This window comes from Silurus aristotelis (genome assembly GCF_946808225.1).
Source record: "Silurus aristotelis genome assembly, chromosome: 14".
Taxonomy (NCBI): domain Eukaryota; kingdom Metazoa; phylum Chordata; class Actinopteri; order Siluriformes; family Siluridae; genus Silurus; species Silurus aristotelis.
The window spans coordinates 15,802,062-16,090,419 of NC_139587.1; the positions used below are offsets into that span (position 1 = coordinate 15,802,062).

Below are 288,358 nucleotides of genomic sequence, written 5' to 3' on the forward strand. Positions count from 1 at the left end.
CAACACTATATGTGTGAATACGGGAGTTTGACGGGTTTGTGGCTTAGAGGGAAATCCAGCCGGGAATGTGCCTTTGATGCACAACACAATGGCCCAATAGAGAAGTGGGGGTAGGGTTTGCACAGGTCAAATGGTCATTTCAGCCTTCCGATGGTTTTCTAGCTATTCGATAAGGCGCCTTAACCAAAAGGAAATACTTCAGCAACACACCGTAAAGTGCTTGGCCATCTTTAACTCTAACCTTAAACACTACGTGGGCTGCCTCCAGTTACATTCCTTTTAGTGTTTAATACTTGCAATAAACAAGCAAACAAACAAACAAACAAAAAACCCCAAATATTTGGGGATTAAAAGTTCTGATCTCAATGCTGCATTTCTGTCTGCCCTCACAATTTACTTTCTTTTGTTTAACGCTATGATCCGAAATAAATATATAAATATATAAATAAGGAAAATTATTAAAAAAAAAAAAAAAATTTCCCCCAAAAGGATTGCTCGTTTATGAATTGCTTTTGTCAAGAGTTTTATATATATATATATATATATATATATATATATATATATATATATATATATATATATATATATATATATATATATATATATGTGTTTTTGACCCCCCCCCCCACCTCCCCGCGCGCAAATAAAAAACAAAGCAACAAAAGGATGCTCTTCAATTACATGCATGACATGACTTTTTGTATTCCATCGAGAACTGGAGAGAAGACATGGCTTCATGAAACATCTGCGCACTAACTGCTCGAAGTTTCAAGATTAAGATTTGTGTAAGAGTTTATATATTTTTTAAGTCCATTTCACAGTAGACATTACTTTTTAAGTCGGAAAACAACAATATAAGAAATGATCAATCATGGATTTGAAACTTTATGTAGAGTTAAAGTTATGGGCCTTATTTATTTGATTCATACAAGCAGTTTATTTATGCAGTTTTTAAATAAGAAACGAGCTCTAGTGGATTGTATCGTTTTTATGCCTTTATAGTTAGTTTGATCTGAAGCATTAATTGGTTTGAAAGAATATTTAATAATTTCATTGTATGAACAAGCATTGTAACATAAGCTGCATTAGAACGTTATATTGTTCATTTGTTGTAATAAGGTAGAAGAGTCGTAATCATTATACACATGGATTTATAGCGGATGTTGTGCCCTGCGTGTAGGAGGTATGTGTGTGTGTGTGTGTGTGTGTGTATATATATATATATATATATATATATGTGTGTGAAAGAGAGAGAGAGAGAGAGAGAGAGAGAGAGAGAGAGAGAGAGAGAAGAGGGAACACTGGGGAGGTGCCCAGCACAGATCCAACACATGACCACACGTTCGCGCCTCTTTTGGATTCTGGAAGATTCAAAACAAGTTTTCAAGGTAATTGAAAGCTTTAACATTTATAAAAGATGCTAAAAATCATTTCTTCACAGCTACTGTCTGCTAATTTATCACGTTGTTTGTGATTTCCTGACTATTGTGTTGTGTGTTTAAAAAAATATATATATATATATATCCAGCGTGTGTTTTCGTTTGAGAAGCTTTTGTGTGATAAACCATGGAGAGCTTCAAGGGTAAAGAACATAACAACTGTTAACATGTAGATGTGTTTGTGTAGTTCTTATATTGCGAAAAGCATTCAAACCAGTATCTTCATGACTTCTTTTACAAGAAAGACTTTTCGTTTTATTTTGATTGCTATTTAGAAATAAATAAAATAAAATAAAATAAAAAAACCACCACCTGTTTGATCCAACACTGAAAATCTATATTAACTGCTAGACACCAGTAAACAGAAGCTCAGGGGAGAAATCTATGATGGCCAATCACATACAAAAATATTTTTGACCTGTATAACATCAGTGTTATAAACAGATATAAAACTGATCAAATATACAATGTGTTTTTATGCATTTTTAAAAAACCCAGTTATGTTATACACACACATGGAATCTAATGTGATCTCTTGGTTAGTGTGTTTTGGTTTCAATAGTTTGGTTTAATAGCTGAAATCCAATCTGTACTTCAAAGTCTGAAGTTCCCCCGAGTCCAGGTAGGACTATTAGGGTCCCAGAGTGGATTCACACCAACATTCTCTAAGTTTGGACAAAAATCTGTGAAAGCTGCTCTGTCATGCTGTTAGGAAATAGATGAATTCTACACTACACTATTGAAACACACTCCATAAGGGTGTAGTCTGGTGTGTGTGTGTGTGTGTGTGTGTGTGTATTTGGACACGGTTTTTGTTTTGTTTTTTTGGTTTAAAATTTGCATGTTTTATACACTTTGTCCTTTCTAAATGTTACACCACCAATTCTTTTGGCTAAGTATACCCCACCCCACCCCACCCCCACATCACGCAGTGTTGTAGGCCACCTACAACCATTTCTACACGAGGTCACACTCTCAGTGTCGCACAACTTTCGGTCTGTACCGACTGTGCTGTGTTTTATCAAGATTTTAATGTTCTTTTTCTAGCTGTGACATTCTCTGCCGAAATCCTGCCGAAGCTGCTGAGAAGAAGACCATCTTCCACGAGCTCATCTGCAACAATGAGGAGGCGCTTGGAGACCAAGCCATCTACTGATTTATTTATTTATTTATTACACCGGGGTCACAAGGGAAATGCCATATTTCGACCATTTTATATAGATCTTAATATATGCTGGTTTGAGAATATTAAACCAGTTCTTAGTTTACGATTGATGTTTGCTTGTAGTTTTGTTTTGGCTCCTTCCGTTCTCCTCAAAAGAGATCCTCCATTTTGATGGAGGAGAAGGGCGCGTGGAAACCACGTTGCTCACAAGCTTGAAAAAAATCACTTTAATCGGGTCTGTTGTTCTAAACAAATGTGGATTTCACATTTTAACCACAAAAACGTTGGGGGAAAAAGTTTAACAAAAAAAAAAATCGTTTAACTCAATAATAATATTCTCCACTAAGTGATTGAGAAGGCCACGTGACTCGCCATCCAACTCGAGTCACGTTTAAGTAAGCCGACATCTGTTCGTTTTTTTTTAACTTAATATGATTTCCTTAACTAAAAGGTGAAGCAAATTACGCATTGTACGTTTTAATATTGTATATAAAAAAGTTTCTTGTTGAAATGTGATCGAAGAACACAACTAGATTGCTACGAAGAAACTTAAGTCACGTGGTTTTGCTTGGGTCCCACAATGGGGTTTGTTCTTGAACCTCCTTGAATTCTTTAATAGTATATTTTCATTTATTACATATTTAAGTAGCCGAGGTCTACTTTACAGAGTTTTTGTGTTGGTTTTTTTTTTTACACTAAATGGTGGGGTGAATTGCGAAGTAGACCCCCGGATTATGAAAACAATGGCGGACATTTAACATTCACGTGGGTTTCAATATAAATGGCTGTTTTTTAATTAAGGTCACGGCCAATTATTCCGTGTCGAACATAAACTGCAATATTTCTTGTGGGGTTTTATAGATTTAATTCATATTTAACTCGGTCATTATGGGATGATTGTAATTTCCTTTGTTGTTTTTTTCCTTGCAGGTTATTGTGTGATTCCTGTTTACCCTGCCTGCTATAAAGACAAAAATGGAGTCGGTGCTTGTAAAGCAAATCCTAAGCCCATCTACGCTTTTCCTGCTAAGGTGCATCTTGTGTAGTCAGTGAAGTAGTGTAGTATCTACTGCGCTAGGTGCTCCTTCCGGCAGAAGACAGTGTACATTAAACGACTGGAAGCCATGTCCTGTGCCAAGCATGTGTAAACCTGCTTGAATTATTGATCATGCCGTCCTATTTATTATCACATTTTCCAAAGAGTGTAATGGCGCTTTGTGTAAATGGCTTGTCGTCCTGGCAGTTCCAAAGTGCTCACAGTGCAGGTAGTGGCCCCTGATCTACTGCAGTGTGTGCACTTCATGTATTGCCGGTCATCGGCATCAGGACAATTGGAGCAGCACTTGAAATGCTCTGTTGCACGGCGAGTTTTGCAGGTTTGCATCCAGCTTTTCTACAATACGCTGTGCAAATCCATGCAAAACTGGCGGTTACAGGAGAAAAACGTCAGCAATGAACCTACAACTCAAATACGCCATGACACTTTTGGGATTGAATTACATTGCAACATACTTAAATGTATTTATTATTATTATTTATTTATTTTATTAGCTGCTAAACATGCGTTTACTTGTTTGATATACACACTCATGGCTGGTCGATATATATTTTTTTTATCGCCCTCTTTATTTGTTTGTTTAGTCCATTTTGTTCTACTTGCATGCGCATGTTTGTCTTGCTGTTTTCGGGTGGATGACTTTGCAATTTTAGCGGTAATTAGATTTTTCTATGGGGAAAAAAAAAAATTGCACGGTATCCATCTGTAATCCGCCAGATCACGTGACCCAACCACAGCAGCATAGTATGGTATTAAACTATAAAACTGTAACACTAGTGGTTACATGAAATGGTTAAACATATATTTCGACGTATTTATTTACATGTTGGTGTAAAATAAATACTTTTGTATCTGGTGTTAACTCATCCCTGTTTGGGACACGCCAATACATACAAGACCACCAGATGGCGCTGCAGACTACAAATGTATTTTCATAATATAATCAAACCCAAATGTGCAATTACATCTGCCTGCGTGGTGACATGAAGATATCGTTGATTGGGAAACTTAATGCAATTATTGTATCTTTGCCTATGTGATGTTAAATTGGTTTCTGTTGAACAATAAAAGACAAAAATATATTCAACTTTGTCGAATTTGCTTGTCTCTATATTTGCACTACAATGATGTATGATCTTTTATCTTATAATTATATACTATATGTTTTAAATAGTAAGCTCTTTAGAATTAAATTATGATTAGAGCCACAGTCTGAGTTATTGCCAATGTTTGTTTTGAGAAATTCCAAATATAATATAAAAAAAAGCATTTTACAAACAATATATATATATATATATATATATATATATATATATATATATATATATATATATATATATATATATATATATATATATATATATTCCTACGAGTTTTATAGTCATTACTGTGCCTTTTGCTGCCATTGTTTGTAGGATCACAATGATTGAATCTGATGTATTTCATTTTAAGGAGCGATCCTGGCGCTGGAGGGCGTGCGCGCCTCTGTGCAGGACCTGGCAACCCTTCAGCTGGCGTATGGAGGGAGAGTTTATAAAAGAACACATCGGGACCATGAAGGCTGTTCATGTGAAACGCAGATCTGCTCTTTAACTCCTGGTACCCAGGATCCGTTCTGATCTAGAGGAAGACCACCAGGAGATTAGTTGATGGGCTTTTGTGTCTTGAAAAGAGCACGCGCTCCATCAGAGTGCACTTGACGGGTATCCGAATCAGGACGCGTCTCATGCAGAGTGACCGAAACATCTACTTTTATTAAGTACACTCTTCTGATTGATTTGTTTTGTCCTCTCGCAGTGGTCATGAGTGGCGTGAACGTACTCGGGTCGTGGGTTTTGTGCGCTTTGTTTTTGCCGCTTTCTGAGCCGAGCGGTCAGCTGCTGAAGTGCCACGAAGTGCGCGCATCCTTCCAGTTTCTGTACCCTGGCACCAAGTGGGCTCCGGAATCACCGGTTTCAGGTAAAGCAGTCATTAAAACAGCGTAGAGATTATGAGAAATCCTTCTGAAAAAAAGTTGGGGGGAAAAAAATCGAAGTAGCCTACAAATTACCCTGCATCACATTTTCACGTCATACTTTTCTTTCTATTAATATATATATATATATATATATATATATATATATATATATATATATATATATATATATATATATATATTTTTTTTTTTTTTTTGCAAAGTAAATATGTGAATTGATAAAGTCATTATCAGTGTTTAGTTGTTCCGATGTAGTAATTATACATTTATGTGTATAGATTGCCAATATTGCTTGGGGAGATCTGCAAGTCTATTCCTGTCTTGTACAGTCTTTGTAGTATAGTATTTTATTTTCCAAGAGGCAGCCACATTTCCCCAGAGAGAAAATTAAGAAGCTTAGATAAACGAATGGACATGGTGGTTAAGTGTCTCCCTGTTTGACATCTCCCTTGTTGACTTTGTTGATGCCCTGCTTCACCTGCACAACAAAAGTGAGATTTGGTCCACAAAACAGATTTGATCGTCTTCAATTAATTACAAAACCAATGGCACAATATGTACTTGTTATACTAAATCACTTTTATATATGCATAATCAGTTTCCGTTTTCATGTCTGATTTTTTGCCATTCAAATACCTTTAAAAAAAAAAAAAGACAACTACTTTTTTATTATTAACTCCTGTTCAAGAGCTGATAATGTAAAATTACAGAAGAGCCGGCTTTTCTTTACGGACAAACAAAGACCTTCTGATCATTGCTTTTAATGTACATAATGTTTCTTGAATTTTTCTTCATATTTACTATTGGAATCAGTTCCAGCGCACGGGACAAAGGAGCATGCACAGCCTAACATAGTCCATTACTCTATTACCTTAGAGGAAGGAATATTAACATATGACCCTCACTGGGGTTTGACTGGAATGAAATGGAATAACTTACAGGAAGAGGAAGCGAGTATCGAAGTGGTCCTACATGCTCGTCCTGAAAGCTCGTCATGTATTATGCATCAACTTGTTGGAGTGAATCCATCAAATATAAACCAGAAGTCTCCATGCACCTGCAGTACAAAATGATGTTTGGCAAATTTCCACAGGGGGTTCAAATGACACAGGTTATGGTACAATTGGGATTCATGTTTATATGACTTTGAAAATTAAAACTCTTGCAATATACATCAGAATAATTTTTTATTTCAATGTTGTGTAGAATTATGTTTGTTAATTTTTTGGTATTATTTGGCTTTGTTGATACAATTTTCAAATATCACAAACAATTGTTGTTCAGGTGCAGTCTTCTACAAGTGATGAATACCCATAAAACATTATAACTCTTTACAAATACAAGTTGCGGAGACTTGCATGCCACGGTTAATGTAATATTACACTAATCCTTATGAAGCAGAGTCGCAGACTTTGAGTAATTATTACTCAGTCCTTTACTTTGCTTTCTGATTGCATTAACTGGATGCACCCCACATAATGTTTGTAGCATGTCAGAATGTGGAGCAGTGTGAGGCTAATTGCACTACCCATGCCAATTATGGGTGCAATGAAGCTATAATATAATACACAAAGTATGATGTGCAAAGCCGATAAAAGGTAATTGAGGATGTAATTTTACCCGCTCAATTATTAGCAATCATCACTCATGCTAACAGGTTTGTGAAACGGTAATGGCCATGTTGATGATTTTTTGAAACATTTCATTCCCTCCCACACATAGCTGAGAGGCATGGGTCAGTGTGTTTTATCAGAATGAACCGACCTTGCAATTATGAACTCTATATAGATGTTTCTGGTGCTGGAGCGGTAAATGAATGCAGAAAACCTTAATGTTAATTGGAATGGAGCAACTGCAGACTCTAAAATGCAGCCCTCACCGTCTCAGGACTGCCCCCATTCCTTTGAGAATTTATCGCACCTCGAATTTAAATGGTAAAGAATCAACACAGCTGCACGATTGAGAAATTGCATTTAGTGTAATCCGTATTCCCGTATTTATCAGCATTACCTAAGCTGAGCTTTAACACATTAACAAAAAACAAATTTTTTTTTGAGTTAATTGAGTTGATTTTGCTGTTTTTGATTTGCAGTTCCGTTTCTGGTTTGTTAGTGTGTTTTTCACTTATTGACTACCATAACATAATCCATTTATCACTATATACTCGAGCTTTGCTTTGTTAACTTTGTGTTAAGTTCATGGCTCAGCCCTTGAATTGGCGAACGAAAGCCATGTAATAATGATCTCATGTAAAGTATGCTGCTCACATTTTCAACAAAATGTCCTCCTGGAATATATTCCAACTCACTCCATAGCTATCATTCTGGTAAACGTGACCCCATGTAATGCCCATGCTGCTATGTGGGAAGATTAGTCATGGATATAGCCACACTACTTTGTCAGTACTTTTGCCAGTTACTGCCTCCAGTGGTGTTTGTGAGTGGGATGAAATGTAGTAGTTTACAAATACTGGCATTTAACCTTTTTTGGTGGTCTTGAACGGGAGCTCTGTGTGTATGGACAAGATTGAGATGTGATGCTTAGTGCTTGGTCTGTGCTGGAAGAAGAAGTGGAGGCTGTTGCATAGACACAGCAAGATTGAGTGGAATTCTAATGATGCTGCATGTGGTGCCAAGGGGCACAAAACCAAAAGCCAGATTTTTTTTAACCTCTCCTCTGCATTACAGAAGCTTCACGCATTCCAGTCTCCCTGCCCATGAGGAAAAGGTTTGCACATATTAATGAGAGTTGGATGTCAAAGCATAAAGGACAAATTGCTGTCCTTTCAGGCTGAACACCTTGCAACCCCCCTCGGATACAACTTGACTTAGCAATGGTTTGTCACCTGCTTGCTGCAGCTTTTGATGTACCATTTTCCTAAAATGACCAAAATGATGTTTCCTGTCAGACAACTAGGACTGCTTTTTTTTTAATTTTTATTGTGAGGCCTCGTAAAAGAACATAGACAGTCTTTCAATATTACTGTTTCAAGGTCTTCCCAGTCTTTAGTAATTAATTAGTAATAGAGTAATTAGTAGAGGAACAGCCGAGAGGAGGTCAGCTCCAGCTGGAGACTGGCTGTCCTGGGATCCATTCAGAGGAAACAGAGAAGAATAAGCATCCAGTTTGCAGCCATAGCGCTCTCTCAGAACAGTATGTATCCTGTAAATGAGAAATGATTGGAGTTATTATCCATCTGCACGAATGGATCAAACCATTAGGACAAGGCTGACCTCCAACAAGCGGATGTTTTTGTTTTAATGGCTTTAATTGTGGATGGCATTACTTCAGCGCTTGTGGCCCTTGAACATCGACTGTATTCATCACATGCAGAGATACAGTGTTCTTTTCTAGGACATTGTAGCAACAGAGATGGCGCGTTAATAATGTGTCATGCATGTAATGGATAATTAATTCCCAATTGAGCTTAGTTTCACACAACAGACAGAAATAAGTTGCTTTATGTCTTTGGATGAAAAGACAAAAAGTGGAGCAACTTGTCATTCTTGTAACAGGGTGCACGAAACAGCCCTGCGAGTAGTGCAGCAGCCTTAAATCCTGCTAAATGTCCCTGGAGTTTCTGTAATTATGTCATAATGATTTGGGCCAGGCTTTTGGTTAAATCATTTGATGTTGCTCACATGAAGGTGATGGATCATACACCCTGGCAGTGCACTCCTTGCAACTATTTTGTAGTAACGTTTAAAAACAAGCTTTCAATTAAACTTATGGATCTAGATAGATTTTCAGGGCTTAATTCTATTATGGTGAGGACTGAGAGGAGAACAAATTCCAGTCTGCTACTTGTGTCCTGATGTTTACTCATTGCATGCACAGACTGAGGTACATACATTTGAAAGGCTCTGAAAAAAATTTGCACTCAAATGATTGAATGTAAGTTTTTGCTCTTTACAATTACATTAGGTTTTTAGGCCTCTGATATAACTTTAAATTATATGAGATGTTTTAGGACTCGAGAGAGAGAGAGCTGTCAAGAGACTCCCCTTATTCCCGCTAGTGTTTATTTGTAATTTATGCCCCGAATGTTCATGTTTTATTAAAAATAAATTTATTAGAGGGAGAGGGTGAGGGTGAGGGAGGCGAGATTGAGATGGTTTGGACATGTGCAGAGGAGGGACATGGGGTATATCGGTAGGAGGATGCTGAGGATGAAGCTGCCAGGAAAGAAGAAAAGAGGAAGACCAAGGATGAGGTTTGTGGATGTGGTGAGGGAAGACATGCAGGAAGTTGGTTTGAAAGAGGCAGATGTAGAGGACAGGGGGGTATGGAGACGGATGATCCGCTGTGGCGACCCCTAATGGGAGAAGCAGAAAGAAGAAAAAGAAGAATGATCATGTTTTAGTATAGGTTTTATACGTTTAAAAATACACAGAAAGATCCAGGCTGAATAATGCTGCAGATAACCTAATAATCATTTGTTTTCACCTTGTTTGCCTGTTAAAGTTTATACCAGAATGTTTTTTGTTTTGGCATAACATCTTTGATTTGGTTCAGTGCATTTCATGTTATTTAGTTTTTTTACGAAGAGGTATGTGGTTGGCGTTTTCTTGATTAGTCTAACATTTGCAGGGTGTTTTGATATTTCTTAATGGCTCTCATAAAGGTTGTTTTATCTCTAAAGGTTACCCAAGTGCATATTTATTATAAAAAAGATGCAATAGCATATTATTGGTGATTGGCACTAAGGAGAGTGCTGGTTCTGCCCAGTTCAGTAACAGTTTTTAATGCACATATTGAGGTGTTTTTTTTGTATTGTTGGAAATGTTACAAAGATTCAATCAATCCAATAAATTCTATTTAAGCTATATTATATATAAATTAAATAAACTTTGTACCCTGGCAGACTTTTTTCTGTATTGTAAGAATCTTTTGCTGTATTTCACAGTGGCAGCAGGGCATTTTGCGTTGCGTCATCTCGGTCATCATACTGTTTGTTATGTCCTTGTCTTGAACTTTCAAAGTTGTGGACTGCAACTCCAGTGGTGTTCTTACCATTAACTGAATCATGGGTCACATGAACAAGGACAGAAGCCAGATTTTTGCCAGACCAGGATTCAGTTGTTTAGTGCAAGCTCTAGTACAGATGGCTGTTTCGAAACACCTGTTTAAAACAAAAGAAAATTTGATAAAACATAGGTAGGTGGGAGAGTGGCTTGAAAGTAGTGGTTGCTGTGAACATTGTACTTATGTTACTGTATTGTGTACCAACAAATGAATTATATCATATAACGCTTTAGAAACTGGGGAAAAGAGAAGCATATACACATAAGTGTGCAGAGCTAGCCAGCTTGCAGTCATTAAGATTCTGAAGCTTGTGGCGAGAAAAGTGTACGTATGTAGAGTGACACTTTATTTAGAATTAGTGATGAGTCACTGAATAGTTTATGTGCATTGATAATTAATCAAACATTGGTCAGAAAGTTAAGTATTAAACAAATAGATACATTTACTACGTATACATGGCCTTTTCTCTTTGCTTTCTTTTAATGTTAAAGGCTTGTGAGTAAACTTGTGGCCAGCTTTTTACATAAAGAAGATTTAATGTTCAATGTTGACGGTTTCAAACAGTCGATTAAAAGTTGAAAATTTTTTCCTGGTTTGTTTGTGTTAAATATGAATCCATATATTTTCAGATCTGGACTTAGGTGTTATGGACATTTCCCAGCCACTTTTGGTGGTATTTTTTTATGTGGGCAGAAGCAACAAGGAAAGAAAGCCCTAGATTCTCCTGTGTTCCAAATCATTTATTGATTTTTCACAGTGAAACAGCTTACCAGCACCTGTAGCTGAAAAGGCTCCCCACCCCATGTTACCATTTCATCCATGCTGTACTGTGGTAGATATGCATTTACTATTGTATTTCCCATGAGCTATTTAAAGACATTTCTCTGGAGCATCACAGCGGAACACAAATCATGACTCACCAATGCACACAACTCTGATTAACAACTCTGAAACATTTTTTTTTCCATATTCTGCTAAAAGGTCTCGAGTGCACTAGTTTTATTCTTGCCAATTTTCCGATCAATTATTTGTTGTGTCTTATTGTGCCATTTTGTGAGTTTGTTTTTCTGGTAGTGTCCTCACTGACTGTTATTAACAATATCTGCTCTACTTAGGCATTTATATGGACCCACAAATAGTTGTTTGTAATATTTATTACATTGCCCTTTAGAAATTACAGAGTCCAAACACAAAATATCAAAGTAAGTAGTATATTAGTCATACTACCTTGATCAAAATATTTTTTGTCCTGGTTTATTCATCGAATAAAATATTCAACTTTTACAATGCTCTTATACTCAGTTGATTTTTTAAACTGAAAACATTTTAGGGTGGTATTGCTCTATGCTAATAATGCTATTAAATTGGCTATGTATCTATTTTTGTGCTACTTTATATAGCTGGAGGAATTCAGAAAAGCCATAGATGATGGCAGTGTGTCTTTTATAGGGAGTGAAGAACATTGGTCAGAAAGAGTTATAATGAACTTTGTTAATTAACTCTGACAGGGAAGTTGTTGATTTGCCAAGGTGTTCTTTAATAATGCACCACATGCACATTTAGCTGTTCTTATGCAGTGTAGAGACAGTGAGTGCTCACGGGGACATATTGCTCACTGTGAAGAAACAGAAGGTGGTGGATGTTTAAAATAAAACTGAGGAGGATTGGGGGTGGGTGGGGGGTGGGGGGGGTGTTGGTTACACCTGACAGTGTTATTGTCTATGGAAGGCTGAGTGGAATACTGTAAAAGTAAAGTATAAGATCTAGTATAACATTGTACACTGTGAACAATGAGACAAGATGATTTATCTGTAAGACTTTATGCAGACGCTTTCTCCTTCCTGTCTATGTACAGTGTCATCCTTTACCATCAGTCCCCATGAGCAGGCTTTATTTAGACAGTATGATACAGTCTTTGTTCATGTGTCTCTGTGGGGAATAATCTATCCCCATAGGCCTTCACTTTTTCCTCTCTGCTCCAAACTTTTCTAATGAAATACATTTATCATCTCCACACGAAAGGCAGGCAGAAATTGTCTGTTTTGCTGTTGATAATTACCAGATCTGCCTGCTTTCTTCATCCTTTCATACCTGCTCTTTATCAGCATGCAGTCTGCTATGGATGGCTTAATAAATTTGCCCTGCAGTCTGAAATTAACTTGATTATATCTCTTGCCAATCTTTTGCAAGTATTGATTTAGGATATTAAGCCTGTCAGCGTGACTACAAAAGTCGGTCGCTGGCCAGTCTGGCAGCTTCTCATTTGCTATTTTTCGTTTTAATAATGTGGTCCTGTGTATGTGCATCTGTAAGTGTTTTTCATGTAACAGTTAATTTACATGTGTTAAGGGTGGATATGCATATAAGAATCTTGATGGTTTCTTCCAATTTTCAGCATGTTGATTTTGGTAACTGTCTATTCTATAATCACACACAACAGTATATAGTTCTACTTAATATTTAATTCACAAGATTAGCTTTTTTTAGTCGGATGTTTTGTTTTAGATTTTGGCATAATAAAAGTTACATGGGGAAAACCAAAGCCATGACATTTGTTTTGTGGCTTACTAAAGGTATTTCTTTTAGCAAAGGAAGAGGATATGGGACAAATAAAGGCAAGGTTTGGGAATTACTTGTTCTGAATTATGCACAAAAGCAGATGCTTTTATCATGTCTGGATACAAGATGTGAACTCTCTCACGACAGGTTCTAAGATTCTGGAAATTCTTTGGGTGTTCATTGGTAGTCTGAAGTCAGGGGTTATATGTGCTACACTAAAACTCCATTCAATAAGTGATTAATTAGTTCTGCAAGATTAAAAAAATTAAGCTTTGTTTAGCTCTTGGTCCTTTCTTTAAAACTATTTATAAAAAAAACATAACCCAGTTTTGATTCATATAGTAAGCAGCTGGCATATCCACATTCACATCCAGATTTTCATTTCCCTGTCTTACTGTATTTATGAACAATGTGTGTGAGCCTGAATGACAGTAAGCAGTATTTAAACTGGTTAAAGATAATTCTGCTAGATTGAATAGTAATTTGTAGACATCAAAAGACCTATTTCATCACTTTCTCTTCTCTTTCCATCATTCTCTGACTTGTCCATCTATCATTCTACTGCCTGTTGGCATCTGTCAACATCAGTCACTTATGTTGATAATCTTGTGTCACTGTGGCCCCATGTGCTGGAATACCTATATATATATAGTTACCTGTGCTGTTCTTTTAGATGTTGCTTCACACAGACTGTATACCAACCTGGATATCTTTTGTCTTCTCTAAACTGTGTCATTGCCCCTATCCCTCCCCCCAGCCTCCTTCTTTTACACCGCTTATTCATCTCGCTATGTTCTTTACCCCCTTGTGCGCTGTGACAAATTTGGACAGATCTGATGGTTGTTTATAGTGTCATAAATCAAGTCTTGTTCCACCCCCTTAACAGCTCAAAGACAGACAAGTCACATATCTGCATTTGCAATAGAAATGCTTTGAAAACGTGTAAACGTTTATTGAGATAAATAAACAGTAAATTATTGCACAATGGAGTTTATAGTTTGAGAGGAAAATAAATTCTCCTCATGTAAAATGTACTACTGCCATTTACCACTCTATAATTTGGAAATTTTTTGGGTCGGGTTTCTGAACAGAACACGGTCTATTCATTTGAATTAGCATTTTTAAACCAAATCCTTCTGAGAGGCTCACTGTTTGGATCAGTATAACATGTTGAACTAAGCTTTTGTTAACATGCTGTCTAATTCACTAAAACTTTGTAGTGCAAATCTAATTATGATCCTTAAGTAGACATGGCCACTGCAACGGCTGCCAACAAATCAACCATCACTGTGATCATTTAGATAATCCATCTGCGTGAGATCTTTCTCATACAATTCTTTTCTGGTTTTCCACTTCCTTTTGCCAAGTAGAAATTGATATTTTTTCCCCCTAGGTTTTTCCATGGTTTGTTTGCTTTTCGACATATAGCTACAAGAACATGACACTCTTGCCTTTTGTGTGAGTAGAACTGACATTTACACTGTGGCACAATGTGAACAATCCTCAAGTTTACAGCAGGAGGATTACAGTGCATGTCTGAATTAATACAACAGTGTTTATTGTTTCTATCTGGTTGTATTTAATATTGATATTTCTCATTTGTTTAAGAATAGATTTAATAATTATTGATAAGTGGTTATACACAAATGAGTGGATTGCACCACTTGATGCGGTTCTGGCACAGACCACACTTGCTGCAGGACTGCTCTGTACTCTAATTATTTAGAACAATGCTGTAAAATTCGACAGTGCTGAATACAGAATTAATGAAGGGAATAAACAGAATAAACAGACTAAAAGGTCATTAAAAATTTTAGTTCTGCACATTATCACAGGGTGTGAGGTATGCATTCGCAAAAACATTTTTTTTTTCTTTTTTCAAATTGATGTTTTTTCCTCAGTATGTCATGATTTTAATTGTTTAAATGTTTCCTACATTTAATGTGGTCAAATATCAAAATATCAGCAATGAACAGTTTTTTCTCACCCGACATGAGGATAAATACACATAAATCACTTTAATTCGTAAGTTCTGTAAAGCTGCTTTGAGACAATGTCCATTGTAAAACACGCTATAGAAATAAACTTGAACTTAAACTCTTTTAGTTAATCCCAAAAAACCCAAAACCTTAATATTTTTATGTTATCAAAGTTCTATTGCCAGAAATATACGGATCGAGACAATCAATTGAAGTTGATTAATTATTGTGCAGTAAGAATTGAGAATTCACCTAATTTCTACTACAGGAAAGACAGATGCTGTATATTTTGGCCTTAGGCTTAATCTATATTAGAAATTGAGTAATAGCTTTCAGATTTCTAACTGGAAACCCTCTCTAATAAAGGACAACTTTGCATTGGAGGTCTTCATAGTACCATTAATGGACAAACCAAACTAGTTTTACAGGTATACTGCTCATAATGCGTCTAATTCCTTGTGTGTAAGCATATTTGGTAAAAAAGCTATTTCTGATTCTGATTTCTGATCACATGTATTCTGAAACACTAGCATTTAGCGCTGTGCAACTCTTCTTACGATCAGTTTAAATGCTGGTAAGTGTGTGTGTGTGTGTGTGTGTGTGTGTGTGTGTGTGTGTGTGTGTGTGTGTGTGTGTTCAACATTCAAAACAACAATGATGGATTCAGCTTTTCCATTTGGGAAAGGAAAGATATTAATTATGTTCATTATAAACTAGTTATTTACATCTAACAAATCAGAAATCACATAAGCATGGCACAACATTAATCTATGCCTTGTTTTTCTTTTCCGCGCAGTGGATTTGCAACTTTAACTGTCTCGCCTCAATTTTGCAGTAAAACTGTCCTTTTTCCCCCATACATGATTGTAGACCTCATGAGATTATCTGCCTAAACGCCATGCATGATTTGTTTTATAATTAGACCTTAGTGAGTTGATGCAAATAGGATACAGTGTTCGTTTTTAGACATTGTGTATTGGATTGAGCATGGATGCTTAGTTGCCTGCCTATTTGGGTGTATCAGTGAGGCTAATGAATCACTTTTAAATAGAAGGTGGTTTTATTCTGATGAAACAGTGGTTTAAGGTCTATGCGACTCTTGGGATGGAACATTTGCAGTAAGAAAACAGAAAAGATTGTCCTGCATGCTCATTAACGTAGTGCAGAGTGCAGAGTATTCTCTAGGACTTTCAAACAATTTGTGCATGTATGTGAATATGGAACTGCCTATATACAGTATATTGTTTTTTTTTTTTCTATTTGGTTGATACACCAACATTAATAAAACATGTATGAGGTTGTTAATATTTGTTTTGGCTAACAAATCACACCTGTGTTTCAATTTCAAGTCTATATTGCGTATTTAAGGATTTGGTTGTTTTAAACATACTATTTGCTGTTGCTCTCCTGTCTCATTAGACAAACAGTGTCTCGGGAGGATTGTACAGAACATTACAGCAGCAGTGTCTATTTACCTATTATGACTGATGAAACACAAACAACTCTATCTCTCTTTCTCTCTCTGTTTTTTAACAGGCTCAGACCTGCAAGTATGTCAGTCGAAAGGCCTCACTTGCTGCTCTCGCAAAATGGAAGAGCGTTACCTCCTCACCACTAAACAGAACTTGGAGTCAAACCTGCAGGCCAGCAGTGCCCAGCTCAAACTCCTCATCATCCAGAACGCGGCCCTCTTTCAAGGTCAGTCACTTTAGTACACAGTTACAGCAGTTAGGGATTGTCAAGTAGGCTATCTTACAGGTTAATGCACATAAAAAGACCTTATAATGGATCCACTGACCTGTCACTTAAACAAATTATCTTATGTGGTATGAGTCCGTAGTCTCAGGTAATTGCTTTATACTAATAATGTTAGAGGCACTGGTGGTGGTTGGACCCTTGTCTACTTAGGAATGCAGTTCAATGCAAATTGCTTCAGTGGCAGGCCTGAATAAACTCCCAAAGCAGGCCTCAGAATCTTTAAAACAGGCCTGTTATTATCTCTTCTTTTTTGCCCCAGCACCATCCTTCAGGGAATAGCAAGTGAGCCCTGCTTGCAATCTTCTTTGCTCCTCTCCCTATTGCTTTTTATCTTTTTGTAGTTTTCTGCTGTTGAGTCAGATCAAAGGGCTTCCCCTCTCCACTCCAGCATCTTCCTTACTCTCTCGTCCTTCACTCCCATGAGCCCCTGCTGCCCCTCCCCAACCAACCTGGCTTTTTCATGCTGCCGCAAAACACGGCTAAAGATTCATTCCTTTGAAGTCAACTTTGTCAAACAATCATAAAAGTTAGGAGCCTCTGTTACTGAGACTTTCCCACTGATCTGATGACAAGTCGCTTGCATCATGGCACACTTCTGAGGACTGCAGGTTTTCATCGCTCTTGTCTTTTTGCTCTTATTGGATTTAGGAACACTGTATCCTTTATTTTGGATACAACACATAAGCCTCTTAGTCCAAGACAGCGTGATTTACATTTTTTCATTCTCTTTCATAAATATCTATGGTGGAGCATACAGTGTATACTATTTCAGTGCTCTTAGGCAAGGTTACTGACTTCAACTGACCTACTTAATTAGGAGGACCTGGAAAAAGGAACAATAGTCTCAGACGTGTAGAAGCTTGACAAGGACGCGCTTTTACAGGATTTTCAGTTTTCCTATTCTTTATCTTCTTGGGCATATTTAGAGCAAGAGTAAATATAAAGATAATGATTAGCCTTTCACATAAACTGGCTGTTATGTTCTTACCATTTAATTACTAAGTGTTCAGTTATATTTGACAAATTAATGTTTTCTTGACATTTCCAGGTAGAGGTGTCTGTTCAGTAACTGCGCTTAGGAACAAAAATACAGCTGATTTCAAAATCTTATTTAGTCTCTTTTATATAACCTCAATTCCAAAAAAGTTGGGACATTGTATAAAACTTAAAAACAAAATGCAATGATATGCAAATTAAAAAGAAATCACATTTTATTCACTGTAGCAGAGATGGCATAACTACACACATCCTTCACTCAAGCAGAAGTACAGATGCTCATGTTTTAAAAGACTCTGGTAAAAGTTGAAGTACTGACTACACTTTCTCACTCAAGTTAAAGTAAAGAAGTTTGGGCTCTGACTTGTAAAAAGTAGCCATTACAACAACCTGTTTTAGTGTCATGCTGGTAACAGGACCTCACATCATATTAATATATTAATACAAGAGAATTTCTAATTTTGTTATCTAATGAATAAAGGAGATAATAAAAATAAAAGGAGATCAGGAATGCAAAGAAGAAAAAAAGAAACAATATTGATCATGTCACCAAACAGATTAACACTAAATAACAAGCCTGGTTTAAAAATGTAGGAAGTAGAAAGTACATATATTTTTGTATGTTATGAGGGAAAGTAAAAAAGTAATATAAATAGTGAAGTAAAGTAATGATACCAGAAAAATAAAAAAGGTTTTTGTACTTTATTACTTCCCATCTCTGCACAGTAGTAAATAGAATCCATATCAACATATTAAACTGAGGAAATGTACCATTAATAATAATACAATACACATATTTGAATTTGATTGCAGCATGTCATAAAAACGTTTTCGGCCATGGCATTCCCGCTTGTTTTAAGATCAGTCCAAATTAGGACTGGCAACTGCTGAGACCAATTGCTGGAGTTTTTGAAGAGGATTGTTGTCCTATATGTCCCATATGTGATATAAGCTTGTAGCTGCTCAACAGTCCTGGGTCTTTCTTATCATATTTTTATTTTCATGATGCACCAAATGTTTTCAAATGGTAAAAGGTCTGGACTGCAGGCAGGCCAGTTTAGCACTGTTACTCTTCTACTACAAAGTAATGGATTTGTAATAGATGTAGAATGTGGTTTAGCATTGTCTTGCTAAGATCTTCCATGAAAAAGATGTCATCTGGATGGAAGCATATGTTGCTCTAAAACTTGAGATGTGCAAGTTGCCCATTCCTTAGGAATCCCTTATCCAGAGTGACTTACATTTATCTCATTTACACAACTTAGCAGCTATTGGGGTAAGGGCCTTGCTCAGGAGCCCAGGACTGGTATAGATGCAAATTATACCATAAAAGATGCAGGTTTTTTTTTTACTTTTTAGTCTGGAGTATGTGGCATCCATTTCAATTTGTCTGACCACAGAACAAATTTCTGCTTTGCCTCAGTGTATTTATAATGTGCTTTGGCCCAGAGAAGATGGTGGATCAGGTTCACACATGGCTTCTTCTGCAGCTTTAACTGCATTTGTGGATTGCATGGTGAGCTATATTCACAGACACTAAATTCTGGATGTGTTTCTAAGCCAATGCAGTTATGTCCATTACAGAATTGTGATTGTTTTTAACACAGTCCATCCTCAGGGTCCAAAGATCACAGGCATCCAATATTGATTTATTCCCTTGTCCCTGTGCACAGAGATTTTTCTAGATTCTTTAAATCTTTGGATGATGTTATATACTGTAGATGCAATTTTATGTTGAGGAACATTATTTTGAAATTGGCTTATCTTTACTTCTGTGAAAATCTGCCCATCTAAGATTCTTTTTGTACCCAATCATGTTACTGACTTCCCAATATAATATAATTTTTCTCTGTTTCTTTTTAGTAGCACTTACTTTCCAGCCTTTTGTTGCCCCGTCACAAGTTTTTGGAAAATTAAAATGAACTTTATTTCTTAAAATGGTAAGGTTTTTCTTTAAAGAGTTCCTTTATCCTCTTGGTTTAAACTTTTGATGTTTTTTATATGTTCTTTGATGTGAATAAAATATGTTTTTATAAGATTTGCAAATCATTGCATTCTGTTTTTATATGCATTTTACACAGCTTTCAAACTTTTTTTGGAAATCGGGAAAATAGGCCCATGGGCACTGACAAGCAGTTTGAGGAAACCTGCTTTTCAATAAATGGGCATAAGTCCCCTAAATATAAAGTACATTTTCCAATGGGAGTTGTGTAACATATCTGAAAGCACAGGAAGTTCGGTTTTTCACCCCCTAATATTCTGGCCACTTTCAACACATGCATCAAAAGCATCCTGTCTGGGTGCATGACTGCCTAGTTTGGCACCTTTAGACAGCCAGGAGAGCTCTGAGAGCTCTGACTTCAGACAGTCAGGAGAACTCATTACTGGCAACAAACCTCCATCCATATTGGACATGTCTTTCCATATATATATATATATATATATATATATATATATATATATATATATATATATATATATATATATATATATATATATATACACACACAATATGGATGTCTGTGGGCTGTGATGATTTTGTGAGCCTTCCTCAGACAGAGGATGGCTCACAAAATCATCACAGCCCACAGACTATTTATCAGACTGTCAACAGGCAGAAAGTACTGCAGTATTCGATCTAGGGCTAGCAGGCTAAAGAACAAGTTTCTACCTGCTGGCCACCAGGATCCTGAATAAACTGTAATCCAGTCATTACTTCCACTCTTTCACTCATGCCTCCACTACCTCCCACACGCTGGTCACCTCAATGACAGCTCAAAGAATCTCGTGGATAAGCTCATGTCATTTGGAATGTTGCAGTATTTCCAAGGGCACTATTTCTGTCTACTTAAGTCCTTTCCCTGTGCAATATACTGATATATTAATCCTAATTCTTACACAATGCGCATAATACTACATCAAAATAAATAATAAATGTTTTAAGTATTTTAAAATGGTACATTATATACACTGTATATATATACAGTGAGGAAAATAAGTATTTGAACACCCTGCTATTTTGCAAGTTCTCCCACTTAGAAACCATGGAGGGGTCTGAAATTGTCATCGTAGGTGCATGTCCACTGTGAGAGACATAATCTAAAAAAAAAATCCAGAACTCACAATATATGATTTTTAAACTATTTATTTGTATGATACAGCTGCAAATAAGTATTTGAACACCTGTCTATCAGCTAGAATTCTGACCCTCAAAGACCTGTTAGTCTGCCTTTAAAATGTCCACCTCCACTACATTTATTATCCTAAATTAGATGCACCTGTTTGAGGTCGTTAGCTGCATAAAGACACCTGTCCACCCCATACAATCAGTAAGAATCCAACTACTAACATGGCCAAGACCAAAGAGCTGTCCAAAGACACTAGAGACAAAATTGTACACCTCCACAAGGCTGGAAAGGGCTACGGGGAAATTGCCAAGCAGTTTAGTGAAAAAATTTCCACTGTTGAAGCAATCATTAGAAAATGGAAGAAGCTAAACATGACTGTCAATCTCCCTCGGACTGGGGCTCAATGCAAGATCTCACCTCGTGGGGTCTCAATGATCCTAAGGAAGGTGAGAAATCAGCCCAAAACTACACAGGAGGAGCTGGTCAATGACCTGAAAAGAGCTGGGACCACCGTTTCCAAGGTTACTGTTGGTAATACACTAAGACGTCATGGTTTGAAATCATACATGGCACGGAAGGTTCCCCTGCTTAAACCAGCACATGTACAGGCACGTCTTAAGTTTGCCAATGACCATTTGGATGATCCAGAGGAGTCATGGGAGAAAGTCATGTGGTCAGATGAGACCAAAATAGAACTTTTGGGTCATAATTCCACTAAACATGTTTGAAGGAAGAAGAATGATGAGTACCATCCCAAGAACACCATCCCTACTGTGAAGCATGGGGGTGGTAGCATTATGCTTTGGGGGTGTTTTTCTGCACATGGAACAGGGCGACTGCACTGTATTAAGGAAAGGATGACCGGGGCCATGTATTGCGAGATTTCGGGGAACAACCTCCTTTCCTCAGTTAGAGCATTGAAGATGGGTCGAGGCTGGGTCTTCCAACATGACAATGACCCAAAGCACACAGCCAGGATAACCAAGGAGTGGCTTTGTAAGAAGCATATCATGGTTCTGGCATGGCCTAGCCAGTCTCCAAACCTAAACCCAATAGAGAATCTTTGGAGGGAGCTCAAACTCCGTGTTTCTCAGCGACAGGCCAGAAACCTGACTGACCTAGAGAAGATCTGTGTGAAGGAGTGGGCCAAAATCCCTCCTGCAGTGTGTGCAAACCTGGTGAAAAACTACAGGAAACGTTTGACCTCTGTAATTGCAAACAAAGGCTACTGTACCAAATATTAACATTGACTTTCTCAGGTGTTCAAATACTTATTTGCAGCTGTATCATACAAATAAATAGTTAAAAAATCATATATTGTGATTTCTGGATTTTTTTTTTTAGATTATGTCTCTCACAATGGACATGCACCTACGATGACAATTTCAGACCCCTCCATGATTTCTAAGTGGGAGAACTTGCAAAATAGCAGGGTGTTCAAATACTTATTTTCCTCACTGTATATACATATATATATATATATATATATATATATATATATATATATATATATATATATATATATATATATATATATATATTTATATACATACACATACATACATACATATACACACACACACACACATATATATATATATATATATATATATATATATATATATATATATATATATATATATATATATATATATATATATATATATCTCAAATACCACTGACTGACTCACTCACTCATCACGAAATCTCAAAAACCACTGGACGGATTGCAATGAAATTTGGAACATACCTTCCTCTTGGGTCTTAGAAAGGGTTTAGAAAAATTCGCCCTGGATCGCGGCTAACTCACGAAAAACTCGATTTCTCACGCATTGTAAATTCTTTGAAATAACATTACGGATCCTAATGAAACTTAGTACATTGTTTCTTATTACATGTTAGATGTTTATATTCAAAGTAGTTTGCCCTGTTTCGGTACTACAAAGGGGTAGTACGTTATTTGTTGACGTTACGTTCTGATCTCTGATCATCCAGTCCTGCTCAGTGCTTACTGCTTATTGCCATATTGCTTAGCGTTCTGCCTTCCGTAGCGAAGCACGGGTACTTTCAGCTAGTATATATATATATATATATATATATATATATATATATATATATATATATATATATATATATATATTAATATATATTTACTTACACTTATTCTCTCTGCTATAGACAAATATGTGTAAAAAGTAGAATATATGTATGTATGCATTTTTACATGTCTATAGCAGACTGCTCAGACACTACAACTGCACACACCTACTTAACTACCTTACCTTAGAATTAGAAAGAGAATCTCACAGAAGTGAGCACACCCTCACATTTTAGCAACCATTTTAGTATATCTTCTCAAGAGACAATACTATAGAAATGAACTTTAGAAACTTAGATATATTTTAGAGTAATCAGTGTGCAGCTTTTATAGCAGTACAGATTTACTGTTCTCTAAAAAATAACTTAACATAAAGCCAAAAATATAAAAATAACTGGCAACAAAAGTGAGTACACTCTAAGTGATAATAGCTGTATGTCATCTAACCATGCAAAGCCACATGTCCTATTTATCATGTTAATGTGTTTGTCTGCTTGCCAGGACCATACACATTTGTGTATCTTGTATTAGAGCAGTTAAAATTTGATATTCAACATGGCACCTCATGGCAAATAACTCTCTGAGGATTTGAGAATAAGAATTGTTGCTCTCCACAAAGATGACCGAGGCTATAAGAAGATCAGTAACACCCTGCAACTACACATTGCTCAGGGTCATACAGAGGTTTTCCAAGACGGTTTCCACTGGGAACAGACCTCGCAAAGGTCGATCAATAAGGTGAATCCTCATGCTGTGCATCCGGTGCAGAAGGTGGCTTCAAAAACAGATGCATGGGTGCTGCCAGCATTGCTTTAGAGGTTGCAGAAGTGGAAGGTCCGCTTGTCAGTGCTCAGACCAAACGCCACACACTGCAACAAGTCAGTTTGAGTCAGACCGTAGTCTCAGAATGAAGCTTCTTCTGAAGCTGGCTCACAAGAAAGTCTACAAACAGTTTGCTGAAAACAACTTGTCCAAGAGCATGAATTAGTAAAGCCATGTCATGTGGTCTGATGAGACTAAGATAAACTTGTTTGGCACAGATGGTGTCAAGCATGTTTGGCGACACCTGTTGAGGAGTACCAAGAAAATAGTTTTCAAGCATGGTGGTGTACATATAAATATATACACTGCCAGTCCAAAAAATAAGTCACACACTTTAATATTTCATTGAACCACATTTAGCTTCTGCAATGTCACAACATTTATTACCATCTGGAGTTGCAGTGTGCCCTCTATGTGTAAAATGATGTCTAATGCTCTCTTAACCACTCTTCCACAATTTGAGCCCGATGAATCCTGGCATTGTCATTTTGGAATATGCATGTGCCATCAGGGAAGAAAAAATCCATTAATAGAATAACCTGTTCATTCAGTATATTTAGGTAGTCAGCTGACCTCACTCTTTGGGCACATAACTTTGCTGAACCTCGACCTGACCAACTGCAGCAACCCCAGTACGGTAGGCACTAGGCATGATGGGTGCATCAGTTCATCTGCTTCTCTTCTTACCCTGATGCACCCATCACACTGGAACAGGGTAAATCGGGACTCATCAGACTGCATGATCTTCTTACTTTGCTCCAGAGTCCGATCTTTATTCTCCCTAGCAAATTAAAGCCGTTTTTTTCCTCGATTAGCCTCACTAATAAGTGGCTTTGTTAAAGCCACACAGCTGTTTAGTCCTAATCCCTTGAGTTCCTTTCGCATGTGGAAATGCTCTTACATTCAGGATTAAACATAGCCGTGAGTTCTACTGTTGTTTTTTTACGATTTAATTTTACCAAACGTTTAAGGGATTGCCGATCACGATCATTCAAGATTTTTTTCAACCACACTTCTTCTTTGAAGATGATGGTTCCCCACTATCCTTCCAGTTTTTATAATGCTTTTGACAGTTCTTAACCCAATTTTAGTAGTTTCAGCAGTCCTTAGATGTTTTCTTTGCTTAATGCATGCCAATAATTTGACCCTTCTGAAAACAGATTAACATCTTTTCCACGACCAAAAAGATGTGTCTTCCGACATGGTTGTTTAAGAAATGAGAAGCTTCTCAATGCATCAGTTATCAGTAATAAATAAATTATATATATATATATATATATATATACAAACCCCATAATTTCACTATACAATTGTCATCATAATAGTGACTTACTCTTTACTAAATAAAATGTTTAAATATTGTATTATGGTAATTATAAATAAAAACATATTTTAAAATTATTAAATTATGTAAATATATATATAACAGCATATTTTATAATATGTTATACAAAAATATGCTTATTAAAATAAATGATCTGAAAAGAATAATTACTGGCTAATTAGTGATAATAGAAAAACTTCAATATTAAAGATTATAATCTTAATCAGTTTTTTTCATAACCTACATGTCATTAATAGTGATTGACAGCTTAATTAATGTAGCTGAGTCTTTGAGGATTTTTATGCCGCTCAAGACTTTGTTAAGCTGCTTAAAGACAGGATTAATTTACACCTTTTATTCATTAAAAGCCCAAGTCAGCATGCAATTCCCATATTAAAGATTTTTAGTTCCCATATTAAAGACTTTTATTATAGCCTCTCTGTGTTTGCTTTGTTTATGCTGAGAATTATTTTTGACACTAGATAAATTTTTTCTTGGAGCGTAAATGCAAGACAAATATGTCTATCCAAAACCATGTAAGTAGATCACATTTCCAACAATTGAGCTATTTGCTCTTAAACCTGTTAACTATATTAATTAGTTATTATATTAATCGGGTATCAATATAGCTGTGAGAATGTAAAGAGCAAGTAAATTAGTACAGGCCACAATGTAGTATACACAATGTTCTATTACTACTGTAGAACAGCATACATTATGGAGCTGCAGGACGTACAGCTCATTTTTATTTTCCAAAGATTGTGTCTTAAATTTGAATCTGTGCAAATCTCTGTCATTCTACAAGGTAGGCTCTGTGTTAAGACCTAAATTTTTCTAGACATAAATTGTAACACCTTTTTTCAAAATTGCCATTTCTTTAACCCGAAAACCCAATGCATTAAATATTTTAAGTCTCAATCCTGAGACTCCTAACATTTACTATCTGTCATGTGGAACGCACACAAGCTGCTGGGTGGTCTACACATCCTACTTAGGAGGAGCTGTTAAAGCACATGAGTAACTAGTGGATGTGGAAACGCAGGTGGAGAAGATGAGATATAGATTATATAGAAAGTTTAGTGGGGAGAATGTGGAGCTTCATATGTGGTCTTTCGTGCCAACTTCTATAACTGTATTTAGGAAATTTTCGAGACTGTTCAGGGCAGTGGGTATTATAGTGTTTAAGTAACCCTGGTGCATATGATTATATATGGATCTCATTAAAAACCTCATAACCAGCGAACATCATTGACCCTCTGCCCTCTCCACTGAATTAGCTTTAATTATAAAAAACCTTTACTTCAGACATTCTACACACTAAGTCACACTTCTTTCAATTAGACATCTTTCCTCTCAATGTTAATGTGTTGTCAGATTTACAGTAATGACCTGAACCCTAATGCACATCATGTTCTATCCTCATTAGTGCATATCCATAAGACCAGACTTTGCTTTTTTTTCTGGAACTATTGCCATTTTGCAAACATACTCATTTTTTATATTGCATGTCTCGCTCATTCATTGGAATAATTTACTTCTCTATGGAAGTTTTGCCGTAACCCAATAACAGTCAGACATGAAGGTTTTTGAAGCTGTTTTTTTTTTTCGCCTGAGGCAACTTTAATAGCTTAATGATGGTGAAAGCGGCAGTGTCATCTCACAAACAAGCCCTTCGTGCATCGTTTGCCTGATGAGCATGAATAGACCGGTCATTATGGCATCTTTTGCAATCAAATTATAATTAGTTTTCCAACTCAGTCACTTTATGGTTGTTTTTGTAATTGGAGACACCTAGACCAGGCTGGGATGTTATCCATATTGCAGTAAGCCAAGCTATTTAATAAAGATAAAATTTTATTTTGCGTACCTTTAGGCAGATTCTGTTTAGCAGTATTAAGATTCTTTAGTATGTCTTTTTTTGGAGAACAGTTTTCCTTTTCAGAAAAAGTACCTATTTGAAAATGTAGAACTGTTAATTAGCCAAAAACCTTTTTCTAAAAGTATAGATGAGTGTTTTTAGGTGTATTGATTTATTTTATGGGGACAAAAATAAATTTAACCTGTGCATGTTTAGGTAATAGTTTTTTCTACTGTTTTTGCAAAATATGACGAACAAAGACCACTTTTAGTTCTTATATAGAGAGTTCATTCATTCATTCGTTCATTCATTTATTCATTCGTTCATTTATTCATTCCTTTGTTAATTAATTAATTAATTAATATTTATTCATCATTATGAACAGATTTATTTCGGTCAGAAATGAAGTAGATTGAGGGCCAGTCTCAGAAACACTGGCTATAAAGTAAGAATATACCCTGGGTGGGTTGCCAATCCATATCAAAATAAACAGTATACTGTATGCACTATTATTTTATATAACACTTTTTATTTGAGCTTTTATTCTAAGCACAAATGAACTAAAAATATATATAATAATAATAATAAAATATAAATGATAAAAATATATAAAACATGCATACCTATTTTTTTTTTAAGTTACTAACAAATGAAACAGGATACAGACAAGCAGCTGAAAAGCTTAACACCTTGCTTAAGGGGTTTACAGTAAAAATGTGGCAATGTTGAAATATGAACACTATCACTGCTTCAGTTTTCTGGCTTTCTAATGAAGTTATATTGGAATGGTTTCCAATATAACCAGACCATTTAAGGACTCTTTCAGACTTACAACAACTGAATGATCTTTAGGTTGTCTAGAATTTGACTGCTTTTTTATACTGCTTTCTCAGTATATTATTATATACTATATTTATTTTAAAATAAATATAGCCCATTTTGGCACAAATACAAATTAATTTCAATGTCTGACCATGAAAGACTTCAAGACACTGCAGTGAAGGTGCTGGTATTCCTCATCTCTCAGACATGGTGCTTGTCTGTCTATTAAAAATTCCACAAGGAATACTCCATTGATTGTGGCATAGCAGCTATTCCTTGAAATAGCACGTAGTTTGGATGTTTGTGGTTTGTGAGTAAGAGGGAGCAGTGGAGCAGGAGATTGGAGTCCCGAGGAAGCAGATGGTGAGAGTGAAATATGGAGAGAGCCCCAGAGACACAGCCGAGGGGCAAATGTCCCATAATACAGGAAAATGGTTATTGCCTCTGACTTTATGCAGATTAGCTCTGGCACTCACCTATGCTTGTAGGTCTGCACAGGAGAGCTTCACATCAAAATACCATCCCAATTTTCTTGTTGTTCAGTATGTCCCAGTTCTGTCATTGGACCATGTAGTGGTGGCCCTGTTGCAAATCTTCCAACAACACTTGTAAATCCTTCATTAACATTATCTGCTCCTCCCTTCTTTGCTTATCTCACCTGGCTATCATCACATGCTTTGCCATGCATAATATTCCCATTTGTGCTATCTGCCTAAAAAAGAAAAAAAAACATACCCACTGTTCTGTGCATTTTGTGTGTTCGTGTGTGTAATTGTCCGTCTGCCGTTTGATTTGCTTTATTCTCTCTAAGTTCAGCGGCTGCTTCTCTGTTGATAGTGCAGTCAAACACTGCATGGGGTGCATTAGCATTTCTATTTAAACCATAGCTCAGGAAAGTACACCAGCAGCCAAATTACCAGGGAGGCAAAAGCTGAGTTATTCACTATAACAATGAAACAATTTATTGTGATGTTCAACATTAAATAAAGGCAGAAAGGACAAACAGGATGTTTTACAGTGTTGTGCAGTGTTTCTTTTCTTCTTTATTTAGTTATACAGTATTAAAATGTATGTGGCTTGCATTTCATGCTTCTTATAGTTGAATTGAAAATAATAATAATAGATTATTTCCTGACCCTCCCTTCACAGAATTATTTTCTAACCCTCTCTTTAATAAATGTAATTGTTTGTTTTTTAGACAGTAAATTAGGTGAATATTGGCTTGTGATCTTAATAAATCCTTTAAAAGTTAATTTAAACAAAGATTTAGTACTCTGTATGGCGATATAAAATTTAGCTTTTCTTTTTTACGCAGTTATACACAGTGTAGCAGCTTCCCAATATAAGCATAGTTACTATACAGTTGGTTACCACTGCTTCCCGTGGGCTCACCACCTGCAGGAGGGACCGTAAGGGATGGTGCTGTAAGGATTGGGCAGCAGTCGAGGGCAGGGGCCTGCTTAGACTGCTGACCCCGCGACCCGAATTATGGATAAGCGGGAGAAAATGAATGAATGAATGAATGGTTACCACTGTTAACTGTATTATTAACCATGTTCATGGCTATAAAAGTATGCCCAGGTTCCGGTGTTGCTACACGTACTGTATACTTTTAACTTTTTGCATTCTGTAGCTTATTGCTTACACCAAGGGAATTTCCTAAAGGCACCCTTTAATGGTGGATATTTGTGTACATCTTATTAACCTTGGCACTGAAAACCATCTCATGGCGCTGAACTGCCCATATATTTAAAATCTACTCAATATATTTTTCATTCATACTATACATAATTAAACATCTTATGCAAGATGTAAAAAGGCAACCAATGGCCTGAGACTCTGATAGAAGGAAATCTCTTTTTTTTCACTCCTTACATTTAAAGTTCTGTTTGAAAACGACTCAGCTTGTTTAATAGATGCTGGTTGGCTTCTCTGCCCACTTTGACACTGAACTCAGAGTGCAAACCTGGAACTAACTGGCACGATGAAGGCAGGCGTCCGCCATGCCCAATCACCCTCTGTCTTCATGATCCTGACTCCTGACAGCAGCAGTCAGACACCCTAACTGATGATGGATTCTGATGGAGGGATAAAAGGGAAGAGGATAAATAGTTTGCTGCCCTCTCTGTCCTTGTTTGTGAACGCCTGCATTGTAAGGGTGAGATCGAATCTTTGGTGAAAAGCAGGCATCCGGCATGCTATTATGGTGTCTTAGCTAAAGATGATGACGATGATGATTGTGTGTGGGTGTGGGTGTGTGTGTGGTGAAGCGAGACAGCGCAGACAAACAGGGTCCCCTGTGCTGATGCAGTTAACGTGAACCATGTTAGTATTGATTTTGTCCAGATTGAGTGCCCTTTTATTCATAATGCATTCCCCTCTAGACTGACACAGATGCAGCACAAGAAAAAGAGGGTGAAGATATGGAGACTTTGTTAAATATGTGCATGATGTGTATACAGAGAGAATGCTGTAGTTTTCTGATTTTCTTCTGCAGTCTGTGCTTCATTATCCCTCTTGAAAACATTGTCTCAGTAACCAATTGACACACGGTTTTATCTGAGATATCTATCATTTTAAGCTATTGAGACATTAAGAAAAAGCAATGTTTATATCTTAATTTTCACAATTGAATGTAATGCTTTTTCCCCCACATTGGATTATTAATAATCTGTCTAAAAAAGGAACATGTTTTGCATTAAGGTTTGTTAACACAGTAGCCAACTATGTGTATACTGAGACATTGTTTAATTCTTGAACAGAATTGTTCAGGGATTTCAGTGTCCGCTTACTGGTCTGAAAGTTTTCTGACATAATAGAATCTCAAATCTTCATAGTGGAATCTTTACATTTTGGTTCCTATGATACACTATGTTAATCTTTAATAAATTGAAACTTGCAACTGCTGTAGTACATGATGCATAAAACAGCATGTGCTGTAATTGGTAAATAGTCAACTTTGGAGCATCACAGCACCTTCCTGTTAATTTTCTTTTTCTATAACTGCAATACCTGTTGCTTTTTTGTTCTATTACTAATCACTAGAGCTTAGACCTTAGTCTTAGTCTTTTCTGATATTTGAACCTGAACATTAAATTATGCTAACTCCTCTGCTCTGCTTTAAATATTGTTTATCGTTAGCACTGTTTTCAATTCGGGTCAGCAGTCACTGACAGCTGATTACACAAATGGTGGGCTGAGGTAAGTGTTAAGGGCATGGGCTGTGGCCATAGCTTTAGTGGGCTAGGGGAATTTCCCTCCATTAATTATTAAGGATCTTTTGCCACTTTAGCTGTTTACTGAGGCTGAACATGCTGCTGGGCTGAAGAGCAGTGCATGTTGGTTCTCAGAGGATCACCCTGTCACTCATCTTCACACTTTTTCAAGCACTGGGGGGGGGGGGGGGGGGGGGGGGCTGATTGTGTCACTCAAGAGGTCAAGTGAAGTCAGAATTTCAGGGTAATACTTGGCAGATAATTTTTAATGCACTAAATGGCAAAGATGGGTTATTATGTCGTACATTACATGCCAACTGCCACCCCCCCACGCACACTTTCCTTTAATATTTAATGTTATTATTAGGGCTGTCAAATTTTTTTATTACAATTATGAATCAATAACTATATATAATATATATATATATATATATATATATATATATATATATATATATATATATATATATATGTGAGGCAAAATGTAAACATTCAACACAACACATTTATTTCCAACATCCTTTCTTTACTCAGATATAAAAAAAATTATATTTGTTTAAATGACGCACCAAGTCTCAAATCAAGCACCAAAATCCACCTTGAAACACAGAACTGGCTATTAAAACCGTCCGTGTGGAAACATAGCACAAATTTTGTTTGGTGCCCTTATGATTTACATAATTTATAACGCCATGTTTCCTTAAAACATTTAAAAGAATATTTTGTCTTCATGCTCTATGTTGAGTTTGGTTTCATTAATAATAAACATACATTTGCATAAAACATCTATATTTGTCCATGCCCATGTTGATTAGAGTACTAAATACTTGAAAAATATTAATTTAAGGTACATTTTATAACAGATAAAAATGTGTGATTAAGTTAACTCATCATACGATTGATTTTAATCGATCGACAGCCCTAATTATTATTATAAGTAATTATATTAGCAATGCTTACACTATATGGACAATTGTTTGCATATACCTAACATATACCTAAGATTTGTTTGTGCTTTTTGAACAGCCCCTTTCACATTTAGTTCCCATTTATAATAATCCCACTTTTATAATAACCTCTACTCTTCTGGGAAGATGTTCCACTAGATTTTGGAGTGTAGTTGTTTAAATATCTGCTCATTTATGTAAACCATATCTTCATAGAGTTCACTATGTACACAACAGCATTGTCATGCTGAAACTGGTTTTGGTCTCCTAGTTCAACTTCAGATTTCACTTAGTTCACTGTAACAACTCTACATGAGATCTAATCTAGTTGATTGTAACATCTAAGCCCTGCCATTTTTAACATACTGAATGAGAAAAGGCACATAAAGGTTAGAGGTTCATGTAGTTTTAATGGCTTGCTGGAGATTTTCTCCATGGCATGATGTGAGCATGTCACCTGGGATTATAGAGAGACTGAACACCATTCTAGACACTTGCACTCTTAACCCTATGGCTAAATTATTCAATGCTACTTTAGAGAATGAAATGGCTCTGTGCATCAACTCTGACACAACCTTTTACTCTTAATCTTTTCTTTACATGTTCATCCTTTCCTATCCTGCTGTCTTTTTGCATTTTTTTTAACCCTCTTCTCATCTTAATTTCCATTCTCCCTCACACCCGCCACCTCATGTGGAGATCAGACCTGTTAAAACATTGCTCTATATATCCCCCCCATCACCCACCACTTTATTTCCTTTCTGTGTGTGGCATTGCGATTGGTTGAGAGAGGCCACGCTTCCTGTAGCTGTGAGAAGAAGCTCGGTGTCCTGCCGAGTGGCTTCTGCTATGTTGTGGCCATGCTGCTTGAGGCCGACTGGCCATCCTGTTACCATCATGCTGCTCTGGTCTGTGCTGGCCTCCACTTCACCATCTGTTACCAATGCCATTTTCACACTTATACACTACACACACGTCTCACACATACTCCACATTTTCACCTGTGCCCTCGGAGGGAATTAAGCTGTTTGGAAGTGTGATGTGTGTATGTGCCATCTGCACATCATCTTACCTTGATGGCCAGGCAGTGAGTCATGTCTCTGTCTGTCCTTGCTTAAGGCAATTCTGTGTGTGTGTGTGTGTGTGTGTGTGTGTGTGTCTGAGTAATTGTTCTTTGGTATTGGAGCTCAAGTAAAAGCCCCTACAGAGCACCATACTACATTTTCTCAGCAGGTCTGTTTGCATCAGTTTCCGTTTTTTTCTCCTTTGTTTTATTGTTTTTAGTGATATCTCCCATGCTCACAGCTCAAATGCTTAGCTTTGCCTTTTTGGCCTTTGTGTGTAAAAGCAAGAAAACAGAATGGGGAATCTGGTGCGAAAGCTTGATTTTTTTGTTAAGCAGTCACTAGATGGAGGAATGTTAACTCAGCCCTCTGGATGCTTAACATGAGGTGTTGGTAGAAAGGAGAGAAACTCTAGAGAAATAGTTTCTGTTCTACTGTGACTTGCCTCATTAATGTCACATTAATTTGTCACCTCAGGGCCAAAAATCAAAAGCCATTAGGCAGAGCACCCTCCCTTGACATTCACTTCAGTGAGGTGGTCACGAAAGCCTGCAATGTGTGCGTTATATGCAAGGAGTGGTAATACCCAAAACTTTAATAAGGAGCCAATGGCTGGACTTGCTTGCAATCTACAGCTATAATTTTTTTGGTCTGACTACCTAAGGCTCAGAGAAGCATCTAGGGTCTTACAGTGTGTGGGAAGTGTTTGAAGTATGCACACTATTCTGAACTCCTAAGCGTGCATTGTTAATGAAAACAAAAATGCCTCTCAGCATTATTTTTCTCCCTCAGCCACTGTTTGTGTGAAAAATCTATTAGAATGCCTTTTTTAGGGCAAAGACCGAAAACAGTTTTTAATGTAGATTAACAACTAAATGTAGACCCTGGTTTTGGAGTAATTCTGCAACTATATTTCTAATTAGTGCTAAGTAGGATTGTTAGCAGGACGATTTGTTGTAAATAGTAATAGGATTGTTTTAAAATGGCTTGGTTGAACATCGGTTTAAAAGCAAATGAATTCTCTACCTGAGTAAATTAATGATACAGTTAAAACTGTTGCACTATGGTCCTGAATGAGCATCAGTGCTTAGGCATGTTTGGACAGGATAGATACAGGAAAAGCAGGGCGTATTGCTCGAGGGACTATTGATGTCCTCTTCATCAGTTAGACTGCTCACTAGCTGTCTGCCTTCAGGCAGTTTCATGTATTCAAACTGCTTCTTTGGCTGCAGGCTGTGTTTTGGCTGTATGCTGCACTGTCCGACACGTTCAACCCAGTTCTCAACACTTATCTCGCTGTCCAGCAGCTTCACGTCTCTCCAAGCCTGAGGATATCTTAATGAAACTTCTGCCTCTTTCCCAGCTTTATTTTGCACACACTCTAACTCACTCATCCTCTTGCTTTTACTTTTGGCTCCTTTATCTATTCTGTCTGCCTGTCTGTATTCTGTTGCTTTCCCTCACTTATTTCTATTTTTGTATTCAAACAGACAACTCACAACATGTACTCTTTCTATCTTCTTCCCTTTTTTTGTCTGATTCGTCCAATTACTCTATTTCCATGTATTTTTATTCCTTTTGGTTGGAAGAAGTCTCATGGTTGGCATTGCAACCGCCAAGTGTCTATATAACAAATTCACTGGTATCGCGCTGGAGGAAAAAGCCCTTTCCTATGCAGGACTCACGCCGGGGCTCACCCACATTCTCGCGGTTCATCCTCTGAGGTCTGCCGGCGGCTACTCGCGGATCGGCGCGCCTTTTCTCTTTAGCGCTGGCCCGATGTTCCCCGCGGACCGGCACGCCTTTTAATAGCGACCACCCGAGTGTACTCGCCGGCCGGCACGTCTTTCACCGGCGCCCGCCCGCGCTTAGTCACCGTTCGGTGACCCTTCTGCTTGGTGGCGGAGGTTGGCGTCTAAATCTCCTCTTCATTGAAACAGAGCGCACTGATTGGTCTCATCAGCTGCAGGTGTTTCTTACCGCTCGTTCCATCCTGCTCCGCCCTCCAATCTCGCACAGCCGCATTGCTGTCTCATCGCTCAAGTATCTGGTGATCAATCTTAGTCTGGGATTCTTTCTGGTCCTTTCAATCCATTGTCCAAAAGATTAGCTATGCTAAATTTCCCCCCAGGTGTGAACTGTGAAATGTCTGTGGTGCCCTGGATTTGAGTTCTCCCATCTTTCAATTTTGCACCTAGTGTTCCATAATTGACTCTGAACTCAAACCATGACAAATTGGTTAGTAAAGATGAATGATAAATATTTTTTTATTGATGAATGATAACATTTTCCATTAAAATGTATCTTTTTCATACAACAACAATTTCTTTCGGCTTCTCCCGTTAGGGGTCACCACAGCGGACCATCCGCATGTTTGATTTGGCACATGTTTTTACGCTGGATGCCCTTCCTAACGCAACCCTCCCCATTTATCCGGGCTTGGGACCAGCACTAAGGCTTGTGCAACCCTAATGGCTGGGGTTGGTTCCCTGACCGGGGGTTGAACCCGGGCCGCAGCGGTGAGAGCGCCGCATCCTAACCACAAAAAATTCACTCAATTTTACTGATGGAAAATGACTGGTCGGCTGGTATTGACAGGAGGGAAACTGCTGAATGCATCACATTCAGACATAACCTAAGCAGAATTTTTTCAGTATTTATGCAAATGAGTCAGCTGTGCTGCTGTGTTGAAAAACTGAATTTATGCCAGTCTGCAGCTGATCACTAGACAGCTGCAAATTCACTCCTCTGTTTAATCTGCCACTGCCAGATTTAGCAGGTGCTGCTGGGTCTGCTTTCCCTCAGTATGTGGCTATGTGCTTGTGTGATGATGGAGTAGTGGGAGGATCTGCATGACTGTTTGGGTGTGGGGGTTTGAGTGCATCTTCTTGTTAGTTGGTGACTAGCTCAGGATCTGTTTACTATCTCTGGCTGCTTTAGCTTGTCTAATTAACCTGCCTCAGACAGCTCTGTGTGCCAACAGGTGGTCAGATCAGGGAGGCCGACTGACTGGATCACAGCCAGCCTAATTACACAATACATGTTTTTGTCTTCCTCTTTTAACTGCATTTATCTTCTCAGTGCACACATAACAAAACCAGCTAGTTCTTAGGACTGAGCAATCACACCAAAGCACCAACATATAAACTTACTCAGTTCTCTAAACGGTGCTCAGAATAACAGTGGCTTGCGAGTAAATAAATGCGCCACATAGGTACAGCCTTCGTCTGGAGTATTGATCTGTTTCTCAGACATACTCTTTCACTGGGTCTCTCCCTTGCTGTATGTGTGTATGGTTGATTGAAATGTCCAGCAGGAGGTAGCTGGGAGATTTTGTGTTTGATCATGTTCTGTCTGGCCCAAAGCTGCTTGCTGGGTTTAACATTTCACCGTCCTCATTAGTGCTCAGCCGTGCAGACGGAACAGCTTTCGAACAGGCACAAATGAATTAAAGCTCTATACAGAGCTCCTACCTGTGTATGAATATTGCAGGTAATCTAGAATTGAAGTCAGTGTGTGAAAGGTTGAGTGTTTAGATTATACTCACATTAGATCACACAACAATTAACAATATGGGTGATTCTTTATGTATATAATATATATTTATTCATCATGGGTAATGCACAGTTGATCTGCTTTCCATGGTGGTGCTATCTTAGAACTCATATTTATACAAAGAAGTACATTAAAAACATATTATGCTTTAGAGTTGAATTTTAAAACAGGTAAGGTGTATCATTTGTGTAGTATAATCCCTTCTGTCAGGTGTTCTACAGAAAGAGAAAGAGAGAATGGGTGTCTGATTTCTGTTTGGAACTAGATACAAATGTCCTACCAGGCACTGCTGGAGGTTGCCATCAGAATTTTAGGATTCATCCATTACTCAGAAATGAGTTCTCTGCTGTTCTCGGCAGTCAGCGCTTTTGCCACAATTCTCTGTCTTTGCGCTGCTCTTATCGAGACCTACTGCATCAGATCTGCTCCCTGATGTCTGTCAGTGTCAGCCTCAAATTGATTTTAATCTTTAACTTATTAGACAGTGGCTCCCCTAAAGATTAGGATGTTAAGAGAGGCATTGTTTTAGGTCTTTTGTTACTAGATCTACCTGGAGGTCTAGATCACAGTAATGTGCATCTGCGGGTACAAAGAGATGCCCTTGAAGGACTAGAAAGTATCAAGATGAGTCTGTTAGATTAGCCCAAACCTAGATACACTCTCTCTGTCTCTCTATTGCTTTGGGATTCCCCTTGCAGCTGTCTAATGGCTCACCGTGGCACACTGCAATTGAATTGACAGCAAGGGAACAAATTAGTGCCAATGTGCGGCTTGCGGCTGGAGCTGTAGGCATGGAGAGTGCTGAGGAGTTATTCATGCATAGCTTGTCGGACCTCCTACTGATTGCTGGACTTGTTTGTGGCACATATCTTCTAGCCTGTCATTGTCTCTGGTTGATGTGTGTGTAGAGCTTTCAGGGCTGGCGAAGGTTTCAAATGCATCCTGTCCTCCTTGGGGTCTTCAGGTTTACTTCACTGCTATTCACTCTGAGACCTCTGATTGGCAAGTTGTTGTTACACACCGCAGAGTGCCCCAGACAAAAATAAAGTTGGGCCTCTAATGTTAAAGTGCTGCTTAGTTATCAGCTAAATATTTCAGCACTATGGATAGTTCCTTTACTGATATGATACCCAAAGTCTCTCGTTTCTGCCTCTCTTGTTTCACACACTTTAATATTTCTGCTTTACTTCTGCTTCATTCAGCCTTTAAACTTTCTTTCCCTCTTCCTTTTCATCTGCTGAATATGATGCCTTTAACTTAAGATGACTTTGACTTTTATATCACCAGATCTTTTTGAGCTCCACACTTGAACCTCTCAGTATAATTAGTATATTTATATGCATCACTTGCCAACTTATTCTCTCTTTTGATCTGCTTTGTGCTTTTTGTTTTTATGCATTACAGTGGTCCCTCTGAGGGTTACGTTCTAAGACCCCCACGAGTTACGAAAATCTGTGAATTTTGGACACACCCCCACAGCCCCTATGGTACCTTAGTGAATTCATCTAGACATTGTCACTTTAATACAAAATTTTTTTGTTTTTTTAATTTATAAAATATGTAAGTGAAAACATAGTTTTAAATGTTATTCCTAACGTTCCTAAACATTCGGTCCCGCTGTGGATTCCCACGAATTTTAAGATAATCCGCAACTTGCTGTTATTAAGGTTCCAAATGAGAACCCACAAATTTTCCGAGTTGCGAGTTCCGACCGCGAATTATTGGGGTTGACTGTATATTAATTATGTCCTATAAATTTACAATATTGTTGGTCTGGAATCACAAATATTTTAATTTTATATTTTAATCTTTTGCCCAAAAGATAAATGTAAAGAATATGTAAAGATTATAAGCCTATTATAGTTCATAGGTTATATGAAGAAGCCACTCTCTACTTATAATGAATAAATCCCTGTAATATATAAATAAGCCTGTGCTAATGAGAATAAGTGTAGGTGTTTGACTGTAGATACAAGTTGGATGTGATTTTAGACAATTTTTTTTTGTTAGATTTGTTTATATATGTGATTAGCAGTTTTAAATCAGTATTAAGTGCAGTGGATCTGGAGAGGGTGAGTGCTTGTAAACTTGAACTGATTAGCTTCTAGTTCAACTTGTGAAGGTTACATACAAACATCTAGCAGTCCTAGGTGTCAGTGGAAACTGTCACCAGAGCCACTGCTAATAAAACAAAGTAAGTGTCCAAAGGTTGATGCTGAGAAAACAGGAACCAAATCAATGGGGCATTAAGTCAAGTGGAGAGCGGTAAAAGAACCCACAGGGCCTTTGGGCAAGCTCATACCAGTTCTGCCTAGTGTGGTTTGGCTCTATATTTAGCCAATAGAGATGATTGTATTTCTTATGCAGCAGTGGATGGGAAACCATTGGGAAGCTTTTGAGTGTTCTGTTTCAACACCTTCTGGATGAGTTGCTATGGTTTTGTTAGTTGGGAAGTTCTTTTGAACAAATGGTCAGACTATTACATTCAAGGCTTTGCTCTTTAATCAAAACGAATAAAAGCTTTAAAAAGTTAATCCTAGCAGCGGTCCTTGTGTTTTTTTTTCCTAGAAAGATGGATTTGTTGGACATTTTTGTGCATATCGAAGGCAAGTAGCAGATCGAAATCAGTTCATAATTGAGGAGAACATTAAGGTCAGTGAGGCACAATGCTGTAGTGTGGCATAAAGGAAATTAAGGGTCTGTAGGTCTAAGCTTAGCTGTACATAAACGGAGAGGTGAAAGTGTGTGCGTGTTTTGTGTATATGATCAGCCTGCAGAGTAGCATAAAATAAATACCTGAAGATAAATCATAGCATGAAATCTACACCTTTTTTCTTTGGGCTGATAACACAACATCTTACCTTAAATCGAAGCTTATAGGGTACACTTTTATTTTACAGTATATATTTTTTTTGTTCATATTACAAGATAAATGTTACATTTGCCAACATGCCCTGGCACTTTGCCTGACAGGTCTTTGAAGCCTGTAATAAAAATTCTCGAATAAAAATTTTCTGCCTCAGCTTCTTTATTCTCACTTCATGTCTTTTTCGTTGTTGGCACCAAGAAGCTGCGCTATGAAAGTGCGTTTGTTACACTCTGAAGAGAGAGAGAGGAATACGGAGCTACCTCTCCATTAGAAGGACACGATGACCTTTCTCTTCTTTTCTCCTCTTCTGTTATTATTCTCTGCTTTTATATGGCTTAAGGTGCTATTCAATGCAACTCCACCAAAGGACGTGACGGATATGAATGTCACTGTAAAAGAAAGAAAATCTGCAGGGAAAAGGCAAGAAAATAATAACAGGATAATAACGTCCATTCATCCAATAACAGGATAATAATGTCTATTGACTGTGTATGTGTTTGACATGGTCCATTCACTGCAGTGTGTTTTTTTCTTCCCCAAGATTTAAAGTAGAGGTTTTATTAGTAGAAAGCTACATAAGTTTGTGGAATATTTGGAATTAATGCAGGTTCTGAAGATGCTTATTAACTGTCAATTGTCCAAAGTAATTACATTACTGTCTATATAAGGGGATCATCTGTATTAATTAAACCTCGCTGCCATGTTAGAGCCATAGCATCAGAAATTATGCTTGATTTTCTCAGTAATCCACTGTACCTATTTCTTTTGTTTCCAGTTTTGAAACACACGCCTTTTTTAACCTTCTTTATTTAATCATTACTTTGTGTTGGCTTAACTATAAGGGAAACAATAAAAAAGGAACATTTTTGCCTTTGTCATCCAGCTCTGTTGTTCTTCTACCCCGTTGCTATTCCAGTCTGCTCTATGTGGGTCACTGATCTTGTCCACTGGGATGGGAGACAAATGGGAATATCCTCGGTCCTTTTTCCCCTCAAGGTCTTTTCCTAGACTGAGTCAACTTTCTTTGTCTCCAGCAATGTCACCAGTTCTGCAAAGACAGTATTGACACTATTGTTTAGTATGGTGGACTAGTATAGTGGGTTAGTTTGAAGAATCTGTCTCAGAGATTGTCACGATGAATATTGTTCCAAATGGCACATTTGAGCAAGTACTGTAGTAAAACATATTTTACTTTTTCATGTTTTTTTTTTCTTTTGTCCCCTGCAGTTGTCATTTTAAAACAAATGACTTTCGGTGAACTGGAAAAAAGATGATGTTAAACCAGGGCGTTTTTTTTTTTTTTTTTTCAGGCACTGGACTGCCATTGAGTGTGGATAGATGATTTAATTCCCAAAGTTCCCTCCCTGTAGCAGGATGGAGCTGGGAAGGGCATATTCGGCAGGTCTGAAGGACGGCGTGGTTGTGGGGGTAGACGGATCATTTACTTCTTCATCACAGTATTGCGATGCTGTGCTGATGAGGGGAGTAATGCCATGCTGCGTGTTTCAGAATAGACCTCCATACATTACCCTCCCCCCTTAGTTTGGAACGGCTGATGGTGAAATTTGTGTACTTGTGCTGGGAGGTCAAGGACAGGGTGGTATGCCTTGCCTCTGGCTGCTCTTCTATGTACCTTTGTGGCGTTTATTTAAAGACCTCATCAACCTCATTCCTCACACACGTAGTGCTACTTCCAGTGTCCTGCCTCCCTCTCTGCTCGATTAATTAATCTCTTTTCCATCCAGATCTAGGAGAACCTCTGAAAATGGCCCTGCTTCATGCCGGTGGGCGCCCAGATGCCAGCTCTCACCCATTCATCATTATGACTTTGGGGAGCGAGAGAGAGATGGAGATATGGTGTAAAAGAAGATGAGGGGGAAAAAATTACAAACCAGAGGGAGAAGCAGAAAGGGTGAGGGAGGCTTTCTCCCTCCTGACTGCTGCTATGATTAAAAGGAGAGATGCAGTTATTGTTTACACTGAGTTCATGTAATAATGTATACAGTGCTGAGGCGAGCACATGAGCAAGATGTATACACAATGTAATAAGAGGCACAGGATATTTAAGATGAATAACTTCTGTTATCCCAAATGCAACCACTTTATTTGTTTTATTTCTTTTGCTTTTACTGATCCTTGCTAAGTGCTTATGTTCCATTCACTAAAAGTAAACAGACTGCATTATTATAAAGAAGGCACGTGTATACATAGGTTCATATTCCTATTTGAACCTATGTATACATGTGCCTTCTTTATAATAATGCATTAAGGAAAGAGATGTGTTTTGGGGAAGTGGAACCGTGTAGTGAAGACGTGTGTGGGGTGAAGCTTAGATCAGAATGACAGCTGAAGAGATGGAGGTTCCAGGGGTGAAGCCATGCATGGAACCTCTATACTAATGCTCTTCCCATCAACCTAACAACAAGCAAACAAACTAACAGGTCTAATGATTGCACAGCTGTGTGGGTGGATCGGCTTTTTCTCATCCTGTTCTGCCCTTTTTCCTTCTCTATCTCTCGTAGATACATGCACACTATGTGCCATCTACCTCATAGTCAGTATTATACACGCATGCACACTTTTTAGCTAGCAATTTTTTTTATATTCATTCAGGCACACATGAATTACAAAGATCTGCCCAGCTTGAGCATTTTTAATCAGGCGTGGTGGAAATCAGTTTCCTGGGGGGATATGGGAAAATAACTGTAAACACTTCTCCAGTTGTGCCTGTAAATAAGTGTGACTCAGAGGGGGAATTTTTCATGACTATGAAGAGCTTGCCAACCGCTAGGTGAAAATTATTCTCTGCTCCTGCAGTGCCATAGTTATTGTCTCATGTCTGGATGTGCAGTAAGTTTAGAAATGTGCAAAGCTTGAGCAAAAATAAACATTCTGAAGGATCACCTTGTAGAAAAAAAATAAGGTTTAAGCAAGACTGGTTTCACAGTGGTACTTATAAGTGGCAGCAAACTTTTAATCACACTGAGCAGATGTCTTCAGCGTATAGTCCCTTTAGCAGTTTTTTGTCACTCTTCATCAGCTCTTTCCACATCAGTGCTGTCCAATTTTTTATATCTTACCCGAGTTCAGCTAACTAGAACACACAGTTGGACTTCGGCTGTGCAATTACAACACAAAGTTGTTTTTATTGAAGCAGGAAATGTGGAGACTTTTGATCTAGACCTATACCTGCAGCGCTTTTTACGGATGCTGCATTTATCACAGCTGACAGAGGGACCTGTCAAATCGGCTCTGAGATATGGATCTTACCTGACTGGCCATTCGCACTTGAGCAGTGCTCTGCGGTGTGGAACTAATGTCCTAGTCAGCTGGGGGATCAGCTCCCTCTAGGAGCCGCAGGGGCCTTGGATCAGAGCTAATAAGAGCAACGCTGCTTCCCAACTAGACAGAATCTTTCAAAACCGCTGCCTACTCCATCATCTGAGGCAGGCAGTCGAACTAAGTCTGATGACAATCTGATGGTAATACCTACCCCAAGGCACAATTCTGACTTTTTCCTGTTTGATTTTAATGCCTTCTGTTTGTATAGTAATGAATATGGCATTTAAAAATCTGATTAAATTTAAAAGGCTTTGCTTTTGAATGTCCTGTTTGATAGTGTGTCGACCTGTGCAAACACTAAAGACAAAATAAAATAGTGCACCATAGTGACCCACCTAAAGCATATGTATATGCTTGAAGGATATTCAATGTTGAGCTTTTACTGAAAGCATCTGGAAAGGCCTCTGCTGTTTGTGAAAGTGGAAATGCTGTTTATTATCCTGCATGTAAAAATGCTGTCTATTACCGTGCATGCACAGTATAATGGCTATTGCTTCCACATGGTATTATAATGCACATGTTTGTGTGCTTAATATAATGGTCTTAAGACATGCGTTGTTTCGTAAGTGTTGCCTTAAATTTTTCTGCTAAGAAGTGATGAATCATTGACTCCTACATCATTTACATTACATATCTACAATAAGGAACTATTTGCTAATAAAAGAGAATGAATTTAATTGGGATCAAACCAGACTAAAAGCTGACAGTCAGACTTCCTTCCACCCGATCCTGCTTATCAAGCAGGTAAATCTGTCCTACTTGAGTTACAGCTCATCTCACTGACAAACTCATAACAGTAAAAATTGAGATTAAACGTATGCAGTACATGAGCCAATATTTTATTCACAATAGAACATAAAGAACATAAAAAAATGTTTAAAGTGAGAAATTGTACACTTTTATGCACAACATGAGCTCATTTCAAATTTGATGCATGCTACAGGTTTTTAAAAAGTTGTCCTACGGGATAAAGAGGAGGGAGATCCTCCAGCCTGTTATCAGTGTTAAAAAAAAGCATAAAAGCCAGCATCTCTGATGGTATGGGGGTGCATAAGTGCATACGGTATGGGCAGCTTGCATGTTTTATATTTTATATTATATTTAATATTTAATATTTAATATTATATTTTATATTTACAAAGGTATATTAAGGTTTTAGAGCAACATATGCTCCCCTCCAGATGATGTCTATTTCAGGGAAAACCTTGTGAATTTCAGCAGGACAATGCAAAACCATATACCGCAGCTATTACAACAGCATGAATTGGCCTGCCTGCAGTCCAGATCTTTCACCTAGAGAAAACATTTGGTGCATCATTAAATGAAAAATACTCCAAAGATGACCACAAAATCTTAAGCAGTTGAAAACCTATATCAGGCAAGAATGGTACAAATTCCAACAGCAAAACTCCAGAAACTTATAACCTCAATGCCCAGACATCTTCAAACTATTTTGAAAAGAAGAGGAGATGCTACACCATGGTAACATGTCCACATGCCAACTCATTTTGTGCATAAAAGTGTAAAATTCCTCAGTATAAAGATTTGTTCTATTGTGAATAAAAAATTTTATCCGTTCTCTTTAAGTAGAGATTGTTCACTTTTATTTATGTTTATTTAATTTATACTGGAAGTAGCATATAATAATTATGCATTGTCACATCACAGCATTGCTATATTAGGATGCAGACCGGTCAAAGTGCCCATGCTGACCCCTGTCTACTGGCAAAAGCATTTTAAACGGGCACATGAACATCATGGACAGTGGTGCAATGGAACAATGCAGCCTCTTACCTTGACATGTACAGTACCACTTTCTTAAACATGCACCTTCAGCAGGATAATGTGCCCTGCCACACTGCAAACAATATTTGGGAATTGTTCAAGGTACATGACAAAGAGTTGAATGTGTTGACATGACCTCCCAAACTTCCCAAATATCAGTCTGATCAAGCATCTGTGGGATGTGCTGGACAAACAAGATCGATGGAGGCTCCACTTAACAACTTATAAAACATAAATGATCTATATATAAATCTCGATGCCAGATACCACAGCATCTTTAGAGGTCCTGTGGAGTCCATGCCTTAATGGATCAGAACTGTGTAATGTTATGGCTGATTGGTACACTATATAGACAAAATTATTGTAACAGTCATAGCTTTCAACAGCGGTTCTTTCAGAAAATGTTATTGCAAAGTTGAAGGCACACAATTGTACTGGGTGTCTTTGGATGCAGAATCATGAACTTATTCCTTCACTTGAACTAGGAGACCCAAACCTGTTCCAGTATGACAATGCCCCTGTGCACAAAGCAAACTTCATGAAGATATGGAAGTGTGAATAGTGGAACAATTTGGGATTAAATGTGGAATGCGATGCTCAAAAAGCACATACATACTTTTGACCAGGTGTCCGCAAACATTTGGTAATTTAGTGTATATGATTCAACCTAATAGTATATGTATGTAAAGTGTAAGTAATAAAATCAGCCTTTTATTTGGATGCTCAATTGTAGGAAAATTAAATAAAACTACACAAGAGCAAAATCTTGATCATCTCAAGGCACATTCTTAGTTTTACGAATGTATAGGTTGTCATTTTGAAAAGACAATTGATCGATTATATTTTAAGATAAAAGTCTTAGACTAGTTTAGGTTCAGTGATTAGAGTTTAAATTACTTACAAGAACAGGTAAGTTTTAATCAAATTTACTATTTTAATTTGATTTTTTCCCATGTTTTGTCCAGGAATAAGAAAAAACAAATACTTTATCTGAGTAAAATGCTGGCATGCTGTTCTGGTTACATTTTATTGACCGTTGGACTGGGGTTGTTCTTCTCTCAGTTAATTTTCCTTATTAAGTGTCCAGCAATGGCAATAAATATAGTAAATAATGAAGTGTTAAAGAAATCCATATAAGTGTGTTGAGTATAACTGGGTTAGAGTGTTAAACATGTTGTTAGACAGACCCATAATACTGACCTCCATCTTTGAGTGAATGTGTATTTTGATGTGTGAGATATAGAATAATGTAGAAACAGAAAGTATAACAATACTGAGCTCTTCATGTCCACAATTACTTTTAATGGAGTGAGCACAAGTGAATTCCTCTTGTATTATTTGGTGTGCCTTTCTGTAATTCTTTTTCCGTCTCTTGCATTCACACTTCCTTTCCCAGCGTTGCTTTCGCAGAATGTGTTACGTCTGGCGCAAGCACTTCAAAATCTGCCTCTATCCCCTAGCTGTTTTGCTTTTAAATTCAGCACCATGCTTTTTTTTTCTTTATCCGCCTTTAAAGTCCCTGCTTCAAAAAGCCATCAGGTTTTTATTTATCATCACTTCATTACTCATACTAAAGCCTAATATGTATTAATATGTATTAATATGAATCTTGCAGCAAATATGTGAGCGTAGTGCTAAATAAGACCCAACCTAGAAATGAAGTGCATTAGACAGAAAGAGTATTTGGATGGATGAGTGTGATATTTAGAAATGCAAAACCAAAAAGAAAGATGAAAAAGGTCCAGGAGAGGTGTGAGGTGAGCTTTTCTGTTTATTTTTTAAACAAATGCCATCCTCAGAAAGGTAAGTCAGAGAGCAGTGTCGAAAGTCTTCTGTCATCTGTGGATTCACTAGTTTTCTTTGTGATGATATTTCTTTTTGTACTCTGCCGTCTTTGTGTGTTTTTTCTGGAGGTGAGTTCTGTGTGTGTGTGTGTGTGTGTGTGTGTGTGTGTGTGTGTGTGTGTGTGTGTGTGTGTGTGTGTGTGTGTGTGTGTGTTTAAACCATGAACATAACAGAATGCCATTGAATTGTGTTGAGTGTTCATCAAAAGTATACAGCACAAAGCATGGTAGGCATTCATAGAAAAAGGACTTTGAAGAAATGGCTGTGACTCAAGTTGTGTTGAGTGTTTCATGTGGCTGTGAGATTACCATCACTTGACTTGTGGCTGTCTTTGATTACGCTTTCAAAGCGAGGCTCTTTGGGCAAGTTCTGGCATGGTTTGAGCCGCCATGTCTGGCACGTTTTTTTTTTTTTTTTTTTTTTGGCCTCCCGGATGCATTGTGATAATAAAGTACATACTTGAGTAAAAGAAAATGGGAATAATATATAAATATATAAATACTTTCACACATATACACAGCCCATACACATCGATATTTACTTTTGTACATGCACAAATCTCAGATCTAAGTACATTAAAATCTTATACTACCCTGAGCAGGAAGGTCTGTAGAGTTAAAGTACAAATAACTGCTAGATGGTAAAATGCCAAAGAAAGAGTGGCTAGGATGACCTGATTTCCATAATAATGCTGGGGGGTATGTTTTTATTTTGAGAGGAAAATTAGCTTCCAGTATAAACTTTACCCTATACCTTATTTGTGCATTAAAAGCCGAGACAACGTTTGCCATTTTTACACTCTGTTATGCTCAGACCAGAATATCCAAGTGCAAAGAGGATAATAAAAAATAAAGCAAAATCCGCTGCTATGTTTAGGTAAGAAATCCATCTGGTTATAGCAGCCCATTTGTCTTAGAGTGATAGTAGCCAGCAGAGATGAGTGATGGCTTGGGTTAGGGTTAAGTGGGTAACTTAATGCTCTCATCTGATGATCCGTCACTACACTGGTCTCAGGCCTGAACAATGGTATTGCTCCCTTACCAGAACTCCGTTTCCTTTCTTACTGGAAGCACCAACCCCCTCTCAGTGCGAGCTATGTTCCCGCACAAATCTCTGCAGCACCCTGGTGGTCAGATGCAATTCACCTCACACTGAACCCACAGACAGTCTTCCACAGGTGTGTTCAATGTCTTCTCAGGTTACACTCAAGCTCTAAGTGATTATAAGCCTTCCATCATCCATTCTGCTCTGCATAAGCTCCTTGCTTTTAATCAATGAAGCCGGTAGGAATGAACAGAATGTTTAGTTGATATATGAAGCGTGGCTCTCATCTGGCAGGTAGTGACTGTATTAGTGGCGATGGCCAGGTGGTGCCGCTCCTCCTCATCGCTCTCCCTGGCGGCTAGAGGTGACACTCCATCAGGGAAATTGATTGTGCTCGTTGCGCGGCTAATTTATTGATGATTCTCCCCAAGCAGGGATAATGAGTTCATGGGCTTCTGATTGATGTCCGAGTGGTCTGTGTAGCAGAGCTGGGATTACAACTGCATGCTTGACAGCTGGGACAAGCAACTTGTTTAGATGAGCACCTAGTACATGGACATATCGATTAAAGTTTAATTTAAATTAATATTCCTGTTCATGTGTTCATCAAGGCAAACTGAGGTGGCTAGCAATGAGACAAAATAAGTCCGCCCAACTAAGCTATGTTTCAGAATCTAAAATTATTAGCGAAAAAACATGTACTGGCAGAATAGTTGCCAGTGAAAGACCAACTTGCATGAATGTATATTTAACAGGATGGTAGCTAAACACAGCCAGCTAATGACCATGGCTTGATGTTAAATATTACTATTAAATACAATATGGCTGCATAATGGTGTGGGCTGCTTGTGGAAGTCATTTGGTCTAATATGGGCCCCTTTAAGAGGACCAGACACCGCACACGTATAAACGCTGACTTTTCTATATATAATAATGTAATATGTAAAGGTAGGACCCAAGGGTGTAAACTCTTGCATTTGCTTTATTATGGCAGCTCTAAAAAATCATTTTCAAAGTCTATAGCTGGGGTCAGAACACAGAAGGTCAAGATAACATTGAACATCAGAAGTATAAGTCAAACTAAACAGGAATGGGTCAACACAAAGAGAAACTGGAACATGAAATTGAGGCTCAGAGTTAGAGTAACAAATCCATGATTATACTGTTTGTGATGAGACAAAGAAATAGCAGGGTATAAATAGAGAAAGTAATTAAGGACTAAACACAGAACAGCAGAACACAGTCTGGTGGCACAATAATGACAGAATAAGGAAGGAGACAGAACTAAAACTGAAAGAAAGCACTTGAGAGTATATACAAAAGCTCACAATGTGCATCTTAAATGCAAAATGACTTGAATGCAGTGCACATTGCATTGCTTTACGAAAAGAAATTTTTGACAGAGCTGATTACTGCCCCCAACTCCATCTTCTGACAAATCCTCCTAGGCATAGAGTTCCTGAAGTGTGACAGAAAGGTCTAAAGCATGTCCCGAACCCTTGGGCGGAACATCCACAATTGGTAGGGCGGCTCTAGGCTTCCTTTACCTGCGGGAAATTTGGGACACATAACAATGAGTAGTAAACATAACAAATGTTTGTAAACATGCCACTGTCCATGTTCATTTTATTATCAGATCTCAGCAACACTGAAAATATTGTAGTGCACAGTACTACCCTGTTTGTCATCCTCAATAATACTTCAGTATTTCTTTACACATGGTTAAGTAATTGTTTGATAGCATAGCTTGATCCTATTCTTGATTACTGTGTGATAGTTATCCCTTGTTTTTGTGTTGTAAATCCGTTATTTGTGACTTTTTGAAGACAAATTATTCAAAAAGATAAATTGCTAGGCTGCATACAATCTCTGTAGTTCTGTGTTGTGTGATGTTGCTCTATGCTGTTTTATGTAGCACCAGGTTTCCGAAGAAACGTTCTCATTATCATTTCACTCTGTACTGCGTCAACTATATATGGTTGAAATGAGCTTCTTGACTTGTTGGTGCTATATTTCTGATGCTGACTATCATTATTTATTATTATTAATATCAATATTGTTAGACTATATAATCAGGTTTTGAATTAAAGACCAATATACTTAAGTATCTGTAATAAAGTATGCTCAATATTTAGAAGCTTCAATTGCTGCCTAGCTGTAAAATCAGCTTGTTGTTTAATTCCATACCATTGTAATGTTTCGGATGCATTACATGTGCTGGTGCTCATCTATTTTTTGCTCAGAGCTGGTATATCTGTGCTACTGGGTTACACACCCATTGACATTGGTAATGAATGACCTGACTGAATGGGAACTAGATCTTCTCCATCTGCACAGTTTTTATGGTTGGTACATATTTTAGCTGTTAATGGAGTGATTGAGAGTTTTCATTACTCATGCTTTAATCAAGTAGCCTTTTCTGTGATTCTGGATGTATTTTATGTATTTGCATCGAGTGACTTGTTTCTATGAGGTCAAGTTCCAATGAATGCAAATGGCTGTTCAACCTCCGCATGGCCGTATTCAGAGTTGGCTACTTCAGTTTTTAAATTTAAGTCGGTGTTTAGGGTGTGAAATGTTGCTTGCATTCAGAGCAGTTCTTGCATTCAGAGTAATCTGAGTAGTTCATGCATCCCAAGTTGTCAGATTTTAGGGAAATAGAGGGGTCAAAGTCAAGGTTTTTAAATAGTCTGAATAAGGGTGTCTGGCAAATGCCATAAATGTAAATTTACAGTAGTCTGGAATAATGCCAACACTTTATTACAAGAATAGTCTTATTTGGTTTAACTGAAAATACATGGTTTATACTTATATATACATTATATATGTATATATAATGTATATATAATGTGTATATATATATATATATATATATATATATATATATATATATATATATATATATATATATATATATATATATATATACACATTATATATACATTATTTAACAGCCTATAAAACAACACTTAATTCAACACATCTTATTTTCATCTAATTTTTTTAGTATTAGAATAGTATTGTACATTGACAATTACAATTGTTCACAAAAGACTACAGGACACTAAGCTGTAATTGAAACAAAAAAACACAATGTATATAATAATGTTTTTATAGTTTAAAAAATATTATTTTAAAATTAAAAGATAAGCTGACCAAGCATTGGTCCGCTATCCTAACAGTTCAATCTAACTGTAATATTTTTCTAATAATCAATCCTGGAGATAAGCAATATTTCTGATTATTCCTGGTGAATTGAAACAGAAGGGTCAAATAATCTCCTTCTGTGCAGTGTGTTATATGATCCAAAGTTCTTCTGAGACATGCTTTCTTCTTAATGTAAATCCTTCCCATGCATGGACGCATGGACTGTATATGCTCCGTCCTTCATATAGCTGATTCTTCTCTTTCACTAAAGAGCATTATCAGACAGAAGCTCTCTGCTCAATGAGGTCACGCCATAGTAGTGCCCTGGTAAACGGGATGTGTAATCCATTAGAAAAAAGAAGAGTTCTCTGTTCACTACATGCCCAGTGCTGTGTCAGGCAACTTTGCTTACTCCATTAGACGATACCTGATACAGGGCCTGCCGATGGACGCAGGCCCCTGATCAGAGAAATTATAGGAAAGCACAAACAGTGCATGAATAGCTTATCTGTATGACCCTTTTACTAAAATAAAGCATTACATTATGATAGATTCTGTTTCTTTCTCTTTCACTCCCTGCCCTTGTTCCTTTCACTCTTATTAGTCATCTGTAAATGAGTTGTCTCATCTGTTGTCTTTAGGTTTAAGAAACATATAGGAAGGAGAGAAGCTACTGAACTGATGCCTCTTTATGTTTTTTGGTAGATGAGATTTGGCTGTATAAATTTTTTTAATTTAAAGTGGCTGAAGATCAGCCAGAGACTACAATAATACATCAAAAATACATGTAATACATAATTAAAAACAGCCAAGGATACATTGATTAAAATGGACAAAATACCACAACTAAAAAACATAGGCTATAAAAGTATTCGCAAGAAATATGTAGTAGTGCCACTTTAGTTGATAGGGGAAATTTAATATTTTGATGGATGATCTGTATCCCTCTGTATACTTCAGAAACCACAATTTGTGTTATTCACTAAATCAGTAAGTTAAATGCTGACACTGGCTGTAATAAAATGGGTCGATCGAAGATGCAGCTGGAAGTACAGTCCTTTTAATAACAAATCCCAATCGATAGACAAAATTTAAACAGGCTTGGAGAAGAAAAAAATTTAAAACATGATAAAAGGACAAAAATGGGCTGTAAATGGGAAAAACAACAAACAAAAAAACAAATTTTGTAAATATATACATAATCCAAAATTAAATTTTTCTCCGTTTTCAAAAGTTTTGTAAATTAATCTTTCTTTACACACACACACACACACACACACACACACACACACACACACACACACACACACACACACACACATTTGTTGATAACTAATATAGCATGTATTTATATTTGCATGTAGTAATGCCCTCATAATCTGCATAAAAGATCAAGTGTTTTGGCAGATAGAAATACAAAATAACTACTATGCATTGAAGGAACGGGCAAAAATGGAAGTTATTTTGGCTCACATTGATGCCAATAAATATTTAGCAATGTAACAGCACCTGAAAAGGTAAAAAATCTAGAGACAAGATGAACTGGGTGTGAATTTACTGAGGTGACAAGAAAATAGTGTGACAAAAATTGAGAACTATAAAAGAACTACACAATACCCAGACGATCATGGACACTAAGCACGTCATGCACGAAAACTGCAATTTTAAGTGTCTTGTGCTGGAAGTTTCGCACAGCATTACAAGAAGACGCTATGACAAACAGCCGATTTAAAAATCGAGCTTTCATCCTGACGTGCACTAAATCATTCGTCAGCTGAGGCATTTGTTTGCGAGTTATGGCTCTGCACAGACAGACCAGCGTTTCTTCCATTTATATGGTGGCATTTCCTTTATCATAAATTAATGACTAGTTTTATTGGTCTTAATTTATGGGCTTGTGTTGGTTCTTAGAGGATGTGTTTTTGATGAAGCCTACAATCTTATACAATTTTTGGATCAGTGTGCCTGCTAAACGCGGTAAATTTAATTAAAACTAGCCATTTAAACTTAACATAATAACTAGTTTGTATATACAGTATGGTATAATTTGAAGTTGATCAAAACTGTTAACATTAATTCATCTACTTATGTGTTAATTTACACACAATGAGGAGCATGAGTATGATATTGATGCTCTGAATTTCATCATACTGTACATTTCTTGCATATTTTTTTGTGTATATGCTTCTATGAAATGAGGTCTATTGAGAGCAACATACAGAATTCTAAACATAAACATACAAAACCTTCAGAAAGCACAGCTGAAAATATATAGCAGCTGCTATAACCTATCATTCATTAACATTTGAACCACATGACTTATATTGTGTAGCAAAACAGCTCAGACCCTTTGAGGCATGGATTCCACAAGCCCTCTAAAGGTGTGCTGTGGTATCTGGCACCAAGGCATTAGCAGTTGATCCTTTAAGTCCTGTAAGGTGCATTGCAACTATTGTAATCAAACAGATGCTTAATCAGATTGAGATCTGGGGAATTTGGAGACCAAGTGAGCAGCTTGAATTCTTTGTCACTTTCCTGAAATCATACTAAAATAAATTTTGCAGTGTGTAGGGGCATGTTGTTGTGCTGAAAGAGACCACTGCCATTAGGGAATATTGTTGCCAGTATGGTGTACTTGGCAACATTGGCAGCAATGTTTATGTAGATGCCAGGACTCAAGGTTTCCTCACAGAACATTGTTGGGATATCATATTGCCTCTGCTGGCTTGGTTTCTTCCCCTAGTGCACCTGGTGCTGTATCTTTCCCAGATAAGTGATGTACATGCACCTGGCTGTCCTGGTGATAAATCAGACCAGGACACCATATACACTGCTCCATGGACCAGTTCTTTTGGCAGTGAACAGGCATCAGCATGGGCACTCTGACAGCTTTGCAGCTATGTATCCCCATATGCAGCAAGCTGTGATGATACTCTGTGTGTTCTGACAGTTTTCTATCATAGCAGTCATGATCCTTTTCAGAATTTGTGCTACAGCAGCTCCTCTATGAGATCAAACCACATGGGTTAGCCTTCTCTCCACATGAATCAATGAGCCTTGAGCCCTCATGACTGTCACAGATTCATTGTTTTTTTTTTTCTCTTGGATGACTTCAGATAGGTACTAAACACTGCTTACCAAAAAACCCCCACAAAACCTGCTGTTTTGGAGACGCTCTGACCCAGTTGTCTAGACTTGTCTAGTCATCATAATACTTTCTACGTAATACATCCAAACCTTTGATCAATATGATTGTTTTTATATAATGAATATTACTCATATCAACTTTCTTTTTTGATTTATGTGATGACTGATTGGTCTATTGCAAATAATGGAGTAATGAAAGGCAGGTGTGCTCAGTGGTCAGGTGGGTGGATCTGATCAAATGTATGGAATGCAGTGAATGCAAAAATACACTACCTCTTTGGTTGGTAAAGTGTTAATGTTATATTGCTTGCATATTTGCATATTATATTGCAAATTTATTTTGTTTTATGGTGAGAGTTTAATTTCCTGCTAGCTAGTGTTCAGATTACTAGCAAGTGAAATGTCAGACTTATAATGGATGATGTTACTAATCATGTGACATCATTTGAACACTAATTATACAACATGCAACATCATTAACTGCTTTTTTGTATTGAAGAAACAAATCTGCTACATTTCTATTTCTTACCTTAGGAGATAATCAGGCATTTGGAAGCTGCTTTGCTTATCTGATCATAACCTGTTCACAGACAGAAGATGCTGTGTCTGATAAGGTTTTTCTCCCTGCAGATAATTTCTTATTGTGGATCATCTCTGGTGCTATTGCCTGTTTAATAATCCACCAGAATTAGTGTCTCCAGACAAAGTAGCTTCTGTATTTTAAAAAGACATACAACAACTGGAATCCCAACATTTACACGAGTGTTATTTTGCATGTGTTGTGCATTTCTTTCTTAATGGATTTATTGAATTTTGATGTGATGTTGTTGTACTCAATAAATACTTGATATGTAATGTGTTTGTGTGTGTAATGCCAAATTTGGTCCAATTTACAAAGAGTGTCACTACAATTAATGTGTTTGTGTGTGAATGAATGTGCTTAATATTTTGAGTGCACTTGGTTCTCTATGTGTGTGTTCTTTAAGAGTGGTGTGTGTTTATGCCTTACTGTCCAAGTACTTTTAAGCATTTGTTGCTTCTATGAGCCCACTGTTTATAGGAAGTGCAACCTTCTCTGTGGCTCTGTGTGTAAACTGAGACTGAGTAAAAACAACCAGAAAAACCCCCACCCTTTAAAACCCTCTAAACCTTTATCCTTCACTAGAAACATATTTTATTTGTGTACGATACCGAACGCACTTCCGTTACAATCGTGTAATCATTATAGCATTACACATTGTGAGCTATTATGGCCTCGAAGCTTGCCTTGGGGCAATTTTCAAACCATCATGGCTAATACAGTGTCTGACATTTCTTTTTTTTATAAGGATATGAATATTCTATATTATCTTTATCTAGAAATATATTTTTTCTGATAATCCACTTGCACAATGTCCTAAGGCTCCGAAAGAAAATGATGTTTTGTATCTGCTAAGATGAGCAAAAATGGTTTAGGTGATAGGGTCTAGCCTCAGGCTTCAGGTGCATTTATACTGTTATATTTCAGATGAAACATGTTTCTAAGTTTAAAAGTAAGTTTTTATTAGGTTGATGAGCCTTTCCAAAACTTGGACCTGCCTTTTATCCAGCAACCACAGCAACAGGATTTTGTGGCACCTTACAAAATCAATAGGGCATGTATAAAAATAAGTGCAACATCCACCTGCAAACTGGATGAATGAAGAGGCTGCCAACCTTGTTTTTGCTAGTCTTATAGCGGCATTAAACCTTTTACCCTTTCACAGCTTAGTGATTTCTGTCTCAGCTCTACCAGTGAATGTTATAGATTCATCCAGCTTTTGTTGGTTTAGTAACAGCCTTGGCCCCCGACAGCGGCACTCGCTGGTAGAGATGGATGGCGCAGTTAATGATTGTGGCTCAAAACAGTCTGCTTAGCAGCATGCTGATGTCACGGCACTACAGGAGCATGGCCTAATTAGAGTCTCCACTCTTTTGGATCACCTTCAGCCTCTCTGACCTGTTCATTAATGAGCCAGACTTTTTTTTTCTTTTCAAAAACCTTTCCTGACTTTTCTGTTCTTAGACACACTTGCTATATTATTAATTGACTCACTTGGATTCTTATTCATGTCAAAATTTTCTATATTGAAGCTGCTTTTGTTGTTTGATATCTTAGTATTGAGGTTTAATTGATTACTTAACATTAATAAAACCAGTAACTAGTGGCCATTTTATCAGGTAAACTTACCATTTAACTGCTTTTTGTACTATTACAATTACTAATTGCACTGTTTATTCACTATTATTTAATTTAAACTGCCAGAATTTGAACCTTGACCAGGAATTTTGAGTGGTGATCCATTTTCAGCATATGTCTGACACAAACATAGTAGTGTTTGGACCAATTACTGGTATGTCACTGTCAAGGTTAAGAATAGTCCACCAACCACATATATCGGATTAATAGTGGCTCTGTGCCTAAAAACGGACAAAGATGATGGGTTAGACAATGATTTAACCATATTGTAATATATTTTGTACACCTACCAGGTGGACAAATCACATCTCATTTACCTGCAATAAGTCTCACTCATCAGCCTTTAACTCATCGGTGTATTTCATTATCCAACTCTTGCACAGTTTAAATAGGTAACTTTCTTTCGGCTTCTCCCGTTAGGGGTCGCTACAGCGGATCCTCCGCATGTTTGATTTGGCACATGTTTTTACGCTGGATACCCTCCCCAATTTACCCGGGTTCGATGCCCGGGCCGCAGCGGTCAGAGCGCCGCAGCCTAACCCCTAGACAACCAGGGAACCTAGTTCAAATCATAAGTAAAAGGCAAAAAAAATAAATAAATTATTCTAAGCGGTAGAAGTGGAAGTTTAATTTATTTGGACAGAAATCTACATTATTTAACAGTGTTGCATCACCTGAAAAAGCTCAAATCTGGAGCCAAAAATTAAATGTTTCACATGAAAATGCAGAAAAAGGATACATTCCTGTTGTATTAAAATGACTATGAACACCAAGCACATCACACAAGGAAATTTTTATTTTATTAATTTTTTTTTATAAATTCAAAGCAAAGTTTCTTGGGACTTTCAAATACAATATGTCATTTCAACATCCCTAATGCTGTGTTGGAAGAGCAGGGGGCCACATATCAAAAGTAGAAGATGAATGACTGCACACTAGGGAGTAAACAGCACATTTGCAGTTTGAGACATACCAGATTGGTCACTTATCATTCACTTAGTATTAGCTCTAATAAAATGTTGCACAGTGTTGAAAGAAGATGCCATGGCACACGTTTTTCACTTAGACACCATCTACTTCAACCCAGCAGATCCTTCTTTTATACAACTGCATTCATCTTCTTAATTAAATCTTTTTTTTATTATTGCTTGTGGAAATTCTCCTCTGAACAATTTCTGAAAAAATTCATTTCTAATTACATTTGTACATTACATCTTGTGTCAATGGTAGTTTGTTTAAGTGCACGGAAGTTTAGCTAGCCCATTGCATGCCTAAAAACCTCTCAACACAGTGTCAGTATGAGACAAGATGCACATCCAGATGCATCTCTCAATGGCAGCTCAGCTCTCATTGGTATCTTATCAGTGTAGAAAAATAGAAGAGCTCCTTTCCAAATCCACACTAGCTAGTTAAGAATTTTATTAAGAAGTAATAGTTGTTGATGTACAGTATGTGTACTGTACATCAACAAAGAACTGTATACTTCTTAATAAGAGACACACTTGCAGTTATACAATATGCCCCCTTCATTTAACCCCATCTTATTCCCTCTCTTCATTTTCCTAAATCTTAGCCTTTTCTCTGTGCAGCCCTCTTTCCCCTACTAGCTGGTGTGGATTTGGAAAGCAGCCCTTCTATGTTTCTGCACTGATAAGACACCATTGAGAGCTTTCATATGCATCTGATTATTTCTGTGCTCTGGCTTACAATTTGTGCTGTTTTCTTCCCTCAGCATCTTTGAGGCTCAGCATCTGAAACAGCCTCCAGTGTGGATAAATTCCTTTTAAGTCTTTAAAACTGTTGAGAATCAGTCTTTGTTGTTCAGGAAGGTCACTTCTGAAAACTGTGTTCTCCAATTGATATAAGAATATGGAAAGCTTTAGATTTCTTTTTTTTCATCTGTAGTGACCGAGAGACTAAAGTCAGATTTGCTAGATGATTTTTGATGTGTAATATACAAATATTGATTATGTATAACAAGAGGAGTGTAAACGATTCAAATGGGAATAATTTGGCATATGAAATAAATAAATAAATGTAAATGATTTCTTTCTCTTTCTCTCTCTCTCTCTCTCTCTCTCTTCTCTCTCTCTCTCTCTCTCTCTCTCTCTCTCTCTCTCTCTCTCTCTCTCTCTCTCTCTCTCTCTTTCATTTTCTTACAGAGGCCTTTGATATGGTTTTGCGCTTGGGCCGTAACTCTACTCTCACCCTACTGAGAGAGGAGTTTCCTGGACTGGGTAGTGGAGCTAATGGTGCTGCTACTCAGCTCTTCCTGGATATGTCTCTTTACATCCTTGGATCTGATGCCAACGTAGACGACATGGTGACATCCTTCTTCTCACGCCTCTTCCCTCTTGCCTATCGCCGCCTCTTGGCCAATGGGGCATCAGCAGGAATCTCAGATGAGTGCATGCACAGGATGTGGCGTGAGGCGTCAGCATTCGGCTCTTACCCTAAGCTCATGATGACGCGTCTTTCACGTTCACTGTTGGCCACACGTCTCTTCCTTCAGGCGCTGAACCTGGGCATCGAGGTGGTAAACACCACGCAGCACCTGAAGGCAGGACGAGAGTGCGCCCGGGCACTGCTTCGCCTCTGGTACTGTCCAGTGTGTCAAGGACTGATGGAGGTGCGACCATGCAAGGCAATGTGTCTGGTGACAATGGGCACCTGTCTTGGGGGGGCAGCTGAGGTGCAGCCACACTGGAGGACCTACGTGGAGGGACTGGGCACTTTGGCAGCTGCCATGAGAGGAGGGCAGGACATTGAGGCAGTGGTACTCAGGCTGCACGTCATCATCCGGATGGCTCTCAGACACATTGTGGGGGCCAAGAGCAGAGTGAACACACAGGTCAGTTATATCCAGTTCCTATAGACTGAATCTAGAGTGCATGTGCAGTTATCACAGGAAATCATTTTATCAAATTGCTCTCTAATAAGAAAATAATTAAAATTGGTACTGCCTAAAAACTACTATTATACGTGAGTAAATTTACCACTCTCTTCACAGTGCAAGGAAATGTGTCATTTCCTGGCTGTATTAATTGCACATCCACTACAGATACCAGAAAAAGAGAGATAAAGTTTGAAAAGCACTGGATCATTCCATTAACTGATAAAGCCCCTGAAAAAGTGAGATGTCTGATTTGCACATATTTGATATTAGAGAAGGCCTAACTTGCTAGAAAAGCAAGCTAACTCATTTTTTTGTTAACCCATTCTCTAAATGTGACTCTTTAACTCTAAATTGAGTACCTGCACTATAAAATGGTTAGAGGTATTGTATCCACCACTTTCCATAAAGCGGTGCCTGACAAGCTCCCAAGTGCATCCCTCTGCCTGCTCAACGGTGACCTTTTCAGTGGGGCAGAAGGGGTTAAACAGCAATAACACACTTCAGTTGCTCTTGTGTGTATGAGGGCAAATGCTTATAAAATATTGAAAAAATACTGCTGCAACACTTGTTTTGTTTTTAGTTTCTGCATAGTAGTATCTTTAACACCCATAAGTCCACAGACACAGGCACACACACACACACACACACACACACACACACACACACACACACACACACACACACACACGCAAGCATATACATATGTGTGTTGAGGAAGGGGTTTGAAAAGGGGTGGTGGTTGGTTGATAGTGGGTGTGTGTATATGTAGGTGTATGCAGTGTTTGAACTTTGAGGTTCTGATTAGATTTCAATGTACTTCAGCATATTTTAACGTTTGGAAGTGTGTACTCAGTCCAGACTTCTTTTTTTTTTTCGAGAGCACTAGATGGAGGCATTACATCCAGCATGTTTCACTTTATTTTAGCTCCATGTTATAGTGTGAAATGTCAGCAGCAAGCACTTGCTGCAACAGCATTTTCGATTTCATCTATAAGGTGGTGTAAAACTGGGATGTCAGACTCCAGGCTTGAAAGGGCACACACAGCACATTTTAGGGCTTTTCCCGCTTTAAAACACCTGATTCAACACATCAGGCAATAATCAGGCTCTCCGTGAGTTGAATTGGTTGTGATAGAGCATTGTTTAGCAACGAAGCAAGTTTCATTAACTTTCAGCCATAATCAATCTAAGCTGATCCAGGTAAAAGAATGATGGTAGAGATGTAAAAAAATGTAATATACATGGAAATTATTGGTATGATTTGAATAACAGGAAAGTTAGAGACACAAAATCATTAATTACTCTTAGTGGTTTTACTTGGTCATAATGGATCCCAATCACCTATCCTGGGTGCAAATATATCAGGACACACATTAGGAGTGTAATGCAATTTAACTGTCTGTACCTGTTTTTTGTTTCAAATGTCCACACAACATGGGCATGGTCTATAAACCCTACCACATTGTAGAAGAAAAAACAGTAGAAAAAAACCACACTGTCAGCATGATTTATAAATTATAGTCTCACCTACTCCAAATGTGCCTGTGTATTTCAACTTGCTGGGGTTTTTTTTGTTCCTTGCAGTATCTCAGTATTTTCAAATGGATCTAATTGGTTCTGTTTCCCAAAATATGAATGAGGTAGAAGCCTCTCCTTTAAACCACAGGTCTCTATTAAGGATGCTGTAAACGTATCGTATTGTGACTACTCACTCAAGTCCACATGAAAACAAAAAAAAAAAAACGTTCTTGAGTGACTTTTTTTGTTGGGATCCAATTTCTGATACACACCTTTGGTCTCAAATGGATGCCCTGCAAACATTTCTGGAAAAGCTTTCTAAAGAAGAAAAAAATGTGCACCTCCTACTTGTATCTGTTAGGAAAACATTATTCATATTAAGACACACACACGTGTACACACACACACACACACACACACACACACACACACACACACACACACACACACACACACACACACACACAATTCCATACACATCACACATAAAATCACGCACACACACTCATTCATGCCTAGGGCAATTTAGCATAGCCTATCCACCTACCAGCATGTTCTTTGGAGATGGAAAAAACATGAAGGCTCCATTTATTTGACAAATAAATTATAATTATTTAATAGAAATTATTTTTTTGTTTGAACACATTTTGTGGGTACCAGCTGCTATTTTGAGAAACAGGATTATGCAATTTTCCTGTTTTTATTTGAACACTGATCGGTTGCATGTTTTTCTTATAGAAGTAAAATAAATCTCATTATAGTTCAGTGTTCCTAGAGAATTATTTTAATAATTTTCAGTCAAATTGTCTTTATACATATTTTATGGCATCTTTATGAAAATGGCTAGTTCGGTTGGTAGAAGAATGTGCTTTAAATAATAAACAAATTTGGACTGTCTGGCATCCAGCCCTGATCAATATAATTGTCTAGATCACACTTTGAATTTGCTAAAGTATATTTCCTTTAATCCCTTTACTGAAAGAAATTCTTGGCTACACCACTACTAGCCATGTCCAGAAGCTTAGTGTGCTCATGAAATCCCACAATGCACTACACTAGGTTAGTGTTTAAATAAGGTACACCGAAGACATATAATACCCAAATCCCATATATGGGAATAGGGAGTAGGGCATCGATGTGGACACAGGGTCAGTAGCACGGGCATCACTGTAGAGTGCAGTCTCGTATTGCCGTGTCCTTGACTGCAGTATCGTGCAGATTTAAAATGCAGACCTATCACTAGAAGAAACTAAGTGCATGTGAATGTGTGTATGTGTGGTTTAGAGAGTTTTGAGTAGGAAGAAGTGAACTGCTCTCTATTGATTACAGTGTGTAACTAGAGGAGTGAACCGTGATCTATATTTAGAAGATGTAGGACTAAGTGAGCTTGCCCAAACAGGACACTGATCTTTTGTCCCTGGAAAGCAGTCTGAAACTATTGGTCTTAATCAGTCTAAGAGACTGTTTTGGCTTGCTGGTGAGCAAAAGTACTGAGTGTCTCTCAGAGTGATTAGGTTCTTTTGGTTTATCTCATCCTGCTTAAACACTGTCATCTGTACCAAGATGACATTCCTACTCATCAAATCTCCATTCTTCTATTACTTCTTTTTTTCTATTACATCATGTGAGAAAGAGGGACAAAAAGATGATGCATGTTTTATGGAGCACTATTTTTACCAGTTACCGAGCAGAAGTAGAAAACTAATGATGATGATGATGATGAGCGAGAGAAAGAGAGAGAGAGAGAGAGAGAGAGAGAGAGAGAGAGAGAGAGAGAGAGAGAGAGAGAGAAGGATTAGAAGGGCATGGGCCGCTGTTAAGGAGTTGAATGTGTGTATGTCTCAGAGGGAAGAAAGAAGAAATACACACAGAAACACAAGCCAGAACATGGGGGGAATGGAAGGAAGTGGATGTGGATGGATGTGGATGGCTGCAAAAAGGAGACTGGCTGCTTTCTGATTGTCCATTTGGCATCATTGAGGAGAAAAATATGTCTGCATGGCACATTCTTTGGGTTTCCCCATATATTCCCCGCTATTATTTACCCCTCACTGGATGAATTTTGCAAACTGCTTCTGCGTCTAAAGATGTCAGAAAGTTTAGCGTGGGCATAAAGGGAACCTTTAGTCAGCTTCATCATTTATTTCCATAAAGCAGACTGTTCTTTCGAGTTCATTTATTATTTATTTCCAAAGCAAACTTTTATGCCGCATTCAATAATTTATGCATGATCAAAACAAGGAATATATATATTTTTAGCCTGATCTATATTTACTGCATCTGTATTGTTAGTCAGTATGATTGCATCACATGATTGTACTGAGAAAAGCTCCGAAAAGTAAAATAGTCTGTATTCAATTTTAATTGACATTTAAGGCCATTTGTTGAACTCGTCACAATTATATACACATATACACTATATAGACAAATGTTTGTGGACGTATGATGAGAAGATTTGCATGTATTTTATGGACACCCCATCCCACATTTAGTCCCTGTTATCTGTTATAATAACCTCCACTCTTCTCGGAAGGAGGACCACTAGATTTTGGAGTGTCGCTATGAAGATGTACTCATTCAGCCACAAGAGTGTTAGTAAAGTCAGATACTGATGTAGATTAAGGAGGCCTGGGGTGCAGTCAGCATTCAAATTCATCAAAAAAATTTTCAGTAGGGTTCATGTTCGAGCTCTATAGCAGACTACTTAAGATCTTCCACTCCAACCCAAGTAAACCATATCTTCATGAAGCTTGCTTTGTCACAGTCATGCTGGAACAAGTTTAAAGAACAAAAATGTAATGATACTGCATCCAAATACATCTTATATGCCTCCATATTTGTGGTAACAGTTTGGGGTACATATGTGCTAGAAAAGTGAGGTGTCCTAATACTTTTGTCTATATAATGAACAGTATAACATGAATTCAAAAAGTCAAAACAAGGCATAAGTATATATTTTTGCAACACTGTTCTTATTTGTAAAGAAGAAATGAAATAGATATAGAGCTTAATTAACAAAACACCTGATGAATTCATGAGTGTTTTAATTATTATTTTTTTTTACCTTTAGTAAGTGCTTTATCCCAGTGGCAATGAATCTGGAACCCAAGCCAGAAACAAATACTGGATGGGATGCAAGTGCATTGCAGCACACCATGCACACACATACGCTTATTCACACCTAGGAGCAATAACTCATAGCCAATCTACTTAACAGCGTGTTTTTAAGAGGTGAGAGGAACCTGACAAACCCAAAGGAAACCTACACGGATATGAGGAAGTTTTGCATGACTTTTCAATTAATTATACAAAAGCATGCATTCCTGAAACACAATAGCTGTCCTAATGACTTTATATTATTTCTGCCAGGTAACAACTTCAAATTGTTCACAGTAATCAGACATGCATACAGAAACACTGACATATTCCTTTAACTGTTTTGCTGTGAAACACACACGACTGGCAGTTGTGAAGCAATTATCCAGCATGTGCTCCTGTAAATACATAACGTGACTGTGCGGAAGTGTGTTTGAGAGTGTGTGAGAGAGCGCAAGATATCTTTCTTGAGTGCTAATGCCTGGCCTGACTCTCCTATTTTCCTCTGGGTGTGTAAGGTAATAGATAGATAAAAGTAAAAATAGTTGGTAGATATTTCAGAACCCTCACCGACACAGCTCTTATCTAGCGGTTCTCCAGTAGCCTGGCTGCCATGTTGGCCGTGTTACTAATACTCTGCTAATAAGAGAAACAATCTCACCCACACTCTCCCCTGTGCCACAGGTCCCCTGAGTCCCACACGTGCAGCCGCCAAACTCAGAGGAAAAGCACAAGCCCCACATTAATCAAGGCCAGAGGCGAGAAGGGCCTCTCTGCACGCACGAAATTACATTGGGAGAGGCTGCCCACTAATGATTTCCCCAGAGAAAGCAGGAGGAAGAGCATTAGAAGAAGAGAGTGTGCCATGGCTGTGAATTAGTGGGCGTCTGTGTGTTTGTGAGAGCATTGCAAAAGAGCATGTGTGTGTGTGTGTGTGTGTGTGTGTGTGTGTGTGTGTGTGTGTGTGTGTGTGTGTGTGTGTGTGTGTGCTATGAATGTTGCAGAGAAAATCTGGACTTACACTAATATACATCATGTTGCATCAGGATGGAAGTTAAATCTGAATTTAAAATTGTGTTGTAAACAGTGTTATCACCTTCACTCTACACGTGCTTCAGCATAAAATGTAGTCCCCTGTGGGGATGCCTACTAGAAAGGGTTTCTATTGATCTATACTAATGGTACGATCATAGAGCAAAATGTCTTTGAGATGTGTGTACGTGTGCATGCATGAGTATGTGCGTTGGGTTGTAGGCACCCCCTGATAATGGCCTAGTAAATATTTGCATATTGGGATGTATGATTTAATACACCAAAGCACCAATGTATTTCAGAGTATGATTTCTCAAAAGTTCTGATTCATTTTCTGTAACTGCAACACTGTAAGCTGTTAATTGCAGTGATAATAAAACATGATGATTTCTATAGTGACAACTTAGCCAGGGTCTTTTATGGTGGATGTTCTAACAGATTGAAAACGTGTAATGCTCTTTGGGTCGGGATATTTGCCATTACTGTCTCCTCCTGACAATCAGAACAAAAAGCCCTTTTTTTTGAGTGTGTTACGCTTTTTTATAATGCAGAATGGGCAGTGGATGCAAAGCTTGTATTTAAGGAAATGGAAGTGTGTGTTTGGCATGCTTTCCCAGTTGGCAGTTTTGTGAAGAGCAAGAAAATTGTTTTACTTTTTTTTTACGTTTTAAGTGTTTTGGGGTAAATGTGTTCATGAGGAGATTTATTGAATTTATTTTTTGTATCAATAAGAGATAATAGTATAACCTGAAATTTTCCAACAAGGAACAATCTGTAACAGAGGACTTTGTGTTTTTTGTTAAAATGAGAAAGGATGAGTGAACGAGAGAATGAATAGTTATAGCTGGTAAAACACCAGCAAGTGACCACAAAATTGTACTTGTTTTTGCAGACATCACACAACATTAATTATAAGTATTGAACGCGAAATGATATCTTATAATCTTAAGTTATTTATAATAACAGACATTTTGCGTACAACTATGCTACATATACATAACTACAGACTTATGTACACTATGTGAACAAAAAGATTGAGACACCTGACTTTTCCAGCTATGTGTGGTTTTTTCTTAAAGCATTTCTCACAACAAAGTCGTAGGCACACCATCAGCTTGAAATATTCCCTTTACTTGAGCTAGGAGACCCAAACCTGTTCCAGCATGACAATGCCCCTGCGCACAAAGTGAAAATATGGTGTACGTGGTTTGGGGTGGGAGATCTTGAGTGGCCTGCTATAGAGCTCTCAACTAAACTAAACCCTATTGAACACTATTGGGATAAATTGGAATACCAGGCCTCTTCACCCTACATCAGTACTTGACATTACTAATAGCCTTGCAGCTGAATTATCAAAATCACACTTCCAACATGTAGTGGAACACCTTCCCAAAAGTGTGGAGGCCATTATAAAAGCAAATTAACAATAAATCTGGAATGGGATGTTCATAAAATACATATAGTGTATGTACACATTAAATACAAGAATGTGTTGTACAATACAGTACAATTACAGTTTTACAATTACAATTAACTGTTTGTTGATTCAATAACTGTGTGTCACCAGAGGTTCAATTAACTGTTTGTTGATTCAATAAAGCAAATTTTCCTTCACAATTCCATTATTCCTGCATTCCTATAAGCATTTTCTTCCTGAAATATGAAAAATACAGATGTGGTGTGTAGAGATTAGTTTGGATTGTACTGTCCCATATTTCTCATTACAGGTGTGTGCCGTCTTCATTTTTAGACATTCAGATTTTCACAATATGCGTGTGTGTTTTCTCTTCCCACACATTATAATGGAGACGTCTATGTGATGCTTGTTTCCATCGGTATTCTGCAGCTGGTATACTGCACATATTCACTTATAGCCAGCCGGGCACAATTAGCTGCTAACATTACACCCCAGAATTCAGTCCAGAATTAAGAATTAAGTTGCTGAATCCCTTGGGAAATTAATCCAGGAGCAATTCATTAAAGCGCAAGCTAAACAGAAACATGCATTTGCATTTTTATTGCACCTGAATACAATAGACACTTTCTATTATCATCCATGCACAGAGAAGGGCCTCTGTGTTTAATATGATGATGTTGTCCCATATAAAAACAATAGCGTTTATCCGAGAGAACAAGAGGCTGCGCAGGATGATGATTAGTAAAAGAACAAGGTGCAAGTGGCTGACTAGCTTGACAGCGATGTTGCTTTGTTATGTAAATCCTATTGTCACACGTCGCCCAAATAAACAAACTGGAGAAGAAAGCTATGCTGCGAGCCAAGTGATTAGCTGAATAAGGGGAAAAAAACTTTCGGGGGCGTTCTGGCTCATTAATGTCTTCCCTCTTGCTCTGCATTCCAGCACTGTTTTCACCATGCACTTGTACACTTGGAAGGCCCTAAAAGATGCCAGCGGGAATTCCCCCAAGGGAAACTGCTAGTTGACAAGGGCAATTTAAAAGGGTTTTTGTTTTGGTTACGCAGCCTCTTCTCTGAATGAAATACTTGGCCTCTGTCCAAAAGTGCACACTACCATACAAAACAATGTCTTAAATATAACTGTGTGTCACCAGAGGTTCATTCATGTAGACATATTATTTAGTGCAACAGTAAACAGAGCATGCAGACCTAATACGCTTTTTGTTTTTCAGGTAAGCAGCATGTGTTCACACACACCCCAGCGCAAGGCTCGTGCAGTTACATCACCAGTGGAGCAGGCGCTTATCATCCAACCAGTCAACTTTGATCCAGATGAGACTCTTTCTGGACAGCGCAGGTAATGGATTAATAAATGGGTGCGCAAAGGTGTTATACTGCATAGGAGCCACAACATTGCACAGTTTTGTGGAGTTTTATATTATAGGCATGGTAGTGAACTGATCCAGCACCATATTCACAAATACATTTCCTTACCCCACTAGTTCCTATCCAAGACTTTCCAAGAGAGGATCTTTTCTTAAGATTTAGAATAAGAATTAGAAGCAATAGACAGTTTTTCAGTGTACAGTATGTAAGACTGATTGGCTGATACTGTAGTTGTCTGTGTTGAAAACTAATGAATGAAATCGCAATTCATATTAAAATAAATATTTGCTATTTCACCTGTTCTGCATACATGAACAATTTTCCTTCCCTAGCTTCTGGCCTCATATTTTTTTATATATATACATATACATATTTTGAAATTATTTTAATAATTTTATTTACTGAACAAAAAAAATTGTCTAATACCAACATGCTCTTTGTTAAAAAAGAAAAACAAAGGAATTCCCCCTTAGTCAATCAATTAAACAAGGGTAATTGATTCTTCAGTTCAATTATATTTGACACACCCAGATGAATTCATTATTCCCTATTGAATCTTAAAATCATTTAAATAGAACCTTTTTAGCAAAATGAAGTAGGCTAAAACAACACAGTATATCAAAATTAAAATAATTTCTGGAAGGGTTCAGGAATAAAGTTGTTTAAATATATCAAAGAGGGTTCTATCTTGTCTGAAATGGGTTATGGAGCCATTTCTAAGGATCTGGAACTCCAGCAAGAGCCATTATCTCCAAATGGAAAAACTTATAACAGTGATGAATCCAAGAAGTGGTTGGTCTACCCAGAACGCAGCATTCATGATTCAATATTTAGAAAGAGACTCTGCAAAATGGTATCTAAGAGAGAGTTACATGGCAAAAATCACTGTATAAAAATCACAATAAGGGTTCGACTTAAGTTTGCCAAAATTCACCTCAATGACCTCCAAAGATAATGTCAAGATAATGTTCTGTGATGAGTTTAACGTGAAATTTTTGAACAACATGAGATTGACTCCCTCTGGCATAAAGCTAACACAGCTTTTCACAACAAAACAACGTAATGACAACATAGCAGTAGAAGTGTGATGGTGTGAGTAAGCTTTGCTGCTCCAGGGCCTTGACCATAATTGAGGAAAACACGAGTTCTGCTCTCTACCAGAAATTCCTGAAGGAATATGTCCAATCACCAGTCTGTGATGTGAAGCTCAGGATATGCAGCAAGACAGCAATCTAAAGTACAATCGCAAGTCTAGCTCTGAACAGCATGAAAGAAACAAAATTAAAGTTTGGGGTAAGTTTGGCCTTGTCCTCACTTAAACCCCACTGAGATGTTGTGGAAGGATCTTAAATACAAAGATCATGAATAAAAAACTTTTATGTGGCTAAAATAAAGCAATGATTTGAAAGAAGAGTAGGCTAATATTCATTCACGGCATTTGGCAGACACCCTTATCCGGAGTGACTTACAATGAACTCATTTATACAAATGAGCAATTGAGAATGTAGGGCTCTGCTCAAGAGCCCAGCAGTGGCAGCAGGATTGGAACTCATGATGTTCTATTCAGAAGCCCAACATGTTAACCACTAAGATACCACTTCCTCTATATTCCTCTACAGCAATGTGTAAGACATCTCCAGTTATCACAAGCCTTTGGTTATAATTGTTTTTCTTTTAATACATGAAGTTTTGTGTTGTCATATATTACATTTTGAATGAGGATCTAAAACAGGGGTGTCCACAAAGGGCCGGTGTGAGTGCAGGTTTTCATTCCAACCAAGCAAGGCAACACCAATATCTCCCTGATTAAATCTAATGATTTTCATTTTCAATGACTATCAGGTCATATACATTGCCTGGGATTCAATGAAAACCTGCACCCACATCGGTCCTTTGTGGAAAAGACATTTGAGAAAATATGTAAAATGAGGAAATCACAAGGCACTGTATTAGATTTAATATTAAATCATTTATTAAATTATAAATAAAAAAATTATTTAAGGATTCACAGTAATTTATAATCTTGTTCCAAAGTGATTACGTTTAAACTAAATGAAAATATAGTACCGTGCAAAAGTCTATGGAATTGTTTATGGATTTCATTATAATAGATACAATTTAATGTATTAGGAAATGCTTGCATATTAATAAGCGATATAGCACATACCTGATGGCATGGTTCCTCACAACTCCAGGATACAAGTAATTGAATTGGTTTAAATAAATCACCTCTGATGTGAATGGGTGTGCATGCTCTGCAATGGACTGGTAACCCATCTAGGGTGTAGTCCTACCTCACACACCCAGTGTTTCCAGGATAGAATCCGGATCCCCACCAACCCGGTCCGGGATTAAGGATTCACTGAAAGTGAATGAATGAGACACTATTTGTCAGATAAGAAGATAATCAGACCTGACTAGGACCTGTAGAGAGAGAAGCAAGTGGGAGCCAAAGCCAAAATTTAAATCTTCATTATTTTTTAAAGCATCTTACAATTTATGTTTTATGTAATGCATAACTTTATTCTGGGCTACTTGCCAAAAATATATTTGGGATATTATAAATTAAATACAAGTTGGTATTTAATGTAATGTACATATAATTTCAATGTTTGATACAAACATCAAGATTTTCTATGCATTAAAGTGTCTAGGACATTGTAGTTGGTAAATACACAAAGCATTGCAAAAAATATACTCTTTATAGGGTCTCTAAAATAAACAATTTTGCTGACTAGAATGTGCACATTTGTGTACAGTTGCTTGACACTGATTAAGATGGGTATAGTACATTACACTGTAGAATTCCTCCACTTAAGAAATGAAATTGACAGTAAGTCAATAATGAGCCTAATGGCTAAATTATGGTTGAAGTTATTCATTGTGCATTTGTGTTTTTGGTACAACTCAAAAAGTACACTGTTGTCTTGTAGAGCAGTAGTCATGAGAGCTGGCTAGCATGCTGTAACAGATAGCTCTAGAGCATAGCACTCTATGCTCACTTGCAGTGCGCTCTCAGCAAGTATAATGTTCAGTGCTGTCCTCTGATTTTGCCCTTAACCTTCACCTAGCTGCCCAATGGGCTTGCTTTCAACTCAGACTGGACTCTATTCTTAATGATGACTTGTGCAATACTGACCTGAGGTGTGTGTGTGTGTGTGTGTGTGTGTGTGTGTGTGTGTGTGTGTGTGTGTGTGTATGTGTGTGTGTGTGTGTGTGTGTGTGTTACTATGTGTAGGAAATATGACCAAAATTCCAACACTACAAGGATGGTTTATTAATCATGTTACATAAAATGCACAATATTCCATTGAATCAAGTAAAGAAGTAAATATTTTGTGATTATTTATTTTTGTTATATGTATTCATATTTTATATATTTATTTAAATTTTCTGTATTTATTTTTTAATTTTAAAACTATTTTGTCGACAGACAAAAATGTAATGTAATTATATATTTGTACAGGTGGATTTGCATGTCAGAATGTGTTGTGTATGTGTGTGTGTGTGTGTGTATGTGTGTGTGTGTGTGTGTGTGTGTGTGTGTGTGTGTGTGTGTGTGTGGTGGTGCTGACAGAGAGGGGCTCATTAACACAGGCTTTGTCTCCTGCCGTGACAATGACATTGAGCTGCCTTCTGCCTTCTCCATCTTGCGCTCTTCCTCCCTCCCTCTCACCGATGAACAGATGAGTAAGCCTGGGCCAGAGCAGCAGGCTGTGCAGACTGATCCTCAATGCTATTTACCATCAAAACACTACAAATCAACTTATTATTACTGGAAACACAGAGAAAATGGAGGAGATCTGATTTCAAAGACTCCCCTCCCCCTTCATTTCCCACATGTTTCTATTTTGCTACTATTTTAATTCTGATTATAAGTTCCTATTCCTGTCTAAACCATCACCCCTTTCATATGTCTACTCTTTTTTTATTTTGTATTCTCAGAGAGTTGATCCAGAGTCTGAGGGGATTCAGTTTCTTCTATGCTAATCTTGGGGAGACTCTGTGCAGTCGAGAGCCTGCAGCACTCAACGGCTCCCTCTGCTGGAATGGGCAGGAGATGACAGACAAGTGAGTAAACAACAGTATCGCCACAACACACACAGACCATATATGAATGCATGATTCATTTTCTTTAAGGTGTCATGTATATGTTTTCAAATATTTCATCTCATCTCGTGTAGCACAATGAATTATAGAGCAGAATGTGTTGTAGGTGTCCATAAGCAAGGAAACATATTATATGCTGCTGTTTGTAATGTAATACTGAGGGATAGGTTATAAGGGAGGCAATTGACTTTAGTTGTGTTGTGTGCCTGAGGCAGAGAGAGTGGAGGTAGGTGAATTGAAGGTTGTGTTTGTCGAGAAGTGATGAGCTGTGCACACTCCATCCTTCGGTTGACAGGCGTTGTGGTGTAAATCTTGACTCAGCCTGCGTGAAGGGTTATTAATGTCATTGATGCTGTTGCTTCTCCCCTCTTGCTTAATTGCTCCTTCGATTGCATTCACTCTCCATTCACCTAGCGGAACCCAATTTTTAGTTTGCCAATTATATATATAGTTCCCTTTGCCCTATGTCTGTGCACCTCCACCTTCCATAACTTTGTCTCACTTTTGATCTCAGCCAGGATAACACAGTTCTCTTCGGTTCTCTGCCATTAAAACCATTGAAATATATTTATTTCTCTGTTTCTGTCTACATTCCCATTTAGATCATGCGGGTGTCATGTTGCTTCAGCAGCTGCTGGATTTGATATCTGTGTCACTCTTGTTTTATTTGTGTAATTGCGGTATGTGGCTAAGCTGCTCACTAGGGTGCTTCAGATTTGAGATCTGACGGCCAGAAAAGCAGTAACAGCACTCAATCACTGTAGCCTGATGAGCAACAAGCCTTTTAGAGACATGAGAGAATGTCAGTGGTCACTCTTCTACCTTCTTGAGATAATTAGAACCAGAGATGGGGAGAGACAAATAGTTTACAGCTGTGGGAGAGAATGCGCAGATGCATGAAAATGACATCTGTGATGACATTCTAATTTGCTGGGAATAGAGTCAGCTGCAGAATTATTCGCATTTTCCATTTGAACATTCAGAGGTTACAGGTTTATTGGATAATTATGGCTCAAGAAAAATAGTTCCTGCAGCTCTCTGTTATAGGATTCTATATAGAACCTTTAAGGGTGAAAACAGATCATATTTCTAAAAGTATATTTAACGTTTCCTCCAACAGCAATAATCTTTGGAAGATTGCTTTTGCATAGTATTTCTATAACAAAAGTAATACATATATATACTTATGTTGCACTACCAACGAATATATCAAATAAATGTTAGTAATAACACTGATTATTTCTGTGTGTTCAGGATCTCTATTGTTGAGTGTATACAACCAAACCCAAAAGAAAGTTGTAAAATTGCTTGTAATGTATAGAAAAATGCATAAACAATTGTCATTTTATGCAGCAGTCATCTCAGTCTCTAGATTTTAATTATGTTAAAAATCTGTGGTGTAAATTGTATAAATGCAGTCACCAAATGAAGAATGTGAAGGTTTGATCTTGAAATATTCTGCATGGGGTGTCCGCTAGGTTTAGTATAAGACTGATGTTCTTTTGGTCTTATGGTCAGGTGTCTGCAAATCTTTGTCCATATACTGTATCTATTTGTACTTAATTAGTATATGTATAAGAATTAGTGTATTAAGGAGGGAAGTATAATGTCCATACACATCTTTTACAGCATTGTAAATGTTTCATCTTTTGCACATAATTTTCTAAAAAATAGTGGGGAAAATAACACATTTGTTTAAACGTGCATTTCCTGTTCTTGCATTTCTGCCTGTGCATCTCTTAACAGATATTATTATTCTTTAAATGAATTATTAGTCTTTTTTCAGACACATTATTTCAATAATCGGAAAAATCCTATTATCTATACACCTTCGAATAATAATATTTGCAAACTATTTACATAATGGACAAAACATGGATGGATAAACAGAATAATCAGAGCACTCACTACCGGTCACTTTCACTAATAATGTACCCCGCTGCATCACTTTGCTCTCTCAGGCATTCCACAAACTCATAATTTCAATCAAAATGTTAAAGATGTCTGATAATAATACACTAAAGAATACAAGGTGGCAATATTCCCCATGTTACTATAATCCCACACTTGAAAGATTAATCATTTCAGAGGATAAATTGGTACAGTAAAAACACCATTAACTCGAGTTGTGCAGCCAGTAAGAGAAAGTTGCATCTCCCTGGACAAAAAATGGTTTCTGTGTCTCCTCACGTTAATAATAGGCACAGTAAAGTAAAGATTCTGTCAATGTCTTAAACCTGCTGATCTAAGAGATTTTCTAAGGGACTGATTTGACTGGCTAGTTGAAGTGTACCAATGTTGCATCATGCTTGTCAAACAAGTCACACCCCACAGTTCTCATTCTGGAGTTTAACAGTTTTAGTGGTAAAGTCTGCTTTTAGCGTTTCTCTACATTATATTTATCCAGGAGCACACCTTCTCGGAAGTTAGGTATATTTTCCTTCCTCTCTTGGTTGTTATATGTTAATTAAATCTAATTACCATGCATGTCTTTAATCCAATTGTCCACATTACTTATCTAATCACTTGTTGATTATTTAAACAAACACAGCAAACAGTGAAGATGGTGAATGTTCAAGGATACATTTAGTAGGTATGGATTGTCAAATCTGACTCGGTTAAACCTAAATAGGAGAAGAAGAATTCCTAAAACTCTGGGATCATGTAGGAACAGTGGAGGTCAGAGAGGTTTTTTTAGAGATTCTAAATTTTCCAAATAAAGAATGCATCTCCAGAGCCTTTACAATTGTACCAAATTCTTGCAATCATCCTTGACCTTTTTATCGGGGCATTTGCATTTTTAATCTGTTTGTGTTTGTGGATTTGACTATGACGAGCTCACATAATACGCAGAGGAGACTCTCTCAGATCTCTCAGGTAGATCAGATAGTCAATGACTATTTCTGGATATTGAAACTTTTTTCTGTACAGCTTTTGTTCTCTTCTGGTCTTTATACTCCCCCATATTACCTCAAGGATCTGATTGAGTAGTAGGCTGGCACTGAGGTAGTATTGAGATTATTCTTTTTATTAATTTAATAGAATAACTTTGAAAATTCAATGAAAACTTTCCCTGGATTTTGCATTTTGAACACTACTGTTAACATTCTTGCAAACAAGTCAATTAAGGAAAATAACTCCCTCGTGGACCATTTCTAACATGCCATAGTAATTGTGATTTAACCTCAATGTCTCTTTCACTCTTCTGTTACCTCAATTTGTGTAATGGTACTGTATCGAAGCACAATGTACTTGAACAGTTACAGTCAAGTTGCCTAATTTAATCATTTTATGTCATATAGGCGAACAGAAAAATCTTAACAGAATAACGATTCATAAGAACATTTTACAGAAAGTATGAAAGTCTTAGGACCTGTGCGTTCACAACCATACACTGAAGTGTCTTAATTAATCTTTACACAGATGCCATTTTTAATAAATCAAAATTTGATTCATCTTGAGATCAAAAGCATCCAGCCTTGCCACTGAACACTTGGCACCCATATCAAACACTCTTGGTACCCATATTCTCACTCTCTTTCTCTCTTTCTCTCATTCTCTCATACTCCTATTTTTTTTTTATCTTCATATCTCTTCTATCTGGAATAATATGTGTGTGTATTATTAATGTGATGATTAAAGGCGGAAGGTGGGCTGCCATCAAGGCTAATAAGGAGAATAAATAAGTATGCAAATGTAATTTGGTTTAATGAAGAAACATAGCGAATGTAAATGATGATGGGTTATGTCATGGCTAAGAATGGCCCATGATCTCATATCTTTGCTCTAAGCCCCCCCATCCCTTTCTTTTTTTTCTCTTTTTCTTTCTTTCTGTTAATAATTTTTTTATGAACCATTTGTATTTATGTGAGGTAATGGTAAGGATTATTAATCTGCTTTATAGCTGGCACTGATAGAAAGTCACATTCTGTGGGCAATGCTCACACTCTACCACAAGCAAACAAGTTACGTAACGTGTTATTGACTGTAGTGGAGTTGTAAGGTTGACAGTGTAGTGTTAGTGCAAGTGTAAGGTGTGTGTCAGAGTTGTATTTGTGGCTGCTTAGAGTCTCATTGCTGCTGTGTCCGTCAGTCTCTGTGATAGCAATTCTCTGTGCATCAACACTAATTACATTTTAATAGGAAGTAATCTACTGGAAAGAGACAGAGAGAGAGAGAGAGAGAGAGAGAGAGAGAGAGAGAGAGAGAGAGAGAGAGAGAGAGAGAAAGAGAGAGAGAGAGAGAGAGAGAGAGAGAGAGAGAGAGAGAGAGAGAAATGCCTAAAAGCACTTTTCTACATTCACATGCACAGACACCCACACACCCACTTGTAAAGAAATTAACGATACATTACTTATTATTACTATGATATTTATATAACTGTAAATACACTATAGGGATAATTTATATTGGACTTCTGACTTTTACAGCCATATGTGTTCTTCATGATCTTCCCCAAACTGTTACCACAAAGTCTTTGGATGTGGTACTATTAAATCTTACCTCCATTTGAGCTAGAAGACCCAAACCTCTTCCAGCATGACATTGCCCTTGTGCACAGTGCAAGCTCTATGAAGATATATTGTTTACATTATATTGTCTATGAAGATATATTGAACACCTCTGGGATCAAATTAAATGCTGACTGCACCCCAGGTCTCCTCATCCTACATCAGTACCTGCTTTTAGTAACATCCTTGTGGCTGAATAAACACAAATCTCCATTAACACTCATAAATCGACATGTGGAATGGGTTCTAAAAGCACACATGAATCTTATGGTCAAGTGTCCACAAACCTTTGTGTAGTTTAGGATTCAGTTGTGTTGCTTCATATGTAAATTGACATGATTGTGCATAGATTTTTAATAGAGATTCCCTGCAAATTTTTAATCTGTATTCAGTTGTAAAGTATGTGATATGGAAATTGCCACATACACAGACACTCTCTTGGGAGAGAGAACTCTCTTTTTAGCTCACATGAAAAGTCCAGTTAATTAACATTTTGTATGAAAAGCTTTTTTTCTACAAATTGCAATAATCATAATGTATATTTTACCACTAGATGGCAGTATTGTCCGCGTTTATGTTTATAACTAAGCTTCAGAAATAAAATAAAAATATAAAAAAATAAATAACTGGCTCACATGGCTTGTGAGTGTTAGACTTCTAGCCTAATGTCTTTGTTGTGTTTGATTAGGTTTTCAGGTCCAGGGCCGAAGAAAAACCACCCTCATGGATCAGACGCCAAACACAAGCACCCTGAGCCTGTGGTCAGCCAGATCATCGACAAACTCAAACACATCAACCAGGTAAGTGTGGATCACATTCTGATATTCTCTGTATCATTATTTTCACTCAACACACATACATTGGGCTTTGTGGGGGTGCTCTGTCATGAGGAACCCAGCCATAAGGGTCTGCAGGCATCCTCAAAACAAACCAATGCTGGAGACTGCCTGCCTTGGTCCCTTGACAATACAACAGGTGGTCGAGACATCAGCTTTTTTTTCTGTGTGTGTGTGTGTGTGTGGATGTGATTATAAAACAAGGCTTGTTAAAATGTTTGCAATGTAAAAACTGCTTTACACAGATCACACAGACTGTAAGTTATTGTTTGACATAACTAAACTTTTCCACCCACAAATCAGTTTTGTTTTGTTTTGTTTTTTCACCAAAAATTGTGTGTCATGTGTGCATTGCTTATGCTTGAGTTTTGGTTTGGGACATGAAAAACATGTTAGTTGGCATAATTTAATTATTTTTACTTGAAGTACTTACTTAATATAACTATGATACCTTAATGATTGAATTGTAATGAAACACAGAATCTTAATTCAAGATAGTGTGAAGTTGTGTCACGATATAATACATTTTTGACACAGCAGTAATAAGCATTTTCCAGAATGTGTTATTTAGGTTTTCATTCTTAATTATTTAAACATTTATTATGGAAAATGTACAATAATTGAAACTTAATGAGGAAACAGTGTTTTTTGTTATCTATTAACAGATAATAATAATTAAAAGAATTATGTAGAAGCAGTTGTAAAATTGATGCTTTTCGAGCAACACTAAAAACTCTTGTGCGATGAAAAAGGAACAAAATGAAACATACCTCAGCTTTCACTGGACTGCCGCTAGGGGGCGTTTTTGAAGCGTAGAGCTTTTTCTTTCTGTTAAGTAGTTCTGTTGTCAGTCATCAGAGATGTAAAGTACACACATCCTTCATTCAAGTAGAAGTACAGATACACATGTTTCCAAAAACTTTCACTGACTATACTTTACTTTTTCACTAAAGTTGGAGTAAAGAAGTATGAGTAGGTCCTGTTATTGGTTACATTTTAGTGGCTATATGTACTCAGTCCTTCACTTTTTTCTCTCTCATGAAGTTACTGAGACAAAAACCACAGCTTGTCAAGCTGGGGAGAAATCTGCTATGTCCCAAAGACCCAAGCTTAATGGACGTTCTATAGTGGTGAACAAGAATTGTGTCATTTATTAAAAATATAACATTTGTTATCCTTTGCAAACCACTAAGGTATACAAGACATAAAAAACAAGCATACAAAATAAAACCAAGTACTGAAAAGTAGTACATTGTACTTTTTGTTTGTTAATTTTCTTTTAGTTAATCAGTATATATTTAGGTTAGCAGTTGCAGTTAAAGGAATCCTAAAAGTGGGGGGTGGTGCTGCAGGTCATCACAAGAGAGCCGCGAGGTGACTTGGTTGTGTCTGCTTGGTCATAGCAAAAGTTATGTGGTGTTGAAACCTTGGTGTACAGAGCCATAAGTCAGGATTACGCCTGCTTCCTTTTGTGTGTGTGTGTGTGTGTGTGTGTGTGTGTGTGAGCGAGAGAGAGAGAGAGAGAGCGAGAGAGAACTACTGCTTTGCTGTGTTTCATATGTCATCAAGTGAGACATGAAGTTTATGGACATGTATATGTGCTGGTCTGTGTGATGGGTTTATGTGTGCAAGATAGTTTATGTATGTGTCTGAGAAAGAAAAGGAGAGAAGCGCATTGCAGCTCTGCACTCACCAGGCATGTCTGAGTGGATTAACATGGTCCTCTTGTTTAAACAGGATGGAGAGGCAAATCTGAGCAGGAGGTGGGGGAAGTCCAGGGGTCTGGGGTAGGTTCACTCCTCCTCTGGGAAAAGCCGTCATTTTCTCAATGACTGTACTGCATTACCTCATGCCAGCAGCCTTCTTCTTTTCCTTTCTGTATGTGAAGCAGATAGCCTGGCGTTGGCTTGAGAATGAGTGCTAGATTAATGCAGATTGACATTCAAGACATGCTGGTAGAACCACAAATTGCCAAGCAAACACACACACTCATCATATGATCATGGATCAGCTGTATGCAGGCATTAAGGGCAGATCAGTTTTACTGACAACCTTAAGGTAAACGAGTCTGCTATAGGAGGAAACTGGGTTTTTGTATTTAGCGAATACATCTGTTACATTTATAAGCACACACACAAGCAGAAAGCACTTAGTATATTTTTGTAAAAAAGTACAGAAGGCTGGTTAGGAATTACGCTATTGTATGTAGAGTACAGTGTATGTTTATACTGTACATTGTATTGTAAGAGTACAGTACAGACAGCGCTGTGGTGTTCGGTCACAAAAACACCAACAAGCATGAAAGACCACACTACATGTAACACAAGCTACCCTCATTACACTGTCCCAAGTGAGTCAGATTTAAACAAGTTATAACAGCAACCACACAAACACTGCAGAATAGGGCCAGATGTCTTTATTCTGTTTTCTTAAGACGAACAATACGGCTTATTTTGCTAGATTTCAACATTGCTGTTCATACAGGCATTGAGTTAACATCCGGTGTGACTGTTCTGTAGGCTTTATCTGATAACTTTAATCTGCCACAGTTTGTCTCTCCTGAGGCCTGTGTGCATTTTTTTCCCCGAGTAAAGCAGGTCTCCATTAGTTATTTTACAGTCAGGAGGTCTGCTCAGCGATCTCTACAGACAGCACATGTTGTCTATGAGCTTCCCAGACTGGAGTCTGTTTAATGTAAGAGCAGAGGTGAGCTCCCTCAGCTAAGGAAGCTTGAACTGATTGATCATTTTAGACCCCCATTTGTATGTGTCTTCACTACTATATCAAGTGTTTCCCACTATATATCTTTAAATGTCTACCCAGCTATATTACATTTTACTTATAATCCATTCAGAAAAATCAACATCACTTGTATCTTATTTTAAATAGTAGTGACACAAATGCAGCAAGTGAAAATAAGTAATAGAAATGTGTGTGTGTGTGTGTGTGTGTGTACATATATATATATATATATGTATATATATATATATATATATATATATATATATATATATATATATATATATATATATATATATATATATATATATATATATATATATTAGGAAGTAATGAAGTACAAAGTACAAATACTTCGTTAATGTACTTAAGTAGATTTTTCTGGTACCAGTACTTACAGTACAGTAATTTTTTGGACCACTTTTTACTTTTTTTCATTCATTCATTTTCTCCCGCTTATCCGTAATTCGGGTCACGGGGGCAGCAGTCTAAGCAGGCCCCCGCCTTCGACTGCTGCCCAATCCTCACAGCACCGTCCCTTACGGTCCCTCCTGCAGGTGGTGAGCCCACGGGAAGGCGGCCCCACGTCATGGACCTTGATATTTCCCTCGTAAGGGACCCCCGGAGCATAGAGGGTTAAGGGCCTTGCTCAAGGGCCCAATAGTGGCACTTTTTACTTTCTCTCATTAAATTTTATGCAAATATCTGTGCTTTCTACTTCTTACATTTTCATCCCAGGCTTGTTACTTTATTTTTAATCTATTTGGACCAATATTATTCTTCTCATTGCATGCTGTTTTAAGACATTGTATATGGAGGTTGTTCAGTCAGGATACATTCATTAGATAACACAATTTGAAATACATTTGTAATAATATGTTAATATGATGTGAGGTCTGGTTCCCAGCGTGATACTAAAACAGGTTGTTTTAATGGCTACTTTTTACTTAAGTACATGTCAGAGACCAAACTTCTTTACTTTAACTTGAGTGAAAAGTGTAGTCAAAAAGTTGATGATTTTACCAATTTAATTTGTAGGTTCTTTGATGAATAAGTTCATCAACTGCCAATTCACTCTATGTTATTGATAATAACCTGCTTCACAGCTTAAAGCCATTGTCATCAAGAAATAAAAAAAAAATTGGTTTGATTCCTGCACATTCTATTAAGCACGCTGTAATGTGTCATTAATATAAATGCATTTGGGGCTACAGAACCATAAAGAAATCTGCATTGGAGATCACTAGAATGTTTTATCAATTGGGTCATTTGTAAAAAATAAAAAAATAAAAATAAAAATAAAACTCAAACTGGTGGTCCAAGTGTTTTGATAACAAAAACAGAGAAGCTTCTTGTGGCCCTGTTCTCAACAGGCATGTCGAAGTAGATTAACATTGTGCTCTTGTTTAAAATTGAAGGAAAGGCAGATCTAAGCAGAGAGGTGTGGAAATTCCAGGGGTTGGGTGAGGTTCACTTGTCCTCTGGGGCAAGTTGTCACATGGGTCAATGGGTCAATCACTTCAAATCACCCTAAAATCAAATCACATCTGATACAGGACCTGAGCAAAACAACATATCTTAGAAACATGCCAGATTAAAATCAAAATGGCAAAAAAGCCTTTCTGAACCCTCAGGACTCCAAGACAAATTGTCTCCTTTTAAACTAAAAAAAGCCAGCAGGCCAGATGGCATCTTTAAATGAAATAATCAACCACACACACCAAATTATTTAATTAGCCCTTGTTAAACTATCCACCATGAATAGTTTCACCATGAATCTAAGTGTAGGTTATTTCCCTGGACTCTTTATTTACATTTGATTGCAAGCTACTCACTGTAATTAACCGTAACAATCTGCTGCATTCTGTGCAATAGTGGCGCACATGAGGATATCCAACCCACATTAACAAAAAGTGCAGACCTCTGGAAAAAAGTAATGTTTATTTTAAAAACAGCAACATGGTCACGTAATGTAGTGTTAAACAATATAATGGATAACACACTACACCCCACTATTCGATCATTTACAATACACTTTAATGATATGTGAACACTTTCAACACTGCTGCCTCACAAAGCTTATAAAAATGGCTCTTTACTGTGGAGTCGGGCTCCTTTTTAAAAATACAAGTTCAACAGTAAAATCAAGAATTATTAGTAGTAATAAGTTATGTCATAAATTATATATATATATATATATATATATATATATATATATATATATATATATATATATATATATATATATATATATATATATATATAGTATATATAGTATATATACATATAGTTACATATTTATCTGTACTTGTAAATTGGCACAATTGCTACTGTTTGCACTTCTGGTAGATGCTAAACTGCATTTCGTTGCTGTGTACCTGTACTATCTATCTATCTATCTATTTATCTATCTATCTATCTATCTATTTATCTATCTATCTATCTATCTATCTATCTATCTATCTATCTATCTATCTATCTATCTATCTATCTATCTATCTATCTATCTATCTGTCTGTCTGTCTGTCTGTCTGTCTGTCTGTCTGTCTGTCTGTCTGTCTGTCTGTCTGTCTGTCTGTCTGTCTGTCTGTCTGTCAGTGGTAACCATTGATTGAGAGCAATGATCTCTTACAGTTAGGTGTTTTTTATTTCCTTTTATCTATATCTGGAGGCCTGGATATTGCACCCATGGGAAGATAGATTACAAGTGTTTTAAAAGACATTATTAGATATGATACCTTTCTTAAAGCAGATATTGGACAGATTCAAGCTGAGAGGGTGGGGTTTAGAGAGAGAAAGAAAAAGCTGAGATAAGAAACTGCGGGTGAGACACCTATATGTTATACATGCAATATTTGTGTAAATATATATTGAAAAAATACTAGTACATGACAGCCCCCACCCAGTCTCCAGTTCCCTGATCTATGTATATTACAGATCTGTGTAAAACCCTGAACACTGATATGCCTCTATAAATATAAAACAACTCTGGGTGTTGACCGAGTCATTTTTATGGAACAGTTAAATTTCTCCCCCAACTTTAGAGACAATGTTTCAGACATTTAGCATGACTGGCTTTTCTCTAATGGCTTGTTGGTGTCCAGCAGTTGTAGACCTCAATGGCAGGGAGGTGTAGAGTGTATGGTTTTAGATTAACACTTCTCCTGATGCTTTAACAGTGGAGACTGTGCAAAACACCCAGAAACATTTTTATAGAATTAGAAAATAGAAAACTTTAGCCTTCTCCGATCCTCTGGGATCGGCTTTCTCACGCCTAAACGCGGCTGATGTAATGTCTGAGTTGGGCCAAGCTTTAAATGAACACGCGTCCATAAACCGAGGAAATAAAATGACTTTGTGCTGAAGCTATTTCATGTCGGCAAGTACTCAAAGAACGTATGAGCGCTTATCTGCATGTGGAGATAAAACTTTTCTTCACTGATGTTGAAGTTTGCTGTGGACAATTCACACTGAAAATATTATTGGAAGGTATTAATGCATACCACGTATGAAAGTCATTATCAGCTGTTTAATGGTGCTCAGGAATTAGAAAGATGTGTTTGTGGACTTAATGTTACACACATGTTTTTGTTCGTGCTCAGTTTTTGTACTGCCGTAACCGGGTAAATTGTTATTAACTATGCAATGAATGCACTCTTAATCTTCAAAAATTGTAATTCATGTAGGTCAGAAATGTTTTAAATCTGTTTATGGGCAACAGTAAATCTTCAAATCAGCCAAAAACAATCAACAATGAAAGAAATCAGAAATTTTAAGGGACAGTTAGGTCATCACGTGATAATCGTGTGCCGACATCAAAGCAGGTTTCAAAACAAATGCTGTGTACTGTGATTATGTCTCATTTACTCAAAATAGCACAAATCAGATGTTGTCAGGATGAAAAAGACTAAGCAAACAAACAGTCAATCTGTGGTTTCCATTACATGCTGTCACAGTCGTGTTTAGAGAGTTCACAAACTGTAAAAAAAAAATTTACATTTCCAAAGGTATGTCAATATTTGATATGTGGTTGAAGATGTTTAAGTGGATACATTTAGATTCTTTGATTTATTCATTTATCATCAGTAACTGACTGATCCAGACTGAATTAGCCAGCGCTGCAGTGTTTCAGTGTCCATGCAGGGAACATCCAGTGCAAAGCAGGAAAATACCTTTGAGTATTTAATTTCAGCCAGTCCATTCTAATTAAAAAGTGACCTTCATGCGGTTCAAATCTCTAAAGTTGCTTGATTGCTAGATATAGTTCTCAGCAGCACTTGCCTTTAACCCACAAAAACTTTCGGAAGGCGAAAATGCAGACTTAAGAAGCAGATTTTTTTCGCTGTCAATTGTAATATAATGTAACAAAAGCAAGGGACAATATGAAAGAAAGAAAAAAAATCACGTCAGCACATTCAGATCCACCTTCCAAGAGACGTTACAGCCTACAAACATGGCCACTAAGGACTTCAACTTCCAGCACACATGCGGAAGCTTTCCTGATTAGAGATCACACCTGGGTTTAATCACGTGTATACACACACACACACACACACACACACACACACACACACACACACACACACACACCTGAAAACAAAAAGCACACTCAAGCACGCATTCAGTGAGAAGCATTGACTATATACTATGCAAGGCGTAAAAAATAATTACCATGTTCTCTGTTCAGAAGCATAAAATTAAGAGTACGACTGACCAGCAAAACAGAGGAAAACGATCTAGAGTAAAAAAAGTCAAATAAAAAAGTACTTCTCAGTGTTCTTTGCCCAACCCTGTGCATGCTTTGTATGTGTATGTGTGTGTATATGTGTGTGTTTGTGTTTGTGTGTGTGTGTGTGTGTGTGTGTGTGTGTGTGTGTGTGTGTGTGTGTGCGCACTGAAAAGAGAAAAAGAGAAGAGGGACAACAAGAACAAGACTGTGGTGTGTCATATAACAAAGGAGATGAGAACAGAAAGACACATGGGAGGGAATAGGAAATAAATGGAGCAGGAAAATAAAAAGGGAGTCAACATGGATAGAGATATAGAAATATAATAAGGGAGAGTGGCACAGAGGACAAATTAAGAAGTCCAGATGAAGAGAGAGTGAAAAGAAACAGAAATGCCGGGATAGAGTACAAGATGGGAAGAATGCAGATGTAATTGTATGTTCCTTGCCTCTATTAAATGCAAAAAAACACAAAATCCGTTTTTAATTTCAAATCCTATTGACACGCCTGGTGCCTCTTCACCTCTCCAGCCAAGCTCGAACTTCTTCTCAAAGTTTAGTTAGGGAATCAAAGGGTAATCAGATAATTGCAGCATTTTAATGTGAACTGCGGTGCTTGCTGGGACAGAGGCTGCCCTCTGCAGTAATCCTATACTCTGGGAATTTCAACAGATGGTTTCAATGAAGGTAGAGACAGCAAGACATGTTACACAAATATTAAAATCTAATTCAACAATCAGTGTAAGTGAAACTACACGCATTGCAACAGAGATCACAGATCACATAAGCACATGACGACAATCCGCAAGATTTTTTCTCCCTTTTCTCCCCCGAGTGCCTGCAAGCAATGTGCTTATATAAACAAAAAACACAAGGAGAAATCTTGTACAAATGAAAAGAAAATCCTTCTCCAGCACTCAAAACACATTCCGCTGCCTAAAGTACAACAGTGAGCTTCCTTCATGGCCTGCCTGCATGCAGCAGATCTATGATTATGTGATACTCTATGTGTTGTAGCACAGCATCACCACCAATGCTGCCCACACGTGGGCTATATTTATATTAGAGCTGTCATAATAATTAACGCATTAACGCAAATTAATTTTAACGGCACTAATTTTATTAACGCAGCACGCATTTCTGTTTGACCATTTTTATTTAATGTATCAACATACATTTATTCACAAAGTCCTTTCTTTACTCAGATATAAAAATAAATAAATAAATAACCTCCACAGAAAAATAATTTGTAATCACTAAACATTTGTCTCAAATCAAGCACCAAAATTCGCCATGATGCACACATCCGGCAATTAAAACCATCCGTGTGGAAACATAGCAAAAGTTCTGTTAGGTGTCCTAATTATTAACATAATTTAAAACAGCATAATTACTTTAAAACATTTACAAGAATATTTTGTCTTTATGCTCTATGTTTTACTAATAATAAGCATACATTTGCATAAAGCATCATTATTTATCCATGCTCATGTTGATTAGTATTAAAACCTTAAAAATTATTAATTTAAGGTACATTTAAAACAGATAAAAATGTACAGTTAAGTTACGATTAATCATGAGTTACCTCATGACAATCATGCGATTCATCACAATTTAATATTTTAAACGATTGACAGCCCTAATTTATATATATATTCTTAATAGGTTTAATGTATTTTGTTGCAAGAATTTCAGGTACTACAGAGAGTTGGAGAGAGAGTGCAGTCTACAACCCCCCAAAAAATCTAAGAGGGAAAAAACTCATGAAAAACCAAAAGCTATTCTTTCCCAAATTCTTACCGTAATTCCTTAATTTTGTGTGGCTGCTAGCTAATAACATTCCATTTGATATTATATATATATATATATATATATATATATATATATATATATATATATATATATATATATATATATATATATATATATATATATATATAAATAACCCTACTCTAGATCACACACACACACACACACACACACACACACACACACACACACACACACACACACACACACACACACACACACACAGTAAACCCCCAACCACTCAGCCATTTAAGAATTAATTAATTCATTAATTGATAACTTCTTCTGTAGTAAATGTGTATTGATAAGTTAATACACACACTGGAATTTAGAACTCAGGCATAAGTACCAATTTCCACACTAACTGGCGTTTAGAGTTAGATTTCAAGTTGAAATCAAGTTAAAAATCTTTTTTTTTTTTAAGTTTTTGTGGAAACTGCTGCTATGCATCAGGTTCTGTAAAATAGTTGCGATGGAAGTCACCTAGCAAAATTTTGGCAATACACTAAACTCCTAATATATTTTTCATCCATTGGTTGCTATATTTTCTTTTATAGACCATTGTATTTCAGTCTGTTTATTGTCAGGTAGCAGAGATGGTCACAGAGACAAGTAAAATTCTTTATTTTTAAAACAGGAAAAAGCAAGGCAAGACAACATTCAGAAACCAATTAAGAAATAAAGATTATAACCAAAAAAATCATAATAGACAGCAAAGTGTGTGTAAGGAGACTATTCTGGGCAAGAAGCATTAGACATACAGTTTGATTTTACATTGTTTTAATTTTAACATTATTTTCTTTCTTTTTTACATTTTGGTTTAAATTACTTTATGAAAGAAAAATTATTTAAACCAAAATGTGAAAAAGAAAGAAAATAATTTAGAAGAACTGCTTTTGCACTAAACTAAAGCTGTTCTTCTAAATTGCCTGTTCCTTTTTACCTCTACCCACTGATTCATTTTCACCATTTTAATTTTGCTGCTTTATTTAATTACTAGCCTTCAAAATGTTAATTATTTAAGTCTTTGTTTAATGGTACAAGCCATTGATATTATTAAATTTTAGATCCAGACTAGCAGAATTGTTTTCCTGATTTTTTCATGGCTGTTCTGTGATATAAGTGCAAAGAATGGTCTGAAACTAAGCATAGTTATCAGAATATATTGTTTTTTAAAACTTTCTATTGAAAGCGGAGATCGAAATTTCCCCTACCCAAAGAGCATGCCTCGTTTGGATCCCTAGTCAGAAATGGCTGTGGCATAATAAGGATTTGAAGGCCTGATGTAAATCATTCATAACATCAAAAAACAAGGTCTATAAGATCAATAAAAATATATTTTTTAAGGGGAAAAAAACCCCGCAATTCTATTTGCCAGTAAATGCATTTAGAAAAGGGCAGATGAGCATGTGTTCTGACAGGGAACTGTACTTAATAATTAAAATCTGAAAGAAATGTTGGTTTGGTGCGAGTGTGCTACAATAAACCATACACCAAACATACAGTGCAGTAAGAGTAGACACCATGTGTACAGTGGACAGACATTGATAATAACCATTGCAACAGTATTTGTTATTATTATGATACAATGACAGGATGTGAAAAAGGAAAAAAAAAGAATTCAGTGTGTACAAACTTTAATGCAAAACAAGAGTGTTTTAGTCTGTGTTGTTGTGGACTGAGGATTTTGATAAACTGGATAGCATCTGGAAAGATACAGTGCTGCTGTGGTACATAGTTGCGATAGCAATTGGTGTAGCAGCTCTGTAATGGCAGCTTGACAAAGAGATGGTTGCTTGGATGTTTGGTGTCAACAGCAATTTTCACTGCCCTGATGGTTCACAGTGTATGAACTTCTTAGCTAAATAGACCACTTGCTCAAGTCTGGTGTTACACTTGGAAGAGGTAGTTGTCGACCTATATATATCATGATATATGATGGTGTACAAGCATGAGAGTTTCTCCAGTAAAGTATGTTACTTGATGTAAAAGCTGAGCTTTAGATCCTCCATATAAACAGAGGTGCAGCATGGGGTTATGTTCAACACTGAAATGAAAACTTCTCCTTCTCTTCCTGCATCCCTTTATCATTTGTTCATGCTTTAGTTACTTCTCTCTGTATAGGTGCCTTTTTATATTCAATAGGTGGAAACCTGTATATTTTTCCCACAATATTCTTTTCCCATGCTAACGCAGCTCTTAATTTTTTTTTCTCTCCTCAGCTCTTCACTGTTTGTCTCTCATGAATTATGCCTCTCATTTATTTTCACTTTTCTTCCCCTGAGTCCCCTCGCTTTGTTTTACCAGTCTCGTTCTCTTCCTCTCGATACATCTGCTGTACAACTCAATCTCACATTCTTGTTCTCCTTCTTATTCATCCTCTTCTCATACTTCTATCTGTCACTCTCTCCCCTGCTGGCTAGGAGTTTAGGTGGAGAATGTGAGAGGTCCTTTCCTCCAATTAGTTGGCTGCTAACGAGGCTGAACCTCTTCTGTCCTCCCACTCTTGCTCCATTTCTAGGCCCTTAGCCCGGAAACCCAAAGCTGAGCCACCCCTCCTCTTCCACCTTTTACCTCCCATCTTCTACTTAATCCCCCTGGCAGACTCCAATTACCCCACTGTAGGTCGACATCAGCCCCCCGGCAAGGATGCAGTAGGGGAGCTGACTCGAAGTAAATTATAATACATTCATAGATGTCAAGGCCGGGGCAACATTCTCATTCCCACAGGCATTATAATACTAAGATCAGCATAATTGTTACAGATAGTATAGCATATATATTTATCATATTAGGGTCCATATTAAACAGGATGTATAGTAATGCAAATGGAAATCATATCTTAGCAGTCACACAAGAAGGAGGTGTGAAGAGCCTGCAGCTTGTAAGTTATCTTGAGCAAATGGATAGATGGGCTCATTAATAAAATACATTCATTTTGATCCTGCACAATTCTCTTTTTTTTCAAGTGTGTTCCGAGTGCAATTGCCTCTTTATTCATATGCCATAGACATCTCAGGTCATTTCTTCTTCTCAAGTCTATAGGCCTGAGAGAGAAAGAAGCCTACAGGTGGCAGCGTTCTTGCATTCTTTCTCACACTGCAGTGTAATCGGAGCCTCCCCTGGGCTGCCTGGGAGAGTTCGGCTGCACTGGTTCGTTCTCATGGCTCATCTGAGTCCTGCAGCGCTCACACGGACCTCCGTCAGCAATTTTCACTCCAGGAAGCACAATGTGAACCTCTCGGTAAGGTCAGAGGTCCCACTTCCTGTTTCCTGTCTGCACCAGGTCATCAGAGGGTCTATTTGCGAAGGTCATGTACCCCTCCGCCTTTCTTCCCTTTTGTTATGGGGGCCTCTCGACCCCAGCCTCCATCGTTACAATGGGAAAGAAGGCGAGAGAGTAGGATCTCATACATGGAGAGTGTGAAAGGACTGCTTAGTGTCACTGGGTATCAGTGATAAGTCTGAAGTTTGAAAAGTGGTGCAAAAATATACACCCTTGTTTCTGACATGGTCATGTCATTCAGTTAATCAAGAACATACTTAATCAATTTCAGATGTAATAAAACTGTAATGAATCAAACACAGCAGGTTGTGATATTATATGAAAATAATTCACAGCGGAATGGTGAAATGTGGCCTGGGCGGATATTTTTCTATAACAGCACATCAAAATGGGTTTTATTCCTTTTATACCTTAATTTTATTTATTAATGAATGACACATTGTGCTTTTGAGTTTAGTCTAGCTAGTTATCTAATATTTGTTACTTGTTATATTATAGTAGCTATAAACAGTCATTCTCTCTATATCTATCTGTTTATAAGACAGTGTTTTTTATTTCTAATGTTAGTGAAATGCTATCCTATTATCAAGTAAACAAAAAAAGAGCAAGCTCCTCTTTTCAAAAGGTTAAAGAATACAGATTGTAAAAAGGTTGTTATGGGAGATATCAATGATGACTCATTTTTTCTACCCAGGTTCCTCTAAATGTTTGGAATAATTTCCAGCATAGTGTACATTAAGCTTATAGCCCTGTCTCTGCCAGTAGACAGGATGATGAATTAAAGTGTGTGCTGTGTAGTTATTGTGAGGTGTCAAATTGGTAAAATCAGAGAGGTTTGGTCTTTTGAATGATCAACTACTTATATCACCACACTACAAAAAGAACTGTAACTGTTATCATTGCTTCGGATATTGCGGCTACGGTATATGTCACATATAGATTAGCCAGGTTATAATCTTGATAGTCTTGATGTCATTATTCTTCAACTATATCAATAATATACTGGACAAATACACTCATTCAAGTTTGTCTTGTTAGTGCCTTTACTAAAACATAAATAAATATTCATAACGATGATTCAGTCCTGGAATGAATCTCTTAGTAACATCCATATTGAAATCTACTTTTTTGTGCATTTAGACCACATGACTTTTGGTATTGTCGTGCTAACATTTTGAACTCAGGGGCTGTTTGAAGGCTCTAATCATATTTAGCAACCAGAACATCAGAAGTTGACCTTTTCCATTGCAGCTTCTTGTTTCACAAACTGCATGGGTTTTTATTTGTAATCGGTTTTGGTTAAAGTATATTATAATGTATATTTTTAAATATACAACCGTATTTTCTTTTTTTGTAAAATTTTTAAAAGAAAGAAAGAAAGAAAGAAAGAAAGAAAGAAAGAAAGAAAGAAAGAAAGAAAGAAAGAAAGAAAGAAAGCAATATGCATACATTTGCATACAAATTCTAACTTCTTAAGCTGAAAATGTGTCACTAGTTCAGGCTGGAGGGGAAGCAAAGAGAAATATCAGGATCTTGAAAACATGTTTTAGATTTTAACATGACCTAGAAAACTGTGGTTAGAGCATAGTAATTCATTGTAAAAGTGGCACACACCCAGTTTAAAATGCCCAGTGGAGTAGAATCTCTCTTTCTCTCTCTCTCTCTCTCTCTCTCTCTCTCTCTCTCTCTCTCTCTCTCTCTCACACTGTAGTTCACAATTACTGATGCTAAAGAAGAAATCTATGACTTGGCTGCTTTCAATACAGATGCAAAACAGAAACAGACTAACATATTGCAAAGTGAGTTTATATCCTTTTATCACATTTAACAATTTTTTATTAACATTAGGTACAATAAAGTACAATAGAAGTGGTTATGTTACTTCCTGATCATTTATCTTAGGATGCTACCATGAAAACCTTTACAACATCCATCTTGTAAATATGTCTCATTTTTCTGAGCCTCTCCGACATCCTTAACCTCCTTAAACACTTACGCTGATCTTGTTGTGTGTGGAGGCATGTTTCTATATTTTGGTAACACAGGAACAGGACTTTCTGACAGTTTTGACCTTGTGGTTACATTTGACTGGTTCTGCACCTTTTATTTGAAAAATAAACACATACGAGCTTAAAGGTGACCCATTGTTAATGTGTGTATTTCATTAATTCAATGCATTAATAATTATGTCCTTGTAAGGTCCTTACAAGGACAGTCATTCAAAAGCGTGCATGCGTGTAAGTGATTTCATATTAGCAAGCAAAATCAAGTGGATTCCAGCAGAACTGAGTTAAAAAATGTAACAATATGAAGAATGCAGGAAATTGAGATTAAAATGGAATTAAATACACATTTATGCACTAATCTTATTTGGTTATTCAGCTTCTTTTGCTTAAATGGAATACACTAGGTTTACGCTGATGTGTCCTGGAAAGATCTGAGTGCTCATTAACCACTTTTAATTAAAGCATACAGTGGTACAGTATGTAAGCTGTTTAGACACGGCTCTTGGCAGGAGTCATAACTTCACTGTCTCTTAGCTCCAGTCTACAGGCTGTACGAGACTTTACATGTCTTCACATGTCCACACATGTCCAGAAAGAGGATGTGCACCGCTTGATACTTATCAAAAGGTCTGTGCAGAGGAAACTAGCTTTCTTCAGTCCTTCATCTACAACCAAACACAGGGGTCATGGTTTTATTAAGAGAAGGCATCCTCACACACAGAATAACATGCTGCGGGATGACGCATGGGGCCAAACCACACGCATTATCTGGGCTCCCTCTGGAGTCCATCACCCATGCCCCTTAACATCATCCTGTCTCTCGCTCACCGCCTCCATGCTGTGTGTTGTGGTTACAAAAGATGGCAGAAAAAAAAAAACAAGTCTACTCTTGCTAGAGAACAAGGGCTCTCACTGCAGATGTTACTGTAAACAGGAGTTACGGTTGAGGTGGAGACACTTGGATTATTAGCTGAAGAGGGAAATGAACTGCTAAATTTGGGAGTGGTTACGTTTACTGATAGAAAAGTGATAACTTCAAAGAGGAAATCAGGTGGATATTAGGACAGGGAGTTTCTGCAAACAAAGCTGACTTTTCAATGGCAAAGTTATCAGTGCACACCATCAGAACATCAGAACATCAGTCATGTGTATTGTGCTAAGCCCATGTTACACATACATGAGTAGTAATTTCCTGCAAGTGCAGGCTGGAGTGGAAACTGTGGGAAAACTGAGGCAATAGTATAATTCGTGAGAAATTACACAAGTAAGACACAAGAAAAGGGGGAGTCACACACTAATAGCTAATAACTAATGCTAATGGGAATTTAAAACACCAGCACAGTGAAGAACAGAAAAAAAATTCTAAAGTCGGCAAAGAAAATGAGGTAGAAAATGATTAAGGAGCCGGTAGTCTTTGAAGGCTGCAAGTTTGAATAACAGAAAGCCTGACACTAAAGGTTTAGGTATGCTGATAATATCAAAGCACTATTAGAATTGGCAGTTCAGTGTTAACACTGCTGTGCAGTGGACTCTCCTTAGTGGGTCCAACAATCTACAATATGCTGGCCTTTGAGTGGACCCATTTCTCTCCATTTTCCATTGTGACTTGGTGCTATGGGAGAGGAGGATTGCAGACACACTGATTGCATGTTTTATGTTGTTCAGCTCCGCAACATTCCTGAGGATCTGTGTGGCTTTTGCCTACAAACCATGAAGAGAAAGGGGGGAGGGGGCTTGATTTTGTTTCTAATATATAAGGCATGTTCTTGATTTTTCAGATGTTTTCATTTATTTGTTTTCTCAGATGATTTCTTTAGCATCGTGTCTTGTGGCATCATTTCTTGTGTGTGTGTGTGTGTGTGTGTGTGTGTGTGTGTGTGTGTGTGTGTGTGTAGAAGAGAATGCTTTTAATGAATTTTGAATTAAAGGTGGTTTTTCCTCTTGCGGTGTTTCTTGAGACCCAGCTGCCCGAAGCAATACGTCACTTTCTGTGCAACCATTCCATACCACCGCAGCAGGGTGCGGTATGTTTGTGTGTGTGTTTGTGTGTGTATGTGTGCACGTGTTAGTGGGTGAGGGGAAGTTCATGGTCTCTGTCAGCGTATCCTGTTCTCCACAAACCTCATGTCAAACAAGGCACCAAGCGAGGAAAGTTTTTCTTTTTTCATCTTATTTCCAGCTCAGCCTACTTTATTGGGGGTTTGTTTTAAAATCCCGTAACCACCACTCATGCACCGTCTTTATGACCACTTGCCTTTAGTTTCATTTGTTCTGCGGGACAGCGTGGCTCCCACTGTATCCAGGCAACCATTTTTGAGATGGAATTTAGTGCTACTCGCTTTGAGGCCTCTGGCACATGTGGCACACGCAAACCCGTGGCTTAAACAAGAGAGAGCCGGATGCATTAAAAAAAGTTTCTCACCAAAAATCAAACACAGGGAAATAGTAGAAAATTTGTGGTATACTTGCTTACTGAAAAAGCCCCAAGAGAAGAGAGGGCCACATGCATTAGCAATCTATTCGTCCCTGAAAGTCGAGGGGTGGGAAAAAAGAGCACTTGTTTTACGTTCGCTTACATTCAGTGGAACAGTTTGCACCCAGTCGAAAGGAGGTTCAGTAGCTGTCACTTTGTAAAGCCCCACTGCTGCTGGATTTCCCTCTGGTTGGGCCTTCATACAGAACGATGCTGTTATAGTGAGAGTGAGCTCTGGTGAGCAGCCTGTTTAAAAGAAACAGTGTTTACCACAAGTTCCTTGTGCCAGAAGTAGTAGAAGTGTTTTCAGGAAAGTTAGAGAGAGAGAGAGAGAGAGAGAGAGAGAGAGAGAGAGAGAGAGAGAGAGAGAGAGAGAGAGAGAGAGAGAGATACTCATGTATGCCTCCACTATCTGGCCCTGAATGGAGGCTTGTTTGGTACTCTGGTGGAAAATGTTGTATGTACGTCCTTACTGACCTCCAGCATTAAAATCACAGATGTGTGGTGTGCAGGAGAAATTATTACGGCTGTTTTCCCTCTGTTTGATACAATTCGATCATTATCGCACTCACCCCTTTACCTTATTAAGGTCCTTGTCATGGACTACGGCTTGCAGATTTGTTTTTTTGCGGAAGGCAGTCCGGAGCCCGACCCATCTGATCTCAATTTTCTCTTGTAGACAAAAAAAAATCCCAAAAAAACAACCCAACAACAAGCACATGCTTGCGTCTGCACATCGGAAGGAAATCAATAAAAAAAGAAAGAGTCAGAAGAGGATGAAAGGAAAAAGCAGAGGGCGTGGAATGTAGAGTAATTTACTTTGGCCAACCAGACAACTTGTTTGTTAGAGAAAACTTATTGAACATCAATGTTGTTTCCGTTGCTTTCCCACATTAGATTTTCCGTTCAAGAAAAATCTTTCATTTTGTTTTGGCATGGCTTTAAAGCATTTCATTTAATCCAACAGGCATTTAATGAATGCTACATGTATTATACATTTTATATCAAATATCATTTCTACTGTTTTTATTGGCAATATTGGTACCTGACTAGGAAAGCCTTCATGTAAAGGCTTAAGTTTCTAAATTACGTTTTTTAGGTTTAAGTTGAATATACTGAATGACCTTTTAATCAATAAACATGTTATTAAAATACTTTAAATAAATTGCATTAATTTTTCAAAGTATAGTATAAAGTTATACAGTACATTCCCAGTGGTGGACAGTAATGAAATAAATGTAATTTGTTACTGTACTTAAGTAGATTTTTTGTGTATCTGTACTTTACTGAAGAATATTTTAATTTGGGAAGACTTTTACTTGAACTAAACTGCATTTCAAAGTTAAGTCCAAAGACTGTGTATGAAAATAAGACTATGCTGAAATTATTGTACTCTGTGGTGTTAAGAGTAACATTAGAACCTTTTCACTTAAACTAAATTGAATAAAGCAAGAGTCTTGTGATAAAAATGATCATAGGAACATTATAGCCATAATAAATCATAGTATTTTAGATACTTAAGTACATTTGAAAGCAAATACTTTTGACTTTTACTCACATGAAAGTTTATAGGGAGCACTTTCACTGGAGTAATATTTAGTCTCTACTTTAACTCAACTACATGGTTTGTGTACTTCATCCACCACTGTACATTCAAAAGGGTATTTGAATTACAAACATGTTTTACATCTCATTGACTGGAAGGCAGATGTATTTAATTCAGATTCAGATTTATCTCAGCTCAGATGCCTGAGCACTTAGTTATACAGATTCTTAAAAAGTTGCGTCATCAACATAACTGTGACAACTGGAACTCCCTAATAGCACCTAAATTACAGCTATTTGTCACCAGTGAATATAAACTATAAAGAAATAAGATGCCTGGTTTGTTAATATAAGCTACTGTCTATGGTGTTATTTTTTTTTTCCATGATTACCTAGATTCTTATTTTGTGAAAGAAAGCGCTTCTGGAGCTCAGTTTTATATTTGTTTAGATGCATGTAGGATGGTTGGGATCTTACTTGCTACGGTTTACCTTTTGATACCTCGTCACAGTGTACATCAATTAAGGAATGCCATGTGTGTTTTGGGTGTAAACCATTACTTATTTTTCTCCTCAGCTGTTACGGATGGTGACATCACCAGAGAAGCGTTGGAAGGCTCGGCCAGGAGGGGGTGCTACACGTAGAGACCCAGACCGACTGAACCAAGGGGTGGAGGATGAAGAAGGTCTAGAAAGTGGTGACTGTGACGATGAAGACGACTGCACTGGAGTTTCAGGACTCGGTCCTCCCACACGACGCAAACGTTTACGTATTTTTGCCGGTCAGTTGCACCCTGCTCCTGCTTAAGTTTTAGTCATTTAAATGTGAATATTTAGATATTTGAAAATTGGTTTTGTAAAAATTGGTTTTGCCCCATTAACTTCAAGCCCAACTCCACTGATTTTCTCAAAGAGAAATCTCCCTGGTGAAAGATTAAACACCCTGCTACATTACAAGTTAGTCACTCGTTTCACTTATTTAGCATTTAATTAACCGCTACGTTCTCTTTTCTACTCTTGAACAATCTAGACTAATTTCATTAGGTGTCACCTCATTTGAACAGGTGATGAGTAGTTTACCTTTATCGGTTTCTGAGTTTAGTTTTGTTAAACAACCCAGAAAGGTTGTCTGCAAAGATCCAGCAAATCATTCAAATGCAAAGAAACCAAACACAAGTAAAGAATAACAGAAGAAGTGTAGGAACATGGAGTTTGATACTGGTTGACAAAACTGGCCCAGCTGAACAAACATTGACAGGGTGTGATGTTGCACTTTTGGTAGCACTATCAAAAGCGTAGACATTAGGATAAAAATCTGTTGGTGTCCACTATATATGAAATGACTGGATGAAGGTAATAATTAACACACTGAGCACACAGGGAGTGAATCCAGTAAACCGAATGTCACAGTCCAGTGCTCTAAATGTTTTCTGAAACTACCAAACTCAAACTATGTGGACTTACTGCTTTAATTAGTGAGAATAAAGGGGCTTAGGTCAATTGTTGGAGGAGCATTATAGCTGTCCTTGGATGGACCTTGTTTAAATGCTACATTGTGTGTGTGTGTGTGTGTGTGTGTGTGTGTGTGTGTGTGTGTGTGTGTGTGTGTGTGTGTGTGTGTGTGTGTGTGTGTGTGTGTGGAGACCTTGTGGGTGTCCCTGGTGAGGCAGGTATACAGATAGCAACTGATAACTTGGTAGCTGCTGATGACCTACTAAAATATGGTTGACCTCTGAGTCTCTTCATCCCATTTTGAACGAATGGGCCTAAGGGAGTGAGGGGTCAGTGTGCCAAAGGTCATCAGCAGGCAGATTCTGAAATGGGAGGCTTGTCTGTGCCTGGTGCCAGATAGACGACGTGGATCTGGTTTCACAAAGCTCTGTAGAGGGGCGAGAGAGCCCCAGGAGGGGTGACTGGCAAGTCAGCAACAAGGTGCAGACAGCTTAAGGCCTGGACTCAGACCCTGCTAAGTCAGAGATGTCAGTCAGCTAAGCATGACAGGGATGGTCCAAAGTGATTGATCGATGGTGTTTCTCTCTGGCTTGGGATTCCAGGCATCTTAACCCCCCTCCTTGTCCCTCCCTATTCTCTCTTCGGCCATGGAATTAACCCCGATGCATTCTGTAGAGAATTCCAGGGCAACAGAGCTATTCCCAGCAAGGTTGTCTGTGTGTGTCCAGTCCTGGATAAGGACCTGAGAACATGACACTACAGAGTCAGGTGCATTTTAGTTCTCTGATTTTTAATCAGTGTTAAAAATCAGTATCAGTATTTATTTTACTTTATGGCTTTAATTGCATTTAATAGTACAATGTATGTATCATTGCTGGCTCCATCTAGTAACAAGTGTTTCTACTATATAATTCCATTTACTGACCTTTTTCCAAAAACGAAGCTCAAGCTACTGGTCTTTCCTGTGCAGTTTTCTGTCTGATTAGCTGTTTTATTGAACAGTTAAGTCTCTTTGTTAATCAAAGTCTGTATACAATTGGGTAAAGACGAGGTATAGAAGCAGTCATGGCTGGTCATGATATTAAATGTGAAGCTAAAATCAAATGTCCATCAAATAGATTGACAATCCAACTATTGGTTTTGAGCACAGCATCAGACATGCTCTCACACAAAGATTTTCATATACATTTAAAGGCAGACACACATATTTAATGGCTGTCAGGCAGCTGCTTTCATAATTTGTAAGTGATTTAATCCTATGTAATACTCTTTAGCCTTTACATCATGTTTCAGCTAAATACTAACAACAATAAACAAAAAATGTTGTACCCCTATTTAATCACAAGCCAATAAATTTACAGTTCTGTCTTCTGTTCTTTTGTTTAATTAGCATTTTCACTGTGTGCTAAGTTTGTTTAAATATGTTTAGTTTCTTTTCCGAATGCATTTTCAGAGAAAAGAATTATGATACAGTAAATACGCTGTCATTTACATTCATCACAACAGTGACCCTATTTCACATGAGGCTTCTCCATCAATGTTAATGAGGTGTTACAAATGTGTCAGCAAAAAATAAATAAAACAACGAAACATGTCACCTGATATGACCGTCACTGACAAGCTGTATAAAAAATAGAATCAGCCCTTATTTGGTTCTTAATACTGTTCTATGTAATTTCTAATGACAGTGGCTACTAATAGCTAGGTTGTACTTTAAGGCTTGGGCTTGGCTCTGCTAGTCCATACTAGATACGCCTGTATAGAAATGTATTTACAGTTGAAACATGCTGTTGTTTTATTTGTTAATAGATTCATTAGTAGATTTTACAGGTCTAAATGCTAATCAAATCAAATCAATTAAATCAAATCAAATTTTATTTGTCACATACACATACATACAGGGTATGACTTGCAGTGAAATGCTTTTTACGACGGTCCGGCATGAGGGAATAGGATGGGGAGAAAAATAAACCAATGAATGAAGCAGCAGATGATTTAAGAGATTGAATAGTGATTATTCAGGAATGACTGAATGATGTATTGTGTTCATGGATATTAAGCTAGAGCAAACATGATTAATCAATTTTACATCAAATATGCCTGCAATGAAATGTAGCCCAAAAATCTAGCAAGCAGTTGCCTTTAAAGGTCCTGAGGCATTTTATTTCCTTTATGTCATGTACCTCCTCTCCTGTTTAGCCTGGATCCTTTTGGGCCCTCCCCATGATTCTTTTCAACTCACCCACCACTTTTTTCTTCCCCTCATACTACACAGTTTATATTACTTTATATGACACTTTTTAAAATAGACCATGACTTGCTGTGTCTCACCATCATATACTTTAAAGGTGTCTTTGTTTTGCATTCCATACCCCCATTTGATTATCCTTGCGGGCAAGAACATAGGAAAAGTTTACAAATGTAGCAGTCACTATAGGCCCTGAGCCATGTAGTAGAGGCTTCCTTGTGGGACTGGAAGTGCCCTAGCTCTGCACCACACAGTGAGCTTAGTGTCAGATGGGCTGTTGTTATTTTTCAGACACTCAGTCACTGTAAGTGCGGTGGAGGCGCTCTTTTTTCCCCCCCTTCAGTGCTCTTTGGCCCTTTATCAGCAGGCAGAGGTTAGCAAAATAGAGCGTGGAAATATGCCTGCAATGTGAAACACGCAGCTCGCCACAAGAGTCTGGGCCTTTCCCGAACCTTAGGTCTGCTAGACATTTACTCAAACACGTTGAGTGGCAAAAAGAGGGATGGAGTGAAACTTCAGAGACAGTGATAGACACCAGAATTATGTTTCGCTCGCACAAACGAACGTGACACACACACACACACACACACACACACACACACACACACACACACACACACACACACACACACACAAGCTCGATTCCTTGTTTCAAAATACACAGACCATATCCCATGCTTCTTCCATTTTGGAGGTTGGAATGCTAACAAGCTCCATGTGGCACCTTTGACCCGCAGCACCTGATAGGTGAGGAGCAAAGAGCCCGGTTTCTCTTAAATCCAACATGCCCCATGTCTGTTACTTTATGTATGCCAAAAGGAGTTTTATAGACTGTAAGTAATTCTAAGGTCGGGGAGGAAATTTTCCTCATTTATTCATCTTAAAGCATATTATTCAGTAACTATTAGAATTATTCAGTAACTATAGTGAAACTAAAAGGATCCCTATTAAGGGGTTTCTGAGGTTGTGCTTTTACTAATCTTTCACTTGATTAGATGTTCTGCTCTGTTAAATAGATAAAAAAAAAACAACATTTATTCTTCAGTCTACAGTAAAAAAAAATTTTTCTGTGCTTTTAATAAAGCTGGTGAAATATTAACAGTGAATATCCAAACTGGATTTAAAATTTAAAAAGAGGTTTTAATCATTAGTTTTTGGATTAAATTGATAGTCAATGAATAAGAATTACAAGCTGTATTTTTACTTTTGCAACCTTGTTGAAGTCATAGCAGACACGTTGTAGCAGAATAAAGAGTGTGTAATGTTCTTTGCGTTCATTCAGGTGACAAAGCAAAATGACAATAAAAAAATATTCAATCAACAGTTTTGTCACCACTAGCCATTTATAGCACGGTTGGTTCAGTTTAATATACTGTAACTTTACATTGAACATTTTGCACATTTAATAAATTGTACTGTTTTTTAATTAATGAACATTTTTGTTAAATGAGTCAACAAATAAGTAAAACGTGAATACAAACTAAACAGAAACCTGTAAAAAAACGCACAGGGCACAAGAAAATGTATGTTATGTATTTAAAATACATAAATAACAGAAAAGTACAGATCTTACAATTACACCTTTTAAAAATATTTAGCATATGCAGCCCAGTGGCTGTGTCAGAAATGTCTTCCTATATGACTGTCATTCTACTAAAAGCTTTATCTCTGTCATCTAGATTGTACTGCATTTGGTATAAATGGAGCACACTAATTAGATCCCTGAACCACAACTCAAACATGGATATAGATTGAGATTTGCATAATTATAGAATTAATCTTTGTGCAAAGAGGACACAAAGAGAGATGACCTGTTTCTGATATTCACATCAGATTCAGATAATTTTTTTTTATCTTAATATAGCTACTAATGGATCTGAAAAGCAATCTCTGTCAAAGAGAAAAATGAAAGCCAGATTTGTATGATGTATGAATGTTGGTGCATGTCCAAAATGAGTGTACTATAGTTTCTTTCTAGAACTATACACTTTGCAGTATTTTGGTTGATTATGAGGGGTGTGGATGGCAGTAGTGCTTGATTAACATTTGGTGATTGTTTATGTGGTGTAGTTTGTTGGCTAGCTGAGGATCCTGGGAGGTGTAATTCATGGATTCAGCAGAGACAGGTGCTATGTGTATAAGCTGTTTATGGATGGAATTTTAATACAAACATTTCCACCATGTTGGAATTACAATGCTGCCAAAGAAATACGATGATCCAGGGATGATTCTGGTCTCTGAACTTTGATCTGTCGAAGTAAAAAGTAAAAGTATTTGAAGGAAGGCAGTTAAGCAGGCACTTGATCGCATTTATGTGGACTAGATGGTCCAGCTATCTGATATGGTTGATAGATCTCGGGAGATTAGAGCTAAAGTGATTGTGCAGGACAATTGACCTATAGTACTGTTGATTCACATTTGAATTGGTTAATGGCCTGTTTGGAAAATGAGCTCATTAAAGCAAAATGAAGCAGAGGAGTTGTTTCACTCCCGGGAGGAAGCTGCAGTGGCGGCACCATCTCATCTGCAAATCATCCTGATCGTAGCGAGCGGAAGTTTGCCTTAAGGAACGACACAACGGATCTGAAGGATTGTGCAGAATTCCCTCCCCTCTCCCTTGGCTTATAAACACCATTCCCTCCCCGCTTTCACACAGCTCACACATAAACGTCCAACCACACACACTCACAAAAATAATGAGACTTAACCACCATCTGTGTAAACAGCATCTGGCCTGATGTGCACAAGCTTGTGATGGATGGCCTGTATAGATGTTTTAGGGTTCTTGCTGCTTCCCACTTTGAGACATGTTCATCACTGGGAATTTTAACTTGTCACATTGCATTGTTTCACATAATAGAGCACTTTAGGAGGCCAAACGTGGAGATGGTGGGAAAACAGGCTGAAGACTGACTTCAGCTGTGTGAAGACAAGAGAAAATCCTAAATAAATCCAAACAATATTTACCATAATCTACAGGGAGCCTCCTCCATTCACACGAGTCCTGCCATTCTCTTTCAAAAAAAACAAAAAAAAAAAGAGTGCTTGTTTATTTAAGAGTTTTATTTACACGAGCAAGAGCTCTTGACGTAACAAATTGTATCCAGACGGCTTCGTGTGGCATGTCTGTCAACATGTCTACGTTCTCTAGAGACTCAAGCCAGGGGAAAGCATCAGGGCTCATCTATTCATGCCTACGGTGACCATGCAGGCCGGGAACTGAGATGCCGGTAATGCTGAAACAAAGTGACTTAAATAGCTCTATGAAGCTGTGAATAGTATAAAAGAACGTCCCTTATCCATCTGAACTCTATTTCCTAGACAGACTTTTTTTGGATGCTTCATTGAGGCTAATTATGCATATAATGTCCATTGTTCTTTAAACATTTTCACATTATAACATAGTAGGTTTTGAGAATGTGATGTCACCACACCATGATTTGTGGAAAATCCTCCATATTGTTTAAGTATGAGTAGTTTTGAGGCAGTGAAGCTGTAGCTGGCTAGATAGCATTAGTGATGCTAATAAGCTAGATACAGTTGCTTTTTACATTTGGGGTTATGATATAATTGTGGTCAGGGAAGCCAGGTGTCACGTGACATAAATGTAATAGCATGGGTTTTAAAAATACAATACAATACAAAAAAAAGAAGTCTGGAACATATCATGTTCATTTTACTGAGTTGAAAATGTTACACTGGCACGCAGTAACAAGCTCATTAGAATTGAATTCTTTGTTTTTGTTATGACTATTACAAGAAAATGTTTCAAGACCTATGATATTAAAAACAGTGATGGTTTAGATGACTGCAGCTCCTTGTTGCCTTTCGTATCTGTTTATAGTATTAATTCCGCTGCAAGTTGCGTAATTGCTAGTGTTTTTCCAAGAAACAGCTCTGCAAATGAACAATAATCATCTATATTGTTACTATTTCCAGCTCCATGTGAGCCATGCTACGCCTGATTGATGTCTGGAACATTTTCAGTAGTAGGCTAGAGTGGTGACTGGCAATGCTTCTTGATTTTTTTTTGCAGTTTCATTAAAATAATTTTCCCATAATTACTTTCTCTTTCTATTAAAATCCTCAGTGCTAGGTAGCAAAAATTTATTTCTAAAATCCACCATATTCTAGTTAGAGCAACTCTCAAATACCTTCCTGTTTAAGTTGCTCGTGTCCTGCATACCCTGTAACAATCTTTGTGGTTGAAATTTGCCTCATTTCTTTTTAGATCTGAGCTTTAAACATTTTATTCGTCTCTAGCAGAAGGTCAGGGATATAAATACACAAGGGCAAATCTAATTGTGTCAGGGTTTATTAAAAGCAGCATTATGACTGCGGTGTGTTGGTCATCCCTCTACAGACACCAGTGTGTCTAATTAATAGCTGTTGACTTGAATTTGGCCCACCAAGGGGCCCATTGGTGAGCAGTGGGGAATGTTGGCCATGGGTTGATGCGGTCCAGCTTTAGAGGAAAGGAATCAATTATCTCCAAACATGTAGTCATATTTTCTGGGTTGTCTGCTTGAGTCATTAGGATAGACATAGAGGCTTGCCCTTTGCACATCTCTATTCAAGCTCCTTGTCGTTCTTGTTTTCTGCCCAATTTTCTTTTTTAGCAGTTACAGTCTTTTTCCACTTGTCTTTCTTGATGAATGTTTTCACTCCTCCAGGTCATTTGTAATGTTTTGTAGTAGTCAAGATGACAGCATTTGTGTTATAACCTTAAAAGCATTTCACCACTTTTTCAAGAGGTTTTGTCAGTTTAGAGGTGATGAAGCCCCTTGCATGAGCAATTAATTTCTCCAAACTGTTATACCACATATTCACTTGCTTTGATTTACTACTACCAGACCCTTTTCTCTCTCTTTCTCTCTCTATTTCTTTTTGGGAGGCCTGTAATGGGAGAGGGCATTGAGTGAACACTGTTTAAGACACTATACTAACTGCTTTAGGTGGGGTTGAGCCTTCTCAGCATTGGAAGATTTTTCTTGGCAGGCCTGTTGGATTGACCCTGTGGTCAGGAACATGGGTGTGGAAGCTGACGTTCACATTTTCTTCCTCACTGATCTACAGTCAGGTCTAAGCAGGCCAATAGTCCTTACAATTAAACACAACCTTAAATTAAATGAAATGTTCAAGTGTTATGACATTTTTTCATAAATCCACTAAATTTCTCTAATAACTAATAAATGACAATTTTTTTTTTTTTTACTTGTTTTTCATTTTGGGTGCAACAGATACACCCATTGTACATATACAGAATTTTTTTTATCTTTGGTTGAAAACTCGGTTCCTTTGTCCTCTGACAACACTGAACAATGCAGTTCAATACTATGTCTATAACTTTAAGGGTAAGTTTTTCATTTATTTTTGAATCCCAAAATACTTTTTTGGCTTCTGCCCCATTACCCTCTTCTAAAACAACTAAAAACTCCAGACTTCAATATCCAATCCTATTTATTACAGGAGTCTTTATGCCTTTTGAACATATTAAAACTTTTGACTCAGGAGTGAAATGTCATTTGGGATATTTTCTTTGTTTATTGAATTATGTTCATTTTGGTTTAAGCCTACTAAGAGAATTAGTGGAAATTTTACTATGTGTGGTTCCAAGCAAATGAATGTGGCTTTGGTTAATGTTCACTCATAAACTCATCCTGGTGAACTGCTGAAACATTTACAGGGAAAAAAAACTGCATGTATGACAGATGTTTTAGCGATACACCTTGTGTGACATGCAGTATTTATCTTTGCTGACTTATCTGCCTAGATTTTAGTTAGTAGAAGTATCTCGTGCCGTTTGTATAATTCTCTCTCACATTTTTACCCTTAGTTATATAAAAAATAATCCAGTTGTTATCGCACATGTTAGAATTATCTTTTAGCCTTTGTACTGTTTCTGACAATCTGAAATAGACTTTGAGCTAAACTAGTTTTTGTTAGATATGTGCTCTTTGATGTCACTCTTCTCTGCTGTATGTATTTGTGCAAAAGTGCCCAAAAATCTGCTTTTTATGTCCAATCATACATATTTTGACAGACAGGTCTGCCTTGAAGTTGTATTCGAGTTACTTGATTGCAAGAACTGAAGTCAAAAGACCAGCTGAGCTGGTTGGAATCTCTATAAAATTACCGCATTCGTGTGTATTTTCATAAGAATGAGCTCAGCAAATGCAGCTGCAATATGAACCAATTCCTGTTTCATAAGAAGCACCTGTGTTTGGAAACTCACATTCCATAGACCATGGAGTTCTGAGGCACACCTGTACAGAGCTTAGACCTGCAGAATAAACACTGGGGATGTACAGGTGGATGGCCCTCTTTTGTCTGGAACATATGAAAAAAATTTGTATAATATATACTGTCCAAGTTTCCCTGGAGAGCTTTTATGATTTAGGAATGTTCTGCAACAATTTGACATATGGATAACAGTTGAATCTGCTGGGAGTATGCGGATTTCACTTCCTTTTTTTCCTTATCAAAAACATTACACAGATAGTGTCTTCTCAAAAAATCAGCGTAATACCAAACATGTTATTCATTCAGATTAATAAGTTTTTGTTCATTGTTAATACATTTTGTGTTTTGAAGTGCATTTGTTCCTGCTCTTTATGCTCAGCTGTAATTAGATTTGTGTTTGGTCATTAAACTTGTTGTTTTGTATTGTTTTGGTGGAATTAACAGCAATTCCATGAGTAAATCAATGTATAGATACTTTTTAAAACAGGTTTATGGATGCATTATATATGTTGCTCTTAGTCAAAACATTGTGACAATTTCGGCATCGTGAGAAAACAAAACAGCCCACTTCTCTCCAGAGAATAATTTTTGTCCCATTCTTCACCCTGAAAACCTGCTATAAACCTGAGCACTCTGCGTGAAGTTTTTTTTTTGTGTTTGTATGTCTGATATAGTGCAGTACTACCACTGAGCCAGCTATGTCCTACCATTAACAATCAATGGCTCCCTTTTGACCTTTTACCCTGAGTGGTAACAGGATCTCGCAACTTTGTGATACTGCAAGCCTGACCATGATGGCACAGTGCTGACCCTTGGTGCGTTATCCTCTGGGAAACTGATAGCCACGGTGGGGGTTGAAGACTGCTCCTGCGCCAGGAAGGCCCTGCTATTTTGTGTGTCAGAATGTTCCATGTGCCAGAATTTTCACATTCAACACCAGTGAGGGTGCTGTTGATATTTGTAGTTGACCTGCTGTAGCTATACATTCCTTAGTTAATTGTTCAAGCCTGGCTAGTATACACAGGCATCTTATTGTAGCCTTGAGAGTGGAAGAAGGCGTTTACTTTTTCTGATGTCTGTTTCTCCTTTTCCCTGACACAAACACATGTATTTGTGGTCAATTACAATAGCACATTCGTCCAAGTTCTAAGAAATAGGGTCCCACTAGTGGGCCCACTGTTTCTATAATACTTAGTCTCTGTTGGCTTGTTCTGAAAAACCTGCAGCACTAAGCCTTTTTCAAACACCGGTTGTGTAGAGTTTCAGCAGTTACCCACCCCCTATTGGATTTTTTTTTTCGCTGCTCGGTGAATGTCTCTGAAGGCCAAGATTTTTACTAAATGATTCATACTCTTTCGCAGCTCTCCATACTTTCCGTGAACAATGCTCTTATACACGTGCATGCTTTTCTCACTGGTTTATTCGCTCTTCTCAGGCAGGGCGAGTGTATATAAAAGCTGTATCAAATTGCACGTCCTTTTTAATGGGAGTGGTTGTACAGTGTGCTGCTGTCACAATGACAAATCAGCCTTTCAGGCTAGAGGTGTGCCCTAACCACTGGCCATGGAGGCAGGGTAAGAAAAAGTTAATTGTCCTCTGGCTTGCGTTCAAGTGTTGTCGTAATTGCAAAGATATTTCAAGGAGTTTTCAGTACCCAAGCTTTATTTGTTCACCCCCGTCCACTGTTTTAAAGGTGGCAGCACTGAAAAGGGCCTCTTGGCATTTAGACACCTCCCCAAGTTTAGGCCTCCATCTCTTTGCCTGTCTTGCACTTGGCCTGGTTTTCCCTGCCAGCCAATCTTAAGACCTAGAATTAATTATGTTTCAGGCTTTCCTGCCAGTTCCAGCACCACACAGCCACTTGTGCAAATGGTGGACTTCCTCCCTGTGGAGCAATAGCTCCAAAATGGAAGCGGTAACAGTACAATGCAGAAATGAGTGACATTAAGGCCTGGGGCCTCGTTAATAATGACGTGTAGAATAGACTGAAATAAGCATAAATCTTTATATACAAAAAGTTCTTATGAATGCTTTAAACAATGCACAGTAATGTTTTCTAACCCTGTGACCTGTTCTATCTTAAAGTCATACACACAAGAATAAGCACATCCACTCTGTCTAAATAACATCCTCAGATATCCTTATATGGTGGGACGGAGGCACTGTTAGCAGTTGGTTAAGCAATTAATCATGCCGATTTTCTCTTAAACTTTCAAACTCGTAGTCAGAGGTTCCAGACTTTCAGTCCTCTTTCCTGAAGCCTTTTTCTGTTTGTTTTACCAAGCAGCCAGCTCTTAATGTATGAACAATAATCTTTTGATAACTCAATTTGCTTGAGTTACCAAGCGTTAAACAGTATGGGTTGGGTGGATGGTTTGGCTTGTATACAAGCATAATTTAGAACAGCATAGCATTTCAGTGGCATTTTTGAATTTTGATTAAGTTTTATATCTTAGACCTCAGATTCTTGCAATATGTGTGGTTTGTTATGACTTAGCTAAAAGGTTGGATTTGTGAGTATGTCAAGTGTGATTGAATGTGTGCGCATGTGTGTGTGTGTGTGGTTGTTGTGTCTGGGGTAATGGGGAGTGTTTGCTTCTATCACAGGAAAGCTATGTTAGAAATTAACTGCCTCACTGTGTGCATGTGTGTAGGCTATTGTATGTATGGTGTGTGTCTGCACATATGCTCTTGTGCATGCATGTGTGTAGTCTCTGAAAGAATGAGGCTCTGCACAGCTGGCTTGATAGGAGGCACTTCCACACATAGCTGAAGTGCCTTTCCTTAGTGGTCTTTTATTACTGATATCCACTTGGCCTTTCTCATAACTCACTACTTATATCACAGTCTTACTCTTGCATTTCTCCGACCACGTGTCTCAATATTGGATGTCGACATAAATGAAAAGTTGTTTAAGTTTCCTAGTGGGGTGAATGCATGCCCGATGGGCATACAGTTGCAGACAGAATACATTTGCTTTGAATCATGATGACACAAATTTTGAAGGGTGTGCAATAATTTCACACAATAATAGAAAGCAGATGATGTAGAGAAAAGTAGAAATTTGCTTTCAACTTTTTTCACATTTTACAATAGAATGACATATACTGTTTTAAAAGGTTATGACATTATACTGTAGCAATGAAGGGTGGGAAAGATCCTTCCCATCTTTAATCTGCACTTAATGTAAGAGATTAAGCTTTTCCTGTTTTTCCTGATTCTCGTTTCCTGATTCTCGTTGAATTACACATTATTTAGGTCCTTACTTTCTTCTCTGGTTTCTCTCTCTCCCTTTCAGATCTGGCAGATAATTTGGCAATGGACGACTTGACCTTTCACGAGTTGCTCCTGACCCCGAGACTTGCCACAGACACACATGGCGGAGCGTCTGTTCCTGGAGCAGCAGACGGCCTGCATGTCCTCGCTCGTGTTGTCTTTCTGTTCGTCATCCTCCTGCTCTTTGGATTTCAGTGAACTTTCCAATCAGTGTTATGCAAAGGCAACTCCAGAATACACTCTTCATCAACTGCTGACTGTCCTTTAAACTGGCCAGTGAATTTTAAAGGACACCTCAGCTGACCCTTTGTACATACAGTGAAAGATGAGCTAGACTGAGGACAGAAGACTCTTTCTCCCTTTTGTGTGTGCTATCACTGATTTTACTTAATGAACGTCTGTTTCGTTTTTTTTTGTACTTTTACAAGGACCTCTTAAGCTGCCAAACCACTAAAGACATACTCTCCCACAGCATGATAAATACGACACATACCCTAACTGTATCACTGTGTGCTTTCATCCCACAGTAATCATTTGTTTTACATGGGATATTATTTGCTTTCTGGTGTTTTTCTCTTGAAGAACAGAGCTTCCTGTAGGTAAAGGACCTAACTCTCTTTTTTGTTTTCTATGTTTTTATAATTTATTGGATTTCTAGAGAAGAAGGACTAATGGTGTCTGGGGGAAAAGGCATTGGACATTGGTCTGTCGGATTCCTGGACACACTCAAACACACAAGCAGACAAGCACACACACACACACACACACACACACACACACACACACACACACACACACACACACACACACACACACACACACACACACACACACACACACACTAAGTTGCATCCTAATTCTGCCACTCATTTCCTCTGCAGTAAATGATCCTTGAAGGAGATCAAGGGACTGGTATGTCGTTGTGAAACCTCCTCACTGCAGGGTGACACCAGCTGAATTTTATTTGGAGAGATAACAGTTTATTAGAACTGTAATTTTCCCTTTTTACAGGCGTGCTAACTTGTCTTCTATCGTCACTCTTTCTTCCTCATTGTTTTCTCTCTCTTTCTCTATCCTTGTTTGTTTCTCTGACTCTCACAGTGACAGGCCACATCATATTTAGGTGTGTACTGAAGCTGGATGATTAAAGATATGGCCCACATAGACACCCTTAAATGTCCTCCTCCCTTCTTTGCTTTTGATTTACATGTACAATGGTGTATAAGAAAGGAGCCACTGTGAGTCGATGGCCAATGTGTTCAAGCGTGTTGTTCTTTGTTTCTAAAATATCATGCCAAGGGATAATCCTACCGTTTTTAACACTGTAAGAATTCACTGTACAATTTACAGTAAAAATACAGTATTTATCGTTAAGTACTGTAATATGTTTACAGGTAGTTACAATGTCATTTCCATTCGGTACAGTTTTTTTTGTGTGTGTTTAAGAGAACTTACCAGTGAAACGGAATAATACCGGAACAGTTATTGGTAAATGGAAAACAATGGCTGTGTGGCAGTGCTGGGATTTGAACTTGTGATTTTCTTGTCTGAAGGCATATGCGCTGATTCAAACACCTCCACCATAAAATGAACGTATGTGCTTAACTTACATGACCATTTTGGTAGCTTATAAACCTACAGCAAAGAGGCTATTAATTTACCCAGAAGGGTACAGAATGAGAGCCGCTAAATATTCAGAGGCCAAACACAAAGAGAATATTTAGAAATTAAAAGAGAGATTAAAATATGAAAAATTCCATGATGTTTTCTCGTATTTTTCTGTAAACAAATGCACTGCTCTCATTTCCCAATTATTTGCAGAACAATAATGTGAAGTAATAAAACAGTATTTTGCTGTAAAATAAATACTAAAAATGTACAGGAAATTTTACAGTCTATATAAATAAATATTCTCATGTATGTTCTTGTAAGTTATGGACAGGGTTTTATTTTTTGAACGAGCGAGATAGTATCAGCGGTCATATGTTGCCCAGAAGTATAGCAGGCATAAGTGCACTGAAATGAAAGTGTTTTATTCCATTCTCATCTGAAAAGCATTTAAGATCAATCAAGGACTCACAAATTAAATCACATCTTAAATCCGGTGGGTATTAAATTAGTTATTACACTTTGGCCTGTTCTGTAATTAAACACCAAATTCTTTTACTGCTGTTTATATTACAGCTGATTGAGTAGTGGGTGAGTCTGAGGCCATTTGGCAGCTCTGAGCCGTGAAGACTCGCAAAGAATTTCTTTCACACCATTTATCCAGTTCAAAACTCAGTGACAAGTTTTTCTTGTATTTGCAGCATTTCTCCTTGGTTGACCAGTATTTGTGATTTGTGGAAGCAAGTATTGATGCTTTTTGGAGTATGTGGTAGCAGAGTGTGTCGCACCCAAACAAGATTTTGATGTTTTCTAGAATGCGACTGCATTCTGTTGTCACAGTTTACATATTTATTAAAGTCAATATACATGTCCACATTGTGATGTGCATTTTCTTTGTGGATTTAGTGCGGGTTTCTTGTTAGTTGAAGAGACACAAAGGGTCTTTTATAAAGTTTGTGTGTTCTTAATCTTCGACTCAAAGATGCCTTTTTGATATCCAGTTTCACAAGTGTGTGTCAAAAATGCAGACTAATTAAGGTATGAGGAGCCACACAAGGACAACTACATAAACAAAATGTTCAAAAAAAAGTGTCAGACACATCTAGTGAGTTTCACACTAACAACAGCAAACAAACCTCATTTTGCCTGAGTGTTTACCTTCTAATACCCCCCACCAATGTATTTAGCAGGCTCTAATTTATTTCCCATTACCCGCCTAATCTGGCCACCTAACTGACCATGGGGCCACACACCCAGAGGCAGCGTCTTTTGCATTCTCACACTTGCTCCTTTCTCAATCAAAGCCAGATAAAGCTCACCCGTCTCTAGCTGTGCCTTTCTCTCAGAACTTGCGAAGAACCTTTAGAATGGTAACGAAAGGCTGGTTATCAGGCCTGGGCCAATTGGGGCTTGAGAGAGAGGCAGCAGCTGAGCTGACCCCAGCTCCTGCCTACACTCTGAATGTTAATGGGGAAGGGAGAATGGGCAAACAGACCCATTGAGATGCGTAGGATGAATGTTTTCTTAGGGTAATAAAGTGGCAATACAAGGACGACCCAATTTTAGGGTCAACTGGTCCATATTATGTGGGGGTGAATGGGGCACTGGGGAACTGAGTGCAGACTGATTTATCTATTACTAAGAACATCAATTAGGCTAATTTTTTTTACAGATATTATCAGCTCATTGTTAGAGCGCTGTGAGATAATGATTCTTCCACCAATTCTGCCTCATCATGTATAGATCATCTGTAAAGTTACATATGGGTTAATTGTAAAGTAGTCAACCATGTGATATCAAGCTGTAACAAAATGTTCCACACTAGCTAGTTCCTATTGAGATGTTAATTAACCTGATGTTGTTCTAAGAGCCATTTCTGAAACAAGCATAATTCTTTTTTTACACTCAATCCTATTCATGTTCTGTGGAATTTCAGGGCCACAAATTTGTCCATTAGTGAGAGTTCTGAGGCAAATAGTACTCACCTTTTGTTGTCCATTGAAAGTAACACCAGCCCACTTTCACATCCATAGTCAACAGATCCCCAGAACTCCTCAGTGGCTTTCCATTGGTCGTCCGCTTTCCAAGCCACAATCACACAGATTGAATAGGGCCGGCTGAGGAATGCGGGACACAATAGTTGGAATGTGATGTTGCTGAAAGCCTCCCCCAAACCATGCAGACACACACACTGCCTCAGTGATACATACACATGCTTTCACAAATCCAGACATGTTGAGGCCCAAAGTGTGCTCTTGATGAAGTTTGGTGTGGGAAAATATACTTTAGGCCAAGAGTGCATAAATACACAATTACCAGGGAGACATTAAGTGATAAATCACGCGTCTAATTTAAAGAGGATTTAAATTGTATTTAGCTTTTTTCATCAGTCATAAATTATTGCCTCTCCTTTGGTCACGGTGAAACAAATGGCTTGTCAAAACATCAGCATAGGAAATAGCTAATATTTTTGAACTGCCTGCTTTAGATGAGTCAGCCAAATAGTATTCTAAATCACACACACACACACACACACACACACACACACACACACACACACACACACACACACACACACACACACACACACACACATATATATATTCCAAAAAAGTTGGGGCGCCATCCCCAACCTCATAAACCCTTTTCTTTATTCAGAATAGAATTTAAACGCATATCAAATGTTTAAACTGAGGAAATGCATCATTTTAAGGGAAATAAAGTTGGGACAGGTCCATATTTACCACTGTGTAGAATCCCCTCTTCTATTAACAACAGTTTGTATATGTCTGGTAAATTTTTCAGACGTATTGGAAAACAGTGTGCTTCTAAAAGTGAAAAACAATAACATTTTACAGTAAAATGTGTATATGTATATTAAAACATAAAACAGAAATGATTTATTAGTAATTTACTGGTTACTTTATAAGTCTATATCCTCTTGTTCTCGAAACTATACAAATTTGCCAATCTCCATTTGTCCCTAATTCTCACATTCTGAGTAAGCCAAAACTCAGGAATCTCACAGCAACCACACACACTCACAAATGTATGTCAGAGATAGCATCAGGAGAATCGCCAAATAATTTACGATCTGTCACAACTTTTTTTCACCACAGACAGGGATAGAGGAAAAATATTATCAGTAATGCTATTTGTGTTTAACATTTACCTATTCTTTTCTTAACTGACATATTCTTATTAAATTTATTCAGATTTATCAGACTTAAATCTGGTCCACTTAAACAAGTTGACATATCCATAGTGCACAAAATCTTACACTATCAATTCAGTGTGAGTGACAGTGAGATGCTTCCTGCTTTCATGATACAGAAACATGTACTTGGATTGCATCGCCTCTAACAAAACACTGCTACTCAGTGTTCATACAACTGTGTCACATTTCATGACATGCAGACACATCAGAAGGTTGCATGTGTTTGTGGCTCAGGGCCATATAATGTACTTTTCATGTTTTTACTATCTATGCTTCTCTGTAGTGTAGGGTAAGGTACATTAACTAACACATACTTTATTGTGTCTATGATTATCCATAAAGAAATGTTTCACTGTTTTCCAAAAGAAAATCCAATATGAAATAAAGCATTTTTTTGTTTATCCAATAAATAGAGTTAGAAAATATTTGTAAAAAATCACAAGATTAATAAGAATGACACTGCTGATGAGTCAAGTTTCTCTTGACAACAGCAACTGTTTTGGTCCGGTGGTAATGCTACCTTGTGTGTGTGTTTAGAAAGCTTTGACATTTCCTTCTGATTCATCTCCCTCCACCAGTTGTGCACCTTGAAGACATTTTTCACTGTCAGTTTTCCATTCTCTGTTCTTTTTTTCAGCCCCCCCTTTTTTTTTTCATAGCAAAAAATGCATTGCATGTGGCACACATTACCTGAATCATGCTGTTCTCCATTAGAGTTACCTAACTTGGTAATCTTGTAAATGTTAAAAATGCCTGTCTCACAAACCTCCCACAATCAATATTAATTACATTAAAATGTAACATATGAATAACCTTTATTTTGGGGCTTTACACGTCAAAATCCCTGTGGTTTATTGCTCAGAATAATGCTTAGCATTAGACAGAAATAGACAGGATTCCAAGAAAAAAGTAAACAAAAATCCTTAATGTATCTCTTGCTCCTTAATGCCTAATATTACCCTAATTCACAATATGCAAAGTTTTTTTTTTCAAGTACACTACATAAACAAACGTTTGTGGACACTTGGCCATAAGATTCATATGTGTTGTTTAAACATCCCATTACACATTTAGTCCCCATTTACAATTGTATAACCACCACTCTTCTGGAAAGATGCTAAAAGCCACTAGATTTTGGAGTGTGGTTGTGGAGATTTGTGCTCATTCAGCGCAGTGTTAGTAAAGCCAGGTACTGATGTAGAGTGAGGAGGCGTCGAGTGCAGTCAGTGTTCCAATTCATCCCAAAGGTGTTCAATAGGGTTGAGGTCAGAACTCTATAAGAGGCAACTAAAGAGCTTTAACCCCAAACCATGTGAGCCATATCTTCATAGATATTGCATTGTGCACAGGGTCAAGTGAAGAGAAAATGTAATGTTACTAAGTACATTTACAAAACAAGACATCCTATACAATTGTGTGCCTTCAACTTTAACATAATAGCTTGGGCAAGATATAGCTGGTGTTGCTTTATCTTATCTATTTTTATCATTATCTATATATACACTGACATACACTGAAAGTGTAAGTGAAATCTCTTAACCTAAAACTGAAAAAGAAAATACAATACCCTTAACAAATGTTGTAATATGAATAAATATTTAACAAAACAACAACTATATTTATTACCAAAAAGGCATGGCTATATTTTATCTTCTCTATTAACTCAAATGTTTAGAAATGCACAAACCATCAGCATTGACTGTTTCACAGGGTTCATTATTCATTGGTCAACATGTAGAAGACTGGATAATACACAAATAAAGTAAGTCATAAAAATAAAGCAATGGCTATAAAAAAATATAAAGACATAAATCCACTGTTAGAGCAATAATTAAACAGTTTAAACAACCAGAGCTGTAATAAACCTGCCTGGAAGAGGAGACATACATCTGGAAGATGGCTAGAGAGCCAAATATTTCTCCAACGATCATTGCTGGAGGACTGAGGGTAGCATTTGAAAGTCACCAAAATCTCCAAAAGTACAATTAGACACCTCCATGTTAAGCAACTCCACAAAAGGCTTGCCTTTAACTTTGTCTAGCCACAAAGACGATACTGAAACTTTGAAACACCTGGATTTTCTGTGGTTCTATGGACAAAAATAGATATACTTTTTTTCGCAAACACTCAAGTTGTCATGTGTGGTGAAGGATCTGTGTTTTTGCTTTAAAAAGCATTAATTTTATATAATTCATTTTGTTGATAGATTTTCTGTGGCACGTAAATAAGTCAAGGTTATCTTATTACCTAGAAAATTTTTTTTTTTTAAATGATATCTTTCTAAAATATTCCTATGCAGGAACAGTTGTTTCCAAAGCATAAAATCCACAGTTATAGCAATAATTAAAACAGTTTCATATGCTGAGTTATTAAATGATTAAGAAATAATTCGCTTCTATAAAGAATTCTTTCTTTTCTAAAGTTTTGTAGTTTTTTTTTTTTCTTTTTTTTTTTCTTACCCTCTGCCCATCCCCCATGTTTAGATACCTGAGTTAGATACCCCCAGGTGTACGCGTGCTGCGCGTGCACGCTGCTTTGTCTGGGACGGCGCTCACGTGAGCGCGCAGAGTCTACGCGCCGAAGACGTCGTACCGCGCGCGCGCGCAAGCAGGCAGCGCTCGAGCACACGGCGAGAGACTCCAACCTTAAAGCGTCCCGTCCTGAAAACTACACAGCGCTCGGAGGAAAGAAGAAGAAAAAAAAACTTCACAATAACTTTCATCCTGTTCCCGATTATTTCCTTCGAACAGAATCAAAATCTGAGTGAATACCTGCCAGCGAAAACATCTTTCGAAGGTCTTTTAATGCTTGTTTTGTGGGTTTTCTTTATCGTGTGTTAGCGCGGGGGCTCTTCGGCAACTAGGGTTATTTTTTTTCACGCAAAGGTTTGACCTCGAGAAACTGCCATTGTTTTAAAACGTATTTTTAATTTCTTTATAGTTTTTTTTTTTTTTTTTTTACTTTTTAACCTTTTTAAAAAAAACACGAAACGGACCTTGAAAACTACAGTGTGTGTGTGAACAAGTCCGGCGAGTCTCGAAAACTTTGCCTGGCTTTAAAAGTGAAATCAGCGACACGGCGCATCTCCATGTGGAAATCCGACGCGGGGCTGAAAGATACCTTTTAACCGAGGCGAACTCGTATTTTGTGGTCGGTTTGTGTGTAATTCAAGCTCCTGGCAGTCGGGCACGACGATGAAGGCGATTGTTGCGCTTGCAGTTTGTGTATCCGCAGTGATTTTTGTCTCTGCCAGCCCGAGTGAACAGAAGTCACAGAACTGCAATGAAGTCCGGACGGCGTACAGCTCCAAAGGCTTCAACAGTAACGACGTCCCCAACAAAGGAGTGTATGGTAAGAATCACTGTCGGCCTTTTTCTCATTCACCTCCCCGTCCTCTTAAAGACAAGTATGTTGGTGACTGACTGAACACTTTTATTACTCTTGCCACGGTGGTGTCTGCCTTGACTACAATGAACAAGGGATATAAAGCTCAAGCTGCTGCTTCTCAGAACGAGCTCGACTCTGTTAATGGGAAAAAGTTTGTAGTGCCTATAGAGAAGCGCGCGCACACACACACCGCCTTCCAGTTTAAATATACTGTGTAATTACATTCAAATACGATGCTAAGTCCATTTTGGATAGACTAGGCATTAGGCGATGCCGTATTTCATTTCAATCATCCAAACGTCTTGCTGTGATTTAATGCTGGGAAACTGGTGCTTCTTGTTTCTTTTTGTTTGAGGAAACAAACCGGAGCACCATTGATGTGGAATGTTAACAGTGTTTTCTTTACCTTGGGTTTGTTGGTAACAACGCGCACACACACAGCTCCTGTACTGCACTTTCAAGCAAAGGGAATCCAATTCTAAACCCCAAACCTTATCGTAGAAGACCATAATGGTCATGTAAATGTAGTGATTTTTATCTGATTGCAGGGGGGTGGGGTGCAGTGGTGGTGGGACCACTTTAAACTCTTCTTATTCGAGCTGCTTTCAGGATCCACTCTGTTTATATACTGTTCCACATGTTTCCCTGCAGTAAAGGAAATCCGTGGCTTTTAGATTCACATGTATTTATTTGGAGTGTTTATCATGCCAAAGCGATGTTAAAATCAGGATGCATTTGAAGGATGTTAGTGTTTTTCCCAAGCTCCAGAGTCTTGCCCAGAGGCCCAGCACTGACTGCAGGCAGGTCCTGTGATCTGGACTTCATGTTAAAAACACGCTGAACCCAATTATCACCCCCCCCACACACACACACACCCCAGACATACACTTTTTCTCTCTCTCTCTCTCTCTCTCTCTCTCTCTCTCTCTCTCTCTCTCTCTCTCTCTCTCTCTCTCTCTCTCTCTCTCCCTCACTCTCTCTCTCTTTCCCTCACTCTCACTCACACACCCAAAACAAGGAGTTGTCTGTCTGGGACCTTTTTCACCTAAAGTGAAAAATCACATCAGTAGGCTTTGCTAGGTTCACAGCTCTCAAAACCCCTGAATCACTCACTGCTGTGTACGATTACATTTGACATTTGGTTTGCATTTATCAATTTTTTTTTTTTTGCAGCTGAGGATTATATGTCATGCCTTGGATAAACTTGACAAGATAATGAGTGTCTTTCCTTTCTATCCCGTAACAATTTAAGCATGCATTTCATTTAGTTGACTCTCATTGATTTACATTAACGGCAAATACCATAGATGGAAATGAAAATCGCCTATTGTCAAACACCGTGGCATAGTCTGTTAATCCCTGTAAGGTATTTACAATGATATTGTCTCCAAAGTGCACATGTCGGGGAAAAGTCCACATTTTGATTAAACTTGCTGCTAATTATATTTATTTCATTTTGGACTTCAATTTGAGTGTTTGTTATAAAATAGCTGTTGGCTGAGAAATACTGAAGTGCCGAGGTTAAATGGATATTTCCGATGAATATCACATTTGCAGTTACTGAAGTCAACTATTCAATTATTTTCCTCATTCAAATCCTATAACCTATTTTATGAACTTTGTTGGCTTTTGTAAAGATTGCATCATTGATATTTTTACTGAGTGTAAAATAACCTGTAGACATCATATGTCCTTCCTTACAAAACATACTTTGCCCATACTTGATACATCATTGCTCATTTTTTGCTAAAGCTTTAGCTTATTGGTCTTTTGATTAAAGTGTCTGTCATTTCAAATAAGATTGCAACCATGGGAAGTTAGCAGGTGGAATCATGCAATTAGAAGCTGCATTACATGTGAGAAATAGAACAGCTGTCTCGAATCATGGATACCATTTGCTTGTAATTTGCCTTGTAATTTACACAGGGCCAAAAGCCCATTGTTTTCCCTGGTGCGTCATTGTAATGTAAAATTTGGCTGATTGTACCCAAACTCACCTGCATTGATAATCTCTTATTGTAGTGCAGCTCTGGTTTTGTCATGATGGTTAACAAGTATGTGTTATAATAGCTTGTTGAACAGTCTGGGTGCCATGCACATGTGCATCGCTCAATAGACCCTGATATGCATCAGACTCTTTTCTTTGTTAATAATGGAGCCTGAGATAATTGATCCAACGAGAGAAACAAGGTCTACTGTTGATAAAGGGTGGAGGCTTCTTAGAAAGTGGAAAGGGAACACAAAAAGCTCTGCTTTTTGGTAACAATGTGTCCTGTTGCTAGGGTGAAAATGGTCTACAGGAGAAAGTAATTGAACTGTCAGTGTGAACTTCTGGTTTTGGCTTTCAGCACTGGCCCTTTTCACCTGGTAGTCAAAACATCTATTCTCCATTTTCCATGGACATGAATCCACGTTCTATCCACAGTTAGGCCAAGTACATCCAACACAGAGGCAAAGGCCAAAATGATATCCTCTCAAAGCCATTGTTTTTTCAAGATTTCTGTGATTGATCAGCAAGAGTATTATTACTTTTGCACTCTGCATTTTTTATTTATTTTTTCCACGTGTTATGTTCTAGCTAATCCGGCCAAATTCAGATGTTTTGTTCATTTCGTATTGTAATTTATATAATAGACTAATAGACACCTTGCAAATTCCAACCATTTCAGCTCCATCCAAATTGAATGTAAACAGCTAGAGTACAGAATTAAGATAGCGCTTATAATATGAACACCGATCCTCCAACCCCAAACATCTTTTGCTTTCAGCTTGTGGTGGAAAAGTTATGCTGTTTGCTCACTGAATCCCAATCTTTTCCTTCAAGACTTAGTGTTTGTGGTGTTTTGCACATGATCTAAGGCTTGAAAATGATTTAGTGTGATCCGTCATGTTGCATGATTTTTAGTTATTTTCTTTTGACAAAGCTGAATAGATTTTGCACAAATTCTTACCTGGACTCACACCAATATATTTTACTGTGTTGATATATGTGGTCTCTTTCTCTTGTTTGTTATTTACAAGGGTTGTGCATTATTGTTGCAATTTGTGTAAACTTTAAACAGCAATGTTTAGGATTTAAGGTGTGGAGGGGTTAAACAGAAGAACAATCTGCCTGTGTGAATTTTCCACAGTTTAATGGAGTGCATTTGTAGAGCTTCTCTTTACTGTCTGGGGTTTAAGATGTTTATTTGCCAACCAGTTGGTCTCCTCAGATACTTTCTGTTTGAGCGATATCAAGGATTATATCATCTTATGGGACCTCATAGTTACTCAAGCACTAAAGTACACAGTTCCCCACTAAGGTCTGAAGCTCTCACACCCTCTCATTCCTAACCAAATCAGAGAGAGTCTTGGCCTTTTTAAGAAAAAGCCCCACTGTTTGTGATGGTTGATGATTGGCCTAGATGTTGTAAAACGTGTGTGTTGAGTTCCTGCTGCGCAGTGGCTCTTCAAAAGGAGAGTGCTTAGCACTGACCAGATTTGTATCTCTTTGTGTCAACAGTTTCTTATTGGGAGACGGCGAAACACTCTTTCCTTTACTAGAGCAGTCTGTTTTGCTTCATATTGGCAGTTAGGTCTTGTGTCATGCCTCGGGTATGGACAGTGGTGAAGATCAAAGGCTCTTCCTTCTTTATGCTCGGAGGATCATCCCAGGTCTAATTACTTTAGTGCATTCTAACTAAAGAACCTGCAACCACAGTTCTTTGGCTTCCAAATATAGTATAAATCAGTAGATGATCCTATTGGGGTTTTCTTAATGCTTGAAATATTTTTGACGTTTTAGATTAGCGGTCATATTTTGAAATTATGCACACCATATGTCTCCCAGGTGCCGTCTGGTAAATAATTGACTAATCGTCATATCACTGCAGAGATAAGACCTGAGTCCAGTAAGGTTCCTGCCATGCATAGACAGCCTGAATTTACTAGTGGAATAAGTATGCCTTATTCAGTTTCATCTCTACATTTTTGTGTGTTGGATATCAGAGTAATTCTTTCTGCAGCAAGCTGTGTCCAGAATGCCCTAGAACAAGTGCTCTCCAAAAAAAAATTGCTTACATATTTTTTAGATTGAGTAAACTTCTCTGCATTCTGGCTTTCTCCTACATGTAATGTAAAATATATAAAGGTACATGTAAAATTAGCAGGGGCGGTTAAACAGATGCCCTGGCGTGAACACGGCCTTCTATTCTTTGTAATGCTGGTTAGGAGCAAACGCATCAGGAATTATATTTCTCTTTGTCAGTGACTAAGGATTAACTCTTTTGTCAGGAAATAGGGCTGGTAGAATATCAACAGTATCAATGCAGAAAATTGATCCTGGCTCAACAGAAACCATTCCTCCCTGCTGTCAGCAAGATTACCAGCCAAAGACCATGTGGCAAAAAGAGTTTCTTTCCTACAAATCAGAGAATAATTTTATTTTGAAGAACATCGGTGAAACCGACAGCATATCATTGTAGGTGGAAATGGCATCATTTAATACGCATAAATAAAAAAAAGCATCCGTGACTCTAGGGTGGAAAGGAATCAGTGTCCTCTATTAAAATGATATTGAATTACCAAAGTAATTAAAGGTAAATCATATTCACTGGCTACTTTAATTTGCACCACTAACTTCACAACAGGGACAATTTTTATCTTTTATCCTAATAGGGGAAATGGTAGTGGCAGACTGATTTTAATATTGCTCACAGCAACACACTTTACAACTGCACTGAAAAGCAGCTGAAGAATTCACTTGTGTTGGTATGGATGAGCTACCACATCGGGTTTTGCTCCTGTCAGCCAATAATAGGATTTTGAGATTAGAAAAAGATCAGACATGTTTTGTAATCTGCAACAGTTCTGTTTCAGTGAGTCTTTGCCAAGTGTAGCCTTGGATGCCTCCTTTTGGTATGGAGTCGGATGTGGTGTTCTAATTCACCGTTCAACATGTGTGATAATCAGATGCTTATTTGTTCCGCATAATTGGCTCCGTTTGGCTGCTCTCCTTTGACCACCCAAAAAAGTGCCACTTGCTGGATGTCTTCTGTATAATTTTGGGAACAAATGTACTCAAAATGGTTAGAGTGACTAAGATGATGTCACTCGATTAAATGTTTGGGTAATTGCTGTTTTTAATAAAGTAATCAGTAACTGTAATAAAAATGTGAAATTGTGCACTTTAAGAGAAATTTACATTTATGCCTGTAATATCTGTATCTATATATATCTATATATCATATCTTTAGGGCATTGGCAACATTTTAGTGGTACTAAATTTTAAGCTGGACGAAGATATCAGTAAGGGTTATTAAAAGCTTCAGGCCACGGGCAAGACTAAAATGACCTTGTAGTCTGTTCCTGTGTCATGGCCAGGCCCTGTGGCTGGCTGACTATTTGGCTATTAGAAAGAAGATATGAAACACATTGACACACATTACCTGAAGTGTGAGTGGATGTTTGAGGAAGTGTACGTTTTCTAGGATGATCGGTCTAGCATTTATTTTTTTCCATGTTGATTTTCTTTGTCATTTTCACTGGATTAATGATTAAGGCATGTTGCAGTACCTTAGGGTTATTTCTACTTGGAAACACATGGCCTAGATAATAGGCAAGTTATCAGTTACTGCAGGAAGTGTAGAAGCGAGCAGTGGATTTGAGACAAGCAAATTTCCAGGTGGTTGAATACAGGAAGCTATAAATCGGCAAACAATTCAACTGTTTAAGTCTTTTGGAGACAAAAATTGCATTATCATTCAGAATGTGCATGCATTCTCTGAATGGAAATAGTTATGAGTCTCTGTCTATCTATCTATCTATCTATCTATCTATCTATCTATCTATCTATCTATCTATCTATCTATCTATCTATCTATCTATCTATCTATCTATCTATCTGAAAAAAATATATATATTAGGGCTGAAAAGATTACTTGGGAAATTAAATTAAGAAAAGGCATAATTTAGACCATTTTAACTACACATGGTGCACTGTGTTTCCCCACGGACCATTATTACTGATTCACTGCCTGCTAAACTTTGGAGCGCTATGGACAGGCAAACACAGAAGACGCTGCTGAATAAAAAACAGAAACGTGTAGAAAACAGCGAGAGGCGAAGAGAAAATATGGCATTTAAATGCACTAAATGGGTTTAGTTTTCACAGATATTCTTGTATGCAATATTAGCAATAAAAATGTAAATTTCACTTAAAAGGAAACAAATTACGTGTTAATTTTAAGAGACTCGTCTTAGTTTCTCTTGTATATTTAGTATTGCTCTTTAATAAAGAAAAAGTATTGTATCCGATTACCCGATTAATCAAAGGAATAATCGTTAGAATACTCGATTACTAAAATAATGGATAGCTACAGCCCTTCTCTCTCTCTCTCTCTCTCTCTCTCTCTCTCTCTCTCTCTCTCTCTCTCTCTCTCTCTCTCTCTCTCTCTCTCTCATATATACACAGAATATATATATATATATATATATATATATATATATATATATATATATATATATATATATATATATATATATATATATATATATATATATATATATATAAAAAAAACTACTGGAGTTTATTACCCAACTGTAGCTGTAACATTTATTTATTTATTCACTGGGTTCTCTACATCATTACCCAGCACTCCCCCTGCGCAGCCTCTAGTGAGTGACAGCCCACCAGGGGGTGAATGCTACATGCAGGAACAATTGGGTGATTCTCCCCCCCCACCCCCAAAATACATTCCACATAAGACCACCAAGACCCTCACACTGGGAGCTCAGAGCCCCAAGCAGCAACAAAGCCTGTGCCAGCAGAGGATTGACGGGCTGCACCACTGAGTGAAGCTTACAGAAGGGATTTTGACTGATGGAAGAGGAGCCTCGTCTGAGGATGAGAACAAAACACAGGAATTACCAAAAGGAGCTAGCACCATGTGTGATTTCAAGCAAGCTTGAGTGTTGCACTTTTGGGGAAAAGCTGGACGTCTCTGGAGCTATGCCCAGGCTCTGATGTGTTTGCTTCTTCCCCCATATATACACTTATACTCTATACGGATGAGGCATATGCGTGCTGACCTTTTTGTACCCTTACATTCAAACAGCTTTGAAGCTTGTATCTCTCGTGACATTGTTTAACTCTGTTTTTTGGTGAGGCAACCAGGCTGTGCAGTACAGTGCCGAGTCGCATCTGATTGAGGCTCTGTAAAATCTGCCTGCACATTTGTGCCGTTTCTTCACCACAAGGCAGATAGAGGCCGCCACCGAAACTCCTTGTTAACACTTCCAATTTGCATGTGGAGCTCCCTGGGGCCCATTCACTTGGCTTTGTAGGAAGTGTTGATGCAGGCATTCCTTTTTATCTAGCCTTAACATCTAGAAGCTTTTCTTTCCATTGTCCTCATTCTGTTGGGCATTTTATCCGTTCTGACTTGCTCCAAGGCCTCATCCAAGGTCTAGTCCCTTGTCTTTTATTATCCTTTATTGTTTTTCTTTCTGCTGTCTTCTCTCTTTCAGTTGAATTTAATACCAAAACCCACTGTTATGTATGTTTGCGTTGACAGACATTATCGTTGTAAAGTCATGTTTAATTGTGCTCTTTGGATCTGTTGCAGCGGCGAATTGCTCAACAGAGAAAATGTGCAGTTTTTGAAAAAGGGCATTGTGTTGTCGTGTTTCATTTGTGCATGTAAAAGAGAGCGTTAGCATGAATACAAGTCTCCAATATAATCTATTTCATGCTACCCATCCCTTACCAGGCACAGCTCCATATGAAACTCCCTTGTTGAAGTAGCACTGCAAATTAAGTCCCGAGACAGTTGCCGCCTGCTAATAATGATGTTAATGCGAATAATACTACTATTCGTGGTGCCAATAACTGTGGTGTTTTTATGGTCCCAGAGACCCATTTTGTGCCTGTGGAGACCGAGGAAGGACACGGGCCAGGGATTTGCTGTGGGTTTTGGACAGAATCCTCAGCTTCGCTAACATTCCTGAACCTCTGAAATCCATTCTAATTATTCCCATAAGCTTCATCAGGATGAGTCTAATACCAGAACTCTGCTCGCACGGGTAATTCACACTCGCTTCCCTAATCCCATTTTTACAGGCCTTCTGAACATGTCATAAAGTCTTTTGAAGAGGATAAAAAGACCATGTTGATTTGATGTGTGCTCTGGTAAAAGGGTGGGGGAGTAAAATGACCTCTGATTCACTCAGACCTTTTTATTTTAAATATGCGTTATGCTTTAGATGGCATTTCCTAAAGCTGACAACACAAAGGCAGAAATTAACAACTTTTTTTCCGAACGTTAATGCCCTCTGAAACAGGATTATATAACTTTGTAACTGAGCCATGTTTTTTTAATTACACAAGTCCACAGTGCCCTAAGATAATCCAGATGGTCTCCACCAGCTCTCAAACACCAGGAACAGGTATTCAGTATGATTCACTGCTTTGTTCCGGTGTGTGATATCAGTCAACTATTTGGAAGGCTTGTGACTTTGCATATTTAAGGCCAGCCCATAATGTTATCTATGATTAAATTCGTGGCATTCCATCCTAGTTACACAGATTGGCACTGGGTTTACTGCAACACTGATCAAGATAAAATGGTTACTGAAGATTATTCATAATAAAGTTGCTGATACTGATCTGATGCTGATCTTTAATTGTAGTACTTCACTAAAAATGGCCATACAACTGTGTTCACCTTGTTTAAACTCTTCTAACTATTTAGAATCATTTAGGTGTAAATGTGTCCTATATTTGACAGTCAAATAAAAGCAAGATCTGCATAATAATGTTAAAGATGAAGTTTACTGCAGCCCTTTTTGCACATGTGCTATGTGTGGCATTGCTGTTACCGCATGAGAGATGCAGGTGATTTTCCACCTGTCCTATGCTATGCAATGCAGATCTCATCAGTTAGAAAGAACTAAGATATACGATTTTTCCCTAACTAAAGCCCTTAAAGCGCCAAACACATTTTCTGGACTCACCCATTTAATAGGCATCAAATCAGATGAAATCGGTCAATGATTCCTGATGCCAGGCTATATGCTTAAACTAATTGACAAAGGCTAGTCTGAGGAGTAGATTGGGAAAAGGGTTTAAGCAGAGTATGATTTTAGAAGGAACTTGTAGGAACAAAATGGTCGACTTCACTGAGTAAACGGAGAAGGCTATGTTTGAGCTGAAAGCTGTTGCTTTTGTGACTTTTACTCAAAGGCCTCAAAGATTTGACATGGCTGTCTGTATCACAGTGAAGATGGGATGTCCATGGCTAAAGCATAGTACATTGGTGTCATTTTTTTTTTTTTGCTTGACTAATAGTGCTGCTCTTCCAACCAACATCACTGCTATCCAGTTTCCTGAGCCCAACAGCTATATCGCAATCATTGTGGCTATGTTGTCACATTGAGGACTTGGAAACATGATCATGGGTTTGACCTCATCTTGCCAGTGGGCCCCTCTCACTCTATTACTTGTAAATGCACACACCGTTCTAATGCTTGTTCTTCAGGTTTGACATCTGGCAGATTTCATCCTCTCTTACCCACAATGTCAATTTTCATTACATTTATCCAAGTCATGGAAGCACAAGGTGATTAAAGACTTGTATAATCCTGAATGTTCTGAGCGTTAATGGGTTCATATTTGAAAAAGTGACCTTCACTGAAATGTTCTTAGGAGATTATATAGTTTGTATATATACATTGGAGTTGTTTTGTTCCTACAACACTAAATCACTTTTCAGGGAGGGAGGACAAGTCGTTTTCAAGCTAAAATCCTTGCTTGTCTCTTTTCATTTAAGTACCATCGAGCAGGGTATGGAGAAATGGTCTTTTAATTCAAGGGATGAGCCAGGATTTTGCATAGGCTTTTTCCTATGTTTTAACAAAGTGGTGTTGTTACGTGATGTCTAAAGACTCGCTTATTCTGCAAGTCTTTATAGATCATGTTTTTGTGATCAAACTTCTCTTTTTGGCAAAGAAAGGGAAACCAGAATCGTGAAAGTGCAAAGATATTTGGTATGAATACAGATAAAATGCATGTTTTACTTGTATAAATGTAATGCAGTTGTGCAGTTCATATTACTAAGAGGCAAATATAGTCCTTAAGTGTTTAAGTTAAAGTTAGTATGAACTTGTTTTTGACATTTTTTACTGATTAGTTGTTGATCCCTGTAATATCATATATTAATCTAATATTATAAAAGACACCCCCTATAGATATTTGGTGGCCCCCCAATTTCTAACCATTCATTTCTCTACCCTCAACAAGAGCGCCATCAAATTTACCACTTCAGGTCCTCCAAGTATGCTTTTACCCACTTAGGATTCCCTGAGTGTGCTTTTGTGTGTGCGCTCATGCTCACGTGTGCGTGCGCACACACTCATTTGTTTGTGTGCTTATGCAAACACCGGTGTGTTTAGCTCTCATTGGGGATTGCGAATCCTTTCTTAACCTGGTTGATCACTGACTAGTGTCATGGGCTTAATCATCTGTTTTATTCATCTTGATGCATTCCTAGCTGGCAATGTCTCTGCTTACCTTTCAGAGCATTGTATTTAGTCCCATATTCTCTCACTCACTCTTTCACTTTCTCACTCAGTCTCTCAATCCTGTTGAATGTACGGTTTGAGAAAGTGGAATTGCTTCCACCTGAATGTTGCGCTGTTCACGTGTCAGCCGCAGCTTTCACAGGGCCACACAGCTCCGTTCGGATGGACCGCTTCAATGGACTTTACCGTCAGTTGAAATTCATCGATCATACAGTGCTCTTGGTTCACTTGTGACCTGATTGTTCTTCCTTGTTGGAATGAGGCCTTACATTCCAATGTTTCTGCGTATACCAAATCCTTAACACACAACAGAAAACCCCTGCTCTCTCCCCGCTCATTTGTCAGCTATATAAAAGTGAATTCATAGAGTTTCTATGACAATTCTGGAACAAGTTAAACATTTCACAATAAGCTGACCTGGGAAGTGGTGTAGGCAGGGAGCTTTTGTGTTCAGACACAAAGACGACGACTGCACACTGGGGAAAGAAGATGGAGACAGACATAGAATGAGAGGCCAGAAATATGTTGTAGAATTTTCCTGGGGCTACTGGTAATGTTTATGGATGACAACCTTAAAGAAGGTTTATTAGTAGGGTGTTTTAATTGGTCAGATGCTCTGCCTGGTTTTGTAATCAGAGGCAAAGTAAAACTATGAGATTGTTTTGCATTGCTGTGTACACACACAAAAAATAGGTTTTTAACACCCTTCATGTAAGAGGATGTTTTTGATGATCTCTCATAACACCAGCCTTTTCATTGCCCAAATCTGCTTTGTGTTGTCTCCTACCCATATGCTCTGATTGATTGAATTCTAGAATTGTGTTAAGTGTTAAGAAGATGATGAGAGGAGCTGTTGCCGTTCCCATGCTACAATATCGCTGTGGTTAATGATCACACAGCTGTCTAGACTCTTAAGCCTGTGATTAAACGCATGCTGCTCTAAGGCTGACTTTCTGAAAGAGAGACAAACACACATTGTCTCTGATGAAATCTGCTTCTGCATTTCTTTTTCTGTCAACCAAGTGCCATCTGAGAAAAATCTGGTTGCTTAGTGTTTTGACAGCTGTGTTTGGCAAGAGATTTTAATTCATGATTTATTTAAGGAAACCTTTTACACACATGCTTTCCAGGGGCTTGTGGCCAGCTGCCCTACTGTAAAACATTTTGTTGCAAATTAAAGTGGCTGCAAATACAATTCTAAAAGAACACTAACGTTCCTTTAAATGAATCAAGACTCCAGCAAACTCTTAATATAAACATTTTCTCTTGGCTATGTTTTACTTATTTTATTGCTGGTCCAAGCTTAGTCTTGCAAGTCTACCGTATATCTCAGTTCCTCCTCCCGATTAGAATTATTTTATATTGAATAATGAAGAATGTAATGGGAAACGCTTGGCCCTGAATCATGTGAATCGTATGATTTATTATTATGAAAATCTTTTTCTGACCTTCCTTCCTTCCTTCCTTCCTTCCTTCCTTCCTTCCTTCCTTCCTTCCTTCCTGTCCATTTTGTTAGTGCATTGGGAATTTTTAGTGCCTTTCTGAAAGTTCCTGACCAGTGCGAATGTCAACTGTATTGTTTGGCTTTGGATATCCGTCTTGTTAATTTGCTTCCTCAGTAACACAACACATGCACTATTGGGTTTCAATGTGCACCCATACAAATGCTCACCCTGCATTGGGATTGGATCTGGTGACTCAAAGGACAGTCAGGAGGATTTTGGGCTTCTGCCCCCTACTATATGGACCTAGACTTGGTAGACAAATGACAAATGGTGTGTATGGGAAGTTAGGAATAGAGGAGGATTTTGGTGGGGGGGGTGGAAGAATAACTTTTGTAATAACGCTGCTCTTATAGAATGTGTTCTTGGCTCTTTTTTTTTATGGTGTCAGACATTAGGAATGTCTGTGGCAGTTGCTTTTTTTTTATGGTTATTTCGAAGTCAGAACAGTTTGTTCTTATTTAAATCCTTATGTGCATAAGCTTGTCCTGAAGATGCACATTGTTTGCACATTTCTGTGGTTAAAGTGAATAAAAATGCTTCGCTTGATGTTATCTGCTTATTATTAGAAAACCATGCCCATACTGTTCAGCTCTATATGAGCTCTCAGGCTGTAATACTAGTTTCAGGTTACAATCACATTATTTCAATACAATTTCACTGAGGTAAAACTTTACATCGAACTTATGTATGAGGTATAGAGCTCAAAAGAAATAATTGCTTGCTGGAAAAAAGATGTTTGCGATATTTCTGTCTTGTCAAGCGTCTAAAGTGGGAGCACCAACTTCTCTAAAACACTACAAATGACTAAGTGCAGATCAAGGACATATAAATTGTTGCTAAATGTTTTAGCAGTTTACACCAAATGATCTTTACTAGCTAGGTAAAAAAAAAGAAGTTTAATTTGTTATATGGAAAATATTTGTATTCCCAGAAGTTTGTGCTCACCTGTCTGTCCATCACTTCCATATATGCATCTTACCACAAAGATATGAGCACACAAATGTCTTTGTTTTATTCAGCATTTGGATTTCCCTCCGCTGGGACAAAAAACAAAAACAAACGTGTTTCAGCATGTCAATCACCCTGTGCACAAAGCAAAGGCAAGGTTGGAGTAAAAAAATTGAAGTGCACAGAGCCCTGACCTCAATGTCATTGAACACGTGGTGTAGTTTGGAATGCTGACTGCACCGGGCCACTGACATCAGTGCCTAATCAAAGTGTAGTGGAAAACCGTCCTGCAATTGTGACTGTTTTAAAAACAACAAGGGGTGGTGCTAAATCCAGAATGCAATGTTCAGGAAGCACTTATGGGTGTGATGGTCAGGTATCCACAAACATTTGTCCGTACAGTCTATAACAATTACTGGAGTTTACCAAAGGTCTTTGTATGCGGATCCTCGTGGCAAGTTTGGTTTCCTGTGCAGCTCGTAGGACTCAAGTGACTCGTGGACATATTTAAAATGGCCTTAGGCCACATAGTGAGGAAGAAGTGATTCATGACAGATAGAAATATTGCTCCAACAGCTGAGATGGAGAGAGATAAAGAGAGATGGTGGGGGTTGGGGGTGAGAGCGAAGAGTGCTAAAGGCAAACACTGATGTCTTGTCTTGACACGAAAGTCAGATTTGGGAAGTTGCAAATGGAGCAGCATAATGTATATGATTTACAAGTCAAATATCCAGACTTTATCTACCCTTAATGTTCTTGCTCTGTTTTACTTTTCTGCTTATCCCTTTAATCTTAATTCTTTAGTAGACACCTTCTGTAATATGAATATATATGTAGTTTCTCTGCTTGCAGGAGGGTGTGTGTATCATTACTGCACTGGGTGAGAAAGATGTTCCTTGACAAATGGGAGTTTCCCTTCCTCAGTAGTAATTGCAGCTTATGTTGAGTGAAAATGAGCAGTAAGATATGACTGGTGTATAGTTTTGCTCTTAAGTCTGTTTTGTATCTGCTTGTCTTAGGACGGCGCTTCTGGAGTATATGTTTGGGATCTCAACCAATAAAATGTATTATTTTGGCTGCCATTACTGCTGTGACTCCAGCAGAGCTCATGGTTTCATTGCCCCTGTGTTGATGTAAACTTAAGCTAAACTTGTGCAAGTCAGTATCAATATACAGCCAGGTCCAACTATGAAGGAGCCATGTCTGATTTCACCTGTCTTACCTGATCTTGGACTTTAATTGACTCCTGGGTGTGGCTGATTAAATATAAAATCTGCAGCCTCTGTGCAGACACGAACGGACACCCCTTAGTTAGACACCAAGAGAAGCCTATTAGCCTGTCTTTCTGGTAACAGCATGTTGATGTGGTGGCCCTAGCGATTTATAGCGGCTGGCAGCCTGAAATAATCCCCCTGAGAATTTATGACTTCTGACTCAGAGGGCCCAGGGCTGTTGGAGGAATGTGTGTGTTGGTGTGTGTATGCGGGTGGCAGGTCTGCTGGCCAATGCCTAGCACGGTCAGAGTGCACGGCCTCTCTGAGTAGTGGCTGTTAACCTTTGACCCTAACGGTTAAGCTTGGAAGCTGGTTTCGTCGAGCGACAGCCATTGAAGTCTGTCTGGGTTCTGGAGAAAGGCTGGGGGCACAGAAAAGGCGGGGTTAGTGTTATAAGGGCTTGAGAGCTAATTTAGGTTTCACCCACATTCCTCTACCTACCAAAAAGGACTGTTACAGGAAAATGAAGGATGTAAACAGGAAGTGACTCGTTAATAGAGAACTGATGCCGCTCATTAAAATTTATGATGAGGTCACGTACCACTAAGTATAAGTTGTAAAAAAAAAAAAAAAAGTGAAATGTATGTTACCTTTTTCTGAAAGACGTGTTTGATTCTTATTATTATTATTACAGAGAAAACCACAGCTTTAAGGGTGCGATAGTGTAAAGTAGACTTCCACTTGACTCGGGAAGGTTAACACTATAAAAAACCCTCAACAACACGAGATAAATGCAAATCTTAGAATCAAGAATGCAGACTCTAGTTTCTTTTCCAATACAGGAAAGAGAGAGACCACTGATGGAGTTTCATATGAGCACTGTTAGTGTTGGGTTTTCTTTTTTTTTTTTTTTCCTCCCCCCCCCCCTTTTTTTTTTTTTTTTTTTTTTTTTTTTTTTCCCATTGCATGGTAAAAATGGAGCCAGTGAATTTTTGGGCTGCCAGGAAAATTCAAGCAAAACTAAATGTCGGAAGATGGAAAGCGATGAAAAAAGTGTTCAAGAGGCCAGCCTCATTAAGTAAAGAGTTTGGTTTTACTGCGAATGACCATGTCTATGTACAACTTATAAGATGTGCTGTGCTAATAACATCATGTAGTAGTGGGGTCGAATAAAACACTGTTGGATTAATAGCAAACAGGTAAATTTAGATCATCCTATGAAGGAAACGACAATTAAAATAAATACTGCTATTAATCTGCTGAAATATAAAAATAAACTGAGCTTGCAGTACAAATCAGTCCCTCATCCATTTAAATGCTCTATTTCACCGTTTTTGATTAAATCTATTTATTATTTTGGAACCTTGTCTTATTCAATAATACAGAAGATAAGTTTTTATTTTGCCTATACTAAATCTACATTATTTTCAATACTTTAATGGCTTAATATAATTCACTTAATGCATGCTTACCTGTGAGTTAAAAAAAACAAAAAAACAATAGGTCCCTGTAGTAAAAACATTTAATATTTTAATAAAATTTCAGTATATAATAATTTTAGATTTCACCACTTTCAGCCACCTTGCAGTGTTTTCAGATGTATTTGTCTTGAGCCAATATTATACTTTCGGACACTGCAGCACAATTTTTCGCATTCATGTAAACAAAGTATGTGATATTTTATGTGTTAATATTGTGTGAACTATATGTGTGGACACTTAATATGCACACAGGCCCAGATGAAGGTTGGATGAAGGACATGCTCAAATGATATCACAAAATGTAAACTGCTTTTTGTCTATAAGGCTATTACAACAAACAACGGCAATTTTGCATCTCTCACACGTTTCCTGCGTCAATGAACCAGCAGTTCATTGACGCAGGAAACGTGTGAGAGATGCAAAATTCCAAACCATATTAGTAATAACAATATGATGGCCAAAAACTAATAGCCTTAAACTGTCAAGTGAATCGAGGAAGTCAGTCAGGAGAGCAAAGGTAAATTGCTATTAAGATAAAGTAAGCCCAATTGAGAGTGGGACTGCAGTAGATTAGAGCATAGGATTGATTAGAGACTATCATAGACGTGGGTTCATAAGAAAATTCTTAAGGTGTAAATACTTTATCCCTTTAAATGTAGAATTTAAAACACTACAAATCAGTTTTAGTCTGTCTGTTTTCATTTCTTTCTTTTTATTTTTTTATTATGACCTCCATATCACATATTTAACTACACAATTCAGATGGCCATGATGAGCAGAATTCAATACCTCTGCCATTTCTGCATCATTTTAATTGAGTGGTGAAGGAACATCACCTGTGTTTCTGCAGCTGATCATGTCAGATGTAAGAAAGTTGCCCTATTTACTCAGCACAGCTAAAAGGAAAGTATTGGGCGGGTGAGATAAAGTACTACAATAATTTAACAAAGTTAATTGTTAATTGTTGTTAATTGTAAAATGATAAAAAAAATATTTTTGAATGATTCTACTGCGCATTACATTGTGATCTTGATAAAGATAACAGATGTCCGGGAAGTAAAAGTTTGCCCTGATTAAATTGTTAAACGTTTATATGCAAGCAGAATCCCAGTGGTGGGTTTTTAGTGTCTATGGACAGCTTGAAGGTGTATAGCAGTTTTACTAGCCCCAAGATTTTGTGCCACCTTTTTTATTTTTTATTTATTTATTTATTTATTTATTTATTTATTTATTTATTTATTTATTTATTTATTTACTTCTGTGTGTTGTACGTGTTTCACCTTGGTTTTCTGCCCTCCCATCACACTTTGCCCCATACAAAGAGCTAAGTGTTATGGAGAAAAGTGTTGTGGGGGATATATATATATATATATATATATATATATATATATATATATATATATATATATATATATATATATATATAAAGTAAAGTTTTTGAGTTTGGACAGGATATAACGCAAATCATTTGTGTTCATTGCAATGTGGTGTCATTGCTCTGATAATTTGATATATGATCATTTAAATCAGCTAGAATTTCCTGTTCTTATATGGAGATTAAGAAGTTTATGAATAGCTGGATCATGTTTCAAAAATGAGATGCATCTCAAAACTGATGAGGCATAAATGTTTGGGAGTCAGTGAGGCATATGTGCCATGGGGGTTCTAATTTCAGGATTTAATTCCGTTTCTGGCAAAGCCACTGAAAGTCCTGATTTAACAACACTCTTATTTAAAGGCGAGAGCAACATGAAACATTATTTGAACGAGTAGTAACCCATTGAGCCATTTGACAACACTAAAACCAGGCATTTGGAACACAAACACAAAGGAGCAATGGCTCCTTTTAGGAACTGGGTCCTTACTAATCCATGCTTAAAACTCCATTTGAGGTAGTACTATAGTCAGTGTGTGAGCTTGGGAAATTAGCTGAGTGTTATGAAAATTCCTGGACATTTGCAGTGATCTGTAGGCACTTGATCAAAAAAAGAACAAACTTCGACGCAAAGTAAGTGGGGAATTTTTCGCCTTATCACAGATGTTTTTCTGGCTAGGTGTGATGATCCCAGAGTTTTGTGGGCAGATCTAATAAAGAAAGAAGAAGAAGAAGAAAAAAAGATAATTTCTGATAAAATCAAATTGAAACTGTGACCTTTTTATATTCTGTGCTCTTCAGTTACTTCCATGTATGCCTCTTGTCCTGTGTGCTTTATAGCCTGGGTCACTTGAGCAGAGTTGTAAATATTGTAAACCGGCCTGTTTGGCTCTCGGCAGCAATCGTTGCTGTGAATGAGTGGACGTGTCTGTATGTAGAGTGCAGACTGGAGTAGCAACGGTTTCAGAAGGCTGCCAGGGAAAACCAAACAGCTTGTCAACTGAAAGGCTCCTTGTGTTGTCCATAAATTCCAGCAACTGCATTAAAAAGTTAGAAAAACAAAACACTATTGCAGCTGTGACTACGCTTCGACTCCCAGTCCCCCTGTGCCTAGCGTGACAAGTCAGCTTGTTTTGCACACGCTTTAAGCCCTCCATGCTCCTCTGGCTCTAGATCAGCAGAAATACTGGACTGTAAGCCATGAGCATCCATGCCATCTATGAATTTATGAAAATTTCAACACTACTCCACTCAACAGCACCAGCAGTCATAGCACGGCAAAAAATCAGAACCTGGCCGAATAAGTGAGCCACTTTCTCCTTATGCAAATCGACCTGTGATATTTTATTTAATGGGACAAAGTGAGTTAGTAGTTACAATCTCACCCCAAAAACAGGCTGAACTTTACTAAAAAATACTGAGGGGAAAACTGAAAATGGTTACACAGTGTCTCAAAAACACAGCTAAGTGTGACATTAATTTTTAGTTGTGATGCAAAGAAGTTTGAGTGCAAAGCTTATAGAGTGCAAAGCTTATAGATGTAAAAAAAAAAAAATCTAAAGGCAATTATCAAATCTTAGGATAAAGAATCCTCAACTCTTCAAGCAGGAGCTCTGCCACGATATTCACATGTTCAATCATTTTAAAAGCATCACATATTTTCCAATTGAAATATGAGTAGGTACAAAAAAAAGACTTTCTTAGTTTGCACTGTTTCGCTGTTGTTGGTACGGTGATGTGAATGATTTCTCGAATGACATCAGTGGATTAGGTCCGGTTAAACGAACTTATTTCATAATGTCTCAAATCAGTAGCCTGGATGTTAGGACAAGATTACATGTCTGGGGTATTATGTTTTTTTTCATAATGTGTGGGCTATTTTGTTGTTCTATTTTTGCTGCTGATTTCTCATAAAATGAGTGCTTATTTGGCATGTATATTGAAACAAAATTTGCTTAATGGTTGTATTACTCATCTCAAGCTGTTAATTCGACAAGTGCTACTCATTCTATATCTTCAGTTGCGTTTGCAGAAAACATAAGTCTCTGCATCTGTTTGTAGTGTGTGTGTGTGAGCCTTGTATGTGATGTGTACACACTCCTACCTCCAGCTAACAAAAGTAAAGTTGTTTAGTATGTATGGTTCAGCTTTTCACCTTGAAAGACATATACTGCACTCAGCTTAAGGTTATCTAAAGAAAAAATGATGTGCTCCTCTGTATTTCAATGTTAAACAGTAGACCTGTCTAACTACTCCTGGCTAGATTCTTAGCTTCTAGTGTTTGTAAATGACCTATATAAGGTGGTCTTTTGTGTCTTTCATGCATTATTTTGAAACATGAGCCAAAACCACATCTACAGGGGTTTTGCTAGGGGCCTAAAGGGGTAAGTACTTGTACCATGATATTTCGAAACCCTGGGTATTGGATTCTATTAAGCATACCTCTTCATTCTTGCAGCCATGGCCATAGTTTTTTACATTTAAGCTTTCTTTTCTTCTCTCAGGCTTTTACAAGTAGTGGTTGAAGAGCACTTGAGTAAGAGCTTTCTCTCCTTCTTCATTGCAGAAACCCATCTGAAGGTGTGCCCTCAAGGTTTCTCTTGCTGCACTCTGGAGATGGAGGAGAAGCTGAGTCAGCAGAGCCGCACAGATCTGAAGGCCCCGATTTCCCAGCTGATCGCCAACCTGCAGAGCACCTTCACGCAGAAACACCAACATTTTGACCGTGAGGCTTATACTGTCTTTGTCACACACACCCCTTTACAAGTTGTACATTTTGTGTTGGTCACGTTGATCAGGTTGATCTGTGAGTCAGTCATGAGTCTAGAACTTATCTGTGCAACTCCATCACATGCTTTTACTTGCATGACTCAGTGTTATTCTGAGTCACCCTCTTTCCTGTTGTTTTGTCTACTGGCTTCTGTTCTGTCCAACACAGTTTTAGTTTATCCAAAACTTTAGGGCTGCAACAGCTAATTGATAATGAAATTTGCTGTCAACTACTGGCAATATCGAATAAGCTCTGGGCTGCTCCAGATACGGGTTAGCGTGACACCAAGATAACACATCCGCTTGCGAAATGGGGGGGTGAGTACAGGGTCAACCTGCAGCAGGAAAGTCATCCAAGGCATGAGAGCATTTTATTTAAAATGCAACAAAGAAAACTGTAACCCGCATATAATGCAAAGCAGAGCATGTGTGGGATGGAACAGTGATTCACAGGAGCACATGAAAAGAAAACACACTAGTGTTACAGAGGAAGGTGAAACATCAGCACAGTGAGCAGAAACTGTATAATCCTAATCATGTGAAAATGGTGTAGTTTAATGAAGTGTTATTGTGTAAACTGTTTGTTTGGAAACTTCAGGACAGTCGCACTGGATCTGCTCTGTCGTGACTCTCGAGCATCAGGTTGCGCAATCAGCTCGTTAGCGACATAGTGACGGATTCAATTAAAATGGTGCAAACAAGCATTAAATCTAAAAGCAGCAAATAACAGCAGCAGTAAACGATTACATTTTTAGTCACTGTTTTGGTTTTCAGCGAATGATTATACATTTGTATATCAATGCATTTTAATTTATTATTATTATTTTTATTTTTTTTATTAAGCCTGTTAGCCTGTTTCTTCGTTCCATTCAATCTTTATAGCATTTGTCTAGTACAGCAGTTAACAGGTCAACAGTTATGTTTTTAAACGTGATTTACTGCAGCTTTACTATACGTTCAAATGCTTATCAGTGTGTGTATATTTAATTTATGCATACATTGTTGAATTATTATACAAAATTACATTATATATTGTAGATTCTTATATATTCAAAAATGAACAAAATGTCTGTTTCTTAAACAAAAAATTGTCAAAACAATATTGTATAATTTAAATAGATTTTTCAAAGCATGGTTGTCAACTCGTCTGCAATTATAATCAAAAACAAAACAAATGTTGAGCAAATTGCTCCACCTTGCATATTGAAATGCTGTGGGGGTGTGGTGGGGGGTGTAATCGCTTTATTAATCGATTATCAAAATAATGGTTAGTTGCAGCTATAACGAATAGCATGTTACATTATGCAGTAGATAATACAATAGACTTGTATTTAATTTCATACATACTTAAAAGATGGCGTTCATCCATATATTTATACTTGATGGACTGCGAACAAGATCAAACAAATGTATTACACATTTTTATAGATTACCGAAGTGTCTCAGTGCTGTTATGCTCTCCAGGGAAGGGAAATCTTTAATTTTAGTGTTTTCCAATATCTTTAAGCTTAAAATAGAATTTTTATTATCTATTCATCTTGGTTAATTTTCATAAAAAAAATTTCCATAACGGACCCACCTGGTGGTCTTGTTTAAGGTAAGCCGGGAATGGTAATTCAAACACTGCTTTCTAGAGACCTAGATTGCGTGTTCGCATTCTTCTTTCCACCTGTCCCTCAGAACACGCATTCTCTCATACAAATACAGAAAAGCCTGTCAGACAGACCACACACACATCCAGAGCCAGGCTTCCTTTCTCCTGTGCATGTGGCTGTAAATATCAAGCAGGGAGAAGGAGATCAGGTTTCTGCTGTGCTGAGGGTGATGGGGTACATGGGAACACTTGATGAGCTCTGCTGACTCACCCAAGAGGGGAAAAACCCACACACACATACATGTACACAAAGCGGGACTGGGTGTTTATCATCAAATTCATATCATTAAAGGCTTGCAGGTGTGAACTTACTCATTTACAAAACATCATGTGTGGTTTGGGATGAAAAAAAGCTTTGCCATCATCTTCCATTGTAAAAGTGTCACTAGAATGCTTTTATATGTTAATGGCTTTTAGTTTGATTCATATAGGAAACTGCCAATTACATTTATTAACTGAATCACCTAGACCAGGCAATTGATACTTGGCTTAACACCAATGTGTAATGCTTACCAGGTACAAGAGACAATTCAAATATCACCATAATCGACCTAAGTGAGAAAACATTAAAAGAAAGAGAAGCAATTTTTACAGAAGATAGAATCGACTAAGACATGAACAGTTTTCACTCTCATGCAGGGCCACTCGGACATTAAGCTCACAGACAAAAGGGAGATCAGGCATTTCCAGTGAGGTCCAGTACAACTTACAACGAGTACAAAACTCAAATATGCAAGTATTCTTTTGTGTACAATTATACACAAGGGTTACATTTTGTGTGAACTGCCAAATGGATACATAATGATGTTATGAGCAGGCGAGCAGCATAGCCTTTCATCAACTCTTATGGATTTCTGGTTAACAAAACAGTACATCCCTATACAAGAGCTTAGTTAGAGACATTTGGAATGGTGTGCATTTGGCACAAAGTGCAGAGTGCTTTAAAATGGAATCAATCTTACATATTCTGGCAAGACTGCGACGTTGAAGTATGGGAGAAATGCGGTATTTGGCTTCACTCTATTGGCATATGACAGTTTGTATGAAGCAGAAAGTGAAGGGTGTGTGTTTGACCGTAATCGTGAGGGAAGAGTAATTTGTGGGGAGTTTTATGGAGTAAGACACACCCAAAATTTTGCATTTATGAAACTGCATGTTTGTGATACATAGATTTCTATCTGGGTGTGCATCTATGTTACACTGTAATATAAAAAGCTTTAGGGAGTGATGGTGAGCAGGAATGCCTGTATTGCAGCCAGATGTGATTAGGAATGTGACGTTTCGGAATGCAGTGGCAGTCCTATGCCTCCCCCTTTGCCTCCTTCTTGCTCCCATTCTCTGCCTTTTGTTCCTTTTCTCTGCCTTTCATTTCTGTGCCAGCTTCAGGTTCTCAGCTCTTTTAAACTATAACCGTGAGAATCAGCTTAGAAGTGCTAGTCAATGGAAAATAGAAAATACTATACTATAGATTCTTTTTGCTACAAGGAAGACTACACTCAGTATAGATATGACCACATGCATCTGCTTTGCATTGATTTTGAAACTCTTAAAATCCTAAACAAGCTGGTGAAGCCATTAAAGTAGGTGAATTTCTCCCATCAGTTTTCCATCAAGTAAACTGTTGACGTTAAGACCTCAAACGAGTGAGCAGTCCCACAGGAACCAGCACAGATTGTATACAGTGGACTTCAGATGTAGATGATAATGGCACACCCACAATCGAACAAACAAAACTACAAAGTAGGATATTTCCAGCAAGTGGTGAAGATAAATGGTGATTAGGGTGAAATGAACATAAGCATGCATGTTGGTGTGCGAGTCGTTGGGAGAGCAGTCTCGACGTTTCAATCACAGCCCAAAATAGAACGCTCCTTTGCTGTGTCTGGTCTGCTTCTTTGCTGTGTCTACTGTGGCCAGGTCAGTATTGTCTGCAGGATTATACCCCCTTCCCAAACGCTCATGTCCTGCACCACAGCTGCACTGCAGGGTGCCTGCAATCCCACAAGAAAAGAAAGGAACTTGCAGCCTAATTGGTACAAATGGGAAGCAATTACTGGTTGGGACAAGAAAGGTCAGAGAACATGGAAAAAATTAATAGATGGCCAGAAGAGAGCATAGATGTTTGGCAGCCAGAAATGTTTTCAGTTTTTTTATTTTTGTTTGTACATTTTTTTCTCTTTTTTTTTTGGACCGCACAGGCATAAACATTTAAAGATTGACTGAGTACCCAGGTGTAGAGCTCTAGAAAAGAGGCAAAGAGAAACGGCTGCGCTTTAAAGTCAGTCAAACTCTGCTCGAAGATTAAATTCACTTGCCAGAATAGTTTGTACTTTCTTATTGTATTTTGCTTGTGTGTAACTACTTGCTAGCTTACTTGAAATACCAATACCAGAAAGGAGCTCTTAAATGTGTTCACGTATTGGCTGACTATACTGCTCCATGCACTTGTGTTTAACAATGAAACTTGACACGCGAAACTTTTAAAATCTTTTAAATCAAACTTTTTTGAAGTATTCAGACCAACCACACAAAATTCAAAACTAGTTGCACTGGAGTGACCTGGAAAATAGTTTTCCTTTCTGATAAAAAAAAAAAAAAAACACACAAAAAAAAGAAGCATTTTTGCATAATGTTTTTTTTTTTTTTTTTTTTTTCCTTCCTTCTGCTTCATAGTGACCAACACTAAAACTCTTTATTTCATGCATGGAGACTTTATAAATGCACTTTATTTTTGTACTGATTAAAATGGTTTTCTTTGCTTGTCAGTTTTCACTGTTTTCTATTATTCTATCCAGCTCTTTCATTTCCTTTCAATTTGCTCTTCTGTCCCAGTCCCATTTTAAGATTTGGCAAATCTGGCGGGAATTTTTCTCACGTGCGATTTTGAGCTGCACGCTCTCTTCCTCTTCCCATGTCAGAACAGGAGGCTGATGGCCGCCCACTGAAACGCAGATGAACGCAAAGCGTGTGGTGTTTTCCGGTATCCGTGGTTACTCAGCGGCTTTTAAAGCAGCGGCCTCTAAAGCATCGGCCTCAACTCCCTCCCTAAACACACATTCACCACCTGCCATTTTGCTGAGTGGATGCCAGTGCCGAGTGGAAGTGATGGTGCCTGGCTGAGCATATGTGTCTGTCAATGTGCATGAAAAGAAGTGTGTGGTATGCTTGTCTAGTTTTATAGTTTTGGTATAGTCCAGTATGGCATAATCCCCATCCTGGCACAGTCTTGTTACATAGACTCCTTTAATGGCAGCACGGAAGCAACTTTTTAACACATGCATGTGCACACACCACCAAATTGTGGTAAATAGCCGATAAGGGAGAAGTTAATACAAAGAAAGAAGTGTGTCTGTAAGTGCTTATTCCTGTGTATGTGTGAAGGGGGGGGTGAAGCATTTCAGTGAAATTCTCATTTTGTTCAGATTAAGAAAGCCTAGGCCATGGGGAGATCGTTTCATGGGAGAGAGGGGCTGGATTATTTGTGGTGGGGAGGGGGGCTGAGATTCCAAAGGATGAAGTAGGTCATTGTTCCCTGTCTCCACTGAAGAGGGCTTTCTGAAGGAACTGATGAACTGAAAGCAGAGCAGAGGGAATGAGAGAGGCTCAAGGCAGGGTACAGGTCCCTTTTTGGCGAAGGGGGTCTGCATTATTCAGTAATCCTATTGAAAGCACCGCTCTGAAGGACTGAGCAGAAGCAAGCCCGAGACAAAGAAAAAAAAGGCGAATGGAATGTGACAACAGAAAAATGCCATTGATGGTGGTCAGTCTCAACTGGCTTGATGGGTGAGATGTTACCTTTTGAACAGTAGGCCGCTCTTCACTCTTCCTTTCACGCCCCTTTTTCTCCCGTCAGCACTTTTCTCCCATGATAAAAGATATTTTCCTAGAGGCTGCAAGAAAATGTTTATAGAACAATGTTGGGTTGAATGGAAAATGCATTAATGTTTTTGAGAATAACTTGTACTTATCAGGCCTCACTGGCAATTAAAGTGCCTTTTTCAGAAGTAAAAGAACAAAATATTGTAGAATGACATTTTTGTCTCTTGATTTGTCTTTCTAATGCCGAAGTAATATAATGTAAATAGGGCAGTTTTGTTTTTTGGAAATGTGAATTAGTTCACATGACTAGGGTTTTTTCTTTTCTTTTTTTTTTCTCTTTTTTTTTTTATAAAGAAAAACGAGAATTTACCCTCAATGTTTGGTTACACATTCCTTTGAGGTTGGATATGGAAACATATTCCATCCCAGTAAATAATGAACATGTCGGATTTGCTTAGCAATTACTGTATGGGCTAACACCTTTCTTGTCCTCTTTTTAGAGTTCTTCAAAGAGCTGCTCAACAATTCAGAGAAATCGTTGCACAAAATGTTTGTACTCACCTACGGTGTGATGTATATGAAGAACGCGGAACTCTTCGAGCAATTTTTCCGTGACTTGCGACACTACTACGAATCGGGCAGCTCTGCCGTGCACCTCGATAACATGCTGTCAGAGTTCTGGGCCGAGTTACTTGAGCGGATGTTCCGCTTGGTCAACGCACAGTTCGAGTTCAGTGATGCGTACATGGAATGCGTGAGTCGGCATACAGAGGAACTTATGCCATTCGGCGATGTGCCCCGCAAGCTGAAACTGCAGCTGAGCAGAGCCTTCATTGCTGCCCGTACCTTCACCCTTGGCTTGGCACGAATACCTGAGGTGGTCAGCAAAGTCTCCACGGTGAGCACAATAATTCATGGAGATGGATAAAGCAAAAACCTGAAAGAAAGTGTGACCTTAATAATAGTCTTTGCCCTTTTGGTTTATTATCGATTAAAAGCTCTATCCTGTAATTGAGTTGTCTGGTTACTCATCAACCTCTATTGCAGACCTTTGCACTTTTTATTTTTATTTTTAAGCTGAAACTTATTAATGGTTCTCCACTTGCTCACTTTTTTCACAGGTAAGTGCCTCTCCAAGCTGTGTGCGTGCTGCTATGAAGATGCTGTACTGCCCATACTGCACAGGTCAAGTGGCACTGAAGCCCTGTAAAAACTACTGCCTCAACGTGCTGCGTGGCTGCCTGGCAAACCAAGCCGACCTCGACACAGAGTGGAACCACTTCCTGGGTAAGGAACAAATCCAAAAATGCTTTAGTTGTGGAGGCTTGGTTTGAACTTAATCATGTTCCTGATAGATGTAGTGTGCTGTGCATCTACTACTACACTAGACTGCTGTGATGGTGCACACACACACGCGCGCGCGCGCAATTTCCGGCTAGTGCTGGATTTGCTCACCCGGTACATCAGCTTTGTGGCCCCTTGTTAAGCCCACTTGCTGTTTCACAAACCTTAAGTATGGCAGCATGTTTTGCCTCATTAGCCAGCTCTGTGGTTCCCCCCAGTGGTAAACACTAGTTATAACAGCAATTAGAAACTACTTTATATGGACAAGAAGTATTGGCACACCAGCCATTTCTTGACTTATGTGGCATATGTAGATGTTACCCCAAGGTTGGAGGCAAACAACTGCATCGGATGTTTTTGGATGTGGCAGCATTAAATCTTACCTTCATTTAAGCCAGGAGACTCAAACCTGTTTCCCCCTTACAATGCCCTGTGCACAAAGCAAACTCCATTAGGATATAGTTTATATGGGTTGGAATGTAAGATCTTGTGTGGCCTGCGGTAGAGCTCTGTGCGCAACCGTATTAAACACCTTTGGGACGAATTGGAATGCTGACTGCACCCCAGGCCTCCTCAACTCACCTACATCAGTACCTGACTTTACTAATTCTCTTGTGGTTGTGGAGCACAAATTTACACATCCACACTTGAAAATCTAGTGGAACATTATTCCAGAAGAGTGGATGTTATTTTAACAACAAACATGAACAAAATGTGGAATTGGATGTTCAAAAAGAACATTTGAATCTTAGGGTCAGGTTTCCACAAACTTTTGTAATAGTAAATAATATGTAATATAATAACATTTCTTAGTTCAACTATTTAAGGACCACATCTCTGTTTTTTCTGTTCCACCAAACTTAAATAATGACCAGTAAAGCAATGTTTAAGCCGAGTTTAACCTGATGGTTTAAAGAAAAGGTGTTGTGCTCTGGATTCTTTAAGTACAAGTTCAGATCATCTAGTTTCCTATTTGGAACTGTCTTTGTTTGTCTTTCAGATGCCATGCTAAATCTGGTTGAGAGACTGGAGGGGCCGTTTAACTTTGAGTCAGTAATAGAACCTATTGATGTGAAGATCTCTGAGGCAATCATGAACATGCAGGAGAACAGCATGCAAATATCTCAGAAGGTTAGTAGCCGCTCAGGTTACTTTGTTATTCAACCATTAGTAATAAATGTATATCAAATTAGAGAAGAAAATAATGTACAGCATTATATTTCATTTATTTTTTTTAAGTAAGCACACTGTTTGACATTGTAACTCATATTCTAACTTGCATAGATTCTCTCAAATATTTTATAAATAAATAAAATTTGGATAAAAGATTTATTTCATGTTTTGTTTATTCTCCATCAGTGCTTAAATTTCCTTGACTTTTTTTTTTTATTTGCGTTTTACATCACCATAACTATTTTCGATTTCCTATTAGAGCTGAATTGGACAAAATGAAAATCTAACGAATAGTATGTTTCCTGTGAAGCAAACTGGACACATGGAAGAAGAGGTGAACTGAATAAATGCCTTGTAAATTCAGATTTTGATGTCCTGTTCGGGTGTTTCAGGTGTTCCAGGGTTGTGGGCAGCCAAGGAACGAAAAACGCTCCCGGCGTTCTACGAAAGACTCTGGATTCCCTGGACGCTTCCGACCATACAGTCCAGATGCCAGACCCACCACTGCAGCTGGCACAAACATGGACAGACTGGTAAAAAAAACAGAAACGCACACGCGCACAAAAATTTTAACTACTTCGTTCCATTTAAGGAACTTGGATCTCTGTTTAAATTGTCAACTTAATTCTAAAGCATTTATTTCTAAGATGAAAATGAAAGTCAAGAAACTTAACTGCAATTTTCAATTAACTCTCCAACCAGGTGACAGATGTGAAGAAAAAGCTGAAGCAAGCCAAGAAGATTTGGTCTACTTTACCAGAGACAGTCTGTGTTGGAGAGAGGGTCACTCAGGGTGATGAGTGCTGGAATGGCACAGCCAAGAGCAGGTGAGCTGGAGCAGTTTGAGTGTTCATTCAAAACTTAGTGGGGTTTTTTGGTTGTTTATTTTTTTTTTTTTTTGTAAATCTTTTATTTTTTTATACCGTCTCAGGTATGAGTCTGTGGTCTTGGGCAATGGCTTAGCCAATCAGGTTTCCAATCCTCATGTGGAAGTGGACATCACCAGGCCAGATATGGTGATTCGCAGACAGATTGCTGTGCTGAAGGAAATGACCACATGGCTGAAAGCAGCTCACGGTGGTTTTGACATCACATATGACAACGGTAAGAATCGACTGCATATACAGCATATTACACTGGCAGTGCTTTTCAGGCTGTCTTCATGTATGTACTCAGCCATTTTGCTTCAAATAATAATCAGCTGGTTGGTGAAGTAACATGCATTTAATTTGTGTTTCAAATAGAAATTTTAAAAAAGTGCAAAAACTATGTAACACATTGTGAGTAATCACTAACATGGACAAAATCATTTAAACTGTTGTTCTCTTTACTTCTTTGTTAAAGAGGATGGCAGTGGAGAGGGTAGTGGCAGTGGCTGTGATTCCTCCTCCTGTGATAACGACAAGGATATCTATTTCTCCACACCAGCGCCTGTTAAACCTTTGGTGAAAACGCATCCCTCCAGTGGTGTGCGGCAGGCACCGTACGGCCTGGTGCTGACTCTGGCAGGCGCTGCGCTGATCTTCCTAACCTTCCACACCAGATAAGCGCGCTTCGGAGGCAAAGGACGAGCATTATTGCTGAGAAGAAACTGTCAGAGGACTTTTTTTTTTTTTTTTTTTTTTTTTTTCTTCCTGAAATAAAAAAAAACCAAAAAAACAAAGAAAAGAGACCGCTTTTAAGACTATGGTCTGCCATCTAGGAAAGACTCTCAAGCTATTAATCCTTGAATAACTTCACCCTAATATTTTTTTTTCTTTTTTAATACAAATGGACTCTCATGTATATGGGATTCTGAAACAGAAACACCTCTCTTTCATACCATTCTGGACTTTGTTTCCCAAAAGTAATTATCAGTGTTTACAATATCATATGGACATATATTCTCTTCCAAAAGGAGCTTTACAGGCTGAGATTTGCTCTATATTAGGTGTGTGCGTGTACATGTGCGTGTACATGTGCGTGTACATGTGCGTGTACATGTGCGTGTGAGAGAGTTGGTGTAAATGACATTTTGATTGAGAGAGCCTTTCCTAAGATAGCTTCTAACTAAATTCCTACACCATGTTTAGACTGAGTGAAGCAAAATGTAGCAGGTACACAATCAGCAGACTTAAACACCTGTTTTGTGTGTATTGCTAACTTGTGGCATAGATGTTGGCAAGCCTTAAGACGAAATCCCTGCACCAAGCTTTTCTGTTCATAATGTTAAAAGATGAGGGACAAGCCACAAAGAACGGTACAGAGTAAAAATAGCAAGCATATGCAGATGTCAAGTTTTTTTCTATCAGGGATCTCATGCCTTATCAGAAGAGTGTATGAAGTGAATTCGGGGAAATGGAGCTGAAAATGTTGCAATGTTTTCTCTTCATTGAAATGCCAATTGTTCATAATAGGCCCCTGTACAAAAGGTGGTCAGATAATGACCTGTTGTAAGTGAGGAGTGTGCACAGATGTGACCATTTAACTTTATTCATCTAGCTATAGCATGCACACTGCTGCCCAGCAGCTGTTTAGTGCACAGGTGCTTCACAAAGAAGGAAATCACGTCCACCTGGACAAAAGTGTACATGCAAGTTGGTCAGAGCAAAGTCAGGAGGCGTGAAAGAAGAAGAATGAAATTTAACACAGGGGTTCATCTGATGGTTTTTAATTTTGCTCAAAGTATATTCTAAGATGTAAATCTATGTATTTGGTACTACAGCAAATTGTTCAGAATGACCGATGGTGCTGACTCGAGTGAGATGGAGTGGTTTCTGTACGTGTGTAAATGTTTTTTGGTTTTTTTTTCCATTTGTATGTCTTTCCGGTCTAACGAAGACCCATGAGAGTACCCTATTTAAATCCTTTTTTTTTTTTTTTTTTTTTTATCATAGTCTCTACATTACAAAAGAATCTTAGTTTTTCCTAACGTGAAACCTTGGTACGGTGTTTTAATGTGTCCCTACATTGGGAGCAACGGAGCCTCTCACACTTTTAAAATAAAGAGGCTCTGACAGCTGATCATTTTGCAGCTTGTGGGCTGTTTGTTGCTCGACAGGCCACTTGTACATGGAGGTTTTCATTCGGATGACTGACAAGTACAGTGTTATGTTAGAAAACAGCAGAGGTCCTTGCGTTACACCTTCTGAAATTAACCCATCTGTCTCTCAGTGAACTGCTCCCTCCTTGCTCTTGTACAGTAAGTTATTTAACTGCATGTCTCTAAGTTCTTTTCCAAACATGACATAACGTCCAGTGCAGTATTGGAAAAAAAATATATATTTATATCTTTAGATGGTTGCATTTTAACAGTTTCATAAATGACCTGAATTTATATTGGCTTCAATTTTCATGTAAAGCTTATTGTTTATAAACCAGTTTACCATTGTCATTCCTGTTTTTCTCTCCAATAGTTAAGATTGAGTGTTCTAAACGGTCTATAGAATGAATTGATGGTGTTGACCATGAGCTCATGAGTGTCTTAGTGTCGTATGCACTTTAAAAAAAAAAAAATGTTCCATTCAAAACACCCAACACTTGGAGAGCTAGCAGGAGTCTCTTCAGTGTATGTTGATTGGAGATCAGGCCTGGTCACTCACTCAGAGGCCCTGAACAGTGGCTGAGCAATTTATGGATGTTCTGTCGAGTTAATTCAGGTTAGGACGGAGGAAAAGTATGTTTCTGATTGACTGCACACGTCGTTAATGTTTCCTTTAAGGTTGTTGTGCATGAGAGCATAAATCGAGAGCAATGTAACTTATCTCCACAGCAAACCTTTTCTCTGTCGCGCACAAAGCAGGAATGGCCTTTTACGTCCTTCATTGTTGAAGTGAGATGAACACTTTAACTGGGAGGATTGCCTTTTCTGGTCCAGCAGTCTTTAGCAGATATACTGGGCTACGGAATGAAGTTTGTATGGTCACTCACCCTGAAGAAATGAACAGCGCCATCTTTGAAAAGGAGTTACGAGAGACTTGACTACAGAGCGGAAATAATGTAAATATGGAGCAGTCGGTTTAGAGCAGTCAGTCTCTGAGAGAGGTTATAACAGTTACAAGTCTTACTCTTTCAGAGGTGAGACTGAACGGGGGGGGGGGGGGGGGGCATGCTAAAAAAAGATGTAAGAGAAAAGATGTATTAAACACATCAAAGTCTTGCAAAAATAAAGACTACAGATATTTAAATATGTTGTGATCCTTAATGTAATTTTATATCACTTAAGCCAATGTGACCTTTTTTTTTTTTTTTAAACCATTTGTACCCCTCACACTACAACAGCGGCATTCAGAAAGGAAAGCGTTTATATATATATATATATATATATATATATATATATATATATATATATATATATATATATATATATATATATATATATATATATATTTTTTTTTTTTTATGCAAATTTGGCAAGTACCTATAGCAGTTGCAGTTAACATGAAAAAAACCCCCCACAAAAATGCTTATACACATTTAAATTTAGGTCTTTATTAATGATGGGTATTGATGAAGCTTACACTCATCACCTCAGCATTACCTGAGTCAAGAATGCATCTTTATTTTTATGTGGATTTTTCCCTCATTAAAAAATGTGTATACAGGTGCATCTCAATAAATTAGAATATCATTAAAAAGTACATTTATTTTAGTAATCCAATACAAAAAGTGAAACTCGTTTATTAAATTAATTCATCACACACAGACTGATATATTTCAAGTGTTTATTTCTTTTCATTTTGATGATTTTGGCTCACATTTAACAAAAACCCTTCAATTCACGCTTTAAAAAATTAGAATGTTTGAATTTTTGGCCTTCTCGAAAGTATGTTTATTTACTGTATATGTACTCAATACTTGGTAGGGGCTCCTGCTTTAATTACTGCCTCAATTAGCCGTGGCGTGGAGGTGATCAGTCTGTGGCACTGCTGCGGTGGAATGGAAGCCAGGTTTCTTTGAAAGTGGCTTTCAGCTTATCTGCATTTTTTGGCCTCTCGCTTCTTATTTAGATCTGGTGAATTTGCTGGCCAGTCAAGCACAACAACACAATGGTCATTTAACTGACTAGTGGTACTTTTGGCAGTGTGGGCAGGTGTCAAATCCTGCTGGAAACTGAAATCAGCATCTTTATAAAGCTGGTCAGCAGAGAGAAGCATGAAGTGCTCTAAAACTTCCTGGTAGACGGCTGTGCTGACCTTAGACCTGAGAAAACACAGTGGATCAACACCAGCAGATGACACGACTTCCCAAACCATCACTGACTGTGCAAACTTTACACTGGACCGCAAGCATCTTGAATTCTGTGCCACTCCTCAATTCCTCCAGACTCTGGGACCTTGATTTCCAAATGAAACGCAAAATGTTCTTTTCTTTCATCTGAAAGGACGTCTTTTTTGTCCTTTGCCCAGGTAAGACACCTCTGACGTTGTCTTTGGTTCAGGAATGGCTTGACACAAGGAATCAGTCAGTTGTAACTCATGGATACGTCTGTGCGTGGTGGCTCTTAAAGCACCGATTCCAGCTGCCGTCCACTTTTTGTGAATCTCCCCCAAATTCTTAAATGGGCTTTATTTCACCTTTTTCTACCACATTATTTCCTTTCATTCAACTTTCCATTAATGTGCTTGGATACAGCAGCTTCTTTAGTGATGACCTTTTGTGTCTTACCCTCCATGTGCAGGGTGTCAATGATCGTCTTCTGGACAACTGTCAAGTCAGCAGTTTTCCCCCATGATTGTGTAGCCTGAACCAGACTGAGACACAATTTAAAGGCTCAGGAAATATAAATAAATAAATAAATATATATATATATATATATATATATATATATATATATATATATATATACCCACGGTAATTGAGAGTGATATAAGCAGCAATATACAAGCATTTATTTGTATTGCTATTTTAACAACAGACATTGTCCCAAAGAAGCCTTACAGGTTTGAGTGGATTTTATAAAGCAGTCCCTATAATTTGATGATTAGCAAGCCAGTAGCAACAGTGACAGAAAACAATCTCCCTGGGACGGTACACATAAAGTTTTGTGCAAGTTATTAGTTAAAGGCATTTAATTATTCATCATCCACATGAAGAATCCAGTTTAAAACCTTCGCTCATGATCACATCAAATATGATATTGTTAGTTTTTCACAGAATGTTGTAAAGAAAAAAATGATCCAGTTGTGTGGGTAGTGAAATATCTTGACTGACCTTGATGGATGAAAAAGTCCAGACAGATTCAAGCTGACAGAAAGGCTACAGTAAGATTAACAACCAGTCCTTACAATGATAGTGAGCAGAAAGGCATCTCAAAATGTTGAACAGGGCACATGTTCAGGTGGATAAGCTATCACAGAACAAGACAATATTTGGCTCCGTTTCTGCCATCCAAGAACCGATATCTTGAGGCTACAGTGATCAGACTCGCGCAACTGCGTCTTGTCCACTGTAAATTCTTGTTTTTCTATATACATTCAGCCACATTCAGTGAACTGGTGACTTCTTTCAAAATGTTTTAATAAATGGCTTCTAAGAGAAAACTTGTTCATATCAATGATTACATGTTTTCTGTTGTTGTTGTTTTTTTTTCTATTACTTTTATTAGAGTATGTTTAGAACCTGCTATACATGTGTGTGTATAGGAGCATGTACTTTAACATATACTGTTATTTGAATTTTTTCAGAGCCACTGTTATAGCGTTTCTGCTCTAAAAACATGACTAGTCTTTGACCAATCAGACTGGAGAATTCAGCCGCACTGTCCTATAAGAGCTTAATAGGCCACTACTAAAATATTTCAAACATTATTGGAAGATTATTGGATAATAACCTCACACCTAGCACAGCTTTTTATTAACATGGGGCAAAGTGCACGGTCAGCCATTATACAGGACGCCTGGAGCAGAAACAGTTAAGGATCTTGCTCAGGTCCACTACAGAGGCAGCATGGTGGAGTGCAACTTTTAAGCCATGACTGCCATTTTAGCTCCTGACAATTACAGCTTATTTAATTGCAGATGTTGGTAGACCAGTCGGCTATCTAATGATAATACAGTGTGCAGTGAAAGTCACAAAATATCTGAATAGAAGTTATGTGTGAAACACTGGATTACAGCCAGGGTTTTACTGTGTATTATTGCTTAATAGTATCCAGCAGTGAGGTCTGTTAATGAAAATATTACAATATCGTCGTGAATGAGATGAAAATCTATTTGCTATTTGGATGAAGCAAATATTATACAAGCAAATTGTGGCCTACTACAATATTATATACTATATAAGCTGAGCAGTAGGCCCACTATAAGTGCGCAAATGCAGTCATTCATGCCAGTACTGGTTTTAATAACACCAGAATTTAGTGCACATATCAGTGTATGTCTATGCAGTGATGATAAATGAGGACTCGGGTGTGCCTGTAGCATTATACCTCAATACAGTTAATGTTATAAAGCTCCAAATAGCAAGTACAAGTGTATTGTTGCAAAAAAATAAACTGTATTTGTGTAAAAACGTTTTTTTTTTATTTATGTCGTATATTGTTGTGCAGACTGATCTAAAAAAGTAAAGTAATTATTTTATGCATTTGTGTTTAGACCTAATAAAATGGTCAGATAATGAAAGAATCTGAATATATCATCCCAGGTAGCAAAGGCTTCTGGCCCGGAGTTGGCGTAAAGCCGGCACAGTTGGCGTTCATTTGGCACCTGCATGAGGCATGTAAACCGAACATGGCCCGATTATGGTGGAGATTAAACTGTCTTTAAGGTGGCGAACAAGATATTGGCCAGTTGTTTGGTGTATTATTTGCCCCAGATGTAAAATATAGAACACATGTGTGGTCAGTCTTATCCCACAGATAAAATGTAATTTCAGATATTTCAGATAGTAAGGGAATATAATATTGTCATACACACAGCTTTTTTTTTTTTTTTTCTTATTCCTGTTCGCAATGTAGGTCTATTGCTCTCTATTAACAAGGTTTGATCAAACAAATAATTTTAATGATAAATAATGGTTATTTTAGATGAAAACATAATGGTAATTTAATTATAACACACTTTAGAATCTATATTAACTATAATCTTATTTCATAGTTTCTCTAAACCTTTTCATGCACAAGACGAGGCCGATTTTCACATATTTCTTCTGTCTTAAAATATCCTATTATGGCAAAATGAAATAAATATATATATTTTTAAATCTAACAATCAGGTTGCATTTATAAAAGCGCAAACATTCATGGGTTTACAGTTTTTACCTCAAAGCGGTGTTTTACACTCAACTTTGCACCTTTGTCTTTTTGTTTTTTCTTCAGTTGAAAATGTGCAATCTTGCGATTTACCTGATTGGTTTGGTTAATGGTTTTGAATGCTTTAACCCAAATATAAAAGAAGAAATATATTAAATTAAATACATTATATATGACCTTTTATTATTACACCTGTGAAATAATCATGCTGTCTAATCAGCATCTTGATCTGCCACACCTGTGAGGTGGGTGGATTATCTCAACAAGGGAGAAGCGCTCACTGACACAGATTTACACAGATTTGTGAACAATATTTGAGAGAAATAGGCCTTTTGTGTACGTAGAAAAAGTCTTAGATCTTTGAGCTCAGCTTATGAAAAATGGGGGCAAAAACAAAAATGTTGCATTTATAATTTTGTTTGATATATATATATATATATATATATATATATATATATATATATATATATATATATACACACACACACACACACACACACACACACACACACACACACACACACACACATTCAGTTTGACATTTAAAAAAAAAAATGTTATTATAAAGTTAGTATGAGTTAACATCGTCGGAAAGTTAAATGTTACATGTATGTGATTCCTCCATTAAAAGCAGGCTGTATGTGCCCCCGATTAGTGATGGTGGCAGGAGAAAGAGAATGAAGAGAAAAAGAGCATCAGGAGAGTACACACGACTTGTTTGGATGTTGAGTGGTGCCACTTGTTCATGAAGTAAATCATAGATGTTCAAGAGCTTTTTGAAACATTGCATATGTGTTTAATCAGTAAAATAGAGAGTCAAAGAGGCAAAAGTGTGTGTGTGTGTGTGTGTGTGTGTGTGTGTGTGTGTGTGTGTGTGTGTGTGTGTGTGTGTGTGTGTGTGTGTGTGTGTGTGCACGCACATGCTTTGCGAGTTGGAGTCCATGTCGGCCTTGTTAGCAGGCTGCAGTGTTGGGAATGTGAGTCCAAATCTGGCAGTTGTCTGGCATCCTGTATAAACTGTTTATTTTTAAAATGTCACAACATGGTGTTTATGGGATTTATAATGAATAAATATGTATCATAATCTTAAACACAACTAACTCTAACTCTCATACATTGTTTCTCTTCTAGAAAATACTAAATAAAAATACAAAATATTGTCGATTTACCCAGATGATCTTGCTCAAAGGTTTACATCCCCTGGCTCTTAATGTATAATTGTGTCCTCTTGAGAAACATCTGCATCTTTTGTAATAGCTGTGGATGAGTTTTACAGTTGTCATAAGTTTCACAAGGTGAATCTCATTATCATATAGACATTGTTAGAAAGGAGTCAAATGTGCAAACAATTTTGGAAAAACAAATAATGTGCAGTTTCTGGAGATTTTTTTCTGAAGAACAGTGGGCAGTTACCTAATAAGGATGAACAGTAGACTCATGAACAATTATCACAAAAAAGGTATTGATCATCACCAAACACAAACATTTGAACGGGATAATTTAATCACTCATTTATTATTCACTAAGATATTTTGTTAAAATTTCTTTTTCAAGACAGTAATTAAATTTAACTGTAATTTTATTACAATGTATATTAGCCCCAAGGACAGAGACAGAAGGAAGAGAGAGAAGTGTGTGTGTGGTGTGTGTGTGTGTGTGTGTGTGTGTGTGTGTGTGTGTGGGTGTGTGTGTGAATTTTAGAGATTGATTGTTTATTTTCATTTCATTTTATAAAATATATATCAAATGTGGTATTTTACTAAATTTTGTTACTTACCGCAGTATAAAATGTATTTTTTATGTGTATTAATGAATGTTATTTGAGAATGTTATTTTTTTTATATGTAGTCCAAATGTAATTATGTAATATTTAAATATTTGTATTTATTTTATTATATTTGATTTACTGATGTCAGGAACAAGTATGCTATAAATACTCAATTCTTTCAACATTTTATTGGGGATGAAAGTAAATATAAACATTCCCCTTTAAACATACTGTACACTATATATATATATATATATATATATATATATATATATATATATATATATATATATATATATATATATATATATATACAGTGAGGAAAATAAGTATTTGAACACCCTGCTATTTTGCAAGTTCTCCCACTTAGAAATCATGGAGGGGTCTGAAATTGTCATTCGTAGGTGCATGTCCACTGTGAGAGACATAATCTAAAAAAAAAAATCCAGAAATCACAATGTATGATTTTTTTTACTATTTATTTGTATGATACAGCTGCAAATAAGTATTTGAACACCTGTCTATCAGCTAGAATTCTGACCCTCAAAGACCTGTTAGTCTGCCTTTAAAATGTCCACCTCCACTACATTTATTATCCTAAATTAGATGCACCTGTTTGAGGTCGTTAGCTGCATAAAGACACCTGTCCACCCCATACAATCAGTAAGAATCCAACTACTAACATGGCCAAGACCAAAGAGCTGTCCAAAGACACTAGAGACAAAATTTTTCACCTCCACAAGGCTGGAAAGGGCTATGGGGAAATTGCCAAGCAGCTTGGTGAAAAAAGGTCCACTGTTGGAGCAATCATTAGAAAATGGAAGAAGCTAAACATGACTGTCAATCTCCCTTGGACTGGGGCTCCATGCAAGATCTCACCTCGTGGGGTCTCAATGATCCTAAGAAAGGTGAGAAATCAGCCCAGAACTACACGGGAGGAGCTGGTCAATGACCTGAAAAGAGCTGGGACCACCGTTTCCAAGGTTACTGTTGGTAATACACTAAGACGTCATGGTTTGAAATTATGCATGGCACGGAAGGTTCCCCTGCTTAAACCAGCACATGTCCAGGCACGTCTTAAGTTTGCCAATGACCATTTGGATGATCCAGAGGAGTCATGGGAGAAAGTCATGTGGTCAGATGAGACCAAAATAGAACTTTTGGGTCATAATTCCACTAAACGTGTTTGGAGGAAGAAGAATGATGAGTACCATCCCAAGAACACCATCCCTACTGTGAAGCATGGGGGTGGTAGCATCATGCTTCGGGGGTGTTTTTCTGCACATGGGACAGGGCGACTGCACTGTATTAAGGAGAGGATGACCGGGGCCATGTATTGCGAGATTTTGGGGAACAACCTCCTTCCCTCAGTTAGAGCATTGAAGATAAGTCGAGGCTGGGTCTTCCAACATGACAATGACCCGAAGCACACAGCCAGGATAACCAAGGAGTGGCTCTGTAAGAAGCATATCAAGGTTCTGGCATGGCCTAGCCAGTCTCCAGACCTAAACCCAATAGAGAATCTTTGGAGGGAGCTCAAACTCTGTGTTTCTCAGCGACAGGCCAGAAACCTGACTGATCTAGAGAAGATCTGTGTGGAGGAGTGGGCCAAAATCCCTCCTGCAGTGTGTGCAAACCTGGTAAAAAAAACTACAGGAAACGTTTGACCTCTGTATTTGCAAACAAAGGCTACTGTACCAAATATTAACATTGACTTTCTCAGGTGTTCAAATACTTCAAATACCTCACTGTATATATATATATATATATATATATATATATATATATATATATATATATATATATATATATATATATATATATATATAATCTGACTTCTCAAGCCATACAGTGGGGGAAATAATGATTTAAACCCCTGCTGATTTTGTAAATGTATGAAGAAAAATAAATGAACAGTCTAAAATTGTTATGGTAGGTTTATTTTAACAGAGAGACTTTAAAATTATTTTGTATTTGATCGAGTGAAATAAGTATTTGATCCCCTACCAACCAGCAAGAATCCTGACCACCACACACCGTAATTAGTCGTGTCCCATTTAGAAAGAACTCCTTATATCAACTCGTGTATAAAAGACACCAGTCACAGAATCAACCTCTTCCATTCAAATCTCTCCACCATGGGCAATACCAAGGAGCTGTCAAAGGATGTCAGACCTGCAATAGGCTGGAATGGGCTACAAGACCATCATCAAGAAGCTTGGTGAGGAAGAAACCACTGTTGGAGGCGATAATTTGAGAATGGAGAAATTGTTAAGGATCTCAAGTGAGCTGGAACCACAGTCACCAAAAAAACCATTGGTAACTCACCAAGTTCCCTCTGCTCAAGAATGCACACGAACAGGCCCGTCTGAAGTTGGCCAATGAACACCTGAATGATTCACAGAAAGCCTGGGAGAATGCGATGTGGACAGATAAGACCAAAATTGAGCTCTTTGGCATCAACTCAACTCGCCGTGTTTGGAGACAAAGAAATGCTGAATATGACACCAAGAACACCATCCCCACTGTCATGGAGGAGAAAACATTCTGCTTTGGGGCTGTTTCTCTGCTAAGGGTACAGGAAGACTTCGCTACATGAACAGGGCCATGCACTGCAAAATCTTGGATGAGAACCTTCTGGCCTTTGCCAGAACACTGAAGATGTGTCTTCCAGCATGAGAATGATAATAAACATATGGCCAAGGCAACAATCTAATGCTCTTGTAGCTCATTCCAGCCTTGTGCAGGTCTACGATCTTGTCCCTGACGTCTTTTGACAGCTCGTTGGTCTTGCCCATAGTGGTGGAGAGGTTTGAATAGAAAAGGGTTGATTCTGTGACTGGTGTCTTTTTTATTTATTTTTTTACACATAACGAGTTGATATTAGGAGTTCTTTCCTAAAGAGACAGGACTAATTTGGGTCTGTGGGAGTCAGATTTCTGACTAATTCAGTTCAGGATCAAATTCTTATTTCACTCGATCAAATACAAATTAATTTAAAAAATAAAATAAATTCTGTCTCTGTTTAAAAAAAAATCCTACCATAAAAAGTCTAGACTGTTCGTTTCTTAAGGGGGTAAATTTAAGGGGTAAAAATTTAAATAATCAATAGGGGATAAAATAATTCCTTCTTGCACTGTATATGGTTCTTTCCCAAACTGTTACCAGAAATTTGGAGGCACATAACTGTATTGGATGTCTTTAGATGCAGTACCATTACGTTTTCCCTTTACTTGAAATGAGTTTCATGAAGATATGATTGACATTGGTCTGAGTGGAAGATCTTGAGTGGCCTGCTATAGAGAACTGACCTCAACCCTACTGAATACATTTGGGATAAATTGTAACGCTGACTGCACCCCAGGACTCCTTACGCTACATGTACATCAGTACCTGACTTTACTAACACACTTGTGTCCGAATGAGCACAAATCTCCTCAAGCACACATTACAAAATCTCGAGGAACATCTTAACAAGAAGTGTGGAGGTTTTTATAACAGCATTTGGGGATTAAACGTGGAATGGTATTTTCAAAAAGCACATTTTATGGTCAGGTGTCCACAAAATGTATCCATATAGTGTACATGGTCCATACCTTGAAGATGTGTTTTTGGTAAGTTGTTTTATATAAAAATAAATAGTTTTTTCATTTCGGGAAACTTTGACTTCACTTTATTTGAATGCGTCCCATTTCCCACTCCATAAATAATAATACTAATAATATTTGATAATAAATAAATAAATAATACACGAATTGCGTTAAATGAGAAAATGTCACGAGACCCCAAACTCTCGCGAGAGTTTGTGCAGCGGGATTGTTACTCTCAGAGTCCCTGTAACAAGAAAAACACAGGAGGAAAAAAACAAGGGGAAATGGGACATTTAAAAAAAATGCACAAATCATACAATTATCTAGTATATTCTGTTATTTGCTATTAATATTACATTTTACGTAAATTTTTAAAGGACGTATTTTGAACTTGTAAAAAAATGTAAAAGAAGTATTTATTTTTACTAGATTTTTGCAGGGCTTTTGTCATTTTATTTAACTACAGGAATTGTGTGCTTTTTCGCCAATAATAACACCAAACTGTAGAGGGCGGTATGATACACTTTTATTTTGGAGAACTAGAAGCGACAAACACAGACGCAAGTTCTGCTGGGAAAAAAAGGGGGTCAGAGTCGAATTGTGTGAATCCGCGATTGAGTCTGCGACGCTTTGGGATCTTATTTACAGCTTTATAGTGAGATATTAGGATCGGGAAGGTGAATTTCTAACCCCGGGTGTGTGGTTAAGCTGCGAGTTTGCGATCAGGGAGGGATTTGTGGTCGGTTTGGTGCAGAAAAGCGGTGGAACCAGTCTCGGTTTGTTTGTTGAGCATCAAAGCGTCCTGAGCAGAGCGCTGAGAAGCGAGGCAGAGAGTAAGGTGTAACTGAGGCAGGGCAGTGAGTAAGGCAGAGTAGTAAATAAGGGGTAACTGAGGCAGGGCGGTAAATGAGGCAGAATAGTAAATAAGGGGTACGCGAGGCAGGGCAGTGAGTAAAGGGTAAGAGAAGCAGGGCAGTAAGGAGGTAAGCGAGCCTGAGTCTCAGTGAGTAATGCTTCCCATCTTTCAACGAGAAGATGGATGAAAAGTCCAGCTACAGTCGCGTCCTGATCGGGCTGCTCATGCTCGTGCTGTTCGCCGTGATCGTGCTGCAGTATGTGTGCCCAGGCTCCGAGTGCCAGCTCCTCCACTTGGGCTCGCTCTCCGAGCTGCGCGGCGGCGGCGACGGGCGTGATGGCGATCCGTACGTCGCGGAGGACGGCGCTCTGGCGCGCTTCGTGCCGCGCTTTAATTTCACGCAGCAAGACCTGGACCGCGTCGTCGACTTCAACATCAAGGGCGACGACGTGATCGTGTTCCTGCACATCCAGAAGACCGGCGGCACCACGTTCGGCCGCCACCTGGTCCGCAATATTCAGCTCGAGCGCCCGTGCGAGTGTCACGTCGGCCAGAAGAAGTGCACGTGCTACCGGCCCGGGAAGAAGGAAACGTGGCTCTTCTCGCGCTTTTCCACCGGCTGGAGCTGCGGACTGCACGCCGACTGGACCGAACTGACCAACTGCGTCCCGGCCAAGATGAACAGCAGAGAGACTCTCCAACCGCGCAAAAGCCTACGGTGAGTCAGCGCCCATTGTGTTATAACTTCAGTTCCAGATTATTTCTCACTGTTTTTTTCACACGCACACTTAGTATTATCCGGAATAGATTAATTAATCCTGCTGTGTGTATCACGCTTTTGTTTCACTCCTAATCCTGATGGACCTGAGCGCTCCTCCTCCTCACATTGTTTACTACCTGCACTTTTTCTCAGTGAAACAAAAATCCACTGAGAAACCAAATGCGCTGAGACAAAAAGCCACCAAGAGGTCATGGATAACCCTCTGGGGCTCACCTTTCTTTAGATACATTAAACCACACGAGGTCTATTATAACATCTAATCACTGTTTACACCTTATTTTAAGGTGTAACTAAGTTCATCCTTATTTTTAGGATTGTGAATGTGAGCTGCCCTTAAAATAAATAAATAAATAAATAAATAAATAAATAAATAAATAAATAAATACAAAAACAGTGGCATTGCCATTGATTTTCCAAAGAAGCAAAGCTAAAGGTATTATTGATATATATGTATGTATTATTATTATTTTTTGTGTGTGTGTGTGTGTGTGTGTGTGTGTGTATATGTATGTATATATATATATATATATATATATATATATATATATATATATATATATATATATATATATATATATGTGTGTATATATATATATATATATATATATATATATATATATATATATATATAATGTATATGTGAGAGAGAGAGAGAGCGAGAGATATCACAGATCATGAAGTGAGAAATATGACAAAAAAGACCCTGGACTGTATAACGGCTAGAATCCTGTGTCAGACACAAATGGAACAGCATTCCCCTTGTAAAACTCCAACAACTGAATGCCTCAGTTCCCGGATGTATATGGACTGTTGGTAAAATAAGAGAGAATGCTACAAAATAGAAAACAAGATCCTGACCACCACACAATAAAATTAAAGTTCCCCTTAATTGGAGAAACTGCAACTTAAATTAAATGCCTTAAAAGAGGATGCATGAACACACTTTATGCCATACATCAATCCAGAGTTTTTTTTCCCATTCCCGGTCACATAACCGCGAGTATAGGGAAAGGCAGTGCTGTGGGGCTGTGTCCATTCAGCTACTTGAGCAATACTGAGGTCTGGTACCATTTGTCATTGCCATGTTGGAGTAGCATGTTTAGTTATTACATATTACACTTTCTATTTAAATGAAGTGTTGCCCTATCACTATTTGATCAGTTTAACTTCTGTAGCTTTAGATATTCTTCAAACTTTTATGTGGATTTCATCAGGGTTCTCCTCCCAAAAGCTATAGCAGTAGTCAAAATTGGCCCTAGTTGACAATTAGCATGCAAATGTGTGTGTGTATGTCTGTGAGCAGGAATGATGCCCTGTGATGTCCCATTCAAGTTGTAGTCCTGTCTTGCTCCCAGTGTTTTTAGGTTTGAGGAAGGGATCCATCTCCACCACAGTTGTGATCAGGATGAAGCAGTAATTCAAGATGAATAAACAAATGGAAATAGCCATTATGCAAATGTAACTAGGTTTGAAAGATATGCCCTTTGGCAGTCCTGGACTTCTGGACAAAGTCCCAGTGCGTTCCAATTTTATATTCGCTTGAATGTATCATGCCATCTGTGCACTTTTCCTCTACTGTTCCAGATACTTTCTTTGCAGAAACGTCAGTGTTGAGTAATCTTGCATTCTCCTGCTTTGATTTGCATCCTAAAGCTGGAACTAAAATATGTGATAATATTTCAGTGGGTGAAAGAAGCAGAAATTGAATGAATGCAGCTCCGGTTGCATGATGGGCTTTTTGCATATCTAAATGGATTGAAAGACATCTTGCATTATTGATAAGTGTAGTACACAAAATACATCCTTAGTCCTCAAGGGTGAAGTGTAATGTGTTTAAAACGAGAGTCAGGCGTTTGTTCGAAGCATGCTGACATGAAAACCATTCTATTTACATTAGAGCATTTACATTTATTTACATATTCTGAAGGCACAGGTGGACGTTTAAATGGCTCCCAGGTTGTTTGCAACACATTATTGGACCTGGCTATATACACCGGGAAGTGGTATTGGGTAAACACATTGGATGTCAGATCAGAAGGTTGTGAGTTCAAATCCCAACACTAATAAGATGCTGATGTTGGGTCCTTGAACTAATCCTATAGCCTTTTCTGCATATAAACGAGATAATGGTCTTTGCCAAACCCCATAAATGTAAATGTGCACAGTATTGCTAGTGAGACTCTTTTTGTGTCTTAAATGTGACACTGAAATTTGTTGTTGTTGGCGTGTATGTGTTTGTTTATTTTCCTATAACGGCACATCCTGATGTTTTTTTCCTATGTATAATATGTTCTAGTGTTTGAGTGTCACAATACCAACAATTATTTATTTTTTTTAGACCAATAAAAGTTGTATCATTAGTTTAAATTTTAAAACGAATGAAATCAAATAGATGGGTAAATAATCGGTAAAGTCACTTGCATAACTGCTGATTTATGCAGCACTAATGGTTGCGGCCTCATACTGTATGAGACTGTAAGACGTGACCTAGAGTTTGTGTATGCACTGTTAAGCAGTAACATGAGCTTATGGTGCCGCCTGTTTTAATGCACCATTGTTTTGAACACCGATATTTTACCACGCTGCTTTGAATTTCGTCTTCTTGACAGTCAAGTAATTCATTTGTGATGGTGTCGCAACCCTTCTGACTCAACAGCGGAAAAGCAGAAAATCGTTTGCCAGAATTAAACTCTCAATAAAACGAGTTCAGACATCCCCCAGACATTTATATTCATTCCATCCCAACAATCTACAAGGTTGTGTTTATTATAGGTCAGAGTTTGTGCTCATAATGAATGTTTTGCAGTGTAGGGATTTACACAGAAGTTTGCACTGATTTGGTAGTGTTGTCTGTTCCTGCTCTTCAGCAGTATCATAAACACATGCACACATATGCCCCCACCTCCCCCATGTTGAAACATGTCTTGTTTATACAGGGATAGTCCATGTGTCTTTAATGCCCTATGCATTATTGGCCCAGAGGCATATATACATAATACTACAAAGCAGGGTTGCTGCTGCAGCTGTGCTCTGAGAAATTTCAGCATGAACCCAAAATGCAGTCCAGCCAGAGCACACAAATACACACTGTATATCTGCACTGCATGGGTTTCCAACAATCCAACAAACATCATAGGTATCTAAATATTTACGGTTATTTAACATCTAGGAAAATTCATCTCTACATTAGCAAGCCACTTTCCACATGCAAGTAAGTGACTTAAGCCTGGTTTATATGTCTGTGGTTTACTATATATGTTAGTTCTCACAACACACACATTTTTTAAATCCCAATTGCCATATATCTTATGCTGTTCGTTTCTCAGTCTGGTGTCTAATGAAATGTCTGAATGGACAGCTAGGATGCTTGACACTGCGATATGTTTAAATGAATGTCTGGATGATTGATTTATTAAAAAAAACTACAATCATGATACTGTGGCATTGTTGAGTCTTTAGACTGATTGTAACCATTTATATGGTGGCCAGAATTAGACCAGTGTTTATTTTTAATCATCTGTATAGCTTGTATATGTATTTTCTCGTGGTGCAACGCAGAGCATTACACAATACGACATAAAGTCCAACAACGACGTGCAGGATAGAATTTTTCTTTCTATCTAATGAACCCCCAGTAGAGAGTTGTGAGACATAGCTGCAGAATCGATCAATCCTGAAGCATTCATCATCCCCTTATTGTTACAAGTGTTGATTTAAACTCAAAGATTTAGATTCAAAGATTGAAGTGCTTTAATGCTACAGCTGTTCGATTCACTGAATACAGACGAGTAAAAAAAAATGTTCTAGAATCAACATTTCTGCCACGATATAGTATAGGAAAAGGTATCAAAACAGCTCTTGCAGCTCTAATAAGAACTATATTTGGATTCAGAGCTTTATGTAATGATTACTCTTCTGTGTACGATATCGCTGAACAAATCCAACCTGTTCTTTCAGGAATCAACTGGTTTACTCGTCTTTTGTCTTGCAGCGGAGGTCATAAGTTTACACAACTGTTATAAAAGGCGAAAACATTCACCGATTCTCCAGAAAATAACACGATACATTATGAACCAGGGGACTTAAACATCCGTACAGGGTCTCAACATTATACTGTTGGAAAGGGGCCAAATATGCAGAAGATGCTGGAAAACAAAAGAATCTGCAGTTGTTGGAGATCATCTTAACAAGAACGGGAATTTTGATCATCCCGGTACAACAACACAGTATTAAGGGTCAGGCGTATGTAAATATTCGGACTGGTTCATTTCATTCATATTTTGCAAGGCATTTGTAAACTTGTGACCTCAAATGTGTATCAATTTCATTTTAGTTTGATTCTTATAGCGCTTTTAACAATGGCCATTCTCCCAAAGCAGCTTTATAAAAATAAATAATTACAAATATCAAGTTTAACTCCGATGCGGGACAACGGTGAGGTGATAATGGGAAGAAAAGACCTTGAGAGGAGCCACTAGTTAAAAAGAACCCATCCTCATCTGGGTGACACCAAATGTCCATATTTTTTAAATTATCAGTTACATCCAGAGATTATGAGACCTGAGCACAAAACTGTCCAATATTCTGTCCTAAACCAGTCCTAATCATAAGATTAACCCTCCACAGTAGCCTCTCGTACATGGACAAGGTGTTCAACCATATTTTCATATTTTTAAATTGCAGTCGATACACCAGTCAAATGTAGGTATTAAAACCAGTCAGTTCTATAATGTGAACCTCTTAGTGGTTATTTGAAATCATTTACAGGTATTTCAATATTAATATTAAGCAGATAGCACATCCTTTACATAGATGGAGATAGACAATCCATCAATACCATAAATAGCAGTAAAACACAATACACCCAGACAAGAAAAACAAAAAGATACAACAAAGTGAACATTTAGTTCATGTCGGAGAGTGCGGTGTGTGTGTGTGTGTTTCCTGTTTCTTGACTGAGGTTTTCGTTTAGTTTATTTTTTTTCCTCCCCAACATCGTGAATCGAAATTTAATCCACTTACTACTTTAAATTAAGTAGCTGCTGCCTAAATAAACACTTTTGAGGTATAGCCTATTTTCTTCACTTTGTAAAGAATTAATTTAAGCCTTATTTATCTCTTTGATATTTTATTTCTATCCTACTTTAATGACCATCATAATTCAGAGTATTGTTGGTGCTCTGAATTTAGAGGGTAATTAAATGTAAATAAAGAACAAGTATTGCTTTGGGAAATCTGAGCTGATATTACAAGCTGTTTAAAATTACACCTCTCCAGTTTCCAATCCTTCCTCAAACGAGTGATCTTGTACACCAAAGTGGCTGCGACGATGTAATCAATGTCAAGTACACAAGCTTTTATTGTCATTTCAACCATATATGTTCCTCCGAAACCCTGATGCTACATAAAACAACACAGTGACATCACACAACATAAAGCTACATAACAGAACACAAAGCTAACGACTAAAGTAAGTGTCCCTGCCACATAAAGTGCATCGTGTCCAACCGAGTGCAAACAGTCAAGAGTCAAGAGGGTTTTATTGTCATTTCAATCAAATATAGCTGACTCATTACACAGTGAAATGAAACAATGTTCCTCCTGAACCCTGGTGCTACATACAACAACAATCACAGGAAACACAGGGCTAAGGACTAGTGTCCTCGCCACATAAAGTACAAGCTGGTGCAAACAGTGCAAAGACAACACAAGACAGTGTAAGACAAATACACAAAACACAAAATACAATAGACAGTGCAGTGCAGACCCAAGACAGCGCAGACAGACAACACAAGACAATGCTAACCAGTAAACTTATTGTATATGTTATACAGTACAATGTGCAAAAAGAGAATAATAACCAAGAGTGTTGTGCAAAAACCGCAAAAGAGCACTGTAAACAGTATAATACGATTATAATAAATAAATAAATATAATTTGGGTAGTGGAATAGATTGAGATGAGTAATGTGTGTGTGGAGTGCGGGTTGTGCAGTTCAGTAACACGCAGTTGAGTGTGTGTGTTTTGTAAAGTTCTGTTCTGTGTTCATATTCTGGATGCGAATGTCCAAATGCTTCGGAAACTCTTTACTGTTGGCAGGAGGGTGAAGAGTGTGTGTGGGGTGTGTATGGGGTCGTCCGCAAAGCCAACAGCATTGCAACGTGTGGTGTAAATGTCCTTGATAGACGGGAGAGAGACTCTGATGATCTTCTCGGCTGTCCTCACCATCCTCTGTAGGGTCTGGCAATCCGAGACGGTGCAGCTCCCAAACCAGGCAGTGATGCAGCTGTTCAGGATGTCCTCGATGGTCCCTCTGTAGAACATGGTTAGGATGGAAGGAGGGAAATGGTCTTTCCTCAACCTTCTTAGGAAGTAGAAGCACTGCTGGGCTTTCTTGGTGATGGAGCTGGTGTTGAGTGACCAGGTGAGGTTCTCCGCCAGATGTACACAAAGAAATTTGGTGCTCTTGACTGTCTCCATTGAGGATCCATCGATGATCAGTGAAGAATAGCTGGTAACTGTTTCACCTCCTCTCTGTATGCTTACTCTTTGTTCTTGCTGATGAGACCCACCATGGTCGAGCTTTGCATTGCTACACAATCGTGAGTCAGCAGAGTAAACAGCAGTGGGCTGAGCATGCAGCCCTCAGGGGCATAGTTCTCAATGTGGTGGTGCTGAAGATGCTGTTCCTGATCCGGACTGACTGAGGTCTCCCAGTCAGGAAGTCCAGGCTCCAGTTGCAGAGGCAAGTGTTCAGGCCCAGTAGGCTCAGCTTCTCAATCAGGTGCTAAGGGATGATTGTGTTGAATGCTGATGTAAAGTCTATGAACAACTTTCATACGTATGTGTCCTTATAGTCCAGGTGGGTGAAGGCCAGATGGAGGATCGTAGAGATGGCATCGTCCGTGGAGCGGTTTGGACGATACGCAAACTGTATGGTTCAGTGAGGGTGCTAGCTGGGTTTTCATGTGCCTCATGACGAGCCTCTCAAAGCACTTCATCATGTTGGGTGTGAGTGCGATGGGACATTAGTCACTGAGGCAGGAGTCTGTAGACGTCTTTGGCACAGGGACGATGGTAGTTGTCTTGAGGCACGTAGGAACAACGGTGCTGCTCAGGGAGATGTTTTAGTTGTCGGTAAAAACATCTGCTAGCTGTTCTGCAAATTCCCAGAATACTCTGTCAGGAACGTTGTCTGGGCCAGCAGACTTCTGTGGGTTAAATTTGCATAGTTTTCCTCATTTCAGCCATGGACAGACAGACAGACAGACAGACAGACAGGGGTGGTCTTCCTTGCCTCCATGCTGTTCTGCACCTTAAACCAGGCTTAGAAGTCGTTTAGCATGTCTGGGAGGGAGGCATCAAGGTCACAAGCAGGTAAAGTTGTCGTGTAGTTTGTGATCGCCTGGATGCCCTGCCACATGCATCAGGTGTCTCCGCTTTCCTGGAAGTGGCAGTGGATTCTCTTGGTGTGTGCACGCTTCGCCTCTCTGATGACTCGGGGAAGTTTGGCCCTTGCTGTCCTTATGGCCGTCTTGTCCCCTGCTCTGAAGGCGGAGTCTCTAGATTTTAGCAGCACTCGCACTTTTGCAATCATACACGGCTTCGGTTGGAGCTTGTGGTGATAGTCTTAGAGATGGTCATGTCATCAACACACATTCTGATGTAGCTGGTCACTGATGATGTGAGACATTGGCAATAACTAATAGATAATCAGTGCTGTTCCCCGACAGACAACATTATTATGCGTCATCACTGGACAATTAAATCAAGTTAAGTGAATTATGTGCTGCATCTGTGCATTTGTAATCCATGCACTCAATGTCCTCTGCTATTCTTTTTCTTCTTTTGGCTTCTCCGATTAGAGGTCGCCACAGCGGAATATCCGTCTCCATCCCCCTCTGTCCTCTACATCTGCATCGTTCAAACCAACTACCTGCATGTCTTCCCTCACCACATCCATAAACCTCCTCCTTGGTCTTCCTCTTTTCCTCCTTCCTGGTGGCTCCATCCTCAGCATTCTCCTACTGATATACCCCATGTCCCTCCTCTGCACATGTTCAAACCATCTCAATCTCGCCTCCTTCACCTTGTCTCTTCCAGCTTCACCTTCTCTCTTTTAGTCAGTGCCACTGTCTCTAAACCATACAACATCGCAGGTCTCACCACAGTCCTTTAAACTTTCCCGTTCACTCTTGCAGATACCCTATTATCACACATCACTCCTGTCACTCTTCTCCACCCACTCCACCCTGCCTGCACTCTTTTCCTCACTTCTCTAACACACTCTCAATTACTTTGCACTGTTGACCCCAGGTACCTGACATCCTACACCTTCACCACCTGTTCTCCCTGCAACCGCAACACTCCACTGCCCTCCCTCTCATTTACACACATGTACTCTGTCTTACTCCCACTGACTTTCAGTTTTCTTCTTTTCAGCGCGTATCTCTCCAGCTCTTCTCAACCTGCTCCCTGATGTCCTCTGCTAATTATGCATGCGAATTCTCAGACAGCGTTCTGACCTGCTGCATCACTCTTATAAATCACTTTGGCTATGAGCTTGATGTGTTGGATGATGTGAGCTATACAGCTGTGCGAACACCAGTGGACTCGGCACCTGAAAGTACTGCATTACTCAGTGTGATGGTGCTGCAGGTGCTACACTGACTAAAGATTTCTTACTTAGGCAGTCTAGGATCAGATGCAGGTGTTCAGAACCAGCTCAATTTAGAAGGCCGCCGAGTAGATCTAAAGTCAGTTCATTCTATTGTAACGCAAGTTTCATTTTATATACACACACGTGGGTCAGGGCCATGGGAATGGAATTGTCAGTTAAATGTTAAGGGTTCTAGAAAACTGAATGGGACAGAATAAGAATTGGATTTTCAATAGCTAGCTTTAATAGCACAGTTGACCTGCAGTCAGGAGCTGCTTGCTGGCAGTGGCAACTGCAAAAATTTTGCTGTATGTTAGATTCAGCAGCAGTATCTATGTTTGAAATTTATATTATCTTAGTGTTAATTCATTTTTTCTCTCTCTCTTACTCAACAGGAACTATTACTACATCACAATCCTGCGGGATCCGGTGTCACGTTACCTGAGCGAGTGGCGACATGTGCAGCGCGGGGCCACATGGAAAGCCTCTCTGCACGTGTGTGACGGCCGGGCACCTACCTTGGCAGAGCTGCCCAGCTGCTATACGGGTGATGACTGGTCAGGTTGCTCCCTCGCTGAGTTCATGGCTTGCCCCTACAACTTGGCCAACAATCGTCAGACTCGCATGCTGGCTGATCTGAGCCTCGTGGGCTGCTACAATGCATCAGTCATGAGCGAGCAGCAGCGCGGCGCTGTGTTGCTAGAAAGCGCCAAGCGCAACCTCAGACGCATGGCGTTTTTTGGCCTGACTGAGTACCAACGCAAGACACAGTACTTGTTTGAGCGTACCTTTCGCCTGGCCTTCATTGCACCCTTCACCCAGCTGAATGGCACACGAGCTGCCAGCGTCGACGTGGCAATCGAGATACAGCAGCGTATCCGCGAACTCAATGCCTGGGACGTAGAGCTGTACGAATACGCACGTGACCTCTTTCTGCAGCGCTTTCAGTATGCACGGCAGAAGGAGAGACGCCAGGCTCGCCAGAGACGCCAGCAGGAGAGGCGTAGATTGCGTTCCAAGGTGCCACACTGGACAGGGGGTAGGGGTACTAAGCCCACTAAAACCCCACCACAAACGAGGCAATACCTAGCCACCAGGCTTGCTGAGCCAAAACAGGATGAGACGGGGAAAACGCTGGAAGAGGACGCAGAAGTGGAATCAGATCCGTGGTGGGAGGATGACGAAGAGAATGAAACGATTGAAGACTATTTGGATAATGTGGAGCATTGGTGAAGATCAAGTGGCATTAAGTTCAAAATGGGCCTTCCTAGATTCTCCACTAGGTTGCCAAGGAATGCATTTTCTACTCATTCAAACTCAGAAACACTATTTTGTGTTCTAGATGAACATCTTAAACATTGGAAAAGTGCATTTATCTGTGTCTAAAGACGCAAGTAGTAACTGAGTGAATTTTGCTGGTGTCTGCCTTTTTTTTTTTTTCTTTTAAAATGCCATACGAAATCCATGCGCACTGCAATCCTCTCAATGTACCAGTGTACCTTAAGGTCTTTAACTGAATTTATGTTGTAAAAAAAAGCTATTGAATCAAAAAGGTTTTTTTCTTTGTTATATTTTTTTTATTATTTGAACTTTCACTACGACATTTGATTGTAGGTGGGGTGTGGTCTTTTTTTTAGCATTCTTACTGTACTGATTATGTAGCCTCTGGCTTCGATATAAAATCTTGTAGCAAATCATATTTGTAATTCCTAACATAAGCTATGTTACAAATTGTATGAACAGATATATTGTGTGAATATGATGGTAATCAAATACAATTTGTTGCTACTTAAATAAATTTTGATATTAATTGTAGCTGGAATGTGTGGGTGATTTAACTGAGAATTTGCTTCGTCTAACTTCTTTAGGCAGCATTTGCCAGAGTCACAATGTTAATTTCTTGTGAAAGGTAAGTATAAAGAATCATGCTTGTGTGCTCTTTGCACATTTCGACAACAAATGGTAGTTTTTTATTTTTTTATAAAGCTTGCTAACTGTTTTGAAACCATTACTAAAAGGTGTAAACTAAATGCTTATTCTAGCATTATTTATTGTAAAGTAATGGTAGAGACATATCATGCTAAGGGTTCTGGACCCAAGGGAACCAAAACAAAAAATTTTGACCGTAATAATAGTCCCTAATGGGTTGGTGCTCAAATAATTGCAATGCCCCAATATGTTTAGAATTCAGGACCACCCAGTCAGGACCGAGTCTTGAGAGACCGCCTATTACCTGGAAAATGAAACCGTAGACCTGTCATCACCTGCAGTTCTTCTTTCTAACAACAGATGGCGCCAAAGTGTCGGTTACGTCACCTTTTCTGAACATTTTATAAAAAACAAAATGTAATCAAAGTTGCTTCGGATTAGATTTGCTTGTCTAAATACACAGTGCGTGAATTATTAAACGTAAAAAAAAAAAAAAGCAATAAAACTATATTTAGACATGTGCGTTAGTTTAGTTAAAATATGTGAATAAAAGTGGAAAAAAGGATAAATTCGAATATTTGGCTTTCGCATGTCGTTTGCATTTTGTTACAATCCCCTGCCAGTAGTGTCCCTGTTTTCCCCCCTTTTTCCCTTCTTCAGTTTTTCCGACTCCACCCTTGCAACAGGCTTTTTTTGCAGTTCGAGAAAGGAATGGGATTCCCCTAAAATGGAGGAAGTGAAGTGTACGCTGTAGTGCACTACTCCATGCACACTGCTTTCCTCCTCCTCCTCCGCCTCCTCCCTCACTCCTCTCCTCTCCTCTCCTATCCTGCTGCCTGGCCGCCGCTAGCAAGTTCGCCCCACGCTTCCTCCTTCGCTTTTTCGCGTCTTTTTCTGCCTCGAGATCCACGTCGCGCAAAGCCTGCTGCACAAAGCCGCCGAGGAAACCGACACAAGGAAACTTGGTGAAAAAGGAACACGGCTGAAGAAGAAAAAGAAAAAGCGCCTCACGCGCGCACACACATACTGGCGCGCGCGCGTGCGTACACACACCAGTGAGTAGGACGCAAGCAGCTGGTTATAGAAAATGATCCGCTTATTTGCGAATCATTAAATCGCAGGGCCGACCTACAAAATTTACCACTCAACCCCCTCTTCATCCTTCTCCTCCTCCCCCCTGAGCCAAACAAGAGAAAGAGAGAGAGAGGGAGGTCTGCACAGGTAAGTGCTTATTCACTCTGGCGCAGTTTTTGCAAACCAGTGTTTCAGCCTGAATAATATCCACCCAGGGGTTGCGCTCGCGCCCGCCGCGTCCGTACCTGACAGCTCAGTGTGAACACAGCATATGTTTAATGCTTAGACTGAATATGAAATTTAATCATGAACCCTTTACCCCTGTCTTTGAGCTTCAGGCTAACATTGCTTTTTTTCCTCTTCTTTCTTTCTTTCTTTTTCTTTTTCAAATTTCTTTTTTTCCCCAATCTTTTTTTTTTTTTTTGCATATGGCTTTGAACCATACCTGTTCTAACATGTCATTTTCCTAATGGCTTTTTACATGAAGGCATATTTGACAGCCGCTTGGTTTGTTGTTTTTTTTCTTGTGCACAGATGAAATGCGTGAAGAAGTTGCAAGCTGTTGAGCTTCTCAGTAGACACACTTTGAGAACCAGTTAGTCAGAAAGGTGAGCAACAGTCAGGGACCTTTTTAATTCAGTTCAACTATTCAGTAAGAGAGAAATCTAAAACCCAGGATTGAGATTGCTGTGAATATAAATAGGGGATAATGTAGCTTAAAACATTTTGTTGGTGTGTGTGAGAGAGTGAGAGAAAGCAATTTGCTCAAAATAGCACTTGCTCAAGATTTATGGAGTCCAGCTCTCCACCATAATGTCTTGTTAGTGTGTGTGTGTGTGTGTGTGTGTGTGTGTGTGTGCGCCCCCCCATCTACAGCTACTGTAGGCCGTTTCCTGTGCTTCCAGTTGCCATTATTGTAATGGTGCAGCCTACAGCTAAACGCGCCCACAGGAAATAAATGTCCTGATTGACCATACTGACCTTTTTGCTCCTGCACAAGATCTCCCCAGTGTTTTGTTTTTCTCCCTCTGGGTCCCTTTCTCTCCCACTAGCACTTCCGCATGGGGCAGAGGGTCTGCTGCATGGCTCGTACTTGTTATGTGTGTAATGTGTGGTAGAGTAAACGGTTATGAGGCATGTCAGGGTCAGAGAGGGTGAGATGTGTGCGAGTGCGAGTGTGTGTGTGTGTGTGTGTGTGTGTGTGTGTGTGTGTGTGTGTGTGTTGGGGGTGCGTTATTTTTTCTTCATTTCACCCTGCTATGTGGACTGCGGCCTTGTCAATGCGCCATGCCAAGATAAGAAAACGAGGGTGACTCTGTCTTTCTCACTAGCTGTTATCAGTGTTTAAAGGTGCAGTTGTCAATGTTTTTCATTTTTCTTTTGCTAGTACATATATATGATAAAAATAAAAGTTGGTAGCGTTCTCTCAGAAAACATTACCAGGGAAAAAAAATAAAGAAATTCGGAAACCTGAAAGTGTGTATTTGGATTAGCCTGTGATGGCAGACCTTTTATAACACGCCTCCTCACATGTTAATAAATTACTACGAGGGGAATTTTGCTTGTTTATATGTTTGTTTACTTGTAACTTGGCTTTCAAGCAGTTGAATGTGTGAAAGTGTGATTGAAAGTGATGTGGTAACTCTAGCCAGCATGCTAACTCTCATTAAACCAGTCTGCTTTTTGCAGGTGGAGCTTTGTGTTCCATGGTTGAATATATGGGTGGGCCTATTCAAATCTTTTTAAAGACAATCTTGCTTAAGACACTTTTGAGCTCGTCGACTCGAGTTTTGTTATGAAACATTAATAACAACACAGACTTCTTGAAAAATAGATAAAAAATGTTGGCTCAGAGTTCAAATTTTAGCACCACCAAGGTGCAGTAAATGTACATTATTACCAGGTTTTAAGAGTTTTACCAACTTTAGGTACAAGTGCAAACCCCCCCCCCCCCCCCCCAAAAAAAAATAAATAAAATAAAATAAAAAAAAAAGATCCAGTTTGCTTGTAAAATCTCTCAGAGAAGTCCAAATAGTAACGTAATGATGTAATTAGGTACAGTGGAAAGGGCGTTTTCGGATATAGGGATTGATAGTGGGCAGGGGGTATGATATTCTCCCTGCTCCGTTGTGTGAATATTAAATGCCATAGTTAATCTTAGCACTCACTTGCACAATCATCCGCCTCTACATGTCTGTGTTGTTTTTAGGTGGAACGTCTAACTCTGAGTGCTCTCATTGTTATGCCCTTCCTCATTTAGACCATTGCACCAAGCTGATGTAAGCAGTCAAGGCAACGGCTACTTATGGACATGACTAGGACTAGGAAAGCCATAATTAGTTATCCAAGCTGTAAACAGCAAACAAGAAAACAGAAGAGCCAATGCATGTTTTAATCCGGGGTTGGAGAAGGGCAGAAGGGAACAGGGGAGTTGTTGGTCGTTGTAGAGATGAGTAGTGCGAAATGGAGGAATGACTGGTCTTTATAGACTCACACACACTCTGCTGTACAGAGCGGTGCCGTTACAGCGTGCCGTTAACAGTAAACCCGCTGCAGGTCCAGACTCGCCTATATGCCTTCTGAGCTTGTGGACTTTGCACTCGTCTAGCTCGCTTTGCGCCCTTATCAATGTTTCCGCGCCGTTTTGTGACGTTATTGTGCACATACGACTTGTCCTCATTTCCTCTTTTCCAGAAGACAGCCAGCTATGACTAGTTCTGCCATGTGAAAGGTGCTGCGTCTTGCGATCTATAATTGGCAATCAAGGACAAAGAGCGGAGAATATATGTTCACCAGGAGGATAAGTCACATTGAAGCTTCAGTGTTTACCACAATTGAGCTCAAACCGTTCAAAAAGAAGTGACTACTTTATTATCATTACAAAAGACTTACCAAGCCTGAATGCTCACAGAGCTGGTGTATATAATAAAGTCTGTAGCCATAACGGATTAGGCCATGTCTGTAAGCATATAATCTCATGCTTATCGTACTTTATTAACTTGTAATCTCACAGATGTCTTATTTAGCAGTAATTACCATCTGCATTGCCTTAGTGATCTCAGGTTGTCTTTTCCCGTAGAGTATATATATCGGAGTGTGTTTTTTATCAGTAAAAGGGTAATAATATCAAAAACAGTTTGTGTAGTGTACCTTTTGCTCAACTGATCATAGAAGAGAGTCTTTTTTTTTCCATAGCAGCTATAAGCTTTTTTTCACTGTTTACATGACAATGCTAATAAAGGGTAGACTCTGATTGGTCAGTAAATGCTGAAATTTTTTTTTTTTGTACCACAGTGCAATTTTTTTTACCATTAATGCACTTGTTCATTTGCTGCGGTTACTATAGTAACAGCTTGTACAAAGCAGCCCATGTGGGAAAACACTACAAAAATATAATAGAAACATAAACAGGTTTGCAAAAAAGAAGTATATAGCTAAAGGTATAAGTACATATTCCACCATGGGAGAGTCTTTCCACGTCTTTCCAGGTTCTCGGAATCATGATTTTTTATTTTTATTTTATCTTATTAACGTCAAGAGAGAGAAATTGAGGCTGGTCAGGAAACAATTTTTTATATATATATATATATATATATATATATATATATATATATATATATATTTGTTAGAAAACTAGTCTCAAAAACATAAACTTAACTGAATATATATATTTCAGTTAAAATTAATGCAGTGCCTGTTTCTGTTTGACCATTTTATATTAAAATTATAAATGTATATAAAAGAGGCAAAATTAAAACCTTCAACATAACATATTTATTCACAATGTTTTTTCTTTACTCAAAAAAAAAAAACAAAAAAACAAACCCTCCAAAGAAAATTTTTTTGTTTTCCTAATGCGCCAAGCCCCAAAATCCGCCATGATGCAAAGATCCAGCAATTAAAACCGTCCGTGTGGAAACATAGCAAAAGTTTTGTTTGGTGTCCTGATGATTTACGTTATTTAAAACACCATAATTAAAACATTTACAAGGGTATTTTTACAAGCTGCCCTGTCATCTGAAAATGTAAACAGAATTGTAAAACTTGTCTGTTTAAGCAACTGGCTCAAAAAAAAGAGAACTAATAAGAACCCGTGTTTTTTCTATGTTCGTGTTTAATAGACATGAACAAGTTCTTGTAAAAAACATGACTACTGTCTTTAAAACATGTCTACGTTTTTAATTGTCTATGTTTATGGTGGTTTCAGTAATAATAAACATACATTTACATAAAGCACCCATATTTGTTCCCATATTTTAGGTACATTTAAAACAGATAAAAAAATTGTATTAAGTTGCGATTAATCACGATTTATCTCGTGACACTAATGCGATTAAACATTTTAATTGATTGACAGCCCTAATATAAGGGGTTCAGAGAGTTCACCTTTTTGTTTAGAGTTCTGATGTCACAGCTACCCATGAATTGCGGTCTAAGAAAACGTAGTTGGACTTGGGTTGGAGGGATGGTATGCTTTCTCTCCCCTGTCAATCAAAGGGACACAAGCTAATCATATTAGCTAAGTCATGCAGAAGGGACCAGATAGTGCTGTCCTCTACAGTGTGTTACATGGTCTCATTGGAGACAGTTGGTAGCTGTATGAAATGCAAGCTGACTGGTATATGTCATGTTTTATGCTTTATGGTTTCTCTGTAGCATGTCGAGCTTGATCATTTTCCTGTAACAGCACGCCTGCCGTGTTACGCTCTTTAATTGAGAAATGGCGTCTTGTTTGTTTTTGTTAATTTCCTTCTAGCTGTTTTTGGCTCAGACTATTTTGACTATTTTGAAGAAAAAAAAAACATGTTTGCTGTAAACTGATATATGATCTGGCTGGGATTCAGTCAATTAAACGTGTGTTGTAACTGTGTGTTTCTACGTTGACGCAGGGCGCTGGAGGTTTTTTTATGAATGGAGATTGGAGCGCAGGAGTAGGCTAAGGGGATTAGAGATACTTAACCTAATTATTTTGCTCTTAGGCTATGGTCTTTCTCTCTCCCCCTCCTCTCTCTCACTCTCTCTCTTTCTCTCTCTCTCTCTCTCAGTTTAACTCGTGCAGCTGCCGGCGCCTGTCTCCTAACCACTCCTCTTACTCACCTCAACCTCAACTGTCTGGCGTCCATTTTAAGCTCTGCCTCTGCATGCTCCCACCCTGTACTCCTCCACTGCAATTTCTCTATTTTCACAGAGGCACAGTGGAAAGCATGACTGCTTGGAGCATGGCACATCTTACTTAATTGCAGTGTGATTTCTGCGTCATCTAATTGCACCTGCTTCTCCTGCTCCTTCACTAGCTATATAAAATGTATTCACATAAGTATGAAAAAAAAAACTTTAATTTTGGAACCAGTTTCTTTTCCTCTGTAAAAAAAATAATCATTCCTGTAAGAGTTGTTTTTGTATTCCTCTATGATTAACATGACTGAGGTTCATTTGTTTCAGTTCCGTTATTTTAAGCAGTAATATAAGTTGAGCATAAACTGTAAAGCAACTTTGCTGAATTTTAAGAACTGTGGTTTCAGTTCTGAAAGCTGAACAGTCAAAAGTCCTCAGCTGCTCGCAAGAATTTCAGTTTTACAATTTCAGTTTCAGTACATCAGACTTCAATTAATCTCCAGTTATATGTTGTATCTGCCCTGGCAACAATCGCATTTTGCCGAATTGCACAAACTGCTGCGGTGTGTTTGCGGCAGTATACATTAACTTACTTATATACTATATGGACAGAAGTTTATGGCCCCATGACCATTAGATTCTTATGTGCTTTTTTTCCTATTCCACATTTAGTCCCCATTTGCTGTTATAAAAACCTCCACTCTTCTGGGAAGATGTGTGATTATGGAGATTTGTGCTCATTTATTCACAAGAGTTTTAGTAAAGCCAGGTACTAAGTATAGTAGATGTAAGGTGAGGAGGCCTAGTGTGCAGTCAGTGTTTAAATCTATCCCAAAGGTCTTCAATATAGTTGAGTTGTGTGAGCTCTGTAGCAGGACACTTAAAGATCTTCTAATCCAACCAATACACACCATAGCTTCATGGAGCACACTTTTTGCAAAGGGCCATTGTCATGCTGGGACAACTTTGGGTCTCTTAGTTTAAACGATGGGAAAATGTATGCCACCACATCCAGAGATGTCCTGTACAATTGTGTGCCTTTAACTTTGTGGTAACAGTTTCTGGGAGAGCCACAAATGGCTGGAAAAGTCAGATGTCCCAATACTTTTCTCCATATATGTTTAATGTGTACATGATCTATTTTATCTTTTTTATTCCGATGTGTATGTGAATGAATGAAACCATACAAGAAATGTTTATTACCTCCGTGCCAATGTCAATTCTGGACGGAATCACCATTAAAATAAAATAACAGAAGGGTTAATTTTTAAACACTGCAAAAAAAAACAAAAAAAAACTTGATGCTCTTGGCTTTATGGATTTGCATGGAACGCAGGAGCAAAAAAAAGTGCCAGGCTCTGTGGGTTCAGCTGTGGCTAAACTCTCAAAAGCAAGCTGCACATTCATGGTTGAGGAGTTCTGAAATCACTTTTGTCCGCACTGAGGTCAGCTTGATGGTCAGACCTACAAAAAAAAGACAATGAATTTTGCTTTGCCCTATTCATGTATTTTTTTTTTTTAAGTTAAAAACTATATTTTAATCATAAAATGGTTGGCAGTGTTAAATGGTTCGGTTTTAGCAGACAAGGTCAGCTATCCCTCCCCCCCCCCCCTTCCATATTGTGTGTCGTGACTGCATGTGAATGCTTCACTGTACATAATTGCATTATATTATTATAGCTGCAATGCAATATCACTGTACCAATTGTGCGATCTGGACAAAAACTTTTAAATGAATAATGACCTTGTACATGCAGTTCCATAACCTTGGAGTGTTACAATTAGCATTGCAGGGGCATTGCTTTGAGCCTGTGGTTGCTTGTATACTGCATATATGTCTGCATTGAGCGTGTTGTGCAGTGCACCAATATGCAGTATCCATGCTGAGGAATTGTCTTTCACTCCCACCCTCACCTCTGTCTAACCAATTCACTGAGCATGAGCATGGTGCTGAACATAGCTCTGCATGTTTGTCCTAAAACATTTCCTGTGTGTTGAAACCCGCTACAATATTTCACAGCTCTTGTGGTTATTGAAGCCACTGTAATTGACGCTGTTGATCATGCTTCTGCCAAAAACATCTTTGTCCTCCTCCTTGCTTTACTTTCACACCCTTTCTGCAAACCTCTAAAACCAATAACATACACTCACACATGAGCATCACTCCTGACTCCAGATCAGTTTTTTATATATTTTTTTTGTAGTATTGATTGCCTGTTTTTATTATATAGGGCTTTAGTTAGAAAGGTTTGGCGTATTATAATCACGTCTAAAAGCATCACATGGGTTTTTTCTAGCACATTCCTGAAATCCGTGCTGCACTACGACATGCGGTTTTACACATTATAATGTTATACTTGGGAAGGATAACACAGAAGGCAAGCAAGTAAAAATACTTAACTGTCATGCAGCTGGAATCGGGTTTCAAATCTCTGGGAACGGCACTCATCATTTCCATAAACTGTTCATAACTCCAGCATGTTCTTCCATTCTATGTTTTTTTTTTTATATATAGTCCTCAACCCGTATGGGCTATTCATGCACAAAATAATTGGCAGACAGGGGGAAGTGTGTAAACCTGGACTGGACTGAAAGGTTCAGTTTCTGATTGCAGAGTAAAAGATGGCCACACTGGAATTTTTTTCCTCACAGCATCTATGGAAGTAATATGTCTCAGTATATACAGAGAGATTTAAAATAAAATAAAATGGTGCAACAGGAAAGCTTTGTCCTATCATCTGGAGATTACAGGATTATACCCCAACAATGTTATAGCCATCGGTGGGACAAGAGCCACGCAAGTAAAATTGGCTGTGCTGTCTGAGTGGGTGGGGCAGGATACTTGCCTTTCTGTCAATCACAGCAACATGAGCCAATCATGTGCTTCTGTGAGGTCGTCATGTATGTGATGAGGGGAGATAACATGTCTTATATCCTCACCATTCCTGGTTGGTTAATGGGGAGAGATGGCCGTTGGAAGAGAAATCGCCAAGACCAAACTAGGAAGAAAATGAGGTGTGGTGGGGGACTAACCCTCAATCTAGTTCTGTTGTGAGTGCATAATTGGAACTTAGAGTGAGTACACTAATAGTTGTTTAACTTTGACCTTGCTAAGATTTACAGTAAAGATATAATGACAGGATGTTTTAAGATTCTTCTTGTCACGTTTCTGTTCATGTTGTGGGTGAGACAGCGGTATGGCAGGCAGCATTGTCACCTCACAGGGTGGCGAGAGTTTTGGATATCCTCGCAGTGTCCTCGTGGGGTTTCGTCCCCTTTGCAAAATCACGCTGGATTGGTGTCTTGAAATTAAATTGCAGTGTGATTGCTTGCGTGCCGAGATAAACTGTTTTCCCATCCGAGATGTATTTGTGCCACGTAGGATTAGAGATCCACCCTGGCCCTGACCAGACTGAAGATAAAGGAATGAATGAACATTTATGTTTTTCTGGCCCGGAAATGAGCTCTGTCCTCAACAGGAACCTAATGCCTCAGTGTCCAAATTTGCATTCTTATTATATTAATAATAATAATGATAATAATAGCTGATCGTGTGTTTGGATATATGAAGTGTTCATGCCCATACACGTGAATGTTGATATTTATATCAAAATTCAAAATGAAGGAAAATGTGCTCTCGTGTGTGATGTTTAGACCATGGCTATTGTCTCGACACGAATTTCAGTAACTTCTGGTCAAATCAGTCATTCTGCACAGGCCTGTCTGATAAAAAATAAGTGTTATCGTCAAGGATATAGATATTTTTCACCACTCTGCATATAAAATGAGACCCGGTCATGGTCAAAGTCACGGTTTACATTTAGATGTATGGGATTTGGCAGATTACCTTATCTAGTGCTACGTACAAAAGTGCTTTAAAGTCTTTATAAACAAATAAATTTTGATGCTGGTTCATTATTACACAGTCTAGGAATTATATCAGTCTATAACTGTTGGTCAGAGCAAAGTTTGTTTTTTACATATATACCACTGGAAGAGGTAGGTCTTTAGACATTTCTGATGACTGCTAGTGACACAGCTGTTTAGACATCAAGTGGAAATATGTTCCACCACCTGGGTGCCAGTCAAGACTCTGGACCAACCGTGGAGTGATTGTGGATCGGAGGGAATCGCAGTGCGTTTAGTCGCTATTACAGTGTGTCCACCTTCTGAAGTCAGATGTCAGCTGAAGCTCCTGATCTGTATTTGCATGATAACATGCATTACACTGTGCCACCTGATTGGCTCAGTTAGTAAATTCTGCTTCTTTTTAGTCATGAAATCTATTTTAATCGCTGGATGTCTTCTCTAAGGGTGAGAAGTCAAATAAAAAGGTCTAAACTGACATTCAGAGTTAGCTATAAAAATATTTTGCCAGTTGAAGGCGTTGGTTTGTATGTTTAACTTGATTATCTTCTCAAGGCTATAGTCTGTTTGGTCCCACTTGTTTTATTGGGCAATACGGTAATGCTCACAGTACAGGGAAAGCGAACAGACCTGGAAGTGCTGGGTTAATTATTAACTTGTGTTACCGTAGCCTGTATTATGGAGGATGTTTTGACGGAGAGCGAAGCAGCATGAAAAAAAGCATCACAGCATGAGTTATATGTCGGCGATGACTTGCAGACATCGTATCAATCAATTTGATCATATGCCCGAGGCTTGTAGATTTTTGTGTTTAATGCATTGCCTAATGGAGACAGCATTATTCTGCCTGTAGCTTTTATATTTAGTCTTTTTTTTTTGTTTTTTTTTAAACAAAGTTAATGTTTAATAAAAGGCATCTAGCTGCACAGTTCTAGCAAATTATTTAAACATTTTCATTCTGTTTTGCATATATTTTTAATCCATGCACTTAGAAAGAGATCCAGGGTGCTTGCTGAGGGTCCAGTTTCAAAGACTTCTTTGTAAATTTTAATTGTAGCACACTGTGCATTTGCGTTCACTTCTCTCTATTACTGAGGGTCACCGCAATTTGAAGTGTGTGTGTGTGTGTGTGTGTGTGTGTGTGTGTGTGTGTGTGTGTGTGTGTGTGTGTGTGTCTTGGTGCTCCTGGCTGAGTGACCTTGTAGAGTCAATACACTCACCGTTTCCAGACGCTTGATATTTGCAGGCCTCCTCTCAGACATACAACAGTGACACACACACACACACATATATATATACACACACCTCACTCTTTGCCATTTCTATTCTCTTCTCAGCCACGTCCCAGCAGCAGAACATTACTGTAAACCAGCTTCACATGTCCACAGAGCCTAAGCAAAGCCTGTCACATGAATTGATAATATTATTAGGCTCAAACAGACGATCTTCTGTCTGACGGCTTTGCCCAGGCAGAGGAAATGGTTGCCGTTCAACATACTAACATCATTAGTCATCGAGTCATGTTTGTCAAAACATATTACTATGAGCTCGGGTGGAGTCTTGCATGGCACATGCTAATTGGTATAATATTGCTAGTTGCACAGAGCCAGCTAGGTCTTCATTAGACTCTATTTCAAGGGCACTGCAGCAATCACAGTTCATGACGAGCAGGCAGGGCCCAGCCGATCATAAACGCTCGCTCTGACCGCTCCACTCGTCTTCCGGTTTGCGTTGCAACATTAATTATTCAGCTTACTCATTCATGTTGTGGCATCAGCTCTCTATTTATAACCACACCCCCCCATACCTCACAGCTGTCTGTCGCTGTTTTATGCTGTACAAGACCGAACTTTGACTTTTTCTTTCTTTCCGTTTTTTGTTTTTAATCAGGAGGACCAGGTGGAGTTGGCAAATCCACTTTGTGTCGTAGCTCACCTGCCTTTTCGATAAGCCGTATAGAAACAGTGTGTGTTTGTACAGAGAACAGGTGTGTGTGGCGCAGCCTGGCTACTAGGCCACTCGCTGCCTTTTTACTGTAGCACATGCAAAAAAAAAAAAAAAAAAAAGCATCCTTCTGTTGCTTTTCGCTTCATGTGGAGGTTCCTTTGTTCTGGAGTGTGTAGTTAGTAATTTAATTTCCACCATCTTCTCTTATTTCTTTTCGCTTTCCTGCTCCCCCTCTCTTTCTCTCACCATCATATACACACACTCACATTATCCTGCTCACACCCTCTCTCACTTCACTGCAGTGCTCTCCTTCCCTTCTGGGCTGTCTGTCTGTGCAGTCACACTCCCGAACCCCCGCCGCCTCCTCCGTCTGTGTGTGTTTCTGTGAGACACGGGCACAGATCCTATCTGCCCTTCTGTCTTCCGCTCTCACTCCATCGCATTCTTGCTCTCTCTCTGATTTTTTGCTCTTTTTTTAATGACCGCAGTTCTATTTTGTCTAGCTCCACCACAGCCGGATATTCATTCATCCCAACGTGCTGCATCTTCAGATCACAAGTTATCACTCAGGCCTGCTAAACTTCATCAGGATGATCTTCTGTTATTATTACAGGTTTCTTTAGCTTGTGGAGAGGGGGGCTTTAAATAAGTTATGCCATAGTATATAGGTTTATAGCTTCTTAGGATGTAACGTAAGTATGCTTGCATATGTACAAACAAATTAGTAGCAAATTGTATGAATAACAGTTTGTGTATCACATACTGATTTTATTGTCTACTGTTTGTCAGTCCAGGTTTCCATCACATATCTGGAGCACCAAACATACATTCTTTGACTCAGTTTAGCAGCTTAAGTAAAAACAAAAAAAACCTTTGCGTTCTTTTGACTCGCTCTTTGTCGCTGCAATTGAACCCTACTAGAGATTTAGACTGAGACCACCATCAGTGGCCTTCCTGTTTTGGTCCAGACCTGAGTATGAGTGCTGTGTTGGTACCTGCTGAAGCAAACTGCACTTAGGGAAAAAGTGTGACGAGGTTTACAATCAACATACCTAACTCTCTAAAACCATGCTTGTTTACTTTCCACAAATCATCTTATTTGACCAGAATATTGTATATATGGCTGTCATTTTCTCAAAAAGTATAAAATCTAGCCAAGTTTCTTAACTCTGTAGTTGCTAACAGTAGTAGTAGTAATAAATTAGAAGTAGCTGAATGTGCTTTGTCCAAATACAGCATCAACCCTACGAAACACTCCTATTAGGTTAAATCAATTGTAGCACACACAGTCATTAGTCTGTCACTCCAATTCAGCCAAAGACCACTGTTTCTATATCAGTGTGAAATCGAGTAACTTACTGATTAGGCCTGTTACTGTTATTACATAATCATCTAATTACACTTACTTACCATGATCATGTTTTAAACATTAGATTACCCAGTCACACAGTATTATGTTTTCATAGAAATGCATGTAGTGAGTGAAACAGAACATGTCAGCGACCACAAACATTATCAATGTCATAAAATTGCTGCAGCATCATATTTTCATCATGTTTTATGGCCAGAGATTTGTGATCTGTGATCTGTGAAGTATTTGTGAAACTATAGTTTGTTGTGTAATGTGGTAATCACTTGACTAGGACTTGAGCACAACGAGAAAAACAAAACAAAAATAATAATCCAGATATGTAGTTCATGTCATGTCAGAGCTAGGAGACCCAAACCAGGCTGTTCCAGCCTGATAATGCCCCTGTGCACAAAGCGAGCTCCATGAAAATATAGTTTACATGGGTTGGAGTGGAAGATCTTGTGTGGCCTTCTACAGAGCTCTGACTTCAACCCCACTGAACCTTGGGATGAATTGGAACACTGACTGCACCCCAGGGTTCTTTAAATTACATCAGTACCTGACTTTTTGGATGAATGACCACAATCACAGTTCAAAATCTAGTGGAATGTCTTCACAGAAGAGTGAAGATTATTATACCAGCAAATAAAGAAATACATGTTGAATGGGATGTTAAAAAATCACACAAATTCTATCTATCTATCTATCTATCTATCTATCTATCTATCTATCTATCTATCTGTCTGTCTGTCTGTCTGTCTGTCTGTCTGTCTGTCTGTCTGTCTGTCTGTCTGTCTGTCTGTCAGTTTATCTATCTATTGATCGATGATAGGCAGTCTGAAGTACATTTTGTTTGCTTGTCTTTTTAACTTTGAGAAATACTTGTTAGTAAATTGTAGTAAATCTAGTAAATAGATTTTGTTCAGGGAAATGCTTTACATAAGCTTTCCCATAACAGACCTGATTTAACACTTGAGTTAACACAAACAAACCGCCAACTTTAGCATTAAAGCCATGTAACTAAGATGAATTGACCCAACAGCTTCATTAAAAGATGAAGTGTGTTTACATTTAAGCAAAATTAAATAAATGCAATTGTTACCTCCCTATGTTAACATTATTTAAATTTGTATTATTATTTGTATACATCTTATAATTTGTTCATGTTAAATAACTTAATTACTTAAATACTTAAAATTGTTGCCATGGTAATTATTTGCATGTTGAATGAGTGGCTTAAATCAACAAAAAAGATTATTAATCTCATAATTATAGTTATAGCAGCTGGTTATATGGTCTCACAGACGTTATATACAGTTTGTAGAGTCTATTTACAGATGTTCGAATCCCCAGGAGCAGTAATTGTAGAAGTCACAGACAGATTTACTCTTCGGCCTTCAGTCCTTCTCAGTATCGCCCACCTTCATCTGTATTACATCACCGATTCTTCTTCTCCACAGACTGCATGTCAGCTGTTAAACCACCCATGACACAAACATGCGTACACAAATGCGAACTCGTTGCGGTTTATAATGCTTACTCTGTATTATTTTAACTGTGATTGTCTAATTTCTGATTTCTGTGTATGTAAGTGGGTAAAACTCAGGTGTGTAAGGCAGTGTGGTGATAGTTTATCTAACTAATATACCAGTACAGATACATATAAAGCATGGGGGAAGGCAGATGTACTTCGTTTTCTTTTACAGTCGAGCCCAAAAGCACATGCAATGACAGCCTATTCCAGCAGAGGCAGGAGAGCAAAAGAAAGAATGTCCATGCGTGTCTCTATTCTTCATTGGCTGCTGCCCACCCAGCCTGTTTGCAAAGCAATCACTGATTGGCTGTCAGAACACTGAGCATTGAGCAGCTGCCGTTGCGAGGGCCAGGCTTTCCCTTCCTCGCCTCATTCACTACCTGTGTTTTTTAAATGTGCACAAATTCTGAACTCTGTTTTCTGTTCAATAAATCTGCACAAACACTGTCATATCTGATAACAACTTGTTGTTCTTACATGCCGTCTGCTGACCATAAAGTGATGGCACTCGCTCGCAATTTATTTCTCTCCCCCTCCTTTTTCCCTCCCTCCCTTTATCCCTCCCTCTCTCCTTCTCTTTATCTCTTAATCAAGACACAGCCTGCCCTTTCCTGTGCATTGCTGCCTGCCTCCAGCCTGCACGCCTTCTTTGCCTCTCTTTTTTTTTCTCGCTGCCTCTCGCTTGCTCTCTCTGCCATGCACTTTCATTCTCTCTCCCTTTCTGTATCAGACTTGCACATTTGCCGTGTAAATACTTGAGCTTCTATGCATCGTCTTGTACAATTTCATTTATGCACTTTTCTTTATCTGCACATCATAACTCACAAAGGTTGATAGAGTGCTTGTTTTTACATTCTAAAACAATTTTTTGGCATAGCATTACTCTTAATAATTTTTTTTTTTTTTTTTTTTTTTTTTTTTTTTATAGACAGGTCGCACTTCCGAGGAACTAAAGGAGATCGTTAAGGGCTACGATGAGAAGAAGAGACACAGGAGAAACAGGAGGGACAAGAATGCGACTCAAGTAGAAAGCAGTGGACGCGCATCACCACAAAGTGCCTGGATGTGCTGGATGCTGCAGCAGCCTCGTGCCGGCGCATGCTTTTTCCCACGCCGCTGTTCCCCACAGACCTGACTGCTTGCCTGTGTAAGTGTATATGTGATTGCGCTTGGCCTTGACTCAGACTATATTTCACCCTGACAGGCAAACAGTCAATCAGCCCATTTGCTGTTCCTCGATCCCAAGCCTCTTCCCACCTTGCTTGCAATATCATCCTGAAGGACAGCAGATTAGTTTCTTCTTTTGTACCCCAACACGTCTCACTTTATTCACTGAGCCTTTTCATCTCTTGTTGTCTGGAAATGTGAGCATCTTTAGAAAGCACTAATGGACGGCAGCCTTTAGGAATCTGAGGGTGAGAAAAGTCATTTTACGTAGAGAAGAAGGTGATTTTATGAGACGGGACAGCCACTGCAGCTCTGAAGAACGTGTCTGTCTGCACTTTTAGTGCCTCGGTCTGAGAGAAGTGTTCAAGAAGCCATTGCAGCATGCCTGAGTGACCTGCTCTGCCTCAGCATCTTTCTCCTGGACACGCCTGCTCTTTGCTCTGCTATCCAGGTATATGGAACACACAGAGTCCTAGATTTTTTGTCACCAGTTTTTGCCATTCTGTTTGAACATTAGAGCATGTTCCATCCCTTTTACCAGAGTGTTTTTTGTGCTGTGGCACAGTGATTTTTTTTCTTCTTCCTGCTACGTGCGCTTCTGACATTCTTACCCCGAGGCGACCTTTAACTCCACCCTAATCACCCACTCATCATGGCCGTCAACCTCGCTGTGGGCCGGGACACCAAGTGGCTGACACTTGAGGTGTGCCGTGAGTTCCAGAGAGGCTCGTGCTCTCGTACTGACACCGAGTGCAAGTTTGCTCACCCTTCTCGCACCTGCCATGTGGAGAATGGCCGCGTCATTGCCTGCTTCGACTCTCTCAAGGTAACCCTGACTTAATAATACACACGTTCTCACATACACGTTGCTCTGGTACACAATGTCGAGTCATTTATCTTTTTATATTTATAACATTAACATATGACTTAACACACATATTTATAGGTATATTCTTATGTCAACACCTCCAGGCTCTTTTTGCTGAGTTGCGATCACTCTTCTGCTGATGAACTGAAAATCAGCACGTGTCTCTGTCAGCTGTAAAGGGATAGAGCAGGCCTGGGACAACTACCTCTGCAAAAACATGATTAAGCACTTTAGTCGAAGGATGCACAATGCAGAGTAATAGCCAATATGCAATGCAAACCAGGAAGGGTATTATAATCAGAATTTTATCTAATCTACAATGGTGTACACATAACAGTATAAAAAATACTGGGAGAAAAGTACTGGAATTTTCCAATAGTCACTGAAATACAAATATTTCAAGAGGCTGTATGGTGAATATGACAAGTCAGCGCTTTTACTATTCTCTTTTTTTTCCTCCATATTACGTGAGTAAATATTTTGCTATATTAGAAATATAATAAAAGCATATTTTATTTTATAAGAAAGAAATTAAAACGTTTAAGGGTTGTTAATGTTAAACTGGCAAGATTCGGGGTACAGTGCGATTTGTGCATTGTCCCTTTTCCTGCAGTCTATAGACGGTGACATTTTCCGATTGGGGACTCTTGAAATTAACGTTTCAATCGTCGAAGGGTTTTATGGCAAAATGGCACATAATCTTATACTTCATGCATTATATATTTCTCCGCCTAGGATATGTCAAAAACTACTAGTTGCTGATGCAGCATGGTCAGCATGCTGGAAAGTTGCAGTGCTGGATTTTATATATAGAAAGCCTCCTCAGGAGTTCAGAGCTCAGAGCTCAGAGCTAACAGCGACTGCAGCTTAGCATGCACTAATCCTCCTTCCAAAGCAGCACGTCGGCCGTTAATTCAGTGATAGTCTGGGCAGTGCCACGCCGTCTGGATTACAAATGGGATTATTTTTCAAAAGTAGAAAAGCAGGCAGGCTCAGGGTGAGAGTGCTGTGGGAGAGAGGGTAGACAGAATGTAGCCCAAACCCTCTTGTCTCAATCAGCTTTAAAAAATATGCACCACTGTCTGCAATTGCAGTTTAGGTTTTAATTATACAGCACTCTTCATATTAATAGTGCTCATTTATTTCTCTGTGGACAGGAGCCCCAACCCCCCCTGAATACCATCCCCTTTGCATGTTCTCCTCCTCCTCGTCCTCCTCCTCTAATTTATTGACGTCCTTTAATGGCTACGACAATGTCCTTTCTCCTAACTAGTGTCTCATGCTGGAGATGCTTCTTTATCCATTAGTTCTGACTGGCCTGCCTGCCAGCACATCGGCCTAGGCACATATAAATTATGCATTCTGTGTAATTCTCCACTATGCTGCTTTTATTAATGTCTGTGTTCCTGCTAATAAATTTCCCATTTTCCTTGCGTTAATCCAAACGACTGGAAAATATTTTAAAGGGGCATGTGTATTACCCGTGCAAATGCCAAAGACTTCAGTAAGAAGACTGCAAGAAGAAGTGAATCACTTTAAGCCTGCAGGTTCCAGGCATATATGTTTTGTGGTTATCTCAGACAACATCTTGTCTGTTATAGTCTTCCGCTCTCTTTGTAACCAATGAGCTTGAAGGAGACCGGATGAGGCAAAACATCCTCCCAGTTGCTGGGCACGTTACCATGGATACACAGAGGAGATCCCTGACCCACTGTATCCATCATGACATGACTTACAGCTTTTCATTCCTTTCTCTATCTATATCAGCATCAGGAGGAAAACACGGTACTCAGTACATCACTCCTTTACATATGCTATAGAATGTATCCATTTATTTATTTTTGCTCTTATTTTTTCATTATGCTGGTGGATGACAGGTTTTTGCTAGTGTAGTCATGCAGCTTGGCTATTAATAATGCAGGTTAGCACTGTTGCTGATCTTTGCTTTCAGCTGCCTTCCCCTCTGTGTTTTGGGGAGTTCTGCTCTTGTGGGATTGTCTGCTTATTGCTGAATACTCCCAGAACATACTTTCTTTACTTCTGGTACAAACATTTCTGTCAGTATAAGCACTAGAGAACTGGGCTTGTTTGTGAGAGGAATTAAGAACAGATCAGAATCAATTGACGTTTAAAAACAGTATAAAAGTATGAACAAAAAGTATAACCAAACAAAATAAGTTTTTAAGGTAATAATGCATGCACAACAGTGTCCAAAATGTACTTCCATGAAAACTTTCATTGTGTATGACTATATTATATATTATATCCTATATATTATATCCTATTTGTGTATTCCATATTTATATTCTATAGTTATATCAAATATTTTAATTCTATAGTTATGTCTAATATTGATATTATATTTATATTTTATATTTATATCCCATAGTTATATTTTATATTTATATCCTTCATGTAGATCCCATATTTATGTATTATGGGTTTGTATCCTATATAACACAATTACTTAAAAATTATTTATTTTGTTAATTTAAATGATCATGTCACAGGAGCCCACAAGGTGACTAGACTTTGGTAAGCTTCCTTTCCAATTTCACATATAAAGACTTAGTGAAAATGTCTGCACTTTCACTATTTGTGCCAAACAATTTCATGGCGGCTGTGCTCTCGCAAAGCAGGAACAAACAGCTTTTAGAATACAGGTGTGATATCTAGTGTTTATTTAGCACAAGCAACTACAGCAATAATCACTATTTAGAAGACGAGTATGTTTGCCTTCGATGTCTCTTATTGGTGTAATAACTGCATTCAAGTTGGTTTCATTTCTGACACTCAAACTTGCAGTGCTAACATGATTCACACAGAATCTTGTGACATTTTTGTCTACACACATTTATTTTGCATTCATATCATTTCCTGAGGCTTTTGTTTTGTTTTATTTTCCTTTAGGTGAGATGCAATGGCATCCTGCCACTGCACTGCCGGTGACTTAGAACCTTGATTAGCTGCTTGCGAAACAAGCTCAATGTGTTTACAAGATGGGTAAATGCTAAATAATAAAATGCAGTGCCAAGTTACAATGGTTTGAGGTTAATTTATTCTCCATTTCCCAGTCAGAGCTACCTGCCTGAGAACTTTGACTAATGTTAGAGGTCAGATGACTTGCTATTAGCTTTTTTGCTAGTAGTTCAAAAACTGACTTTTGTGCTCTGCCCAGGAGCTCATCAAATATTAATATGATTCATTATTGTTATTTTGATTAATGGCATCTGCCTCATAAGCCCCTGCTTCACTTGTTAAATTACTTCACCTATGTGGTATGTTCATCTGTATATAGAGAACTCATAGTACAAAAAAAAGTCTTATTTATTGGCTTTGAAAGCCAATAAAATATCACACTATATGGACAAAAGTATGAGGTAGCATTACATTGAACATTATATTACATGAACTAGGAGATCTAAACCTGTTCCAGCATGACATTGCTCTTGTGCACAAAGTAAGCTCTATAAAGATATGGTTTTGGAAAATAAGATGTGGTTAGAGAGCTCTGACTAAACATCTTTGGAATGAATAAGAACACTGACTGCACCCCAGATCTCCTCACCCTACTTTAGTTCCTGACTTTGCTGACTAGCTTGTCATTGAAAGTGCAATAATCTCTACAAGCACACTCCAAAATCTAGTGGAACATCTTCCTAGGAGACTAGAGGTTATTGTAACAGCAAATGGGGACTAAATTTGGAATCGGATTATAAAAAGCTCATATTAAGCTTATGTTCAGGTGTCTACAAGCGTCATTCCGTATAGTGTATGTATTGAAACAAGGCCACTGGTGTTCCATATCAGTAGGGTATTTGTATTCAATTTTTTAGGGAATCTGCAATGTATTATATGTATTTAATACAGTGAAACTCTATGAGACTGAAGGTCTGTTATGATGTCTAAATAGTAATCGGAGTCTATGAGGAGTATCAAATCAAGTGCCCGAGCCTCAGCATCTAAGCCTTGCTTCGAAATCATGTTGGAATTTTTGAAAAGTTTGATCTGAATGTAACATACTATTGATTGTATTGAGAGCTGTTTAACCTCCTTAGAGCTAGTGCTGTATATATCATTAGGTATATAATAATTGTTCAATGAAAGTAAACCTTTGCAAATATAAACACAGATATGTATGACCTTAAAAATAAATAAAGCATTGCTAATATAAACCTAATTCAGGTTCCTTATTCTACTACCAGAAATGTTTTTATTAGGGTCACTCTGAGTTTGGGCTCCGTGAATGCAGATATGAGGCATCTTGCAAAATGCTATTTACTTTCCAGTGGAGTCTCCCACCACTTCCCAGCTATCCAACTACTAAATGGGGAGGGTAAATGATGGCATGTGCTGCTTTCGAGATACATGAAGCCAGCAACTAAGACTTTTTGAACTCTTGCTCATGCTACATTTCTCAACAACATAAGTCACCTACAGGAAAGCACTACCTGTCCTTAGACCTGGATTCCAGTGACGTATTCCCCAGGCCTCCCCCAGGTGTTAGATCGTTGTCTGATCTCTTTCGGCATACCTGCTGCTTGCATTGATGGCAGGGAGATTGGTGTTGTTTTGAGCATTTTCAGGGCTATTGTCGCTGCTTGTTTTGCATGTTCATCTCCATAGCAGCTCGGCTCGGTGGTAAATTATTGGGACGCTTGACGTTTTCAGCCCTATGTTGTTCTTCCCTAAACTGTTACCACTTGAATAAGGAGACCCAGACTGGTTCCAGCATTATAATACCACTGTGCACAAAGCAAGCTCCATGATCTTTCAAAAATGGAAGATCTTGAGTAGCCTGCTATAGCGCTCTGACCTCAAACCTATTAAACACCTTTTGGGATAAATTGGAACACCAACTGCAGCCCCGGCCTCCTCACCTTACAAGTATATGACTTTACTAACACCCTCCATCTCCACAAGCACAATCCAGCATTTAGTGGAACATCTTTCCAGATGAGTGAAGATTATTATAAAAGCAAATGGGGACTAAATGTGGAATGAGATGTTCAAAAGTATATATGAATCTTAAGGTCAGGTGTCCACAAACTTTTGTCCATATAGTTTATACCAGAAAGCACCTTATATTTTGGGGAATTTCAATTCAGTTCAATTCATTTTTATTTGTATAGCGCTTTTAACAATGAACATTGTCTCAAAGCAGCTTTACACAGATAATGTGGTGATTAAACGTAAATATGTTCTTTGTAAGTATGTTTGTCCCTGATGAGCAACTGTGGCAAGGAAAAACTCCCCGAGATGGCATAAGGAAGAAACCTTGAGAGGAACCAGACTCAAGAGGGAACCCATCCTCATCTGGGTTGCACCAAATGTCCATTTGAAGCAGATATGCAATGCTGGGGGGTACAGTGATGACGATCAGAAGCAAACTGCACTCCCGAGTCAGTGAAGCAGACCGCCGACACCAACTACAGTCCAATCCATCCTCAAAGCCCCGTTCTACTCCGGAATTACATGGAACCACCCAAGGTGTTGATGAGAGACCGTCCCAAGCTGCACAGAAGTGTGAAGATCCACGGAGGGGAGAGGGGCAGGAACAGTGGTCACTGGAGCCTCAGGAGCATGTTTAACTCGACCAAGAGAGAGAGAGAGAGAGAGAGAGAGAGAGAGAGAGAGAGAGAGAGAGAGAGAGAGAGAGAGAGAGAGAGAGAGAGAGAGAGAGAGAGAGAGAGAGAGAGAGAGAGAGAGAGAGAGAGAGAGAGAGAGAGAGAGAGAGAGAGAGAGAGAGAGAGAGAGAGAGAGAGAGAGAGAGACGGGAAGAGAAGAATATGGATTATTAGGTGTCCCTATTGGTGTATGAAAGTTAATGTCACTGTGCAGTTTGGAATCCGGCAAGACTCGCTATGGCAGCATAACTAAAAGGGAGAACCAGAAGGTAACACAGACATGAGGGATCTCTGGGATAAGAGACGACCCACCACACCACCGTCAACAAACCCGAGTGAACGTGTGAATGTGAGGGGACGACAGCATACAAATATACCAGTTCACCAAACACTCTATATCCATGTTCCCTCCAGATCTGCTCCTTTACCTAAGAAAAATCTACTGATTAAAGGCTTGACTAAATAAATAAGTTTTCAACCTCGACTTGAACACTGAGACTGTGTCTGAGTCCCGAACACTGGTTGGAAGGCTGTTCCATAACTGCGGGGCTTTATAAGAGAAAGATCTGCCCCCTGCTGTAGTCTTCATTATTTAAGGAACCAACAGATAGCCAGCACCTTTTGATCTAAGTAGGCGTGGAGGATCATACTGGTACAGAAGTTCACTCAGATACTGCGGTGTGAGACCGTTAAGTGCTTTATACGTCAGTAGTAATATTTTATAATCAATGCGAGATTTGATTGGGAGCCAGTGTAGACTGATTAAAACAGGGGTGATGTGGTCATATTTCCTAGATCTAGTGAGGACTCTTGCTGCTGCATTCCGAACTAACTGAAGCTTATTTATGCACTTACTCGCACACCCAGAATTTCCATCCTAAAGATCTAGCACAGGTCTTGTCAGGACAGTAGACAGAAGACTATCAAAAGACTTTCAGATTATCAAAATACTTTTACAATAAGCATCCACCAGGCAATACTACTGTTTTTTCAAGAGGGACTTCATCAGTTTCTTTTGTGGAAGAAAATTTATTTTAAATCTGTATGTGACACCTTTGTCATTATGAGACTGAGATGATACCTAAACCTGAATTTATGATCCACCATAAAATTATCAGGGTTAACAGGTCATGTCAACAGATGATCTGAGCTTGGCAACATTCTTCATCCAGTGATGAGTAGTTTGTTGGGAAGTACCATTCGGGCTAGGTTCCAGCTTGGACAACTTTGTTAATCCTGCTCCTGACTATCTAGCCAACCATTTAAACTGAGTGCTAACCACTGCATGATACAAAGATATACAATCAGGGGGGTCACAACCCAAGAAGAAATGAAAGAAATACAGCATAGACATTGAGAATTGTGACAAGCAGTTACACCTTAGGAAAAGGTAGAACCAACAGAGATTAAATATCAAAATGGCATACTTTTAATTTATATTTAGGAAATGGCAAATTCCCTTGGTGGGTGGCACAATCCACAGTTATTGATATAACAGTGTCTTATGAACAGAAACATATAATATATATAACAGAAATGTAATAGTTTATTAAGACAGGTGTGACTTTTGGGATTGTGGTCTGACAGACACTGCAGCAATCATTTGTTGTGTGAACGATGGGCGTGTGCACATGTGGGTGGGTTGGTGGACTGAAACAAACATATCTTCCTATCTTATCCCATCAGTCATCTCAGTTGCAGGAAGTTTATTAATGTTCAGAGCAAAGACACCTCCACGCTGCCAGCTCTAACATCCAGTTTATACACACTTGCACTGTTATGGCCGGGGTTGAGTGGGGACAAACAGGAAGAGCAACCTTTTATTAACAAGCTTTAAAGACATATTGAAACTCAGTAGCATATACTGTAGAGCCAAGCTGTGTATCCTTTTGCTTTTGTGCTAAATAAATAATAGTATTGAACCCCCTTTCAACACGTTTAAACCTCAGTTTTTTAGGTTTTCTCCCAGTGTTCACAAGAGACCCTGAATAGAACACATTGCGGAAGTTGATTGTGTGTGTGTGTGTGTGTGTGTGTGTGTGTGTGTGTGTGTGTGTGTGTGTGTGTGTGTGTGTGTGTGTGTGTGTGTGTGTGTGTGTGTGTGTGTGTGTGAAAACAAAGAAGTTTGAGCTTGTTTTGTAGAGACTGAAACAAAGTGCAATTTATTCCACAGGGGTAGTAATGAAGTTACAGTAAATTGACTGAATTTTACCCTGATCTGATGCACCCTGTTTGCAGTGCACACAGATCCCCAATATTAGAAAAGCAGAAGGTATTGGAAGTGAATAATTCTGACCATGCAATGGGAACGCTCCATATGGTGAAGGTTGGCTGTGAAAAACTAACATGTGGTTCCATAATGTGTCTATAAATAAATACTTTATAGTCTAGATGTAGACGAATACCCAGATTAACAGGAGCGAAAAAACAGGTAGACAGCGGCGGTTTTTATGCTGCACATAACAAATATTAGTATTTTGTGTATTCATTTATAGATTACATCTGCACTGTCTAAGAGACACCCGAAAACAAGCACAGCATCTGAATGTTTAAGATCAGATTTCTTTTTATGAATAATAATTAAAATATAAACACACATGCACAGAAACATGCCCACTTAACCTGGTTATATTTCAGCACCACTGTTCTGACAGACCAGAGTGACTTATGATTAAACTGAGAGGTGATACAGTTCTAGCATAATGCAGAGCATTCAAGACCATCTTGTTTAGAGGTCAAACAGTGCCATCTCAGTTTCTTAAATAGTGGGAAATATATTACATTTCCACCGCCATTATGCAATATAATTTTGGCATGTTGTGTTCCAGTGGATTTACTCTAGTTTTTTTTTTTTTTTTTTTTTTTGCCATTTCAGCCACCTCTTAAAAACATGTTGCTAGGTAGACAAATTGTGATGGGATTGCATCCTATTTCACATCTCCAAACTGTTTGGCAGTAATACTTTCTTGACCGTTTTTCTTTCATTTTTAGATGACTGCCTTTAGCAACCACTTGTCTTTAAGCCTTTAAGAATTCAGTTCCTATTTGCTGTAAACCTCAACTTATTTGGGAAGATGTTCCACTGGATTTTGCCATGTAACTATTTAGATTTGTGCTCATTCAGTGACAAGGACATTAGTAAAGTCAGGCAATTTATCTCAAAGGTGTTCTGGAGGTTGAGATTAGACCTTTACAGTAGGCCACTCAAGATCCTCCACTCCAACCCATTTAAAACATATCTTTATGAAGCTGGATTCGTACACAGTGACATTGCCTGTCAGAACAGGTTTGGGTTTCCTACTTCAAGTGAAGGGAAAACTCCATTATGAATATGGCCTTGTATCTGTATTTGTTTGGCACTGGGACTTGAGGGACCGCCAATATGATAATGTATTAACGTCCATGTTTAAAGACCTTGCTTGTGGCACTTTTAAGGACATAATGTGTTCCAAAGGACACCTGCTGAACCTGATTATTGCCCATATTCATGTTTAATTGTAACAAATATAAAAAATTCTCGGAAGGGTAATAACGATGATCGTTAGTCCAGCTTGATTTTATCAATGGCTCCTAAATTTCCAGCACCCCTGAGACTCATTTCAGTCATTTCATTCTTTCTATCCACTTTGTATTATGTTAGCGCCCGTCTCATGTAACCAACTACTTTTTAATTTTATTCTCCGTCTCACAGGATCCTTATCTCTTTGTTACCAGCATCAACGCCTTTTAAATCTAAAAGTCAATGCAATTTATCATCTATCCTCCCTCAACTGTCTCTTCTGTCTCACACTGTCTCTCTTTCTCTCTCACTCTTAGGGCCGCTGTACACGCGATAACTGTAAGTACCTGCACCCGCCTCCACACCTGAAGACCCAGCTAGAAATCAATGGCCGGAACAACCTGATCCAGCAGAAGGCGGCAGCTGCCATGTTGGCTCAGCAGGTGCAGTTCATGCTGCCTGGAGCCCAGCTACAGCCCATAGTGAGCCCATTATTTCATTCCTAATGTTCAGTTGTTCAGCCTTTAAACCACATTTTGTTTTAGTTTTTTTAACCTGAGGGTTTTATTATGTTTTTAACAGGGATTTAAGGTTAATCAGTGTAATATAATACATCTATTAATTACTAAATCAAGGTGACCGAAAGCTTTCTAAATGAGCTAATGTACTGAACTGTAAAAACAAAAGATCCTTAGAATGTATTACTCCTTTACTGAATGTAGTCAAATGCATATCTTTTTTCTGTTCCTGTACATTAGACCACGTTCCCAGTATCACCCTCGTTGGCCACCAGTCAGAGTATGGCATTAAATCCATACATGGGTCACATGAGCCCTGGTATCGGCCTCATGCCCGAGCTGCTGCCCAGCACCCCTGTGCTGGTCCCAGGGAGCCCCACGGGCATCACTGTGGGCAACGGCAACACAACTCAGAAGCATGTTCGCACAGACAAGCTTGAGGTATGGCTCCTGCTCTGGGTTTATTTCTGTTTAAACTGTAGTGTGGTAGTTTTTTTTTTTTTTTAAACCAAGGAGACATGTAGAGGATATAAAAAAAAAATCTCTATAAAAAAAAAATCTCTATGATAAGCATCCAATGCAATATCACAGATTTCAGGGTATTACTGTTTATTTACTTTATCTTTCCAAAGAGGATAACATTAAATGAAAAAAGCACTAAAGCAGCAGTGCAAGTATTAAAATATGTGTTCAAGGAAACTGCCACAAGATTAGACATGGGCTTACTGCTATCATCTGATAAGTTAAAAGATCTGTACATCTATATATATATATATATATATATATATATATATATATATATATATATATATATATATATATATATATATATATATATTATCTTTTATGCTTTTTCAGGTGTGCCGTGAGTTCCAGCGGGGCAACTGCACACGGGGTGAGAACGAGTGCCGCTACGCTCACCCAATAGAGGCAGGCATGGTGGACGGCAGTGAGAACTCGGTCATTGTGTGCATGGACTACGTGAAGGGCCGATGCTCGCGGGACAAGTGCAAGTACTTCCACCCACCGGCACACCTGCAGGCCAGGATTAAAGCAGCGCAGCAGCAGCAGGCCAGCCAGAGTGCAGCTGCTACAGCAGCAGCAGCCATGGTGAGATGCAGACAGTAGTACCTAGACTACAACAGTCTAACATAAACATGAAATACACTAAATAAAACAAGGGTAACACATTTACATAAAACCAGCATAAAGGGTTTTTAATAAGGTGTCACTATATACCAGAACAGTGTTTTTAAGTATCTGGATCTTTTCTGAAAAAACATTCTTCCCAAGGACAGATTCACCTCGCCTGGTGAATGATCTAAAATGTGGTCGCCTGGTGAATGATCTTAAATGTGGTCCAAAATCTCCCATGATTTACATCATTTTCAGTTAGTCTTTGTGAGCTGTGGATAGAGACACTATAATTTTAGTAGAGACAAAAATAAAATAAACAGGATCAAATTCATTGGTTTGCATGAGATGGACAAATGGATGTATTTATGTATGTTCTTTTATTTGTTGTTCATTTGCAACATAGTACAGAGTTTAAACGTATTCCCTATCACTCTTTACAGTTTCACAAAGCACTTTGCCTCACCATTGATGAAGCTCTTTTGTCTAAAACATTCTGATTCCCTGGATACTGAGTACTTAGCTGCTCTCCTCACAGATATTTGGATACCCATTTAGCCATTTGAGTCGCTGGTATTTAAGTAGTAAAACGAGCATTCGGGTATTTGTTAGTTGAGAAGACACAAAGAAAAGACCGAATGTGTGGCTGTATTTTTTTGCTGCAGAGATCAGCATTTGCTTTTTGCTTTCTTGCAGGCAGAAGCATGTTTTGCAATGATTAGTTTGCCATATAGTTAATTTTCAATACCATTCAGGCCTCCATTTAAATTCTTCAACTGCAATGGACGCAACCTCGCTTCCTCGGGTTTGCAGAGTAAGCCTATTTTACACCAGAATCGATGTTGTGCATCCACTCCACTTTATGTCTTACACTGCTCCAAACAGATACACAGGTGCAGGTTCATAAGTATTATTAAAAACCACTCCTCCCTCTGAGGAAGTGAAGAATGCATGTAAGGGAAACCAGTACAGGAATTGAGAGCAAACATTTAACAAATGAGACCTCCTTGTTCCCTTAAGTGTGTTTTAAACGTGGATGTTTGAATTCAGATCTACCGGTAGAGACCAGTGATTACACACAAACTTATCCTTAATTAAAACATTTGTGTTTTGCTTTATTTCTGCCGAAACACCAATCATTAAGTTTTTAGTTTTTCAAGCAAGACAGTTTCTAAATCAGCTTTTATTACAATTTGTATTTTGGGGAGAGGCTATATTGTAGGCTCATATTGTAGGCTTTCATCACACACTACAAAAAAATTATAATCTTCGGCATAGCAAGTGTACCCTAGACTACGATTCTACTCTTTATCTCTTTTAGATGGTAAGATGAATGAATTAAGGTGGTATTAGGATTGGGAAACCTTAAGGGTCAGGTGAATGGCATATGGTAGACAAGTCTTATTGGATAATATTAAGTATGCAGTAGTGAAAAGGGCAAATGATTATAGTCAATTCTTGAACAATTCCTGGACTCCTTACAAGTCAGAATGAGCAAAGGTGGGGTTTTTCTTCTGGTCTTATAACTAATGATCATGGTACAAGGTCACAGGCTGGAAATAACAGTCTGCACTTCTATTGTTTCCTAGTAAAATTTAAAACTTCAACTATATATACTATATACCTGTGTGTGTGTGTGTGTGTGTGTGTGTGTGTGTGTGTGTGTGTGTGTGTGTGTGTGTGTGTGTGTGTGTGTGTGTGTTAACGCAGTAAAAAAACGTGTACAGAGATTGTGTTCAATAATTTAGATTCCCTTGTGCATGTATCTATTTGTGTGTGTGTGTGTGTGTGTGTGTGTGTGTGTGTGTGTGTGTGTGTGTGTGTGTGTGTGTGAGAGAGAGAGAGAGAGAGAGATTGGGGGGGGGGGGGGTAAGAGTGTTAGAAGCTGGTCTTTTGTCTTCTCAATGATGTATGGAGACTTTCAGCTCAATGATAAGTTACAAACACCAGCTCTGCAGTGAAGGTGCAGGACGCAAACAAGAGAAAAATGAGTGGATAAGCAGATAAAGCAGAGAAAATGAAATTGTGCAACACCAGCTAACTGCCCGCCTTCTGCATACAGCTGTTTTGCTGCAGTGAGCTCTTCCTTGCATGACACACGCGCTTGTTCTGTGTCCTCTGCAGTGCTTGTCCCATTTTGCCGTTGCAACAGCCGGTATTTTGCAGTCTTTCAGTCTTCCTGCAGGGTGTGTTATCAGGTTTATTGAAGTGTTGTGTCATTTTTAGCTCTCAAGCTTGCCGATCAGCTTGCCACAGTTTCTGTTTGTTTTCGTCTCATTTTGCTTTTGTTTTGGCTATGCTTTCTTTTCCTCATACTGCTTATCGTTTTAGCCATTCATTGATAAACTGATGTTTGTGCCCTGTGTTGCCTTAACATTCTCTATTTTTTTTCCATCCTGTCTCAATGTTATGCTTTAAAATTCCATCTCAGCTGACACCATTCCCACATTTGTTACAGTCTTGTGTGCCTTGTCTGTGTTTGTGCGTCTGTCTGTCTTCATTGAATGGTTTGCTGTCGTCATGCGCTCACTGCCTGCTAACCCGACCACAGCCTGCAGCGCGTCCTCTGAAGCGCAACCTGCAGTCAACCCCTGACCTGGTACTTTTGACCTCTCAACTTTCTTTTGTTTTCTTTTTTTTTTTCCTGTTGATATTTTTTCCGCTATCAAATGCTGATTGTACTCATTCAAGCATTAATATTAAAGGTATCATCATTCACTGTGATTACACAAACACGGTTCAGACAATTACGCAGTATTTGGCTTGCACAAGAAATTATTTATGTTGTTGTAGTGCAGTCTGCTGGTACACTTTCACCTTATTATGAAAGAAAAAATGATGACTTCTATTCCATGTTCCAGTAAATTCACAACAGGAGCAGAGAGAATTTTGTCACTGGACAAAATGGTATTCTACAACTAATAAAATAAAATGTTTGTTTGTTTGGTTTAGTACATATACACCGACCAAGCATATTATGACATTATAACATTATGACCGGTAAAGTAAATAACACTGATTATCTCTTCATCATGTCACCTGTTATTGAGTGGGATAAATTAGGCAGCGAATTAACATTTTGTCCTTAAAGTTGATGTGTTAGCAGCAGGAGAAATGAGCAAGGATAGGGATTTGAGCTTTTACATCGGCCTAGACGATTAAGTCAGAGCATCTCCAAAACTACAGCTCTTGTGGGCTGTTCCCGATCATGGGTGGCCAAGGCTCGGTGATGCACGTGGGGAGCAAAGGCTGGCCCATGTTGTCCGATCCAATGAGCTACTGTAGCTCAAATTGCTCAAGAGGTTATTGCTGTTAATGCTTGATGGGTCAGAACTGTTTTGGCAGCAAAAGGGGGACCAACACAATATTAGGCAGGTGATCATAATGCTATGCCTGATCTGTGGTCCTACTGTTATGCCTGGTTGGGGGATCTTGCTTTGGTGAATGTAATAACCTGAAGTGGTTCAGTATCATATTGCATGCATAATGCAGAAGCTTTGGATGTGTGCTTGCCATGCTGTAGTGCTATGCTTTTTTAGCATAATGTCTTCAATATGCAGATTGCAGTTATGCAATTTACAATAAGTAGCCACATGGTCTAGGGCTATATATAGCTCTGGATGTAAACTACTAAGGGACAGACTCTGAGTGTTTAAACAAAAAAAAAAAAAGATCACTATTCACTGGTTTGTTCTCATAACCTGATAATGACCTGGCCTTAGTTTTTTGTTTTAGTTTTTTAGAATTTCTGGCTTCCCCCTTCTCTCTATCCTCTGTCACATTTTCTCTTAATTTCTAAGGCCCTGCCTCCAGGCAGCATGCAGCAGCTACCAAAGAGGCCCACCCTGGAGAAGAGTAATGGCGCTGCGGCCGTCTTTAACCCCAGCATGTTCCACTACCAGCAGGCTCTGGCCAGCATGCAGCTGCAGCAGCCGACCTTCATCCCCACAGGTAAGTCTCGGCTGTTATTCACTCCATTCACTCCATACACACCCTGTTTAATTTTTGTACACAACAAAGCTCAGCCACAAGAAGTTAGACTTAAATAATATTGAGACCAGATCTTTCACTGCTTGCCCTCTCTCTACATTACTCGGTAGCTAGGTACTCTGCACACATGTCATGCTAATTGATCCACCATAACATACAAAGGCTTTGGTACTGATCTAGTGCCACATCACATTATTTACTTGAGTACAGCTGCTGCAATGCACTGCATAAATCCATCATTAATATTATCCATTCGTATAAGGTAAGTAGATGGGTATGATACTTTTGCAATACTTAGATTTTGATCATACTTTTTAAAGAACAACAAATCACTATTCATGTACTGTATATCCAGGTTATCTGTTTTCTCTACGTAGTGTGATTTAGGACTTGTTTATTAAATGATTTTGTAATGTATTAACCAATTTTAGAGTGATCCACTCTCAAAAGCATCTCTGCTTTTTTTTTGCCTGTGTCACGTGTCACATCTGTGTTGTCTGTATGGCTTGTAATCACAGACACAGCCTTTAATGTCACACTAACTTTGTTGTTTGGTCTCGTCTCTTACTCCTCCACCACCCAACCCCCACATCCACCACCAACCCCCTGCGCTGGGTTCTCTGTACATGGTTCACCAGGTTCCCTGCTCTGCATGACTCCATCTGGAGGCATTGGTAGGTCCCTTGTGAGTCACTTCTGCTCCACAGGTTCTCATAGAGCAGAGCTGAGGCTCTGTGGCAGAGAGAGAGAGAGAGAGAGAGAGAGAGAGAGAGAGAGAGAGAGACCCAAAAACAGCTAAATCAATACGATGCAAAAATGTGCCAGGAACCTGCCTGAAGTCTAATAAGCAGTGAATAATTTCATAATTTGGAGTTGAAATTAAAAAGGAGAGTAGGTATGACATTAAAAAAAAAAAAGGCATCATTTTATTTAACCATGTGTTTAGATATATGTTTTTGACACAGTACTTTAAATACAGGTTGGCTCATGGGTTGAATAGATTTGAATAAATAAATAATAAACAAATAAATAGATAAATATAAAGAAACTTAAATTATATATTTTTTTAGCCAGACACTAGAGTCCCAGGCCTGTGATGTCTGCCACATTATTTGCCACATATCTGCTTGCTTTTCCTTTCCTTGTTTGCTGGTTTATTTTTGTTCTTTGTTAAGCTACTCAGTTCATTTGTGTATGTGTGCTCAAGTATGAAAGTGATGGAGCCACAAAGCTAGCTAGACCAAAGTAAGGCCTTATTCCTAATCCACTAAGAGCGGTTCCTGTTTGTTTTTCTTTGTGCTCCTTTTTTTCTTCCTCCTACTCCTCCTCCTCCTCTCCTCTTCGTCATCTCCCCTTTAAATCTTTGTAGGGCTTTTCAAACCGCCCGGCCCATTGGCAGAGGGCCGCTGGGAGAGGCGGGATTGGAGCAGCTGCCGACCCCCCCACAGCCGCTACCTGTCAGGGCATGGACAGACTGGTGAGGGTAGAGCCCAGGCCCCCCTCCCCTCCCTTTCCAATAAACACACACATACAACACCTCAGCCATACACTGATCATAAGGATGACATCTAGGTCAATGCCCTTAGGCCAAATCAGACTGTCATATGTCCACATATGGTCTGAGAGAACAATTCACTCAAAAGTCTGCCTAATCCTAAAGCTCAGCTATCTCTCCCAAACAAGAATCAAAGAGTTTAATCAGCATTCCCACATATGTGTGTATGCGAGGGGAATTGTGTGTCTGTATCATGTACGGCGCTGTTGCTGTTCGTGTATCACGCTGTATTAGTTTGCTCTCCACCATATATGACTCTTCATACATAAAGAGAGGAACAGGGTCACATTTCCTATGTGTGCCATTTACACACTCATACATCAGTAGGAAAGAAGCTGTTCTTTTAATAGGCTGAATATCAGGTTTATATGTAAATATTAATATGCAAAAAAAAAGGAAATATATTCTCAGATTTTCTCTGGAATGCATTTTATGTGTAGGCTACATTCTCCGCTGTTTATGTCTATTTTATTTTAGTTTTGCTTTTTTCCAACACATTGTCCAGCTCCATCAAAATACAATTATCAGATATATCTGTCTGATCGGATTGTATGACTTTGATGACTTATTTTAAGTGCACAGCTGCAGTACAATAAGTATTGAGCTTAGTTATATTAAGTTGGTAACACTTTATAATAATTTTCAACTTATTTTAGCAACATTTAACAAACAATAAATGATTAAATTACTGGTAAATAGTTCTATTTTAAATAAATATCATTTTTTCAATGCATTACAAAATTCTACACGATTTTCGATTAATTATATCCTGTTAATTGAAAAACCTCAAAGCCTATAATCTAATATTTATTTTCACATGCTAAACTATGTATTAAATATTATGTAATCTTAAATTTGTTTGCATTGAACTGATACAAATCATATGCTCCAAGCATCCACATCTACTTGCAACTAATGCATAACATCAAAACGACCTGTGAATAATGTATTGTTTATTTCTCTCGCGGAAAAGGAACTGAGAAAGAAAACCTATTAAATATGAATGAGACTGTGGTCCATTGCAAGTTCAAAACATCTTGTTTGAACGAAACATTAGATCAAAAATCACTTGATAACTTAAGTAACCTTAGCTTTAGTTTCTCCATCCATAACTCAGAGAGTGTATGATATCATTTGTACAGTTTTCTGGCCACAAGCTTCACTGTGTCAAAGGTGACAATCTGGATTTCTTTAAATCTGGCCAAATAGAACATTATTGTTTTTTTAAATAGGCAGTATTAAGTCAAAAGGTTAATTCTATGGTTGGTGATCTGCCATGATCATAAACAGCACAATCTAATAATGAAATTAATTAATGTAATTGGTCAAATGTTCCGGCAGAAGAAACTAAACAAAAAAAACATCTTAAGTGTTATCGCTATTGTTGATAAAATATCTATTAATGTTAATGGGAGACATAAACATTTTCAAATAGCCCATAACAAGTATACAATGCATGTAAATAAATTAAACCTAGTCCATTGTTAATTGAATGGTTATTTTACGAATGCATCGGATTTTATGTTATAAAGTGTTACCTATACGTTTAACTTGCATGTACTTGGGTGAAAATCATCTTGGCAGTACATAAATGCTACTTGCCATGACTGTTCCACCTCTTCCTCTGGCATATAATGTCATGGTACTCATAACATTCCTCCTCCCCTCCACCTCCCCCCTCTCCCTTGTTTCTTGTCTGACTCGCCTGAAAAAAGTTCCCATGATGCACGGTGCCACCACTTCCACTGTTTCGTCGGCTACGACCCCAGTCACCAATGTTCCTTTTGCCGAATCAGCTGCCTCCAATCAGGTTTGCCCCTTCATTTTGGCCTCTTCTCTTTTCAGCTGTACGGCATCCAGCACTGGTCCACAGACACTACAGAACTTATCAGGAAACTGTTGTGTTAGTGCTTAAGATTAAATTCTAAGTGAAATCTAAGATACCCCTAGGTGTGAATGAGTGCACCCACGTGTGCATGTGGATTGGCATCCCATCCATGATACCCGCCTTGTGCTTATTGTTCCTGCGATCGGCTGTCGATGCACCACGGGCCTGACCAGAATAAAGCAGTTAATGAAGATGAATGAATGTGTAAATGAATGATGATCCTCACAGAACTTTTTGACACAACCGAGAGCAAAGTCACTTTCTCATTATAATGAGCTTCTGTTTTTCTGAGATTGTGATCTGTTTAACATGGGAGCTCTGGCCCTAGGCAACCCACCTGAGCTAGCTGTTTGTGCTAGTTAAACCCAGCAGGAATTAAACTCTCTGTGGACCAGTGCGGAGCCTCTGTGTAGCCCTGTGTCACCATGTCTCTGTGTGTATTCACCTTGCCTTTTCAAATGTCTCCACTCTATGTTGGCACACAGCATCTTCTGTGTAGTTAAAACAATATAGTGTCCATATTCATTCTTTCTCTTTCTCTCTTCTTCTACTTTTTTTTTTTTTCTTTCAGAGTTAGCTTCTGAGTTTAATCAGTGACAACTGTTTGTAGCAATGTTGCTAGCTGGTGTAACTCTCACAGGGCCAGATGTACTAAGCTGTTTACACTGATTTTGACATGCTGCATGAAAAAAAAAAAAACACTTTATATATGAAACAGGTCTATGATCCAAAACGCGTGTGTCATACACACAGAAATATGTGAAGTGTGGCTGATTACATAATTGGTTTCACTTTAGGTGATTATTAGTGATCAGATTTTGGTGTCATTTTGTCAACAGTGTGTGTGTTTGTTCAGGAAATATATAGACTGATCAGCCATAGCTTTACAACCTCTGCCATGTGAAGTTAACAACATTGATTATCTGATTACAGTAGTTTTATAGAGCAAGTGAATAGTCAGTTCTCAAAATGTATGCATTGGAAGCAGGAAAAAAGGAGACTTTGAAAGGGCCAGATTGTAGTATCTAGACGACAGGGTCAGAGCATCTCCAAAACAGCAGGACTTGTGCTATGTTTTCATTATGCAGAGGTTAGTACCTACCAAAATTTCGTTCATGGGAAGACAAGTGATAAAATCAGTGGTCGCTCAAGGTTTAGCTGATGTGTGTCAGGAGCAAAGGCTAACTCTTCTGTACAGATCCCACACTAGAGCTATTGTAGCACATTATTAATCATCACAATGTTAATACTGGTTATGATATAATGCTGGTGTTTGCATCACTTACCTGGGCAAAAGATGGGATGAATGCAACCTGGCAGAGGCAGTGTGATGCTCAGATGTTCTTTTGGGTATCTTTGGGTCCTGAATTTCAGATCTTAGTTTGACACGAACATTTTTGCAGATCAATGGTATTTTTTTGGCAGGATAATTCTCCCTGCCACACTGCAGAAATTGTTCAGAATTAGTCTTGAGGAACATGACAAAGAATTCAGAGTGTTACCTCCAAATGTCCCAGATCTCAGTCCAATCAAGCACCTATGGGATGTGCTGGGCAAACAAGTCTGAGCCATGGAGGTCCCACCTCACAACTTACAGCACTTAAAATATTTGCTGCTAATGTCTTTGTTTCGAATACCAAAGCATACCTTCACAGGTCATATGGAAAGAAATACTCAGGCAATCATGCAGGTGTTTTAGAACCGCTTTTCAGTTGGATGATTAAGTGTTTAAACTCTGACAGCAAGTATATTCAGTTCTCTAATGATAACATACATTATCACATATAACGTACATGTACATACATCTGGCCCTGGGTCCCAGAAGCGACCCAGAAATATTGTAGCGGTGTGTCTGGGATTTTGCTTCGAGTCCCAGTTGTACAATTTGCAGCCATTGTCAGGGTTTATTCCCAGTGTTGCTGTTGCACTAATCAAGAGGGGATGCACAGCAAGTTCTCCATCTCAGTGTAAGCACTGTTTGGCTGCATCACCGAGTGCTTTACCTTCTCCAGCACACTCCAGGCTGCTGATATTGTCGATCTACAGCACAGCCACATTATTATTTATAATAATAATAATCATTTTGTCTAATTTGTTGGTAGCAGCTAATTTGGAGTTTCTTTTCATTTTAATTCTGTGTGTAAATAAAATTCTCTGGTATGATATTTTACCAAATCACAATTAAAACACAAAAAAAGTATCTAGGTACGGCATTGAACTGAAGAAAAGCCTTAATCATTTCCTGTGTTATTGGTTTCTAACATACCTTGTTGGAAGTATGTATATATATATATATATATATATATATATATATATATATATATATATATATATATATATATATATATATATATATATATATATATATATATACACATACATATATATATAAAGTTTAGGATATTTTACATCCTTCTGTTTTTACAGATACTGTTGTTAGACTTTAGTTTGTGGTAATTCAAAGCTAGCCTAACGTCACTTCTTATCCTTGTTTGCATTTGCATATTCTGTGAAACCTGTACCACCTCTATTTCTCAACACTCTGTCTTTTATTTTATTTTTTTTCCCCTCTCTTTCTTCCTCTTATATCCTTGTCATTCAGTAGACCCCGCCGAGGTACTGACTGCTGACCCTGTCGACCTCCACTGCATTCCTGTGGAAACACACCTCTGTCCAATCCCCAAACTGCTGGTGGCGGCGCCGGTGGGCCTGAACTCAGTAAGCCTCGGCCGCAATCTCAGTTAACACACCACTATCGCCATCCCCAACTCCAACCACACCATAGAGACATGAATGCAAACAAACGTGTGCCTAATCAGCGTGTCCTGCAAGGACAACCCTTTCATCCTCTTTATTTGATGCCCCACATCAACAAAAAGTCAACAAAAAGAGGTTTGTTGATGCTAAAACAGGCAATATTTAAGCTAGGACCTTCAACTGTTTAAGGAAGTGTGCCATGATGCAAGGAGACTTAGAAGCATGCAGATGCTGAAACTGAGCGCTCCTTTGAATTCACAGCCATACAAAGTACACAGATTTTAGACATGCACACACATGTACACACACACACACACACACACACACACACACACACACACACATACACACAAAGCTGAGAACAGTGCATCCTCCTCAAATGAGGTCTCAGACTTGGATTATTCGAGTACGAGTAGTAAAGCTGAGGCTTGATGTCACCTGACAGCACACCTGATTTTGCAAAGGCTTGTGTTGATAGCGCAAGAATGTAATGTGCACAATGCTTAGGTCAGAGATGAGTGTTTAAGAGCTTTTTGAAAGCACTTTTTCAAACTTTTCTTTTAATTATAAAGACATTTACGTTTTTTTTTTTTTTTTTTTATTACAGACATTTACACATTACTGTCCAAACAATTAACAACAAAAAAAGAAACGTGACCGGCAAGTAAAATATTTTCGAAATGTGAATTAGCCTCGTCCCTCAAGCCACTGACTAAAACATGGATACCCTTTAAAAGCAAGCATGGCATTCATATTCTCATCCTGTTAATAAGTGAAGCTCTTTATTTAAGTTTAATTCTAACAAGCTGCAATTGGTTGATTAGAGGCACATCACAGGTTTTGTTAGGTTAGGTAGATCCCTGTGCGAATACCCCTCATTTCTTAATGCAATCCCGCTTGAAGCTGAAATGTCCGTGTACTCGCATGTCTTACTATGCATGACGATGTACACTTATCTGCAGAGTCTGATTACAGCCCCATAGCCAGTGCAACACAGGAGGTTTAATAGATGACTAGCTCAGGATGAGTCTGATCACCATACTGTGATAGGCAGTGCCAGCATAGCAGCTGTGGTCGTCAATTGGAGCGGCGCCATTTCAAAGCCCAACTGTTCCTCTGTAGTCAGCAACCCCGGAGCGCATTACTCATCTCCTATAACCTAGTGCTTTTTTCCACCTCCTCATTTCCATAATACACTGATCTGTAGGTTTACTTGCTTTACCAGAGGCATTGTGATATATTAGAGTCTGCCACTGTCTCTGCTTTAGTCTTTCTTTATAGCATGGACAGTCCCTGCCAAAATCCATGGCCCAGTCCCTCCTACTGTGTGACAGTCTGTTTGTCTGTGCTTATTGCTTAGCCCTGTTTGTTACATCTCACAGTAACACGAGATCTTGGAACTGTCCATGCTGCGATATTCACAGTGTGACAGCAACCAAAGCTACACTTCTGGAGTTTCATAGAAGCGTTTTTTTTTTCCCATTTATTTTTTCGGAGCTAATGTGCACGAGTCTTAACGATATACACAGTGTAAGGCGCAAATCTAATTAAGAAACTACTGAATGTAGTCAAATGCTCCCTGAATAAATCACTGTGGGAATCGGAGAGAAATAAATACGTTCACTCACACAGAATCCTGATGTTTATGGTAATCCTGTAAAACTGTCCTGCAATTGCAGCAGTACACTTTTAAAGTGCACTGCTTTGTGTGCCAATGACTCCCAGAGCTGGGTCACTCTGTGCCAATCAGTGGGGAAAAAAAAAAAAAGAATTAGAGTTATTACATGCCAAGGCCCAAATGCAGACTGATTGAAAATGTTATTTCCCCTACAGCTAATGCAATCATTAATGCTGTGCTTTCATTTAGGCATACAATCTTTCCTAATTTCCTAACCTCATACCGCTGTACCATATGATTAGCGCTCCTGTATAGTACTTACGTGCAGACTAAAGGTCATTTATGATCTGATCTACCATGAAACCTTTTATAAGCTTTAATTGGAGTCGACACTTGTTGTGAAAGAGCAAATACAGTGATGTAAGATAAAGCACCAGCCGAGGCCTGCAACATTTCTGTCATTTTTTTTTTTTTTTTTTTTTTACTTCACAGCTCAATGATTTCATCATGATTATTTCCATGTATTACATTTGTGAAATGTGTGTCAATTTTATCCATCTTAAATATTCCCACCACTTATTGTGTCCTTATGTTCAAAAGTCAACAGACTCTAAAAAAAACAAAAAAAAAGAAATAAGGCAGGGCAAAGCTGACTGTCGTCCATACGAGCAGTTCGTTTTACATTTGTGCTAAAAGCAGTAATTCTGCAGGAGATAAGTGGCGAGGTGTAGAGGCTGGGGATCAGCTTTAGCCGGGTTACTGATGGACCTCACATACAAACATTGCCAGGAAAGGGCCTTATATACATTTGAATGTGACATTTGAGAAAAGAAGAATGTCAGTTAAAGCTGGAGGATGCCTGTCTCACCTTTCTCCTCCTCAACAAACCACAACATATTTCAACATATCAAGGGAGTAAAAATCTCCTGATGCCATTCACTGTTGATGTACTATAAAGACATGATTCTAAGAGAATTGTCAAGGACCTTGTTGCTGTCGTAGTTACATAAAAACAGCTGTGCTGTTTTGTCCGGATAGCCACACTGAGGAATTTCGTTGGTCAAACACTGCACCTATTTAAACAAAATATATATATAGGATCTTTTGGAAATAGTTTATTTGGAAAGTTTTATTTTGTGTAGAGGAGACTCTCCAGGCCGAGCGCTCAGGGCCTGTTTTCTAAGCATAAATCAAGTTCGAACTGATTGTCGATATTAATTCTCATTGACATTTAGTCTTCAAGTCTTGGGAAACCGGCCCAAAAAAAAAAAAGTTGTGCTTTATAACAATGATATCAAATAACAAACTAAGCATGAACTGCTCAAATTCAATAGCGTGAACTGAGGTCAAATGCAAAATCAACAAGACAATATACTGTGTTATTGGAGTTTCTGTGTTGTACACAATTTATAAAAATGTTACGGTGTGGGTGTGTGTAAATTGTTGGCCGTTCAGTTGTTTAGGAGTATACTATGCTGTTGATTTGTATAATGGATTATTTCTTGTAGTTGGGTGAGTCTCATTGCCTAGCCAAGGTATAGATCTTTCTCTCTCTCTCTCTCTCTCTCTCTCTCTCTCTCTCTCTCTCTCTCTCTCTCTCTCTCTCTCTCTCTCTCTCTCTCTCACACTCTCACTCTCTCTCACTTTTTTCTCTCATATCAAGAATTATGCCTTCTCCAACTGCTATCCAGCTGGAATTAACAGAGTACTTGATTAAGGAAAAAAAAAAATGCCTCATTTGGGGCTTTAGCATTTTAAGAACACACTTTTTAAGAAGTGCGTATTCATGTGTAATGTAGTTAGATAATCTTATATGTACATATTACTATTGCATTCTTGTTATAGTTTTGGTCACCATTAAGGTCATGTGGCCTTTGTCATTTTTAATGGTACTCTTATTTTAGCTGTTTATCCACATGTTAAGTAAATTTATTGTGAGTTTTTACATTCTGAAAAATGAACACGTTTTAGTTACCTTGATGATTTCTTATCAGTTACTTCTTCGACAGCATAAACTCTCATTGCATGAAAATGGAAATAATCTGAGTAATCTGAAACATAGTTTGTGTAGTTAGTAGTAAATAATAAAAAAAAATATATATCTCTATATAAATATTAATCTATATATACATTTGTATTACAATGATCAGTTCATTGTAACTTGATAGTAAGTTGTTGCTATGGCAACAAAACTACAACATGGCTACCTTTGTGAATCTTAATTGTGAAATTATTTCACACATCAATTGAATTCATGTACAAGGTTAACTTATTCTAAAAGGGAATGTGTCGATATCTTACCTTGGATTAAGAAATGATGCCTATTTTGTATAAAGAAAAAAAAATGATTCCTTAAGTCCAAAGTCCATTTGGAGATGTCATGTTATTATTATTAATTTTTTTTTTTTTTTTTTTTTTTTATGATTTCTTAATTTTTTAAGGGGGTAGTTGTCTGCCTGAAGTCTGATAAGTCAGTGTTGAATCTTTAGAATGGACCTGTTGGATTATTAGGTAAAAGATGGGTAGGATTGATAACCTCTATTGACTGAAAGAGACATTCTGGTGCAAATTATTCACTTTAGGTGGGGAATTATCTTTATTTCTTCTTTTTTTTTTTTAAGGGCTGTCTGGACTGGTAGACACCAGAAAGGATCTTGCAGATAGACTCGTTTTGATGACGGGTGCTTGACTCTTTAACTCGATGATGTCAGGAGCAGAACGAGATGTAGAGTGTAGTAAGCTAGAACTTGAACCTCCTGGTAATGTCTCATTTCTCTCCCTTGCTCTTTAGCCAGCTTTTTAGCCCAGCTGTGCTGGGACCTGCTGTGCCCCCCATCAGTGTACGAATGTGTGTCCTTCACCTCGTTTGCACTTATGTACATAAATGAGTGAAAATATTCAGAATTTATTTTGAATATGCATAGATGAATACAAATATATAGACATATATATATTGAAGAAAAAAAAAACCTGTTCAAATGAAATGACTGTATTCGTTTGGAATACAGGTTAACATCTGTCCTTTTACTAGGTTGTTCAAGAAACATGAGGGATTTGTTTGTATGTTCTTTTTTGCTAATGCCCTTGTTCTCACCATGAGCATGTTGTTGCTTGCTAAAAAAAAAAATGAAAAATGAAAAGATGCTTTATAGTTTGTCATAGTTTACAAAAGAAAAAGCATATTACACTGAGCACTGAGGCTGTTTATATCTGATCCTAAACTGTGTTGGTGGTGTTTGGAAAGAAGCATGGCCCCTGAAATGTATGCAGATGATACTTTGCATCCAAGAAACCAAAGAAATAGCTTGCTTATCTTTCTGGGTTTTTTTTTTATTTATTTTTTTAGTTTTTTTTTGTTTTTGTTTATTTTTGTGAATTGCCTGTTTGGTGCCACAATTCTGCTATTATTAATTATTATTATTATTTACCATGGATCTGAAAAAAAAAGGATTCAAAATATATCTTTTTGGGCTTTTGCTCATGTGACAGCTGTAATGGTGAAGTTCTGCCCCCTGCAGATGTCAAACGGAATAACAGACAGCGACAGGCTTTTTTTCCTGCCTGTAAGAAGGGCTGACCATCTAAATACAGGAAACACCACCATCATCAAGGTCAGATTACAGCAGGAAAGCATTGCAACTGGTTATATGGAGTTTGTTACATTTCTGTATTTGGTTTTCCTCTCAGTGTTCAAACACTCACACATTCCCCCCACCCCCCCAAAAAAACCTGATCGATAATTCTATCTTGGTGCATTTTCTTCAAGACAAATCCTATTAACACATAGCAAAAACCTGGAGATATCTTGTACATTCTGTAATCCACAGTTGCTTTGGAAGCCAAGAATTTTGTTGCCATGGCACTTGTCCTAGTAGTGAGGGAGAGACCGAGTCTTTGTCAGTTCTTGCATATCGATGCACCTTTGGACCACATTCACATGGTCCCAAACCTGACTATAAAACTCAGCACAGGGTTTGATATCTTAAGTCCTGATTTACATGTAGAAATATGAATGCAATCAAAAAAAGAACACTTTTCACCACTTTTGAAAAATAAAAAACAACAATTAACACCCTTCTGCTGTCCACCTTACTGTGCCTGGACATTCTGTGAAGACAGTGCTTATTTTTTTTCTTTCTTCCTCAATTATTTTATTTTATAACCAAGAGAATCCATCACTTGTATTTAATCGCCTCCTATTTAAGTCTGTGTGGAAATCGATGTTGACGGTATTTACATATAAAATGTATGTATAGGATTAAGTTCATATTTATATTGTAAAATGCTATGGATGTAAATGTAAATGCAGTCTCTTGGAGATTTGAGGTTTTCTCCCTTTAAGGGCCGTCAGTCAGGTGTAGATTTCATCGCTGAATAAAAGTGCTTTCAAGCCGAAGCAGTTTATAGAATGTCCACCTTGTTTCGAAGCCATATGTTGTTGATTTCTTTTTCCCCCACTGTAGGACAAGATCTAATTGAATGCCCTGACTCTTTATATGAAATGCTTCTCTTTCTATTTAGCGTGTTGTACTTGTATGTGCTGAAAATAAAAAAGAAATAATTGTGCTTATTGCCAATCCCTTTTATGATTATAGTAATGTATAGAAAATATACATACTTATATGATCTGTTCTTTTTGTTTGACATTTTAATAAAGCACTTCAATGGAAAGCCCAGGGTGTGTATTTTGTGTTTTGAAGAAAAAAAAATAATAATAATAATTTTTTAACACAAACGGGTGAGATCATGTATCTTAAAATGTTCACTAATTATAGAAAAGGTTTTTGGGTTTGATCCTTGATTTTCTTTATGCCATACACCATTTATCCTCAGGATCCTTTCACTTTAGTTTGAAACGGCCTTTTAAAAGTAAGCAACAAATATCCACATGCCTTTATTAGGTTTAAAACAGGCAGAGTTTGATTTGGTGACAGAAATTATTTAACAAATTCCCTAAAAGCCAGGAGTTCTTGTTCACTTAATAGTATAATACGTTTTTGGGTTTGATCTTGAGCTCAGGTTTCTTTTTCTCCACAGACATGCTAGTAGGTAGGTTGGTTATATTTAATTGCCCCTAGGTTTAACCGTTTGCAAAATTGTGTGCACATGGAGCCCAATGATGAACTGGCATCCTATTTAGGGTGTGTTTCAGCTCCATGCTCAATCTACCCAGGATATGCTCCCTGGCCAGGATAATGTTACCCTGATGACCAATAAAAAATATATACACAATACCTTGTCCTGGACATTGAAAGGCCCCACTGGAATAGGCCCAATGTCTCTAGGGTACAATTATTATTTTAATCACATTAATGTCAGTCCCTGCTGAAAAATCCAGCAAAGCACAGTGAGCTGGTCTATCAATATATAAAAACATTTTATCATTAAATATATAGCTTTTCTAATGTGTTTATCAGTGTGCTCTTTCCCCCCTTAAATATAGAACAGTAATAGTTAGTAGCTGGAAGTAATGGTGTATATCTGCTTGACCAACTTGATCTTTAGGTTGAGAATAAACCACCCAGAAGAAATACTCAGACAGAAAACAGTGCCAAAGTCTTCAGCAGACACCATGAAGGAAGGGATGTTAATATGTAATAAATCATACCTTCCCCATGAAGGGGAGTGATAAGGTGTTAGGGTCAGGGTCAGTCCTGAGGATGATCTATTGCATTACTAACATCTACGGCGGTTTAGATGGCGGTGTAGAGGAATCTGACTGCCTGCATAGCAACAGATGATCCAGTCAGTGATTTCCCTGAGAACCCACAAATTCAATGTTGCTTTAAGTGATTTGTGGATTTAGTAAAATGGCCACCTTTTGTATATAACAAACGGATCATGCAACATGCATTAAAGCCGAATTTTCGAATGAAATCGATTTGCTCGCGCTGACGTTACGTCCCAAAGCGACCCTAGCGGACTAGATCGTGTGCTTGCTGGAGGTGCGGAGGCTCTGCGTCCTGCTGTGAGTTGCTACCTTGTGTGTCACCCTCTGTAGTGTGGGAGAGGGCGGATTGGGACGGAGCCCGAGCTCGTTTGAAAGGAGCAGGAGCAGGAGCGAGCGCAGTGTGCTGGCCGACAGGCAGGGAGGAGGCCTGAGCAGGCAAAAGCGACAAGCGGAGCGGAGGATTTTTATGTAAATGACAAATAACTGTTTAGCACTAATCCCCACCTGTTGTTTAAGGAGAGCCGCTGCTCAGGGGGTCACTGAGGAAACTTCCGCCGTCCAGTAAATGTGCAGCGACCGAGACTTTTTCTTTTTCCTTTAATTTTTTTATTTTTTTTAATTGCGAGCTGCTAGCCTGCCTAGCTAGGAATGAGTGTAGGACGCTAGCTGGCTTCTATAACTAGTGCATTCACATGGACGCCAGAATGGACGGAACCATAAACGCGTTTTCTATCCCGCGGTTTATTTAACACGCCTTTACCGAAGTGTCAGTGAAATTATTTGTATTTTATTACCATGTGCACTTAGGCGGCGGCGGCGCTGCGCAAAAAAATCTAAATCCAACACGAACATCGATGGAGCAGGGGCGTTTTGGTTTGAGCTAGCTAGCCCAGCTAGCCGGCCTGGCTGCTCCACCACCAGAGCACAAAGCGCGAAAAGAAAGTAGTCGCACCACTTTTTATTGTTGTTGTTTTTTTAGACTGTTTTCATAGTATTTGGAGGTGCGTATCGGGGGGAAATTCAAAGCGGCTTCGTTTAACAGCAGGCTGTTTGCTTTATGTTGGGGAGCAGATAAAGCTAGCTAGATCAGCTAGCCGAGATTGGCTCAGTGTTTCAGCGCCCGGTCCCAATGAAGGAGTACAAAGTGGTGGTGTTGGGCAGCGGTGGCGTGGGCAAGTCCGCCCTGACCGTGCAGTTTGTCACTGGCACTTTTATTGAAAAATACGACCCGACCATCGAGGATTTCTATCGGAAAGAGATCGAGGTAGATTCGTCTCCATCGGTGCTGGAGATCCTGGACACTGCAGGAACCGAGCAGTTCGCGTCCATGAGAGATCTTTATATCAAGAACGGCCAAGGCTTTATCTTAGTTTATAGCCTTGTAAATCAGCAGTCATTTCAGGTAAGATCTGCCCACCCGAACAAATGAAAGTATTGCTTTTTAATCATAACCAAGCAACACGTATCTATACTGCTGATCTGTAAATATAGTGAGGAAATGGATATGATCACTTAATGAATTATCAATACATCATTTTCATGCAACTGAACTAAAAGTACACAAGGATTGTAGCACTGAAAACTCTTCCCTTTGTGTCTGCTTTTCCCACCAGGACATCAGACCGATGCGTGACCAAATAGTTCGGGTGAAGCGCTTCGAGAAGGTTCCCCTCATCTTGGTGGGCAATAAGGTGGACCTCGAATCTGAGCGCGAGGTCGCCGGGTCTGACGGCCGAGCCCTGGCACAGGAGTGGGGCTGTCCGTTCATCGAGACCTCGGCTAAGAGCAAGACCATGGTGGACGAGCTCTTTGCAGAGATCGTGCGCCAGATGAACTATGCCACTTTGCCTGAGAAACAGGAGCAGTGCTGCACGGCTTGTGTGATGCAGTGAGGTCCCTGGCCTTACCGCACACTCCACAGGTATGTAGGGTTTGTTTAGATAATGCTTTCTGACTTCGGAGCAAAACCAGACATGCATCATTCCATTCATGCCATACACAATTTATCCTCAGGATCCTTTCAGTGTAGTTTGGAACGGCCTTTTGAATATCCAGCAAATATCCACATGCCTTTATTAGGTTTAAAACAGACTCTTATTTGGTTTGGTCACAAAAAATATTCAACAGATTCCCTGAAAGCAGTGTAGGAGGCGAAATAGAATATGGTCTGTGTACACAGGCGACAGGTGCGGTGCAAAAATGGGCAGAATAACAGAATAAACATAAAAGTTGATTTCAGGAATGTTAAGTGAGAGGTTTCTGCTCAAACCAAACACTACTTGATATATGCATAAAGAATGGTTAGAGGATTTGGAAGAAAAGCTCTGCACATCTTTGAGATCAGTCTCTCTGCTAGATGTAGACTTTGTGGTTCTCTTGTTCCCCACTGTGCAGGCTTTACACCAGAGCACTGATCTACTGAAGTACGAAACTAGAATGATCACTAGGCATCACTTCTTCTGGAAATTGTAACCAGACAATGAGGAACTGTGGGGGAAATGAAACAATACACAAATCAACACATTCATGCTAGTAAAGTGCGTGGGAGGACATAGTGCTTACCTGCAGCATACTGTTCAACTTGGCAGTCTTTTGAAACTTGTATAAGCAGAAAAGCACAGATAATGTATTTACAGTGGAATTGGGCTGATCTCAATTAGTCATAATTGTCATGGACAGGGAAAAATTCAGGAAGCGCCTTCCTCGTATTGTTTATAACATCGTGCAGTATCAGGAGTTGAACAATGACTACAGTAACCTCACTCAGTTCTGAGCCGATCTCACACTCATGATCTGGATGAAATAAACCTAGTCAGAATCGAAACTGGAAAAAAATAAAACCTCACGATTGGGGAAGAAGACAAAGCAGTGCTGTTTGGCTTTACAAAGACAGTACAGTGTGGCAGACAGGCTGAGCATGGTGACTAACAATACCAAGAAGCACAGTGACCAAGTACAATTGGTCAGCAGCTTTCTATAGAGAACGGCAGACACCGTTAAATCTGTCTGACTTTAAAAGCAGAGAATATTTAACAATGCTAAGCATAACGGCAGAGAATAGTTTTATTTCTAAAAAAGGGTAAATTACTTAGAGAATATTGAACAAGCATTGCATCTGTGAGAGGAACACAGGAAGTGCTGTGCTCACTCAGTCACAGACACAAGCCCACATGTTCCTTACTAGACTCTTAAGTTTCCACAAACCTTACAGTATTGTGATTAAGTTTTATAGCTTCAGACTGTAATTTGTTCAGCTTTGTACATGGTCTTCATATTTCAATCTTGTGACTATAATGATTTATTTATTTTTGGTCATTCTAGGACGTTATCTATAAATTGTTAATGAGCAAGCTATGTATGTTTGTTTTTGTTTTTTTTAGCTTCTGAAACAAGCACTAAGGATTAATTTTGCGAATCTGTAAAGCCATTTTTGTGTCTTATCGATACACTGTGAACTGTAGACATATTAGTGGGTCATGTATAGTTGTAATGTAATGCATGAGAGGATCCAGTTGAGGATGGACTGTTTCTCCAGACAGGCTTGGCTCTGTTATCATTAGCTCGGCCAAAGAATGTGGCATGGCAAACTAAACTGCCCGAGTGCAGCGAGGGACTGATGAAGCGTGAAGAAGCAGCACAGTCTAGACGAGTGTCAGGAACAACAGAGCAGGGAGATTCCCAGCAGAGAGAGGAAAATCCGACGTCCTGAATGACAATTCGTGTTCCAAAATAACAGGAAACCAGTTCTCCATCTGTGACATTGTTCTGTACTTTACCAACTTCTTGTTGTAGCAAGCGTTTTCTCTTTTACACATAAGAAAATGATGTTTAACAAATGATCCAATAAAGAAACTTGGTTTAGTGGTCATTTTGTTGGAGATTATGGAGAGATTCTCAATGTGCCCTAATACAGGATGTTTGGGAGTTTTTTTTTTGTTTTTTTTGACCATGAGTTCTCAAACTTTTCCAGTCAGTCTCCTTCAACTGTAAAATATCCCCTCCCCAAATTAAGACTCATTATTTAAATGTCTACAATATTATTTTGATTATTTATTGAACATGTTTTATTTGTGTAAACACTGTGCAGACAGGGCACATTTAGATCGAACACCATTAACAGGATTGAATTTACACCAATTTAATTCCACTGACTACAATAACTCAATAATTGTACAAATTTTCTTCGTGACCTAAACATATATTTGAAATATTTACAAAAATTTTGTTTTGAGATATTTAGAAACATATTTTTGGTCTGTTATTTGTCTTTCATGACATTATTGATATTCATAGACCTATGTTTTGTCAAATGGCAAATAATTGATTGTGTGTTCTTGGTTTGTTTTGTGCAGCCACAGCACCTGGCAGGAGGCCCTTTTGAACCAGTGTCTGCTTCAGTGATGTTTTGACCCCATGAGCCACACCAGTGTCACTGAGCCGTCTGAACTCGGACTGATGAGGTCACTTGACAAGCCTTGGTTTTGCTGCAGCGTAAAGCAGGGACTTTGAAATCTCTGACTTTCATCGGTGTCTGTATTGTAGAGCACATTATATAATACAGTATATACACAGTATACTGGGTGTTTTTTTGGGAACTGCATGATAAGCATCAGTGGGAGGGCAGAGGACTTTGGATACAGGGCCAAATGTGACAGGGCTATTAATATCTATTTTCTTAGAGGGGGAATTATGTTATGTATGAGCAGGATTTCTGCCACCAGTAAAATGCTGACGGTGCTCAGTTGTACATCCCCATGATTTTCTTTTAACATTTTATGTTTGATATCTACTTTTAAAGTGATAATAGCCATTACAGAGGTTTGAAACCTGGACCATCTAACTTTGCGTTCTTTTATTTTTATTTTATTTTTTAAGACTACAGTATGTATGCTTTTTTTTTTTTCCCCTCTCATAATAGTATATTTATTAAAATGTTTAATTACAAAAATGGATACATATTGAATTTTTATGTTCCATTGGCCTTTTTGCTTTTTGTGACCGTATGCATTGTTTCTCAAATGGAGCATTAATGACGCCTTAAATGATTACAGTTTCAAACTTGTGTGTGTGAAGTTCATGTTTCCTGTCGCCTCTATTTCTCTCTCTCTCCCTCTCTTACACATGTACACTAACACATCTTTGACTAAATCCTCAATCTATTATATGGTCTTAGGGTTATGGTCTAACTAAATCCTTAGTAGAACCAGAAGATATGACCACAATTTTGCATTAAATTCTCTTATTAATATATAACACTGAATTGGATCATGCCATAGTACACACTTTTGATCTTTAAGATCTGCCACATCTACTTTGATCAAAAGATGCAGTTTATTTATTGGTGCCTTGAATAGTGAAGGCTAGAACAGACTTACTTTACCCAGTAATTTAACAGCATCCCTATTAGTGTTTTGACTTGGGCACAGTCTCATTGTTTAAGTAGTATCATCAATTTCCAAAACATTAGCTGTACCATTAAAAACTGTTCAAGCCAACACTAGTGGAGAAAATGTAGCAGCAAAATGACATTACAAAGAGCAGAATGTCTTTCCGAAGTCGACAAAAGGACAATAACCTTATCAGCGAGGCTACAAAAAAGATTCAGAGCAGCATTGAAGGAGCGGCAGGAATGTCTGCCAAGTACTGCTCACACATTGCACTGCATCTCATATTCTTCCTGTCTGCTATATAGAGTTCGCTGAAGAACATACAAGCCCACCTAAAATTTGCCACAATGTGTTCAATTATCTCAAATGAAGTGAACAAAATACTGAATATGGATGTTTTAAAAAGGCCTAGCTCTAGATCCTATTGAAAACATGTGGGATGACTAGAAGAAAGCTGTGCCCAGGACATTTGAGCTTACTCTTATAGACTTTAATCATTTTTGCTAGGAGAGTGATTGCTTTATCACAAAAAATGGAGAGGTGTCTCAGAAAAAACTGAAAATATTATTTTGAAAAGTTTTAACCTCGTTAATGCAACTTAATGTACAGTTTTCAGATTTCAACCTAACCACCAATGTGGAAAAGTGTATCATTGTTTTTTGTTGTTTTTTTTACTTCATCTATTTATCTAGCTAAAATCAAGTAGGGGTGTGTAGATTTTCTATAACCTATACAATACAAAAAAACTAATTCAAAACAACTAAAAAGTTGTTTTGAATGAGTTTTTTTGTATTGTCACTTCCAAAAAACTAGATTACCCTGTTTATTCTTTAAATAATTAAAGTAATTCATTCATTCATTCATTTTCTCCCGCTTATCCGTTATTCGGGTCACGGGGGCAGCAGTCTAAGCAGGCCCCCGCCTTCGACTGCTGCCCAATCCTCACAGCACCGTCCCTTACGGTCCCTCCTGCAGGTGGTGATTCCACAGGAAGGCGGCCCCACGTCACTCCGACGTCACGGACCTTGATATTTCCCTCGTAAGGGACCCCCGGAGCATAGAGGGTTAAGGGCCTTGCTCAAGGGCCCAAGAGTGGCAGCCTGGCGATACCGGGGCTTGAACCCCAGACCTTCCGATCGGCAACCCAGCGCCTCAACCGCTGGAGCCACCACTCCCCCATAATTAAAGTAATTTAAATTAATGTGTGCCTAAAATGTTGTACATTTTTTTAGATTTTCTTATCTAAAAAAAAAAAAAAAAGATCCAGTTATTATTCTCCACTCCATTAGATGGCAGTGTTGTATCAGTCTGTAGGATAATTGCCAACACCAATCCTTCAGTTCATTAGCTGGTTTATTTTTTATAGAGGGCGTAAGTAATTTTACTTAAAATATTAAAACTAAACGATTTATCATGTTAATTAATAGACAGCAAACCGTAAATATGCGCAAAAATAGAAAAACTACTATTATTGTGAAGAGGACTGTGTGCAGAGGCTCCGCCATGTTTGCTGAGTCTGATGGTTTCTTATGTTCCTGCAGCTGTAAATAATCCCAGCACTGATACAATGAAAACAGTTTTTGTGACAGTTGGAACAACTTCGTTCGACGACCTGATAACCAGCCTGAGTTCCGAAGAAGTTGTAAAGGTAGGTAGTTTTTGTTAAACGTATATTAGCATCTACCAGGTAGTAAATGATAGCTGGATACAGAAACATCTTTATCTACTGGACACGTGATTAGAAATTCAGTAAGTAAAGCAACATGCTCGAGCTAAAATTATGCAATTTTCACGTTATTGTCTATTTTTTCTTCATTTCCAACCCCAGGCTTTAATACAGCGAGGATACACGGACGTGGTGCTCCAGGTTGGCCAGGGTTCCTATGTTCCTGATGCACACAGCTGCCCTGGACTGAGACTGCAGACTTTCCGATTTAAAAAATCCATCGCTGAAAACATTCAGAACGCGCATCTGGTCATTAGTCATGCTGGTAAGAAGATAAACCTGGTCAAATCCATAAACCTTCTTTTTAAATAAGAATGTAAAATTCACTTTAGAAAACAGAGATGTGCAGGTGAGGGACATGTTCTATTCCAAGAAAGTAAATATAATAAAATGTGGAATTATACTATTAATAAACAAATCATTACTATTTAATCTGTTATAATGTCATTTATACACAATTCTATTCGTTCGGATGTAATCCATGAAATGCAGAGAGCTTTGCCTCACGTCGAATTGCGCAATACCATTCACACTGACTGAGAATCTCACCAATATACTGTTTGTAGACTCCTATTTGCGTGTCATCGCCTTTCAATAATAAAAAACAAAAGTTCTATGAGAGGCAGCCATTACCCCTGCCGCATGGGGGCGGCAAAGAGCACGAGTACTGATTATTTTCAATTCCATTCTATTTTGTTTGTCTAGCACTCTTAACAATGGCCATTGTCCCAAACAGCTTTACAGAGATAAGGAGATTATACAATCTTAATTAATAAGTTTTACCCCTTATAAATCAATCCCCAATGAGCAAGTAGAGACTGTGGCAATAAAAAAATTGCTTGAGATTGTATAAGGAAGAAACCTTGAGAGGAACCAGTCCAGATATATTTCAACCTTCAGACATCAGGAGTTTATGAAATGCTGAAACAAGCTCATCTGGCACCAAAAGCCAGGCCATGGTTAAAATTGTGGGGAGCATCTCGTTTCTTACCCTGATGTTTGATGTAAACATGAAATGAAATGGTTTCTATTAAAGAATGTACATTTTAAAGATTGTGCAGATTTGCGAGTGTATGTATGTATGTATGTGTGTGTGTGTGTGTGTGTGTGTATATATATGGTATAAAGCATGTATTTTCAAGTTTCCCATTGCTATTTTAAACTTATATAATAAATATAGCAGTTCAGCATGTAACAGTAACCTAGAAAAAAAAGATTATAGTGAGTTGCTCACTATACTGTGCTAACACAAAAGAAAAAAAAAAATCAACACGGTCTAGGTTTTAAGATTGATAACACATGAAAGGAAGTTGTGGTGACTAGCTCTCTTGGTGTGTAGAATTGAGAAGTGCCTGCCTGGTGGAACCGCTGAAACGGGGTTGCCTGGGTGGGTGGGGTCTTGGATCAGTTTTTTGGCTCATGTCCTCTAGTGGTAAACAAGTCGTTAATGAACTTGAGTAGGTGTACAACATTCTTCTGAGCACAACAGATTACTTTTTTGTAATAGTTTCACAGAGTGAAAAGAGGAGGAGGGGAACCACAGAGATAGAGGATGTAAGAATTATTTTGAATGTCTCTGTAAAACGTAAGAATTCTCTTGAATGTCTCTGTATCTCTGAACCATCATTTTGAGATATATTGATGTTCCTCATCCTTTCAAAGAGAAAATTTCCCCACGGCCTAGGCATGTGATGATCTGCCCTGAAATGTGAAAGGGTTGAAAGTGCTTACATTGGTGCTGTAGATAGACAGAGGTAGGTGCGATTGTCAGCCTCTGTGGACAAATCTCAATATGTGAGGGATCAGCTACAGGATTTTGTGCTCATGCTGCAAATTGTGGTCCATTTATGCAGCACTCTGACACGTCATTTTTTTTTTTTTTTTTTTTTTTTTTTTTTTTTTTTTATGAGACCCAGAGATATCCTCAGCAAACCTGATTAGTTTGACCTAGTGGTTGAAAGGAAAACAGTATATAAAGAATATAGTAGTGGAAAGAGTACTCACCCTTGAGGTGCACCAATACAGACCAATAGTGATCCGTTAGAGTCCGATGAAATATTTTCTTATCCACACATACTGCCTCCTGTTTATAATTAATTTAGAAATCTACTGACTGATTTCAGGTGGCACATCCACCTGGAGAAGCGTGGCATGCAGTGATTTAGGGGTGAGGGTATGAAAAGGTGAACAAGTGTAAGTCCAAAAAAAACAAAAAAAAACAATTGCAGCTTAGATACCAGTGTTGTCCAGAGTTAAGGATCCTGATTGGGGCTTGGGTTCATAAAAAAATGAAATTGGCAATTTGGTGTGGCTTGATCGGGGGTTTTTTTGTAAGCATTTTAGAATCTGTTACACGGTGTTCTTCTGGTTTGTTTAAAACTGAGGTTATTATGCCTTTCTAGGTGCTGGGAGTTGTCTGGAGGTTTTAGGAGCTGGAAAGCCTCTTCTTGTCGTTGTTAACGATAAATTAATGGACAACCATCAGCTGGAGCTAGCCAAGCAACTGCAGGCTGAAGGTCATCTCCTCTACTGTACATGCAGGTTTGGGTCATGTGGTTCTCTTACATCTATTCACATACACCGATCAGGCTTAACATTATGACATCAGGCTTAACATTATAACATTATGTGGAATATATTAGACAGCAAGTGAATATTTTGTCCTTAAAGTTGATGTGTTAGAAGCAAGAAAAGCGAGTTTGACAAGGGCCGAATTGTGATGGCTAGATGACTGGGCCAGGGCATCTTCAAAACTCTTGTGGGATGTTCCCTGTCTGCAGTGCTCAGTATCTTTCAAAAGTGGTCCAAGGAAGGAACAGTGGTGAACCGGTTACAGGTTCATGGGAGCGAAAGCTGGCCTGTGTGGTCCGATCCAGCAGACAAGCTCCTGTAGCTTAAACTGCTAAAGAGGTTTATGCTGGTTCTGATAGACAGATGTTAGAATACACAGTGCATTGGGGTTGGGTAGCCACAGACCCTTCAGGGTGCGCATGCTGAGACCCGTCCACTGCTGAAAGCACCGACAGTGTGCACGTGAGCATCAGAACAGGACCACGGAGCGATGCAAGAAGGTGGCCTGGTCTGATGAATCATGTTTACTTTTACATCACGTGGATGGCCGGGTGCGTGTGCATCACTTAACTAGGAAACACATGGCACAGGATGCACTATGGGAAGAAGGAGGGGGGCAGTGTGATGCTTTGTGCAACGTTCTGCTGGGAAACCTTGGGTCCGGCCGTCCATGTGGATGTTGCTTTGACATGTCCCACCTACCTAAGCATTGTTGCAGACTATATACCCTTTAATGGCCTGTGGCCTCTTTCAGCAGGATAATGCACCCTGCCACAAAACAAAAAGCTTGGCCTCCAAATTCTCCAGATCTCAATCCAATCAAGCATCTGTGGGATGTGCCTGACAAACAAGTCCAGATCCAAGATCTGCTGCTAACATCTTTGTGCCAGATACCACAGCACACCTTTGGTTGCAAAAGTGGGACCAACACAACATTAGGCTGGTGGTCAGAATGTTAAGCCTTAACGGTTTATATGCTCCTTTATCCAATTGTCATGCATGCTCCTTGTACATTCTTTAGTAATTTTTTTATTAGGTATACTTTGCTGACTGAAGCCTGTAGCGTTTCTGTGCTATAGAATTTATTATTTTAATTATCTTATTGTGTCATCTTTATATTTTCCAGATTACCCTTTTTTTTGGCATATTTATCTGATTCTTAGTGCCAAAAGCTTATTTGTATGTGTGCATGTGATATGTTAGGAAATCACACACTAATCAGCAGGTTTTAATGGAATATAAAGTATACATTTTGCATATTATATAGGCCTCAGGTTTCAGAACCTCACTTTTTTTTTCTTTCTTCCCTATTTTAGCACTCTTGCAGAGACTCTGCGTGACATGAACCTGTCCACACTGCTACCATTCCAGAGTGGCCAGCCTGAAAACTTTGCCCAGTTTTTGGACAAAGCAGTTGGATTTGTTTGAGAAGTGCTGGATAAATCAGTAGGGAGATGAACTGCACAGCAAACCATTTTTAGTAAAATAGCAGACTGCCACTGATTTTATCAGAACAAAGACTGTGACAAACTAATCAAAAAGGAATATTGTATTGATCCTTTCTTATCTTTACTATGCAGAAATTGATTTCAGTAGCGACTATATAATGTTATGAATATTTCTTTTAAAAAATGATTAATAAAGTATTTTTCTGTTAAGACCGTCCCACTCAAACGTCTTTTCCTTGAACGGACTACGTAAGTGTGACGCAGTCACCTAACACGTGGGAGGGAGTTTAAAATGCAGAAGCATGTTCTAACCTACATCCTCCCTTGGGTGAGCAGAGTCTGTTACAGTACTCTCTCTTTTGCTCTCTCTCTCTCTCTCGTTGTTTTTTTTTTTTTGTTGTTTTTTTTTTATGAGCACGTTATTATGATTTGTTTAATAGTGCCTGTGATTGTATTCTTTTTTCAAGGATGCTGGTCTAGTAAGTCAAAAATACTCTTTAATTAAACAATTATGGTTTTAATGATTTAATAAGTTCGGTAACAACATATAAGAGCGGTTACCAGATGTTTAAAATGAACCAGTTAATTGTAAATGTAGTACAGTTTTACAATATAAAAAAAGAAATGTAAACAAATTTAAAAAAGATATATATTATTGTCATTGGTTTTGAGTTCACCCTCAGTGAAAATATAGTCTGGAAAGTTTGGAGGGGATTCCCCCTGTGTCACTTGACATTACGATTTGTGCTGATTAACAAACTATTATTAAATTTTTCTTTTTTTTACAGTTGTGTATATTTATATAGCAACTGCATGTATTTGTTTGTCCGGTGTAACATCTTTAAGCTATAGGCTTTCCGACATGGAAAAGCCTCGAGCGGAAGGTTTTATGGTTACATGAGAGTCAAAATTTTGTATTAATTTATGGGAAAAAAAAACGGTGAGTAAGCGTTTTTGTAGCTGATACAGTGTAGGTGGGGATTCAAGAGCTGTCTTTTTTTTTTTTTTACAGATATTTCCCAGCATGCAATTATAACATGTTCTTTAATTCATTGATTTGGCACGTTTTATGCTGGATGCCCTTCCTAACGCAACCCTCCCAATTTATCCTGGCTGTGCAACCCTAATAGCTGGGTTTGTTCTTTAATTAATAATTGAGGTAAAACCATTGTCAGGTTACAAGAAATAACACACTTTATGCTGTTATTGAGGAAAAATCAATGTTTTGTCGCTAAGGTTTGGGCAGCATCACACTCCTTGTTGGATTGTATTCTCATTCGGGTGTGACTGTAGAGACCAGTGGAGCATTAGCACTAATAAATACCGACAGATACCCATTTCTTATTTCTAGTTGGATGAATTTGGCTCTTCAGTATTAGATCCGTTAACAGCACGATACCAGCATTCTGACTTCTGTTTCCTTTGGGTAAAAGACTCAACCAAAATTTCCATACGTGTTCTATTGTGTTCTGGAGATCATATCTTGTATTCCAGGTGCAGATGTGAGCTGTAACAGCGTGGATTCCAATGTCAGCATCAGCTGTTTGATCATCAATCTCGAGTATGTCGAGTGTAACTGGACTAAACCACAGATGCAGCAAACAAACTACACCTTTAGCAGTTTGTGAGTTTGCGTACCACAGCTTTCATCGCAGCATCTTCACCATGGTTGGTCTCTTTCTGTTATTTATTGCTGGCATAGACATTAATGCATTTCTTGCTCATTAGATTTGGGCGTGATCCGCAAGTTCAAGAGTGTCAGGAGTATCTTCGAGAGCAAAATCACAACGTAGGCTGCCGGATTCCTCTTAATGACTCGGAACGGCGGTTTCATTCTTTTGATGCAAAGCTCTCCGATGGTGGAAATCAGTCCATCTGTAAAAAGTACCCAGAAATGAAAAAGATAGGTAAGAGAGAACATCAGAGGGACTTTATCTGATGTGCAGCTCTGTTCTTGCCGATTTATATTATTTGAATTTCAAGTGATTTGTCAAACCTATATTGTTTATTTCAACAAATAAAATGAGCATGCTAAAAATTTGTTAGGTTAAGAAAACTATTTTGAAGTTATTCTGGAGGAATATAAGATTCATATGTGCTTCTATTTTACATCCCATCTCACATTAAGTCCCCCATTTACTGTTCTAATAACCTTCACTAAATTTCACTAGATGTTGGAGTGGAGATTTGTGTGAGATTTATTCAGCCACAAGGGTGTTAGTAAAGTCAGGCCTGTGGTTACGGTCAGCATTTCAATTCGTTCTAAAGTGTTCAAAGTGTTCAGTAGTGTTAAGGTCAGAGCTCTATCGCAGTGCACATAAGACAGGGGTCACCAAAGTGGCCAGGTAGCCCGCAAGGACCACATGAGTAGCCCACGGGCCTTTTCTAAAAATAGCTGTTTCCTAATTTGTTGAATCATTGTTGATAATTATTGCGAAAAAATCATTAAGATGAATATCATTTATTATTAATAATAACATATAGTAAAAGGTAAAGTGAGCAAATATGTTATTTCAGATCAAACTGAAAACTGTGTGTATCAAACTGGTAGCCCTTCACATTAATCGGTACTTAAGAAGTAGCTCTCGGTTTCAAAAAGGTTTGTCACCCCTGACATAAGATCTTCCACTCTGACCGATGTAAATCATATATTCACTTTTTTCCAGGGGCATTGTAATGCTGGAACAGGTTTGAGTTTCCTAGTTCAAGTAAAGGAAAAATGTAATGCTACCACAAGCAAAGATATCATGTAAAGTTGGGTAACAACTTGTGTTAACAGTTTGGGGAAGAATTCCACACGGTTGGAAAGTGTCAGGCTTCCAAATACATTTGTCCCTATATTGTGTGTTTCTCATAGAAAAAGCAAATAAATCTTTATTATTGAGTTATTATTTTGATTACTGCGCTTTTAATCCTGACCTCAGTAGCAAATGTTGAATTAATTGTAATGATAATTGTAATAAAAATGTGTTCTGTGAGAAAATGTTTGAGAATTCAGAGACCTCAATTAATAGTACTTACTGTTGTCCAATGTTGAAGAAGGCCACTTTGTGAACAGTTGATTATGTTCATGGATTTATTATTGAACGTAATCCACATTTTTGGATTTTGATTCATATGTCAGATGCAACTTTCAAGCAATTTACAATATTACCCCTTTAGCTCTGATGGACTGCTGATTAAGTGTGTGCTGTTTGTGTGTCCAGTGAAGCTCCACCCTCCCTCTAACATCTCTGTGAACTCAAGTAGTCGAGAAGGAGAGGTCTGTGTGCGCTGGACTATAAGCAAAATCAAGCCTCATTGTGTGAACTTTACAGTAGGCTATCAGAAAGACTCTGGCCTATGGAAGGTAAGCAGCCTGGCTTAATGCAGAAATATTACTGTAAACGAGTACAGGTTTCCTCGTTTTCAGAAATCAATGACCTGTGCATTCATGTGAAGTAGGGTATAAATATACAGGGTAATAATACAGTGAAGAGCTAAAATGGATGGATATATAATATAGGACAATATATGGAGCGAGTAGTGTTGCCTTCTCAAAGCTTCATGATCCTGAGTTCAAACCTGAACTGCTTAGAATGTTATGTTCTAATGCATGTCTGAGTGTGTGTGCGCTTGTCTGTCAGTTTGTCTGTGTTTGTGTGTGTGTGTGAGAGAGAGAAAAAGAAAGTAAATCTGTGTCTGTATGTCTAAATATTCATATCTGTCTGTCTAGGTGTGTGTGTGAGAGAGCGTGCAAGAGTGTGTGTGTGTGTGTACATCAGTTTGCTATTTTCTACGCTCCTTTCACGATGTGCACATTTCCTCCCTGCATTTATTTGGAATTTATTTAGCATCTCTCCTTTTGACCCATACAGTTCTCCACTCCAAAGAGCTCGACTTCATTCTGCGTGTCTCCTGTCTCCAGTGGAGTCGTTTATACATTCAAAGTAAGAAGCGGCATCTCGGATATGTGTGGACCTTCTAATTTCTGGAGCGACTGGAGTGATCCAGTACAATGGATCAACAATGGTACCAGTTTGTGGAGATGTTCAGTACAACGCCAAGAAAAAAAAAACATGTTCACCAGTAATCTTGTTGTCTCATATGTATTTATTTTTAGAAGGAGATGTGAGTTTGGGACAGCCTCAGTCTTTTTGGCATATATTGGGAAGTGTAGTGGCAGTCATAACCTTCATCATCCTTGTATTACTGCTGATCTATAGCGAACGGTAAAGCGGACACTCAGATTTACACATATTTAGTGTTTTGCCTGTTTGTTTGTTTTTTTGTTTGTTTTGTTTGTTTAATTGCATCTTACTTTTTTACTTAAAGTATTAGAGTTTCTGTGGCACCTGACCCAACCAAGAGCCTCCAGGATTTATTCAAGAAATATAATGGCAATGTTGAGGTATCTACACATTCTATCTACTTTATTGTTACTTGCAATGGTTTAACCCGAAACTTTTCCCTCACACCATTTTCCATATCCTTCTCTTCAGAGCTGGGTTTATATCTCCAGAGAGCTGAAGGATGCTTTTGATCCAGATTACACAGAGTCTCCATGTGTTGTAAGTGAACCAAGTCCCGCTCTTGAGACTAAAACTAAGGACGTTCCTACGGAGCAGCCTGTCTCTTAAACCTGGCGTACTCTCTTATTGCTGCTATGGAATCCAAGCCACCTGGGAGATTTACATTTTAACTTTACTTTATTTGGCTGCTCTTTTAATCAGAGACTGAAGCAGGATGAACTTAATTCAGATTTTTTCATACCGAACATGAGTTTACCTAGTCATTATAAATGTATGTGATCGTGCTACTTATCCAAGTTAATGTTGGCAGTGCTCGTGCTTCATTCTGCCTTACTTGGATTAGAAGTTTCTCTTCTGTTCCACATGTTTCTGATGGTGAAACACCACCTCAGCCAAACTGAACGAAGGCCTGCTATAGGAAATTGTTTACGGCAGTAAGTAGCAGGGGTTATTTAAAAGGCTTGTTTTTCTTTCTTTTTTTTTTTTTTTTTAGCAGATGTACTTTATTCTAAATAATAAATGTACTTTATTCTAAATAAATAAATAACTGATGTTTGATTTGGGCGTCTCTACTGTTCTCTACTGTGATAACAGTGCAGGCATTATTAAGAAGTGGAGTGCTTCTCAGTTTAAATTTGACCCTTTATGGAGAGTAGATATCATCTCAATGTGGAAGGTGCTACTCTCATTTCTGGTATCAAAAACAAGCCTAGTCAAGGCATTGCTGAGGTGTTACTCAGGTTTTTCCATATAAAAATAATAGGTCTGTACCCTGAGCTAAACTTAATCAAAAACTGTCAGAAATTCCCACACGGTTTGTGCAAGTAATCAGGATAAATGCCAGATTTAGGGCACTGAATAGTGATCTGAGGCTAGCCTTCTAAACTGGCCAAGGAGATTATTTCTAATGATACATTGACATTACAAAGTAATGTGTATAAGACTTTTGTAGTACTCCTTTATAACTGTTTATGAACATAGGCAACAAGGAACCGATTATGATTTTCGGCAGGAATTTGCAGACCTCTGGAACGTGGTATCATTAGAAACAAAAAAAATTACTGGAAACTTCAATATTTATTTTAATCAGAATATAAAAAGACTTTTTTAGCAGAAAAAAAAAAAGTCTTTTTATTCAGACATATAAAAGTGAGTAGCAGGTGAGCTGCATTTCAGTGTTTGTGTAGATACTGTGGTTTGCCAGTACAGGGCAGAGGAGGTCTATCTTAAGGGCTTCGTGTGTGTGTGTGTGTGTGTGTGTGTGTGTGTGTGTGTGTGTGTGTGTGTGTGTGTGTGTGTGTGTGTGTGTTTGGGGGGGTGGTTCTTAAGGTATGTGTCCCAGGATTCGGCTGTAGGATGGCAGCTGTCTTCCAGTTCTTTTTTTTTTTTTTTTTTTTTTTTTAATATAATTTGGGCCTCCAAATCTGCTAATATTCCCCTCTGATTAAGAAATATATATTGCTAAATAAACGAATAGTCAGTGATTGTGATATGGTTTGTTTAAGCAACTTGGAGCAATTCTGAAATCAAGGCAGTTCTTCCTTTTCATGACTTGAAGAAAATGTATTCGTGCTGTATTTGGGCATCCGTATTGCGAAACGCAGCTGTAAGATTACTCAGCGACACCAGAAGAAGAGATTTACAACTGACTGAATCTTAAGCCAAGAGTGAAGAATGTCCTACCAGCCTTCACTCCTGGCCAACATCAGTCACATGATGAAGCAGACCAGTCTCAGATGTCTTTATGGTTATAAACAGAGCCTTAGTGGTATGAAATAATTTACCAGAATATAAGTGTTTTTTTTTTTTTTTCTTTTTTTTCTTTTTTTTGTAAAACCCTGAGCTCTACTTAGTGCGCTAAAGGGTATACTGTTGATATGGTAACCATGATGTTATTTACAATTAAAGCATGTTTTGATTCATAGCATAGACCTTTTTAAAAGATCATTTTTTTTTTATTAATTTAATCATCCTTTAAGGTTAAGGTATACATGTAAGTAATTAAAAAGATGAATAATGTAATATTAATAATGAGACATTATTCTATAATTTGTAAATCTTTGCCCGATGACCTTTCATGATCAGTTTTGTATAAATTGTAAATGCCAGGGATACCAGAGCAATAAAAAAATTACTTAAAAATAAGTTTGCTGTTTTTAAATGATCCTCCACACTTTTGAGATGATGTTCCACTACATTTTAGATTTGGAGATCTGTGCATGACTTTGTGGTAGCAGTTTGCGGAAGAACAACATATGACTGGAAAAGTCCCAATAGTTTTGTCCATGTAGTGTTTTATCTGCAGTTTTTGAGAATGTGAATGGAGTAGATAATGTGCTCTGTCATAATTCTTCGGTTTTTTTTGTTTGTTTACTATTTGGAGAACACATGGTATCTAGCCAGTAGAGCATTACAGACATCAGGCTGTTAAATCGCACACATGTGACTGTCTGTCTGCTTTACTGTGTATGTGTTTATATGTATAATAGTGTCATTGTTTGGTCAGCATAATTCTTGCAAAATGGAATCTGCATACTCCAGAAACATGGTTTTCTAATGGGACCATAATTTGACCTGATTTGATCAGTTATTTGGCCACATAATTAAATATTTATAATAAAATGTTTTGGCCATTTCAAAGCATATCCCATATTATTATCAGCATTCTCCCACTGATATACCCCATGTTCCTCGATCCCCTAGAATTAAGAGACTACAGTGTATATATATTAATTTTTTGGGAAAGTGGGTGGGGTTGGGTAAGAGTATAAGTAATTGTAGAAACATTGTACTAATTTGTTGACTGCTAATTCAAAAAAGGTTCATGGCTGTTAGTCAGCATTCAGTTTAAATAAGAAAAAGTTCATGTCCCAGACTGCATGATATTTTCCTCATTACACCTTTATATAATCGCTGGTGGTGCACTTTTTTTTACACCATAATGGTGGTGTTTCCCCCCCCCGTATAATACCAGTTAATGTAAATCCTGTCATTAGACAGCAATTTGTCAACAATTACAATTTGTATTATTTAAGTAGACATTTCACTTTATAGTCACCTTTTATTTTTGTCGATTGTCTATGAAACAAGTTACCGATATCACCTGCTTTTTTCCCTCTTCTTCATGATTATACTAATATTGAAAGCACTAAGCACTAACCTTTTTAACCCTAACCCACTAACTTTTAAAATAAATAGTAAATAAATGTTTCCTTACCATTGAACATATTATATGCTTATTCTTTATTACATAGTACTTTTTTTCTTTATAATATTAGATTAAATAAAAATTTTACATATGACTGAGTATGACATATAGTGAAATGCTTTTTTATGACTGCCCAACATCTAAACAGGAAAAAGAAATACAATTTAAAGATAAAAAATAAAAAGAGTAAAGTAACAGAAAAAATAATACAATAAAGTGTACAAGTATGAAATATGAAAATATAATCTGACTATAAAGTATGAAAAGGTTAAGAATAAAAAAAAAATATATATATATATATATATATATATATATATATATATATATATATATATATATATATATATATACACAGTGAGGAAAATAAGTATTTGAACACCCTGCTATTTTGCAAGTTCTCCCAATAGAAATCATGGAGGGGTCTTAAATTGTCATCGTAGGTGCATGTCCACTGTGAGAGACATAATCTAAAAAAAAAAAAATCCAGAAATCACAATATATGATTTTTAAACTATTTATTTGTATGATACAGCTGCAAATAAGTATTTGAACACCTGTCTATCAGCTAGAATTCTGACCCTCAAAGACCTGTTAGTCTGCCTTTAAAATGTCTACCTCCAATACATTTATTATCCTAAATTAGATGCACCTGTTTGAGATCGTTAGCTGCATAAAGACACCTGTCCACCCCATACAATCAGTAAGAATCCAACTACTAACATGGCCAAGACCAAAGAGCTGTCCAAAGACACTAGAGACAAAATTGTACACCTCCACAAGGCTGGAAAGGGCTACAGGGAAAATGCCAAGCAGCTTGGTGAAAAAAAGGTCCACTGTTGGAGCAATCATTAGAAAATGGAAGAAGCTAAACATGACTGTCAATCTCCCTCGGACTGGGGCTCCATGCAAGATCTCACCTCGTGGGGTCCCAATGATCCTAAGAAAGGTGAGAAATCAGCCCAGAACTACACGGGAGGAGCTGGTCAATGACCTGAAAAGAGCTGGGACCACCGTTTCCAAGGTTACTGTTGGTAATACACTAAGACGTCATGGTTTGAAATCATGCATGGCACGGAAGGTTCCCCTGCTTACACCAGCACATGTCCAGGCACGTCTTAAGTTTGCCAATGACCATTTGGATGATCCAGAGGAGTCATGGGAGAAAGTCATGTGGTCAGATGAGACCAAAATAGAACTTTTGGGTCAAAATTCCACTAAACGTGTTTGGAGGAAGAAGAATGATAAGGAACCATCCCAAGAACACCATCCCTACTGTGAAGCATGGGGGTGGTAGCATCATGCTTTGGGGGTGTTTTTCTGCACATGGGACAGGGCGACTGCACTGTATTGAGGAGAGGATGACCGGGGCCATGTATTGCGAGATTTTGGGGAACAACCTCCTTCCCTCAGTTAGAGCATTGAAGATGGGTCGAGGCTGGGTCTTCCAACATGACAATGACCTGAAGCACACAGCCAGGATAACCAAGGAGTGGCTCTGTAAGAAGCATATCAAGGCTCTGGCATGGCCTAGCCAGTCTCCAGATCTAAACCCAATAGAGAATCTTTGGAGGGAGCTCAAACTCCGTGTTTCTCAGCGACAGGCCAGAAACCTGACTGATCTAGAGAAGATCTGTGTGGAGGAGTGGGCCAAAATCCCTCCTGCAGTGTGTGCAAACCTGGTGAAAAACTACAGGAAACGTTTGACCTCTGTAATTGGAAACAAAGGCTACTGTACCAAATATTAACATTAACTTTCTCAGATGTTTAAATACTTATTTGCAGCTGTATCATACAAATAAATAGTTAAAAAAATCATACATTGTGGTTTCTGGATTTTATATTTTATTATGTCTCTCACAGTGGACATGCACCTACGATGACAATTTCAGACCCCTCCATGATTTCTAAGTGGGAGAACTTGCAAAATAGCAGGGTGTTCAAATACTTATTTTCCTCACTGTATATATATATATATATATATATATATATATATATATATATATATTCACATACATGAATTAAACAGAAGGGATGGATGGATATGTATGACATTATTGACAGAAGTACAGATTAAAGTGACAGTGTAATTGTCATCCATGTGCTGGTATAAGAAATGTAAAAGTGAATGTAAAAGTGAAAATTAAAGTCATGCTGTGCTAGTCCAGATGGAGAGAGAGGTCCGGTACTAGTTCCTGGGTGTTTCCTGGTTTTAACTCCAAATGGCCTGTGGGAAAATGCTCCTCCTCATTCTCTCTGCGTTTGCTTTCAAGGAGCGAAAGCGCTTCCCTGAATGTAACGGAGAAATATTCCAATGTTGGGATGGCTGAGGTTCTCCACAATCTTCCTGGCCCTGTTCCGGCACCCCGTGCTGTAGATGTCCTGCAGGTCAGGGAGCTCAGTGCGGATGGTAGGTTCAGCTGATCGTACCACCCTCTGGAGGACTCGCCTGTCCTGCACGGTGTTGTTCCTGAACCAGGAAGTGATGCTACCCGTTAGGACGCTCTCAATGATGCAAGTGTAGAAAGTCTTTAGCACCTGAGAGGGTAGTTTAAAGTCCCTTAGGTGTCTCAGATGGTATAGACACTGCCGGGCGTTCTTCTCCAGGGTGTTGATGTGACTGGTCTAAGACAGGTCCTGTGTAATATGAACACTTTATGTGGAGTATCTGCCAGTCCATGTGAATTATCATTCTGTTACTGAAAGATAAACCATGCATTAGATTAATATAAACTTGCAATTTGCACCACAGCCAAACCTCTGTCCGAGCTTCTGTTATAGACAATTAATCAACACCACCTGTGTAATTAGCACTGAGAATTCAGCACCATTGTTATATAAAGATGTTATTCAGTGGGATGGAGACTCGTGCTTTTTTAAAAACACAAGGCATGAGTGAAAGTCATGTGGGATGTGTGTCCTTGAGATAAATGATATAGTCCCTTTAAATGTAGCTTAGCCATGACACACCTAAATGACATCATTCTGCCCCACAGTGTCAGTGTTCCATTCAACGAAGTCAAACTGACCTGTGTGCATCGTGCAGCACCTTTCTACTGCGCTTTACTGTGATGTTCATTTCTATAAAATATGGGGTAGGTCATCTATGATCTTCTATATCTCTGTAGAAATTTACTATGAAATAAAAAACATCTTTATTCCCTATTATTTGTTTATGATCAAGTACCCAAATACTGATTGATCTCTATGTTTAGAGAATGAGAAATTCCTGGTCAACACTAACTGCTCCATCATATGCCTGCTGCAGCACTTCAGATCCAAGCTAGGACTTACTGAGACAGGTAGACACTTTCCAATCATGCTCTTAGATAATTTCCTGTATTTTCATAAGCAGACATAGCAGGAAAGTCTTTTGGATGAAATAAAAATAAATTTTCTGTATTGCTCTACAGAGACAGTACATGCAATGCACAAGACAATACAGCAGGAGTGAGTTATCACTGAGAGAAGGCAAGATCGTACATCATTTCTACTGAGGTGCAAACAAGAAACCAGTTCCTCATAGGTTACAAAATAATTCATACTCATTATAGGACTTTATATAAATGATATAAATATGAACAAGTTCCCTCTTCTTAAAATAACAACAGCTTGAGCTACTGCCAAATGCCGCAAATGTGGTTCCCTATAACTTCATGCACATCCTGTCATTTCAAAAGAAGCCCAAGCAGAATTGTTACAAGAAAAGACAGTAATTACAGGAATATCAAGCAAATAACATCATTTTCACAAGACAGGCCTCCCGACAAATCATTCTTGGTTATTTTGAACGATCTTGAAAGCAAGAAATGTGCAATAAATCTGATCTTCACAGCTGACCTTGATGTAAATATTTCAGGCTTGCTCTTAGCTCATACTGGCTGGTGTCTACTTACACCTGTGGCTCAACCAGCATTAATGTAGCATTCATGTCATGCTATTTGTTTCATGCTCTGCCTAATGGAAGTTGCAAAGAGACACCGTTTTTTTTTTACAATATCTCTAATATGTAGTATGTATGTTCTAATATGTAATATACGAATGTATGTTGTAGTATAATTACATGTGTGTGTTGTGTGTGTGTGTGTGTGTGTGTGTGTGTGTGTGTGTGTGTGTGTGTGTGTGTATACTTGATTGTTTTAGAGTCAGTCGATCTGTGTGATGAAACAGGAGCACTGCTCTTCATGTTCAGACACCTCCAGGACTATGCAAACCAAATATTAACCCCTCACAAAACATACATAGTATGCACCATCAACCGTAAGTTCAAATTTCCAGAAACCTTTTTAAATGAGAAAACTCTCATCATATAAATTTACAAACAAAAGATGTAATCTGTATTTGATGTGAAAGTGGAAAAGAGGAAGAAAACCCTATTTTGCATTTTCACTTTTTTAATTTAGGACGCTTTGATGGCACATATGTCTCCATCACCCCACACTTGGCCAATCCTGACTTTGCTCTACAAGGTAACACATCATAACTGCATTAATAATAAAGTTCTTTCACTCACAGGCCACTTTATTAGAAATGCATTCTCATTCTGGGTAGGAGCCACTTTTGCTCTCATCAGCCTCAAATCTTAAAAGCAGGGATTTCATAGGGTGTTGGAAACATTTCTTTGAGATTTTGGTCCATGCTGACATGTATCGCATCGCCTAAGTGTTATAGATTTTATCATGTTCTCAAAAGCGTCTGATCTGGTAATCTGGCGACTGGGGAGGCCATTAAGATGCACTGTCACAATTTATAAATGCACTGTCAATCTGTCACCATTGTAGAACTCGTTTGAGATGAGTTGTGCTTTGTGTCATAGTACATCAGAAGGGTAGAAGTAGCCATTATAAGATAAGAAGTTGGCAAACTGTAACCATAAAGTGATGCATATTGCAGAAATCAAGATTCTCAGACTGTTGACTCATAGCTGACAGGAGTGGAAATAATCTACTGTTGTAGATCATTGACCATGTGGTTTGGTGTGATGTGCAATTTCAGATGCTTTTCGACTCCCCATGGCTGTAAAGTATGGTTGCGTGAGCTTCTGTAGATTTTCTTTCAGCTCAAACTATAGACATTATTCTTTGACCTCTCATTTCAACAAGGTGTTTCCATCCACAGAGCTGCAACTCACTGGATATTTCTTCCTATATATATATATAAAACTTTGTATATTATGCACATGAAATTTTGAAATAAAAGTGTAGCAGTTTTTAAAATGTGTCAACCAACCAACCAACCAACCAACATGCTACAAAGTGACTGAAATGACATTTAGTCCCATTTCTCTTTGATGTACACACTAACTGATCTTCATGCATTGTACTATACTGCCACAAACTGTACAATTACATGAGTGTGCAGGTGTTTCTAATAAAGGGGCCACTAAGCATATATTTTATTATTATATTTTAAGGTTTAATGTATTTGTCCTTTTTTCAAGGTGTGCTGCAGAATCAAGCAGTCCGTCTTGAACAGACTCGTCGTAAGAACCTGCATGCTTTAAGGGGGCGTAAAGTGTCAGTACAGACAAAGAAACAGTCTGTCAGATTTTATAATCCAGCAAGCAAATGATGAATTTCTTTAGTCATAGTTTTTTTTTTACATTCTTATCTCCAGTTTCCTTCTAGACATTGCTTAAAAAATGTCCATTTAAAATGTTTATTAATAAATAGCTCAGATAAAGCAGAAAATATGACTAAAGGTCTCCTGACCCAGTTGGACCTTTGTAAGGAAATTCACAACTGTGCCATTTTATTTATTTATTTTTAATTATGAATTTAATGCTGCTGATTGTTTATAGTAGGTGTTGATAGTAAGCTGATATTAAGTGAACTAATTTAGGATTTTATGCAAACGAGTGTAAGTATTTAAGCAAGTTTTTAAGTTTTGTTAAAGATATTTTTGCAACTTTAGATGGTGGAATGATACAATTTTGCATGGATCTTTCTGTTTGTGACACTAGAAAACCCATGAAGCATGGAAGCTTGAAAAAATATTTAGCAATTTAATTTTGTATATCTGAATTATAGACACATCACATTAAATAAGACAATAACAAGTACAAGTAACAATTCAGACTTAAATAAAATAAAATAAAAGTTTTTTTGTCAAAAATGAATCATTCAAGTAAATGTTTTCCTTCCTTGAAGGCAACTGATTAAAAAAAAAGGGTAGTTTTTAAGGTTTCTCAAATAGCGAACTACATTTCTACAGTTATAACAGGTGTTCAATGTTTAGTATATACACTGTGCAACTATGATAGTTTGATTAGGTATCAGGCTTAAGTTCACATTCCTATAATAGTGTTATGTTATAAGGACGTGGCTAAATTATAAAAATGGACACTCTCTGTAAAGGTCAGAACAGCTAGCTCAGTATTGCTATTAACAAAAATATTCAACAAATTCAAACTTGAGAAAATTTGCTATTTGAGAAGAATATACAAGATAATATACACAATAAAAAAACGCTCTTACTTTTCATTTTCGTGGCATGAGTGTGGCAGAGACTGGGCTTAAATGCTACAGTTTGACCAATTTTCCCCCTTGGAATCATGGATGAGATGCCTTTGACCCACTATGAATATAATTTTTAGTACTTGTAAGATTTAAATTTTGGGATTTGTATGTATTTTAAAGTTATATCTTCTGAAATCTTACCTTTAGCAAAGTTCAGAGCAAATGAAAATATATCCAAAATACTAACCTACAGTAAAAAATAAAATAAATTATAATAATTATACTTCAGACTGAAATGCTCATTGCCAGCTTCCAAAGAGGATTTTTTTATTTTTAATTGTTAATTGTTAATAAATGTGATGCACTGTATATGTTGCTTATGAACAACAATAATAAATTACTTATGCATTCTATTCATTCTTTTCATGCAGTTCGGTGCTCTAGGAACTTACAGTATTAATATGTGGTTCTGAAGAATGAGGGATGAGGATGAATGGCACATTCAATATGTGAATGCAGCGTGGGCAGTGGTTTTCACACCTAGGCCTTCAGTAGTGTCCTAACTGAATCTAACCACCTCTTAATACCTTCATTATGATGCTGCAACTATAGAAACACAATATAACAGAGTGCTTCATTACAGACAGGTATCGCAGGCAGTGAATGAATGACCTTACTAAAACAAGAGACCCAATTAACACAATTCAACAAGTCTCCTGTCACTGTAGCCACAGCTGCACTGCCCATATACACAATCTCTAGCGGAAGCATATTAATCTCAAAAAATGACCCCAGGTTTTCTGTGCATTTTTTGTGATTTACGGTTTTCCTGAGTATTTGAAATGTAGGTAAATTGTGTGTTTTGTGCAAATTCTACAGGAAAGAAAATGCAAAAGTATAAATGGTTCATGAAAATGATGGCCTGCAACTGGTGAAAAGGATGCATACAGTGAAGGAATTCGAATTTCAATATACTGTACTACAAAGAATGTAATAAAATACTAATAATAATCTACATAAAGTTTCAAACCAATACTTTATAAAAAAAAAAAAATGTTCAGTCTCTTTCAGCAGTATAATCTGTAACTTATAGTAATAGTGAGTGGTATTTAATTAAAAAGTTTGGGATGGCTTGTATATTGATAATAATGATAAAATACCTTTATGTAGTATTACAGTAAAGCGTATTAGGAAAGTCGAGGCCCTGGATTACAGATATGATCGACCAAAAATTGATGATGTGTGACGAAAAGAAAAAGCATGCTAGTTACTGTCTATTGAAACTGTCTGGAAAATCTGGCAATGTGTCACAGTTTAGTATAGTTTATGAGCTGTTATGTGGGGCCTTTAATATTGGATTTCTTTAGAGATAATAATATGTTTCAAGGTCTTCGAGAAAATGACCAACAAAATGTTATTGCATGAATGTTTTCAATTAAAATCACATGAAAGTTTTATATCTGCAGACTAACTTGAAGTGACATTAATTTGGTTAATGACCGTTTAAATTGGTTTGTGCACTTATTAAGATTATTGTGTTTATACCAGTGACTACATTTTATGTAGCGACCTGTTTGTATTTGGCTTTCCTACTTTATAAGGCATGCAGGACTAGTAAATTTCCAGTTGTCGTTGTTTTTTTTTTATAAGCTGTTTGTCTCCATCCTCTTTACTTCTTAGCACCAGCAGACCTGCTTTGACATTTAGTAACAAATGATGTCATCACAGTCAGTTGTGATTGGTTTATATGAATACCTGTTTGTTACCACGATTCACTCAAGCGGGAGAAAAATGATGAAACACTCAAGTTGCGGGTTTATATTTAGAAAGGTGTAGGCAAGGGTGTTGTGCCAACTTTTCTGTACGTTTCCATTTTTGCTTAATTCTGCCAGCCGATGTGGATGTGACATCTCAGGAAGGCAGCTGCCTTTTAGATAAAGAGCCGTTTAGAAATCTCAACCCACAGTTGATCTTTAATCTTTCCATTTTCTGTCTCCTGTCTTCTTTTTTTATTTATTTTTTTTTTTACAGTCGTTAATGTGGTAATTTTCGGTAAAGCACTCGGTCCTGAGTGTGGGAGCATTTTTGCTGCTCCAGACATATTTCTGCAACATGTGGGTGGAATGCAGCTTTGCAACAGTAACTGAAATGTCAGCAAACAGTTTTGTTTTTTTGCACCCATGGTGATCATGCAGAACACATCTTTCCTCCGATTTTTAAAAAAAACAGGTTGTTGTTGATGTTTGTGAAATGTCGAAGGTTGCAGTCTGAAAAGAGTAAAAGGTTTGAAAGATGACTGATATGTCGTGTAATTTATCAGCAGCAAGCTAAAGGTAGATCTACTGTGGCGGGTTGGTGATGTGGTTAGTGTGCAAAAACAACTTTTTATGAAGGAAGTGAAAATAAAAATAAAATACTGCAAAATCTTTTCCATATTGATATAAATGGCCTTATAGAATCTTCTGCTACGCATACATTAGCAAATATATACAGGACATGTATACAAGAATAAGGAAGCTGTTTATAGATTTTTAAAAGTGATCAGAAACACCACATCTTAATCTACATTTACATTTATGAAATTTAGCAGATGCCCTTATCCAGAGCGATGAACAAAAGTGCTTTAAAGTCTTTATCAATAAATAAATCAAAACTGGTTCACTAGGTTGCAAACTTAGGATACCACCAGCCTAACACTCTGTTGGAAGGAATTATAGCACACTTTTTTAAATACATACTGTAACACAAACAGGGAAATTAAGTACTAGTTAAAGTGTTTTAGGAAGACGTAGGTCTTCACCTGTCTTTTGAAGCTTGCCGGTGACACAGCAGTTAAGCTTAGCTTAACAGCTTAACTTCACTAAGCTAAGTGAAGTTTATTCCACCACGTTGGTGCCAGAACAGAAAAAGCCTTGATGTACACTTACCTCTTTCCCTGAGAGATTGTGGAACAGTGGAATACTGTATCCATGAAAGGGTGTACATGGTCTGCAACAATGCTTAGGTAGGTTTTACAAAGTATTATCAAAATGGATGCACTGTGTATTCTAACATCTTTCTATCAGAACCAGCATTAACGTCTTCTGTGGTTTGAGCTACAGAAGCTCGTCTGCTGGATCGGACCACACGGGCCAGCTTTCGTTCCCATCGTGCATAAATGAGCCTTTGCTGCCCATGAACCTGTAACTGGTTGACCACTGTTCCTTCCTTGGACCACTTTTGAAAGATACTGAGCACTGCAGACAGGGAACATCCTACAAGAGCTGCAGTTTTGAAGATGCTCTGGCCCAGTCATCTAGCCATTACACTTCGTCCCTTGTCAAACTTACTCCAATCCTTACACTTGCCCATTTATCTTGCTTCTAACATGTCAACTTCGAGGACAAAATATTTACTTGCTGTCTTATATATCCCACCCACTAGCAGGTGCCATGATGATCAGTGGTATTTACTTGAACTGTCAGTGGTCATAATGTTATGCCTGATCAGTGTATTCTGTAACAATATTATTTGGGATGATAAAACCATGTTTTCAAAACCCAGACACAATGTATAACTACACATTTTTTTAACAAAATGTGAAGCATAGTGGTGGAAGGGTTATGAATTGGGCATCTTTGTAGCAAAATTACTTGGGAAATTGTGAGATGTTAGCCCAGCAGCATAAGCTGGGCCGAAACTGGGTCATGCAAGAAGACAATGATCCTTAATGAAAATAAGGTGTTCAAAGTCCAGACCTCAACCCCTATTGATGCTGTGGCAAGATCAGAAGATAAGAGAGCTGTGCATAAATACATACCCACAAACATGAATAAATGGAAGCAATTGTGAAAAGAAATTCTCTAAAATGATGTGAGAGACTGATAAACACCTAGAGGAAACTTTTTTCAAGTTATTGTTACTAGGGTGGTTATACATGTTACTGAATTATAGCATGTATTTGATTTTACATTAACCTGTAAACTTCTTTACTCCTGCCTTTTTTTAGTTTTGTTTATTGTAAGTTTTGCTTCCTTTTTCCACATTACTGGTTCCTAAAAACAGTGTGATCAAATATGAAAACAGAATTTTATAATTACACACAACATAACAGTGAATCCATTATCATTATAATTCATTGTGTCTGTGTGTGTGTGTGTGTGTGTGTGTGTGTGTGTGTGTGTGTGTGTGTGTGTGTGTGTGTGTGTGTGTGTGTCACCTCATAATGTCTGTCTATTAAAGAGTGCTTTATTTACTGAAGAGGACGGAGACACAAGTGCCCTCTCCCTGTGGAACTGAGTCCATGCACAGTGTGTGTGTGTGAGAGAGCAGAATTCTGAGCGCAGGCCCTGTTCACCTCTCAGTACTTATAATTCAGTAACTAGCACTGTTAAGAGGCCCATTGCAGGGACACTGCTGAATCGCTTACTTGTTCTAGGGCACGGAAAGGGGTTGAGGCTTGCAATCATTTTGCTTCTGATTACAGCTCTTCTCTTTCTGTGTGTTTGAAAAACACTACACCACCCTCCAGCCTCCAGAGTCTCTCTCTTCTTGTGTCAATTGTGTTCACTTGACAAATCTTCAACCTTTAAGCACCAGAGGAAGGTACATGCTCTGGTCATCACTTTATAAAGGGCAAAACTGTTTATTTTTACAGAACATAATATATCCTTACATCTTGTCTTTTAGAGTTTTATATATGTTACATATCCTTCTCTATTAATGAAATGATTAGTAAATGTTGTGTATTGCATTTGATCTGGCTGTTTGTTTCCATAATATGAAATAGGCTGAATATAGTGTAAAGTAAGGGAATGGTTCCAGTGAGAGTGAATTTACTGCCATAATTAACCCTAATTATATTGTAGCAACTCTTGGGCCATTTTTTAATCATATTTTTGTTCCACCCTTAAAATATATCCGAAAACACCCGAAAATAAAAACTAACAAAAAAAACCCCAAGTTAATAATAAATAAAGCCTAAGTGGCAAGCAGTATAAAATGGTGTTGACAATAATACTCTCATATTATAATGGCTAAAATTAGGGCACACTTTGTTATATTCACAAACAGCCCTCTTTGATAAGGCTGACCACATACATAGCATGCATAAAATAGTAAACATGCAGTTAATGCTATGATTGAGTCGGTCTGATAAACAGTAATTGTGCAATTGTACAGTGAATGTCACAAGGATCTTGGTCTAGAGAAAACAAAAACAACTCCAGTTAAATAAGCAGAATTGAATGAAGCCCAGTTAGAAAGTTCTTTTCCTAAACAACGGCACTATTCATTCAGGGTCAGTGCAATGACAGAATTAGTCCAGAGTAAGCAGAAAATAACGAAAGGCCAGAGAGGCCGGTATTAAGAGTCCTGTGGGGAACAGCTAGTGTGCTTTTAAATATGCACCTTTGTAATTTATAATACTATGAGTATAATACACATGTAAAAAAAAAAGCAAAAGACATGTCAGTTCATTTTTCTCTTTTACAAATTAAAAGGATTTGTTTCTTCTGAGATTCCAGTCTCAGCATATTCCTTCACAGCCTATAAGGTTTGTACTATTTGCTTAAGAACCAAAGCCAATAAAAATAATCCAGAGGAATCCGTTATCTCTCTGGAACTCTGACCTCTTAGCGGACTCCTGCGTTGAACAATAATTCTGTATTATACCATAAAAACTGTACATTACCCAGTAATAGTATTTTTTAAGCTGCAGTTCAGAAGATTGAATTACAGATAAATATTGTTTCTTATCGCTAATGGAATCTGAGGCAAGAAACTTTTTAACCCTTTCATACATAAATTATCTGTACACATATCTATATTATTTTGATTGTGCAATTTTTTACTTATAATTGCATGATATATGGATTGTGCATGGGCAACAAAGTCATTGTATACAATCTTTTACTAAATAAAATCTTCAAATATACAGAATTTTTAACAGTAGGGTATAAAACCATGTGCTATGGCTATCTTTTATTTTCCTTAAAATGGTACATTCCCTCAGTTTAAACCTTTGATATGTTTTATTTATATTTATTTATAAAAATAAAACAGTAACTTGCGATAACATTTCTTTACATTTTTTTTAATTATTAAAATAAAATAGCCCAAGTTGTTGGAAGACAAATGACATGGTTGTGTTACATCAAGTTCACTTTTATTATTAGTGCAATAGTTGCTCCCTGAATCACCAGGGCAGGCCATAATTTTAAGGCACATTTTCATGCCTCAGTCTAAGCTAGTCTCAAGTATTTTTGTGTTTGTTATCCTGAATTTGATATAGGCATAACAAAGCCCTTTTTGAGCCTAGTCAGTCTCTGTTGTATTAAAGAAAGCACATAAAATGTGCAGTACAAGTTTTTCTTAGTATGTTCTCTGGACAATCAAAGGATTTTCCTTTCCAATATTAATAAAATTATAAAATAGTAAAATACAAAAAAATCATAAATCTTTTACAAAAGGGTTTTTAACGATTTTCTTTAGATGTGTCCCTTAAAAGTATCTAAAACTATTAACCTTTCAGACAGGTTTTCCCGTCAGGCCCCTTTAGGATGGTAAGAGCTCTAAACATAGCTGTACAAAAGAAACTTGTATATAAGAAAACTATAAGAACTATATACCGTATATCTACTCCAACAATTGCTTTGAATGTTTGAGTACACTAATAGCTACATTAAAGAAACATACAGTAAGACATTTGCTGGTTCCGTTCATTTTGAGTAAAATAAGTAATAACTGATATGAAGTGAAAATACATTAACATATACCAGCTAAAGCTTGCGTTTAAACTGTTACTTTGTAAAAAAAAAAAAAAAACATTCACTGACAAAGCTCATTATATTAATTTGCAAGTTTGTTTGTTCAGCACTTTACACCTAAAAAAAACCTAGTCTGGATTACTGTGTCAATGAACCAACAAAAGACAAATTCATATATATTATAAACTATATAAGATTGAAATATTGGTTACCATCATCATAGAATCATTTTTCAGAGAGTCTTTTCCCCATTCAACAAATCAGAAAACCTCACTAACTAGTTGATCTGACTGTTAAATAATCCTTAATCACAGCCCAATACATTTCATATTTACAATGAAGTTGTAATTAATTAATTTGACAGAGATTGGACCTTCAATCAGTGGTGGTGATTTTCTTTTGAGCTACACATGCCACTCTAGAGATACCAGTGATCCTGACCCCTTTTGTACCCCTGACCTGCTTGATACTTCAAGAGGCCCTACTACAGGTCGAAGATCTCATCAACTGAAAACCTCTTGCTGCTACTGAGAATGGCTTTACATGGACAGTCTAAAGATCAAAGATCCTGATAGATGGTACAAGTATAAATGGCTTGATTGCAGAACAGTTTTGCATTTAAATCTACATTATTTAACAGTTGATATGATCTACAATAAAGACTTTATGTTAAAACTATAATGAATTAAGAAATGATTCTGTTGCTCATATTCATAAGTCCCTGGGTACAAAAAATTTGCAATTTTCAAGCAGTTTAATTTTTTATTATTATTTTTTTTTTCCAACAAACTATCTAGTTTGGTAGGTTCCTTTCCCATATGGGCAATTTCAAGCTTTGTTCCTCACATTGTCTAGGAAAGTTTTGCATTGCCACCTCTGATTTTCATATGTAAATATTTCTACATTTAAAATGTATGTTTGAAAATGATATATTTCTGAAAAGATGCTTTGTAACCAGGAATGGGTTATGATATATGTATTTCAAAAACTTATTTCAAATATAAAATAGGATTTTGTAATTTGTATTTGATAGGGTTGATGAAAATAGTTTCATATTTTGTATTAAAATAATTAAGTGTTTTGTATTTTTTTTGTAGTGTAAAATATTGCAAAATACTTTGTAAGAAGTCTACATGATGACATCATAAAAATACGGCCTCTGATTGGTGCCTATTCAGTATTTTGCCCAGACTTGTTGAGATCGGAACAGAAAATTGATCCATATCAAAAAAGGTGGTGAAGGTAAGAAACGTGCAGTCAGCCAGCTTTCAAATAAGTGTCCAATGATTAATGAATAAATATTTTATTGCCGAATATTGAACCCTAATTGAAGTAGCTGCTTAATAGGATCCTGATTTTGCATACCATTGCATGAATGATATAATATATTATTATATTTATGATTAACAATCAAATGGTTAGTTAGTTAGAAACTAATTGCTATAAATACAGGTGCTATCAGTTGTCTTCTTATGAATGACTTGTTTGTCATTGAGTCAGTGTTGCTGATGCAAAGTAGCCCTTTGTTACCAAACACCAAATAACTAAATTAAGATGCAAATATGACTCATTCGCAAACTGTTAAACATTAAACTGTAGGTTACTTCAGAAATAAACTTCATTTGGGAGATCACAGAGAAATGTATGTGAATATTTAATCTGTTAACTGGTTTCATATGTCAGATTTATTGCATGACCCGGGCAGAGAAAAGCTGTTGATATCAAACATTGTTAAATGAGTCAGTGTAATGGTGAAGGAGAGATCAAATAGCCAAATGATGGAAGATTTGTGAAGAAATTCATTGCTTCCTTGTAAAACTATTATTTAGTATTTTAAAATTTCAAAAATACATTATTTTATTTTGCTATATGTTGCCTCTGTTGTATTTTGTATATTGATACACTTAAAGTTAAGGTATTTGGTATTTTATTTTAAAATACAATGGAAGGTATCCTTGTCCAACCCTGCTTGTAACAATGCCCATTGTTTTATCTGCACTATACAAATAATCAATTGATTGAACCTAAACAAAGCATTAGCTAGCTAATAGAAAGTTGCTGTGTGTTTTGCTGCTTTGTGAAACAGACCTCTGGCCAGTACTTTATTAGTGCATAGGTTTAATAGGGCTTAAGGTCAAGGCCCTGAGTTTGGAAGAGGCCCTAAATGGTGGTAGGATAAACATTGAAAAAAAGAAATATTTGTCAAACTAAAGCTATTTATAAGTGTTGTAATCGGCTACAGGGCTTTTTTATTCTCTGATGTGTGGATAAAAGTATGTATAACCTGATAATGTGAAAAATGAAAATGTCAAAAACTAATGAGTGATTATTTGGATAGTGTCCTTTCTGTGCCCAGTACTTTGCTTGAGTCAAAGCATCTTAAGATGATTTTTTACTTGTCTAATTATTTAGCACTTACAAAAACAGCATGTTAGGCAGTAGGTGTAAATGTGTAATATGTGTGGCATATCTTAGTAGCTTTGTCCTCTGTACTTTAAACACAAACAAATGTTTGTCTTACAAACCACAGACTTTAAACTTAAATGATTAAATATGTCTACAACAAATTGTTCAATATAACAGTGAAAATAATGTTAATGTTGGTGATGATTAGAATGTGATAAATTATAATTATTTGTGCTCCTGTGCAGACTCTCAGACTTCAGTGCACATGTATACATGCAACATTGTGGGCTATTCCTAACATTGCATGTTACAACAGTAGCAATCAAAATGTTATGTAAATATGAATCATGTGTATACTCTAGAACCTCATTAAATATACATGAAAGGGAAATCAGACTTTGGAGGACTTTTGCAGGAATGCAGTCAGCACTCAAATGTGTTCAAACACTTTGGATATCACCAACAACAATAGAAAATGTCAAGCAGAAATTATATTTAAAATGTACTTGTATGTTTAATTTGTGGTTTACTGTACATTACAGCGGATTCACTCAAAAATCCACTTTCCTTATTAGTTGTAGTAATTGCCTCTGCTAACAAGCAGCTCCTGACTAAACAGATGTATGGTGCTCTACTATCAATAAACCTGAAATGCTTGTTTACTTGTTTTTTATTAAGGCTGTTGGTTCCGGACATATAAATCTTTTATTCGAAACCATCAAAGGTATATTAAAAACATGGGAACACTGCACAGACCAAACAGAGCCTATTCTTGCTATGCCTCCACATTCAAACCAAACTAACTACTAACTACTGTAATCAAAAGGCAATCTTATAGATCTTTTTAATCAAGATAAATATATCAGCTATTTGGTGTCTACCAAGATAGAAAAACATGCCCACACACACACTCTTACACACACTCCCACAGTCTGATAAGATATACACTGTCTTATGTCAGAGACAAATAATAACCTACACTGAAAAAATTGCCACTTGCTCATGATTGTGTAGTTTCAGTCTGAGGGAAAAAAATGTTAAATATTTGTTTTGAAGCTCGTATTGTTTGTAGAGTCGATGGTGTTTTCCTGTTACAGAGATAGATATATAACTCGTCTCGAAAACATGTCTTCAAACACCCTTTTTTTTACACATTGTGGAATTTGGTCCAATTTCGTGTATTTTCGCTTCATCAGAGGCAGTTGTTATTTGCCAAGCAGATACTTTCCCCCCACGTGATTGGCTCCGATGTCCTACAGCTGTAACCCAAAAGGGTACATGCGGCCGCTGATTGGACGTTTGCCTATGACACGCCTCCGCATTGAGCCCGCCTCTCCTGTGCTCTGATTGGTCTATGTTTCCCAGCCTGTGTCAGTCTATGTGTTTCACCCAGTAACACTGCGGCTGATGTCCGGACTTGTAACTACATTTTACAGCAGCTCGGCTTTTGTTCGCGAGTTGTTGGTTGAAGCCCAGTAAAGACGGAGGATCCGTATTCATGCACTTACACCGAGGAAAATGATCATCTGTGCGCAAAAAATGGAGTATCGCATTAGAACTCAGTGCCAGCGTGTCCGGAGTCAGGTAAGATTCTTACTGTGGACATTCAACCATTTTATAGCTATTGGAGTTTTTTCCTTCTCTCCCTGATCTGCAGCACACTAAACCAAAGATGTCTTTGCGCGTCAGTTTGAAAGTTAAGGTTATAATTTCATCGCTAAATTCATTCATTTTTTTTATCGGTAATAACTAAATGTGCCTCCGCCTGATGTGTTCACTCTTAGCTACTTTTCTAGATCCCGTCAGCTCACAGTGCGTGAATGTCCATTGATCCCCATAATAACTCTCACGGGTTCTTCTCCACTCTTTTAATATGCTGAGGGTTTTTTTTGTTTGTTAGCTTGGAAAAAAATCTACAATTGCATGACAAATTCGAGGGATTTTGGTTTGTCTGGCTATTGTTAGCTAGCTGAGAGGAGCTAAGTTAGCTCGTAGTTAAGCCTGAAACTTCCCTTTAGCACGGATACTTGAGGGGGGCGTTTGGGTTCAAGTTAGCAAACGTTAGCTAAGTAAGTCAAACTTGCAGATCGCTTTATTTACAAAAGAACTAACATTGCATTGTTATTAATAATATTCTTATTTATGCTTTTCTTTTTTATTGAGATGGCTATGAGAAGTGTCTAGCTGAATATGAGCACTAGATTCATTGCTGGACTTGGCTGCTCTATAGGCAGCAGGAAAGATGGCTAATCTTTTTGTTCATTGTGGTGCACTGAAAGGACTCTGCACACTTTTCATGATTTATACCTACATTTTTTTTCCTGCATGCGCAACACAGAGAATGAGAACTGACCCTTATTATTTGTATATTTTTCGCTGCATTTTGACAGCTGTACAATAAAGACATTTATGCATCGGAAAAAAACCCAATGAAAAATCAAAGCTCCGATTTTTCATGCACTTAAGATGTGAGAGAGAAATGTAGAAATGTGATGATCTCTACGTGAAGACACTGGTGTGAAGAGATGGGAAAATGTCATTCCTGTAGTTTGAATGGACATTGTTGGCCTTTTTTCCCCTCTCGAAGCTGTCCTGATCAATTCAGATAGAGCTGGAAAAATACAAGCACCAAACCCAGGCACAAAAATTAAGAAAAAAAAATCCTGATGAGATGTTGCTGTAACAGTTCTGTGAGCTGTTTTTGTTTGATCAGCTTCATTACGGTGTGTGTTGTGCGGCCCTTTTTTGTTAGCATTTGTGTGCTGTGATGCTGATGCACTGCCAATCAAAGTTGTTTTTCTCCTCTGCTGTCTGCTGTTCCGTCTCTAGCCTGTAGAGGGCGCCGCGTTGAGAAAACCGCTTCTGTGTTGTTGAGGAACAATGGGTGCACTGGCCCTTTTTTCAGCTATCATCAGTAATTTTCCTTTCCATGACCTGTTTACAAGGTTTGTCAGGTATAATGCACCTTAGACACACACCTGCAATTCATCATTCTTGCAATAAATCTTAACAACGAGAGTGACATTAAAACTCGGCATGCTGAACAGCTTTAAATTGCATCATTATAAAAGACAAGGTCATAATTGTTTTCAATTATGTGTAAGGCTGTGTAAACCTTTGCATATATTCTGTTGCAGCATAAACGCTACAGGAGATAAACATATAGATGGCAGGCACTTGTGCCTTTGAAAATGTTTTCTTCTCGGAAGTCTTAACATGTATTTCAAATCCTGGGTGCTGGTCGGTGTATTTGATTTTTTCGTGCAATTGCTAGAGTGCAGTAGGACGCCATGATTTAGAAAATATTTATTAATGATGTACTCTTTCATACTGTATTAAAAATAAATCGCCAAATCACTCATTTATTAGGGTATTAATCTTGATGTTACTTTTTGTTAAGCTGCTGTGTCATGTTGTAGTTTACATTAGGTTTTGACTGTTTTATGCGTCTAAGTGTGTCTATGGTGAAAGTATCCCAACCATTTTTTCTGTGTGTGTGTTGCTGTCTTGGGTTTCATTTAACCCCCAGAACATTGCAGCTGGTTGTTTTGTTCCCCTCCCTGGCTTCAGGTTGCCAATACTAAGAGTATTTCCACTGTAGCAAGAAGGATTTTTGTTTTTGTAACAGCACCAGGGACACTTGTGCACGACGAGGACGGACCGCTCCTCGCGTTCTGAGAAGGCATATTGAATCTCACCCGGCTCTTATTTTGTCCTGACGCTGGAATCCTACACATTCACTACCTTGTTTAGATGGTTTGGGTGGGAGTTTTTAAAGATTGTCTTTGTTTTATTTGTCTCTGCTCCCCTCTTTTGTTCAATAACCTCATTTTCAAAACTTTTAAGAGCGCTTTAATTTTAGACCTCTCTGCAGTATTCATAATTTATTACTTTTTTTTTTTTTTTTTTTTTTTTTTTTTTTTTTTTAAATCTCTTTTGCCCCTTTTCTGATAAGCATAATTTTATCCTTCGCATTTACACAGTAAGTAAATCTTTGCTCTCACATGAACACTTTTAGGGTCTTGTTTTCTTCCACTGGGTATTTTTCCCTCACTCATGGCAAGGTACCATTCAAATCGGACACATTTAAAGCTATTCAAATCTTCCCACTGTTTGGTTAGTCCATGATAATTCAGATGTAAACAGACTCTGATACCAGCAGTACAAGTTGAGGCAGTCTTTGTTTGTCTATGCAAGTAGGCCAAGTCCTGTGTTATGGAAACGAACCCAAGTTATAATCATTGATATTTAATGGAAGTGAGATATTTGAGGGGGGAAAGTGTGGTATTAGGTGAATTCTGGGTACTCTTAATGCAAATCCGAAAATACCAACTTCACTTTTACCTTCGGCTGAACTTCAAAGGGACTTGCCAAGAGGATGTATGACTGGCTTCCTGTTTCATGTTGAGTGTCATTAAGGGCATGTCTGCGCATGTTCGAGATGACCAGACGGGGTCACTTTTTGAGACCAAAAGGCCACATTTGACACTAAACTTAGATGTTTATAACATTCTTTTACCAATTATGTGTTTATCTGTTTGTTCTGTTTAGGCAGGTGTAAATTAGTAATGATTAATTCACATTATCAAGCAGTCATGCACACATTAGCTCAATCCCTGGGACTTTACTTCCTCTCAAATCATTATCTGTATCAATGTTTTTTTTTTTTTTTTTTTCTCGTACTGATAAAGGGTCCTTCAGTAATAAACCCAGGTACCGTATCCGGTTTGTAAACAAATGGATTTTTATTGTGTCCTGTAGAATAATTGGGTATCATGCTTTTTTTCTTACTTTTCTTACTTTTTTTTTGCTTACTTCACTGTAATTTCCAAGGGCAGATTTCTGTCATTTTAGTAATGACTTTGGTGATTTATTTTAGACACCAAATCAAAACCAACAGCCAAGTTTGAAATGCTAAATAATAAAAATATGGGTGATATTTAAAAGAACTTGATGATAAGTAATGCTCCTTTGGGATTTAGGTCAGTACTGAGGTCTTAGGGCAGGTAAAGCCTACATTATGGACATCTAATCCATACAACAAGCACTTACAATAAAGGTCAAAGCAGTTGAATTTCATTAAACAAATAAGCTGTATGTATCATGGAGTAATGACCAAGATTATTTATTGTGTGTGAAGTATTCAGAGTTAACACGCATTGTAAAATCTTGGCCCATTGGATTAGTACATTAGTAATAAGTATTTACAAGTCGCTCTGGATCCATAGTATTTACTGTAATGCGTTTACTATAGTTCTGTGGATCTGTGAGCTTTACTATTAAGGCTTGTGATCAGAGAGCCATTTACTAGGAAAGTTTTCTATGGAGAGTCCCCAAGAGAGAAGCATTTGAGCTATGAGGGGATTCTGATTTTCGGATCTCAAAGCCCCTTTAATGGCTCGCCCAGTTACTAGTTTTCAGCCAATCACTTAATAGCAATCTATTTACACTTGGGGCTGGCATATGGTTTAATTTCAAATGTGGAGCTTTTTTCTTCCCCTGTGCTTATTATTAAGTGGCATGGATTATGTTACGAGATTCGATACATGGGTACTCATTTATGTTTGACGCATACGTGCCGAGAATTTCACACTTGCAAGTGTTTGCATCAGATGTTTTTCAGTAGTTGTGCAATAGTGATAAATCATGACGCTGCTTGTTGAAATAATTTTCATTCTAATTCGCTGTTTGGCTTTAGGATTTTTGCCGATTGTTACACAAACTTCAGAGATATCAGATTCTCTTTCTTTTATACACACAGAGCTTTCACGAGCATAACTTTTTTTAAACTTTTTTTTTTTTTTCTTTACATTACATTTATGCCTTTATCTGGGGCTGTTTCTTGAATCTGTAACAAGAAACTATAAAAAAGGAAAATGTATTATGGATAGTTGACCAGTATAGGAATTTTAAGAGAAGACACAATGGCCCCTTAGATTTAGAAATACAAAAATATTTCACTTAAAACATTAGAGCAACATTAATGTTTAAACAAAAAGACTCTAAAAGTGCATGGGGCAGCCACCATTTAATAATTCCTACCTACACATCTGCTTTATTGAGGTGGGCTTTCAAAGAACTTAGGTTTTACATTACCAGTTCATTCTGAATAGTATTTTCTCGTGTTCTTTTAAACTGGAATGAATTTAAATAACTTAATAGACTTGATCGCTGAACAGATTCACTGTTGTTTAACTGTGTTATTGGAACCCAAAAGTTTCTCTTCTGTTTAATATGCAGACCTACTTTTCTTTGAAGAAAAAAACATTGACTGACTTGATGAAAGAGTCATGATTCATCAGAAATAGCAATTATCAAAGTCAATCTCGCATCACGTCACCGATCTTTTTCACATTTTTCTGGCCACAAGCTTCAGGTTGCAGTCTGATCGTCCCTCTGCACATCTGTGCTCCAGTTTCCAGCCGGAAAACAAACTGAACACTGACATGCCACATGACTGAGTTTGTTGTAATAAGTTTTTTACTGATTATTAAAGAATTTTGCTTAAGTACTCAGTTATGACTGTACACAGTTTGTTCAAATGTTTGCCAGCACTTTTGTGAACACAGGCAGGTCTCTGTAGCCTGGCTTGTGAGATTAGACCGTAATAAACACCTTTCCTTGTTGGTTTGGTTGGAAAACCCTTTATTAAAAGCAAGTAAATAGAAATTCAGGAAAGCAACATTTCAGAATGACGAGCTTTTACAGGCTGTAAAAGATAATAAATTTGCACGTGTTATTTGAGTATAAATTAGGCTCAGGGGATAAAGGTTCATTCGTGTCATAATTTTTTTTTCTAGACTGACATTTATTCAGCTGTACTGACTGATGACTGACAAAATGACGTGTTAACACGGCGTATATTAACCAGCGCATTTCTACAAAGCCTCTGAATTTACGGATACTTTCCTAATCAGTAATGTTGCTGTTCATTGGTCGATGCGGATTCTGAGAAAAATTGCCAGATATATTGAGCAACCAAGTGTTTGTCTGTTAGCTAACCGGCAAGCAATTATCTGGTTAAATATTTAAAATATCGACTCATTTTTTCCTTTGACCCATTCAGACATCTGGTGTGGCAGATTTGCATGGACGAGACACCTGCACCTTGGTGTGTTGACACAAAAAACCTACCCTAAGCCACACTGGTTGATTAACACGCATTTTAGTTAGGGAGGTATACAGAGGTGGGATTTACTATAAACATGCAGAATTGAGATCCTGGTTCCTGGATCATGCGCTGAGTTAAGTGTTTGTTTCCTGCTCCCCTTGCCGTGATGAGGACTGCTGCAAAGGCCTGAGCGAGTGTGAGGGTGCCAATGCTTTGTTGCTTGTTGTCTCTTGTGCAGGGATGCCATTTTGCTCTTATCTGTCCAACTGCTATCCCAGCTGTCCCGCTCAGATATTTATAACTGCCTGATTCTGTGACGGCCCCCACTGTATGAAGCGTGAAAAAAAAAAAAAAATCTGCACTTGCATGGCCTTCCGTACATTCGTTTATATACTGGTGTGGCTTAGTGGTAGTGGAGTTTGTGCTGCTTAATGAGATTTACACCTGGCCTCTATAAATTCCTGCATAGGCAACCAACTGTGTATACAGATTATATATATCTCTGTGTGTGTGTGTGTATATGTATGTGTGTATATGTGTATATATATATATATATATATATATATATATATATATATATATATATATATATATATATATATATATATATATATATATATATATATATATATATATATATAATATGCGCGCGCACACGCACATATAAATGTGTGTATGGAGCATTGCTGTTTGAAAATAGAATTCAGTAGGTTAAATGTGCTGGTGATTGAGGGGTTGTTTTTTTGTTTGTTTGTTTGTTTTGGCCGTGCCTGCCCACCTCAGCGAGTGGTCATTGCAGAACATTTCTGCATGTCCCAAAATATGGTTATTGCTTTTGGATCGCATTTTCCATAATTTCACTGGCATGATTGTACATTTATTTTTATATAAAAAAAACAGGATGGTCATCTTGTTTAAAACCAAATCCTTTTCCACATACATTGTTCTTGCTTTCCGTTTTTGTCTTTACAGTATTTAACCCCACAGCATTCACCTATTTACCAGCTAATAGTTAATCATGTAATAATCGTGCCTTTAAATGACTTCATCTGCTCGCACAAGGCTGCGATTTGAAAATCACTTCCTTGCCAAGCAAGTAATAAATTGTTAGTGTAATTTCCAAGCTATTATTATTAAGCCGTTTAGCGCAGCTCACCAGAGCAATAATGTGATCGATCGTGGAGATCTTATTTCCTTACTGTGTTCTCCAACAGTTGAACTGATAAAAGAATTGAAGCAATTGTAAAATTGCCTCGCTGGCCTTGCAAGACGGTCTGTGCTGCTTGGTTGACTGTTGCCGTTTAAATTGCAGTGGTGTGTTTTGAATCATGGTTTCGTGTTTTCGATTTCACGGGGCAAGTCTGCCTTGTCGTTTGCTGCTTGCCCCCATGCTTGAGGGCATAGAGTTAACACATAGGGCTCAACAGACTGATTAATTCACTGTAGCTGAGCACCGATTAAGCTTGTACATGGTAAAAGACAAATGATTCACACTAGTTTAGACACTCCACACTTTATTTTGCATCGGCTGTATTGTGTTCTATGGATGTTAGTGTACTTTAATCTTGAGCACAGGGCTTGTTCTGAAGGTTGTTCTAAAAAGCCTGTTCTGAAAAGCCTAGTTCGACTTTTCTTTTCCGCAAAAATTAGAACAATTACTGATAATGAAAGATCCATGTGTGAAGACTAAGTTTGTTGTTTTGTGAAAAACTTGCATTCGCTAAGAGTTGAATCAGCTTTTTGGTTTAACCGGAACGTGTGTTTTAGGAAGCGGCTCTACCAACAGCTATGACTCAGTTCTGTATAATCCATGCTGCAAGAACATACAAGAAAAAAACTACGTGATGGCGTACATGTAAGTTTTGTCAGAAGCTGTACTGCTTCTCCCCCCCTCCCTGTGTGTAACTGACCTCCTTCCCACCATGACTGCCTGTCAGCCCGGCCTGCTGAGCAGCGGTTTACTCGAAGGAATAACTACTGCCAGCACTGCTGTGCTTTTGGCTCTGAGACATTTGGCTATGGGAGGCCTTGCTCTCCTGTTTCCCATACCAGGAAAGAGAGGTTGACCCGTTTAAGTGTCAATAATAATAACTTGAATAACAACTGTTGCAGTGGTTTTCATCGATGAAACTGTTTTTTTTTTTTTTTGTGTCTCCGAAATTTTTTTGTGGGAAATTTCTATGGTCAAAATTTCTTCATTTCTGTTTTTCTTCCCTAATATAAATTTTTCTTATCTAATTTTAACTTGTCCTTGGCTTTGGTATTATCTGTTTACTCCTTTTTTCATTAGGTTTGTGTGTTTTAGTCAGTGTTTGTGTGCGTGTGCACGTTCATGTTTGTTCGTAAATACACAGATAAGAGGGTGAAAGAGGTTCCAGGTCTCATCCCTTCTCTCAAACACAAGAAGCAAACACTGCTCTCCAACACTCACATCACCAGGGATGTTTGTCAAACACTGATTTTTGCTGTGCTGTGCTGTAAAAAAGGCCTAATGATTTTAGCCGAGTAAATTCTGTCTGTCAGGGATTTCAGCCGGACGACGATCTGGCATTCGTCTCGGATTAAAAAGTCCAGACTAGCAGGCCTCTCTCACTGCGGAATATTTTTTTCTCTATCTGCTTGCATGCCTGCAGGACGCGCTGCAGAGTCCTTCTTTGTTCTTTTCTCCCCTTTCCTCTTTTTTCTTTTTCTCTTTTTTTTTTTGGCTGAGGAATTATTTAGAGTGCTGCTGGTAGGGTTGGTATTTACTTTCACCCTTTTTTCAGGAGTTTGAGGAGTTCAGCTGATTCAAGCATTTTAGATATACTAGTGTTGTAGCCCTAAATCATTTCAGTTTTATATTTAAAGCTCTGCAGTCTTTTTATACTGATAGTTTTTTTCCCCTTAATGTATAATAAAATACAACGTGTGGATTAAGTCAATAAAAAAAATTTACTTATATAAATGTGTCAAACTTTTCCCCTGGTAATATCATATGTGCTTTATTGTGCTCTCTGCTACGCAGGTGATGGTGAGCTCTGATAAAGACAGTTCTTCACCGCTGTGCATGAAGGCTCCTGCCAGCAGGGGGCACCTGGATACAGTATCACAACAAATGGCCTCCCATCCTCAGTATTTAGACAGCTTCCTGCGCACACAGCACTACATCCTTAACTTGGACGGCCCTTTGCCCCATCCCTACCGCCACTACATAGCCATCATGGTAAGCCTTTAGATGACTGTCCATGTTTGTAATTAAGGAAGGAAATATGGAAATAAGTGACTCCATAAGTACACTGTGTGTAATGAGAGGGTATTAATAAAAATAAATAAATGCATACGTCAGGATTGAAAAAAGAGAAGGCGGTGTATAAACAGAATAAATGTAGACAAAACCACTTGCAATATGTAGTAGTAGTAGTACTAAAAAAACGGACTCGGGTTTTCGCCAGTTTTAGTCGAACCTGAGTTTGATCACTTTGCCGTATTAATACCAATCAGTGAAAATCTCTCTTGTGTTTTAGGCTGCTTCACGGCATCACTGCAACTACCTTGTGTCTCTGCACTCATCTGCGTTCCTACGGGAGGGTGGAGACCAGGCGTGGCTGGACGGGCTAGAGTTTGCACCACCTCGCCTCCAGCAACTCGACCACTTAAACAAAGTGCTCGCTCACCAGCCCTGGGTTACTGCTCGCACTCACATTGAGGTATGCTGGTGATGAAATTACACAAGCTGTGTTCTAATAATAAAACAAGGGCATTGTATGCGTGAAAGTTTCCGAGGGCTTATCATTGTATTATGTTGGTGTTTAATTTGTAATGAGGTGTACAGTAAAAAATCAGTTATGTAACAGATTTCTGTTGTAAGATCTATTCCTCAAAGATCTGCCTTTGTTGTTGTGCTAATCTGGGACTTGTGATGTCTTTGCAGGCTTTGCTGAAGTCAGGTGAGCAGTGCTGGTCTCTGGCTGAGCTGGTCCAGGCCGTAGTTTTGCTTGCTCACTGTCATGCACTCTGCAGTTTCGTGTTTGGCTCAGAACAGGACACACAGCCCGGGCCGAGAGCGCCACATGGAACGCCCCCAGGCTACTGCCTCTGTGATGCTGCCAATGGCAACGCCACCTTCCCACCTCGCAGGAGGGTAAGTGCTTAAAGTGCTCATCTCACCCACACACAGCTTTCTGTCATTAACATGGACCGAGTCGCAGGCAGTGAAGCATAGCTCCGTCATGTTACTTTTTGTGAGAAACTGCAGCAGATTCTTCAAACATTTTTATAACAGGGTTTCTTTTATGTTCGAGTCATGTTCATTTGTATATTTGAGTCAATTTTTAGAGGATTTTTATAGCGTATGTGGCAACATCAATTTTTTTTTAGCTTTTTTTTATTCTTCTTTCAGTAATTGAAAGCTTTTTAAGATGAAGCAGCAGTCAAGCAAAAAAAAAAAGATTAATATTCAGCAGGTCGATTTACCTCAGGGGAAATGAAGCAGGATGTGAAAAACGCATTTCCTTTTCATAACACTTACTTTCGCTTTGCACTGGTTTTGTATAGGTGACCTGTAAATTTGTGAGTCTTGTCAACCTATAAAAGCAAAAAGACAGAGCTTTGTTCTATAAAATATTTTCTGTTGCTTATGTATATAAAAATATTTCTTATTCATCTGCTTCTAAGGGGGTTTTGTAGTGAAGTGTGTTTTTGCTTTCTGCCTGAAGGGATTTTTTTCTTTTGGTTAGCAGTGTTGACACCTGTATTATATATTATTAGACCTAACACCAGCATTTGCATTTCCCATTTTTATAATACAGTAAAAGCTCGAAAACCGTGACCTTAACAGTTCGTGACTTTTTATTTGGACTTAAAGAGTAACTCGGGGAAAAATCTAATAGTTTGGGAGTGGCTCGAAAGTTCGTAGTAACATTTCTTTTTTAAAGTTTGTACTAATAAATGACATAAAAATAAGTAAATAAGTAATTCACAATTTTTTAGTTTACAGTACAGTTCATGTACAATTCCCGTTAAAAAGAAACCATCAGAAGGAGAAAGTCAAAACCTCGCGATTTTTTGTTACTCATAGAAGTCATAGAACATACTGTAACCCCAGCGAATATCTAGGTTGCACTGTACATAATAATGGCCTGTAATAACCTAATTAACTAGATATAATGAATACTGATAGTGGTTATAGTCTGCTTCTGGATGTCTAAAAGGTTTTGGAAAAGAGTTGAACTCTAACCCAAACCATGCACTGGAAGTAGTGAGGAGAAGTTTGAATGGATCTCCCAAGAAATTCTTATTTGTTTATGCGTAAAATGTCTAATGGATTTTATAATACATTTTTTCCTCTTGTACAGTCTCTAGACTCGAGCTGTGACCTGGCCTGCCTGCGAGAAGGAATCCGCAAGTCACAGGAGGAGAAAGAGAGAAAAGGAAATCCAGGCCTACAGTCATACACCCTACTGCATATAGGTAAGCTGTGTGCCCTTGTTTACATCAAACGTGCCAGAGGAATGCACTGTCGTCCCTGTCCATCTCTGACTCGTATCTGTCCCCAACCCCTCTTCTGCTCTAGACATGGACGAGGAGGAGGAAGAAGAGATGTGTTTAACGGATCCCTCTCGCTTTGTCAAGGACCCTAATTTCGGCTACCAGGAATTTGCTCAGCAAGAGGAAGACCATTTCCAAGTATTGTGGGTGCAGGTGAGGGCTGTGCCAAAATATTAGATTGTAACATGGCAACTGCTCAGTAACACACTGTTCTTGATGGCAGTTCTACTCTTCATCTTCCCTCGAGCTTAAAAACAGAGTTTGTACTCTGTTCTCAAAGGTCAACTCAGTTATTGGTCACTTTGGATTTATTATTTGATTCAAATTACAACTAGAGTGTTCCAGTGCGGTTTTAGTTCGAGGCAGTAGAAGCACGTGGTGTTCACAGAATTCAGCCCGATGTCAGAGGTTTTTTGTGTGTGTGTGTGTGTGTGTGTGTGTGTGTGTGTGTGTGTGTGAATATTGATGTTTGTGTTTGTAGGAATACTCGTGGGAGGACCATGGGTTTTCCTTGGTAAACCGGCTCTATTCAGACATCGGGCACCTGCTAGACGAGCGGTTCCGCAGCGTAGCCTCCTTACCGTCCCCTCGCAATCCGGACCTCAAGAGAGCCATCTGGAACTACATCCATTGCAACTATGGAATTAGGTAAGAGTGCGCATTTCTGTTGATCCTTTCTAGTTGCTTTTTTAAAGAAGTTATATTTTCTTCTGGGATGTAGTATATTTTCTTGTGCGACAGCTCATCAGGTTGGGCGAAGAATTTTTTTAAATAAAATGCAAGTTGTAATGAGTTGTTAATTAATAAAACTGATTGATTCCTATAGGATCAATCAAATCAAAAAGGTGGGAAAATAGAGGCTGCCAATCATTCAGTCCATCGTCAGAAATCATAGTGTGGACTGTGTGTGTTCAACAGGTATGATGATTACGATTATGGAGAAGTGAACCAGCTGCTGGAACGTGGACTGAAGCTTTATATTAAGGCTGTGGCCTGCTATCCAGACTCCACTAAGAACCTTCTGTGCCCACTTCCTTCAGTTTCTCTCAAAGCGTCAGAAAAGGTAGGTTTGATGGAATTAGATTTTATTTGTTCAAATTATTTGCACCACAGTGCTGCTAAATTTCTTAAACCAAACTGCTCGATGTTGCTTTAATATTCTGTAACAGCAGATCTGGAAAATAGTTGTGGGCTGTTAATTCGAATTATAGCTTATTTTAATGAACTTGTTCTAAGCATTTCTTTAGTACAGTTTAGTTACGTGCCAAAACAGACGCCACCTCAAAAAGGTTTTTTGCTTAAACCATAAATCATCCTTCCACACTCTTTAAACACACACACAAAACATTTCTTAGAATATAGCGAGATGAATTTTGTGTAAATTCTTCGAAATATCACATTTATAGTGAGTACTGTTTTTCTGCTTGTTTATGGGTTGAAGTGTCCCATGAGGTCAAAAAAGGGGCCGATTTAAAGATGCACGTCTTTGCGTTCCTTATTTTCATTGGCTAAATCTAGTGACGTATGTCTTCAACTCCGCCCTTTGTTTGACTTCAGAGGATTCAACAACCAATAAATAAGCGGAAACCTACGGGTTCTTGTAATGCTACTCATTTCTTATGATGAATAAATAGTTATATGCCAAATTGAAAATCGCGATAAAGTGGGACCGTGAGATTCGAACCGCGTTAAATTCGAGGAACGACTGTACTTCATTAAAAGGTAATGGAGTGGTGGGTCAGCCTACATGATCTGAAGCTAATAATAAACAGATACATTTTTATTTTGCTTAATATTCATTGGCATGTTGTAGTGCTCAGCTAATTTACAAGAGGACTGTGTATAAGATGCTGCACTTTTGTTCGGTCACGTTAACTTTAACGAATTACGCATGTTCCACAACAATAAATGTGAATGGGTAAAAGTCACGATGCGTTTTATTACAGTTATTAGTCAATTAAAATTGCGATCTTTAGCAGAAGGTGAATAACACCTAAAGCCTATTAAAGATGCTGATTATTGGAAAAAAAAAAAAATTCAGTTGGTCATTTGTTTGTTCATTATATTTTATGGTTTATGTCTGATTTTCTGAATAGGCAGATGTCTGTTACTGTCGCTGTTTAACGAAAAAGTCATATATACATTTGGTTTTAAGAGAGAACCCTTTATTAATGTAATAACACTGTTTTGCTCAGGTACATGTGAACCTGCTGGTGATGGAGGCACGGCTGCAGGCTGAACTGCTCTACGCTCTCAGAGCAATCACTCAGTACATGAATGCTTAGGACAATGAGCCGATTGGAGAGAGACAGAGAATAAGAGAAAGAATGAGAGTGTGAATGAGAGAGCGAAAGAGAGAGAAAGAGAGCGAGAGAGAGAGAGAGTTGCACAGTCACTTAGGGTACAAAAACAAAAAACCTGATTCTGGGTAATGATAAAAGTCGATAGCTGGTTTAAAAAAAAAATAATAATAATAAGACAAAGAGGACTTGTGAAGAGCAATATTTCTTCTCCTTCATATCTTTTTTTGTTGTTCAGAGGTTGTTAAAGTGTGACTTTACTGCTGTGAAGTGTCTTCAGGGTGCCACTTGAAGGCAGAAACAATCTTTTTTCCCCCTCTGTCTCACTTTTTTTTTTTTTTTTTTTTTTTGCATGTTCTTTTCATCACTTTCTAAGGCTTCAACTTTGTACTTTGTGTATGTATGTGTTTTCTACTTTTCAGTTTGAATATTGTTGCTTTTTTTTGGTTTTTTTCTAGGTTGTTCATGTGCAATTATCTTTATTCTGTTCTTTGTATTGTTGTATGCCTGTTGCTCCTCTGTTAACTGACAGTCAGGGGAAAGGGAGAAGAGAACGTGTCCATTTCAATTCTAGAATTTTGGTGCAAATAAGAAAAAAGATGACACGACCTCTCCTGAAACCGAAGGCAGTGTTTACTGAAGCTGAAACGAACAGATGAATGTTGATGAAGCTCAACATGTTTTCATTTGAATTTAAGCTCAGAACAAGATAATATAGGAAAAAAAAAGTTACATGGCTATAACTTTTTTTTTTTAATGGCACTTTTAAAATAAGATAAAACATATTTAGGCACAAATGTCTACAGCATCTGACTGCTTTATTTAAACAGTGGGGTGGTTCACTTGACTCGGTTTAAAATGCCACAAGTGCAAAAAGGTATAGATCACACACACTATTTGGGGAAAAATCGGCCACACCTTCAAACCAATTGGCGCATTTTTAGGGATTTTATTGTATGTTAGTTTATGATGTAACCTCACACTCCACCCAAACCACACTATTTAAAAAAAAAAAAAGCTAAAGTTGATTTTAAATGTTGGTTGGTTCTAGCCAAATGAAGGACTCTCCGCACCCCACCTTATCTGCAAAACATTTCAGTGATACTTTGCCATCTTGTGAAACTTTATATAATACGAAGAAAGTCAAAGGGCAGGCCTGCTGTTATGCTTCCTATAACTGACCTGCACAACTTGTTTCCTTGCACTGGACTATTTTGCACAGAACTGCATAAGTGACCTGCATTGCCTCTGAGTAGCTATAACAGTTATTGGAACAAATGACCCCAGTGAGGCCTCTGTTCACTGGTACCACGCTGATGCCATACTTACTGCAAATGTTTTGGTTGTAGAAAAGGCCACACGCTACTTGCTAGATAAAGCCATGATAGTATTGAATTGGTGCAGAAGTGTTGTTCATCTAGGGTACAAGTGACAAACAAACATGTGCACCAATTTTATTATAATAATTTTTTTTTTTAAACCTAATGCATTATCACATCATTTATAGCTATGTTCAGACCTGGTGTATTGTTTTGTTTTTTCCCCCTCGAAATTCTAAAAGAATATTAATTGGAACTGAAGGGATTCTGCATTATATCCTTGCATGTGTGGTGAGGAGAACTTCTCAAACATGAGCACCTGTTTAAACATAGCTAGTGATGATTATTCTTTTTGATTTGTGTTTTTTGTTTGTTTGTTTTTTTGGAAGAAAAAATGGGGGGCGAGATGGCAGACATCAGTGCTGAATCTCATCACCTTTATATCAAAAGCAGCACTGTGGGAATTTCAGAGAATAATTAGTCATATCAGAAAGAAGAGGAAAGAGGATTTATTTCATAACAGACCGACTTTTTTGGATTTCAGAACTTTGTAACGTGGAGAGTCTCCACTGAAAGTTCAGTTAAGTGCTGGACATTGTAAAGCGATGGAGTTTATTACAGTGCAGTGCCTTTAGCTTTTAAATCTGTAAGGCAAATATGGACTGGTGGCTTTGCTACGACGCTGGAGGCCTATTTACAGCCCAAGCTGTTGTCTTCACGCTGCTTCTTCCTGCTCCTTCTCAAGCCGTCAAACAACAGGGACAGTGGTTTGCTTCTCACTTACAGGCCAAACCCCCGGCACTTTCAAACGGTTCCACATTTTAATGGAGCTAATGTGCCGTCATTTGCCTGCCATCAGCATGTCTGTATTGGTTTCTCCCTCACTGCCGCCTTCTGCGCGACATCAAAACGCAGCAGTGGACTGTTTTCCCCATTTGGCTTCTCTTCTGATGTCTGATGGAGACTAAAAGACTAAATAAGTGTGGCTTTAGCCAAGTTGTTTAATATTTACCAGGTAAATGTAGAGGTGTTTAAATAAAAGGAACACAAAAAATGTCAAAACAAAGGAAAATTACGCAAAACAAACAAAAAAAAAACAAACATTTTCTTTTCTTGAAATAAGAACTTATTTTTTCTATAAAGATATAATATACCACTTGTGTCTGTCTGTCTTTTCTTTCTTAATATTTAATGCACAGGTTTTAACCGAACGCTTTTGGCTTATGTTTATTTTTGTGCAATCAGATAAACTATAAGGACAAATGTTTTAATGATTTGTATGAAGGTGGGGTTGGTCTTATTCTACAATTAATCCCCATTTGCAGCTGTTGTAACCTCCATTCTTCTGGAATGCTGGAGATTTGTGCTCCTTTAGCCACAAGGGCATTAGTAAAGCTCTATAGCAGGTCACTTCAAACCATGTAAACAACATCTTCATAGAGAGGGCATTGTGCATAGGGCAGATAATCATGGTGGATCAGGTTTGAGTCTCCTAGTTTAGGTGAAGGGAAAACATAATCCTACCACATCCACAGACATTTTATATGATTGTTTCTGACTTTGTGATAACAGTTTGGGGAAGAACCACAAATAGCTGGAAAAGTCGTGTCCCAATACTTTTGTCAATATAGTGCATTCATTCCAACATGTACTTTTACAACTGTGGAAATTGTGCCATCTAGTGCCAGACTTTTCCTCTACCTAAAATGGAAATGGACCATAAGTAACTGTGAGCCGATTAGAATGGGATTAGGTTTGGCAAAATTCATCATCGATCCTCGTGATTTTCTTCTTTTTTATTAATTTAAATGTTCGTTCAGTCATCTTCTGTCCCCGGACACATTTCCCTGACTTGGGGATTGTTATTTTCTTAATAACTTTATCGTCACCCAAATCAAACAATTACTAATGTATTACTAGTCTGCTGACCATAATTTGGTCTTACAACATGCCTTTAATCAAGGATGGTGGATTCTAACTTGCTGTATCTTTTATATGTCTGTTTTATATTTAATTTCTATCCTCAGAGGATCTTAAGATATATACAGTATTGTGCAAAACATTTTAGGCCAGTGTAAAGAAATGCCACAGTGATGTTGAAGAAGACATTTTCATGTCACAAGTCATACACTATGGTAAGATTAGGCACAGGAACAGGACACAATGTAGTTTTGCTGCATCAGCAAGGTCTTTCCCAGGCAAAGATTTCAAAGCACACTGGGGTTTCCAGATGTGCTCTTCAAGCTATTTTGAGGAAGCACTAAAAAACAGGCAGTGTTGAGGACCATAGATGCAGTGGCCCACACAGAGCATTCATCTCAACATCAGATCTGTCTGGGATCACATGAAGAGACAGAAGGATTTGATGCTTAAATGGCGGAGTGGTCACACCAATCTTCTTTTCATTTACTTTCCATATTGTTAAACAATAAAAATAAGCTATGAACACAATTTATATAAGTGTGTATATATATATATATATATATAAATAAGGCTGTCAATCAATTCAAATAATCACATTCGCAAATTTAACTTTGAGCATGAAATTGTGAAAGAAATTATGGTGTTTTAAATGATGTAAATCATCAGAACACCAAACAAAACTTTTGCTATGTTTCCACACGGACAGTTTTAATTGCCGGATGGTGGCATGGTGGATTGCGGTGCTTGATTTAAGACTTCAGTAAAACATATGTTTAGTTATTAAAACTTATTTTTCGGCGAAGTTTATTGTTTTTATATCTGAGTAAAGAAAGGACATGGTGAATAAATGTGTGTTGACGGTTTCAATTTTGCCACTTATATACACACTGCTAAATAAAATAAAGGGAACACTTAAACAACACATCCTGGATCTGAATTAATGCAATATTCTTATTAAATACTTTGTTCTTTACATAGTTGAATGTGCTTACAACACAATCACACAAAAATTTATCAATGAAAATCTAATTTATTAACCCATGAAGGTCTGGATTTGGAGTCACACTCAAAACTGAAGTGGAAAAACACTACAGGCTGATCCAACTTTGATGTAATGTCCTTAAAACAAGTCAAAATGAGGCTCAGTAGTGTGCGTGGCCTCCACGTGCCTGTATGACCTCCCTACAACGCCTGGGCATGCTCCGGATGAGGTGGCGGATGGTCTCCTGAGGGATCTCCTCCCAGACCTGGACTGAAGCATCCGCCAACTCCTGGACAGTCTGTGGTGCAACATGGCGTTGGTGGATGAAGCGAGACATGATGTCCCAGATGTGCTCAATTGGATTCAGGTCTGGGGAACGGGCAGGCCAGTCCATAGTATCAATGCCTTCGTCTTGCAGAAACTGCTGACACACTCCAGCCAAATAAGGTCTAGCATTGTCTTGCATTAGGCGGAACCCAGGGCCAACCACACCGGCATATGGTCTCACAAGGGGTCTGAGGATCTTATCTCGGTACCTAATGGCAGTCAGGCTACCTCTGGCAAGCACATGGAGGGCTGTACGGCCCTCCAAAGAAATGCCACCCAACACCATTACTGACCCACTGCCAAACCGGTCATGCTGGAGGATGTTGCAGGCAGCAAATTGTTCTCCACGGCGTCTCCAGACTCTGTCACGTCTGTCACATGCTCAGTGTGAACCTGCTTTCATCTGTGAAGCGCACAGGGTGCCAGTGGCGAATTTGCCAATCTTGGTGTTCTCTGGTTCTCCAAAACATCAGCCAGAAAGCTTAGGAACTGAGAAGTGGTCTGTCACCACCTGCAGAACCACTCCTTTATTGGGGGGGGTCTTGCTAATTGTCTATAATTTCCACTTGTTGTCTATTCCATTTGCACAACAGCATGTGAAATTGATTGTCAATCAGTGTCGCTTCCTAAGTGGGCAGTTTGATTTCACAGAAGTGTGATTGACTTGGAGTTACATTGTGTTGTTTAAGTGTTCCCTTTATTTTTTTGAGCAGTATATATATATATATATATATATATATATATATATATATATATATGTAAATACGCACACACACATACACACTCCTGCTTGTTAATGCGATGACCAAATCAGCCAATCATGTGGCGGCAGCAGCAGCTCAATGCATAAATCATGCAGAGATTGGTTACGCTTCAGTTCATTTCAAACCTCAGAATGTGGCAGGATTGTTGATGCCTAGATGACTGTTTTGGAAATTTCTTTTAAGACACTACTGATCATCTGGGATTTTTGTGTCAAGATTCTGTAGAGCTGCAGTTGTGCAGGTGGAAAAGCCACGAGATTAAAGTAAAAATGGCCAAAATAAATATTCGAACTGACAGGAAGGAAATAACCACTCTTCACTCGTTTTAATACTTTATATGACAAAGAAAAGCATCGGTGAACATCCAACACATTGAACCTTAAGCCAGAAGAGCTACAAAATTAGAAAACCATGTGGGATTGTTTGCCTGTAAAAACCGTAGATGTACACTTTTGCTGTTGAATTCCATGAATATTTGCGTTTGTGTGTTCGGAGATGCCTTTTTGCTCACTAGGGCTGTAAACAGCATTTCTTGTTATTACAGACTTCCTGTCAGCTCCAGTTAGACATTCTCTGAGTTGTCATCAAGTCATTTATGCACACTGAAATTATGCTAGCTGGAGGTTGTTGTTTTTTTCCCCCTTTAGCACTTTGAATCCCAGTTAACTGGCCTCCAGGAACAAAAATAGCAATTTTATAATACTGCTTAGTATAAGACAAGAAACTGCAAGGATATATGAAGCTTCATGATGATTTCTGACAATCTACTAGTTTATGAATTCTTTTTTTTTTTTAAGCATTTAATGTCTCTGAATTTGAGGTGACCTCACTGTTATTCCAGAGCAATAAAAACATATTTGCAGTAATAAATTAATGTATTTACACTATCAGAAACACAAGAGGGCAGCTGATTTAAACTTATTAGGTTTATTTCAGATATTCATGACTGGTTTCACAGTCACCTCTGGCTAACTTAACGATACCATAAGAAGAGCAGGGAAAGAAAAAAAAATACATTGATCAATATAAAGAAATGAATGAAATACACATATAGTAAACTGGCTAAGCGCTTTAGACCCCCTTTCCCCAAAACAACACCACAATCTATCCATCAACTAAACAATAGTGTTTTATCAACTGGAATATTTAGCAGGCATTTACAGGACAGCAGGGGAAAAAAATTGGAAATGAATATTAAACATGAGAAAGCATGGGACAGAGGTGTGTTCTGAGGTCTATTTAAATCCTGTTGCTCTGTCTATTGGGAATTCAATCTTGTTTACATTCAACCACTCAAGTGAAGGCCGTTAGTCCTTTCTCTTTTCCCCAGTAGCTGGACAGTTACAACTAGTTTTGACAGAATGCTACATTTAGATATTTTTTTTTTGTGCAATTTGTGTAGCATGTTTTTATTTATCTCCGAGCACATTTATAAAAATCGAAGCAAACAATCATGAAGGGATCATAGTGTAGAAAACACGACATCCCTATTTAAATTCAGCACTTAGGCCTCATTTTCTAAACCTTGCCTGGTTTGTCACTCAAGCTGTGCAAATGTTCTTTTTCATATCCAAGATTTAACCATATTATCCAAACATCATCTCACGTGTGGAACTTTATAGGAACAAAGCACAGCCCCCAAAAGACGAGAGCAAGAATGTAAACAGTTCATTAAAATACAGATCAAGATTAACAAATTAACACTGTTTGATTTTAAGAAATGCACATGATGTGTGTCAAGGGACTCGTTCAGTGGCTAATCTCTCATTTCTGCTTCTAGTGAAGTTACTTAGGATCTACAAAAGTAGCAAAATATTTGCAGATTAATAAAGGTGAGTTTATCTTTCTATGTTCTAGGTTTATAAAAAAAAAATGTGCTGAAGACGTGCAGCATAAAATAAAGGCCCTTATATCTAAAATATAGAATCTGCTTTGTCATGTCTAGCACCAACTGACAGGAGGAAACAACCATCCTCTGAAAGAACAGAGCACTTTAACAGTTAGTTCATATTTTAATATATATACTCATATTATTACCGTTATATGATGAATAATATCCAGCTCTAAAACCAAAAGTTCAAATCTACACAAACAAAGGGAAAGCAAAAATCAAAGGAAAAACTACATCAAAAAATATAAACAAAGCGTATAGAGATACATGATTTGTTCTAAAGCAACATGCTAGTGTTTGTTGGCAGTTTATAACTATTTTAACTGAATTTCAGTGAATGCATTTGTTACACAACCTCTCGTTTTCAAGTGGAGCAAAAGCTATACTTCTGTACATTTTCACCGATGGCTGAGTGACTTTTATTAAACCCTGAGAGTTAGACATTGCATCATCTCCATGTTTACTGTTTGACCATATTTTGATTAAATATAAATTGCCCGGCAAAGTAATAGGGCTCATTATGTCTTTTTTTTTTTACTTCAAATATAGTTTTCTTCAAATTTCCTATTTGCAAGGCGTTAACTACACCCATGCAATCAAAAAATGTGTATGTATGTATGTATGTATGTATGTATGTATGTATATATATATATATATATATATATATATATATATATATATATATATATATATATATATACATACATGTATAAAAGCTGCAATACTTTCCTCTCAAACCATCCCAGTCTGACATGCTCTTCTTAGTGTTCCTTTGGTTATGTATAAAATCTACATGCATCTCATCTTTTACATAAAAAAAAAAAATAAAAAATATTACATAGAAAAAAGACCGTTAAAAATAGTTTCTTTTAAGAGGGTATTTTCTGATTAGTATGAACATTTTTCTCGCAATATATCCCAAATCTCAAACATGAAAATTAGTCTGTACGCTTATTTGCTTTGTTTCCTTTTCAACAAATTTATACAAAAGATCGTTAGTACCACATAAGAAAAATAAGTCACGCACAGAGAAAACTAAGACGTGCGCACATTTTATGGAGTATTTCTTTCATCCTTGGAATGAAAGTATTCAATGTTGTTTTTGATTGTTTCTATCTACACTGAATTTAAGCACTTATAAGTACTTAACATCACACACTCGCACACACACACACACACACACACACGCACGCACACAGCCATGCAAACCCTTCAAAATATTGTATCTTGCTATTGGGCATATCGATACACAATGCCATTCAACTTGACAGAGTTGGCATAGTGGTAAAACCCATAGAAACCCAATTTTTAAGATTCCATGGTAAAATCTAAATGCCCAGTGTATTATCACATTTCTTCATACTGTTAACAATTTAAAAACAAATCATCAATATCAAATTCTCACTCAATGATCAGTCCCCCACTTTTTATGACATTAGAAGAAGAAAAGAAAAAAACATCTTCCTGAGTAGAGTCATAAAATGCTAAACTACAAGCATTAACAATATTCTTTATCAACCACCTCAAAATATCCAGCCTCGAAAGCAAAACACAAGCAGACTTTGTACCACTGGGAGTGCGAATGCAACAAAAGTGTCCAAATATATTTATGTTCTGGGCTCGGTGCAACAGTCCCCATTCAAACCCTGATTAATGCTGGAAATGTTCATATGTCAAGTTTTTGCTTCACCTGATCAAAGGATCCAAACAAGTGATCAATGAAAAATTTTTGATTTTTTTTAATTGCATGGTGATATTTTAATCCATTCTGTTTTTTTCTGAACCAGTGGAGAAAGATCTCTAAGTATCAGCAATGTTGGATTCTGCTGGATAAATCAGAAGTGTCTTCAAATCTGGGAAAAGGTCCCTCTCAGCACTGCTCTACTTTGGTGTTAGTAATAGACATTACTGTAATAAACTTGATTAGTAGTTTATTAGTTGTGTTTCACCACCTCTCCTTTTTCCTACAGCAACTTCCAATCTTCTGGTGGTCTGGTTTCTCCTAGCTGACTTCTCTGTGTATGATGGCACTTGTGTAAGATTTGCTTTTGTGTCTTGAAATTTTGGCCAAAAGTTTCAGCCAAAACAGTTTATGTATTTGAGGTACAATGGCAAATATGAAGGCGAACAAACTGAAGGGGTGACATTTTAATTAATGCACCATGTCAGATTCGACTATTTGGTGAGGGATGAAGGGCTGACCTGAAATTTCAAAGATGAACAGAAGAATGGTTAAACATGTTATTTGTATTCATATTCTAACCGACATAAAGATACAAAGGGCACAAAATATCTAAAGGTGGAACAATATATGAATTTAAACATGAAAATAGATGTAAATAATTTCATAGTATATTACTTGTAATTAATGTTCTCTGTTGTATTTTTTAAACTAAAAAATGTCTGTTACCTGCACTTATCCTTAGCTGGGCACCCAGTTGTGAGATGAGCTCTGTGTGGTGGCTGGCCCAGGGTAATTTTGCCCACCTGGTACAATGGGGTCAAAGTTGAAGTCAATCATATCTCCATCCATAAGGTCGCTGTTGATTATATAGTCAACATCACAGTCCAGGTTCTCGGTAAACATTTCAATATCCAAGTCTGTGGGCAGGCGATCGTGAGAGGGCAGAAAGCAAGCTGGTGTCCCATATTGCCCCTGCAAACCACCATTCCCAGCTGCAGAAGGGACAGCTCCATGTTGAAGTTGCCCTCCAGCAGACATTTGATGCTGGGTCTTCATAGTTGCTAGCTGTGGGTGTTCCTGGCCCATGCCAGGCAGCATCATGCCAAAGTTCATTTGAGAGTGCTGCTGATGCTGCACTTGCGATTGAGTCTGAAGAGACATTTGCGGCACCTGGCTCGGTTCAATACTCTTGCCCAACATCATCTGGCCAGCCTTGGTTTGGTTGCCAGACATGGGTTCCCCAAGGCCCAACAGATTATTACCTCCCTGGCTGGGCATCAGAGGGTCCACTTGAGTCATCAAGATATCAGTTGGTGGGGGTGAGTCAGAGGTGAGGAGTGCCTCAAGACTGGACGGCACATGGGTACTGAAACCACTTCGGGATCCTGGACCAGGCAGGGGGTTAAAGAGGGAGTTTCCAAAGTTAGATAAGCTTGGCTTGGGCTCCCCAGCTTGCTGAATAGAGATCTGTGACCCTGGTTGGGGTGGTCCTTGAGATCCCTTAACTGGCTGCAGCTGACGATATGAAGCAAAATTAGACCCACGGGGCAGAAGGGTAGAAGCAGAAGGCAATGGAGTAGGTGGAGCTTGAGGTGCTGTGCTTGGGCTTGCACCGCCTTGCTGTGAAGTCATCAAGGTAAGCCCATCAATTAGGTCCAGCTCCTCCATTAGAGTGTCAGTAAGTGTAAGTGGAAGACCGCTAGTAGGATACCCACTCAGAAGTCCATCTTCAGGCAAGTCATCTTCATCTTCTTTCACTGGGGGAATTGGAGAGTGCCTGCCACTTAAAGTGCTGGCGTTTGAACTGGTACGTGGTCTGAAGCTTGTCCACATGTCTTGGTCATCCAAGCTACCACGTGATGATGGGCTGCTACTGTTCACTCCCCATTTTCCAAACTGTCCTGGAGTGCCAGGACTGTCTGCATTTCCTGCACCAGACACACCCTCACTCTGTATGGCACTGCCAGGACCACCACCTGCCACTGCTTGCTTCTTTGTCTGCTTTGCCCGCATACGACTTTTTAGCAATTTAGTGCTATTGTCCATGGAGGTAGCACGGCGCCGAGGTGCTTTTCCCGTCTTACCCCCTTCGGGATTAAGCATCCACCATGAGCTTTTTCCAGTAGATTCATTGTGTACTCTCAAAAACTTGTTGTGGAGGGACAAATTGTGACGAATTGAGTTCTAGGTGAAAGCATAAAACATGCACAGACAAACACACAAAACTATGAAATAACTGGTTCTGACAAAATATAAAGCATTAATAACCTCATAGTACAACATTCAATAACGTTTTATAGTTCAGAATAATCAAAGCATGTGGCCTAATTTCGGTGAATATTCTGAAATAAACTGTATGAATTTGTAAATGAGAATTTGAATCTACCTTCCATCCAGCAGAACTGTTGCTGTCTCCTTTATCCTTAAAATACGGCACTGTTTTAACCATCCAGTCGTAGATCTGTGCCAAAGTGAGTCGCTTTTCCGGTGAGTTCTCAATCGCTTGGCTTATCAGATCAGCGTAGGACTGATTCCCCCAGGCGTTGCGCCGGGACGAACCCTTTCGAGGTGCAGCTCCGCCCACTCCTGCAATCAATCCTCCCTCCGAGGTGGCGGATTTTTCGGGCTCGGATATGATTGGCTGTGGCTCCTGTTTTTCTTCCTCGGCTGGTGGGGTTCCTGCGGCGGACTCGGCGCCGTCTGGCCCCTCCACTTTGACAGCTGAGATGTCGGGCCGAGGCAGTGGCCATGTGCAGGACCTCGGCCTGCTCTGCGGCTCGAAATCTGGGTCAATCGGGGGTGCATTGTCCGTCTCCATTGTAGAGAGCAATTACTCCAATTTCAAGAAAGAGTCTGATGGTTTACAACGTGAAACTAACAACCTGCTATTCTTAACCAACTAAAACTGTATTACAGCTAGCGTTAAATTTTACTTAATAGTGATTTTTCAATCGTTAAAAGTTATGCGGATGACATACAAAAAGTTTAGCTGATTTGGAACGATATTTATTACAAAATTATTTTGAATATTTGATCTAGTTTCTTTTTTCTGGTGGATTGAGCGAACGGTAATAATCCGATCGCACAACTATATATCTACAAAGCTGTTTAGTCCTCAGATTGGAGATTAAATGGGGCAAATAATCTTCTTAATAGTAACTGTCATAAACCTACCGACTGACACGGTGGGTCTCTTTGTTTACATAAAGAACAAAGGAAATTCACATGACAGATAGCAAGGAATCCATTACAACCTACTGACTCCCAGGGTTAAAGTTTAAATAAAAAATTATAATAAGAAATACGCCTAAAACATATATCTTCGCTAGAAGTTAACGACTAAAAAATAAAAAAGGCTGCAAAAAACGTGTAATGGAGAAGAAAAAAGAAATACCCAATAGTAAACTTGTAATAGAATATCTAACACACACCTGAATTGATCTCCGGGTTATACTGAAAAATCGAGATCAGTCACTTTCAAGTCATTACTACAGCAAGAGACAATTATGAACATTTCTTGTAAACCAAATATTCGTTTTCATCACTTTATAGGCACATTGTCATGCCGTTTGAAACCAAATCCACTAGACTGGCAGCCCGGTCGACTTTATTAATGGGTAATAATTGCACACACAGCATCGTGCAGGTCCAAATCAGCCAATCGTCCGTCATTTCACGGTACCGGGGGGCCAATTTTGCGCTCAAATGTCACTTAGATGAGTAAATGGGTTATTTTGTACTGTACTGTACTTCCACACTAGATCCTCGCGACCACACACGCGCCGTGTACACGACGATTTGTAGGAGATTTGAATAGTCAAACCTTTTCCGGGTCAATATGAGTTAACTGTACTAATGAGTCCAGATTGTTTCCATCTGAATTGAACTACAACACTTCGTGTTACTGTCGTTCAAGTGTGCCCGCTCCAACACGCTGTGTGTAGGCGCGTGTCACCATCTGCCATGTTCCTACACACACACGCACGCACGATGCTCGCGCGGCAACTACGCCGAATGCGTCCGTACCCCGATCGCCGATTCCGAGCGATATCTCCGAACTCCTTTTAATCGTAAAGTGTAAGAATTCAGCCCCGCACGTGGACACCGGGTTTTCAAGAGATCCGGGCAAAACTCGACACCAAAGTTTGAACGTGAGAAGAAACTGGGTAGCCACCGAGTTGGCTAACTCCTCCGGTTAGTTATAAAACAATCCCTCTGGAAAAGTGGAAGAAAGCGGATTTTCTTGTGGAAGCTGGTTTCCCGGTGTAGTTTGGATCCAAATCCTTTCCGTCGTGACCCCGATTCAGATTATCCAAGACTCATTCATCGTATGGATCTTGTTTTGTTTTGTTTTGTTTTGTTTTGACTCGAGGCGAAGACTCCCTTCTGACGTCTGTTTACCACGGCCAGCTAAAGTATTTTGCGCATGCGCGAAAGAGGGGCTCTGGGAAATGAAGTTAGTCGTGTGATAGTACACCGCCAGGAACTGGGCTCACTTCCACATCGAGCTGGGGTGCTCCAAATCTAACTTATGTAACAGTTTCTAGAAGCGCTGTGAGACAGAAACTGGTCTCGATCCTGAATCGAGGACTTGTGAAAGACGACCTGGCCGTGGCGATTGATTTATTTATTTCTTTAATGACACCATCCAGTAATCAAACACGAAACATTTTTTTGTATTGCAACACAAATAATTATAATATTGTAAAACACTGATAAATAATAATACCAATTATAACATTATATAGTTTATAGGTGTAGTATGTCACTACTGATTTTTGCTCATACAATTATTTATAAATAAATATACCCTCATATAAGAATATAATGATCCCCTTATAACAAATGGTCCATATAACTTGTACAAAATCTCATTATAGACATACACATATTCATTACTTTTTCTGAAACTAGACAAGTATTGGTACTGGGAAAATCGTATAGTCATGATGCATGGTGACTGGAGGTGACCGGATATCCGCTATTACTGAACTTACCACTGTTATGGACAGGCCTCGTGTATGAACTACATTAACCAGAAGGTGCTGCGCGCTGCTGTAGATGGGGGTGGAGAGACGACATGTTGCATGATGCAACAGGGAAAAAAAAACGTGTTGCCGTTTGGAGTCTTTATCTCTATAAATGTTTTAGACCCCCTTAGTGACTCTAATAATGAAAAAAAACAAGTCTAGCGACAAGTTCGGCGACTTTTGAACAAATCGTTGCGACAGTCGAACGCGATACGATTTGAGAACAGGTTTGTCCGTATTACTATCAGGGTGTAACACTTGACAGTGAAGCGAGTTCGACCAATCATTTATCACAATTCTTGGCAGTGACCAATCACTGTGCAGCTTTGTTTTTCGTCGACTAGTCAATCATCTGAATTGTTTGTCCCGCCCCTTGTACTATTTTTTAAACTTGGAGATGGTTTTATAAACTTTTTTTGTTGTTTGTTTAAAAAAAAAAGCCATACAATTATCATTTGTACATACCAGACGCACAACTGGAAATACATAAAAAAAGATAAAGTATAACACAATGTTATAATAAACGAAATACCCCGCCCCCATGATATACAGTATTGCATTCACACTTTGAATCGACTGTTAATTGAGTTATAAAACATTTTAAATTGCGCACAATTCATAAAATTTTCCAAGCAGAATGAACATTTAATGGACGCACCAACCATAGAAGCCATAGGTTACGCTCTAAAAACCGTTTAATGGGTTCATCTGTTGTAAATATTTAATGAAATGCACAAGAAATTGAAAAGAATATCCTGTTCCAGAAACCTACAGAGTATCTGCAGGTGAAAAATAAATGTATAGGTTCACAAAAAGAACAGAGAGGTGAATTATCCTTCCTGAATTTATATTTAAAGGCACTGCAGGGGTCATATGTTTTAGTCTCAGAGTATTAGTCTCAAATATAATACAAAATAATGATGATGATAATAATAAAAAAATAAATAAAAATAAAATATAACATTACAACAGTCCAATATAACAGTATAGGTATTATCAAGTCTAGAAGCTTTTATTGTCATCTCAACCGTATATAGCTGATGCAGTACACAGTGAAATGAGACAACGTTCCTCCAAAACATTGGTGCTACATAAATCAACATAGAGCTACATAACAGAACCTCGCCACGTAAGGTTCATTGTGTGCAACCTGACAGACACAGGACAGTGTAGGACAAAAACACAAAAAAGCGCCGCCAGTAAACCTGCTGTGTTATACAGTACAGTGTGCAAAAGAGAACTGTATACAAGAGTGTACTTGTAAATAAACACAAAATGTAAACACAAAAGGTTGTGCAAAACAGCAATAGCAGGAATCAAGTGGATGTGCAAAAAACAGCATGTAAACAGTTATGTTATAATAAAATAATAATATTATATAGGTGATACTGAATACATGGATGTTTGAAATGAGTATGAGTGTGTGTTTGAGTTCAGATTTGTAGCAGCTCAGTAACACACAGTTAAGTGAGTGTGAGTCAGTTTCAGTTTTTATTATAATAATAACACTACTATTACTAAATAAAAATAATACTTCTACTGCTACTACAACTACTACTATTTTTATTATGATTAGTAGAAGTAGTAGCAGTATTATTATTATACACACACACACACACACACACACACACACACACACACACACACAGTAGTAGTATTGTTATAATTATGATCATTATTAGTAGTAGAAGTAGTATCTTTAGAACCAACATCATTATGATTTAATCCTATATTTCATAATGAAATCCTAATGACGATAGTACAATAATGAAATGTTATGTTATATTTTTATTACTGCTTGTATGTGATATAATCTGAAACATTTATGTTAAAATTTCGGCTTTTTCCGTTATAAGCGTTACGTCTTCCGGGGCGGGTTCTCTGCGGTGACGTCTTTCTCGTCTGATCCAATCAGAAACTGCGGTGTAACTTTCAAACGTGCGCCGAGGCAAAAGTCTTCCGCATAGCGATGTAGTTAGTTAGCTAGGTCAGAAAGTTCCCTCTAAAACGCGGCGCTCTCAAATAATTAGGTAAGTCGTGCTGTCTATCTTAGCTTTATCTAGAGTATTGCTCAATATCTTGGTAAAAGGATTACATTTTTTTTGGACTTTGTATAAGAATTCCGTTGGTAGCTCTAGTAAGCAGGCGAGAAAGCAGTCAGATCGTGATGTTGTGACGGTTCTGGGTTTATTGGTGTGTTACCTAGCATTAATTATGTTTTAACATTATTCAATTGTTTGTTGTAATTTAGGAATGCATACAACCATTGAGCTTTTAGATAATGTTCACCGTCAAACATTATGCAAGCCTCCTTCATTTAGTGGCTCACTTTCTGTACTCATGCACGGGTTTTCTGTAATCTCAAATTGCATGCTTTGCAGGCAACCATGAGCCATCTTCATGGTTTATCATTTACATGCTTAAGACAAACAAGTATGCAAGGTTATATATATAAGTTTGTTTGTTTTTTGTAATTGTAGGTGATTATGGAGAGTCTTCACCAGGAGCAGGCCTGCAGGATGTCAGTCCCCAGGAGGAACGTGTCTTTCCGTTTACCTGACCTGTGCTCCAATTCCTCAGTTTGTAAAATCACAGATGAAACTCTTCCCTACATGTCAGGAATTTTCGATGAGACTATAGATCCTTCTTATATGTCAAATGAACCAGTAGCAACCGTAGATTTGCCTAAACAGGTAAAGTTAAAAACAGTAACAAAAGATGAGGTCTTTTTAAATGCTGGTATTGAAACAAAGGCTGCATACAACAGCTGGCTTAGTATACCAGTGGAGGACGGTCATTCAATAGATTTCAGCATGTCCATGACATCTGCACAGGGTGACCATGAAGACAAGAAAGATGTAACTGAATCCAATCCAAAGGCAGACATTCCTGACACCAAGTGTCATTCCCTAGAGTCTGTAAGCGGTATGGAAAAATGTGATTCACTGGTGAAATCAAATAACAGCACTTTCAATATGGCTAAAGAACTTAAAGAGCGGTTTTCTGTACTGAATTTGACCAAACCTGTTCCCACTAAAACAACAGGGTCGAACAATGTTACTTTTGAAAAGTCAGAAGAGCTTCAAGAAAAGTCTTCCACACTCAGTTGTACAATTTCCAACGATGATGCAAGTGTGGGAGACAAACATTTAGAGGACAAATGTTTAAACTCAACTGTTGATGTCAACTGTTGTGGCTCATCAAACTCTACCATAGAGCATCCAAAACAGAAGCTCAATGAAACTGTAGATATTACTCAGTCAAATAGACAGAAACAAGAGAAGATTGATGAAGAGCGTACATGTAGTAAGGACTGTGAGATGCAAAGCACTTCTGCAGAGGAAACCAATGCAACTGTTGACTTAACTGCAGGTGCTACAACAGAAGATGCTAAGCCAGGTTCTCTAAATGTAGAACCAGTTCACAGGATATTCGTTAAACACAATTCAACCACTGACCTCACACACCCAGAGCCTGCTCCTAACTCAACTATGACCAAGATCAAAAGCTCTGATTCTGAAATACCAGAACCGTCAAATACTAACTGTGGTATGACTAAGAAAGAGTCACTTGTGTCTTCACCATCAGCTCCAGTCAACATAGCTGCACCATTGAGAGTTGATGTGACAGTTGGCACTGACAGAACTCTAGATCTTTCTGAAATTGTTGGCACAGAAGAGCAACAAGACCAAGTTAGGAGAAGAAATGGAATGTCTGATGGGGAAGGTTGCTTAAACTTGGACACCAGCCAAAGTAGCACATTTTCAATGGATGAAATACTTCATTTGAGACGATGTCCCTTCGTTATATCCACACCTATTATTCTGGAACGAGGCTTTGACAAACTGGGATCTCTAAAGCCCACAAATATACAAAAACAACTCTCTGTTATCAACAGTATTAACATTCAAACGAATAATGACACTGCTGGTGTTACTAAGCATGACGGATTAGAGGTCTCAAAGACAAATCAGTTGTCTGTCAAGTCTGACACCTGCAGTCAGATCCAAAAAGTTTCATCAAAAAGCACTTCAACTTCTGCTACCTCTGAAGCAGGAACTGGGAACAAACCTCTTTCGAAACTTGCAGTCAGAAGGAAAATTCCTCAGCCCGCTTTTAAATCCAATATTCCCAAAACCCAGCTCCCTCTAAGGCCTTCCACCTTACAGTTAAACTCAGCAGTGGTGAAGTCAAAGGCTACAACAGCAACACAAGCTTTAATTCAACCAGAGATGTTCTCATCTGCTTTGCACAGCACAAGGAGGACAGTCGAGCTGAATAAAGGAAAAACTCTTTCTTCTTCAAAGAACACTTCCACAGCTTCCACTGTAAAGGTAGGAAACATGGTCATAGATTTTATTAAACTGGCTGGTCAATGTTTAGAATCATAAAGTGCTGGCACTTCAGTGCTGCAATCAGCTAAATGTGTGGCATAAGCACTTCTGTTGAATAATAACAGCAGTAATAATCATAATATGCATTTTGTTTAGTTTTGGAATGAGCCCCTCTAGAATCAAAAGTCTTTAAAAAGTAAAATGAAGCAAAATATCTAGATATAAAAAGAAATAAAGGTTAATTACGGAGGGGAGTGGTGGCTCCAGCGGTTAAGGCGCTGGGTTGCTGATCGGAAGGTCTGGGGTTCAAGCCCTGGTATCGCCAGGCTGGCACTCTTGGGCCCTTGAGCAAGGCCCTTAACCCTCTATGCTCCGGGGGTCCCTTACGAGGGAAAAATCAAGGTCCGTGACGTCGGAGTGACGTGGGGCCGCCTTCCCGTGGGCTCACCTCCTACAGGAGGGATCGTAAGGGACGGTGCTGTGAGGATTGGGCAGCAGTCGAAGGCGGGGGCCTGCTTAGACTGCTGCCCCCGCGACCCGGATTACGGATAAGCGGGAAAAAATGGCTGGATGGATGGGTTAATTACGGCACAAAAGAAATAGCAAGTGACCGCACAAAATGTGTCAAATGATGGTAATAACGTCAACCGGTATGGATCATGTAAATAATTTCTGGGACAACACACCTTAAAGGTCTGCATGGCAACAAGTGATCTACAGACTAAATTACTGGCTGAAGCACATTTCTGGCATAAATGCACCAAAAATGAGGAGAATGAAAGTGGTAAACAAACAAATAAACAATTACTAGTTTATTTATTTATATATTTAATTTTTTACTGTGACTGAAACAATTTTACAGCAAATGAAAAGGGGCTAATATAGCACCACCCAGGCTCAAATGTAGATGGTTTATTCTTAGCACAGAAGTGACCCCATCATCTTTGTGCTGCTGGTATGATTGCACCAGATGCCAGTATTGCTATGGATCTAGGGTTAGATCAGCATCCATGTTTAGATTAGTGAAGCAATGGGGGCATGGATGTAATCTTCTGATGCTCTAGTTCCAGTTTGGGGGTGGCTCGATACATAATCTCTACAATATCAGAATATAATACCTCGGTATCAATATTAAAAATAGACCATAAGTGACAAACAACCAGCCTCAAAAAATAAGTGAATTGAAAATATAATTAAAAGAAATTTTTAAAAATAGATTCATGTCTTAATACCTTTGCATCACAATGTAACAAAAAAACCTACAGGTAACATGGGTTACATTTTGATGGTGGAAAAAAAAAAAAAAAAAAATGTTTTTTATATATATATATATATATATATATATATATATATATATATATATATATGTGTGTATATATATATATATATGTGTGTATATATATATATGTGTGTATATATATATATATATATATATATATATATATATATATATATATATATATATATATATATATATATATGTGTGTGTGTATATATATATATATATATATATATATATATATATATATATATATATATATATATATATATATATATATATATAAATGTATATGTAATGTATATGTATAATCAATATCAATTTGGGAAGCACTGCCGCCTACAGGTGAATTTAAAAAATACTGAAATTATGATATCGTGCCGTTTATAATATAATATAATATTCAATTTTTGTTTTTACCAGTCACAGTTTACTTTTGTATATTAAACTGCAGCATAAGCTTAAGAAAGCGCTATTATTAGATTGGTGTGGGCTGTCATAAACCTGCTTGCACCAAGGTCTCTGATTTTTGCAGGATTTTTTTATGGTAATTGTGATGTGCATCCGAGCTTTGGTGGGGTATTTACATGGGCCAAAACTAATAAATGTTTAATGGCTCTGACTAACTTTACACCTATTCACCACCCTAATACTAGACAATTTTTTTTGCCGTAGTCCTGTTCCAATTATGAATTGTGTAGCAGGAAACTGATTAATTGTAGATACCTGAGTAAAAATAATCATGGAATATAGTTTTGAGGTGGATGTAGCTAGTAATCTAGCATTGTGTACTTTTGCTACATTTAAGATTTTATTTGTGTTCAAGTAATATGACGAATGTACTGTATATTTGACTTTTTTTTTTTTTTCTTTCTCTCTAGTCTTCATCTGTTGCTACCTCCACCGGTACATGTAATTTGACTGCAGGTAAGCACTTTGATTAGTTTGTGTGGACAGCACTTACTGCTAATTTTATACGATATAATTTTTATATTTTATAAAAATAAAATTTTTATATTTGGCAGAAACCCTTATCCAGAGTGACTTGATTTTAGTTATACAACTGAGCAAAGGTTAAGGACCTTGCTCAAGGGCCCAGCAGTGGTAGCTTGATGGTACTGGGATACTGTGATGACCATTTGTGCAATTTACATTGTTCCCATCGACAATAATAACTTTCCATTCGCTAGTGCTTGTGACATGAATGTGAACCAAGAATGTGTGGTTTATTTTTTTTTATTTGTAATTAATGAATAATCAGTAAGACATTGTACTTTGGATGGGATGGTTGTGAGTTCAAATCTGAGCTCGGCCCTTGAGCAACTGCTCAGTTATATAAATGTGACCTATAACTCACACCGGATAAGAGCATCTGCCAAATGGTATACATTTAATGGAACTGGAAATGAATGAGTGTGTGTGTCAACTGGTTCATTACTTCCTGTGATGGTGCTGAGAATGTTTAACTGATTAGGGAAAAAAATTAAATATTTTTGGCACATGGAAACTGGATTATTAGGTCAGTAAACTGAAAAGATGTTTTAATATTCAATAGTCTAGTGTGTTATTTTTTTTTGTTTTTTTTTTGTAATAGATTATTTATATTGTTAAACTCAGGTAGCACAGAAATGGGACAGAGTGGAGCTGTAGCTCATCTTCCTGTCCTAAAATTATTACTTTGGTACAGTATTCCACTATTCCACAAATACCTATCATGCTTAATTAAACTTTGCTTTGTGTGAAGTTTTTTCCTTCTCATTTTAAAAAATTGTTGCAATGTCTTGCTTTCAGCGTCTAAGTGTATACAGTATCTAATATAGCCGCTGAATATGAAACATGTAGTTATTTGTAGCCAGCTGGTGCTCAGAGACATTTATGCTGATCTTAGATACCTTTTTTTTTAAACTAATGATCTTGCACTTGTTTCACATTGTGTAATATTTGCACCTTATGTAGTCCTTTGTACCACGCTGCTACATTGTTGTACCATAGCTCTGAGGAAACAAAAACTCCCCAGAAAACATTTTGTTTTGTATTTGCAGATAAAAAGGCAGGGAATACTTGTACTGCGTTTCCTAAACCGTCTGGTTTGCCACCCCCTGGTCGAGGAAGATTTGGTCTTAAACCACCTGGGAGTGCTGTTTCCTCAGAAGAAATTAGTCATGCTCAGACTAACAACAAACCAACTGGTCTATCAGGTGCTTTACAGCAGTATTTTCTTCCAAACACTCACAATTTCCATCTGTTTGTTTGATATGTTGCTTTTGTTATTTGTCTTGTCTATTTGTTTAAGAGCGATGCACAATAATCTTTTGGCATATTCACTGTGCTCCACCTTGTTTAAAGGTATAAGGAAAAGGAATTCACTGCTTCCAGGTTTTCCCAAGAAGCATGCAAGCAGTGATGTCTTGCCAGTGGCAAAAAGAAAGAAAACTGGTATGATTATGTGCTTGCTACTCATTTATCATGCTGGATGCGAAGTGATTTATTCGCAAATTGCTTGCACAAGAAATGTGGAATTCATGTAAACCCTTGAATGTAAATATATGCATGAGAAGCTTAACTAAGCATATAAATTATATAACTACAAATCATGTCATTTGCATGGATTACAGCATTTTTTTTAATATGTGGATTTTACTGGGCTTTCATTATAGCATTTAGCATACATCTGTCTCAGAATTGATTTGGATTGGAAAGATGTCAATTGTACATCCTTATGTACTTCCATTTATTTTGTTCAGGAATAAAAAATAATTTAGGGAAAACTGTTTTTCATATTATTGGCATTACATTTTTCTTTAAGTTTCTGAGGTACATTGCAAACAAATCTCCAAATGAGAGGATTTAGTCCCTATTTATTATTATTGCTATCATTATTATTATAATATTATATATTAAATGAGTCAAAATAACTTTAATTTCTGCCTTACAAATGCAAATTAGCTCCGTCAGAAAAGCAGGTGATCTATATGCAGCCTACGTAGACAAGTATTGAGAAAATCGATGTTTCCAAAGCATATGTAAATGTGCCAGAACATTTTTGTTTCGTTTGAAATGTTTTAAATTAAAAAGATTTATAAAGGATGTCTACTGTGTTACTTGAAAATATAATGAATGTTAGATCAAGGCATGTTCTTCACTCAGATTTACAGAACCAGCACAGCTGTTCTGAAGCTCCAGCAGGCTCAGAGGAAGGGGAAGGTGTTCAGAAGAATGTAACCACTCCCACAGACATCACATTGAAGAGAGCCGATGCTGGTATGAGTATTTTATAACGTATAATAGACAGTTTCCCATGTATTTGACTGCCTCTTCAGTCACTTTTCAGCAAGATGTCCACTGTTGTTATCAGGTCAGACTAGAAATTTGATCAGATGTGCCAGCATTTCCTGTGTGCATATTTTAAATATGGAACCTTACAGTTGAACAAAATAATTTACTTTTTATTAATATTGCTTTTACCATGCAGTGCCACTATACTATACTATACTATATCAAGTAAAATAAATAATTTAGCTAGAACGTTTTTATTTTTGGTTTGCCATCATCTGTGTGGTTTATATACCACAGTATTAATGAAATCTCAATTCTGATTG

The 288,358-nt window shown here is 38.1% G+C and overlaps 11 protein-coding genes and 3 long non-coding RNA genes across 43 annotated transcripts in view; 11 read left to right on the plus strand and 3 right to left on the minus strand.

The window, feature by feature from the left end:
• Positions 1-5,064: 5,064 nt before the first annotated feature.
• gpc3 (glypican 3) lies at positions 5,065-111,269 on the plus strand. The gene is made up of 8 exons (XM_083561702.1): positions 5,065-5,620; positions 16,736-16,897; positions 58,346-59,034; positions 67,375-67,499; positions 71,474-71,599; positions 76,838-76,949; positions 96,146-96,350; positions 108,810-111,269. Exons 1-8 carry the CDS (start codon positions 5,464-5,466, stop codon positions 108,983-108,985), a joined length of 1,752 nt encoding a protein of 583 aa, XP_083417828.1. The 5' UTR covers positions 5,065-5,463; the 3' UTR covers positions 108,986-111,269.
• On the minus strand, positions 100,900-116,104 carry LOC310737404. Of its 2 annotated transcripts, XR_014536828.1 has the most exons (4): positions 116,072-116,104; positions 112,381-112,512; positions 102,236-102,282; positions 100,900-101,517 (listed from the first exon to the last, which is right to left on the minus strand). It is a non-coding gene; the product is annotated as an uncharacterized lncRNA (long non-coding RNA). The 2 variants fall into 2 exon arrangements; XR_014536829.1 differs by lacking the exons at positions 102,236-102,282; positions 116,072-116,104 and having other exon boundaries at positions 112,381-112,552.
• A 7-nt stretch (positions 116,105-116,111) lies between these two features.
• gpc4 (glypican 4) lies at positions 116,112-146,506 on the plus strand. The gene is made up of 9 exons (XM_083561703.1): positions 116,112-116,963; positions 136,646-136,804; positions 142,822-143,219; positions 143,443-143,608; positions 144,666-144,796; positions 145,231-145,371; positions 145,541-145,665; positions 145,770-145,942; positions 146,183-146,506. The coding sequence occupies exons 1-9, from the start codon at positions 116,807-116,809 to the stop codon at positions 146,383-146,385; spliced, it is 1,653 nt and encodes a 550-aa protein (XP_083417829.1). The 5' UTR covers positions 116,112-116,806; the 3' UTR covers positions 146,386-146,506.
• On the minus strand, positions 135,400-142,613 carry LOC310737405. Its single transcript, XR_014536830.1, has 3 exons — positions 138,428-142,613; positions 138,196-138,235; positions 135,400-136,775 (listed from the first exon to the last, which is right to left on the minus strand). It is a non-coding gene; the product is annotated as an uncharacterized lncRNA (long non-coding RNA).
• A 4,370-nt stretch (positions 146,507-150,876) lies between the features above and the next one.
• Positions 150,877-151,624, plus strand: LOC310736575. The gene is made up of 2 exons (XR_014536580.1): positions 150,877-151,002; positions 151,057-151,624. It is a non-coding gene; the product is annotated as an uncharacterized lncRNA (long non-coding RNA).
• Positions 151,625-158,920: 7,296 nt separating this feature from the next.
• hs6st2 (heparan sulfate 6-O-sulfotransferase 2) lies at positions 158,921-170,537 on the plus strand. The gene is made up of 2 exons (XM_083561704.1): positions 158,921-160,000; positions 169,118-170,537. The coding sequence occupies exons 1-2, from the start codon at positions 159,462-159,464 to the stop codon at positions 169,953-169,955; spliced, it is 1,377 nt and encodes a 458-aa protein (XP_083417830.1). The 5' UTR covers positions 158,921-159,461; the 3' UTR covers positions 169,956-170,537.
• A 197-nt stretch (positions 170,538-170,734) lies between these two features.
• On the plus strand, positions 170,735-214,831 carry mbnl3 (muscleblind-like splicing regulator 3). Of its 26 annotated transcripts, XR_014536820.1 has the most exons (13): positions 170,743-171,872; positions 186,468-186,686; positions 187,048-187,532; positions 197,018-197,182; positions 197,459-197,659; positions 198,077-198,328; positions 200,904-200,951; positions 202,153-202,303; positions 202,981-203,016; positions 203,712-203,819; positions 205,613-205,707; positions 208,388-208,677; positions 212,782-214,831. XR_014536820.1 is itself a non-coding variant. In XM_083561716.1 (12 exons), exons 3-12 carry the CDS (start codon positions 187,359-187,361, stop codon positions 208,406-208,408), a joined length of 1,362 nt encoding a protein of 453 aa, XP_083417842.1. In that variant the 5' UTR covers positions 170,736-171,872; positions 172,260-172,333; positions 186,468-187,358; the 3' UTR covers positions 208,409-214,831. The 26 variants fall into 26 exon arrangements, 16 of the variants coding, with proteins under 16 accessions (XP_083417844.1, XP_083417842.1, XP_083417841.1 ...); XR_014536818.1 differs by having other exon boundaries at positions 170,736-171,872; positions 186,468-187,532; positions 202,867-203,016; positions 208,391-208,677; XR_014536819.1 differs by having other exon boundaries at positions 170,736-171,872; positions 186,468-187,532; positions 202,867-203,016; positions 208,391-208,503.
• A 1,498-nt stretch (positions 214,832-216,329) lies between these two features.
• On the plus strand, positions 216,330-220,889 carry rap2c (RAP2C, member of RAS oncogene family). The gene is made up of 3 exons (XM_083561729.1): positions 216,330-217,233; positions 217,445-217,752; positions 220,184-220,889. Exons 1-2 carry the CDS (start codon positions 216,961-216,963, stop codon positions 217,721-217,723), a joined length of 552 nt encoding a protein of 183 aa, XP_083417855.1. The 5' UTR covers positions 216,330-216,960; the 3' UTR covers positions 217,724-217,752; positions 220,184-220,889.
• Positions 220,890-222,508: 1,619 nt separating this feature from the next.
• Positions 222,509-227,173, plus strand: LOC310736301 (UDP-N-acetylglucosamine transferase subunit ALG13). Of its 2 annotated transcripts, XM_083559725.1 has the most exons (5): positions 222,509-222,589; positions 222,760-222,866; positions 223,047-223,209; positions 225,347-225,485; positions 226,832-227,173. In XM_083559725.1, the coding sequence occupies exons 2-5, from the start codon at positions 222,786-222,788 to the stop codon at positions 226,941-226,943; spliced, it is 495 nt and encodes a 164-aa protein (XP_083415851.1). In that variant the 5' UTR covers positions 222,509-222,589; positions 222,760-222,785; the 3' UTR covers positions 226,944-227,173. The 2 variants fall into 2 exon arrangements, with proteins under 2 accessions (XP_083415851.1, XP_083415850.1); XM_083559724.1 differs by lacking the exon at positions 222,509-222,589 and having other exon boundaries at positions 222,666-222,866.
• Positions 227,160-232,032, plus strand: il2rgb (interleukin 2 receptor, gamma b). 2 transcript variants are annotated; one of them, XM_083559723.1, is made up of 8 exons: positions 227,160-227,291; positions 228,458-228,587; positions 228,692-228,870; positions 230,170-230,312; positions 230,821-230,974; positions 231,066-231,174; positions 231,278-231,353; positions 231,445-232,032. In XM_083559723.1, the coding sequence occupies exons 2-8, from the start codon at positions 228,556-228,558 to the stop codon at positions 231,580-231,582; spliced, it is 831 nt and encodes a 276-aa protein (XP_083415849.1). In that variant the 5' UTR covers positions 227,160-227,291; positions 228,458-228,555; the 3' UTR covers positions 231,583-232,032. The 2 variants fall into 2 exon arrangements, with proteins under 2 accessions (XP_083415849.1, XP_083415848.1); XM_083559722.1 differs by having other exon boundaries at positions 227,285-227,442.
• A 4,969-nt stretch (positions 232,033-237,001) lies between these two features.
• On the plus strand, positions 237,002-241,379 carry cUnhxorf65 (chromosome Un CXorf65 homolog; the record flags this gene model as incomplete). The annotated part of the gene is made up of 5 exons (XM_083561768.1): positions 237,002-237,089; positions 237,895-237,981; positions 238,823-238,939; positions 239,083-239,148; positions 240,120-241,379. The coding sequence occupies 5 exons, from the start codon at positions 237,002-237,004 to the stop codon at positions 240,248-240,250; spliced, it is 489 nt and encodes a 162-aa protein (XP_083417894.1). The 3' UTR covers positions 240,251-241,379.
• Positions 241,380-251,485: 10,106 nt separating this feature from the next.
• On the plus strand, positions 251,486-267,701 carry sesn4 (sestrin 4). The gene is made up of 9 exons (XM_083561351.1): positions 251,486-251,873; positions 260,405-260,602; positions 260,904-261,086; positions 261,311-261,520; positions 262,734-262,848; positions 262,952-263,079; positions 263,408-263,574; positions 263,845-263,989; positions 265,122-267,701. The coding sequence occupies exons 1-9, from the start codon at positions 251,808-251,810 to the stop codon at positions 265,209-265,211; spliced, it is 1,302 nt and encodes a 433-aa protein (XP_083417477.1). The 5' UTR covers positions 251,486-251,807; the 3' UTR covers positions 265,212-267,701.
• A 3,748-nt stretch (positions 267,702-271,449) lies between these two features.
• On the minus strand, positions 271,450-279,412 carry foxo4 (forkhead box O4). Its single transcript, XM_083560087.1, has 3 exons — positions 276,503-279,412; positions 274,843-276,300; positions 271,450-274,634 (listed from the first exon to the last, which is right to left on the minus strand). Exons 1-2 carry the CDS (start codon positions 276,932-276,934, stop codon positions 274,855-274,857), a joined length of 1,878 nt encoding a protein of 625 aa, XP_083416213.1. The 5' UTR covers positions 276,935-279,412; the 3' UTR covers positions 271,450-274,634; positions 274,843-274,854.
• Positions 279,413-281,039: 1,627 nt separating this feature from the next.
• Positions 281,040-288,358, plus strand: part of LOC310737161 (uncharacterized protein) — a 13,340-nt gene continuing 6,021 nt past the window's right edge. The window contains exons 1-6 of one of the 2 annotated variants that reach the window (XM_083561352.1): positions 281,040-281,176; positions 281,627-283,480; positions 285,641-285,686; positions 286,802-286,957; positions 287,106-287,195; positions 287,907-288,020. In XM_083561352.1, the coding sequence (XP_083417478.1) occupies positions 281,633-283,480; positions 285,641-285,686; positions 286,802-286,957; positions 287,106-287,195; positions 287,907-288,020 (2,254 nt within the window). In that variant the 5' untranslated portion in view covers positions 281,040-281,176; positions 281,627-281,632. The remainder of the gene's footprint in view (positions 281,177-281,626; positions 283,481-285,640; positions 285,687-286,801; positions 286,958-287,105; positions 287,196-287,906; positions 288,021-288,358) is intronic. The other variant, XM_083561353.1, reaches the window with a different exon arrangement.

Coding starts and splice junctions, on each gene's coding strand:
- LOC310736301 (XM_083559724.1), top strand. CDS start 222,738: ATGGTTTCTTATGTTCCTGCAGCTGTAAATAATCCCAGCACTGATACA. Junction 223,210..225,346: donor TCTGGTCATTAGTCATGCTG/GTAAGAAGATAA, acceptor ATGCCTTTCTAG/GTGCTGGGAGTTGTCTGGAG. Junction 225,486..226,831: donor CTCCTCTACTGTACATGCAG/GTTTGGGTCATG, acceptor TCCCTATTTTAG/CACTCTTGCAGAGACTCTGC.
- il2rgb (XM_083559722.1), top strand. CDS start 227,388: ATGATTTGTTTAATAGTGCCTGTGATTGTATTCTTTTTTCAAGGATGC. Junction 228,871..230,169: donor CCCAGAAATGAAAAAGATAG/GTAAGAGAGAAC, acceptor TTGTGTGTCCAG/TGAAGCTCCACCCTCCCTCT. Junction 230,975..231,065: donor AGTACAATGGATCAACAATG/GTACCAGTTTGT, acceptor ATTTATTTTTAG/AAGGAGATGTGAGTTTGGGA.
- gpc4 (XM_083561703.1), top strand. CDS start 116,807: ATGAAGGCGATTGTTGCGCTTGCAGTTTGTGTATCCGCAGTGATTTTT. Junction 116,964..136,645: donor CCCCAACAAAGGAGTGTATG/GTAAGAATCACT, acceptor TCTTCATTGCAG/AAACCCATCTGAAGGTGTGC. Junction 145,372..145,540: donor GCACAAACATGGACAGACTG/GTAAAAAAAACA, acceptor CTCTCCAACCAG/GTGACAGATGTGAAGAAAAA.
- foxo4 (XM_083560087.1), bottom strand. CDS start 276,934: ATGGAGACGGACAATGCACCCCCGATTGACCCAGATTTCGAGCCGCAG. Junction 276,301..276,502: donor ACAGTTCTGCTGGATGGAAG/GTAGATTCAAAT, acceptor GCTTTCACCTAG/AACTCAATTCGTCACAATTT.
- sesn4 (XM_083561351.1), top strand. CDS start 251,808: ATGATCATCTGTGCGCAAAAAATGGAGTATCGCATTAGAACTCAGTGC. Junction 261,087..261,310: donor CTGCTCGCACTCACATTGAG/GTATGCTGGTGA, acceptor ATGTCTTTGCAG/GCTTTGCTGAAGTCAGGTGA. Junction 263,575..263,844: donor CATTGCAACTATGGAATTAG/GTAAGAGTGCGC, acceptor TGTGTTCAACAG/GTATGATGATTACGATTATG.
- mbnl3 (XM_083561716.1), top strand. CDS start 187,359: ATGGCCGTCAACCTCGCTGTGGGCCGGGACACCAAGTGGCTGACACTT. Junction 197,183..197,458: donor GAGCCCAGCTACAGCCCATA/GTGAGCCCATTA, acceptor CCTGTACATTAG/ACCACGTTCCCAGTATCACC. Junction 200,952..202,152: donor TGCAGTCAACCCCTGACCTG/GTACTTTTGACC, acceptor TTAATTTCTAAG/GCCCTGCCTCCAGGCAGCAT.
- rap2c (XM_083561729.1), top strand. CDS start 216,961: ATGAAGGAGTACAAAGTGGTGGTGTTGGGCAGCGGTGGCGTGGGCAAG. Junction 217,234..217,444: donor TAAATCAGCAGTCATTTCAG/GTAAGATCTGCC, acceptor TTTTCCCACCAG/GACATCAGACCGATGCGTGA.
- gpc3 (XM_083561702.1), top strand. CDS start 5,464: ATGAGTGGCGTGAACGTACTCGGGTCGTGGGTTTTGTGCGCTTTGTTT. Junction 76,950..96,145: donor AACTCAAACACATCAACCAG/GTAAGTGTGGAT, acceptor TTTTCTCCTCAG/CTGTTACGGATGGTGACATC. Junction 96,351..108,809: donor ACGTTTACGTATTTTTGCCG/GTCAGTTGCACC, acceptor TCTCCCTTTCAG/ATCTGGCAGATAATTTGGCA.
- hs6st2 (XM_083561704.1), top strand. CDS start 159,462: ATGGATGAAAAGTCCAGCTACAGTCGCGTCCTGATCGGGCTGCTCATG. Junction 160,001..169,117: donor CAACCGCGCAAAAGCCTACG/GTGAGTCAGCGC, acceptor CTTACTCAACAG/GAACTATTACTACATCACAA.